Source organism: Dicentrarchus labrax, unplaced genomic scaffold (genome assembly GCF_905237075.1).
Source record: "Dicentrarchus labrax unplaced genomic scaffold, dlabrax2021, whole genome shotgun sequence".
NCBI classification, from domain to species: Eukaryota; Metazoa; Chordata; class Actinopteri; family Moronidae; genus Dicentrarchus; species Dicentrarchus labrax.
In genome coordinates, this window is record NW_026136704.1 from 16520598 (window position 1) to 16808955 (window position 288358).

Consider the following 288358-nt stretch of genomic DNA (forward strand, 5'->3'; position numbering starts at 1 on the left):
ATTAAAATAAAAGCGTCTCCGTTCCATCAGGCGTGCGTGAGATGGACGACACGAAAAATGTGGCTGAAAGGGGCTCCTGTGAAGATACGCCATCATTTTAGAACAACTGATTTGTTTCTAACCAGACCACTACTTCAATTAAAAAATGTTTTGAAAGAGGTTGAAAAGTTCATCCCAGTTTGTCAGAGAAATCTATCTCCCCTCCCCTCCAATAGATAAAAAAATCACCACAGTGGACAGGGTCAGTCTTTATCTTATTTATACTGTCTGTCTGTGTGTGTGTGTGTGTGTGTGTGTGTGTGTGTGTGTGTGTGTGTGTGTGTGTGTGTGTGTGTGTGTGTGTGTGTGTGTGTGTGTGTGTGTGTGTGTGTGTGTGTGTGTGTGTGTGTGTGTGTGTGTGTGTGTGTGTGTGTGTGTGAAGCCATGACAGGAATTTTGTGCATGAAGGTGGGAGTATATGTCCTAATGAAAAACATTAAATTACAGAGCTGAAATAGCTCACTTGAAGTGTGTGTGTGTGTGTGTGTGTGTGTGTGTGTGTGTGTGTGTGTGTGTGTGTGTGTGTGTGTGTGTGTGTGTGTGTGTGTGTGTGTGTGTGTGTGTGTGTGTGTGTGTGTGTGTGTGTGGGAGGGAGTATTAGTGTTCCAATTATTTCTGCTGGGAATGATTAGGCTGCCAGTGAGACTATAGGAATCCAGGGGTCATAGGTTAGCCCTCCATACTCCCCTATCCTACACACACACACACACACACACACACACACACACACACCGGAGAGAGACAGAGAGACAGACACTTATGCAAACATTCCTTTCCCCAATAACTCAAAGTTTTGCCTCTCAAACTACAAAGTCAAATACTTGCTGCTACTCTCAAGATTTAAGAAAAACAAAAGCAAAAGGACACGAGTGGCTACTGTTTCCATAGCGACTAATCCTCAACCCTCACTGTGGCAACATATAGTGGGGGGAGGTGATCAACACAGGGGTCAGTGGGCAGGTCAGCAGGTCCTGGTCCCGTTTGGGGTGAGGTTGTGTGTGAGGATGATTGAAGGGTTGACATGGAGAGAATTAAATGCCCAGCAGAGGTAAAGACAGCAGTGAGCGGGGCACTCTTACCATTTAATGTTCCTCATCGTACCCCTTGTGGTGAAGACAAAATACTTACTTTGAGATTAGAGGCGGAGAAGGAAAGGAGGGGTGGGGCCAAAGAAAGATACTACATAGAGAGATTCAAATGGATGAGAAGGATGTGATGCCGACACGTCATGATTATAAGAGATGAAGGGATGAACCGCAGCATCTCCATTTCAGTGTGACGCTGTTAAAGAAACTAAACTGAGAATATAACTGTTAACTGTCACCTGTTTGTTTCCTATCTTTCCTTCACTCTGAGTTTCTTTCCCCTCACTCTCTTAAACTAGACAAAGAGCCTGGTTAGCAAATGTTATCAGTGCGAACACACAGATCAGAGCCAGCCAATTAAGGGTCATGATGTAATAAAGCAGCGGCTGAGATACAGAAAAGACTAGCACAGGTTTATAGGAGTACTACTTAGGGTTAGGGTTAAACCTTTGCAAATTACAGTCTTCATGTCAAAATGTGTGTGTGTGTGTGTGTGTGTGTGTGTGTGTGTGTGTGTGTGTGTGTGTGTGTGTGTGTGTGTGTGTGTGTGTGTGTGTGTGTGTGTGTGTGTACATGTCTGTGTAAGCCCAAAAAAAGTGAAGTCATGGTTGTCATGACTGATGTCAGGGCTGCATTGGGAGTGGTGTTGAGTTTGCCTGCTGACGTTAGAAAGCACTTAAAATAGTTTTGTCCTCTAATCTCAGGGCCATCAGAACGATTCAATACAAAAAAGATAAAAAAAAGAATGACCTTGGTTTCTATGGAGCAAAAAATAAAATCACACCTACAGAACCACTAAACAGCAGCAGCGCTCTTGCACGGTATTCAAACACTACGTGTCAAGCTGTAAATTATACCCACTTTAAACAGAAGGTCTGTCCACATAACTCATGTCTGTCAAATGTTTAACACTGACGCTCACTTCCTCCAGGTGTTGAAGATGTACGGCTGTCCTATCTTGTAGACATGACACCATGGCTAGTCTGCTTCTTGACCTCAAGGTTTATGTCAGGAGCAGTGCAGGAGCATATGAAGAGATTCTTATGTTAGAGAAACATGATCATTCCTGTTGACAATTTAATGGATATAAACATTTCAATTTCTGTTACTATTCTATCAACAGATTACAGATTATACATCATGTGTATACAGTATGAGTCTCTTCACATTCAAAAATGACAAGATGTGTTTGTTCTAAACAGGATTATAACTGTGTTTTTGCTGTATATTAAACCTTTCAGTTGCCAGCTTAACTGAAAGCTTGAATTTGAGACCCTTTGCCATGTCAAATATTTGGCGTCTTCTATCTCTATGCAACTTTTGGATGAGTTGCCAGGATTAAGTCATAATAATGTGACCGTGGAGTGAGAGCATTTAAAGGGAGAAGTGTGAACATGTCCAGTCACACACCAGTGGTTAGATTCAAAGACAGAAGGTTAGAAAATAACAACTTGGTTTGTTTAGCTCACGAAACAAGCCAACCGTTGCTAGGATGAACACACACACACACATACAGACATAGAGTTGTGAGACACATGGTAGGCGGGCATTGACACAGTTCAAATGGTTAAAACAGCGTGGTAATAATCTGGGTACATGGCTGTGGATGTCCGCAGCAAATCAAAGGACTCATTGAACCATTTGTCTGTCTGGTAATTCCATCTTCCAATGAAACTTTTCCAAAACTCTTGTAATATCAATACTTACCCCCCTGTAGGTTTGAAAGGGTGCTGTGAACAGTAACACAGAATCACAGAGGAAAGGTAAATGATATTAGTCTTCAAATTCTTCAAGTAAAAGCAGTGTGTTTCGTGATTTGGTGAAACAATTATTGTCTGCAAGTCGACTGCAGAGAAATGGATTATACCGCACAAGAAATTTCAGAAGTTTCTGTGGAAGTTTCAGTACTTTCTTCTGCTGTGTAAACTGGTCATCCACTCTTGAAATCCATCATATTGGACAGTTTCTGTTCTCGATTTTAACAGTCAGAATATCACTTTAGTTTCAAAGGTACATTTTACTTGATGCATCTTTTTATTCATGTTCCTCTCTTTTTCTGGTTTTCTTTGCTTCTTTGAGCTTTTTGTCCAATCTCTTTTTTTTCTCTGTTTCTTTTCCCTCCCTGTCTCAATTTTTTATTTTAGTTTTTCTTTCTACGATACTCCACAGCCTCCCTTTTTGTCTTTAAATGGTATCCTGCCTCTCTCTGAGAGAGAACCAAAATACCTTACCATGTTTGATACTGATATCAAGAAAGACATAAGAAACAAAAATGTAAAGGGGAATATTCAGGGACTGCTTTGGTGATTTTGGTGGTTTAAAATTGGTTCCAATGTCAATTTTTAGTACTCACAGTCTTATGTACTGTCAATGCACAAGTTAATACAACCCAAATGACTGGTAAATCAATAGGTTAAAGTAAAACAACAGACAGAAGAAGAAGAAAGTAAGAAAGAAGCCCTCTCGCCTGGCGTCATGAGAATGACTTCACCTGGCAACAGTTGCAGTGAGGTGGGGTGGATTAGCAGAGGCTGTTGTAATTCCACCCTGTGATTGGCTGAGGCCAGGGGCTCACCTGGCCAAGGTTGGAAGGCATGAAAGATGAGAGGCTTTTAATGGCTTACGTTTCACTCAAGTACAGAAGAATGCAAGTAATTACTAACAGCATTAAAGATAAACAGAATGCTATAAAAACAATTTTTTTTTTACTGTGCTCACACTTCAAGTGCACTTTATGAATAAACACACACACACACACACACACACACACACACACACACACACACACACACACACACACACATTTACCCTCTGGAGCCTGAGGGAGGAGATGAAGTTGAGGACATGTAGGAGGAGAAGACAAGAGCCTCCCACACTATAGCTGCAGGTATGTAGGCATCCCTGTCTCTCTCTCTCTCTCTTTCTCGCTCTCTCTCTCTCTCTCGCTCTCTCTCTCTCTGCCTTGTTGCTGTGAGCAGTTGTGGTTCTGCTCGTCTTATTAGAAAGGAAGAAAAAGAGGATAAGTAATATAATACATGAAAGTTAATACAGGTTTAGGTCAATGTAGTTTATCATGCATCTGTCATCCTGAACTGGGGCTGCCGAAGAAAGAAATCCTGCAATAAAAATTTAATTTTGATGTTGTTGAATGAAAAGCTTCAAGTTATGTATGCAATTGTGCCTCTGTCCCAAGCTGTTTATCATAATGTATAACCATAAAATATCAGTAGGTCTTCAAATTAACACTTTCATTTACAGCTGTGTTAGTAGGCATAAAAGCACAGAATGAAGACGGCCTTAAGGGATAATTCCAGTTTCTTCCAGTTTTAGTTTATTTATTATGTGGGTCAGATTTCTTTCTAGCATTGCTTCTATTGGTTATAGTAACACTGTATCATCAAAGTAATTACAGAGATCTGGGAACATGGTGACATACATCTCAACAAACAAGACCAACAAACCAACAGTTTAGCTGGATTATCTAAACAACTTTATTTGGAGGTAAAATGAGAGAGAGTGCATCCATGATATTCGTAATAATCTCTCACTTGCACTGTCGTGCAAACAAATCAGCTTTTAATTACCCTGTGATGATGGCAGAAGTTGAGACGTAACAAAAGGAGTTTGTTTGACTTTGCAGATACAATGCCATGGATGGTTTTCCAAACATATATGAATTATAAATCAGAAATTAGCTAATAGGTCATTCAGATTTATTGCGACTGTTGCTGTGCAGTGACCCAATAAGGTCCATGTTAGATTTGACATCTGGACTCGATGTTGAAAGAAACTGAAGGTTAGAAACAAAGGGAGACAAAGAGAAACAGACAGAGAGACTTCAATGGTGAGCTACTTGTTTGATCACCCAAGGGAACAGTGGTTCAGAGGCAGATGAGGCAGATGACTGTGTGTATGGGATAAAAGCAGAGAGGAGGAAAGAGAAAGTGAAGGAGGAAAAGAAAGAAACTGATGGAGGTAAAGAAAGGTGAGAGGACTGGAGAGTCATCTGTGGTTCCCATGGTCCAGAGAATGAGCTGCTTGTGCTCACATGGTTGAATGTGTGTATGCGTGTGCATTTGTGTGTGTGTGTCATTAGAGTCCCCCAGAGCGCTGAGACCAAAGGGGTCTCACCGTGACACCTATTATCCCCCCGAAACATGACACACCACCAGGGAGAGACACAGAAAGAGAGAAGGGGGGTAGAGCCCACGTTTCACTTGCCTCTTCCTCTGTTATAGTGACTGTTTGCTTGCGTGTGTCTGCACTTGCGTGTGAATGTTTTTGTATTTATCGGCATCTTCTGTGTGTGTTAATGTGCACACACACAGCGACTGTACTGTAGCTTGAGTTTACGTCGGTGTGTATGAACTCCCTGTGTGCATATTTCTGTGGTAGGAGGTGAAATGTAGCAGATCACTGTGCTGTGCCAGGTGTTTGCCTTGGCCACACTTCTAAGGCCCTGACACACATTTTACAGAGTCCATGGGGAAATAGTGTAAGAGTTTGGGGGGTTGTGTGTTTTGTATGAGGATGAGAACAGTTTAACGGAAAGGGAACGCATTCTTACCTCTTTTTTTCTTTTGCTTGTGCTTCACTCGCACATTATTGTTCTAAAGTCATAAAACTTTGTGCTAAAGCCCTGATTTTTGCCCCCTTTTTCGCTCATTACTGGTATTTAATAATGTGCAATATATGTCAACAATCCAACTTTTATAACATCTCATGTTTTGGCAACTGCATTTCACTATATTGTTGTTCATTATCTATTTATACAGGAGCAGTTATGGTTGTTGGGATATATATTAATGAACACTTAAAACTTATATATCATGCATTAAATGTTTATATGTTTACATGTTTGAAATATAACTGTAAATTTCCATGACTTGGTGTGGGTTGTTTTAGTTTTGTTTTTATGGTTCATAAATTCCCATTTTCTTTTTTTTTTTTTTAACCCAGTGGTATCTAGCTATGCATATTTATTTGGTTGTGCATGCCCAGGTTTTGAGATATCGTCTCTAAGATTTCCACCTCCTCTCCAGTGCAAATGGAATGAATGGAAATTTGTTTTTAATGTTCATACCAATGAAGATTTACATTAAAATAGTTCAACAGCAACATGTCTTTCCAGAAACAGTGTCACTGTTCCTCTGGAAAATCAACAGACCTTGCTTTGACCTGCTTTCATTGGAACTACCTTCTACCGAAGAAATAGTCCCTATAAACAATTTTTAACAGGGTGCTCCATGGGCGATACTTGATAAAACATGTTTTTATTTCATTTGGGACCTGTAACGTGGAAGCCATTGTACTTGCCTGTTTTATTACCACATACATGATTTGCGGTTCGGCTGCCTTTATCTGTGCTTCTGCTTTGCATCTGATTGACTCTTTGCCCTCTGAGACGCATCCAAGCACCAGTAACCAAAGCACACTGCATGCACAACAAAAGTAATTCAAAACACTGCCATATAACCCAGTTTGCTTAATTAGGTTATGCTCACTGTCATTACAACCATGAAGCAAGTAAGATAACTTGGTTAAGGTGTTTATATGACAATAAGAAGAGTATTGCCTTACTCGAATTCTAATCAAATTATTACACGGCATTTAAATACAATAACTGTAATTCACTCTGGATAAGAGGGTCAGGAAATTGCCTGAATGTAGATATTGTGTAAAAAAAAGAAAAGAAAAGGAAAGCAGGTTGTTTTGAATGGTAGAGTGTTAATTTGATTGCATTTTAAGGTGCCTGTGCAGTGTATATGTATGTGAAGCTGGAGTCTGGAGGTGGGAATTGGAAATTACTTGGTGTAGATGTGGCAGAGATGCTGTAGAACTTGTCTGGGGGTGGAGGGTGCTGTAAGGATGGTTTGGGGAAATGTGTGTGTTTGGGTGGGGTGGGGTGGGTGTACGGTTGATTTAAGTGGAGACTGTTTTCGAGGGGGTGGACTTGAGACATTTTAAACCCTGGCTCCTCTCTTTCTATAGGCCTTATCAGGTTTCCTAAAGGCTGCCAGCAATGAAGCAATACAGAGCCAAGTCGGAGGGGTATAGAGTGGTTGCAGGGGTAAGAGTAAAGGGGGGTGGGTTAAAGTGGGTCTGGGGGGAGAGAGGAGAGGAGAATAGGTGGAAGGAAAGAAAAAGTAAGAGAGGTTGAGAACAGAAATAAATGAGGGGGCAAAAACTCAATATAGTAGGAGGGAAAGGTAAAGTAGAAAAAGAGGAGGAAAGGGTTAAAGAGGTGTTAGTGAAAAAGAGATAAAGAGAGGAAGTCGGAAGAGGAAGGCAAGGAAAAAAGAGGAAAGAGGGAAATGGAAAAAAATTGGGGCCCATGTCTGAAAGTCAAAGTAACCCCAGTTTTTTGGTCTCTTTGTCTCTCTCTCTTTCTTTCTCTGGGAGCCGTCAAAATAATGGATTGTCACGCTAAATGGCCGGATACAAGAGGGCAAAGGGGTTGCCTGGGCGGGGGAGCTTGGAAGGAGGGGGTAATTGTAGGAGTCGGGAGGGGGAGAAGGGCAGTTTTGGATAGACAGGGGGGCGGACAGACTGACGAGTTGGGTATGCTTCCAAGTCAATTTATTCCTTATTATGAAGTAGCACCGCCAAAAACAACATGAAAGACTGATTGTCGTTCTGATTCTGAGATCAGGGTTTCATCAGTTTTGCTTTCCAGCTCTGTGCTCCTTTAGGTTTGGTGAAATGACTTTTAGAAACCCCGCAGAAACCCACAGAAACCTCAAATTGACGTTTCAGGGTTTGGGGAAAAACAGGTTTGTTTTCTGATTGACAATGATATATTTGTGATATCTGACAATGCATTTTCAGTGGTTTGGCTCATCCTCCAGGTCATGCAGCATTCTCATTATGCATCAGCGGTACAGTTTTGAGAAATGGCATAAATGGAGACACAGGGTTTTTTTCAAAAACACCAAGACAGCCTTTGGTTTCCATCAAAATTCTGGACAGGCGCTTTGTTCTTATGAATATAATTTGGGAGCTCTCTGTAATATTTTTGAACATGTAAAAATGTGTCTTGGCTGTTGCAGTATTCTGAGCAGATTTTTCCTGGCCCAGCCATACGCTGGTCATTTTGTGGAGTTATAAAGCTTCTGGGTAAAATTGGCTTTGAGTGTAAAATAGTGACGAGCTACACTACACATGCTCTCCCCATCAGTAGCAAATGAAAGTCTGTGTTTAATAAACAAACTATGTCTGCTTCATGAGCTACTCAATTGTCTATGCTGTGCACATTTCTATCTATTTTATATGTTGTGTTCTTATCGGTTAGACTTCATACTGTCAGTTTGTTCACATTCTGGCTCTTTGGGCACTTCTGTTTGCCAAACAGCAATCGATAAGAGCATGTCCTTATAAAAATTGCAAACAAAGCACTGCTCCAAAATTGCTAGCCAGAACACTAAGACAACATATCACAACAAAAATAACATGGCAGAAAGCTAGTATTTTGTAAAGATGTTTTCAAGTATGTTTTTCTGGTCAATTATGTATGTGTTTGTGAATAAAGTTTCAATTTATTGCAGACCCAGTAGCTGTTTGGCTAGAAGCTGACTGTGGATCATGCAGAGAAAAAGGTTCATGCTTGTCTGTTTCTTCTGTCTCACTCTGTCTCTCTTGCAATCCTTCAAATCAATGTGGTCCTTTTGATGTATATTTGATGCATCTCAGTATCCAAACGTCAAGACATCTCTATTGCTATTCCTTCTGACAATACAGGATCAATAGCTGACAACGAATTGATGATGAATTCCCTCAAGGAGAGAGGTGTGTGTGTGTGTGTGTGTGTGTGTGTGTGTGTGTGTGTGTGTGTGTGTGTGTGTGTGTGTGTGTGTGTGTGTGTGTGTGTGTGTGTGTGTGTGTGTGTGTGTGTGTCTGATCAGTAAGTGTGGGGAGCAGAAAATTCAAAAACAAACAACGGACCTAACAGTAAAGGAATACTAGTAGCTTATAGATACAATTTAAATTAAATGTGCGTATATATAATTCTTTTGTAATTGCTAACCATTATTAACACTTGTGCAGCTGTCTGTTGGTCAGAAACATTTTTTTGTTTTGGCTAATCTGAGCCATCCAAGGCCAATCATGACGTTAGCCTCATAATCACTCAATTCAATTCAATTATTCAATTCAATTTTATTTGTATAGCGCCAATTCATAACAGAAGTTATCTCAGGACACTTTTCAAATAGAGCAGGTCTAGACCGAACTCTTTAACATTAATTACAGAGACCCAACAGTACCACCATGAGCAAGCATGGCCAAAAAAAAAAAAAAAAAATTCTATATTTTGGTGTTTTTTTACCACAAGGTGGGGGGGAAAGGAAAGAAAAAAAAAAAGGAAAAAAATTAAAATCGAGACGTTCACTCCCCGGGTTCATCTTGGTGTTCTATGGAGCCCCATAATCATAGACTCATACTTGTTCGTTTTATTTTTTTTTTTTTTTTAATTTTTTTTTTTTTTTTTTTTTTTTTTTTTTTAAGAGTTGATTTGGTGGAAAAAGGTTAATGCAGTTCGAAAAAGGAATCTCCTCCTAAATTTAGCTACAGCACTGTCAGATAAACATCTGCTGTAGGAAGTTTTGCCTAATGGCTTATAATCTAATAGTATGAATTCAAAAGTTACTAAAATTATTAAAAAAAAAAAAAAATTTTAAAAAAAAATTATAAAATTTTTAATATTAAACCCTAATAAAAAAAAAAAGTTAAGAGTGTGATTAAAACAATGAGTTGGTTTATTTACACTCTGACAGAAGCCAATTGAGTCTATTAATGATATAAATGCATTACTAAGGCTGTTTGTCAACATCACATGAATATTAAAATCACCTACAATAATTACTTTATCTGATTTAAGGACTAAGCTATAAAACTGAATTCAGATATAAATCAGAGTACGGTCAGGAGCGTACACTATACAATCGGCTTCAGTTTTTTCCAGTTTGGGTGAGAAAGACCAAGAACAAGCTTTCAAATGAATTATAATTTAGTTTAGGTTTAGGGTCCATTAAAACGCTCGAATCATATATAGCTGCTACTCCACCTCCTCGGCCTGTGCCTCGAGGAATGTGAGTATTAATATGACTGGGGGTGGATTCATTTAGGCTAACATCTCCTCGTGGGACCCTTATTTTTTTATAAAAAAAAATATTTATTTTTTTTTTTTTTTTTTTTTTTTTTTCTTTTAATATTTTTTTTTAAAAATTTTTTTTTTTTTTCCTCTTTCTTTTTTTTTTTTTTTTTTTTTTTTTTTTTTTTTTTTTTTTTTTTTTTTTTTTTTTTTTTTTTTTTTTTTTTTTTTTTTTTTTTTTTTTTTTTTTTTTTTTTGTGGGGGGGGGGCCCCGTTTTTTTTGGTTTTTTTTTTGGTTTTTTTTTTAAAAAAGGGGGGGGGGGGGGTTTAGAAGGGGTTTTTTTTTTTTTTCTTTCCTTTTTTTTTTTTTTTTTTTTTTTTAATTTTCCCCTTTTTTTTTTTTTTTGGGGCGCCTCCCCCAAATTGGGGGGGTGGGGTTTTTTTTTTTTTATCCTTTTTTTTCCCCCAAAGTTTTTCTTTTTTTTTATATTCCCCATTTTTTTTTTTCCCCCCCCCCCCCCCCCCGGGGGGGGAAGGAGATATGGGGGTTTTTTTTTTTTCTTTTTTCCTTTTGGGGGGGGGGGGAAAAAAACTGGGGTTTCCCTTTTTTTTTTTTTTTTTTTAAAACCCCCCCCCCAATTTTTTTTTATTTCCTTTTTTTGGTTTAGGGGGTTGTTTTTCTTCCGGGGGGGGTTAATTTTTTTTTTTTTTTTTTTTTTTTTTTTTCTAGAGTTTTAATTTTTTTTTCTTTGTTTGTTTTTGTGGAAAGGGTTGGAGTTTTTTTTTTTCATTTCCCCAACCTCCCCTCACACATGAAAAGAATGAAAACAAAGGGGAAAACGTTGGGGAAAGGAGCGAAAATGCAGTAAAATAATACAGAGAGAAAAGGAGAGTGCATGTATTAAAGAAAATCTTATTAAAGCAGGCAATATGAATTTCAGCAGGCTTGAAAACCTATATGGGAGGCACATTTACTGCAGAACAGAGCTGACAAAACTCTCTTTTTGGAAATGCCATAACCTCAAACACCATCAATGAGCTTAGACATTTTGACAGAATCTAACTGCAAAATTGTTTTGTTCCCAATTCTGGCTTCCTGTTACATTGTTTTCCATCCATGAAACCAGCTCACATATTATATATTCATAATAGGAATCTATGAATTGAAAAGCCAATGGCAAATTTTCTTCATCTCAATGTCCTGGGATGCCCAGATTCTAGCTACAGTTTGTGGAAAGAGAGATTACTGTAGGTCAGTAGGAAAATACTGTGTAATATATATCATCCAAATACATTCACTGGACTCCAAGGTCATGTTTAATATTTAGTTTTTACCTTTTGACTTGTTCATGTTCACAGATGTGGGTGGAAATGTCTCACAGGACCAACGAGAAATCTGATTCAGAGGAGACACAAATTGTAGATATTCCCCGCTCCCTCGTTATAAATTCTTTGTTTCGATCACAATCTTCCTCCCCATCCTCAGGGCTTCTGATTTCCCGTGGTCTGTTTGCATACAACATGCTTTTGATTTACACCCAGTCCCCTGTGACTGTGTGTGTTCAATATTTGTTTTTTCCTCAGGCCTCAGAGTGAATGCCTGCATGTTTGGGTGCATTTGTCTCTGTGAATGTACGTCTTTCTCAGCTATTTTCTGGGTTGTGAAACAGGAAGGTGAGTCTGATCATGTCCCACAGTGACGTACTTTAACAATGTCTATACTGCTTCCAGAGATTTGTCTCACTGGAACTGTTGGGAGAAGCAGCCAAGCATGCGTTGCATCCCCCCTGATGATCCACTCTGCTTTGAGAAAGATGAGATGCTGCAATACCTTTATAATGGATTGATGGCGCCTCTGGGCCTCAAAGTGTTTGAAATGCAACCAAACATGGTCTCTGTGCAAAGTTTCAAACAAAGATACTCCTTTTGTTCTGGGCATTTATTCAAACGAGCATTGACTTTTTTTGTGCAACGGCTCCAAAGAAGACCTAAGTCCTCATCAAGCAAAGGTTAAGTCTGACTAACACCATGTTTGGTTGAAACCCTGTGCAGACCAACCCACAGAAGGAGCATCAATGTAATGAGAGCTTGTTCTTTTCTTACCCACTGCCCTGGTCCTCATATGGGGTGTAATACCTGGTGACTTGTTGCTGTGCACAATTCACTGTTTTTGCTTCGCATAGATTAGGAACCAGGGGCAAGCAGGGACTGCCAGCACAAAAAAAGATTCCCATGACTGCACTTCAAACATATTTATAGACGTTTTCTGCTTGTGTACGCCAGTGACAACATGGTCCACTCAGAGGTCAGGAGGGCTGTGTGAAGGATTTGTTCATTTGATGTTTTTTTTTGTTTTGACCATATTTCTCAAAACATGAGTTTGAATATTTCTATGGCAGCTGACTTGAAAGACAGCTGTATTCAGCAAGTGGATAAAAGTCCAACATGAAGGAGCTACAAGGGGATTAGGTGGTTCTTTAAAGGCTCTGAATATGATAACAGGATGGGTGCAGTAAAGAAGCTGCCCTCATCCTTGCATGCATTGTCAGCCCACCATTTCCCTTCTTACCTTTCTCTATCACATATCAACAAAACTAAACAGCTATAGCCGTGCTAGCAGCTAGTGAGACTGTAATGCTTATAATAAACCAGAAGTTGTTGCAGGGATGAAAAATGTAGAGACAACTTTGCAGCACTTAGACCCACAATGAGACACAAAAGTGGTAAACTGTGGCATGAGGGTCGTGCTACAGGAAACATAGTGTTGTTCACTAAATTAAAGGCATTTATCCTCTGTACAGTGGCCATTTTAGGACATTTTAGACTCATAGCTTCAAGCAATGTGCTTGTGTCCAAAACACAGTAGTTTAGGTGAATCAGCATCCTTTGAGGAACTACTCACAGCTATGGTATGAGCTACAGGCATGGTTTAACGCTAGCTGTGTGTGACTACGTGTGTGAGAATTGACTGTCTGCTCAAATACAGCAATGGCGGCTGCTTAAGAGGATAGGCATGTTGACAGAAAACTGGTCACAAAATAGGACCTTGTTCTGAGGGAATAGACAAATCAATTTTGTAACAAGAAGCTTTGCCTGCAGGGGTTTCTTTCAATATGATTGGCGCCCTTCATGGTGAGTAATTTCCCTTCTCCATGTGTGCTGCTTTATAGGCAAATTAAATACTTTCAGGTCTTCTTCAAACTCTGTACTGAATGAATCCTTGCCTCACAATGTTTGCTGAAGTCATAATTCAATAAACCAAACACAAACATCTACTCATACTCCTTGTAAACCTATTCTCTTTGCAAACTTACCACACCTTGTTAAAAAGCCACCGGCAGTGAAAGAGAAACTGATCAACAGATTTATGTTATGTATGTAACTGTGCTCTTCAACAGTACTTGTTACTCTAAATCTAATGAAGTCATGCTGCGGATGTTGCATGCCATGGCTCATAAATGCCATGCCGTACATTCTTAAGATAATGGTGATGTTTGCAAAATGGGAACAAATGAAGAATTATGGGTATCATTCCGATCATTCTGAACTCAGTTTGCATCTTGGGCTTGCATGAAGGTTAATCATAAAAACACACAAACATTGATCTCCCTGTGTTTTGTTGCTTCTGTGTGTGTGTGTGTGTGTGTGTGTGTGTGTGTGTGTGTGTGTGTGTGTGTGTGTGTGTGTGTGTGTGTGTGTGTGTGTGTGTGTGTGTGTGTGTGTGTGTGTGTGTGTGTGTGTGTGTGTGTGTGTGTTTGCAAATTTGCAACTAAACACTGCAAAATTGTTGCCTGCAGAGTCTCAGAAACTGATCTGAGACTCTAGTTAGAGTTTATTGTTTCGACAACCTAAGAATTTAAATCACAATTACACCTCTTAACACTTGCATGAGTGCTCACACACACTGTCCCTACACGCATTTGCATACATGTGCATGAACACATTCACTGCAAGCAGAGCAAATGCAAGCAGTGTCGAACAAAGGTACGGGTGCTAATGTATTAGTGCAGTCATGCACACACGGGCTTGTGCACTACCAACAAGTGTGGATTCCTTGTCAGTCTGTTGGGCTTGCACTCTCCCTCGAACACACACATACATGCACACAAAGAGGGAGAGTTTGTGCCCGTCCGGTCCTCCCTGGTCTATTTCTGAGGCGACGAGAAAATGATCAAAGCTATGTGACCAGACTCCAGGAATGACCTTCTAACTGTCTCAGGTGTCTCTTATTACACACCCGCAAATACACACACACACACACACACACACACACACACACACACACACACACACACACATATATATATACACACCTTCATTTGCGTAGTCTCTCTTACACATGCAAGCCCGTACACAGGTCATTGCTCTGATAAATAAGGGAGGAATACATACCCAAAAAATGTCTGTACATGAATTGCCTTGTATGTCAGCCACATTAGTGTCTGTACACCCTGTCCCTCCTCAAATCCCTCACCACGTCTGGGGTGTGGAGATTTAAGCGGAGGTTGCTGTAGGGACCTGTTGGTGTCAAGTATCCAAAGCTTGCACACCATGTCAGCCATTTTTCTTCACATCTTTTCTAAGTTTCAGTTAAGTCCCTCTTCATCTACAGCTCTTCAATCAAAGCACACGCATACTGAACATACTGAAACATTTTTTTATCTACACCTCCTTCTTGCAGCCTTAGCTATGCAAAAGATATTCTGCTGTATGCAAAATATAATTGAATATTTGCCACACAGCGGTTTAAATTGCCATTGAGACACACACACACACACACACACACACACACCCCCCCCCCCCCCCCCCCCCCCCCCCCCCCCCCCCCCCCCCCCCCCCCAAAAAAAAAAAAAAAACAGCTTGATCATCTTTCAGTGCCATAACTTAGATACTCTGCTGGTTAAATTAAATTTATGGACTAACAGCAGCTACACGCTGGGCTCCTCATTAATTGAGGAGGTAGATATTTCAGTGGAAAAGATTTATTTATTTAATATCAGATTTAATTACACATTTGATCATTAATAATTTACACAATATAGGTAATGTCTTGACTCTAATATACTGGAGGTACAAAAACAGACCACAAATGGCCAGGTTTTAGTTATGGCCCATTATTGTACATTAGAGTAATTAATCTCTTCCATTTCCACTGTCTGTTCTCTAATAATAAACCATACTGTCTCTGTAATCTACACCAGCTTCCTTACTCACGTGCATGAAGAGAAAGGCAAACAAGGCTGAAATTTATGGCTCCGCAGTTGTCTGGAGTGCAACAGAAAATGTCACAGTAACCAAATAAGGTCACAGTGGAATTTTCACAGTAGTAGGCTGTAATATGTAAACAACCTTCCTTAGCTATCCTACAGTGGAAGAATACTGTGGGACAGCAAGTAAATTTTGTAGCAAGTAACAAACATCATGTATGTATATTATGATGTCACTTAACAGTCTTTCACAACACACATTACAAATACTTTTGATGGGCTTTGATGTTGAGCCTCTGCAGAAACATGAGGCTGCCAACCATCTGCAGCCAACTGGGCATCTTACTCACCAGTCCCTCATACCGGCCTCTGTTCTTCTCTTTGGCTCCCCTCATACGATCCTCTCAGGGGACGGCTTCAGTATGATCACCTGTGTGAATGTTTCAGGCAGCAGAACAATGTCTACTGTACAGTTTGATAGATGGATAGATAGATATAATGTATACTCCGTGTGTGTGTGTGTGTGTGTGTGTGTGTGTGTGTGTGTGTGTGTGTGTGTGTGTGTGTGTGTGCGCGCGTTTGTGCAAAACTAAAGGTCACATCTTAAGCAGTTCTATAAATATTCAAAGGAGATGTTACTGTACTCAGTGTCTGCTCAGATTTCGCTCCTCTACACGCACACACACACGTACACACACGACTTTAGATATCAGGTCATAGCCTCATTGAAAAGGCCTTGGCCAAGAACTCCTTTGGTGTATCACCATTACAGAGAGGTGTTAATAGTTCTATTGGGCTGCAAGCCAGCAAACATCTCTCTCTCCCAACTTGTTTCAAGCTCTTTCAAGTCTCTGCTGATGGTTTTTGGCTCAACCAAACCGGGACCACCGGCAGTGTTTTCATCCTCTGACCAAGAGAAATATTGCTATTGATGCAAACTCACATAGTCTACATTCGTTTCCAGCAGTTTCATAAACCCGCCACTATAACTCTATAATAAGGAAAGAAAGCGTTTGTTCCTCCAGAAATACATAAATTCCTCCTCATTAGTGCTGTAACAAACTATTTTATTATACTATTTTACACATTTGGTACAACAAATGACTATTGTTGCATTGGTCACTCCTTCCCTGTGTCTTCTTCTTTTCTCTGGTGTGTCTTCTCCCTATGTTAGGCCTCAGGTCATGGGTCAGAAAGCACCGAGGTGATAAATGCTTCCAGGTCACCTCTCCTGTCTCTGGGGGTCAGGGAGAGGGTTTCTGCAGTGACAGCAACACCATGATCACTCAGCTGAAGCACCAGGGCTGAACCCCCTGACCTGCTCAGTCTCTCACTGTCAGCCTCATTCTGTTACTTCCAACTACCCCATCTACAGAAAGTATTTCCTAGAAGTTACACAAAAGGGCCACTTGAGGCAACAATTACATCTAAGTGTTTTTTATGTTGCTGTTGATGTTCTTTAACATCAGTAACTTTGAAAACACAGTAGGAAAAACATGAAAATTATATTTATAATAATTATCAGTTAACAAACACTCAAAATGCATAGTTTTCTGTCATCATTCAGACTAATTGTGTATATACATTGTCTTCAACCCAGTGTTCCAAGCAAAATACTTAATAGCTCAGTGAAATGTAAATTTGAGGATAAAATGTAATTTTACATTTTTAATCATGTTGAGGGTTTACTTTATTCTCTTATTCTTTATTATTATTATTATAGCACACACACACACACACACACACACACACACACACACACACACCCACACACACACACACACACACACACACACATATTGATCGGATTCAGAGACAGTGAAATGCCTGGTGTTATTCTGAGAACACTAACAACCCAATCTCCCTCATGCTGATCAGCTCCCCTCTCCCGCTGTGAATCGATGCCTTGTGCTCTGGCTCCCCGCACTAAAACTAATCTAGTTCACTTTCATAACTACTATAATCTGATTATAAATCCTCTGGTATGGACTCCACACAGAACAGTGTGGCAGAGGTCACACGCCTCTCGCTGAGAAATGCCACAGGACTATGTCCTGACTGAAAAAGTTCTCCATTAAGCAGGAGATCACACATTCTGCTGTGTCACTGCAAAACAAAACAGAACAGTCTGCTAAGATTGCTCATAATTATTAGATCCACTTTCTTGTGTCTATAGATGTTCATTTTTAGAATTCAGTATCTCAAATACAAGTGTTTCTGTCCTTTTAAAGGTTTATTTTCAATCTCACAATGAATTTTATTCATATATAAAGTCATTATACATTATCAATGATATTACTGTAATGACATAATACAAATGATGAATACAAATAAAAGAAATGAAATCCAAGGTGCTCCTCATTGTAAAAGGTTACTAATAAACCATCAGAAAAAAAAATATTGGTTTTAGTATTTCTTATGTACAGTTGCCAATTCCAAAGAAAATACTTTTGCCAATATACACCAAAATATACTGTTCTCTGCTCTGATTTTAAACCCTGTGGTGAGTTTTAGCATTAGGATTTCATAATAGAAGCTCTATCTCATGTTGAACTTAAGCGCCTCATATCCTTTTCCAGTACCTCAAATTGACTAATGTTTATGTTTAAACCAAGTCTGACATGTGGTGTGTTTCTTCTACAGCCACCACAGAGGAAAGTCCTCCCTGGTTTGTTTGGGTTAGACAGCAGAGGAATGAGGGAGGGAGGACAGAAAGATGGGGAGAAGTGGGAGGTGAGGGGATGATGACAGGAGAATGGGGTGGCGGGGTGTGAGTGAGTCTGGACAATGCTTTCTGAATTTTAAAGAGGGGATAGAAAAAGGGAAGCGGAGAAGGGGAATGGAGAGAGAGGAGTAAGGGTGGGTAAGAAAAGAGGAGAGAAAGGTGGCAGAAGGAGAGAAGGGGAGTTTGTGGTGTGGGTGGGTTTGATGGGGCCGAGGGGAGGATAATTAGAGGGAGGAGAGGAGCAGAAGAGAGATGACAGAAGAAGGAACAGAAGGAAAGTGAGGAGAAGGGGAAACAGTGAATCTGTGCGACGAGGGAATAAAAGAATGAAGGAAGGAAAGAAAAAGAGGTGAGGAGAAGGGAAATGAGGAGGAGGAGGAGGAGGAGAGCAAGGACCTTGGGGGTTACATTCCTCAAGTGCAACCAGCCTGGTGCTGCTCTGCTGCCCAATGTAAACACAGGGCCGAGAGGTGGACTGACAGCCTGTCACAGTGACTCATGAGGCAGAGAGAAAGCAAGTGAGGAATAGACGTGGAGGTGGGATTTGAAAGAATAAAATATGTGAAGAAGGAAATAGAAAATGGGGAGCAAGAGGGATATAAAAAAGTGGTGGAAATAGTTTAAGACAGAGATACATATACAGACAGACAGTTAGCCGTGATGTGTACATCTATAATGTTAACAGTATCCTAGACAGGACATCCTGTTGTCTCCTCTCTCACAGATTCAGTAGGTTCCTGTGAACAAATGGCCTTGCATCTTGTTTTGGCCGTCTTTCGATGTCATCTCACATCTAGTCTACAATCCTTTTCTCTTCCTTGCTCTTTTTACCCCTTTCTTTTCCTTCAATATACCAGGGCTAGCCATCCTTCTCCTGCCATGTGGTGAGCATATACTGAGGCCAGAGACGCATCATGTATCCCTGTTTAAAAGTGTTCACATCGCTCTGATCATACATCAAGTGCTGAATGCATAAACACTGTTTCATTTGTCTGGCAAGCGGAAATTACGTTTTTGGCCTTTTGCAGGCCAGCTGACAAATGTGATCAGGCTCATGGATGTTGCACTAATGTTATAGTATACACAACACCAACAATCAGCCATGACAGCAGGTTTGTCTTGACTCTGTGGTGCTAGTACGACATCTAGTGGCAATAAAACTGCATTGCAACAAAAAATTCAGTCAGGCCTCTTAAATACAATCTCTTACAGCCGTTCAAATAGCATATTCTGACATATAGTGAAGTGAGTGAAAAGTCCCACGACACAATATAAATTTAAGTGATAACATAGTTTGGTCCCAAAGAAAAATTAGACATACAGGGTTATGTGAAATGACAAACAAACAAGACGAAGTCATATGAGAGTGTTTTGTACAAATTTAGGAAATGAAAGCAGCCCTTTGAGATTGTTAATTCTAAAGAATGAGGAATAATGAAGGTTTGTTATCCAGAAAATATTGTAAACGGGTTGAACGGTTTACAGTTTCATATTGAGTAAGAAAAACATAAAATAATATGAAATAAATATGTAACAAAATAATATTTGCAAAACACACAACATGGATATTTCACATGAGAACAGTCACCTGAGTAAAAAATGGAGTTGTGAAGACTAAAGACTAAAATTTGAATCAAGGGGGTAACGGCGATTCAACCAAAAAAGAAACCCCCCTTTCCCCTTGTATTCAATATTGCACCTTACAGGGGAATCTTGGAATACTGGCACCTATTGTGGAAGACTTCAGTGAACCAATTTATGTGCAAATAGGATTCAATATTTTTCACAGCTTCTGCTACAGATAATTTCTGATAGACAAAACTAATTAAAGAGTAAAACCCTGGGAACCAATGAGGCAACTAAAGTGACTTTTGATCACTTTCAAACTATCACTGACTGTTCTATTATGTGTATTAAATAAAATATATTACAAAGCCAAACACTAAAGAAAACAGGATGTTGTAGATGGGGCAATATGCCTATTTAAGGGGAATTCTAAAGTGCAATAACAACAGTAAACTGTATTTTAAAATGACAAAACTCCAAAACTGAAACTTGTAGCAAGTGTAACAGATCCCAGTTCTCCCCACAAAGGTCAGTGTCAACAATAAAACAAAACAAAAACATATATTTCATCAGACTTTGACTTCACTGCTCGCAGGAAATTGTTTTCCATTGAGACTGTTTTCCAGTATAGGCAATAACAATGTCCCCACTAACCATTGGACCGCTGGAAAAGTAATTTTTTTTTAAAGAAGTAGGCAATTCTCAGTAGATCGACACGCTGTACTTCACCAGTAACATGATACTAATGTAGAATACTTCCTCAAACAAGTCACAAGTGTCAGAGAAATGTTGACAGTTTCCGGTCCCAAGTCAGTCACTGACTCCATCTGGCCATGGCCATTTCTGATATGTATGAAGTCAGTCAGTCACAAATGTATTATACACTTGAGGGACATACAGTATTAGTTCTATTTTTATAGAACAACCATGGGAGTAGATTATCCAAATACAACTTGAATAATCCTCTTCAACAAGAAGCTCCGTCCTCTCCTTGTGTTGCATTTAAGGCTACTCTCTCCCTGGAGAAAAATAAAGACAGGAAGGAACAGGAAATGGAGAGATAATGTCAGTAGTTACAAGGAATAAAAAATATAATGTACATTAAAAGTTACAAACAACATTTTGAAGCAACTAGGACTGCACATACAATCACGAATAGTAGCATTTTGTCATTACAGTTGTGCCTCTTGGAACTCCTTATCAGCTTACATTTTACATTACTTATGAATGAAATCAAAGTATTTTGGTTACTACTCACTCTTACCTCACATCTCCTGGTGCTGCTGCTGCTGCTGCTGCTGCTGCTCCTGGAAACCAACATAGAAACTGCTGTAAGTTGTTTTTGTCGTTACTGTATATTCATTCATACTGGCAACTTTGTATTCTTACAAACAGATATGCAAATGTGTGAACAGCTTTATTGTGACACACCTAATCTCTGCCCTTACCTCTCTGTCTTTTCCTGCATTTCCACCACACCAGCAACGTCACCATTAAGAACGCCACTGCCAAGATGGCTGCTACTTCTTTCATATAGGGCCAGCCACCTTCAGATGGATCCTTGAGTTGAGTACCTTCAGATGAGAACAAATGTTTTACAGAGTTATACGGCTGGCAATATTTTATATTATTCTTACTCTTAACAAATCCCATATTTTCACTACTACTAAAGATGTAAATCAACACATCACAGTTATATAATGTCATATTTTAAAAAGCTGAATAATTTCCTAAAACAGCTGGCCACAGTTGTGAGCAATTACTGCAGCAGGAAGGAGTATGTGGGATTGATTCAATATACACTATAGTGCCTATGTCTAGTACCAACAGTCTGACTCACTGAATAGATTTTGGACAATAGTGGAGCTCTATAACAAAGATAAATATATCTACATTATATTGGCTACAAAGAAAATACTTAGTTAGATCAGACCATTGTTGGGTTTTATTCTTTTCATTGGATTCGTTGATTTAAAAAAATGGTATGGCCATGCAGATTGTGTTGGCTTTACCTTTCTTTGTGATGCTGAGTTTTACAGAATTTATTTACAAAATTCAATAGTTCCAATAGAAATACAATTAAAAATAAAAATCAACAGCAACATTATTTTATCCTTGTCAGAATCAGTGTACCCATTGCTCTGGATACAGGATGCAATTAAAACTGATATCTCAAAACCTGGACCAGATCAAAATCATCTGCCCTAAACCAACCATTTAAATAATGTTTATATTTAATTATCACACAGAAATAAATACAGAATATGTTTATATTTGATCAGTCCGAAGCACAGTAGCCTATACCAAAAATGGATGACGAGCAATCTTACTCAGGGAGGCGTGAATCTCATCAGCCAAATACACAATACAGATCTAACATTATTTTGGGGAGAACAAGCCAATCCGCTGTAGCGTTTTTAGCCATGACATGACTCTGGGGATGAAAGTTTAATAACTTTGGTGATTTTTTCCTATAGCGCCTTCATCATGTAAAAACTTGACTGTGTCCAATACCTTGGTTTATGACCCAGTATACCTACAAAACTAATGGCATTCCCATCAGCCTCTGCTTTCCTTTGTATTTAATGCTATATATCAGCTCGGTAGCATTTTCATTTTCATGTTGTCAATGTTAGTGTTAGCTTTAAATCTCACAGCCCAGCTGTGCTTAATTTCATCTTCACAGAGCAGATTAAGCTTTAAAGTCTTCACAGATACACAAACTCTAAACTCTGATGTAAAAGTCCACCATTGATAGGAGGTTATAAAAAAAATTCCCTCGCACATTCCTGAAAAAGGAGCCATCAAGGGCTTTTCCATTGCCTTTCACACTTCCCAAAACTTTCCCAGCATAAAACAGATTTTGGTACAGAAACCATTAGGACTGGTCTTTTTAGAGTTTAGTACTCACATAATGAGAACATCTCTGAGGTTACGGCACCAACGGAGCAGCTGAGGGCCTCCAGCGGTCCATTGGAGCAGTTGTAGTATGCCAAGCTGTAGACGCTGAACATCATGGTGTGGGGATCTGTCGTTTTACTGGTGTTCACAACATTCCAAATCTGAGCCCCGTGTACGTTCCAAACAATGTCCTTGTCAGGGTAGCCAGCATGTGAAGCACACATCACCCGGCAACCAAATATCTGGTTTTCATTACTACAGTACTGTTTGACTTCAGGTTTACTGTAGTTTGCTAGGAAAGAGAGAAAAAGACCTCTGTCAGAATGTAGGTTTTATCTGTAGCATGTCAAGTTTTCTGAAAATGATTAGTTTCGGCACCATGCACCTTTTTATAATGTAAAAGGATTTTCACAAAGCTGAGAGAGTGTTTTTTGAGAATTATACTGAAGGAATTTTAAGTCTAATGGTCACCATGGTTCTCATAGAAACTTTTCTTTTCTAAGACGAGGAGCTGGGTTGGTTGCCCATTAAAAGTGTGTTTTTCTGTCTAAAAGTTAACCTGTCAAGAAAGTTTCCCAGACTTTGTATTTTCGAAAATATAAACAGCTAATCTTCGCTTTACCAGTTATAATTGACAGTAAAAGATCAGAAGAATTACTGCTAAAATCAGGGTTTATAACCTGCCTGGCAAAGGATTTACTGTTGACTCAGCTGGCAAAAGCTCATCCTCATACATTTGTGTTAAAGTCCGACTTTGTCCTATGTCATGCCAGTCGTTAAAAACATGTCAGCATTATACATCATGGAGTCATCGTGCAGCTATTTGAGCAGCGGAAACCCACAAGGATGTTTTTTGATGACATACTTTTAACTTTTTATTTCAAGTTCTTCAAGGTCTTCCAGAGGAACAAAAAAAAGATCATCATCTTCAAAAACTATTGATCAATCTAATCAATATCACTGGTACTGCTACGTTCAAGTGGAAACAACTATTTGTCACCTACAATGTTAGAGGAGCTAGAGAAGTGCCTGTATATACAGTATTATTCCATCATAGTGTTGTAAAGTGTTAAAGAATGGACCTCCTATCAACCTAAAACTTAAACAATCAAATACATTTTTAAATGTTAAACTGAACACACACATACCTGTGACAGTGAGTTGTATTTTTTTTCCCTTCAAATCGCCTCCACTGTACTTGATGTGGCACTGATATTCACCACTATGTGCGACAGTCAAATTGTACATGTACACAGTATTATTGGCTCTATCAAATCTGGTGTTATTCCATTTCGGGACTTTTTTGTGGTCCATATGTCTGTCTTCATAGTAGCCATTCACAAACGCGTCGCCCTTTTGGAAGTAGAAAAAAAGTATTTTCCTATCTTTGTCAAAGGGGCAGCGTATGGTCACATTTCCACCAACCTCCCCACTGAGATGTAGATCAACACACTCTGGAAAACAAAAGCAAGCAAGAGTAAAGGGTTAGAGCATGCTGGGAAACCTTTTGTGAAACATACATTTTCTTAAGGGAGAAATGAAAGCAAGCCCTGACTATTTAAAATCAGAAATATATAATTTTTAATTGCAGAAAGTTGTGTTTCATAGGAAGCCTGTTTCCAACAATGAATATCAGCTCTGAAAATAGTCTGAATGTTTGAGTTGGTAGCATTTTTGTACAGTATATTATATAAATATACTGCACCATGAATGTGTAGTTGCCTAAGTATGGATTGAAATATTAACGAACTGAGTAGTATAATATGTAAAACAAAAGGAAAATTAAGAAGGGGACCAAAGTTGTTTGCAGTACTATTGACTCAATTTATAATTAATTTCTTATGTTGCTTGTCAGCTAGTAAAACCATTAACACACTTGAGCAATATACATTGAGTAAGCAGTTCTTAATTTAGGCTGTGAGTGGGTGTGAAGGGGTTTTTATTTTGAGAGCTCCACTTAATGACGTAGTAGACTAATCTCAGTTCCTCTTAGCCCAATTGACCTTTCTTTTGTATAAAATACATTAGTAGTAGTGTCCCTTTCATGTTTTACATGATCTAAAGGTCACAATATTGAAAGTTACAGTAAACCAAAAGTATTACTTTTCATTATCACATTGTGTCTGGCTGTTTTTGGTCACCTCGTGCTTTAGCTCTGTTTTGTCAATGTGCTCCAACTTCTGAGAAAAAGATCTGTGTCTTTTGTTTGCCAGATATTCAGCTTTTTTCACCAGTTAATCAGAATGTATTTGTCTGAGGTTTGGGGTTAGGCAGATAGCTTGTAGTTTCTTACATTTTTGTAGCCTAGTTGTTTCTGAAAAACAGAAACATGATTAATGTGATAGTAAATGTACGGGCCATAAAGGAATAGTTACAGAATAGGTCCGAGAATACACTCACTTGCTTTCCTGCCGGGAGTTAGATGAGAAGTTTGATAACACTCTCATAATTATAAGGCTACAGCCAGCAGCCAGGTAGCTTAGCACAAAGTCACAAAAGAGGGGGAAACAGCTAGCTCTGGTTTGCAGTCATTATGCTGAGCTAAGTTAACCCGGCTACTGGCTGTAGCTTTAGATTTATTGTACAGACAAATGAGCAATATCAGTCTTCTTATTTATCGCTCAGCAAGAAAGCAAGTAAGCGTACTTCATAAGATGGTGAACTTTAAAACCTTCTGTAGAGCTGCTGAGTTGAACGATAACTCTTTGTGTGTTCATCTCTGCCAGCAAACTTCTCACATTATATGTTGTTATTTGCTTTATTTGGAGCTTCGTTGTTGGTTTGTATGATAATACATTTGGTGTTGCTTTATTCATGTGCAACCAAGCATACCGGTGTGATATCACCAACCAAGATGAAAGTGTTGTGTTGATGCACTGATAAGATGGAACTGCTCACCTGTGACGGAAATGTGCCATGTTATTGTCACCAGGGCCAGGAGGAGGGAATTCCTGAGGGAAAACCTGAAGGAAAGGGGGGGAAAAAAAATTTGTTACAGGGGCATTACAGCAACATATAGCCATACAAAAACTGCATCCTCACAGCGCAAACAATGGGCCTCATGCAAGAATCACTTGTACGGATCTTAAATGTCTTGTACGAGGAAAACTCACCAATTATCTCTTATTTTGAATTTTTCTCTTTTTTCACAATTTACATACAATTAGTCTGCTCTTATCCAAACACACGTTTTTCACTGAAGGACTGTATACTGCATTACTGTAACGCAATTTTGAGTTTCCTATTTAAATAAGACTTCATAATTATCATTATTATTATATATTATATTACATTATACTAATAAATCATTATCATCCTGTTTGACTGTACAGTTTGAATTATAATATAGTTCTAAATGTATAATATAGCCAAACGATATCATCATTCATTTAAGTGGCTAATAATGGGGGTTTGGGTTCTCTTCAAATTAAGGCGTATGCAGGTCGCTATCGAAGGGAACGTCCTCTGTTGCAATGCCTGGCAATTCAACATCAAATACTACGGCTCATATTCTTTCGTCTCGTCTATATCTGTGATGAAGCCTTACCCCTGACCCCCATTGTTGCAGTTATTGATCGCCTTGCTTTTCATATCAAACAACTCCTTCTTGATTTCAACAACAGTACGACCCTCAGATGACACGGCCTTGACAGCACTCATTTTTTTGTTCCCATTCCAGGTCCTTTAATTCCACTGCTGACACTGTTATCTGACTGTTGATCTCTGAGAGCAGGACTCTAATCCCCAGACTCATAAGGTTCTTCTTTTTACTCTTCCAAATAATTTTCATGCAAGAACTTCCTCACACATGAGGCAGGCTGTGTAGCCTTATATGATTGGGGCCATAGTTATGCAAATGTTCAATTCTCATGAATGCACGCTCCATGACTCACAGGTGGCATTTATCATTTTTACACAGGTGATTTACACCGAAATCTGAAGTTAGTTAGAATCTGACGTAGCACAGCATACAATAAAAGTAGGAGAAAGTTAAGAGAAGAATATGAAAATGTTCTTGCATGAAGCCCAATACTTCTAAATATCCCTGGCCCTCTGCCCGGAGATATTGTAATATAGAGAGTGATTCAGTTCACTGCCTCTGGAACCGCACATGTGTTCATATTGACTGATCAAATTTGACTGTACTTGCCCTCATTATTTCTAAAGCTGAAATTAAACTATGCCCCCTCTCTTTCGCAAACACCTACACACAGTAGGTTAAATAAATCTAACTTGGACAAAAAAGCTCTCAGTATCGTTGGTCTTTTAGACAATTTGTGTCCATGTTGCTGTTATACATTTATAGCAGTTCAGTTGATGAGCCTTTACTGGATTACTTCAGTAGTTGTATTGAGTTAAGATTAAATCACAATATACTAAGCAATATGGAATCTTAAATTTGTCATTGTCATTTGTGCAGTGATGAAACCTCTTAGTTCTCAGCTCAGTATTTTTAGGTATTTCCTGCCAACCATTTGTGGTCAACTTGTGAGTGAAGAGGGTGAGATCAGACAGTAATCAGTGACTGAACAGTAACACTGGCTGCTTTATGGAAAGGCACCCCACCCAAATCCAATAGTGGTGATGACAGTCTCTAATTCTGTAAATGTGGTAGATGGTAAAAGTGAAGGCAACTTTCAGATTGTTTGTGAGTCATTACATTGTAATTAAATAATAATAATAAAATGTAATAAATAAATTGTAAGACATTTTAGATTCATAATGATGTAATATGAAATGGGAGGGGTACTTACACAAAATGCTGTGGGTTGTAAAGTGATGCCTGTTGAAAAGACAAACACTAGTGTTAGGACAGATTATCTTTTCATTTGAAATATTAAATCAGTGCACAGTCAGGCAGGAATAGTATTACACTCATGCAACAATTGAGTGCACTCATTTGCACAAGATTAGCAGATGGCTGATTAATTTTTCATAAATCGTTTTTTTACTTTTAAATTGACATCCCTTGAAAATAATTTTTATTTATTGAAAATGGTTTTGTCCCCACAGGATACAGTAAACACTTTCTCAATCTATACAAAAACAATAAACAGTCTTATCTGAAATATCTTACTGGCTTTTCCCAGTCACTGTTGAGAAGGAAAATGATTTCTGTCATGATCTGTCAGCAAAGAACCCATTTGAAAGAAGTGTTTTTGACAGACACCAAGCTACAGGAAAGTCCCATTGAGAAGTATCAAAGAGAAAGGCTGTTACTGTCAAAGTCCAGAAGGGTGTATTCCTGTACCTGCTGGGGGAATCTGCTATCACACTTCAGACAGTGCCTCCCTTTTTCTCTTTGTGGTATTATAGAAACCAAATGCTGAAAGTTATCCGCAACTATATAGTTTCATTTAGTTCATATTTGTGTGTATTGGTGTGTAAAAACTCAATTTCCCTAAAGGAAAAACACAGATTATTTTGGTATGTCCTTAAGTAAGTATAAGTTAGTAGTCAGCCAGAACTAGAGTCTCAGGAAATTCCCAGGTGGAAAACAATATCTCAGTTGTTGAATCCATAAAAGGCAAGGGACCGTGAAAACTGTATGCCAATTAAAATGTATCACACTTCTTGTCTTCTGAAGCACCTGTTCTCACTTTACTCATACTGTGTACACACTGTGCATACACAGTCTAGAAATGATATAGGCTACTTTCACTCTTTTGAGAGGTTCTTTGTTCTGAAACTGTGCACTTAAAACAACAATTCACAGAATTTAATAGATTGAGTGTGGTGCAACACAAAATAACCTTAATATAAAAAAGCGTTTGCAGGGGAAACACCTACACCATGTGCCATGAGTCATTCTGCAGTATTGACTGTCCTCAACAGAAACCACATCTGAGGAAATTCCCAAGGACTACAAGTAACTGAACAGTACACAAGGTGTTTAGTTTCTGGAAAAGTGAGACCAGATGGATCATGAAAGTGATATTAATAACTGTTGAATTATTGATTCATTATATGGCCATAATAAAAAAAAAAACACAGGCATTATGTCTTCTACACTATTAATTGACTGTAATGTTGTAAGGCTGTCTGAGGTTTAGTTTTTTCCTCATTCCTCAGTTTGTTACACCAGCACCTTTAATAAGTAGTAATTATCCAATCTAATACAATAGCTCTGCATTAAGAACTACCTTTCTAAGAGCTGATGTTGATTTTCTTTGTTGAGACTGTGCCAGAGAGGTGTTGAGTCAACTCTATGGCAACTTTTGGGGCTACACTGTGGTCCAGCTACCTATAAATGTATGAGGGTGAGAGGCACATCTGGGAGAAAGACCACAGTTGATGTACCTTTACATAAAATAATTCATTTATTTATATGGGGATTCCCACATGACCAAACATGCTGCCCTGCTGTATTGTTTCAAGTAAACAATCACATGATGCCATTCGGCTGTCACTGTGTGTGCTTCTTGCTTTTTCATTTAGCCCATATTCAGTGTGAGCTCCCTAACCACACGAGTAAACTCATCTCAGAGTGTCTTTTTAATGTGTGAACTGTGTGATAGAAATGACTGTAAAGACTTTTGCGCTATGCTCGTCTCTAATCTACCACAAGGCACTGACAACCACACTGGGTGAGACACTTGAACTTTACACTTGGGGACATGTAGTATCAGGTATCAGTTTTTTTAAAATTTAAGATAGGCTAAAGTTATGACTACGATGATTTATCTAAGCCTCGCTATCAACAATAACAGTCTCTAGTAGATATCAATGATAAGCAGCTGTTCCCATGGTTCCCACGCGTCAAGCGCCTGTCTCCCACATGAGGAGGAGCGCAGTGAGACCCCGCGGATACAAAGCTCCACCGACCACTATTTCTCTCCAGAAAGACTCAACACAGGCTGATTTCCTATTTCCTTTCTCATGTTCAATCATTTAGTCCACACACAATAAGCCTGTCGCATCAGGTGCCATAAATAATGGATAAGCTAACTGTTTCATCAGCAGTTGCCATTCTTGGAATAAAGTATCCTCAACTTTAATCACTTGCTCACAATATCGTGCAACTAAACCAGCCATGCATAATATGAGCAAACACACATATTAACATAAGTAGCAGTGATTTACAGTTAACACACTCTTGGCTCCTCGTTTTTATAGTCACAGATATTCTAACACACATAAAGCTGGCTATCTGTCATTTGTTATTTGAGTTCAAGAACACATATTTGCGCATACCATTCATACTTTAAGATGCGCCAAAAGAGGCCAAAAAAAGATTTTCTGATATGCATGCAGGTGTTAGTTTATAAGTGGCTAAAACTTACTTAATCACTGCGTTCACTACTTCTGCTGCTGCATGATGGTTCTAGCAACGAAACAACAGAAAGGCGCTTAAAAGCACGCTCTTCCTGACAGGACTTTGATTTCGAGAAGCACACACACACACACACACACACACACACACAACAAACAGGCGCACATCCACAAACAAGCTCCAGTCAATGTGTCGATACTGATTTCAAAGAGCAAACTATATTAATGCATGAGAGGCAGTCTTCCTTTCTGACATTAACATGACAGGAAATAATCACAACAGTTAAATTCATTGTTTTCAAGAGAGCCTTACCTTCATTATCCTCTTTGTGTGTGAGACAGAGCATGAATGTAGGTCTATCTGTCCGAGGGCAAGAAAGTATCAAGGGAACTGCGTTGAACACTTCCTCTACAGCCTGTTGGTGGGTGGAGCTGTATGAGTCACTTTTTTTTTTTTTTTTAACCCTCTTTATTGAAACCACATCAGCAGTCTATGACGACACAACCCTTTTTGAGTTGAACAAAACCTATATCTTTCAATACAGCTTAATGGAAGAAACCTAATACTGCGCGTAACTGATGTTTGCATCGCTGAGATTGAATTTAAATAATAACTTACTGTTGAGCCTTGAAGAAGACTTCCACTGAGTCCTTTGGGTGGTGCCGCGGTTGTGTGTGTGTGTGTGTGTGTGTGTGTGTGTGTGTGTGTGTTTGTGTGTGTTTGTGTGGGTGGGTGTGCTGTCACTTCATTGATGGTGACGTAGAAACAAATCAGAAAGCTTCCTTGTCGGCTAACCATGAATCTCAACTGACCATGTGACGGACATTCTCTGGAAGAGATCCCCGTCATTTGTTGTGCTCGGCGTTTGACATGTGTCACAATAAGTATAACTGCTTGATCGACAGAGAATGCTCACTGAGTGGGAAGACAAACTAAAGATCGGAGTTCACCAAAGTTTCGTTTTAGCCATTACTACACAATAATATTTTTGACATGATGTCATTTGCTGATTAATATTTGATAAAAAGGTAAGACATGACATTTAAGACAAATATTTTACTTGTACAGCTGACAGAAACTGTAATCTTGAAGATTCAGATTGTGTTTGCTCATGAGGTACCAGACTATTAAAAAGGGTAGAAATGAATTCTTTGGGACTGAATAATAAAATAATTATTGCAACAGGAGATAGTCTTCTTCCATTAATAAACGGACAATAGGTAACTATCCAGTCTATATCAGGGTAATAAATCAGCAATAAATATTTCACCTTTTATGCTGCAAATGTAACCTCTGGGACCACTAAGAGCAGCTTTGAATGGCGACACACAGCAATAAGATGCATCATTTAAGATTGTGAGATAATGTGAGATTATAAATCACTAATCTGTCTGAGGAGAGTGCTACAAACTGTTACTGGACCAGTGTGTGTTTAGTGGCATCTAGTGGTAAAGTTGCAGATTGCAGCTAACTGAACATTGCTCACGTATGTACTTGACGGCCTTGGAATGAAAACGGGCTGTGTAGGGGAAACTACGGTGGCTGCAAAACATCCAAAAAGCCCCTATCTGAAGCCCTTGGTAACCATGTGTTAAAAAGTGCTATATAAATAAAGCTTCACTTACTATCTACAGTCAGTGTTTGGTTTATCAACATGGCGGACTCCATGAAAACGGCTTATTCTAAGGTAATAAAAACACAAGTATTCCTGTATTCAGGTGATTATACACTAACAAAAACATACCTATGAATATTATATTCCATTTCTGGCAATAGATCCTCCTAAATGTTACACACTGGACCTTTAAAGGTCTGTATGCCACATCAGAGGCCTCACGAAACAGGAAATTTAAAATAATGAGTGTGTGTGTGTGTGTGTGTGTGTGTGTGTGTGTGTGTGTGCTTGAGTGTATGAGAGATGACCTGTGGCTTTTGGGTCAAAGTGGCCTGCGTTTGACATGTTTTTAAGACACAGGTGGTGTTTTTATTTTTTCTAAAAGACATACTGTATACTCCCACAGCTGGTTTACCCATAACACCTCTGTTCCACTAACCACAATGTTTCACATTCAAGTTTAGCTTTGTTCGTCTCCCACATTTGGTCAAACATCTTTTCACTTCTTTTTTTCAATGCCTTTGTTATGTCTAATTATTATTCTAAAGACTAGAATAAGTTATTTTAAGTTAATAAATTATTATCCATTTTAATTACCCACTTAATTCCTGTTAATGGTCTTTCAAAAAGTTAAAAAGTAATTTTTAAGGTTCCCAGCCACCTGATTTGACCTGGTTATAGGAGCTGGGCAGAATCTCTAATGTATATTCTTTGATTTGAATCCAATAATAAAGTGTTTCTGACCCATAATGAACGTGAGATTCTCTTTGCTCTGATTGCCTCCTCATAGCTTAGTAGTTAATAGTTCTCCTTTTAAGTAAAAGTGGTTAGAAAACAAAACTGCATGTTTCATGTTTAAACTAGTAGCCCCAGTGGCGAATGGCTCTATCCTGGCTGGATGGAACGCAGGTGAATGCCATGCACCTGTGTGCGTTCACACACACACACACACACACACACACACACACACACACACACACACACACACACACACACCTATGAAGTCTTTTGCACCTGGCATTTTAACTGTTAAAAAAAAGGACCGCTCAAGATGATGAAAAGCATCATCAAATGATGCAGTTATGGGAGACAAATTCAACAAACTGTGCCATTCCCGCATTTAGCAGAATTTCCTTCGATGCATACTACTACACTTAACACACCCCCAATTACTTTCATTTAGCCGGTTCCAACACTTTTTAGAATTCACTACTACTGTGTAACTTAATTCTTTTGAATACTTAGCCTGTAAATGTTTTCTGTAATGATATATATGTACAATAAAAGTTGAATAGCCCCTTATGATAATGACTGTAAGACTGAAAGTGAAAGGGGGAATTATTCAGTCACATTAGGGGCTGTGTTACGATACTGCCCACTTAACTGCTAAAGCTTTATGTATTGGAAGAGAGGGGCACCCATAATGATGAAACATAAATCAAGAGCAAGGATATTTATTACAAAACAGATGACCTGTCATTGTAAAAGATCTTCTGTATAACCTAATGTAGACCTATTAACACCCAGACTCCCTTCCAGCCTTGCAGAGGTGGTTAACAGGAATGTGTTGTCCAGCTAGTAGTGAGTGGGAGTAAAAGGCTCTGAAATCACAACCACATCCCCAAAAGAGTAGATAAACACATCAGTTCTCATCATATGGGGGGATTTTTAAACTCAAAAACAGTCTCAATTTACCAGGTTTCTTCAGTAACTTTCCATCTGAAAAGGGCTCCCCTGAACTGAAGCAAATATCTATATCAGAATATGAAGAAGTCTATGAACTCTAAGTTTGTAGCTGGTAACTGTCTATTAGCTATCTGCTTGCCTCTCTAAAGTTCTTGCTTTAGTAAATTGGGGGAGTGTGAACCGCAGAAAAACTGGATTGTAACCAGCTGATAGTTAAAGGTTGCAATGGGCAATATACTGTATCAAGGAATGGTTTAGGGGTTGTTCTGAGAAACGTGTAAAAGGAGATAAGGTTATCAGTGTTATTATTGATTCTGCTGGTCAACAGTAAAGATAAATGCTATCAAATTGGCCAGACTAATTTCCCAGAGCTTGAATTACTCTGTAAACGTGCAGTTGGGTGTGAAGACACTGCATGACAACAGAGTTTCCCTTCTATCTATACCTATATAAGGTCAGGCATAGAAATGAAACTCAAGGGAATCCCTGTGTGGCTTTACATGTGTGACTGTGAATGACAGTGTTTGAATCATCTTGGCAAAAATCTGTTCCATATCTTAAAGTCTGTCAAAGATTGACATCATTACTACAAAGACCTAACTCCATTCTGTGCAGTTTAACCTCGGCCAAAGGATTATATGCACACAACAAAATACTATATGCTGTTAGCCACCAGCTGGATCACCAACTCAACAAAATCCAGGGACCTTCTGGTTCTCTCTATTGAACCAACACGTATTTCGACCAGTTTTAAGCAGAACCATTGTAATCAAGGATGTGTCATCAACAGAGAGCGATGCACAACGCACAGCTTGGAGAATATGTCATGCCCACTTTGGTTCCCAAGGAAATCTTCCTATTTCTTGGCTCCATATGGGAACAAACCAAACCTTTGGGTTCTGAACCAATTCATTTGAGGTCGAAACGCTCAGAACCAGGTGCATGAACCAATACAGAGGATGTTCCCTGTTGGTGGAAAAGGACCTCTAGGAAACTGCACCATGTCTGGTCTCAACCAAGTTCTCATGATTTCATCCGGTAACTTGAGCTGCCTCCCCAAGTCAACTCGCAGCTCACATAATTTTTTAAATAACTCAGCTGTTTAAATAATATCAAGGCTTAAAGTTATGCATAATAAAGTGTATTGTTGCTTTGATTGACAAATGGGGGCTGTCACAGGCGACTGTTTTCAGTATTGGGACCGCCTCAACTCCACCCACGCTCCATGCATTTGCCCATTTTTTAGATGAACCATGGGCCTGTGGAGTCAGGACTGCATATATGGCAAACCCCAACCACCACACTCTGAGCTTCACAACAACAACTCTAGGTGATGTAACAGAGATTATGTCCATTTTAATTATACATGATATGGTCCACACCATAATGCCTGTTGATGCTACTCTAGAGTTCCTGGAGTCCAGGTACAGCAGTGTCTCTGAACTCCTCTTGCTAAACGGGAGCTGCAGTTTGTTGCTCATGTCATGTTTGCATAGTGCTATTTTAAATTCAACTGTGTTAAAATAAATGACTTCACAGCAAACCCGAATATAGAAATACACAATGCACACAGAAAAAGGGGAACAGGGTAAAGACCCTGCAGCTAATTTTGCCTCGCAGGGCCCATGAGTAGGTTAACGCAGAAGAGACATTCAGTTCTATATTGTGATTGGCTGTGAAGGAACAGAAGGCTACTTTAAGGCCTTTGTCAAAACATTGTGCCAGGTCAAAGTGGGAAAAACACTGGTCAGTGCAAATAAGAAAATGAATAACTCCTTGTTACACACATGGATAAATGTTATTAGTAATAACACCTAGGCTATGCTTTTCCTATTGTTACAACTCAATATGTGAATACACAATTTACAAACATTCAATTAAAAAGAGACATTTTAAACATAAATAATAGAAAGAGAAACAGATGTCTTGCTGTTTCTCTTAATGGTAATGCTGAGCATATGAGCTGCAAGATTTGTTACATACATTTATAACACCATGAGCAGCTGGCACGATGTTAAAACCCGAATGGGAGCTGTGGTAGTTGAATGCTTACACATTAAGTTGTGTTGTCTTACTTTAAAATGACAAACGTCATGTATGGTGCCATTTAAGTCGTCCGGACAGTACTACTACCAGTTCTCCTAAACACTATGAGCTTCTCAAAAGACCTTGGAGAAAACCCCACGGAGGTAAGCCAAGTTTAGAGGTACTGAAACGCACACAATGGGTGATGCCTGTTTTAAGTAAATGGCGTAAGTAAATTGCGTAGGACTCTAGTTCCGCGGTGTCACGTGGTACAGGGACCGTAGTTGCTGCCTGGTAACCACGCAAGCATAACGCTGGAATATAGACACAGATACGAGCAACAGATTGCTGCAGCTTCACTTCATGAATGAAGTTCCCAGAAACTACGAAACTAGAAAACGGTATGGAACCAATGTTTCAATTACGTTAGCTTGCTACCGTGCGGAGGCGTAGCCAGCTGGCTAACTTTAACGGAGGCGGTGAGCTAACGTTAGGTTAGCTAGCTAGCTGATGTTATTAGCCCCCCCTGTAGCCATTGCTGAGCTATATTGCTGCACCATAACTGTTCAAACATGATTTAAATCCGTACCATGTTATTAGAAGAAGCTTCTTAAGCAAAGGGGACAGGGTGCGTGTATGCTGGTTTAATAAGTTAACGTTGTTTCGACACTAGCACGTTAACTTCACAGTGCTCAGACTGCTTCAAATACGCTAAATGTCCCCTAACAACCATTGGTACAACTACTTATAGTTTGATAGAACTTGAGCAGTCATGTGGTCCGATGTCTGGTCTTAAAGTTGGTAAATTCCCTTGCTTCTGGGTCGGCACAAAGTTACATTACTTTATTAGATTAAAGCCTAACCAACGCTGGATTTAACTGAAGTTAGAGATATGGCCCCGTTTTGTGCCTCTCATGGGTTATCGGTCACAAACAGGGACTCTAAGGTGCTTACATTCATTTATATGAGGGACGTTTGAAAAGCAAAAAGTTTTAAGGTATAAGAACCATTAAGCTATATCAGTACCATAGTGTGGTCCTTTACAATGTTATTTGTTTGTATTCTACAGCTTTCTCAGCAGCAGTACATTATTGTAGCTGAAAGATGCCCCACGGTTCAGATGATGCTCGCAAAAAGTTTATCCTGACCACGACTGGAAACTTCTATGGAATAAAGCCTTCGCCGTCCCTGGCTGACAGCCCAGAGCTCAATAACTTCTTGGACGATGGGAATGAATTTGTCCTGTCCGTCAGCAGACATGACAATGACCTTCATTTGTCAAATAAGGTAACAACAATGGTTGCATGTTATTACAGTGTTAAAGTTTCCTGGGGTGGAAATCCATGTGAAAGGATTTGCCTCAGGGCTCATAAGGCAAATTCCCAACGTGAAACTAATGTTTGTTAATTGGTTAAGTAGAGTAAATAAACAAAATTGACAATGAATAAGTCACTCAATGAAAATACCATAGAAAGGAGACATTACTCCCAAAAATGCCTTCAATTCATTTGACCCTCTCATTCTAGGTAGGTATACAGTCAAGCCTGAAATTATTCACACCCCTGGCAAATTTTGACTTAGGGTTACTTTTATTCAATCAGCAAGTTTTTTCTTGATTGGAAATAGATAGATAGAAAATAATAAGATAATAAGACGATGTACAAGAGGCATCATTGTGGAAAAAAATATTTCTCAGCTTTTATTTACATTTGAACAAAAAGTGGCATGTCCAAAATTATTCATACCCTTCTCAATAATCAATAGAAAAGCCTTTATTGGCTATTACAGCAAAAACGCTTCCTATAATTGCTGACCAGCTTTTTGCATGTCTCCACTGGTATTTTTGCCCATTCATCTTTAGCAATGAGCTCCAACTCTTTCAGGTTGGAGGGTCTCCTTGCCATCACCCTGATCTTTAGCTCCCTTCACAGATTCTCAATTGGATTCAAGTCAGGACTCTGTTACGTTAATGTTTAATGTTTAATAAACACTTTTGCTGTGTGTTTTGGGTCGTTGTCATGCTGAAATGTCCCCTGGTGCCCAAGGCCAAGTTTCTCTGCAGACTGCCTGATGTTGCTGAGAATCTTGATGTATTGCTCTTTTTTCATTGTGCCGTTTACTGTGATTAGGTTCCCTGGTCCATTGGCTGAAAAACACCCCCAAAGCATTAGGTTCCCACTACCATGTTTGACAGTGGGGATGGTGTTCTTAGGGTTGAAGGCTTCTCCTTTTTTATGCCAAATGAAGGATACATCATTGTGGCCAAACAATTAAATTTTTGTTTCATCTGACCATAAAACAGAAGACCAGAAGTCTTCTTCTTTGTCCAAATGATCATTTGCAAAGGCCAAGCAGGCTTTTGTGTGCCTTCTCTGGAGAAGTGGCATCCTCCTTGGTCTGCGTCTGTGGAACCCAGCAGTGTGCAGTGTCTGTTGGACTGTCTGCCTTGAGACGATGCCACCAGCAGAGCCCAGATTCACCAGGATGGCCTTGGTGGTGATCCTTGGATTCTTTTTCACCTCTCTCACTATCCTCCTGGCCAGCACAGGTGTCACTTTTGGCTTCCGACCAAGTCTTCTGAGATTTCCCACAGTGCGGAACGTCTTGTATTTTTTAATAATACTTTGCACTGTAGCCACTGGAACTTGAAAACATTTAGATATGGCCTTATAGCCCTTTCCTGTTGAGTTGATTCAAACAGCTGTTCCCAATGAATCAGGGTAAGTAGGATGCCTTAGAACAGCTTGGACTATTTGGAATGGTATAGAACTTTGGATTTTCCCATACACTGTGACAGTTTGCAAAGGGTATGAATAATTTTGGACATGCCACTTTTTGTTCAAATGTAAATAAAAGCTGAGAATTTTTTTTTGCCACAATGATGCCTCTTGTACATCGTCTTATTATCTTCTGGGAGAAGCCTGTGTCATTTCCAATCAAGAAAAAACTTGCTGGTTGAATAAAAGTAATTTTAAGTCAAAATTTGCCAGGGGTATGAATAATTTCGGGCTTGACTGTACATATCACTGTATGTGTCAAATTAATAACCTGGTTGCATGTATATGTGGAGGTAATGTAGCTTTATTCATGCATCATACTTAAAACAACAACAATTAACCCATCATGTGTTGGCTTAACAATTAATTTTTGTCTTTCATCTTCCTTTGTCAGATTGAAGCATCGGGGGACAGCAGAGAGAAGGTGCTGGTATTCTTCAAGCTGCATCCCACAGTGATCACAGAAGACAACCTTCACCAGAGTCTCCTTGTGTCATCCATGCTGGAGTCTCCTATCAACAGCCTCTACCAGGCTGTAAGACAAGTCTTTGGTCCTGTACTGCTGAAGGTGAGCCTGTCCTTGTGTATTGAAGAATTCCATAGATGATTTTTGAAAGATTTAGGCTTCGGTAGTAACATCAACCACAGTGGGAGATTCTGCTAAATCACACAGCTAACGACATTAAAAGCAACTAGATACAGCATTTTTGAAGATGCTATTTGGAACATATGTGAAGTTGGAATACGTTTGTAGACTATTACAATTAAAAAGGAATAATAACCTGAGCTAATAAGAAACAAATAATTGTAAATTAATATTACCACACCATTATAATATATATAAATACTTTTTAAGCGTTTTCCCTCAAAGCTTTTGATATGGGATTTCCCAAATAAGGCTGGAGCAGCAAACGAGACTATTTAGTCTTAAACTTGAAAAGTAACACTCTTTCACTTTCCTCAAGGATGAGCGCTGGCGTTCAGCATTTGACCCTAAGCTGGCAGATCTGCTGAGTGAGCTGGAGCTTGGCCTGGGCACAGTGGTCCGCCAGTCTGGAGCAAAACTCTCTGCCAAAAAGGGCCGCACGGAGGAAGATGTTTTTGGTATGTGTATATACAAAATCTTGCTAATATGTACAAAAGGTAAGTGTTTACCATACCTGTTTGGATATAAGTGGCATGGAAAAGTTATTTCTTACTGCTGGAAGCAGTTGTTACCCTGTGACTGTATAGCGTGCTGTATTAGACTTATATATGCATACAAATATAATACGTATTAACAGGTGTATGGCTCAACATGATTTGCATTTGCAACTTCCTGTTGCCTAGTAAACTAACCCCCTGGAGACCAAACAAAAAAAACTCTTAACTGAATCTGTTATGAACCAGGATACATACTGATTTGTTTGAAGATGAAGATGTACTCACATTTTCTCCACACTATGCAGGCATCCTGACTCCCAGTGATGAGTTCCAGTACTGGGCCGATCTCTCTGAGTCTGCGGAGAAGAACAGTGTGAGAGAAAGGGCTACATATTTCACTGAGCAATTTAAACCCATACAAAAGGTATGCATGCACATATACATGTATCAGGACTGGCGTTAGTGTTATTACATTTCCTACATATTGTTTTTATATGTATTCATGGTGGTTGCGAACTGAATTACTATTATTAATTACTCATTAAGCGATGAGTTTAGTTGGTAAAAGAAAGCCATTATATCTTCAGTTTTAAAAACCTTAAAATTGTGTCTTAATATTAACATGTTTAGAAGCTAATATTTCAGTTTGCAGTGAAAAAACTCTCTTTGTGTTTCCACCAGGAGTATGGTGGTCTAGATGGCTTGTCTATGTCTGATGTTGTGGATCTGGTGGAACAGAGCAGAGACAGTCTGGATGATGTTTGGAGGCAGACTGATTTTGAACCTTATCCAGAAACACGCATGGTCCGACTCATGGATGTTATTGGTGGGACTCTCACACATACACAAACCAAAAACATGAAATGAAAAACATTTGCTGATGTGATTTTTTTAAGATACAATGTGTGTAAAGATGTCCATGTCTGGTTGTTGATGAAGTGCACATGTTTTGAGAAATGAAACCAACCTTGTTTTCCTAGGAACTCCCCAGTAAGTAGTACCTAACGTATATACAGAACATGGATTGTCAATAATTAAATATTTGGCCTCTTTCTCGGTGTGTTTGTTTATGTATAAGGTGGAGTCCTGGGAAGATATGTTCAGAGGAAGCTAAGCGGTCTTAAAATCTTTGAGGAGCCATTTGTATCGGTGAGAGAGAACCTGAGAGCAGGCGTTGCTGTTTGTGAACAATGGGTCGTAGCCTGTGAGCATCTGACTGGACAGGTATACAAGAGTATAAATGGGAGAAAAGTATGCACAAAATGGTGCAAAAAATTTAATCGTTACCATTTCTGTTATAATAAAACACCTCACTTAAATTCAACTGTAGAGAATACCTTTTAACATACAATTTGGCCAAACCAGCATCTTGTGAAGTAAAAGCTAGAAGGAGATCATAAGGTTGATTATGGTAAACACTGAAAACATGCCTTTTTTCTCAGGTATGGAAGAGACATGCCCCCCATCCGTGGAAGGGAAACAAGCACTGCCCCCAAACTCTTCATTGCCTTGCAAAAAGATTAGATGAGGTAAGGTATTGTTCTGATCCAGGGTCAAGAAAGCACTTTCTGTAGAATCGACATTAGTGCACATTTTTCCTTTTCTACGTGACATTGTGATACAGTGGTTACATCACATTCAGTGCTTAAACTATACGTGCAAGTATCCTTTTAGTTGTCCTTTCCTTGTTTCTGCATATTTATGAAGGGATTTCACTTGTGAATGGAATTTCCACTTGAGGTTTATTTTGAGCCAAGAACAAGGAAGGAAAAGTGAAGCATAAATGGATTGATACAAAATGTTCTCCTTAAAATAATTCTTCTATTATTAAAGATGATATGTTACATTTATAGTACTCTTTGTTAAGCACCTTATTTATCCAGAAAGTAACCCACTCACATCGGACATTCATGAAATGTTCATGCATGCACAGATTTGATCCGATGAACTTTTGTCTTTACACACTTTGTGAAATGTAATGGACTTAAATGAGCCTTTGGAATGGGACAGCCTTATCAACCCTTTATGACATGTTTTGTCTTAAAAGGCAGACCATGTAGGAGTGAGGCCCTGAATTGGGACACAGCCTTTGATAAACTATCTGCTCCTAGTAGCTGTTTGTATCCATAACAGTGTATGTAGAACAGACTCATTCCTCTCAAGACCACTGCTTAACCGTGGTGCAGACCTATGATGCTGTTAAAACCTCACTTGACGTAGCAAATTGTATCATTTCCCTTGTGGACAGAATTATAAGTGTGGGAACTATTTAATATCTGCCCTGATAGCATTTTCCATTAGAGGTTTGACATGGACATCAGTTTAGCAAGCTTCCTGTATGGACATCGCTATTTTTTAGAATTGAAGTGTGTCTCCCATACCCGTACACACAGTATCTTAGAATTAGTACTATAATCGAAAAACTCAGTCACAGATTGTAAGTCACATTGTGGAGATAGACAACACTTGCTCTGTTTATGTATACCAGGTGGTAACTCTGCGTATGGTTCATGAGAAACTGCTGCGTCTGCTGCCAGGAGGGAAACAACAGGCTCTGACTTCAGATCGTGTTTTTGAGCCTTTCTCAGGACTCAACCCTCTCCATTACAATCCCTACACTGAGGTTAGTTGTGGGAAACTGTAAGTGTGCATGTGCGTGTGAGAATTCTGAATTACCCTGAATTACCCTGAATTAGCCTTCTTAATGCTCGCACTTGAGTGCACAGTGACAGCGCCTCCATGCAGGCATGATATGGTACGGGTGCAGGTTCTTCATTGCGTGTCAGCTTAATGCCACTCCCACCAGATTACCATCCAGGCTAAGGGGAACCTCCAGCCATGCTCACACTTAACAGCTACAGCCAATTTAGGAGCATTTGGCTGATCGCTACAGTTAATTTTGATTTTGATCCCTTATATAAGCGCTTTATAGATATCAATGGTTATTTGGATATTTTAAGTATGCTTTTCCTACACAATCAATTTAGGAAAGGATGAAACATCCCTCTTTAACTTAGAGTTTGACTGCTTGTTATATGTTTTTTAGCCTCTTTGGAGAGCAGCAGTGGCTCAGTTTGAGCGCCTAATGGCTCCGTCAGAGCAGGAGGTTGCTGGCAGACTAAAGAGCTACATTGCTGACGTGCAGGACAATCCACAGCAGGTAGTGAAACTCACTACTTCAGTTCATGTTGTAAAATATTGTGTGTGGGTGTGTGTTCATGTGGGAACTGACTCTATATGCCTGTCTATGTGTTTGCTTGCTGTCTAGCTGTTGCAGGTGTTTCAAAAACACAAGGAATTGATCCGACGTCCCACCATCAGCAAAGAGCTGCAGTCGGAGAGAGACACCCTGCTGGCCAGACTACTAGACTACAACAAAGGTACATACACTGAACAAAATTATAAACGCAACACTTTTGTTTTTGCCCCCATTTATCATGAGCTGAACTCAAAGATCTAAGACTTTCTCTATGTGCACAAAAGGCCTATTTCTCTCAAATATTGTTCACAAATCTGTCAAAATCTGTGTTAATGAGCACTTCTCCTTTGCCGAGATAGAGCTTTTGTGCACATAGAGAAAGTCTTAGATCTTTGAGTTCAGCTCATGATGAATAGGGGCAAAAACAAAAGTGTTATGTTTATAATTTTGTTCAGTGTAGTTCTGCCTCAAAACACTTAACTTTGTTTCTGTTTCAGGGAAAGTGTGACAGTGAGTTAATGTGCCTGCACTGAAGCATAATGCATAACATTTTAATAAACCCAGTTCATCCTCTGTGTTCATGTGCTTAAATGCCGCAGTTTAGTGGACTGGTTTTGAAGAGTGTGTTCTAAAAACAACAGAAAGTTAGTCATTGTCCCATTTATCAACACAGTCAGCTTGGGAGTGCCTGTGACACACAGCTCATGTAGGCAAATAAGGTACTTTCATACCCATAGAGGCTGAATGCCACAGTTTCTGATTTCTTCTCAGAGTCATAACTGAGTCAAGCTGATTTATTTTAGACGCTGTTGTCTTAGTGTTGTCGGGGGGTCCCCACAGTGTGAGACTTAGAAAACCCATGGTCCAGACTGTAGAGTCTTTAGTCTGAAAGTCAGAGAGTAAATGTCCTGTCATGGAAAGGCTCTGTCCTATAAGTAGCAATATATTCTTAGCTGAAGTACAGGCAGCTTTACTCATAGTAAGTGACTTAGAATAAGTGAATCAAGTTTTAGCTGGATGTATAAAATGATGTGTATTATGTAGGCAAAGTCAATGGTGACACATTGTTGTTCCTCATCTTTGAAGCCTTTCTACTTTATTGATTTTCTTAGGCCTGAAGACTGACTTTGAGGGTCGTTGCCATGGAGGCCCTGGAGACAAGTCTGGGCCACTCATTGGCAGGAACCTTCCTGAAGTGGTCAACAAAATTGTCTGGGTCCGACAGCTCATACACAGGGTAACTGAGTTTGTGTGTATGTTCACATGTGCACATATATTGTACTGTATGAGACTAACAACTAAACTGACTTTCTCGTCTATCAATGATTTTCACATAAAATAATGAGCTTTTATCAGATAATTAGATAGATGGTCATGACATACAGGTTTTTACTGATGTTACAATTACAAATAGGCCCCATGATGATGAAAGGAATAGTATGTACTGATTCCTTTTATATTGGTCTGCTTGCTTTCTTACATTAGGTTGAGGACTCTGTGCGCATAGCTGAGGCACTGCTTTCAGATCTGTCTGGGTTCAAAGGATTCCTACATTTCTGTGATGACCTGCTAGAAGGTCTCAGGGCATATGAACAGGAGCAGTTCGAAGACTGGTCAAGAGAAATACTGTCTGGACTGGCTGACCCAAAGTCAGGGATCAGGTTTGGTCAACACCACACACTGTGACCTCAACTAACAAGACATACAAGAAAAGTTCAGAGCATCACTGAATTTCATCACTGAATATTCATGTTCATCTTATTTTGCACATTGATCGAGGGCACTTGTGTTGGAATGGCTGCGGGTTTCAGTGGATCTTAAATTCTGTATTTCTCCAATTTAATTGTCTCCCTCTGTATAGTCTCCAAGCCAGTAACCGTGTTATGGACCTGGACCATGTGGACGGCAGGCTGAAGATCCAGTATTCAGACAGACTGGTCAGTCTGCTCAGGGAGGTCAGGCAGCTTTCTGCTCTGGGCTTTCCTATCCCAGCGAAGATACAACAGGCTTCTAATACTGCCGACAAATTCCATAGACAAGCTATTGTCCTAAAACAGGTGAGAGTGTAGGTCAGTACACACTGTGTTTTCCTCATTTATTTATTTCTGTCTCGTTATTTCTGTAACAAAGTGTCATTGTGTTGTAGGTGGCCCATTTTTACAACACCATTGACCAGCAGATGATTCTCTCTCAGAGACCTATGATGCTTGGTCTTGCCCTGGCCTTTGAACAAGTCATCAAGGTATGTGCAAAGCTGTTAAATATTATATAAAATGTGTTATAATTATGATTATTATTTTTTTTATGTTGGAAATTGAAAGCTGCCAGTTCCTAACTTTTATTGTGAGCATGCGTCAAACAAAAAAGATAATTTTCTATACTTTTGAAACTTTTTATAGGAAAGTATAGGAATTGTACTTCCTGAAAGTTCAACACTACAACATATTTTAAACAACAAACTTACTTGTCATCTAAATATTGATCCTGGCATTTATTTTGAATCTTGGCTTTGAAATAATCTTTCTGCTTTTCTGCCTCAGAATCCTCGATCTCAGTCGAAGGAATCGGGTGGTAAACTGCAGATCACCTGGGACAACCCCAAAGAGTTGGAAGTTTACATTACCAAGCTGCAGTCTGCTGCTGAGAAACTCTCCACCGAGAACAGGAAGTTACGCAAATGGCACACTGACTTTATTGACAAGGTATACTACAGTATGTGGTTATTTTTTGACCTCAGTTATTTTATTAAATTATTAAATACAGAGGCAGTTGACATTAATTTAAATAATCTTCTTTGGAACCACAATCTGAGATTTATAATTAAAGTCTTGCTCTTCTGTGTATTTGTTTGCACACCTCTGGGTACATTTCTCAGGTGGTGACACTGATAAATGTGGACCTGCTGAGACATCAGCAGCGTTGGAAGGATGGACTTCAGGACCTCCGTACTGGCTTTGCCACTCTGGAGGCTCAGGTACTGATTACAGTCAGAAGTATACGTGTCAAAATTATTTTTAGTGCCCTTTACTAAGCTTTTTATTGGACATTACACAACCTGTACAAAAAAATCTTAATTCTCCTCCTTGGAAAGCTAATGCATGCTTTGTGTGTGTGTAGGGCTTCAGGTCTGATGATATGCAGGCATGGCGTCAGCACTGGAACCATCAGCTATACAAGGCTCTTGAACACCAGTACCAGACGGGACTGGAGGCTCTGAACAAGAACCTGCCCGAAATACACATAGACCTCACTTTCAAGTCAGTACCCACACTTTTAATGGTCCAGCTTTCTGTGTCGCTCTTTGTGTCTCTTTTCTTATTCCAGCTCTCTCTCTGCCTTGTAACTCCTTTTGAGTGGGTTGTCATCTTTTTCTCTTCCTCTCTCACATATAAACTATACAACTAGCAGCGACTTCTGACTTTCTTCCCCCACCTGATAATTCTCATACTTATATCACAATTTCTCTCTTTGACTGTCTTATCTTTCTCTTTCTTTCTTTCTCTCTCCTACAAAGACATAATTGATTAGTGAAAAGTGAATAAAGACTGAAATGTACCTTTGTTACTTTTTCCTCTCCTTGTGAATAGGCAGGGCCGTTTGCAGTTCCGTCCTCCATTTGAGGAGGTGCGAGCACGCTATTTCAGAGAGATGAAGCGGTTCATCTCGATCCCAAACCAGTTCAAAGGGGTCAGTGCCCAGGGGGAGGAGCTTATCTTCGGTGTCATGATTGATAGGAATGCCTCTGGGTTCCTCACCATCTTCAGCAAGGCCGAGGACCTCTTTAGCCGCCTGCAGGCTATACAACACAAGTTTAAGGTGCCTGAACAACAGAGGATTTTTACTAATTATGATTATGATTAGATTATTAATCAGCCATCCTGTTAAAAAGCATCTGTATAATGTTAAGAGAAGCATTGCGAGGGCTTTTACTGGTAGGGTAATTTTCATTACACAAAATGAAACTTTGACACTACAGAGATCTCAGCCTGGCCTCAAAAGTCAATTTGATATTGCCTAATAGTTGTAGGATACAATATGATTAATAGTTTCCTCTTGTAGTTAGTTTTATTAGTTTTTTTAGAACACTTCTTATGGCTCCGCACCTTTTTTCTTTATATATTTCTTTATTTTGGAGGGGGCTTTTTATGCCTTTACTTGATTGAAAAGGTGAAGATAGACAGGAAGGGGGGTGGCAGCATGCAGCAAAGGGACTCAGTCCGGAATCTAACCCGGACTTCTGCGTCAAGGAGCCAGCCTACATAGAGCGCGTGATCTACCAGGCGAGCCACCGTGCTCCCTTTTCTCACTAAAGCATTGCAAGGAAGCACTGCTGTGTTATATTCTTTGAAAGAGAAAATTAGTCATGCTTCTCTATTTATGTCCTAAAGCTCTGTTGTTTTCCTTGTCAGCACTTTCCCCCTTCATATTACTGTGATAGAACAGTGAGCACAGTATATTATCTTTTCCCCTCTGTCTGCAACCATGCATATCTAAAACGTAGGGGGAAGCCCTTAGCCAACACCAGACTTCTCTTTTATCCCCCCTTTACTTCTGTTTTTATTTAGATGTGTGACGTGCAGCTTCTGTCACCTTTGGCACAGACATTTAAAATTGGGAAATGTGCACTGCAGTTAACCACATTTATTCTCTGTGTATGTGTGGTGTAGGAGTGGGTGGTACTGGGCCAGGTTGATTTGGAGAAGTTGGTGGAGAAGCATCTGAACTCCGTGCAAGACTGGGAGAGAAACTTCAAGGCCCTGAAAGCCAGAGGGAAGGAGTCAGAACGTCTGCCCAGGTACACATCACACATAATAAACACAAGTAAATACAACAAGGTTCTACCGACTTAATAGAAAACCAAACTCAGCCCAAATATAACACCTATTTCCAAAAATGTTTTTTATATTATTCTTTTCATATATATATTCTATATATATTTAAATAATACTTTTAAATACATATTAATTGCAAAATAGTGAGGAAAACCCACACACATCAGGAAGCATAAGATTGAACACAGTGTTTCCTCTTGGTTTTTTTTTTTTAGCAGCCCCCCCCCGTCACGCCGGCAAACGTTTTACGTATGAAACAGAAGTGACACTCCGCTGCGACACAAACAAATATATTTACCATTTTAATGTTTCCAGATGTTTGATATCAGGACGTTGAGCTGAGAACTGGTGGAGCTGTTAGTTTATTAGTCGACTTGGAAGAAAGCGAACGTTTTGACAATAAGCTACATCAGCACAACGGTATGTGGAGTTAAACTGGACAGCCCCAATAACCTCTGAATAGTTCTACTTGTTGTTAAATTGCAATGTGAACGGCAGCCAACGGGGGTGCATTATGTCGGCAGGATAATTTAAAAGGCAACCGTGACTACATTGTGCGTCTGCCCCATTTCTGATACGGTGGCGGCAGAAATTTAACAGCGGCGGGCCGCCGCTACAAAATCAACATAGAGGAAACACTGGAACATATAATCACACTATCATTTATTTCGATCAGGCAGATCACTTGTTCGGAGTCAGAAATAGGTGACAATGTAAAAGCGTGGGAAAGTGTGTTTATAAGACCAGACATCAAACCCAGACATGGAATTTTAAGAAAATTCTGAGCTCACGGATCACTTCCAATGGTTTATTATCCTTTTCACATCCTTGTTTTTTTAGCTAACTAATCAGACTCATCTCAATCTGGAATCTCAGAGTTCTTCTTATACAATTTTTCCCCTTGTTCTGCTTCCGTTCAATTCTTTAGGTGAAAGGTTACATGTTAATTGATACCACAAACAGTCAGGAGAAGGTAGACTGTATCTCAGTCAACTATGAACCAGTAAAAGCAAACAGTATAAAAGTAACCTCAACAGGAAACACCAACTTAATTTAATTTATTAGTGGCCTTGGGATTTTTCTGTTATCTATAGTTATGTTTGTGTTTAAGCTACAAATTTTAGGTACTTATTATTACTGATGCAGTTCACTGATTTAATACTATATAATTAATGGCCTCCTCCCAATTACACTACAGCCCAGAGTAACATGCAGGGCAGCTTCCCATGACTACAACTTCTATAAAAGCCCACTTGTGAAGTCTCACATTCATTCTAGAAGACCTTAATCTTATAATTCTTTGTTCAACTTTAAAAAAAGATACAGATCTCGTCTTCACTGTAGCTCTCTTCTATTAATTACATTCAGGATTACATTCAGTTATTTGATTCATGAAAGGTCACATGTTGATTGACACCATTAACAGGAATTTATTCATACATTTAACAACTGACAGGCACTGATCTGTTCCTTCTTCCCCCTCCTCCTCCTTAGTCAGGAAAAGGTGGATTGTATTACAGTCAACTGTGAGCCAGTAAAAGCTGTCATCGATGATCTGATCCAGAGGCTGTTTGACCTGCTGCTCTTATCACTAAGAAGGTCCATACAGGGTAAAGACAGATAACTCAATTGACTTTTTACTTTCATTTCTTTTAGCTTTGTTTTTGGTTTATGCACGCCTGTATATAGTGACCAAACACTATATACATTAAAATAGCATTTTTGAATGAAGTTGTCTGTTTAATTTACACACATCAAAAGACAAATCTTTTCCCTTTCTTTCTCTGTTCTTGTTTAATTTTTGATTTTGTTTTTTATTCTCTTGAACCAATGACATCCCCTCTGCTCTTACTTTCTCTTTCCCTTTCTGTTTCCTTCTTAATTTGTGCATGTCATCTCTCTTGCTTGCAGGCCACACACAGGCCATAGACAGTTTTGTGTCAGAGTCAATGGAGGCCTTGTCCACTCGACCAGAGAGCATGGAGGAGATTGGTGCGGCCAGTGGCAAATACAGCCAGATACTAGCCCGCAAACCTGAAGTAAGAAAAACACACTCCTAAACTCTGGCTAGGATCTTTCTTAAATGATAGTTCTAAAGGGTTTGTGCAAAATAGGTCTTTTTTAGTACCAGTCAAACAAATGTAACTCATTAGCCACTACTTTCAGTAATGTGACATACATGAATTCATAAGTGTACCCACCTATCTACCTACCTACCTACCTACTGTATATTGTATGTATGTGCATAGATCCTACCTCAGTTCCAGTGTGCTGAGGAGAAGAATCGCTTGTTGCGAGCAGTTGCTGGGGCCGGCCTGGACTCGCTGTCCTCACTCAGGGCCAAGTGGGACAAACTGGAACTTGTCATGGAAAGCCACCAGCTCATGGTCAAAGAACAGGTAACATAAACTCACACATATTGGATTATGGTTTAAAAGCTTCTCATGAGGAATTTTCTCCAACTTATTGGAAGACTTATTAAAGTCTTTCAACTCTTCTTTGCTCCTTCCATCTTTCTTTCCCTTTCCATTTACCCCAAACACTCTTCCTTTCTTCTTCTGTGTTCTTCTGACACCTGATTTCTCTTACTCTGTTCCTTCCTTAGGTGGAAGTGATGCGTAGTAATGCAGCTGGTCGCATTGACGCCTACAGGGCGGATCTGGAGCGGTTTAAGGCCCGCTGGGACCAGCTGAAGCCTAAAGATGAGATGCTTGACACTGGTGACCATGCTGCCCTTCTTGCGTGCCTACAAACCATTAGGGACAAACAGCAAGAGTTCCAGGAGCTTGAGCTTGTGCGCAGTAAACTCCTGTAAGTTCTGTTTTAATATGCAAGTTTATATGATGTGATGTGTGTAGGGATAAAATGTGGCTATGCTGTGGCCAGAGATGTGATAGCCATTTAGATTAGAGCCTGCCGAATAATTCAGATACACTATAAAGGGTTGTCACTCAACAACTGCATCTTTATTTAATTTATTAATGTTCTTGTGGTTCCTGCTTCTGTTATCTATAGATATTTTTTGTATTTAAAGCTACTAAGTATTATTACGGATGTTTTTCTATCTACGTACCTAACCTGAAATGACAAGAAATACTATATTATTCATGGCCAACTCTCAATTACACTACAGCCCAGGGCACCATGGACAGCAGCTACCAAAGACTAGAACGTCTATAAAAGCCTTCTTGTGAAGTAGTTCTCCCTACAAGATCAAATTTCAGTGCCTTTACGGCAGGTCTTGACACCGTCAATGAAATGAAAATTGTGCATCTTAATCTCCTTTCCTTTCCTTTCCTTTCCTTTCCTCTCCTCTCAGTGAGGACTGTACCTATTTTGACTTGGAGGCTCCAGATTTCTCTCTGGCGGAAGAGACAAAAAGAGACATGGAGCAGTACAGTCAGATGTGGGGTCTGTATGAGGAGTGGCAGCAAGGCTTCACAGAAAAGGCCCAGGAGGACTGGATCACATTCAGGTAGTGTGGTTACGTTGAGGCCTTCTGTTTATGGATCTCAGTCCTCTTAATTTGGAACTGTCTCTGCTGTCTAATTGTGTGTTAATTTGTATGTTGCTGTTATTTTGCAGGAGTAAGACATATGTGTTTGAGGAGTTTCTATTTACGTGGCAGGACAGACTTAGAAAGCTGGAGCAGCCTACTGCCATGTCTGTTAAACTGCAAGGAGAAGTGGACAAATACAAGGTATACAGCAGTACAGTTGACTTTCTCTCAGTTTCAGGGTATTTGTTATAAATGAACAAGGCATTGTTGGAAAAACTATAGGTGGATGGTGGTTAAAGTATTATCTTTGAAGCAGGAATTGATTTGATCATGGATCTCATTCCACATCTTCGGTTAGTTTTTAGTATTTTATTTATTTAGAATTATTATATATTATATTTTTAAACTTTTCCATCTACATTTCTAGAACATGGTTCCAGTGCTGAAGTATGTGCGTGGGGAGCATCTGTCCCAGGACCACTGGTTGGACATGTTCCGTTTGCTTGGCCTTCCAAGAGGGACAACTTTAGAGAGACTCGCCTTTAATGACCTCCTTGGTGTGGCAAATACCATCATAGAAAAGGCCTTAGAGCTCAAGGTATATACACACACACACACACACACACACACACACACACACACACACACACACACTCATGCAAATACTACATATACATACTGGATGGAAGGACGCACTTCCATAGGGACACACACCTCTTCGTCTTTTGAGTTATGGGACAATGGTCAGTCTTAGATTTTGAGTGCCTAACAATATGTTTCTGGCAGTTCACATAGATTACCTACATCTTTACTCTATTTCATTGAAGATTTGACTGAATAAGGCACACAGGCAGTGCAGAAGTAAAAGTTATTGCCTGCCACCTCAGAGGAGTAATAGTGGCTTGTACTGGTGTTATCAAATGTATATAAACTGGTGAATGAACACAAATCATGTGTGCATGTGTGTTTGCATTTAGGACCTGAACAGTCGTGCTCAGGCAGAAGTGACAATCAGAGAAGCCCTGAGGGAGCTGGACTTGTGGGGAGCTGCAGCAACCTTCAACCTCACTGAGTATACAGACAGCAGCAGGCGCACCCTCACCCTCATCAAGGACTGGAAGGATATAGTCAACCAGGTAGACACATGGGCAGACAAATATGGACTGTATGTAAACACAAAACACACACTTGGTCTAAAATGTCACAAAGTCAGCATTTGTTTTAGGCAGCCATTAACGTAAATTACAGTTAATTGTAACAGGTTATAGATTTATTGGCCATACTTTGACAATAACATACTTGTACAAACAGATGGCATCTACCCAAATGAAAACAATGTTTTACTGGTTTTTATTAATTCCACATCCCCACTAACTTCTCTCAACCCAATTCAGGGATTTCTCAGTCATCTCTACACTGAGACCCTTTGAGTTTTAGAATTGATCTTAAGAAGCTGCTTAACACTTCTAAAGCACATCTGTGCCTGGTCCCTGAATTTATTTTTAGTTTTCTACCCCTTACTAAACAGGTCTGAGTGTGTGGGTATGTTGTGCACCACAAGATGTTCTGATATAGTAACATGCAAAACAGGTAGTGATACAGATATTACAGATGCAGATGATACACATGGTAACCTTATTACTGATAGTGCAGTGCAAGTTTCCTGTTGGATGTCTCTTACATGTTTTGTTACATATTCATAAATAAATGTTATGTTAAATATAAAGATGTCTCTAACTCTTTAACTATTCTGCCCCTGATAAAGGTGTGAGCCAAAATCTTGGCAGTAAAAATGTTACTACTTTATTATACTTTATTTATATAATAAATTAATGCAGTACATTGGATGGTATACAAAAGTGAATTCTGTAGACAGAGCAATGCTTTAAAAACATTTACTATAATCTTTTGAAAAGGCTCCCTCAGCTGTTGTTATTACTATTTACATGGTCAGAATTTACCCTTGTTTAATTTTTTCTGATTATTATTAACTTCTAGGGAACATTTTGTAGTTAGATTTGGCGCAAAGGCACAGACACATCTACAAGAAAATGCAGGCAAATCTACTGGCACCATTAAATGAAATCTTATGAATTAGAAAACATTGGCTTTATCACCACTCTGTGCCCATCCAGGTGGGAGATAACCGCTGTCTGCTGCAGTCTCTGAAAGACTCTCCCTACTACCGCAGCTTCCAAGACAAGGTCAGGTCAAAGGCTTGAATCCATGAATATACTTTTATACTCTTTGAGTGCTTCATTTTCATTTTTGGGAAAAGTAACTCCCCCCAGACATCCTGTTTAATAAAGATAAAAAATTTGTTAACTTGATCAAATGCATTGTTGTAGATGTAGGTGCGTGGTTTTTGTTATTTGTGGTTCACAAATCCTTGAAATGAAGCAGCACCAACCAATGTTACATGTATATCCAGGTCAGCCTGTGGGAGGTACGTCTATCAGACTTAGATGAGTATCTGCTGAGTCTGAATGCCATCCAGAGGCGCTGGGTTTATCTGGAGCCTATTTTTGGACGAGGGGCATTGCCCAGGGAGGAGGCCCGCTTCAAACGGGTTGATGAAGACTTCAGGTACTGTGTGTGTGTGTGAGAGAGAGAGAGAGAGACTGAATCACATCACAGCTCGAACCTCTGCTCTTTATTGTAAATTGGTTGTCAGCTAAAGTAATGCAGGTACAATGTAGATCTATTAAATTTGACCAAAAGACAGCAAGAGCATGGCCCGCTCTCATATTCATTGTACAATTCTATCCCTACATCCTGTACTGATTGTCAGTTGTTATCTTGTTGCACAACACATATGTTTTGATGTACTCAAAACAGAAAATTCATTTACTGTTTAACCTTCAAGTGTATTATGGCTGATATTCAGTATAACAATAGGATAGTTTTTTCTGGGACATGCACATTCAGCAACAAAGCACTTTCTCTGTATGCGACAGGTCTATAATGTCAGACATTCAGAGAGACAACAGAGTTGTTTCTCTGAGCTCGAGGGCAGGCATCAGAAACTCCCTGGTCACCATACTGGATCAACTGCAGCGCTGCCAAAAGTCACTTAATGAGTTCCTGGAGGTACACACACACAGGCATTTTTCCACGCAAAGACTACATATGTCTAAAATGAATTGTAAGCATCACAACTATTTTACAACTTGTTTTTTCTGTGTGTGGTTATCGTAGGAGAAGCGCTCTGCTTTCCCACGGTTCTATTTCATAGGCGATGATGATCTGTTAGAGATTCTTGGTCAGGCAACCAATCCAACTGTCATTCAGTCACACCTGAAAAAACTGTTTGCAGGTCAGAAAACTCTGTTTTGTTCTATCCTGTTTTCTTTTCTCCAATGCTGTGCTTTAGCCTGTTTTTCCATTATGTTATCTGTTGCTCTGTTTTATTCTCTCCTCCTCTCTTCCTTGTTCCCTATGTATCATAGCATATTTTGTTGGACATTGAAGGTAATCTGCATATGTATTATCTGTGCAGGTATCCACAGTGTTATGTTTGATGAGCAGTGCCAGCACATTGTCGCCATGTGTTCTTTGGAGGGAGAAATAGTGCCACTTAGAAACCTCATACGCATCTCCAGCCTTGTGGAGGTAAAGCTGTTTGGACACTACATTTGATTGGGCACTTGCATGTATGTTTTTTTTAGCGTGTTTGAAATAAAGTATATTGTATTAAAACTCCAGTGTACAACATTTTGGAAGATCTATTCGCAAAAATCTAATATAAAATTCATAGGTTTGTTTTTGTAGTGAGAATCGCCCAGAGCAGACAAATCAAACTGCAGAGAGAGCCTTTTGTGGCTGAGCTATATTCAAATGGTCACAGTTCACCACTTGCTTCCACTGAATCCTACACACTGGTCTTATTATTTTTTAAATGAAGGATTGAGCACTACAAAAGTGTATTTTATATAATATATATACACTGTTATTAATTAATTTGTATCTCTTTGTGGTGGCGTGTGAACTTCTTTCTAGGTGTGGCTAAGTGAGTTGTCTGTGGAAATGAAGGAGACTCTGAAGCACCTGTTGTATGAATGTGTGTCTGCAGGGAAGAAAGGAGAGGTGGACCCCTCACGCTACCCATCTCAGGTACACACACTTTTTATACAGTCCATTTGTATTTGAAGATATCTGGACATCTAGAATATAATTTTTTTTCTGAATATTCCCAATGACCTTTGTGGTAGCACAATGTTTCTTCAAGTTGAAATCCAAGACCACATATGTCAGTGATTTGTGACTCCGGATGTGAAATAAATGAGTTTGCCAGTAAGAATGTCTTCTTAATTACTCAAGTGTCTGAACTTTCTTATTTTTGGCACAGATTCTGTGTCTGGCTGAGCAAATCCAGTTTACTGAGGATGTGGAAAGAGCTCTAAAAGAGCAAAATCTGCAGCAGCTGGAGCTGGAGCTCAATGCCAAATTAGAACACTACACTACAGTGGATACCAGCTCTGACGACAACGCTAACACAGGTAGTTCTGTCTGTGTTTGTGTGTATATGCATTAGTGAATGTATGTTATCCTTTCAGGCTGGTGTGACTTCTTCCAGAACAAAATACTCAGCCACAGTCTCTCTCATTCCAGCACAAACAAAATACTGAAGTTAAAATGAAATTTTCAACTAGCATCAGCTAGGGACACGGTTCACCTGAAAAAGGTTGCTGAAATAAACATAAAGTGGTTGTTTTTATCTCAAACCTCCACTCCCATTTACACCCCTGAGGTATTTTTGCTGTCAGTGATTCTTTGCTACGAACAGCCAATGTATTGGCTTTAAAGATTTTAGCTGTAGCTGTTAGCTAAATAGCAGCATACTGTATGTATGGAGTGTTAATGTGTTTTTTTATCCTGAAATTTTCCTCTACACCCATTTCATTTTTACTCTTATCTCTGCACGTTCATTAAGTGGAGTCCTACAGCTTCAGGATTATCCTTTTTTTCAAATTGAAATTTATTGAACTCCTGTGGATCTTTCTTCAACTCCATTTGCTGAACACAACCAAAGTAGGCATTTGTTTGCCAACATGTTAACCATAGCAACTTTATAAACTCATAATATGTCATGGATGTGTGACTGTCATCTTGTTTTGTACCAGCAGTGGCCAAAGTTAATTAAGGCCGTTGTAAACGTGCACAGGTGCGCTGATATCCAGGAAGCATGTTAAATAAACATAGTTAAGTGACAGTAGGGATGGGATGAAAAAATTTTTTGTGTTTGTGTAGGTTGTGTACAGGTCCTGATCCTGGTCTTCCTCTGTCTCCCTCTCTTTATTTCTAGTTTTGTAGTTTAGTTGATACAAAACCTTCTTATGTCACCCATAAATGTATTTGTCCATATACTGTATCTGTCTTGACTAAACTCTGAATATGTAATGTCATTCAACATTGAGAGGAACAATTTCTGATTTGAGACTAATGCAAATCCAGACAGAGGAAGCTGAGATAGTCAGTACCATATCCTGTGCAAAGTGTTATGTCTAGTGTTCATTATTAGACATGGTGGTATAATGCTCTGGATGTTGCTTTTTAACCCCTATTCATTTCTGCGGCAGAGTTTTTTTTCTCCTGCTTTGTTTAGTGGCTGATCACATTCCTCTCTAAATTGCTGTGCTGTCCTTATAAACTGTTGCTACTTGACAACTGCTGTTTGTTCCACTATCAGACTCCCTCTTGTGTTGTTAATGATTGAGCTCTGATCAAAATCTTGTGTTGTTACAAAGGACTGAGAGATTAATGCCGAATGACTGCTCTTGTGTGAATCTAGAGGCCGTACCCTTTAAAGCTGCAGATGTATTGGCTGGCAGGCTAATGACTAATGAGTTGGGGCTGAATATATGGCTACATAAAGCATGACAGTGGAGTTTTTTTTCACAGAACTTGAATTTGTAAAAAGGAAGTTTAAATTTAAACCAAGGTTTCTTATTCACGCATGAGATGAAAAGCTCCCCCATAACCCCAGTAGTGGCATCATTTCATGGGACATTGCAGCTGAAGTTTCTCTGTCATGAAAAATATATCTATGAAAGTAATGCTTGTTTCACTTGCATAAAGAATCACAGGACCCACACATAGTTACTAGATTTTGACTTTCTGACCAAATTGCTGGATACCATATATTTCAGCGCAGCACCGATGGAGGCTGTTACATTTGCAGATAAAACAGTTAATTTTGTGACCGTCTTGCACTCAAAATCGTCAACCATCCACGCTTGAAATAGCACTCATTTCCATGATAACATGTCATTAAATTACTGGCTCCCTTAAAAACTAGGTAGGCTGAAGAGGCTTAGTAGCGGCTGTACTGATTAAAGCAGCTAAAGTAATGGCAAGAAGGATAATCTAATTACCCAGTCTACATTAATGGGCCATAAACCCTGGCGGGGAGTGGGAGCGATCTCCCCTTTGGCACAGAGACAAGACAGGATGGTGTACATTTGCCAATATTTTTTGCCTCTCTGCAGCTAGGCTGCCATCACACACAAGGCATTCAAAGCATCTACCTAGCACATAACAGTTGGACTCACTATAATTTAAAATATTAAATGTAGTGTATGTAGAAAAAGTACTCCACAGAAAATATTTATGATTCAAAGATCTAAGTCAAAAATTTCTGTATGAGAAGTACTCCCTTACTATAGCCCGACTGGATTTTTGTTGTTATTGGTGCTGTTTGGCAGTAAGAAGAAATTCTGCTGATTATTTATGTATATATGAATTTAAAAATATGATTGAATATTATTTATTTTATTTAATATGCAGTGAATACTTCACTTAAACAGTACCCCTAATGTATTATTCTTACAATATGCTTACTATTCTTTTCTGTTTTCTTTTTCATTTTTTGCTTAGCTGTGACACTACTCTCTTTTATAGAGGGTATTAAATAATATATATTGGGCTGTTGGACAAGTTAGTAAAAATTAAATTTCTAAATTGCTACAATTGCATATTTCTGCATTTTGTGCAGTAATTTATGTTAAACCAGTATTTGTTGGTGATATTGACTTCCCAGAATATCAGTGTGGCTGTATTCATGTATGTCAAAATCTCCTTCTCATCTGAGATGTCAGGTTTGTTTACACAGTGAGTGGTCCCATGTATTATTTTCACCAATCGATACAATTCTGCTTTTTTACTTGTAACAGCTTTTCTAACAACTGACAAAAGTTGCAACGTAAAAGCGATTGCCATTCTGTCAGCTTACAAGAAAAGCCTCTATTCACAGCGAAGATTTTATCTAAGGACCTGATTTAACACTACATACAAAAGTTATTAGGTATTAAAGTGAGTGTTAATAAAAAATCTTGTTCAAGGTAATTGAGAAAAGGGAGACAGAGAACTTTATATTATAGAGACCATCAATTGGATATGAAAACATATACAACTTTTACTTTGAACCAACAGGATAAAAAATAAGCTTCTACAGCACTTTGTATAATATTTTATACAGTTATACAGTTAGCTACTCCTGTGTGTATGTGTCTTTTTCATTACAAATGCCAAATAGGTTTTGCCTTGTTGTAAGTAATTGTTGTAATAATGAAAACTGTTTGTGCAAACCTAACAATTCTGCCATCCTAATGTTCATGCATGTCTTCCTGTACAGAGTCCAGTGTCCTGCAGCTGAAGCTGAAGGCCTTGATCCTGGATATTATTCACAACATCAGCGTGGTGAAGCAACTTAACCAGGCAGTAGTTACTAGCCCTGATGCCTGGGCCTGGAAGAAGCAGCTTCGCTTCTACATGGGAACAGACAAATGTTGCCTCATACATATGGTGGATGCACAGTTCAGCTATACATATGAATACCAGGTGCGTTAGCATGTACTGTAAGCTTAATCTGGATCCACTCTTCTATTGTAATTGAAAAATGGGTGTTTTTACTTGATAAAAAAAAGATGAATCCATTGCCAGAATTTGATGAATTTATTCTTTGTAGATGGCTCACATGCATGATTTGCATACTGTGCATATAATTTATATATTTTTTTACTGCAGTTCATCAACAAATGCATATGAGAAGTTCTTGTGCATTTACAGTCGAGCTTGCCATATTCTGATTTATTAACACAGTACATACATACATACCATAGTCACTTGTAGTATCACACAAGTAACATACAATGTTGTATCAGGAGTCCATAGTCATTTGTACATGTTTTACTTAACCCAATGCACAACAAAAATTGAGTTATAGATAGTTGGTATTGTAAACAGGAAACTCCACTGATGCCACCGCAATCCCTAAAATATCCTAGGATGCAGTGCAGTTATCTTTCAGGATTATACTTGAAGTTCTTATTCTTTACCTTTTGGGGGCACTGTTTATGCATAGATGGGGAGCGCTGAAGATTGCTCGCTTTATGTCCTCTCTGCAGTTCATTTAAAAAAACACAAGCTAGACTCAGTCTCACTCATTTTCATTTTCTTTGCCTGTCTTTCATTTGTTTTTCATTCCTCCTTCTCTAATCCATCATCTGTATGTTTGCCTTTATCCTCTGCTGGCTTCTTTCCCCCTCTGTTGTACTTCCCTCGATTCCCCATATCTTTACTTCTGTCTGACCATCACACTGTGTTTCGGGCCGTTTCTTTCTCACTTTATTGCTCACTTTCTTTTCCATCCTACCTCTTCTGTCTCCCAGGGGAATGCGGCTAAGCTGGTGCATACTCCACTGACTGATAAGTGCTACCTGACCCTGACCCAAGCCATGAAGATGGGGCTTGGGGGTAACCCCTATGGGCCCGCTGGCACAGGCAAGACCGAGTCAGTCAAGGCCCTGGGGGGGCTGTTCGGACGACAAGTGCTAGTGTTCAACTGCGATGAGGTATAAAGATGCTCCTAGAGAGTATGTGACAAGTTTAACAAGTCAGCCAAAACTACTATATTAGTGATCATTATTTGTAGACAACACCCTATTCAATTCACTAATTAAGTAAATGTGCATACCAGGTATGATTTCTGAAAACAAGACTGTTTTTGAGAACAACTGCCAATGATCTTTTTCTGGTTTGCATCTGTTTGTGTGTTTTCAGGGTATCGATGTGAAGTCAATGGGACGAATCTTTGTGGGCTTGGTGAAGTGTGGAGCATGGGGCTGCTTTGATGAGTTTAACCGCTTAGAGGAGGCAGTGTTGTCTGCAGTTTCCATGCAGATTCAGGCCATTCAAGACTCCCTTAAACATCACAAGAACATATGTGATTTGCTGGGGAAAGAGGTCAGGATATAAGAATAGATCCAGAAAAAGACATTGTTTTTAAGCATTAATGCCCAAAAACAATTACAAATATTTCCTGAGCTCACCTTTCTTATATCTTCATGTGTTCGCTGGCTTGTATATACACACATACTTAAACAAGCACAGTGCAAGTTTTTTACATTCAACCTGCCTTTCTGTCAAATCAGTCTGTCAATAAATCAGTTATTTATTCCTCCATTGTGGCTGGAAATGTTAGTTTAGGTCATTAATCATCAAGCAATCCATCAAACTATATCTATGCTAGTATAAAGAGCATATTATTCTCTTCTCTTCATCCTCCAGGTGGAATTGGACCCAAACTCTGGGGTGTTCATCACATTGAACCCAGCAGGAAAAGGCTATGGAGGCAGACAGAAGCTTCCAGACAATCTAAAGCAGTTGTTCAGGCCTGTGGCCATGAGCAGGCCAGACAATGAGCTCATTGCTGAGGTCATCCTATACTCTGAAGGCTTTAAAAATGGAGAAATACTTGGACGCAAACTGGTGGCGATCTTCAACCTGGCCAGGTAGAAATTGAATCTTTTTTTCGGTTCAGGTTAGGATTGATGTAGTAGGAGTATGAGATTTATTACATTGTCCATGAACGTATCACCAGACTACTAAATATATATGTGACCCGTGTCACCAGTCGGGTCTTTTTGTCTGTGTAGTTCACTAAGTGTTGGTGTTTTTTTCTGTTACAAACTGAATCATGTTGTGGGTGTTGTATTTATTTCAAACTATATCTAATTATCTATACTGCCACTATTGCATTATATTGATTTTGTGGATAAGTTCCTCCCATCCATTAGCACTAGACGCAGTACTAGAGTCAATTCGGAGTGTGTGAGTATATGTGAAAATGTGCCTTTATTTGTGTGTCCAGGGAGCTTTTGACTCCCCAGCAGCACTATGACTGGGGTTTACGTGCTCTGAAGACAGTGCTGAAGGCCTGTGGCAGTCTCCTGCAGCAACAGAGGAGGAGTCATGACAAGGAGAAGAGTAAGACCCCTTCTGGCTATTTTTTTAGTTTAAGGTACAATATTTCTGTGAGGCATTGGCTGGAAAGTTAGGAAAAAGTCGGTGCCTCTTTGGCCATTAGCTTGACTCACATTCATTGCTGTCAAAAGTACATAGTACCATTACTCATTGTGTTTGGGAACCACAACTGCACAACGCAACACATATGGTGCAAACACCTATTAATAGAGAGTGCTTATGACAAATGTGACTAATCCAGAGCAGCAAAAGAAATTTTTGATTGAAATGCATTGCAACATGTTGGGATCTACAATGACATGCCATCAGGGGCTGAAAATGGGGAAGCTCTCATTCTAGTCAAACACAACACGAGGTTATGTCACTGCTAACTTCTCTCTGTCTAAAGTTGTGCTAATCAGGGAAATAATTTGCTGTGAGCTACTGTGAAACCTTGAATACTTGAATGATCCTGGTCAAAAACTTGTTGCTAAGGTACATTTTTCTTGTTTTAAGCAGAGTGAAGGTAAGATCAAAAACTTTAGTGTGACCTATACTGTATTTTGAGGCTGAGACTGATATTGATATATGTAAATTATGTAAAAAATCCGTTATCTAACAGTAGTAGTTTTTTTTTAAAAACCCAACATAAACAATCTTGATACAGATCCCTATGTGTCCAAGACTGGTGTACAACCTATTTAATGATGACACTGTTTCTAAATTACCTCCAACCTAGTTTGGCATGTCTGTACTGATATTTTTTCTTACATATCGGCCGACATGTACACCAATAGTGATATAAGCTTGTAAGCTAATATCCCTCCGATATATTGGCCTAGTAAATGTATCCGTCTATCTCTACTGAGAACTGTAATGTTCTCAGTGAGTTAATTCTTTTGAAAAGGCACAGCAGGACACGCAATCAATACAAATTTGAGCAATTATTCTACACAGTTTACCAAATGTATTTGTAGTAAGTGTCACTCTCTACGAGTCTGTATATTCTGTCAGTATTGACAACTGATATTGAGAGCTACTAAAAGTTACACTGTCAGTTTGATACTTCTTCAATACTCTAGAATTAGAAATAGAATTTATTCATGCTTCATAGGTGGAAAAAATAATACAGTAATAAAGTTGAAGTCCATTATGTAACAAATAGACACCAAGGACTAAACAGCAATTTTACATGCAGCAATGGTAAATATTTATAGACAAGCTCTAAAGTCTATAAGTGCTAACCCACCAGTGGTGACTATAGCTGACTATAACTCCACAGAAAATGATCACCATCAGAATAGGAAGACCATTCAGATAGTTAATTTATTTAAGAGCTGAATGTGGGTCATGAGCCATCGAATCTGTTTATTAATTAGTTTCAAAACACCTCAGAGAGCTCGAGCTCGATGATAATGATGTAGTATTTTTAGTGGCAACTTCTAAAATCATTGTTGATTTGAACATTAGCAACTCTTGATGAGATAAACAAATCTTGAAAAAAATCTGCTCAGTGGTTCAGAAACCAAATTGTTGAATCAATTATGGCATTAAAGTTATTTGATTGTTGGATGCCTAATTTCTTCTGACTTGTGACAGCCTGCTCAACAGATCAGAAATAAATATACCGCAAGGGCAGAATAGTCATGACTGCACTGTCGTATAATATGACATGCTGCAGACAGCCAAAAGCTAATTGAAGTTTATCAACATATTAATATTTAATATCTACATAAGATTTTTTATTACTAATATTCAAATATTCATTATTAAGAGTCAGAAAAGTCAAACTGACTGTACTGTATTTACTGCTTATGAAGTTTTTCATAAGTTTTTTCAAATTGTTCCACAAAAAGTCAATAATCTGAAAACTTTTTTATCAGTTGGTCAAAGTGTTCCCTGAGTGGTGCTAAAGCTGTTGCAGTGATATCAAGCTTCTGACCTGAGCGATAGTAAGCTGTAGATCTGATGGAAAGGATTAGAGGATAAGGTGATTGTGAAAATACGGTTGGTTTGGAGATGCTTATTTTATACCCAACAAGGTCACACTACGAAATGTTTTGATAATCTGTGTCTCTATGAGTGGATATCTTCTAAATGATTGAGAAACACTATGCATGAGTGTACTTGAACATGAAAAGGCTCTATTGACCAGCACCTTCCCTATACACCTTGTCCTTGCCCTCTAAATCCTCTAATACAGACTCGCTATCAATTGACATTTAGCCCAAATGGTCCCCCTTAAAAACTTTTCTTCCCTTGGGCTTTTCACTTCAGTCTGTACTTTTGTCCTTCTCCATTCTCTTGTTCCCAAACACTTTGCCAGAGTTCTGTTGTTTACCTCTTCAGTACGTCTTTCTTCCCCTCCTTCTGACCTCTTGTTAGCTCTCTCTCTGATACCTGGCTGTCGATGCCGCTCTCGTCCCACTTGTTCCCACTCGCTGCCCTCTGTTTCTCACCCCCATCTACCCTTCATGTCTCTGCTTTTCAATACTTTCCCCCCCATCTCTCTCTTCATTTTCCTCTGCCTTTTCTTGGATCCATCCCTCGCCTTCTCTCTCTTTCAAATCCTTCTGTTCCACCACCCGCCCTTTATCTGTCCAACACACACACACGCGCACGCACGCACGCACGCACGCACGCACGCACACACACACACACTACATGCACCTCCATTCTGGCGATGAGTCCCAAAGGTTTCCTTGTGTTTCTCTCTGTGTGTAGTCTGGCCAAGTGTTTCTCCCTGCTGTGAAAAAACACTACATTTGTGCCTGCAGGGAAGGCCAGCAGAAGAGAGAAGAGAACAAAAGTATTGACAAACTCTTAAATCATGACAAGCTTTGGTAATTAGCACTTTTATAACAGGGGGCATGTGCAAGAGCAAAGCAATAATGAGTGTTTTTCTCCATCGAGACTGTATTCTTTCTTTGCTTCTTTTTCTGAACACCAGTATAAAACAATGCAATGTTTTAATCATATCTTTTTGTGTTTCTACATTCCTATCCTATTTTCATTTGAAATGGAAATTAAATCAATCTTTTTCATCTACATGCAGTTCAGGAGAGTAGTCTGGTGGTGCAGGCGTTGAGACTGAACACCATGTCCAAGCTCACATTTGCCGATAGCTCCCGGTTTGATGCTCTGGTCAAAGATGTCTTCTCCGGGGTTAATTTCACTGATGTAGAGGACCAGATACTAATGCAAGCACTGGAACAAGTTTACAAGGAAGCACGGCTTGAACTTATACCCAGCCAGGTGTGTATACAGGCATCCATTAACCGAATATACACATTATTGTCATGCTACATGATATGAACTGGTATTCAGCCAGTGGTTGAGATCACTCTGTACTGCAAAAAGTATCTAACATTAACACCAAGACAACAGTTGGATAGTTTTTTTTAGAAAGATGGGGGTAAATAGATTAATCTCAGACTGTTTTTCCATTTCTGCATAGCTGAAGAAGGCATTGGAGCTGAATGAACAGCTGAGACAACGCATGGGAGTAGTCATCGTAGGGCCAAGTGGAGCGGGGAAGTCTACACTCTGGAGGATGCTGAGGGCTGCCCTCAGCAAGACAGGCAAAGTGGTGAGTAAGAGATAAACCGCCTACCTGGATTTTCATTCAATGATTTATACTGTACATAGCATCTAATTTAACTTGTAAAAATATATTCAAAATGCTGTACACAATTTATATTGTGTAAGGCTTGGATTCCAATATGAATCAGCATGTAAAGTATGAAAAGCATTTATTTAAGAGTCTATAAAAAAAAAAAAACCCTTCCCTAATCTTTGACTAATGCTCTATATTTTCAGGTGAAGCAGTACACAATGAATCCTAAGGCCATGCCCAGACAACAGCTACTGGGACATATAGACATGGATACCAGAGAATGGGCTGATGGTGTCCTCACACACAGTGCCAGGAATGTGGTCAGAGAACCACAGGGTAAGAAACAGACTACACTCAAATTGTGCAAATTAGTCACTAATCTGTTTGCACCCAGTACACTCTACAAGGGGTGGACACAGTTAGCCTAAAGGGTATGGTGTGTATCTACAATATCTGATATGTACTTTTGTGTTTTCTAGAGGTGAGCTCATGGATTGTGTGCGATGGCGACATTGATCCAGAGTGGATTGAGAGTCTGAACTCAGTGCTTGATGATAATCGGCTGTTAACCATGCCTAGTGGAGAACGCATCCAGTTCGGACCCAATGTTAACTTCCTGTTTGAGACTCACGACCTTAGCTGTGCCTCACCAGCCACCATATCCCGCATGGGCATGATCTTTCTCAGGTCAGTCAGCCTAAGCAGACAGTCTTTTATGTATTTACTGATTAACTTAACAAATTCCTTCCTTCCCAACTAACTTATCTCACTGTTTTGTTTGTTTTTTTTTTACCTCCACTTTTAGTGATGAGGACATTGATGTGGGTGCCTTGTTGAAGTCGTGGTTGAGGGGTCAGCCAGAGGAGTGTTGCAGTCATTTGAAAAACTGGCTGGGAGACTACTTCCAGCGAGCCCTGGACTGGGTCCTCAAACAGGTAACCTTTGCCCTCTCCAATTTCTGCACACTGGCTCAAAAACAGTCAAACTGTTTCACTGTGCTAAATTAAGTTTTGGCCTGGATGCTGAGACGGTGCTGAAACTATACTGGCCTCTGTTCATTTAATGGATTTAATTGCTGACATTATAAGACAAATAACATATATTTGCAAAGATCACTTCAATTTAGTTATGTAACACTTACATAGGTGGTGTCTGTTGTTTTCACCATATTTATTCCTAAATCAACTCTCTTCTTTCTCCTTTCATCAGAATGACTTTGTGGTGGAGACTAGTCTGGTGGGCACAGTGTTCAATGGGCTGTCACACCTCAACGCTGTGACAGAGCGAGGTCAGTTCATTGTTGGTCTTCTTAGAGGATTGGGAGGAAACCTCAACCTTAAAACACGACAGGAGTTTGCCAAAGAGGTGAGGACCCCTGTGTTTTTTTGTATGGGCAGAGGGCTGACTGTAAGAAACAGTTTAGTTTTAGGACTGAAATTTTTCTTCACGTGTCATGTCTCAAAAAAAAAAAAAAAAAGGATGAGTCATTATTAAAGTACTATAGCAGGCTATACAACTAGTGGGTGGGGAACTTCTGTAATGTTAAAACTCAGAAATATGTCCCAATCCTAATGTGTGATTTTGTTTCTTTGTACTTCTGTAGTTGCTGAGCTGGGCCAGGGAAAGCCCACCAGACATAAAAAAACCACTAGATACCTACTATGACTCTGACAGCGGCCATCTAGCAGCCTACACGTTCCAGCGTCCTGAGGGTCTCACACTGAATCAGCTATCTCATACACACACACTACCTGTTATTGAGACTCCGGACATGCAGAGAGGTCTGCACTGCTTCTCTCCGTGGCTCACCGCTCAGCACAAGCAGCCCTTCATGGTGGTAGGGCCAGAGGGCTGCGGAAAGGGGTAATTTTTCACATGCGGAGATGCATGCACAAACAAAGCACAAACATTTAGATAATACATACAGGCACAGGCATTTGCACACACACACACACACACACACACACACACACACACACACACACACACACACACACACACACTTGCAATATTATGTATATGGAGACACAGTGCATATGCTGTACATATAATGTACATGTTAGTCTGCTTGTGCATTATAGACTGTGAGGCGGAGGGACTCAAATGTGGACACTCAAAGTGACACAAGCACACAATCAACACTGATATCAAAGCTTATTTTATTCAAGATTTGACTTTTTGTGTAAAGAGAATAAGGATCCAAACTGCGTGTGCATGTGTGTGGTGTATGTGTTCGGCTTGTGTATGTGTACACAGAGAGTAATTGCTTCCCTCCTCAGGGGGTTGAAGAACAAGGGTCACTCAGTTTGCCTTTCACACTCCAGTTAAGTCTCACTCAATGTCTCCTTTTCTCATCCTCTTGTCTTGCCTCACATCGCCAGAAAGGTCACTGTGCCAATGAGTTACTGGGTTTGTCAGCTTAGTCTTTTGATTTGTAATTAATTTACACACACATACACTGGAAGGAACGTACATGCACAAACACATGCATGCACATCATTTACTTTCCAATTATTCTCTCTCTCTGTTTTGCGCCCTCTCAAAATGTCTCTCTTTGCCTTCGGGTCTGTTCTGACAAACAGTGCGTTGCAGATCCCAAGTGGCCATCCTAAAAACAGCACCAACACACATTTCTTCCTCTCATCCTTTCCTGCAGTTCCAGAACAATCCTAAACATTTTAGAGATATATAAGAGTTACAACATTGATGCATTTGACTGAAGCTGTCAGGCCATGTCTCTTCACACCTTTGAAAAAAAAAAGTGGCTGTGTTTTTCGTCATCCTTTTTTCCATGTATTGATTTCTGTCTAGCATGCTCCTGCGCTACGCCTTCTCTCGGCTGCGGTCCACCCAAGTCGCTGTGGTTCACTGCAGTGCCCAGACCTCGTCTCGCCATGTCCTACAGAAGCTCAGTCAGACCTGCCTGTTGCTCAGCTCAAACACCGGACGAGTCTTCAGACCCAAAGACTGTGAAAACCTTGTGCTCTACCTAAAAGACATAAACCTACCCAAACCTGACAAATGGGGGACCAGCAACCTCACTGCCTTCCTGCAGCAGGTAGAGATACATAAACAAAGACATACAGATAAGAAATTAGTGAATGGATGATAATGATAAGTGAGGGTAAAATGTGCTGTTCCACGTAAAAAGGAAAGCACTTGGAGTCTCTTTTACAGACTTCTTCTACAATAAATGTCTTACTTTCGTTCAACTCTTGTATACTTACCACTTTTTTATTTCTGTATCTCCCATCTCTTTCTCTCTCTGTCTCTCCTCCAGGTTTTGACATATAAGGGATTCTATGATGAAAATCTGGAGTGGGTGAGTCTTGAGAACATCCAGGTGATGGCCTCCATGTCAACAGGGGGTGCTGTAGGGAGCCATTCACTCACCTCCCGCTTCTCATCTATAGTTCGCATCTGCACTATAGAGTAAGTATGGTGCAAAGGAATTTCACACATTTTTTTAAACATTACCAAACAGCCTGTAATTACGCATGTATTTGCCTACATGCTATCTAAATTTTCTTAAAGTTTCCCATCATCACCCCTCATCTTTCTCTGTTTCTCTGTTTTGCCGTCGATCTCCCTCTAAACCTGACCCGGATCCCCTCTCTTTTTATTTTCCTGCATGCATCTGTTTCTCTGCTTCTTTGCCTCTGCCTTTTAGCTATCCAGACAGGGAGCAGCTGCAGACCATCTACTCAGCATACCTGCAGCCAGTTCTCCAGCATGGCCTGGGCAGCCAGGCATCCTGGGCCAGCACAGGGAAAACACACCAGCTGGCTGGGTCTCTTGTGCAGCTCTATGAACAGGTATTGACTTAAACAAGGGTGTTCATTTGTGTTCACATTTGTTTTTGTAGAGTAACATAGTCTTGCCTGAGATATTAAACATAGCATAAACAAGTCATTGGAAACTCTGATTGGAATTTGAGTGATTCCACATTGAATCCACTGTTGTTCCCCGGCAGAAGAAAAGTACACACAGGCTGAACGCTGACTGATGAATGTGATCGGGAAGAAATACCTACATCCATTTGTACCACAATAACACCACCCAGGCCCTTGTATTCTTTAAAAGCAAATAGCCCTTCTTTGAATTCATGGGTTTTGGTCGGGTTCCTAGCAGTGTTTTTGAAGTTGCAAGTCTAGAGTTAATAAAACAAGTATAGTAGATAAATTACAGAGATTCTTTTGTATAGCATTACACGGTATTGTAGAAAGAGATTAGATGCTGCGTAGTTGAAAATGTCAGGATAAACTTTCTACATTTACAGTCAATGGAAATCAATTACACTCAGCATATCTGGCTCCCTTATTTACCCGCATGATTTTTTTTGTGTTTAACACTTAATTAATGTCACAAATGACACATAATTAATTGTGTGACATTTTCAAGTAATAATTGGATACCCTTGTTGTCGCTCTGGGGTCTCTTGCCAGCTAAAGTTGTAGTTTATGTAAAGTTTGGGTGACATGGAAAACATTCCTGAGCTGTTTGTATATTGCAGTATTTCAATAAAACTGCAATGTGCCACTGAATAACAGAACCTACACCCATGTGATGTTTTGAAATGAGAGAGAGTGGAGTTCTGTAGGATAGTTGTCTATCAGTGAATTACACCCTGTATGGCTAGTTCCAAATTGCCACTATGGATGACACAAATTGTTCCATTAGTGGTTAAATATCATTGTTGGTGCCTTTTATACTTATAAACCAGCAATTTAAAGGGACTTATTTTGACAAAGTTAAGCATAAATTCACAATGTTCTCAGTTGCCAATTAAGTTTTTTCTATGTATGTATCACGTATCTCCCTGTGTATCTTTACTCTCAGGTTAAAGCCAAGTTTACAGTGGATGACCACAGCCACTACCTATTTACCCCCTGTGTCCTCACTGAATGGGTCCTCAGCCTGCTGCGATATGACCTCACTGCAGGTAACCAATCACACACGTAAGAATGCACACATATTAATATGTGCGTGTTTGAGCACTTTTTCCACAGGGGTTAGTGTAATAACCAAGGACACGTACAGGGAACAAGTAAAAACCTTTTTACTTTTGTTGGAACCCTCAACAATCAGACTCATGGCCTATAAAGGGCTTTTTTTTTTTCGACTCACACATTCAGAGGCACTGCTGTATGCAAACAAAAACAGAAAGTTGGAATTAATGACCCACTGGTTTCTACTCATTCCTCAGAGTCCTCACGTAGAATAATTTTGCTGCTGACGAAAATAAAGCATTAATAACTCTGTTAGTTTTGATGCCAGAATCAAAAAAGACAGCACCAGATGGCTTAGTTTCTTCTCAGTATTCTTTTTGCTCAGAACTACTGTCTCCAACTCTCACCTTTTTCTTCATTCAATCTCCCTCTCCCTCCCTCCTCTTTCCTGTATTTCCTCACTTCCTTTCTGTCACTCGTCTCCCTCTCTTTTATCATCCTCTCCCTTTGCTGTCCTTTCATCTCTCCCTCTGTCACTCTTTCTCTCCTTCTGCAATGTGTTCCTGCTGTGATAGTGAGTCCAATCATTTATTTTAATTAAACACGTCAGCGGACAAACTTCTCTTTTCCTGCGCTCATCATTTTTTAACTTACTCTTACTTCTTCCCTCCTTCTTTTCCCCTCTCGCTGCTTACCTTCTTTTTGGTATGTAAAAACCTCCTCCCTTCATCTTTATTCTGTGACTGTGTTAATGTTTGTGGTGAGTTTGAGTGTGCATGTCATCACAATGGATATTAACAACACGTCATAACTCCAGGGTTTTGTAATTTAAGGAGGCTATAACGGATTTTTACAATAAGAATGTATCTAATGACAATGTGAGAGGTGTCACTCTCAGTGATGAACCTACAGAGATTTATCACCCATATTTATAGCTATGCTCGGCTTTACTGAGTTTTATAGCGAGTTTCAGCTAATTGTTTGGCTGTCCGGTCTGTAAATTTACTGTTATTGTTCATTCTTATCACTTTCATCAATGTTGTGTTCCGCTGTTTTCAACAAAAACCCCAACTCTAACTACCTTCCCAGCACCAAACATACAGAGAGATACAGTTAGCAACTAGCTGGTTAACAGTGGAGCATTTAGCAGCTAAAATCCCCTGAGGAGTTGGGAGAGACATAGCCGAACAACTTAAAAGGTGATAATATGTCAATGTTGTGTTCATCAGCCAATTTAAGCTTTTCACAGATATAGCAGTATCAGCAGATATGTCAGCCAAAAAGAAAACAGAACAGAAAATGACATTGCAAAACTGCCACAGATAAGATGCCATGTGTTTGATGAGAAACAGTGTTGCTTTTACATAAATTGTCCACGAGAGAGCAGTTTTTCAACACTTGGTCACAATTCTTTTATAATCAAATTTAAGGGAAGTTGTTAATGTATGTTATGTACTTTTACTAAAAATATAGATGAAAAAAAATTGTGTTTACAAATTTTTTCAACGTTTTGAAATATTGATAGAAGTACCTGCCTAGAAAATCCAGAATTGGTTAGGCTTTATTGTCTTTATTGGCTCTGGTGATAGAATCACCACAGAGGCGGGTTTTGGGTGGGGATATCATTTGAAAGCCATAGGCATATACAAGGTTTAGAATGACAACTTGGCACTTTAAGTGTTTTCCTTTCCTTAGTGGTCTTTAAAATGTAATATGCCAGGAAAACCCTGGAGTATCAACTGTGTCTCTATTTGACTCTCTTCTTCAGCTCTTTTATTATAATGTGACAGACACTGTTGAAGCCGGTGGCCTATGAGACTACAATTCTGGCTTGTCCTTATAGCGCTCTCTTTTTAGCTAGAAGCACTCATCTAATACTTGGGGGAATTTAGTACATTTAGTCACACCCTGGGAAATACTTTTGCCAGGCCTGATTCCGCCAAAAACATCTCTTTGACTCGTGTTGATGCCAGAATCATAGTGTAAATACTGTCTGTACACTGTCTCTGTCTGTCCTTTTTGAAACTTAACTAACTATAATAGATATGGCTAGACTACAGATACTCATTGTATAAGTTACTGTGTACGTGAAAAGCAGAAAAATTGCCTTTTGCAGATGAATCACTGAAATGTGACCACGTTTTTTGTTGTTGTTAGTGTCAGTTAGTGCTGAATGCTGTCTCAAGGTTCTGATCAGAAACTAATTTCAAACAAAATCAACAAATCTAATCTTGTGTGTAAATACCAGCACACGGATGTCTTTGGATATCCTGTTGGGTATTCATCCAAATATGTGTGTGTATCTCATTCATTACTTTTTAGCTCAATCTAATGTGACAGACAGCGTGTTGGAGGTGGTAGCATACGAGGCCAGGAGGCTGTTCAGAGACCGGCTAGTTTCCTCCAAAGACCTTCACACCTTTGATAACATCCTCTCATCCATCATACGGGGAGACTGGAGCTCTGACGCTCTTGACAACATGACTGGTATGAGATGGCTCTATTCTCTCTGACATTTACTTACATTGCTGAGTCATGCTTATGCTACATAACCCTCTAGAAAGTCCCAGGCTCTTGTTCAGAAATAGTTACAAAAATACCGAGAAGTTTCACAGTTCCAAGACAATAATCCATTATTAAGGTGGAGTAAATGTGATAGCTACGTGCTCAGTCAGTATTTTACAAATAACAACCTGTCCAAGAGCAGTAATTCAATATCTGTGTCTGCCCTCAGTCCCTTCTCTTCTTTTAGCGCTCTCCATCGAGGAAAGTTACACCAATGGTTATCCAAGTTTGTCCTTGATCACATGCTTTTTGTAATCCTTCCTCTGAACACAAGGTTTCCTTTTTATCTGCACCATTTGAAACTTTTCCTGGACGCTTTTTAGGTTTTTCCACCATAAGCTCCGCCATACTCCTAGTTGCTGTAGCCTACTCCGTCCCTACGGTTACTTCCCTCTTCATCTCTCGCAAACCAATTGCTGGTGTGCCAGCACAGGAATGCCGCCACAGACACCAGATTTTAAAACTCCTCTGCGAAATACAGATATTTACCTGGCGTTGATAAGCTTAATCGGCATTATGGGAACTTGTTTGGGAACGACTTTAATGTAATGGACGTTAATTTATATGTAAAAGTCCCTCACTCCAGCTTTAATGCAAGTCATGACAAAAATTTTGTGCCTGAATGAAAGCAATATTTGATTGGTTCCGTTCTTTGATTGATTATCAGTTAATGGTCTGTTTTTTATTTTAAACCAGCATGACATTAACTCAGCATGTGTATCCTTTTTTAATTGGTTTAACTGCTCCCAGCCACTTAAACTTGTAAACAAAACTCCATATGCTTAACAATGTTTCTCATTCACTGATAGAGAACATTGTGTCACCCACAGGTAATAACATTTGAATTCCTTGGTAATAGCAGGGTTAAGGAGTTGGCAGCTGGTTTTAAATCCTGGTTGGAGCTGGCTCCAATGCTGTACTTGCCTGCCAACTCATAGTGTGAGATAAATAAGAACAAGAAAAAACAAGAAATAAGAACAATTCTAAATGCACAAGTTTAACATTCAAAGATTTTTATCAGATTTGAAAATGTATTTGACTGGTATGAGATGACTTGCTTTTTTACCCACCTTTGCAGTGCTCATTTTTTGCTTATTTTGTCTCACCTCTGTAGAAAGCCTCTTCTGTATGTTATTTGACGTGCACATATGCGAGTGTGTTACTAACAGTCTATAATATTTCCCCTACATGCAGATGGTTTCTATGTGACATGGGGGGCATCTGAAGGGACTGTAATGGCCCCAGGCCAGTCTTTACCTCCTCATGGTAAACATCTAGGATTTCTGGATTCTGCTGACCTAAAGCAAGTTATACAGAAGGTAAACAGTGAGGAACTGTCTGGTGTGTGCTGCTTGTTGGATTAAATATGCACACACAGCAACAAAATATAAATAATATAAAGTTATTTACTTGAGTACAATTTAGCTTTTTGCTGCTTAGCTACAATATTGAAATGCTGCTTACATGTTAACGCATCATTAATATGATACAGTAGCCATATAATAATAAAAAGAGGCTACTCTGCATAATAAGAATGATTGCTTTTGATATTTTTACTGATAAAATTTGTATATATTTACGAAAGATGTATAGCATAGTAAAGTATTTTTGCACTGTGGTACGTTTATCTTTGTGTCTCATTCATGTGTTTGTGTTTCTCTGTGTTTTTTATGTTCTTATTTTCATTTCATTGTATTCATTTGAGTGTCTGTGGTGCAGCTCCTTACCTGTGTGTGTTCCTCCCATTTGTACCTTTAGGGAGTAGTGCTGTACAGTCGTGATAACAGGGAGCTGGATCTTCTCCTGTTCTGGGAAGTGTGCGACTTTGTGTCCAGGGTGGATCGGGTCCTCAGCAGACCCGGTGGCTCTCTGCTTCTGGCGGGCCGGAGTGGAGTGGGTCGGCACACAGCCACGTACCTGGTGTCACATATGCATGGATACACATTGTCCACACCCAGAATCTCCCGTGGTTACACTCTTAAGCATTTCAGCAATGATCTCAAGACGGTAAGAGTGGATCATCTTTTTTATCGCTTCACATTGTGCCAAGCTAACCAATTTTTGCAGAATGTACTTAGAGATAATTGTAGTGTACTGGGAAGCTTTTTAGTTCCATCAACTCTGTCCTAATTTTCTTAGGATTCAAATTGTCAACTTGATTGTTAAATGGCACCTGTATTGAGCAATTAAAGCATAAATGGACTGATAGTTTTCTAAAGGAACCTTGGTGTCCATGTGTATTGTATGTAGGTGATGCAGCTGGCAGGTCTGGAGGGCCAACAGGTGATTCTACTGTTGGAAGACTATCAGTTTGTTCACCCAGCTTTCTTAGAGATGGTCAACAGCCTGCTGTCATCAGGTACATATTCTGTTTGTGTGTTTGTTTTCAAAGGGTGCTTTAATTAGGTTTTTAAGGCCGCAGAAGCAGTATTACCCAAAAACCAATCACCGATGACTGGGTCTATTTAAAGGCTTATGTTTATAGTGTATACACACGTACACCTCTGTCTCACGCACACCGGCTGCCCCACCCCGCCTCTCTCTGCTCCTCTCTCCATATACAGGCTGTATGTGTCTGCTCCGTTACTGTGTTGGTCAGCAGTAAGCTTGTAAAACATCCACCAGATAACTTCTTTCTCTCTGTTTCTTTGCAAAATACTATAACAAGTCCCTGGCCGTTAATATATTGATGGCTCGCCCAAGTAAATCTGTGTGTGTCAAAGACTGAATAACCTTCTTGTGGAATAAAATAAATGCGTCAGCTGATTGGCGTTTCTAGAGATGGCTGATCAAACTAATTAGAGCGAACATTGGCCGAATATGATCGGTGACCAATTAATCAGAGAATTATGAGAACAGATTTGACCATTTGGACTTCAAGGAGTTACACCGTTTTTTTTTTAGGGTTGAGGTTTTAATTTTTCACTTCAGGTCAATGTTCTGAAAATGAAATATTTAACATTTTAGGAAATACACTTATTTGCTTTCTTGCGGACAGTTAGATGACAGGATTCACTCCACTCTCATGTCTTATGGTGAATATGTAGCAGGAGCCAATAGATACTTAACTTAGCTCAGCATAAAGACTGACAACAGGGTGAAACAGTTGGCCCGGCTCTGTCTAAAGGTAACGAAATTTGCATACCAGCACCTCTAAAGCTCACTAATTAACAAGTTTCATCTCAATTGATTAATCTGTAAACAAACCGAAGTGTAAAAACAACTAATTGTGGTTTTAACAGGGCTTATGTGCTGAGCCCACTGGCTTCATGTCTCGCCGATATCCAAAATGCCAAACTATTCAGTTTTCTTTTCCTATACTACTATTCCTTATTACTTGGTCAAGTTGCAGCAAAATGCATAAGAATGAATGTAATTAATGTAATTAAAGTATGATGTGTGTACACTGTATGTGTGCATTAAATATTTTAAGCAACACAATCAAATTGCAGCCCTTGCTGAGTATACATTTTCTGTATTTGAATATGAACCATGCACTGGAGTGGCCACAACAACAGTGTTGGTAATCATAGCAAAAACTATGCTGTACACCAATCATAGGCTCTGGCCCTACTATCTTTTCTTTAGTTTCTTCTGAGAGACGCTAATGTGTAAGGAAACACTGCTAATTATTGTGTGCGGTATGTTTAGGTGAAGTTCCAGGTCTGTATACCCCAGAAGAACTGGAGCCTCTCCTCTCCTCCCTCAAAGATGCTGCTTCCCAGGATGGATTCACCGGACCACTCTACAACTACTTTTCCTACAGTCAGTACTGTATATTTATTGCTACTGACACAGCCCCACTGTCTTTCTGTCTGTTATTCATTATTTTGGTCTGTTCCCATCTATGTGGTATATGTGGTACTCTGGTCTCTTTGTCACTGTAAAAGTCTTTGTGTCATTTCTTTCCACTGATTGTTCTATCTATTTTGTTCTGTGATTGTATCTGACCATTCCTCTGCTTCCTCGCTGTGTGGTGGTGTGTGTGCTATAAAAATGGTGCAGTGTCACTTAGGTTGAGGTTGCTGCTAGAGAATCAAATCAATAGCTCTATTATTTTCAAAGTAAATCCACTAAAGAGCTCGCTGCTCACCTTCCCTATCCAACTTTGTCACGGAGGTACAAGCTAAAAGGGACAATATCAGTGACACAAAAACTAGGGCCTGTCTTCACATTTCTCCTTACTGTCTCTGTTTCCTTATCATTTACTGCATCTCAAATGTCATTTTATGATTAACTCCTCCCCTATTTATTCATCTATTCTGCTACTTGTGTATCACACCCCTTTAGGAATCCAGCAGAACCTCCACATTGTTCTGATCATGGACTGTTCCAACTCTAACTTCACCATCAACTGTGAGAGCAACCCAGCTTTCTACCGCAAGTGTTCTGTTCAATGGATGGAAGGATGGTCTGAAAGCAGCATGAAGAAGGTGAATGGAGGTGGAGGAGGAGCAACGAGAGTAAAAACAGATACTAAATCAGCAGTTGTTGATAAGATCCATAATTCTGGCTAAAAGTGTTGAGTATTTAGATTTACATATGCCTGGAAGGATTTAAAAGACAGACTTATGTACCCAAGACTGATGATATTTCAGTAACAGTTGCTCTTTTGTAGCCCCATAGATATTTGTATGCTTTACCGGTATCCAGTGAGTCCAGATCTAATATTGACCTTATCACTGCAGGGCTTAAGAAGTAAATGTGCTTACCTGCGGTACCTGGAATTTAAACTTGAAAACTATTATTTTGAGAAAGCAGATGAGAGAAGAAAGTTTTTAATGCATGCATCAATGCTGTCTAACTAAAATTCACATCTTATGTCTGTGTGTGCGCGTGTGTGTTTGTGTGTGTAAACCTGTATCCTGTCAGATTCCTGAGTTGCTGCTGGCAAAGACAGAAGGAGGAGGCGAGGAGAATGAAAGAGAAAAGGCCATAAAGGGCTCAGGTAGGCGCACTGTACTTTAGCTAAAGTCTATAATTATTCAGAAGATGACCCATTTTAATTAAAGGTCCAGTGTGTAACATTCAGGAGGATCTATTGGCAATTTCTTTTTCATTAGTATATAATCACCTGAAAATGAGAATTGTTGTGTTTTTGTACTGTACTTCAAAAAGACTACGTGATTTTAAATCAGTATAATGTTATTTATATACACAATGGCAAATATTTCTACCACTGAAAGAAATGTATGTTAACCACAGATTTTGCCCCTTTAAAATACGACTTTATGTACTCCATTATCTGATTTGGAAGTGACTCAGAAACGTATAACATTATGTCTACCTGTGTTTGGCTGTGTTTTAGGTTATGAACATGACCTCATTATTTAAACCAGTTTGTGCTCACAAGCCTCTTCCATCCTCTGCTCCCAGCAGGGTCTGCTCAGGGAGACCTGTGCCGTTTGTTCCTGATGGTCCATGAGTCATGTAGAGAACATGGTGCGACACCCAGCCAGTACATGGCCTTTCTGCATGTTTACACTGCAATATATAGCCGGAAGCAGAGCCAGCTCACAACAAGACAGCAGCATCTGCAGGTACAATATCAGCTATAGTACAAGCTCCATGTGCACAAAGAACATGTAAGGTAAGTTGTATGTATAATGTAAATAGAAGTAAAAGGAAATTGGTTTCTTTGTAGCATGTTTAAAAAAAACCACATGTAAAGGCAAACAGTAGCAGGGGCATATGTATTTCAAATGGATTTTACCAGAATGTTGAACAGTAGACATGTACAACAGTCTGTAAGTGGGCACTATTATATTATATATATATTTCATGTCTCTCACATCTTATGATCGAACTGTGTCTGCAGGCAGGGGTGTCTAAGCTGAACGAAGCTAAGGCATTGGTCGATGAGTTGAAGAGGCGGGCTGCAGAGCAGAGTGCACTGCTGAAGACTAAACAACAGGAGGCAGATTCTGCCCTTCAGGAAATCACCACCTCCATGCAGGTGTGTCTGTGCTGTGTGTGTGTGTGTGACTGTGTTTGTATATTTATGTTTGTGACTGTGTGTATGTCAGTGTGTGTAACTTTGTCAGTGACAGGCAGGACGGAGGTCCTGCAGGGTTTCGTGTCTCCTCCAAGTTGCATCAATTCTCCTCTCAGCTCTCCCTCATCCCTGCTAGCCATCTTGTCTCTTTTCTTCTCATCTCCTTTCTTCTCTTCTCATCTCTTCTCTTCTCTTCTCTTCTCTTCTCTTCTCCTTTCTTCTCCTCTCTTCTCTTCTCTTCTCTTCTCTTCTCTTCTCTTCTCTTCTCTTCTCTTCTCTTCTCTTCTCCTTTCTTCTCCTCTCTTCTCTTCTCTTCTCTTCTCTCCTCCTCTCTTCATCTCCATTGTATTATATGAGTAACTTTTTCTGGATTTCCCCATGGCCCTGTCTACCCCACTGTGAACACACTATTTATTTAGTTTGTGTGCGTATCCACATTTGTTTGTTCTGTCATCCAGTGTTTTCTATCTCCTGATATCCACGTTTCCATTTCCTCCTGCTGGTTCTGTCAGGAGGATGGATTGATGGATAGATTTGCGGAGGGAAAAAAGGAAGCTGAACCCTATTCATTAGCTACGATATAATTCTCTCTTTCTCTCTGTGGGCGAATATGCTTTTTGATTGAGAAGGAGGGAAAGAAGGAGAGCAAAAGAACAAGAGAAACAAGAGAGGGAAAAACTGTCAGTGGAGTGAGTTTGCAGAGTGATAATTAACGACCAGACTCATCCCTTGGGGCTGTAGAAACCATGTCTCCTGTAGAGATGGAGACAGCAGGGAGGGGGAAAAGGAGGAAGACTGGGACAAAGTGATGAAGAGTCGAAACTAACTTGGTGGAAGAGTGATAGAGGCTTAGGGAAGATGGAAACACTTACAGTAGGAAGCAGCCCAAATAAGATTTGGAGCGGAAATATGTGGTATATAGGAACGGGTCATGGCTTGACAAGGGGGAAATTGGAGGAATGGGGAGACAGTCTACGAAGAGATTAGCTTTGGATGAGGGAGAGATGTGATAAGATGGATAGATTATAGGAATATAGAGGTGAGAGAGAGGATGTGTTGGAAAATGATGCTGCCAACTGTTCATCCTCTTTCTCTTTTCATCCCCAATCACTGTGTCTTACTCTGAGTGTTCCTAAACCAAATCTTTCATCTTTGCTCAGAGGAAAATTTGGGCTGTATGTCTGACGCATCTGAGAAGGAAAGTACTGAAAAAAAGGAACTCATTTAAAATTTAAAAGGTTATTTAGAGAGGTCGGGGGTCCGGTTTTCTTGGGAAATGGCAAGTTTGAATGGATCATACTCCTTTATATTATATATATACATATAATGTTCTTCTGTATCAGAATTTGAAACATTTGAAGGCTGTATTTTCAGTCGTAAACAATGAACATCACCTGTTATTTTTGGTTATCCAGAATGCCAGTGACCAGAAGACAGAAATGGAGAAGATAAAAGGGAAGATGGCTCAAGAAGTGTCCAAGATTGAAGAGAGAAAGGCCAAAATAGATGACGAGCTAAAGGAAGTACAGGTTAGTTGTCTTGATTTATTATTTAGTCAGTTACTAGAAGTAGTCAATATATACAACTGCCCTATACATTTTCTATACTTGCCATCGCAGCTGTACATATCCCTTCTTTACTTCTGTATTCCTCTCTCTCCTTATCATTGCTTCCCTCTAGCCATTGGTAGATGAAGCAAAGCGTGCTGTTGGAAACATCAAGCCTGAAGCTCTGTCTGAGATTCGCTCCCTACGCATGCCCCCTGATGTCATCAGAGACATCCTAGAGGGAGTACTGAGACTGATGGGCATCTTTGACACCTCCTGGGTTAGCATGAAGAGGTGAGAGGAGAAGAAATGAGAAGAATGTGTAAAAAGATAGACAGAAGAAGGGTGGAAAAAGAAGGGTTGATAGATTGATGAAGAGAAAGTTGCCCCGTTGGAAATAATTAAACTGACGAGGATCTTCAGCACCTTTTGGGTTATCAAAAAAAGGGGATGGGGTGTTAATGGATGGATGAGGACAGAGGTAGAAGAAGAGGAAAGGTCTGACACAGCTAGGAAAGGATGGAGAGAAGGATAAATCTTTATACCTGGGTTAAAATGAAGCACCAACTGTTACAATATTTTAAATGATAAATATATGTCAAAAGTTGTATTTGTGTATGTGCTCATGTTTGTTTGTTGCATCACCGTATCTGTGCAGTTCTTTTATCTTCCACTGTTGATTTAAATTAGCTTTTGGTACAAATCACTCATCTGACCTTGGGCACCTTTAGAGGGAATGAGACAGACAAAAAACATTCTGCCCTGCTAATGACTCGTGTTAATTGGGTGACCCAACTGCACTCTGAGCGCTGCAAGTAACAAAGAGGGTGTGTGTGTGTGTGTGTGTGTGTGTGTGTGTGTGTGTGCGTGCGCGTGCGCGTGCGCGCGTGCGTTTGTATGAGTAAATATGAGTAATAAAGAAAATAAAACTTTGAGTGTCAGAATTTTAGGCTTGAATTAACATTGAGTTCATTGTTTTCTGGATAAAAGGTCACTTTATTCAGTCTCTCTTTCTAATGATCTGTCTCTATTACTTCTTTACTTTACTGCTTTATTGCCATTACATGTAACATCAAACTCTAACACACAGCATCTTTATGTGTGTCTGAATTTTTTCACTGCTTTATATGTCCATTCCTTTCTCTCTTCCTTGTTTTTACCCTTTCCCCCTTTTTTTTTAGCTTTCTGGCTAAGCGTGGTGTGAGGGAGGACATAGTTACATTTGAGGCCAGGAACATCACCCCTGAAATTCGCCAGAGTGTAGAAGAGCTGCTCAACAGAAACAAGGCCTCCTTCGATCCCAAGGTCAGCTACTCATGATAGCAGAATAACAACTAGATGTATGGTTGGTGGATGTTATTAACCTCTCATGATTTTTTTCTTGGTGGAAGTTGGTATTGTAGCTGTTGTTGTAACTGAATTGTTTCTGACTTGCAATGCTGTTGTTGTTATGGCCAGAACGCAAAGCGTGCAAGTGCAGCAGCTGCTCCACTGGCTGCCTGGGTCAAAGCCAACGTCCAATACTCCCACGTCATAGAGAGGATAGAACCACTGGAGAGAGAGCAGGCCGGACTACTGGAGTAGGGACAAACACAAACACCACTCGAGATAAAAAACCTATGAATGATTTTTCATCATTTCATCACACAGCCACACACCTGGTCACAACCTATATGCATAAACAAGTTGCAGTTTTGTGGCAAAAACATCATGTATCCAACTTAATTTTCATGAAGCGTCTGGGGTCTTGGTTTTTAATCTGACTGCTCTTAGTCATGCTCTCTTACACATGTGATATATAACATTTACACATACCAAACACAGACATACATGAGATACCTTTTGTTTGTTTTTTTATGTCCTCAGAAACCTGAGGAAAACAGAGAGTAGGAAGAATAAACTGGAGGACCAGCTCAACTCTGTTGGAGCCAAAGTCAACGAGTTGAAAGAGAAGTATGCCTCCTTCCAACTTTCCATCTCTTCTTCCAGCCTTTTATCCTTCCATTTCTATTGTATTTCACCTGTGGAAAAACTGTATGGTATGTATTTATGTATGGTAAATAATAACAACAACAACAATAATAAACCATAATTCTAGTTCTTCAACCTCACTGTGACGATCATTCCCTTGTGACTGGCCCTGATTTAAACCTGACTAAGATAGAAATGAAACAAAACACAGATGGAGTCCTATGGCAATGCCGGACTAGAACTGACTTTTTTGGGGGGCTTTGAATTGTAAGTGACAGCTGAAGATGGACAGGAGAGGGGAGAAAGAGGGGATGACACACAGAAGAGGGCCACAGGTCGGATTCGAACCCTGGGCTGCTGCAGCAAGGACTCAGCCGTAGTACATTGGGTGCTAGCTCTACCCGGTGAGCCATTCAGGCGCCCGAGTGAAATGTACTTTTAAGCTGTGATGATAAGCAGGTATGGCTGGAAATAATGCAGCCTTCAGTAAGCTTCTGGAGCTAACTCAGCTAGCAGGCTAATAATAGCATACCACAAGAAATAAATGATACACTTTTTTAGTTGCCTTCCCTTTCACTCACTGCCAGCCATACAGCATCCCTCCTTCTCGCCATGTAGTTTTATAAACAAGGATACAAACAATCAATAATGTCTGAAGGGCAGGTCTTTACCAGCCTCTTTTAAGTTGGCTGGACATTGGCCAGTCTCACTACTTATCAGGTCGTAGTTCAACAAAGATGATCTTCACACTGCAAGTGTGACTGAGCCCTTATGCTCTGTCTGTTGCTCTTGCCTTCATCATCTTCAACCTTTGCTCTCTCCACCCATCTGTCCTGCCATTTATCATCTGATCTATCCTTTTTTGTAGAATCATTTTTAACTGTGTGAGTTGATCTGAAAGATTTTTCAGCCTCTCCTCGCCTCTCCTCTCCTCTCCTCCTCTCCTCTCCTGGCACTTTGCCTCACCTCACACTGTAATGTTTGTCAAATTCCATGGCATATGTACATATTTGCATCCTACTTTCAAAGACAAGGAAGTAGCTACAAATGAAATTTACATCAGAGAAATGATTATATATTTACAGTCTGTTTAATAAACTAATGCAAATCAAACAAATATCAAGATGTAAGTCTTATAAATCTCCACTGATTCCACATCAAATATATTTATGCGCTTACTGATCCCTTTTCCTCCTACTTACTACTACTTACTCTTTTCTCAGGTTTCAGTGTCATACTTCAGAGGCAGCTAAGTTGGAGGCTGAGGTGACAAAAGCTCAAGAAACGATCACTGCGGCTCAGCAGCTCATATCACAACTGGATGGAGAACACACACGGTGGAACGCACAGGTAGTTTGATGTATGAGTGTGCTGATGTGTACATTGGTGTGGGAGGTTATACACATTTACTAAGAAAGGGGCTCATTTACCATGTAAGAGCAACAGGAGGTGTGTATGTTTGTGTGAGTGTGTGTGTGTGTGTGTGTGTGTGTGTGTGTGTGTGTGTGTGTGTGTGTGTGTGTGTGTGTGTGTGTGTGTGTGTGTGTGTGTGTGTGTGTGTGTGTGTGTGTGAGAGACAGGGGGATGTATCCTGCTGTCTTGAGTCCCTTCTGGCTGTTTTTACTCCTTTCTACAGCATCTGTCGGCGCCTTAATTAAAACACTCAATCTCTTCCTGACACACACTCGCACACACACACACTCACACTCACTGCCTCCCTCAGGGCCCGCACCAAAGAGCCAGTTTACTTTCTATTCACGTATTTTCATATATCCGCACGTACACGCACTCACCTTATCCCCTACTCTGATGCACACTATGCAGTAGCCATAGTTCACTATATGTTAATGCCTCTTAAGTTGTTTCAAGCGAAGGGAGAACCACATAGAAAGAGGGGTAAACAACTACAGAGTAAATGGTGCAGAAATAGACTATATGAGCTGAAGTATAGAATGAATAGTTATTCACCAGACGTGTGTGTGCATTTGAGATCCCCTGACATGCTACTAGACTACCTCAATGGCATCCTGATCAACCTAGAAATAACGGCAGTAATGTCACATTTGCTCTCAACGGCATGTGTTATTATGTTGCTGCATTTGTGGCTTACTTATATCTTGTGTTATTGTCAATTTTTGGTATATTTGGGTTTATTTTTGAGTTTGGTTTACAGTTAATTAGTTTGTACAAGAAAGATGAGTCATGCTGTGCCCACAAGGGCCTAGTTACTTACTTATTTACCTTTCTCTTCTTTCACTCCTACCTTTCTTTACATTCTTCCCTCTGATTCCTCTTAATCCTCGTTGTGAGCTTCCCTCTCTTGTCTTTCTCTTTTCATACTCTTTTCACCTTAATCACCTGCCTGTCACCCACCCTCCCCATCCCACTATCTTGCCTGTTTCTTTTCTCTTTGTGTCTTTCTTTTTAGATGTCTGAGATAAAGAATGAGTTGGACACACTCCCTATGAGGGCCATGCTGGCTGCAGCCTTCATCACCTATCTGTCTGCAGCTCCTGAAGACCGTAGAAGACACTGTCTGGAGACATGGATGGCTCAGTCTGGACTACAGAGTAAATATACTACTACTAATGCTTTAGACCAACACATGAGAATATGCCAGATCCTATTCTAAACAGCCTACACAAACACACTACCAAACTACCACACACACTGCACAATGCACTGTGTTGATACAGATATACAACAGTAGCAAGCTGGGTCTACTTAATATTAATATACTGTAATAGCATAATCATCTTAATTTATATGCTCTTTCACTCAGATATTGATATTCCATACACACAAATTCACCTGTGTAATGTGTGCAGAGTCTCTCTCAGCACTAATTGTTCGCATTTATAGCTTTGACCATGTAATTCAACTTGGCAACCTCTTTTCAGATGTCCATGTAAATCCCAAGCAGCTGAGTCATCCACTTGACCCACTATTGTTTCTAAATCTGTATGTCCATCGAATGGCTTCTCCGCAAGCTGGTTGTCAAGATTAAGTGTAGCTGTGGTTTGATTAAATTTACAAACCTTCTTTTCAGTGATTAAATATGAAAGCAAAAAATAAGCGTGTGCATTTGTGTTGTGTGTGTTTTGTTTCAGAGTTCGACTTGCGGTCATTCCTGTGCTCTGAGAGTGAGCAGTTGGTCTGGAAGAGTCAAGGACTGCCGTCTGATGACCTCTCCATGGAGAATGCACTTGTCATACTACAGGTTGGACATTCATTTGCTCTCTCAAATTTTCGTAATCTGTCTGCTGTTGTTTGAAATTGATTACAAATCTGCTTTGACACAGAAGGATCTATGCTATTAAAGACATTTAATCACCAATTTCTATCTTTTCTTCCACCCAGTTCTTTTTTGTTTTTGTTAGGCTGACTACAAAGATTACAAAGTACAATAACTACAGCATTTACTTGTAACAACCGGTCTCCATGTTAATAGGCATATCAAGAATTTTGCCTTTGTTGTCATTCATCTGTCCTCCATTTGTCTGTATTGTGTTTGTGTTGTTTTTACCATTGCTGCCTTCAGATCAATGCACTCAAGTTACGGGTAAGAAGTTGTTCCACAGTTCATCCTTATAGTCCGCACTTAGTTTGGTTTAGCCTCTCTGTTTCTTTCACGGCCTGTCTGTGTCTTCTTTGCAAGTTTGTGTTTATGTGTGTGTGTGTATAGGAAATTATTTATTGACATACTGACAAGTCACTTCAGTAAAAGTAATGTATATATAGTACTTTGTTGCTGACTATTAAAGAGACAGAAAGGATATATGTGTGGATGTCCATGACAAACACAAAATAAGTGGGGAAAAAAATTAAACCAGGGTTACTACTCAGCATGCAGATTAAGAAAAGTCTGTGGGGAGTGAACAGATAAATAAACAGGTTTGAGATGATTTAAGAAAGAGAATCCTTGAGCAAGAGACCATGAAATAGAACAGCACAGGTTCAAAGGATGGTGGTGGACTTCATTCCTTTGCCTGGCATAGGAGTGACGCTGGTCGATAAGCATGACAGCAGTGAGACAGGACTGAAGCACACACACATGCACACACACACACACGCACACACACACACACACACACACACACACACACACACACACACACACACACACACTTTTTTTCCCTAGTAACTGAGACTCTTACTACTCTCGTAAGTATAACTATCCCAAAAACTGCATAACCTGAAACACACTTCTTTACAATTATAGAGTGTTGCCTGTCCATTCCTGATTGACCCATCATCCCGAGCTACAGAGTGGCTATGCACACATCTTAAACAGCACAGACTAGAGGTTATCAACCAACAGGTAAACACACACACACACACACACACACACACACACACACACACACACACACACACACACACACGTGTAATAAAGAATCCTATATCTTATCCTATATCCTATGAGTGAGGTAACGTTTATGTCTGCAGGAGCCTGTAAAGCAAAGTCTATTTCAAGTCCATTAGTATATTCTTATAATTTAGTTGCCACCACTGTTTGACAGAGCGTATGATTTAGGCCACCTTTACCTTTCTCCTTGATCTGCCCAGCTGTTGATTTCAACAAACGTTATGATTACATTAATCAGTGTCACTTACTAATTACTAGATAGCAATTGCAAAACTAGTTTTATTATTTTTTGACTCCCTTAAAGCAGCAGTTTAGATTTTGTGGCGGCATGGTGCTCTGAAGAAGATTGAATATCTAGGCGTTGGACTATGTAGTCTGTTTTGCTATGTTGATTTAGATATCTGTTGTATGTGAATCTATTTAAATTGTGTATGTTCAATATTTGTATATGTATATGTATGTGTGTGTGTGTGTGTGTGTGTGTGTGTGTGTGTGTGTGTGTGTGTGTGTGTGTGTGTGTGTGTGTCTGTACCATATCTGTGTTCATATATCTGTATATATGCTCTCTATAGGATAATAATTTCATGACATCCTTGGAGCTGGCGGTCAGATTTGGAAAAACCCTTATCATCCAAGAAATGGATGGAGTTGAACCTGTGCTCTACCCACTGCTCAGGAGGGACCTCATAGCACAAGGTATGCACACACTCACAAACACCATTTTCATGCAAAGGGGTGTGGGAAAAATAATTTATTCTGCGTCAGAACTCTTTTGTGTGTAATTCAGAAGGTTCACCAACCACTGGCTGCTAACTAAAAAGCCAACTGCTTGTCTCAGTCTGATGGCGGCTTTTGTACATTGAAGTGAAATCCCATTTTGAAGGATATAATAATCATGTTGTTAATGAATGCAAGCTTTTCTGCACCGTGATGTTTTTTAAGTTTAATTGAATACTCGCATCCTTGCCATTGAGCGGCCTGCTGAAAGCTTTGCTGTCATAGAGTGAAAGTCAGTTGCACTGCAGACTAGATTGATGTTAAGATATACAGGATTCTCATTGGCAATTATGATTAACCCCCATTTATTTACTCCAAAAAGAATTAGTGGTGACTATATTTGGGCAAGGCTGATGCCATGGGGGCTTTAGAAACAAAAAGGCAAATGTCATGGTATCCATGAGGAGGATTTCTGAAGAGCATACTGTGGATTATAGATGAATACAGATAATTCAAGAAGAAATCAAGTTTTTCACACTATCAGTGCTGTCATTTTATATCATTCTAGTGCATAAAATAATAACGTTTTTTGTGTGTCAATTCCCTTTTATCAAAGGGCAAAGCATCTTTGTTTCTCTGGAATGAGTGAGCTTGTAGAAATAAATCTGTAAGTAGTAAGAAATGCTTGTCATGACCCAGAACTAAAACCTATGACATACAGTGGACATGGTGTTCAGCTCAGTCAGTGTTGAATGTATGCGCATGGATGAGTGTCTGTGCTGATTTATGCTGGGTAGCTTAAAACAAACAAAGATGAGCCAGTCACACACTGGCCGCTTGATTTTCTGCATGAGCTCTATGTTATTTAGCAAACCTAATGGCACTATACATTTAACCACATGTACTATGTGTCTTCCCCTTTGTGTTGGGTTGTTATCTGACTTTGAAACTCATGCCCCGTGGGAGGCTTGAACTCACGATCTTCAGATTATGAGACTGATGTGCTGCTAGTGTTGTTATGATTGAGTGAATTTGTCACAGTTGCAACTGTGATGCAACTCGATTTTGTGATATGTCTGCCTACTCTGCAAACTAGGCAGTAGGAGCTCTACGTCCATAGAAGATGAACAATAATCATTCAACTTGACAGTTCATTCATGACCTCGGAAACAACAATCCGCGCTGACGATGTGGCCAGGGCCATTATGTTTTCTCGCTGTCCCTCCGTTCATCCTGTTCCTGTACTAAAGGATGAACTGATTAGATTTTGGTGGTCAAAGGTAAAGGTCATAGCGAACTAACTACTATTGTGGCTTACTTTTTGGATTTTCGGCAGCAGTTTTACATATTTCACCAACTGCTATGTATTTCCATGCAAATCTACTGCCACTGTGAACGTAACCTTTATGTTGTGTAGCCATCTGGCTTTAAAACTCATGCCCCGTGTGAGGCTTGAACTCACAACCTTCAGATTATGAGACTGACGCGCTGCCTACTGCGCCAACGAGGCTCAAAAAATAATTATTTTTATGATCGAGAGAATTTGTCACAGTTGCAACTGTGGAGTGACTCGATTTTGTGATACGTCTGCCTACTTTGCAAACAAGGCAGTAGGAGCTCTACGTCCATAAAAGGTGAACAACAATCATTGAACTTGAAAGTTCATTCACGACCTGGAACACAACAACTGACAAAACGGCCTACTGCGCCAACGAGGCTTGGGAAATGTACACTTTTGTCACTGACAAGTTGTCACAGCAGCAAGAGGGCCATAGCAGACCCAAAACAACAAAACGAAGCACTACTGATTGAATGGTGGTTATGTAAGACAACGTGATTTTTTTGCATCAATTGTATGGTTTTCCTGTTGTTTTACATATCTACTGCATTGAGCGGTCATCTGACTTTAAAACTCTTGCCCCGTGTGAGGCTTGAACTCACGACCTTCAGATTATGAGACTGACGCGCTGCCTACTGCGCCAACGAGGCTTAAAAAGTTGTTGTTTGGTCAACATAATTTGTCACATTTGCAACTGTAGAGCAACTCGATTTTGTGACGTCTGCCTACTCTGCAAGAGCTCTACGACCATAAAAGGTGAACAACAATTATTCAACTTGACAGTTCATTCACGACCTCGGAAACAAACAAACAATTGACAAAACCATCTTCATGCAATGTCCACTTGTTTCCTTGTTCCGCAGCTGTTGTCGGTGTCACAGTCTTAATGAATGATGCTCCGTTGCCATGGAACTGAAGATGTTTAGACTTTGCACTTTTACAAAGGCTTGAGAAATTGTGCATTGAATTGAGAGCAGTTGTTACAATTACAAATGTGGAGTAATTAGATTTTTTGAATTGTCTGCCTATTGTACCAACGAGACACTCTTCTCACTTCTGAGAAAGTGAGCAATTTGATTAACCATCCAACCTGACAATTCATTCTTGATCTCGGAAACAAAACAACTGATAAAACAAGCTTAACCCATTTGCTTCCTTTTTACATTTTTGAAACTTCTCATCCATGTTAGCGTTCACGGTCATGCACAGTGTGACTGACACATTGCCTGCTGCTCTAATGAGGCTACGAAAGCTTTTGCAATTATGGAAAAATGTCAGAGAGTAACAATTCTGTCTTTGTATAGCAGGGGATGACTAATAGACCTTTTTCACACCAGCCGTTTTACACTTAATGGAAAGGAACTTTAATTAGTACCATTGGTAACACCTGTGCTTACCCTACTATTTCATGTCAAAATGGCGGCTGTGAAAAATTTCTGTTATATAACATGTAGCTCTTCACACATCTATTATATATGTAATATATATGTGTGTGTGTATTATCAAATTGCTTAACAAAGTCAAAGTTATTTTGTGAAACATTAAACACTCCACACACACACACACACACACACACACACACACACACACACACACACACACACACACAATTCAGACAGCTGAAACACTTTGCAGTTATTGAAATATGTACAATATAATCAGTATGCAGATGCGCTCTATACTGCTTTGTTCATTCTATTTTATGTATAAATTCTACTTGAAATTATCTAATAAATAATTGATATCTGGCTGTGTTTGAATCTGTCCTCCTGTCCGCCTCTGATATATTTTAGTTTCTTGGCTTAGATAATTGCATACCAATCACGGTTGTAAACAGCTACTTTAATCATCTAAGTACATGTAAACAGAGGTTGGATACATACCTGTGAAAACGAGGGTGATTCATCCTGTGAATCATCCAGGGAGAGGCGGTTGTCTATTTGAAGCTGAATTGGAAGAGTGGGGGCAGAGAAAGTGTGAGAAAGGGCAAGTTATCCACTTAAAAGTGGTGTTGAACAGGATGGAAAAAAAGAGGCAAGACAAAGGCATGGCAATACTGCATTGCAGACATCTAGAAGAAGGAGAGTAGAGCAGAAAGTAAAAGGGTGAAGATAGAATTTGTGTAGTAGTGTGTATGATAAAGTATATGTTGTTAACAGACTCTCTCTCTTTCTGTCCAACGTCGACACTTGTGCACACACACACACACACAGGTCCTAGATATGTGGTTCAGATAGGAGACAAGGTTATTGATTACAATGAGGACTTCCGTCTCTTCATGGCAACACGGAATCCCACCCCCTTCATCCCCCCTGATGCCGTTTCTGTGGTTACGGAGGTCAACTTCACCACCACTAGGGCAGGTTTGCGAGGACAGGTAAACAAACACAAACACAATCTTTTTGTCTTCTGTTGTGAATCTAGGTTCATTTTTGTTACTTTGTTGGAGCAGTGTTGATTGAACTCCATCATGTGTGAGTCCATAGTCTGTGGTGTTGTTGGTGTTGTAAAATAATAGAATACAGTGAAATAAAATAAATACACTAAAGGTATGCTCTGCTCCTTCAAATACGCTGCAGACTCAGTGCTTTGTGCTTTATGTGGAACAAGTGTTACAGTGGAATAATACTGTGTTGTACATAGAGAGTATGCATTGTATGTCGTAGTCATACTGTGTGTGTTTCTGTATTCATGCTGTATGTCTTCTTGTGTGTGTGTGTGTGTGTGTGTGTGTGTGTGTGTGTGTGTCTGTGTGTGTCTGTGTGTGTCTGTGTCTGTGTATTAGCTGCTAGCCTTGACCATCCAGCAGGAGAAGCCAGAGTTGGAGACAGAAAAAACAAGACTACTACAACAAGAGGAAGACAAGAAGATACAGCTGGCTCAGTTGGAAGAAACGCTGTTAGAGGTAGACATGCACACATACATTACATTGTGAGAACAAAGCAGAGGAGAATTCTACCGTTTGGACCGCTGGTCTGCACTGCGGACCTTGTTGCTGCTAACTCCCACTGTTGGTCTGGCGAGGATGTAGTTGACAGAATGAGATAATGTATACAGAAAAAGCAGGAGGAGTTGCTAGTGCTGCAACAAGGATGTGATCTGTCACCGGCTTCCCTCCTGTGAACACAGCCAGATGTGTTTGATGGAGCACTCAGCCAAGCCGGAAGCACCACTGCTGGGTATTAAACCCATGTCTCTGTGGTAGTGAAGGAGTGTGTTTTCCTCTCCACCACCTAATTTTAGTAACTGTATGGAAACTTGTATGTTAAACATTCTAAAACTTTTAGAACTTTATGCTAACCTAACTTTTAGTAAATGAATATGCAGTTCTTAGTTTGAGAACTAGGTCTCTTGCCTCCAAAACAGATGGTCTCACAGTCTCCCTGCAAATATCCTATTAAATCTTGTGGAAGCTGTAGGATTTCAATAGGAATGTTAGTAAGGAGTAAGATGTTCTTGCCCTGCATTTATTTTCACTTATTCATGTACTTCAAGTGCAAGTACACTTCAAGAGAATTGGTAGTCAGATGTTATGTAATTTTAAAGCCACACATATGGAGCCAAAACATCAAGCAGATTGTTACTGTCCAAATACTTTTCCCTGTACTTCCAGGTAAAAACATACAGAGCTTAATGCATATATACTTTCACAAACACATCAAACACACACGCATCAACTCAGTTGATGGACATTGTGACACATAGACACTGAACCTAATGATAATTTTTTGTGCAGAGTCTAAGGGATATTTGGACACACACACACACACACACACACACACACACACACACACACACACACACACATATAGATAGTGCCAAGAGCAGGATGTCAGTGCTTCAGTGGTACTAGACATGTAATTATTCTAGAATTGTAGGAGCATATTCGACTTGACATTTCCATGCTCCAATGCTTTCTCATCTATTTTATTTGAATTTATTTGAATACATTTTATCAGTTCATTTCAGAGAATAGATTCCACAGGATGAAGTGGGAGAGTCATGGCACTCAATGAAAGCTTTAAAAAAAAAAAAAGCCCCTTATCAGGTTATTCTAAAACGACAACTCTTGCTCCTGCAACTTTTATCAGATTTCAGCAAATTGACAGATACATGACAACATACTCTCTCTTGCTTCTCCCCCACCCCTCTTCTCTCCTCTCTTCTGTCTAATCCTTGTCATATCTTTTGTTTGTACTTGTCTGTCTTTTTCCTGTGTCAGACTCTGGCTACAGCTCAGGGTAATATTCTGGAGAACAGGGAGCTGATAGACAGCCTGAACCAGACCAAGGCCAGCAGTGCCCTCATCCAGGAGTCACTACTGGAATCGCACAGGCTGCAGGCATCCCTGGACCAGGTATTGTACTTTAGACACAAACACACACGCAAACAAAAAACACAAAATCAGAAAAAAATCAGAAAAAATGCAACGAGAATGCTTTCTGTGTCACTGTACCACTCTTTAAGTGGTTTAATGAAAAGCTGTGTTTGTCATGTTTGTGTGGTAATCTCCCCTCTTAATGCCTCACAAGCTTACTGTTATGACTCAAGATGCTATAACTTTCTGTAATCAGTTACTTTATACAAATAGTTAAATAGGACATATGTTTTACTTTTTGCAACAGCTGTTTTCAGATTTTGTGAAGGCTTTTTGATGATTAAAACTATTCTGAATAAAAGGTAGGCTAGGTAGACATGGCATATGTCTATGTCGTATTCTAGTTAACAAGTTAATTTGTGAAAATTTGCAGGGTATACTTAAATAAGCACATTTACATTTAACCAATTTATTCAAGCTGTGTCCTGATGGCATTTCTAATTCAGTTTTACCACCAGTACACTTGGAAGCAGTTGGTTTAGTTATGTATTTCCCTACACAACAACTGCTGTACTATTTTACCTTACTGATGAGAGAGAGAGAGAGAGAGAGAGAGAGAGAGAGAGAGAGAATATTGTCTTTGTTACACTAATAATAACAAAGCATATTGAATTGTATTGATTTGAATTGAGAGAGAGAGAGAGAGAGAGAGAGAGAGAGAGAGAGAGAGAGAGAGAGAGAGAGACTGTATGTTAGAGGGAGGAGCATGACAGAAAAACAGATAAAAACACATAACGACAGAGACTGATATGTTGGTTGTGTAGTGACATTTATTCCCTCTCTGCAAGTGTGACATGAGTCCACTGTTGTACTTTAGTGTTATTTCTGAAACAAAGCATCATTGTATACTCAGTACTTTTGTTGAAATTGAAAAGTTTAGGCTATTATCAACAATGATACCATATTATCTAGTATTTGGGCACAAACATTTCAACCCATTTGAGTGATTCTACAGATAAACAAACTCACAGCCAGTCACTGCACAAACTGCTACAAGCATTGCGCAGAGCAGGCAAGGAGCTATTGTAGATGCATTAAATAATCATCCTCTAGGGTGCAGTGTTACACCAGAACTGTTTTTGTACTTTTTTCTCAGTTGTTTTTTATTTATTTATTTCTCTCGTTTCTTTCTTTCTTATGTGCACCTTCCTGTTTTTTTTCTTACATTCCCTGTCTTATCACACCTCATGCTGTTTATCTTCATTTCTCCTCCTCTTTCCTTGCATATTGATTGAAATACAAATTTTCTATTTTACCTTTCTGCTTATAATGCCCATATAAATCCCTTTCCCTACCATCCATCCATCCATCCATCCATCCATCCATCAGTTGTATTTTCTGTGTTGTGTTTTCATTCTCTGTTTTTCTCTTTGTCCTTGTTTTTATTTTAGGAGCGGGATGCCTACCTGCCTCTTGCAGAGAGTGCCAGCAAGATGTATTTTGTCATCACCGACCTGTCAAAGATCAACAACATGTACCGCTTCAGCCTTGCTTCTTTCCTGCGCCTCTTTCAAAGGGCTCTTCTGGCCAAGAAGGTGACTGGATGCCACACAAAACCTATAGCACTTACACCTACACTTACACTTACATTTTCATCCAACACAGCAGTCAACATGTTTTTCTTGCCCAATTATTCCAAATAATATGCCCTTGAACCGAAACCAACATCAATATAACAACTTTATTCAAATAGAAAAATTATTAAACCATTCAATGGAACAAAAATACTAGTGTGCCCACTAAAAAGTTGATTTTCCTGTACACACATTATAGTTTCCAGCCTTGGGCAAGAAGGTAACACAACTTGATGTCACACACCCACACAGAGTAAAGACTGGGTGAGACCATATTTAATCTGGTTCCACAGTAGCGTAAGGTGCTGATTCTCCTTTGCATTTTCCATGGATTTGTCTAAAATAGCAATGCTCCTCTCCTAAAATCAGAAATTTTGAGAAAAATAAATTGGGGTCATCAGCCAGGTGGCTAGTATATCATTTGGAATCACATTGTAGGGCCAAGTTTACATCGCTGTGTGACCCCTCATTGTCCACTGTATCTATTGTGACATCAGTAGATCAAATCAAAGCAAATTACTACCGTTTGGTGCTTTCTACACAATATCTGTCTATGTTCTTGATGTAAGAAACATCTGCGTCACATGTTGTTCGAGATGTGGTGACACATTCCCGGTTTTAAAGAAAAGAAAAAGATGAAAACAAAGAGAAAAGTCAAGGAGGTGACGATGCAGGAGCCCCAAGGTCCTGGCTAAAATAGGTAATTATTTTTACTAAAATAATATATGATACAGTTTTATGGCTGGTAAATAGTATTTTTGCATTGTAAATTTTCTCAGTTTACCTGCAATTGGCAGATTAGCAAAAGAGTTCATTTTGGACCCTGTGCACTCGTGTAATGTACTTCCAAAACTATTTCCCATAAAAGGCTGTGTGCGTTAGGTTGGAATTAGGTCATGTGTTACTTTGAGAGAAAAAACAAACTATTAAGTATAGAGGAACAGCGGAACATCTGAATTATTCATTTATTTTACTTTCCCAAGTTATAGACATAAATGTATATAGTATCATTAGTCAACAATTTTTGTGTCAGTTGTAGAAGTAAAAGTGTTTGTACAATTGGTACAAACATCAATGCATTTTTGAGGGCACATTGCGACAGACCTGCTGTATTCTTTTGTTGTTAGAGAATATTTAGTTGAGGGCAGTTATTTTTGATAACCTGAGCTTAATTAAATTTACTTTATTTCGATTATTTTACATGATTTTATATCAGTTGAGGTCAGCTCTGCTTATTTAAGCTTATTTTTGTATGTATTTTTGTTTATCTCAGTCTGACCTGTGCAGCTGGAAAGCATCATGGACTGTCTATCGCACTGCTGTTCTCCATCTGAGCCTTAAACACTGTCTGATAACCAGAGCGCACGCACACACACACATACACACACACACACACACACACACACACACACACACACTCAGACACACACACACACACACACACACTCAGACACACACACACACACACACACACTCAGACACACACACACACACACACACACACACACACACACACACACAGGCACACACTAAGGCACACACTAAGGCACACAGACAATGAGTTGAGAGATTGAGCACTAATTCCCCAAATCCTATGTGGGTTGTTAGAGCCAGTGCTGTCATCCAAGAATGTCACCAGGCAGCAGCTGGTCACCACTGTTACGTGTGTGTGTAGGTAGGCTTGTGGACACATTCAGGGAGTGTGGTCAGAATACTCTCCCTTTGTATCTTTTGGTTATTTGTTGTATTGAATGAGCAAGTTTAATTTGCCATGAGTTGCAGATGGTTCCCGAGATCTGGAAGAGGGAATTTTAACCTCTCATTATCTGAAATAATACACTGAACAGTACTCTTATCTGCTCACACACATATACACAAACAAACATGTCAGCAGACACGCACAATGTCTCTGCTCATGCACTGTATAAACAAAGTGCTAACTTTCTCTCACCAAACACAGGTGTTTACATGAAATAAATGCTTTTAGAAAACCTCAAAGAGAGATTCAGGCAGGAGAAACAGAAGGACAGATATGCTTAACTGGGAATATGTGACCGAAAGAGAGAAATCCATCTGGAATTCCTCTTTTCATCACCATTTCCCTCCAGTTTTCTGGCATGTTCTTTATGTGTCTGATTCTCATGCTCTAATTCTTCCGTTTCCCTATTGCTTTTGGATTTTCTTCCTCTTCCTATCTCACCCTAAGGGATGTTTCTATTCCATACCGAATATACAGTCTCTGACAGTTTTACTGCTGTCCCACCCTATCCTAAAATAACTTTAAGGGGAACACCAACAATCTGATGCCTGATCTCTCACTGCGGTAATTTGTATGTCGGAAAGAAAAGAATGAAAGCGTGCAAAAGAGAAGAAAAAAGATGCAGATTAAATGTGTGTCTTTTTGCCTGTTGCTTTCAAATAAAAATGTCGCTGCTAATTTTTTTTTTTCCGGAATCACAAGCACATAAAGCACCAACAAAAATCCCTTATACTTATTCCTTATGCCTCATCTCATTCTTCTTTTTGTACTTACTCTCCTTGTGTGCATGTGTGTATGTACACAGAACAGCCATAACATTATGACCACCTGGCCACCATGGTGGTCATAATGTTATGTACACTATCGCCGGTTCACCGCTTTTCCTTCCTTGGAACACTTTTGATAGGTACTGACCACTGCAGACCAGAAACACCCCACAAGAGCTGCAGGTTTGGAGATACTCTGACCCAGTCGTCTAGCAGTTTGGCCCTTGTCAAAGTCGCTCAAATCCTCACGCTGCCCAATTTTCCTGCTTCTAACACATCAACTTTGAGGACAAAATGTTCACTTGCTGCCTAATATATCCCACCCACTGACAGGTGCCATGATAACCAGATAATCAGTGTTATTTACTTCACGTGTCCGTGGTCATAATGTTATGGCTGATCGGTGTATATGTGTGCATTTTAGGAAGCAGAGAATACCGAAGCCAGGATTGCTGCTTTGGAGGCCAGCTTAAAGAATATGGTGTATGAGTACGTCTGCCGGTCACTTTTCAAGGTAATACACAGACACACACTTCAAAACAAATGTGGTTTTAAGCATCTCTGAAAATTGCTCCTGTGATTTGTATAGGTGATAAGTGGGTAGTAAGAGCAAGTCAGGAATTTTGCTTGATGGGTTGGCATTGCCAATCAGGATCAGTGTGTTTTGCAGTGTTTTAAACAAGATGCCCAACAGTTCTTTTTCATTCTTCCTGACGGCATGGACACTGTGTAATACCTGTAGATGCATCGTGCATAAGACTGCCTTTCTCCTTGCTCTAAAAAATAAGTTGGTGAGCTTCATGCTTCTTTCTGATGAGTCTAGGGTTACCATGTGGCCCAACTCCTAAGTTTATTCCTAAGAAGCATCCTATTTGGCAGATATTGCCTATCCTAATGTCAGCCCACTTTGTCCTGTTCGAGACAGTACGTAGAGGTGTCATCTCTTCTGTAAGTCTGATGCGCTATTTGTTTATTATCAAGGGTACAGGAAGACTCTCGAACTGGGTTGTTAATACCAATCCCAAGCATACAGGCTCAGGGGCCTCCAGGTCCCCTCCGTGAAATGTCATTCAACCAGGGGTGTCTCTACTTCTTGGGCTGCATTGAAGGGTGTTCCACTGAGTGACATCTGTGCTAGCTGCAGCACTTGAGCTTCTTCCTGTACCTTTGCCTGCTTTTACAGAGTTAACATGGCCACCCCTCATCCTGTGGTGACAGCAGTCTTGTCTGCTTATTCGGTCTGTAACTGAGACATGGTGAGGGCAGGTTCTTGTGACCTTACTGGTATGGGTCATCCAGGTATTACATACTGTCTCTGATGGCCAGAATGAAATAAAATGAGAGTTACAAATGTAACAAAGACTCTATGAATTCTGGATGACCCCATTGTCACTCTGAATCGTGTAGCTGATGACTACTGGGTGCCAGGCCACTTTATCAGGTTGCTTGCGTCACCAAGGTCACAAATGTGACTTTGGTGTCTTAGCCTGCTGCACATGTGTGCAATGCATATCTGGGTACTACATTTAAACTTTGGCAGCCATGTAGAATTCACAGAACCTTTGTAAAATTCGTAACTCTCGTTTTAATCCTGTCTTGTTGTTCCTTGTTAAGGAGTCGGCCATAAACATGACTCATCATGAGCTAAAGAAATTTCTCCACTTTTTTTTTGAATAAAAGGTCATTGTGTTTATACATCTAACACTAACTGGTAAAAATTGAAGTTGATCCTGCAAAAGATGTAGATTTAATTAATCTTACAAACACACATTTACATTTTATTTTAGGTGACTTCTGGTCGGTTGGCTGATGTGCTCTCATCGGACCAAAATCTCATTGGGGACAGTCGAGAGATATTGTGGGAATGTTAAGCCTAATTAGAAGTCAACTAAATAATGAGAGAAGTAGTTTTTATTCATGTTGCTTTCTCTCGATCTGTAGCGTTTTATACTGCGTTTGTTTTGGTGTGGTTCCTAAGCCCATTTTGCTCCGCTAACCTCGCTGGTATGTGCCAAGCCCCCAGGAAGAGAGCTGGGCTTTGAAGCCAATTTGAAATAGTGGCCAAACGTTGTATAATTACAGCAGTGGCGTCCGTCATGCACACTAGCCCCAAAAGACGTTTTCCCATAAAGTGGGAAGTGGCTGTAAAATGTGGATAAATTTTTTTGAGCGTCACAACCCCTGCAAAGTGACTTCAAATAATTTGATCCATTCAGTCAATCTAGGTGATTCGCAAGATTAAATTATTTATCCCTAGTTAATGTAAGGTTAAACCGGAAGTTAGCCGGCTCAGCCAGCGGAAGTCTCTTGTATGTATTTGTCTGGGTAATGAGGCTTTTTTGGCTTCATGCACCACTGAGCAGTTTTCATAAGAATAAGCGGAGCACTGCCTCCAACGCTGTATCCATTTCTCTTTATACATCCATGGAGTGTGCGTGTACCATTGGTGTGTACGCATGCCTGTGTGTTGCTGATATATGTAAATGTACTTGATTGACATGTCCTAAAGGTAACAATATAGCTATCTGTGAAAAATAAATGCTCAAACTGCAGGAAATCATTTCCTTTGAAAGAGACGATTTAGTTAACATTGAAATTACATGCAGATTTTTCGCACAAACCAGTTGATTGGTTGAGAATAGTTAGAATTCAGTCGACCAAGATTTTCTTTGATTGACCATAGCCCCAATTAACTGCAATATGGACAGGATACCTAAAAAGTAATGTAATGTAATTATGTCGTAATGTAAGGTTGATTGGTCTCCAGTGAAAGTAGTAGCATAGTAGTAATCTTATTGATCGTTTAGACCAAATGCACAATCAGATTTACAAACTTATACAATCAAAGCCTTGCAACTAACACAGTAATGAAGTGTCAAATATTGACTAACAGAGCAATCATTGCATCGATCTGGCAGTCAATGGTAAATGTAATTTCTCTGACTTTTGTGTGTGTGGGTGTGTGGGTTGCCTGTATGGTAATGGAAGTTTCAGGCAGAATCAGGGCGGCTGTTAACTGCTGATCACGTCTGTAGGCTGTCAACCCAGCAACTGCACAAAAGCACACACAGGCACACACATGTACATGTAGACAGCAGAAGTGCAGTTATTAGCAGAGATAAAACATTGGACTATATTATCACTGCTCCTGTCAACACTGTCTGTGCTACAAAAGAGATGACCTAAAGGGGGAGAGGAGATAGGAGGGAGAAGGGGTCCAATGAAAAGATAAAGGTGGATAATGAGCGAGAGAGGACACAAAATAGGGAAAGCATAATGGGAGAAAACAAGAGAGAGGAGAGGAGAATCAAGATAAGAAAACATCATGATATAAACATCTTTGAAAAAGAATAAACATACCACCCCATATTTTTAGAACATCTGTATTTTTATGGCAGTGGTAGGCACATAGACTACTCTCTATTTATGTTAAATTCCACCACAAACACAACTGATTCAGTTTAATAAGGTATTGATTGAATTTGACTAGACACATCAAATCTGTGTTAAAGAATCTCCATCAAATATTGATTGTTGAACCTCTCATGAACTTTGTCCAAATAAATGTCCTGAGTGAGAATGCTTTAATTTGAGATTAAAATGAAATAGGGCCCTACTATCCATAGAGAACATGCAACAATAACAACTTGAAACCATCAAAGATGGAAAATAACATTGTATATCTGTGTGTGTTTAATGTACATTAATGTCTATGCGCAAACACTTGTTAGGTAAGCTCTTCATGTACTCTATGCCCATGTGTGGGGTGGCAGTTATAGGCATTCAGGAGGCTAACTGTGTGTGTATGTGTGAGAAATTGGCTTCACCTCTCCGGTACATGCAGCATTTTGAGTTGTAATGATGTGCTGAAGTGTGACATGTTCCAGGTTGTACTTTCTACTGAGGTTCCTGGTCTGTCAGAGCATCAGTATGACAGCAGTTCACACAAACACTCACAGACTTTTATCCTCATTTGCTTCCTTTCTCTCTGACACATATATGCATACACTTGGAAAAAAACATCCAGACACATACACACAAAAAACCAGGACATTGTGCCATTCTTTGTTTGATCAGTCATATCATATTGCTCGGCTCTTGGTTCAACAGCGTGCCCTGTCACTTCAGTAGATGGAGTTGAACTTGGCAGCTTGGTGTAAATCACCCAGACATCAGATCAAGAGACAAACCGTGGAGAGGGTCGGAAAGAGGGCATGGTAGTGAAGAGCTCCAGTCCAAATGTAGCCTGAAGGTTAGCCTCATCGCAGCTCAAGCTGGTCCTACAGCTGTTGGTAAACGTACAGAATATAATATTAGGGACAGCAGATGCAGAAATTGTAGAAATACTATTTTGTTTGTTTTTTCTGTTTATTTTTTAGAGGAGTGTGATTGTCTGACCATTTTAAATTGAAGAAAATTAGATTCTTTTCCATTTTGTTGAGTTATAAAAAAAGATATTCATGTGATCTGGAGGTGGGACAAAGGAAGCCTCTTTTTGTCCGCATCCTGGGCTCGCTATAAATTTGCCCTGAAGGTAAAAGTACATATTCATTGTGCCTCAGTTTGTGGGTGTAGGTGTAGACCCTGTCTTTGTGACAACAGCTTGAAATACGAATGATGTGTGTCACATGGTTTGGTGTACCAGTCCCACATGGCTTGGTCCACAAATTGCTCTATAGCAAGTATTACTCTAGTATTCTTGCTTGTAGAACATAGCTTAAGCACTTTGTGGTGGATACACTTGGAGTCCAAATCATCTCATTTGATCATTCGATGCTTTTTCCCTTTGCGTGCTGTCTCTTTGGCTAATGGGGTTTAATCTCTTTACTTTAATCCAGTAACTATTCAGTAAGCACATCTGAATGATTATAGCCATTGTGGTTGCAAATAGGTTTTCTCAGACTGCCTACCATCTCCCTCATGTACCTGATTTTCACAATGTGTATATCTGGTAGCAGTGATAGCAGTTACGGTGAATAGCCAAATTGATTAGATTAACACAGTCACTTGACTTATTTCCACTGCACAAAACACAACAGTTTTGAGACGTATTACAGAATTGCACGATACTTCTAAATTGGCAGACAGTTGTTAAGTACATAATATGAAATTTGCATTAATATCAGATTTTTAAATATACATGCCCGGCACAGTATCAGTGTGGCTATATTTCATTGTGATTGTTATTAGGTGCACTGTCTGTTATTAATTTTGTACAATAAGTATTGTGGTGGTGTTGACTGGAGAAAAAATTCACACTATTCACACAAGTTAATTTAACAAGTCAGGTATTTTTAGTTGTAGCAAAAATGCCATAAAGTATTACAACCAAGCAAACATGCAGGAAATTGAAGAACCAGGTTAGCTGTACTGCACTATTGTAGCTCCTATATACGCTGTCTTTCTATCTGTCTTTAAAATCATTTACAGCATATATTTGATGTTTGTGTAAATTTGCTTGCTGCATTCTTTCTCATTGCTTTCTCTGTTTATCCTCCTCTTTTTGCCATATTCAGTGTATAGTGTCTGGTCACTGTCTTTGTGTTTCTGCCTGGGTGGGAGTGGGATAAGCATCTTGATTAGTGGCAGTTTCTGTTATCTCTCTCAAACTCTTACCAGCAGACAAGAAAGACTGAGAGACAGGCTCGAAGAGAGAGAGTATATAGGGATGATAGAAAAGTTCTTGAAATCCCCAGGGCTTTTTTTTTGTCAGTGTGTAGCAACCCTTTACAAGCCCTTTAGTTAGGCAGGCTGAGCTGCGTATCATGCAATGGGAATAAGAGTGTGTTTGTCCTCTGACTGGAAGAGATGCTAACATTTTGTGCTCCACCATGACTTTCTTTGTTTGCAGTTTGGTTTTGAGCAGAGCAAAATGGCATGTTCTCATATGTGACTCATATGTGTGAGTATCAGTCTCTCTCTCCCTCCTTCTCTCTGTCTCAGGCTGACCAGTTGATGTTTTCTATGCACTTTGTGAAAGGCATGTATCCAGAACTCTTCCAGGAGAGTGTGAGTATATTTAGCATTTCATCAGTACTGATTTCAGTGACAAATTAAGTACAGAAATGTCAGCTTTCAACCTGCCAAATCTTAACACTACTCTTTGCTGTAGGAATGGGATGTTTTCACTGGAGCCATTGTAGGAGAAATGTTTAAGAAAGAGGTAAGAGTGCAGCACTATTCTTCTGAGAATGAGAAAACACCTTTTCTGAGAAAACACTGTACCTTTTCAATCTTTCACTTACACCTCTCCTCTTTGCAGGAGTTCCCTTCTTGGATTGATCAGGAGAGGCATGGAGCAGTGGCCATTTTTAAAGTAATGATATACACACTGACATACACAAACATACACACTCAACTTATAATATGTACATTATTACGCCATTCGCTGCATATACAATGTGTGACAAAAGCACATTAATGCTTAAAGAGGTACTGTACCGTAAAACACGTTTTTTGAGTAGTAAATTGAATGATATTACTATACTGTGATGAAACACATCAATGTTGGTGTTAAAATTTACATTATTACCAAATGTATGAAAATCTGCATATTGTGGGTTAAAAATGGCTCAACATTGATGTAAAATTACCCTACATTTTAAGGCAATTGATAGAGGTCGGATGACTCCATGTCACAACATTTCTATATAAAAACAGTGTTAACACCCTCTAATCAGAGGAGGGCAGCCCACTTCCCCTAACCTCTGCTAGTCTGTAAAACTGCTGCGCTCATTTTTAAATGTATACTGATTGAGATGCATCATTCACAGGAGTTTAGGCTAGTTTTTGCGAACTCTCTACTTAGTATTTTTATATTGTGACACAGTGGTTCAGACTTGTGCTTTAGATGACTGTAGTAACACCACCGGACTGCAGTGTGTACCTTGATCCCACACATTGACAATGCCCTCACTGTATGTCACTAGCTCAGCTACAACACAGGTACCACACAGAAACTTTTACAAACAACTGTCAACTGTGCTTCAAGCGACTTTAGAATCTCTGGCAGACTCTCTGTGTTTCCAGCGTGGACATGGAGAGCCTGACAGCAGATGCTCATTAGCTCTGACTACTACCTCGGTGTTTCTCTGTCAGTCACTCTGGTTGGTGTCGAGGCCACGCCCCCTAAAGGTCACAGTCCTTTGCAGGTCTTTGATGCATTTTTTAAAATTTGCTGAGAGGGAGGGAACTAGCAGAACTGAAGGGTTACACTTTAATTATGTACACAATCATTTTCACAGTCGACATAAAAAAATAAAAGTTTTTAATAATAAAGAAGTTGTAATGTTATTTTCTGACCTGTTTTTCACCCTTTTAACTTTTGTCATCCTTCATTTACAGGCTACATTCCCAGCCATCTACCAGTCCTTGTGTTTGAGTGACTCAGACCTTTGGCTGTCCTTCTCACAGAGCTCACAGTGTGAACAGGAAATCCCATCCTCCATTGCCAAGAAGATTACTCCCTTCCAGCAGGTCAGCTTTCAATCAAAAACCAGTCATTTCATCAGCCAGATGGCACAACTTATCATTATTTACAGAGTATATCAAAAGTCTACACACACACACACACACACACACACACACACACACAAACACACACACACACACACACCCTCCTTCCGTGTGGTTTGAGATTGAATGAAGATTTAGCTGATCTCATTTCAAAGCATGACCAAGCCAGAAGCCACTCAACACTAAAGTCAAGTATGCACACTTGACTATCAAACCAAAGGACTTACTCATTTACTTTGTGTTTTGTGTTCTCAAAAAAAAAAAAAAAAAAAACATCTTAAAGCCTCTGTGAATTTGACAGTTGGTATGTATCCAAATTAGGCAGTTTTTTTGGAATGCCTTCTGTCTATCAAGTTTTAATACCTGTTGTTTTGTTTCTTGCTCAGTTTATCCTTTTCTGTTTGCTCTCCCCAGCTGTTACTGGTTCAGGCAGTCAGACCAGACCGACTGCAGAGTGCCATGGCAGCATTTGCCACCCAGGCCCTGGGTAAGTTCTTTCATGTTATCATTCATATCATCATATTTTTATTAGTTCAATCGATGTTGCCTAAACAGGCTGGAGTTGAGCTCAGTACCATTCTACTGTGGCAGACTAGAATACACATTACACACATTCATTATTCACAGTTACCAACTAGAAAACAACAAAAACAAATCACATTCAAAACATATTCATGCTGCCCTCTAGGCACCTGGCTGCTTTGGAAATGGGTCTCATCTTTTGTGATATTTCATAAGGTTTCTCTTCTTTCCTTGTTTGCTCTCATTTGGTCAGACTAAGACAAGTGTCACTTTGATGCCACATATCACTTCTTATGCACACCTTAGAAGTATAATGCAGATGTTGAAGGTAATAAACAACAACAAATACATCGGCTAAATGATAAACTGAAGCTGTATTCAAGTATGACGAGCTTTTGAAAAATGTGAACAACATGATTTGTGTTTGTTCTGATAAAGGTTCAGTAAATCTTTGCCCTTCTGAGATTGAGTGTGATTGCTCTGAATAATGAAGTGTAAACATCATGAAAGACTAGATCCTCCTTTATCCCTTTTGGTATGGAAAGATGCTTTGTTTTTCATAAGCACCTTCTGCCTTCACACTCCACTCAAGCAAAATATTCTCAGACAAGGCTTTCATTCTGGATTTCTGAGCAATACTTCAGTCATCAATGGAGTGATTTTTTTCCATGATAGTCCTCTCCATCCGTTCTCTTTATATGTCTTTCATAACTCTGACAATGCCACTGTCCTTGAGTAAATGCCACATACACAACACACACACACACACACACACACACACTGCTCTCATTGTCTCTTTCTCTCTCCTAAACTGACAAAAACACACATTCGAGCATGCACTTGCTCACACACGCACACACACACACACACACACACACACACACACACACACAACACACACACACACACACACACACACACAGAGTTATGATGTTGTTAGAGAGTGGTTAGTTTATTGTGCTTAATGAGCCCATTCATTCAGTCCAGATAATCCTAATGGTGTGTTGGCTTCTAACTGCACTATCTGGGACGCTGTTAATTGGTGTCAGGTGAAACTAATATGCAGGTGTTAATGTATGTGTATAAAACTAATTTTCAGTTGTGTGTGCTGTGTGACAAAACACGCTAATTGACTTCTGAAGTTTTTTAGGTTTATAGGTTCTGCCTATGTTAGCTGTGTAGGGTTGTTTTGTTTGTGTGAACAAGAGCAATGTACATTCATCTGTCCATCAATATGTCTCAGCATTATTTGTTTGTGTTTGTGTGTGTGAGATATTGGCCATTTCTGAGCTTCTCACCATCCATTTAATCACTAATGCTAAAAGTAATTTTCCAGACAATTTAGCTTGCGAGTTTAAAAAAAAACCCAACAACAAACAAAATTCTTAAAAGTTGCTACTCTGATTAGATTAAGACATTTTACAAAATAAAATCATGTGAAACATTTACAACACAACAACTGACCATTATGAAGCTTTTCATTTCTAGTGAATTCTGGGTTGTCTTAATGTTTGGCCTATGTCTGAACATCTCTGAACTAAGTTATTAGTTATTATTGTGTTTGTCACACATTTTACCAAATACAAATTAAAAAAAAGCCTTACTGGGTGTGTTAACCTTGGGGAAATCTATGTGCTTTGGACATCAGCATCAATGTCATATGAATATATTATCAATTAAGGCCAAACATTACCTATTTTAATGAGAAAAACCACCCCAAAAATATAATTTAAATTGTGCTGTTCCAATGGTTTTTGACAGTAAAGTAAACCTGTATGAGTTTTTTATGACATCAGGTAACCAGTAATATTGGTTATTAGACTTTAGCCAAATTAGTTTTATTTGAATATTTAGCTTACAGCTCTTAAATCACCATTGTTATAATATATTGTTAAATTTTAATCTTTGTTTTACACCATCCAGCGTAACTGTCACCATACCTCACACTTACCCATGCACACACATTCACCTCTGACTACCACATGCTCTGTAGTTTTTCTTTGTTGTAGTTCTACTCTGGTGTTTCCCTTGACCTGGGCTCCCCTCCTTTTGTCAGTGTTCAGCTCTTAAGCCAACATGGACGAGAGGTTTTGAAAATGTACAAGTGGACGTTTTGTCAGTTGTTTCTGAGCTCAAGGATAAGCTGAATGGTTATTGCTCAAATTTTTAACATGTGACAAGGCCTCTATTAACGCTCTCAGTCCAGCATCTCTCCTACTCATCTTTGTATTCATCTTTGTTGTACACCATCCTGCTTAAATCTGACACCATACCTCACGCTCGTCCATGCACACACATTCCCCACTAAGTAAACTGACTACTACCACATGCACTGTATTATTATTTCTTGTTATTATTTTTGCTATATTGTTAGTATTGTGTTTCATTCAACTATATATACCTATTAGACATTTGTGTGTAATTTTGTCATGATCAGCGTTTGAATACTTGAGTTATAGCCAAACATTTTACCTTTTACCACCATAATCTAATCAGTTCATCCTTTAATAATTTGAAAAAATTCCCTCAAAGCGATTCTGACATATCTCATTGACGAGAATGGGACAAATTGATGGGCAGCCACTAAAATAGAATACCTCTGTCCACAGCACTGTTGTCAACACGGAGGAATTTGGGATAATGGAAAGTCTTAACATCTTCAGTTTCATGTCAACTGAGCAGTTCCACTCATGAAAACTGTGATCCTACTGCCTTGTTTGCGGAGTAGGCAGACGTATCACGAAATCGAGTTGCTCCACAGTTGCAACTGTGACAACTGGGGTTGATGTCGTCGCACAGCCTTGTTTGCAGAGTAGGTAGACGTTTCACGAAATCGAGTGTCTCCACAGTTGCAACTGTGACAAATTCTCTTGATCATAAATATAACAGTTTTTTTGAGCCTCGTTGGCGCAGTAGGCAGCGCGTCAGTCTCATAATCTGAAGGTCGTGAGTTTGAGCCTCACACGGGGCATGAGTTTTAAAGTCCGATGACCACACAATGCAGTAGATATTTAAAAAAAATAAAAACCATACAATTGATGCCAAAAAATCTCGTAGTCTTACAAAACCATCATACCAATACACCACCATTCAATCAGGATTGTTTTGTTTTGTTGTTTTGCGTCTGCTATGGCCCTCTTGCTGCTGTGACAACATGTCAGTGACAAAAGTGTATATTTCCAAAGCCTCGTTGGTGCAGTAGGCCATTTTGTCAGTTGTTGTGTTCGAGGTCGTGAATGAACTGTCAAGTTGAATAATTGTTGTTCACCTTTTGTGGACGTAGAGCTCCTACTGCCTTGTTTGCAGAGTAGGCAGACGTATCACGGAATCGAGATCGCTCCACAGTGTGAGAAATTCTTTCGATCATAAAAATAACAGTTTTTCGAGCCTCGTTGGCGCAGTAGGCAGCGCGTCAGTCTCATAATCTGAAGGTCGTGAGTTCGAGCCTCACACGGGGCATGAGTTTTAAAGTCCGATGACCGCCTAATGCAGTAGATATGTAAAAAACAGGAAAACCATACAATTGATGTCAAAATCCCTAGTCTTAAAAACTTGTTTCACAAGCCTCGTTGGTGCTGTCGCGCCGTTTTGTCAGTTGTTGTGTTCGAGGTCAGTGATGAACTTTCAAGTGGAATGATTGTTCTTCACCTTTTATGGACGGTAGAGCTCCTACTGCCTTGTTTGCAGAGTAGGCAGACGTATTACGAAATCAAGATTGCTCCACAGTTGCAACTGTGACAACTGGGTTTGATGTCGTCGCACTGCCTTGTTTGCAGAGTAGGCAAACGTATCACGAAATCGAGATGCTCCACAGTTGCAACTGCGACAACTGGGGTTGTTGATTTCGTTCACAGTACTGCCTTGTTGTTGCCAAAGTAGGCAATGACTGTCAAGTTCAGATCATCTTTATCGAGTGTCTCCACAGTTGCAATTGTGACAAATTCTGTAGATCATAAAAATGACATTTTTTCGAGCCTCGTTGGCGCAGTAGGCAGCGCGTCAGTCTCATAATCTGAAAGGTCGTGAGTTCGAGCCTCACACGGGGCATGAGTTTTAAAGTCCGATGACCACACAATGCAGTAGATATGTAAAAAAAATAAAAACCATACAATTGATGCCAAAAAATCTCGTAGTCTTACAAAACCATCATACCAATACACCACCATTCAATCAGGATTGTTTTGTTTCGTTGTTTTGCGTCTGCTATGGCCCTCTTGCTGCTGTGACAACATGTCAGTGACAAAAGTGTATATTTCCCAAGCCTCGTTGGTGCAGTAGGCCATTTTGTCAGTTGTTGTGTTCGAGGTCGTGAATGAACTGTCAAGTTGAATAATTGTTGTTCACCTTTTGTGGACGTAGAGCTCCTACTGCCTTGTTTGCAGAGTAGGCAGACGTATTACGAAATCAAATTGCTCCACAGTTGCAACTGTGACAACTGGGTTTGATGTCGTCGCACTGCCTTGTTTGCAGAGTAGGCAGACGTATCACGAAATCGAGATGCTCCACAGTTGCTACTGCGACAACTGGGGTTGTTCTCGTCATACTGCCTTGTTTGCAGAGTAGGCAGACGTATCACGAAATCGAGATGCTCCACAGTTGCAACTGCGACAACTGGGGTTGTTGTCGTCATACTGCCTTGTTTGCAAAGTAGGCAAACGTATCACGAAATCGAGATGCTCCACAGTTGCAACTGTGACAACTTCTCTCGATCATAAAAATAACAGTTTCTTGAGTTTCGTTGGCACAGTACGCCGTTTTGTTAGTTGTTGTGTCCGAGGTCGCGAATGAACTGTCAAGTTCAATGATTGTTGGTCACCTTTTATGGACGTAGAGCTCCTACTGCCTTGTTTGCAGAGTAGGCAGACGTATCACGAAATCGAGATGCTCCACAGTTGCAACTGCGACAACTGGGGTTGTTGTCGTCATACTGCCTTGTTTGCAAAGTAGGCAAACGTATCACGAAATCGAGATGCTCCACAGTTGCAACTGTGACAACTTCTCTCGATCATAAAAATAACAGTTTTTTGAGTTTCGTTGGCACAGCACGCCGTTTTGTCAGTTGTTGTGTCCGAGGTCGCGAATGAACTGTCAAGTTGAATGATTGTTGTTCACCTTTTGTGGACGTAGAGCTCCTTATGCCTTGTTTGCAGAGTAGGTAGACGTTTCACGAAATCAAGTGTCTCCACAGTTGCAACTGTGACAAATTCTGTCCATCATAAAAATATTGTTTTTTCGAGCCTCGTTGGCGCAGTAGGCAGCGCGTCAGTCTCATAATCTGAAGGTCGTGAGTCCGACCCTCACACAGGGCATGAGTTTTAAAGTCCGATGACCACAAAATGCAGTAGATATGTAAAAAAAATAAAAACCATACAATTGATGTCAAAAAATCCCGTAGTCTTAAAAAACTTGTTTCACAAGCCTCGTTGGTGCTGTCGGCCGTTTTGTCAGTTGTTGTGTTCGAGGTCAGTGATGAACTTTCAAGTGGAATGATTGTTCTTCACCTTTTATGGACGTAGAGCTCCTACTGCCTTGTTTGCAGAGTAGGCAGACGTATTACGAAATCAAATTGCTCCACAGTTGCAACTGTGACAACTGGGTTTGATGTCGTCGCACTGCCTTGTTTGCAGAGTAGGCAGACGTATCACGAAATCGAGATGCTCCACAGTTGCAACTGCGACAACTGGGGTTGTTGTCGTCATACTGCCTTGTTTGCAAAGTAGGCAAACGTATCACGAAATCGAGTGTCTCCACAGTTGCAATTGTGACAAATTCTGTAGATCATAAAAATGTCAGTTTTTTTTTTTATTTTTTTTTTTTTTTTGGGTGGGGAAATTTAATTTAGTGTTTTTTTTCTCTTTTTGGTTAATGCCTGTTCAGTAACCCCAAAGTGTGAAAAATTTTCTCTATTATAAAAAAATTCACCTCGTTGGCGCAGTAGGCAGCGCGTCAGTCTCATAATCTGAAGGTCGTGAGTTCGAGCCTCACACGGGGCATGAGTTTTAAAGTCCGATGACCACACAATGCAGTAGATATGTAAAAAAAATAAAAACCATACAATTGATGCCAAAAAATCTCGTAGTCTTACAAAACCATCATACCAATACACCACCATTCAATCAGGATTTTTTTGTTTTGTTGTTTTGCGTCTGCTATGGCCCTCTTGCTGCTGTGACAACATGTCAGTGACAAAAGTGTATATTTCCAAAGCCTCGTTGGTGCAGTAGGCCATTTTGTCAGTTGTTGTGTCCGAGGTCGCGAATGAACTGTCAAGTTCAGTGATTGTTGTTCATCTTTTATGGACGTAGAGCTCCTAATGCCTTGTTTGCAGAGTAGGCAGACGTATCACGAAATCGAGATGCTCCACAGTTGCAACTGTGACAACTGGGTTTGATGTCGTCGCACTGCCTTGTTTGCAGAGTAGGCAGACGTATCACGAAATCGAGATGCTCCACAGTTGCAACTGCGACAACTGGGGTTGTTCTCGTCATACTGCCTTGTTTGCAGAGTAGGCGACGTATCACGAAATCGAGATGCTCCACAGTTGCAACTGCGACAACTGGGGTTGTTGTCGTCATACTGCCTTGTTTGCAAAGTAGGCAAACGTATCACGAAATCGAGATGCTCCACAGTTGCAACTGTGACAACTTCTCTCGATCATAAAAATAACAGTTTTTTGAGTTTCGTTGGCACAGTACGCCGTTTTGTTAGTTGTTGTGTCCGAGGTCGCGAATGAACTGTCAAGTTCAATGATTGTTGGTCACCTTTTATGGACGTAGAGCTCCTACTGCCTTGTTTGCAGAGTAGGCAGACGTATCACGAAATCGAGATGCTCCACAGTTGCAACTGCGACAACTGGGGTTGTTGTCGTCATACTGCCTTGTTTGCAAAGTAGGCAAACGTATCACGAAATCGAGATGCTCCACAGTTGCAACTGTGACAACTTCTCTCGATCATAAAAATAACAGTTTTTTGAGTTTCGTTGGCACAGTACGCCGTTTTGTTAGTTGTTGTGTCCGAGGTCGCGAATGAACTGTCAAGTTGAATGATTGTTGTTCACCTTTTGTGGACGTAGAGCTCCTAATGCCTTGTTTGCAGAGTAGGTAGACGTTTCACGAAATCAAGTGTCTCCACAGTTGCAACTGTGACAAATTCTGTCCATCATAAAAATATTGTTTTTTCGAGCCTCGTTGGCGCAGTAGGCAGCGCGTCAGTCTCATAATCTGAAGGTCGTGAGTCCGAGCCTCACACGGGGCATGAGTTTTAAAGTCCGATGACCACATAAATGCAGTAGATATGTAAAAAAAGGAAAACCATACAATTGATGCCACAAAATCCCGTAGTCTCAAAAAACTTGTTTCCCAAGCCTCGTTGGCTCTGTCAGCCCTTTTGTCAGTTGTTGTGTTCGAGGTCAGGGATGAACTTTCAAGTGGAATGATTCTTGTTCACCTTTTATGCCTTGTTTGCAGAGTAGGCAGACGTACGAAAAATTGCTCCAAAGTTTCAACTGGACAACTGGGGTTGATGCCACTGCCTTGTTTGCAGGGCAGACGTATTACGAAATCAAATTGCTCCACAGTTGCAACTGTGACAACTGGGTTTGATGTCGCCGCACTGCCTTGTTTGCAGAGTAGGCAGACGTATCACGAAATCGAGATGCTCCACAGTTGCTACTGCGACAACTGGGGTTGTTCTCGTCATACTGCCTTGTTTGCAGAGTAGGCAGACGTATCACAAAATCGAGATGCTCCACAGTTGCAACTGCGACAACTGGGGTTGATGTCATCGCACAGCCTTGTTTGCAGAGTAGGTAGACGTTTCACAAAATCGAGTGTCTCCACAGTTGCAACTGTGACAAATTCTCTCGATCCTAAAAATAACGAGCCTCACACAGGGCAAGAGTTTTAAAGTCCGATGACCACACAATGCAGTAGATATGTAAAAAAAATAAAAACCATACAATTGATGCCAAAAAATCTCGTAGTCTTACAAAACCATCATACCAATACACCACCATTCAATCAGGATTGTTTTGTTTTGTTGTTTTGTGTCTGCTATTGCCCTCTTGCTGCTGTGACAACATGTCAGTGACAAAAGTGTATATTTCCCAAGCCTCGTTGGTGCAGTAGGCCGTTTTGTCAGTTGTTGTGTTCGAGGTCGTGAATGAACTGTCAAGTTGAATAATTGTTGTTCATCTTTTATGGACGTAGAGCTCCTAATGCCTTGTTTGCAGAGTAGGTAGACGTTTCACGAAATCAAGTGTCTCCACAGTTGCAATTGTGACAAATTCTGTAGATCATTAAAATGTCGTTTTTTTGAGCCTCGTTGGCGCAGTAGGCAGCGCGTCAATCTCATAATCTGAAGGTCGTGAGTTTAAGCCTCACACGGGGCATGAGTTTTAAAGTCCGATGACCACACAATGCAGTAGATATGTAAAAAAAATAAAAACCATACAATTGATGCCAAAAAATCTCGTAGTCTTACAAAACCATCATACCAATACACCACCATTCAATCAGGATTGTTTTGTTTTGTTGTTTTGTGTCTGCTATTGCCCTCTTGCTGCTGTGACAACATGTCAGTGACAAAAGTGTATATTTCCAAAGCCTCGTTGGTGCAGTAGGCCATTTTGTCAGTTGTTGTGTTCGAGGTCGGGAATGAACTGTCAAGTTGAATAATTGTTGTTCACCTTTTGTGGACGTAGAGCTCCTACTGCCTTGTTTGCAGAGTAGGCAGACGTATTACGAAATCAAATTGCTCCACAGTTGCAACTGTGACAACTGGGTTTGATGTCGTCGCACTGCCTTGTTTGCAGAGTAGGCAGACGTATCACGAAATCGAGATGCTCCACAGTTGCAACTGCGACAACTGGGGTTGTTGTCGTCATACTGCCTTGTTTGCAAAGTAGGCAAACGTATCACGAAATCGAGATGCTCCACAGTTGCAACTGTGACAACTTCTCTCGATCATAAAAATAACAGATTTTTGAGTTTCGTTGGCACAGCACGCCGTTTTGTCAGTTGTTGTGTCCGAGGTCGCGAATGAACTGTCAAGTTGAATGATTGTTGTTCACCTTTTGTGGACGTAGAGCTCCTTATGCCTTGTTTGCAGAGTAGGTAGACGTTTCACGAAATCAAGTGTCTCCACAGTTGCAACTGTGACAAATTCTGTCCATCATAAAAATATTGTTTTTTCGAGCCTCGTTGGCGCAGCAGGCAGCGCGTCAGTCTCATAATCTGAAGGTCGTGAGTTCGACCCTCACACGGGGCATGAGTTTTAAAGTCCGATGACCACAAAATGCAGTAGATATGTAAAAAAAATAAAAACCATACAATTGATGCCAAAAATCCCGTAGTCTCACAGAACTCGTTTCCCAAGCCTCGTTGGCGCAGTCAGCCCTTTTGTCAGTTGTTGTGTTCGAGGTCAGGGATGAACTTTCAAGTGGAATGATTCCTGTTCACCTTTTATGCCTTGTTTGCAGAGTAGGCAGACGTATTACGAAATCGAATTGCTCCAAAGTTTCAACTGTGACAACTGGGGTTGATGTCGTCGCACGGCCTTGTTTGCAGAGTAGGCAGACGTATCACGAAATCGAGATGCTCCACAGTTGCAACTGCGACAACTGGGGTTGTTGTCGTCATACTGCCTTGTTTGCAAAGTAGGCAAACGTATCACGAAATCGAGATGCTCCACAGTTGCAACTGTGACAACTTCTCTCGATCATAAAAATAACAGTTTTTTGAGTTTCATTGGCACAGTACGCCGTTTTGTTAGTTGTTGTGTCCGTGGTCGCGAATGAACTGTCAAGTTCAATGATTGTTGGTCACCTTTTATGGACGTAGAGCTCCTACTGCCTTGTTTGCAGAGTAGGCAGACGTATCACGAAATCGAGTGTCTCCACACTGTCGGCCGTTTTGTCAGTTGTTGTGTTCGAGGTCAGTGATGAACTTTCAAGTGGAATGATTGTTCTTCACCTTTTATGGACGTAGAGCTCCTACTGCCTTGTTTGCAGAGTAGGCAGACGTATTACGAAATCAAATTGCTCCACAGTTGCAACTGTGACAACTGGGTTTGATGTCGTCGCACTGCCTTGTTTGCAGAGTAGGCAGACGTATCACGAAATCGAGATGCTCCACAGTTGCTACTGCGACAACTGGGGTTGTTCTCGTCATACTGCCTTGTTTGCAGAGTAGGCAGACGTATCACGAAATCGAGATGCTCCACAGTTGCAACTGCGACAACTGGGGTTGTTGTCGTCATACTGCCTTGTTTGCAAAGTAGGCAAACGTATCACGAAATCGAGATGCTCCACAGTTGCAACTGTGACAACTTCTCTCGATCATAAAAATAACAGTTTTTTGAGTTTCGTTGGCACAGTACGCCGTTTTGTTAGTTGTTGTGTCCGAGGTCGCGAATGAACTGTCAAGTTCAGTGATTGTTGTTCATCTTTTATGGACGTAGAGCTCCTAATGCCTTGTTTGCAGAGTAGGCAGACGTATCACGGAATCGAGTCGCTCCACAGTGTGAGAAATTCTCTCGATCATAAAAATAACAGTTTTTCGAGCCTCGTTGGCGCAGTAGGCAGCGCGTCAGTCTCATAATCTGAAGGTCGTGAGTTCGAGCCTCACACGGGGCATGAGTTTTAAAGTCCGATGACCGCCTAATGCAGTAGATATGTAAAAAACAGGAAAACCATACAATTGATGTCAAAAAATCCCGTAGTCTTAAAAAACTTGTTTCACAAGCCTCGTTGGTGCTGTCGGCCGTTTTGTCAGTTGTTGTGTTCGAGGTCAGTGATGAACTTTCAAGTGGAATGATTGTTCTTCACCTTTTATGGACGTAGAGCTCCTACTGCCTTGTTTGCAGAGTAGGCAGACGTATCACGAAATCGAGATGCTCCACAGTTGCAACTGTGACAACTTCTCTCGATCATAAAAATAACAGTTTTTTGAGTTTCGTTGGCACAGCACGCCGTTTTGTCAGTTGTTGTGTCCGAGGTCGCGAATGAACTGTCAAGTTGAATGATTGTTGTTCACCTTTTGTGGACGTAGAGCTCCTTATGCCTTGTTTGCAGAGTAGGTAGACGTTTCACGAAAACAAGTGTCTCCACAGTTGCAACTGTGACAAATTCTGTCCATCATAAAAATATTGTTTTTTCGAGCCTCGTTGGCGCAGCAGGCAGCGCGTCAGTCTCATAATCTGAAGGTCGTGAGTTCAACCCTCACACGGGGCATGAGTTTTAAAGTCCAATGACCACAAAATGCAGTAGATATGTAAAAAAAATAAAAACCATACAATTGATGCCACAAATCCCGTAGTCTCCCAGAACTCGTTTCCCAAGCCTCGCTGGCGCAGTCAGCCCTTTTGTCAGTTGTTGTGTTCGAGGTCAGGGATGAACTTTCAAGTGGAATGATTCTTGTTCACCTTTTATGCCTTGTTTGCAGAGTAGGCAGACGTATTACGAAATCGAATTGCTCCAAAGTTTCAACTGTGACAACTGGGGTTGATGTCGTCGCACGGCCTTGTTTGCAGAGTAGGCAGACGTATCACGAAATCGAGATGCTCCACAGTTGCAACTGCGACAACTGGGGTTGTTGTCGTCATACTGCCTTGTTTGCAAAGTAGGCAAACGTATCACGAAATCGAGATGCTCCACAGTTGCAACTGTGACAACTTCTCTCGATCATAAAAATAACAGTTTTTTGAGTTTCATTGGCACAGTACGCCGTTTTGTTAGTTGTTGTGTCCGTGGTCGCGAATGAACTGTCAAGTTCAATGATTGTTGTTCACCTTTTGTGGACGTAGAGCTCCTACTGCCTTGTTTGCAGAGTAGGCAGACGTATCACGAAATCGAGTGTCTCCACAGTTGCAATTGTGACAAATTCTGTAGATCATTAAAATAACAGTTTTTCGAGCCTCGTTGGCGCAGTAGGCAGCGCGTCAGTCTCATAATCTGAAGGTCGTGAGTTCGAGCCTCACACGGGGCATGAGTTTTAAAGTCCGATGACCACACAATGCAGTAGATATGTAAAAAAAATAAAAACCATACAATTGATGCCAAAAAATCCCTCGTAGTCTTACAAAACCATCATACCAATACACCACCATTCAATCAGGATTGTGTTGTTTTGCGTCTGCTATGGCCCTCTTGCTGCTGTGACAACATGTCAGTGACAAAGTGTATATTTCCACAAGCCTCGTTGGTGCAGTAGGCCATTTTGTCAGTTGTTGTGTCCGTGGTCGCGAATGAACTGTCAAGTTGAATAATTGTTGTTCACCTTTTGTGGACGTAGAGCTCCTACTGCCTTGTTTGCAGAGTAGGCAGACGTATCACGAAATCGAGATGCTCCACAGTTGCAACTGCGACAACTTGGGTTGTTGTCGTCATACTGCCTTGTTTGCAGAGTAGGCAGACGTATCACGAAATCGAGATGCTCCACAGTTGCAACTGTGACAACTTCTCTCGATCATAAAAATAACTGTTTTTTGAGCCTTGTTGGCACAGTACGCCGTTTTGTCAGTTGTTGTGTTCGAGGTTGTGAATGAACTGTCAAGTTGAATAATTGTTGTTCACCTTTTGTGGACGTAGAGCTCCTACTGCCTTGTTTGCAGAGTAGGCAGACGTATCACGGAATCGAGTCGCTCCACAGTGTGAGAAATTCTCTCGATCATAAAAATAACAGTTTTTCGAGCCTCGTTGGCGCAGTAGGCAGCGCGTCAGTCTCATAATCTGAAGGTCGTGAGTTCGAGCCTCACACGGGGCATGAGTTTTAAAGTCCGATGACCACACAATGCAGTAGATATGTAAAAAAATAAAAACCATACAATTGATGCCAAAAATCTCGTAGTCTTACAAAACCATCATACCAATACACCACCATTCAATCAGGATTTTTTTGTTTTGTTGTTTTGCGTCTGCTATGGCCCTCTTGCTGCTGTGACAACATGTCAGTGACAAAGTGTATATTTCCAAAGCCTCGTTGGTGCAGTAGGCCATTTTGTCAGTTGTTGTGTTCGAGGTCGGGAATGAACTGTCAAGTTGAATAATTGTTGTTCACCTTTTGTGGACGTAGAGCTCCTACTGCCTTGTTTGCAGAGTAGGCAGACGTATCACGAAATCTAGATGCTCCACAGTTGCAACTGCGACAACTTGGGTTGTTGTCGTCATACTGCCTTGTTTGCAGAGTAGGCAGACGTATCACGAAATCGAGATGCTCCACAGTTGCAACTGTGACAACTTCTCTCGATCATAAAAATAACTGTTTTTTGAGCCTTGTTGGCACAGTACGCCGTTTTGTCAGTTGTTGTGTTCGAGGTTGTGAATGAACTGTCAAGTTGAATAATTGTTGTTCACCTTTTGTGGACGTAGAGCTCCTACTGCCTTGTTTGCAGAGTAGGCAGACGTATCACGGAATCGAGTCGCTCCACAGTGTGAGAAATTCTCTCGATCATAAAAATAACAGTTTTTCGAGCCTCGTTGGCGCAGTAGGCAGCACGTCAGTCTCATAATCTGAAGGTCGTGAGTTCGAGCCTCACACGGGGCATGAGTTTTAAAGTCCGATGACCGCCTAATGCAGTAGATATGTAAAAAACAGGAAAACCATACAATTGATGTCAAAAAATCCCGTAGTCTTAAAAAACTTGTTTCACAAGCCTCGTTGGTGCTGTCGGCCGTTTTGTCAGTTGTTGTTTTCGAGGTCAGTGATGAACTTTCAAGTGGAATGATTGTTCTTCACCTTTTATGGACGTAGAGCTCCTACTGCCTTGTTTGCAGAGTAGGCAGACGTATCACGAAATCGAGATGCTCCACAGTTGCAACTGCGACAACTGGGGTTGTTGTCGTCATACTGCCTTGTTTGCAAAGTAGGCAAACGTATCACGAAATCGAGATGCTCCACAGTTGCAACTGTGACAACTTCTCTCGATCATAAAAATAACAGTTTTTTGAGTTTCGTTGGCACAGCACGCCGTTTTGTCAGTTGTTGTGTCCGAGGTCGCGAATGAACTGTCAAGTTGAATGATTGTTGTTCACCTTTTGTGGACGTAGAGCTCCTTATGCCTTGTTTGCAGAGTAGGTAGACGTTTCACGAAATCAAGTGTCTTCACAGTTGCAACTGTGACAAATTCTGTCCATCATAAAAATTTTGTTTTTTCGAGCCTCGTTGGCGCAGCAGGCAGCGCGTCAGTCTCATAATCTGAAGGTCGTGAGTTCGAGCCTCACACGGGGCATGAGTTTTAAAGTCCGATGACCACAAAATGCAGTAGATATGTAAAAAAATTAAAAACCATACAATTGATGCCAAAAATCCCGTAGTCTCACAGAACTCGTTTCCCAAGCCTCGTTGGCGCAGTCAGCCCTTTTGTCAGTTGTTGTGTTCGAGGTCAGGGATGAACTTTCAAGTGGAATGATTCTTGTTCACCTTTTATGCCTTGTTTGCAGAGTAGGCAGACGTATTACGAAATCGAATTGCTCCAAAGTTTCAACTGTGACAACTGGGGTTGATGTCGTCGCACGGCCTTGTTTGCAGAGTAGGCAGACGTATCACGAAATCGAGATGCTCCACAGTTGCAACTGCGACAACTGGGGTTGTTGTCGTCATACTGCCTTGTTTGCAAAGTAGGCAAACGTATCACGAAATCGAGATGCTCCATAGTTGCAACTGTGACAACTTCTCTCAATCATAAAAATAACAGTTTTTTGAGTTTCATTGGCACAGTACGCCGTTTTGTTAGTTGTTGTGTCCGTGGTCGCGAATGAACTGTCAAGTTCAATGATTGTTGGTCACCTTTTATAGACGTAGAGCTCCTACTGCCTTGTTTGCAGAGTAGGCAGACGTATCACGAAATCGAGTGTCTCCACAGTTGCAATTGTGACAAATTCTGTAGATCATTAAAATGTCGTTTTTTCGAGCCTCGTTGGCGCAGTAGGCAGCGCGTCAGTCTCATAATCTGAAGGTCGTGAGTTCGAGCCTCACACGGGGCATGAGTTTTAAAGTCCGATGACCACACAATGCAGTAGATATGTAAAAAAAATAAAAACCATACAATTGATGCCAAAAAATCTCGTAGTCTTACAAAACCATCATACCAATACACCACCATTCAATCAGGATTGTTTTGTTTTGTTGTTTTGCGTCTGCTATGGCCCTCTTGCTGCTGTGACAACATGTCAGTGACAAAAGTGTATATTTCCAAAGCCTCGTTGGTGCAGTAGGCCATTTTGTCAGTTGTTGTGTTCGAGGTCGGGAATGAACTGTCAAGTTGAATAATTGTTGTTCACCTTTTGTGGACGTAGAGCTCCTACTGCCTTGTTTGCAGAGTAGGCAGACGTATCACGAAATCGAGATGCTCCACAGTTGCAACTGCGACAACTTGGGTTGTTGTCGTCATACTGCCTTGTTTGCAGAGTAGGCAGACGTATCACGAAATCGAGATGCTCCACAGTTGCAACTGTGACAACTTCTCTCGATCATAAAAATAACTGTTTTTTGAGCCTTGTTGGCACAGTACGCCGTTTTGTCAGTTGTTGTGTTCGAGGTTGTGAATGAACTGTCAAGTTGAATAATTGTTGTTCACCTTTTGTGGACGTAGAGCTCCTACTGCCTTGTTTGCAGAGTAGGCAGATGTATCACGGAATCGAGTCGCTCCACAGTGTGACAAATTCTCTCGATCATAAAAATAACAGTTTTTCGAGCCTCGTTGGCGCAGTAGGCAGCGCGTCAGTCTCATAATCTGAAGGTCGTGAGTTCGAGCCTCACACGGGGCATGAGTTTTAAAGTCCGATGACCGCCTAATGCAGTAGATATGTAAAAAACAGGAAAACCATACACTTGATGTCAAAAAATCCCGTAGTCTTAAAAAACTTGTTTCACAAGCCTCGTTGGTGCTGTCGGCCGTTTTGTCAGTTGTTGTGTTCGAGGTCAGTGATGAACTTTCAAGTGGAATGATTGTTCTTCACCTTTTATGGACGTAGAGCTCCTACTGCCTTGTTTGCAGAGTAGGCAGACGTATTACGAAATCAAATTGCTCCACAGTTGCAACTGTGACAACTGGGTTTGATGTCGTCGCACTGCCTTGTTTGCAGGGTAGGCAGACGTATCACGAAATCGAGATGCTCCACAGTTGCAACTGTGACAACTTCTCTCGATCATAAAAATAACAGTTTTTTGAGTTTCGTTGGCACAGCACGCCGTTTTGTCAGTTGTTGTGTCCGAGGGTCGCGAATGAACTGTCAAGTTGAATGATTGTTGTTCACCTTTTGTGGACGTAGAGCTCCTTATGCCTTGTTTGCAGAGTAGGTAGACGTTTCACGAAATCAAGTGTCTTCACAGTTGCAACTGTGACAAATTCTGTCCATCATAAAAATATTGTTTTTCAAGCCTCGTTGGCGCAGCAGGCAGCGCGTCAGTCTCATAATCTGAAGGTCGTGAGTTCGAGCCTCACACGGGGCATGAGTTTTAAAGTCCGATGACCACAAAATGCAGTAGATATGTAAAAAAAATAAAAACCATACAATTGATGCCAAAAATCCCGTAGTCTCACAGAACTCGTTTCCCAAGCCTCGTTGGCGCAGTCAGCCCTTTTGTCAGTTGTTGTGTTCGAGGTCAGGGATGAACTTTCAAGTGGAATGATTCTTGTTCACCTTTTATGCCTTGTTTGCAGAGTAGGCAGACGTATTACGAAATCGAATTGCTCCAAAGTTTCAACTGTGACAACTGGGGTTGATGTCGTCGCACGGCCTTGTTTGCAGAGTAGGCAGACGTATCACGAAATCGAGATGCTCCACAGTTGCAACTGCGACAACTGGGGTTGTTGTCGTCATACTGCCTTGTTTGCAAAGTAGGCAAACGTATCACGAAATCGAGATGCTCCATAGTTGCAACTGTGACAACTTCTCTCAATCATAAAAATAACAGTTTTTTGAGTTTCATTGGCACAGTACGCCGTTTTGTTAGTTGTTGTGTCCGTGGTCGCGAATGAACTGTCAAGTTCAATGATTGTTGGTCACCTTTTATAGACGTAGAGCTCCTACTGCCTTGTTTGCAGAGTAGGCAGACGTATCACGAAATCGAGTGTCTCCACAGTTGCAATTGTGACAAATTCTGTAGATCATTAAAATGTCGTTTTTTTCGAGCCTCGTTGGCGCAGTAGGCAGCGCGTCAGTCTCATAATCTGAAGGTCGTGAGTTCGAGCCTCACACGGGGCATGAGTTTTAAAGTCCGATGACCACACAATGCAGTAGATATGTAAAAAAAATAAAAACCATACAATTGATGCCAAAAAATCTCGTAGTCTTACAAAACCATCATACGAATACACCACCATTCAATCAGGATTGTTTTGTTTTGTTGTTTTGCGTCTGCTATGGCCCTCTTGCTGCTGTGACAACATGTCAGTGACAAAAGTGTATATTTCCAAAGCCTCGTTGGTGCAGTAGGCCATTTTGTCAGTTGTTGTGTTCGAGGTCGGGAATGAACTGTCAAGTTGAATAATTGTTGTTCACCTTTTGTGGACGTAGAGCTCCTACTGCCTTGTTTGCAGAGTAGGCAGACGTATCACGAAATCGAGATGCTCCACAGTTGCAACTGCGACAACTTGGGTTGTTGTCGTCATACTGCCTTGTTTGCAGAGTAGGCAGACGTATCACGAAATCGAGATGCTCCACAGTTGCAACTGTGACAACTTCTCTCGATCATAAAAATAACTGTTTTTTGAGCCTTGTTGGCACAGTACGCCGTTTTGTCAGTTGTTGTGTTCGAGGTTGTGAATGAACTGTCAAGTTGAATAATTGTTGTTCACCTTTTGTGGACGTAGAGCTCCTACTGCCTTGTTTGCAGAGTAGGCAGATGTATCACGGAATCGAGTCGCTCCACAGTGTGAGAAATTCTCTCGATCATAAAAATAACAGTTTTTCGAGCCTCGTTGGCGCAGTAGGCAGCGCGTCAGTCTCATAATCTGAAGGTCGTGAGTTCGAGCCTCACACGGGGCATGAGTTTTAAAGTCCGATGACCGCCTAATGCAGTAGATATGAAAAAAACAGGAAAACCATACACTTGATGTCAAAAAATCCCGTAGTCTTAAAAAACTTGTTTCACAAGCCTCGTTGGTGCTGTCGGCCGTTTTGTCAGTTGTTGTGTTCGAGGTCAGTGATGAACTTTCAAGTGGAATGATTGTTCTTCACCTTTTATGGACGTAGAGCTCCTACTGCCTTGTTTGCAGAGTAGGCAGACGTATTACGAAATCAAATTGCTCCACAGTTGCAACTGTGACAACTGGGTTTGATGTCGTCGCACTGCCTTGTTTGCAGGGTAGGCAGACGTATCACGAAATCGAGATGCTCCACAGTTGCAACTGTGACAACTTCTCTCGATCATAAAAATAATAATTTTTTGAGCTTCGTTGGCACAGTACGCCATTTTGTCAGTTGTTGTGTCCGAGGTCGCGAATGAACTGTCAAGTTGAATGATTGTTGTTCACCTATTATGGACTTAGAGCTCCTACTGCCTTGTTTGCAGAGTAGGCAGACGTATCACGAAATCATGATGCTCCACAGTTGCAACTGCACAACTGGGGTTGTTGTCGTCATACTGCCTTGTTTGCAAAGTAGGCAAACGTATCACGAAATCGAGTGTCTCCACAGTTGCAATTGTGACAAATTCTGTAGATCATAAAAATAACAGTTTTTCGAGCCTCGTTGGCACAGTAGGCAGCGTGTCAGTCTATAATCTGGAGGTCGTGAGTTTGAGCCTCACACAGGGCAAGAGTTTTAAAGTCCGATGACCACACAATGCAGTAGATATGTAAAAAAAATAAAAACCATACAATTGATGCCAAAAAATCTCGTAGTCTTACAAAACCATCATACCAATACACCACCATTCAATCAGGATTGTTTTGTTTTGTTGTTTTGCGTCTGCTATTGCCCTCTTGCTGCTGTGACAACATGTCAGTGACAAAAGTGTACATTTCCCAAGCCTCGTTGGTGCAGTAGGCCGTTTTGTCAGTTGTTGTGTTCGAGGTCGTGAATGAACTGTCAAGTTGAATAATTGTTCTTTAGCTTTGGTGGACGTAATGCTCCTACTGCCTTGTTTGCAGAGTAGGCAGACGTATTACAAAATCGAATTGCTCCAAAGTTGCAACTGTGACAACTGGGGTTGATGTCGTCGCACTGCCTTGTTTGCAGAGTAGGCAGACGTATTACGAAATCAAATTACTTCCACAGTTGCAACTGTGACAACTGGGTTTGATGTCGTCGCACTGCCTTGTTTGCAGAGTAGGCAGACGTATCACGAAATCGAGATGCTCCACAGTTGCAACTGCGAAAACTGGGGTTGTTCTCGTCATACTGCCTTGTTTGCAGAGTAGGCAGACGTATCACGAAATCGAGATGCTCCACAGTTGCAACTGCGACAACTGGGGTTGTTGTCGTCATACTGCCTTGTTTGCAAAGTAGGCAAACGTATCACGAAATCGAGATGCTCCACAGTTGCAACTGTGACAACTTCTCTCCATCATAAAAATAATAATTTTTTGAGCTTCGTTGGCACAGTACGCCATTTTGTCAGTTGTTGTGTCCGAGGTCGCGAATGAACTGTCAAGTTGAATGATTGTTGTTCACCTATTATGGACTTAGAGCTCCTACTGCCTTGTTTGCAGAGTAGGCAGACGTATCACGAAATCATGATGCTCCACAGTTGCAACTGCGACAACTGGGGTTGTTGTCGTCATACTGCCTTGTTTGCAAAGTAGGCAAACGTATCACGAAATCGAGTGTCTCCACAGTTGCAATTGTGACAAATTCTGTAGATCATAAAAATAACAGTTTTTCGAGCCTCGTTGGCACAGTAGGCAGCGTGTCAGTCATAATCTGAGGTCGTGAGTTTGAGCCTCACACAGGGCAAGAGTTTTAAAGTCCGATGACGTAGAGCTCCTAATGCCTTGTTTGCAGAGTAGGCAGACGTATCACGGAATCGAGTCGCTCCACAGTGTGAGAAATTCTCTCGATCATAAAAATAACAGTTTTTCGAGCCTCGTTGGCGCAGTAGGCAGCGCGTCAGTCTCATAATCTGAAGGTCGTGAGTTCGAGCCTCACACGGGGCATGAGTTTTAAAGTCCGATGACCGCCTAATGCAGTAGATATGTAAAAAACAGGAAAACCATACAATTGATGTCAAAAAATCCCGTAGTCTTAAAAAACTTGTTTCACAAGCCTCGTTGGTGCTGTCGGCCGTTTTGTCAGTTGTTGTGTTCGAGGTCAGTGATGAACTTTCAAGTGGAATGATTGTTCTTCACCTTTTATGGACGTAGAGCTCCTACTGCCTTGTTTGCAGAGTAGGCAGACGTATCACGAAATCGAGATGCTCCACAGTTGCAACTGCGACAACTGGGGTTGTTGTCGTCATACTGCCTTGTTTGCAAAGTAGGCAAACGTATCACGAAATCGAGATGCTCCACAGTTGCAACTGTGACAACTTCTCTCGATCATAAAAATAACAGTTTTTTGAGTTTCGTTGGCACAGCACGCCGTTTTGTCAGTTGTTGTGTCCGAGGTCGCGAATGAACTGTCAAGTTGAATGATTGTTGTTCACCTTTTGTGGACGTAGAGCTCCTTATGCCTTGTTTGCAGAGTAGGTAGACGTTTCACGAAATCAAGTGTCTCCACAGTTGCAACTGTGACAAATTCTGTCCATCATAAAAATATTGTTTTTTCAAGCCTCGTTGGCGCAGCAGGCAGCGCGTCAGTCTCATAATCTGAAGGTCGTGAGTTCGAGCCTCACACGGGGCATGAGTTTTAAAGTCCGATGACCACAAAATGCAGTAGATATGTAAAAAAAATAAAAACCATACAATTGATGCCAAAAATCCCGTAGTCTCACAGAACTCGTTTCCCAAGCCTCGTTGGCGCAGTCAGCCCTTTTGTCAGTTGTTGTGTTCGAGGTCAGGGATGAACTTTCAAGTGGAATGATTCTTGTTCACCTTTTATGCCTTGTTTGCAGAGTAGGCAGACGTATTACGAAATCGAATTGCTCCAAAGTTTCAACTGTGACAACTGGGGTTGATGTCGTCGCACGGCCTTGTTTGCAGAGTAGGCAGACGTATCACGAAATCGAGATGCTCCACAGTTGCAACTGCGACAACTGGGGTTGTTGTCGTCATACTGCCTTGTTTGCAAAGTAGGCAAACGTATCACGAAATCGAGATGCTCCATAGTTGCAACTGTGACAACTTCTCTCAATCATAAAAATAACAGTTTTTTGAGTTTCATTGGCACAGTACGCCGTTTTGTTAGTTGTTGTGTCCGTGGTCGCGAATGAACTGTCAAGTTCAATGATTGTGGGTCACCTTTTATAGACGTAGAGCTCCTACTGCCTTGTTTGCAGAGTAGGCAGACGTATCACGAAATCGAGATGCTCCACAGTTGCAACTGTGACAACTTCTCTCGATCATAAAAATAACAGTTTTTTGAGTTTCATTGGCACAGTACGCCGTTTTGTTAGTTGTTGTGTCCGTGGTCGCGAATGAACTGTCAAGTTCAATGATTGTTGGTCACCTTTTATAGACGTAGAGCTCCTACTGCCTTGTTTGCAGAGTAGGCAGACGTATCACGAAATCGAGTGTCTCCACAGTTGCAATTGTGACAAATTCTGTAGATCATTAAAATATCAGTTTTTTCGAGCCTCGTTGGCGCAGTAGGCAGCGCGTCAGTCTCATAATCTGAAGGTCGTGAGTTCGAGCCTCACACGGGGCATGAGTTTTAAAGTCCGATGACCACACAATGCAGTAGATATGTAAAAAAAATAAAAACCATACAATTGATGCCAAAAAATCTCGTAGTCTTACAAAACCATCATACCAATACACCACCATTCAATCAGGGTTTTGTTGTTTTGCGTCTGCTATGGCCCTCTTGCTGCTGTGACAACATGTCAGTGACAAAAGTGTATATTTCCAAAGCCTCGTTGGTGCAGTAGGCCATTTTGTCAGTTGTTGTGTTCGAGGTCGGGAATGAACTGTCAAGTTGAATAATTGTTGTTCACCTTTTGTGGACGTAGAGCTCCTACTGCCTTGTTTGCAGAGTAGGCAGACGTATCACGAAATCGAGATGCTCCACAGTTGCAACTGCGACAACTTGGGTTGTTGTCGTCATACTGCCTTGTTTGCAGAGTAGGCAGACGTATCACGAAATCGAGATGCTCCACAGTTGCAACTGTGACAACTTCTCTCGATCATAAAAATAACTGTTTTTTGAGCCTTGTTGGCACAGTACGCCGTTTTGTCAGTTGTTGTGTTCGAGGTTGTGAATGAACTGTCAAGTTGAATAATTGTTGTTCACCTTTTGTGGACGTAGAGCTCCTACTGCCTTGTTTGCAGAGTAGGCAGACGTATCACGGAATCGAGTCGCTCCACAGTGTGAGAAATTCTCTCGATCATAAAAATAACAGTTTTTCGAGCCTCGTTGGCGCAGTAGGCAGCGCGTCAGTCTCATAATCTGAAGGTCGTGAGTTCGAGCCTCACACGGGGCATGAGTTTTAAAGTCCGATGACCACACAATGCAGTAGATATGTAAAAAAAATAAAAACCATACAATTGATGCCAAAAAATCTCGTAGTCTTACAAAACCATCATACCAATACACCACCATTCAATCAGGATTTTTTTGTTTTGTTGTTTTGCGTCTGCTATGGCCCTCTTGCTGCTGTGACAACATGTCAGTGACAAAAGTGTATATTTCCAAAGCCTCGTTGGTGCAGTAGGCCATTTTGTCAGTTGTTGTGTTCGAGGTCGGGAATGAACTGTCAAGTTGAATAATTGTTGTTCACCTTTTGTGGACGTAGAGCTCCTACTGCCTTGTTTGCAGAGTAGGCAGACGTATCACGAAATCTAGATGCTCCACAGTTGCAACTGCGACAACTTGGGTTGTTGTCGTCATACTGCCTTGTTTGCAGAGTAGGCAGACGTATCACGAAATCGAGATGCTCCACAGTTGCAACTGTGACAACTTCTCTCGATCATAAAAATAACTGTTTTTTGAGCCTTGTTGGCACAGTACGCCGTTTTGTCAGTTGTTGTGTTCGAGGTTGTGAATGAACTGTCAAGTTGAATAATTGTTGTTCACCTTTTGTGGACGTAGAGCTCCTACTGCCTTGTTTGCAGAGTAGGCAGACGTATCACGGAATCGAGTCGCTCCACAGTGTGAGAAATTCTCTCGATCATAAAAATAACAGTTTTTCGAGCCTCGTTGGCGCAGTAGGCAGCATGTCAGTCTCATAATCTGAAGGTCGTGAGTTCGAGCCTCACACGGGGCATGAGTTTTAAAGTCCGATGACCGCCTAATGCAGTAGATATGTAAAAAACAGGAAAACCATACAATTGATGTCAAAAAATCCCGTAGTCTTAAAAAACTTGTTTCACAAGCCTCGTTGGTGCTGTCGGCCGTTTTGTCAGTTGTTGTGTTCGAGGTCAGTGATGAACTTTCAAGTGGAATGATTGTTCTTCACCTTTTATGGACGTAGAGCTCCTACTGCCTTGTTTGCAGAGTAGGCAGACGTATCACGAAATCGAGATGCTCCACAGTTGCAACTGCGACAACTGGGGTTGTTGTCGTCATACTGCCTTGTTTGCAAAGTAGGCAAACGTATCACGAAATCGAGATGCTCCACAGTTGCAACTGTGACAACTTCTCTCGATCATAAAAATAACAGTTTTTTGAGTTTCGTTGGCACAGCACGCCGTTTTGTCAGTTGTTGTGTCCGAGGTCGCGAATGAACTGTCAAGTTGAATGATTGTTGTTCACCTTTTGTGGACGTAGAGCTCCTTATGCCTTGTTTGCAGAGTAGGTAGACGTTTCACGAAATCAAGTGTCTTCACAGTTGCAACTGTGACAAATTCTGTCCATCATAAAAATTTTGTTTTTTCAAGCCTCGTTGGCGCAGCAGGCAGCGCGTCAGTCTCATAATCTGAAGGTCGTGAGTTCGAGCCTCACACGGGGCATGAGTTTTAAAGTCCGATGACCACAAAATGCAGTAGATATGTAAAAAAAATAAAAACCATACAATTGATGCCAAAAATCCCGTAGTCTCACAGAACTCGTTTCCCAAGCCTCGTTGGCGCAGTCAGCCCTTTTGTCAGTTGTTGTGTTCGAGGTCAGGGATGAACTTTCAAGTGGAATGATTCTTGTTCACCTTTTATGCCTTGTTTGCAGAGTAGGCAGACGTATTACGAAATCGAATTGCTCCAAAGTTTCAACTGTGACAACTGGGGTTGATGTCGTCGCACGGCCTTGTTTGCAGAGTAGGCAGACGTATCACGAAATCGAGATGCTCCACAGTTGCAACTGCGACAACTGGGGTTGTTGTCGTCATACTGCCTTGTTTGCAAAGTAGGCAAACGTATCACGAAATCGAGATGCTCCATAGTTGCAACTGTGACAACTTCTCTCAATCATAAAAATAACAGTTTTTTGAGTTTCATTGGCACAGTACGCCGTTTTGTTAGTTGTTGTGTCCGTGGTCGCGAATGAACTGTCAAGTTCAATGATTGTTGGTCACCTTTTATAGACGTAGAGCTCCTACTGCCTTGTTTGCAGAGTAGGCAGACGTATCACGAAATCGAGTGTCTCCACAGTTGCAATTGTGACAAATTCTGTAGATCATTAAAATGGCGTTTTTCGAGCCTCGTTGGCGCAGTAGGCAGCGCGTCAGTCTCATAATCTGAAGGTCGTGAGTTCGAGCCTCACACGGGGCATGAGTTTTAAAGTCCGATGACCACACAATGCAGTAGATATGTAAAAAAAATAAAAACCATACAATTGATGCCAAAAAATCTCGTAGTCTTACAAAACCATCATACCAATACACCACCATTCAATCAGGATTGTTTTGTTTTGTTGTTTTGCGTCTGCTATGGCCCTCTTGCTGCTGTGACAACATGTCAGTGACAAAAGTGTATATTTCCAAAGCCTCGTTGGTGCAGTAGGCCATTTTGTCAGTTGTTGTGTTCGAGGTCGGGAATGAACTGTCAAGTTGAATAATTGTTGTTCACCTTTTGTGGACGTAGAGCTCCTACTGCCTTGTTTGCAGAGTAGGCAGACGTATCACGAAATCGAGATGCTCCACAGTTGCAACTGCGACAACTTGGGTTGTTGTCGTCATACTGCCTTGTTTGCAGAGTAGGCAGACGTATCACGAAATCGAGATGCTCCACAGTTGCAACTGTGACAACTTCTCTCGATCATAAAAATAACTGTTTTTTGAGCCTTGTTGGCACAGTACGCCGTTTTGTCAGTTGTTGTGTTCGAGGTTGTGAATGAACTGTCAAGTTGAATAATTGTTGTTCACCTTTTGTGGACGTAGAGCTCCTACTGCCTTGTTTGCAGAGTAGGCAGATGTATCACGGAATCGAGTCGCTCCACAGTGTGACAAATTCTCTCGATCATAAAAATAACAGTTTTTCGAGCCTCGTTGGCGCAGTAGGCAGCGCGTCAGTCTCATAATCTGAAGGTCGTGAGTTCGAGCCTCACACGGGGCATGAGTTTTAAAGTCCGATGACCGCCTAATGCAGTAGATATGTAAAAAACAGGAAAACCATACACTTGATGTCAAAAAATCCCGTAGTCTTAAAAAAACTTGTTTCACAAGCCTCGTTGGTGCTGTCGGCCGTTTTGTCAGTTGTTGTGTTCGAGGTCAGTGATGAACTTTCAAGTGGAATGATTGTTCTTCACCTTTTATGGACGTAGAGCTCCTACTGCCTTGTTTGCAGAGTAGGCAGACGTATTACGAAATCAAATTGCTCCACAGTTGCAACTGTGACAACTGGGTTTGATGTCGTCGCACTGCCTTGTTTGCAGGGTAGGCAGACGTATCACGAAATCGAGATGCTCCACAGTTGCAACTGTGACAACTTCTCTCGATCATAAAAATAACAGTTTTTTGAGTTTCGTTGGCACAGCACGCCGTTTTGTCAGTTGTTGTGTCCGAGGTCGCGAATGAACTGTCAAGTTGAATGATTGTTGTTCACCTTTTGTGGACGTAGAGCTCCTTATGCCTTGTTTGCAGAGTAGGTAGACGTTTCACGAAATCAAGTGTCTTCACAGTTGCAACTGTGACAAATTCTGTCCATCATAAAAATATTGTTTTTTCAAGCCTCGTTGGCGCAGCAGGCAGCGCGTCAGTCTCATAATCTGAAGTTCGTGAGTTCGAGCCTCACACGGGGCATGAGTTTTAAAGTCCGATGACCACAAAATGCAGTAGATATGTAAAAAAAATAAAAACCATACAATTGATGCCAAAAATCCCGTAGTCTCACAGAACTCGTTTCCCAAGCCTCGTTGGCGCAGTCAGCCCCTTTTGTCAGTTGTTGTGTTCGAGGTCAGGGATGAACTTTCAAGTGGAATGATTCTTGTTCACCTTTTATGCCTTGTTTGCAGAGTAGGCAGACGTATTACGAAATCGAATTGCTCCAAAGTTTCAACTGTGACAACTGGGGTTGATGTCGTCGCACGGCCTTGTTTGCAGAGTAGGCAGACGTATCACGAAATCGAGATGCTCCACAGTTGCAACTGCGACAACTGGGGTTGTTGTCGTCATACTGCCTTGTTTGCAAAGTAGGCAAACGTATCACGAAATCGAGATGCTCCATAGTTGCAACTGTGACAACTTCTCTCAATCATAAAAATAACAGTTTTTTGAGTTTCATTGGCACAGTACGCCGTTTTGTTAGTTGTTGTGTCCGTGGTCGCGAATGAACTGTCAAGTTCAATGATTGTTGGTCACCTTTTATAGACGTAGAGCTCCTACTGCCTTGTTTGCAGAGTAGGCAGACGTATCACGAAATCGAGTGTCTCCACAGTTGCAATTGTGACAAATTCTGTAGATCATTAAAATGTCGTTTTTTCGAGCCTCGTTGGCGCAGTAGGCAGCGCGTCAGTCTCATAATCTGAAGGTCGTGAGTTCGAGCCTCACACGGGGCATGAGTTTTAAAGTCCGATGACCACACAATGCAGTAGATATGTAAAAAAAAATAAAAACCATACAATTGATGCCAAAAAATCTCGTAGTCTTACAAAACCATCATACGAATACACCACCATTCAATCAGGATTGTTTTGTTTTGTTGTTTTGCGTCTGCTATGGCCCTCTTGCTGCTGTGACAACATGTCAGTGACAAAAGTGTATATTTCCAAAGCCTCGTTGGTGCAGTAGGCCATTTTGTCAGTTGTTGTGTTCGAGGTCGGGAATGAACTGTCAAGTTGAATAATTGTTGTTCACCTTTTGTGGACGTAGAGCTCCTACTGCCTTGTTTGCAGAGTAGGCAGACGTATCACGAAATCGAGATGCTCCACAGTTGCAACTGCGACAACTTGGGTTGTTGTCGTCATACTGCCTTGTTTGCAGAGTAGGCAGACGTATCACGAAATCGAGATGCTCCACAGTTGCAACTGTGACAACTTCTCTCGATCATAAAAATAACTGTTTTTTGAGCCTTGTTGGCACAGTACGCCGTTTTGTCAGTTGTTGTGTTCGAGGTTGTGAATGAACTGTCAAGTTGAATAATTGTTGTTCACCTTTTGTGGACGTAGAGCTCCTACTGCCTTGTTTGCAGAGTAGGCAGATGTATCACGGAATCGAGTCGCTCCACAGTGTGACAAATTCTCTCGATCATAAAAATAACAGTTTTTCGAGCCTCGTTGGCGCAGTAGGCAGCGCGTCAGTCTCATAATCTGAAGGTCGTGAGTTCGAGCCTCACACGGGGCATGAGTTTTAAAGTCCGATGACCGCCTAATGCAGTAGATATGAAAAAAACAGGAAAACCATACACTTGATGTCAAAAAATCCCGTAGTCTTAAAAAACTTGTTTCACAAGCCTCGTTGGTGCTGTCGGCCGTTTTGTCAGTTGTTGTGTTCGAGGTCAGTGATGAACTTTCAAGTGGAATGATTGTTCTTCACCTTTTATGGACGTAGAGCTCCTACTGCCTTGTTTGCAGAGTAGGCAGACGTATTACGAAATCAAATTGCTCCACAGTTGCAACTGTGACAACTGGGTTTGATGTCGTCGCACTGCCTTGTTTGCAGGGTAGGCAGACGTATCACGAAATCGAGATGCTCCACAGTTGCAACTGTGACAACTTCTCTCGATCATAAAAATAATAATTTTTTGAGCTTCGTTGGCACAGTACGCCATTTTGTCAGTTGTTGTGTCCGAGGTCGCGAATGAACTGTCAAGTTGAATGATTGTTGTTCACCTATTATGGACTTAGAGCTCCTACTGCCTTGTTTGCAGAGTAGGCAGACGTATCACGAAATCATGATGCTCCACAGTTGCAACTGCGACAACTGGGGTTGTTGTCGTCATACTGCCTTGTTTGCAAAGTAGGCAAACGTATCACGAAATCGAGTGTCTCCACAGTTGCAATTGTGACAAATTCTGTAGATCATAAAAATAACAGTTTTTCGAGCCTCGTTGGCACAGTAGGCAGCGTGTCAGTCATAATCTGGAGGTCGTGAGTTTGAGCCTCACACAGGGCAAGAGTTTTAAAGTCCGATGACCACACAATGCAGTAGATATGTAAAAAAATAAAAACCATACAATTGATGCCAAAAAATCTCGTAGTCTTACAAAACCATCATACCAATACACCACCATTCAATCAGGATTGTTTTGTTTTGTTGTTTTGCGTCTGCTATGGCCCTCTTGCTGCTGTGACAACATGTCAGTGACAAAAGTGTACATTTCCCAAGCCTCGTTGGTGCAGTAGGCCGTTTTGTCAGTTGTTGTGTTCGAGGTCGTGAATGAACTGTCAAGTTGAATAATTGTTCTTTAGCTTTGGTGGACGTAATGCTCCTACTGCCTTGTTTGCAGAGTAGGCAGACGTATTACAAAATCGAATTGCTCCAAAGTTGCAACTGTGACAACTGGGGTTGATGTCGTCGCACTGCCTTGTTTGCAGAGTAGGCAGACGTATTACGAAATCAAATTACTTCCACAGTTGCAACTGTGACAACTGGGTTTGATGTCGTCGCACTGCCTTGTTTGCAGAGTAGGCAGACGTATCACGAAATCGAGATGCTCCACAGTTGCAACTGCGAAAACTGGGGTTGTTCTCGTCATACTGCCTTGTTTGCAGAGTAGGCAGACGTATCACGAAATCGAGATGCTCCACAGTTGCAACTGCGACAACTGGGGTTGTTGTCGTCATACTGCCTTGTTTGCAAAGTAGGCAAACGTATCACGAAATCGAGATGCTCCACAGTTGCAACTGTGACAACTTCTCTCCATCATAAAAATAATAATTTTTTGAGCTTCGTTGGCACAGTACGCCATTTTGTCAGTTGTTGTGTCCGAGGTCGCGAATGAACTGTCAAGTTGAATGATTGTTGTTCACCTATTATGGACTTAGAGCTCCTACTGCCTTGTTTGCAGAGTAGGCAGACGTATCACGAAATCATGATGCTCCACAGTTGCAACTGCGACAACTGGGGTTGTTGTCGTCATACTGCCTTGTTTGCAAAGTAGGCAAACGTATCACGAAATCGAGTGTCTCCACAGTTGCAATTGTGACAAATTCTGTAGATCATAAAAATAACAGTTTTTCGAGCCTCGTTGGCACAGTAGGCAGCGTGTCAGTCATAATCTGGAGGTCGTGAGTTTGAGCCTCACACAGGGCAAGAGTTTTAAAGTCCGATGACGTAGAGCTCCTAATGCCTTGTTTGCAGAGTAGGCAGACGTATCACGGAATCGAGTCGCTCCACAGTGTGAGAAATTCTCTCGATCATAAAAATAACAGTTTTTCGAGCCTCGTTGGCGCAGTAGGCAGCGCGTCAGTCTCATAATCTGAAGGTCGTGAGTTCGAGCCTCACACGGGGCGTGAGTTTTAAAGTCCGATGACCGCCTAATGCAGTAGATATGTAAAAAACAGGAAAACCATACAATTGATGTCAAAAAATCCCGTAGTCTTAAAAAACTTGTTTCACAAGCCTCGTTGGTGCTGTCGGCCGTTTTGTCAGTTGTTGTGTTCGAGGTCAGTGATGAACTTTCAAGTGGAATGATTGTTCTTCACCTTTTATGGACGTAGAGCTCCTACTGCCTTGTTTGCAGAGTAGGCAGACGTATCACGAAATCGAGATGCTCCACAGTTGCAACTGCGACAACTGGGGTTGTTGTCGTCATACTGCCTTGTTTGCAAAGTAGGCAAACGTATCACGAAATCGAGATGCTCCACAGTTGCAACTGTGACAACTTCTCTCGATCATAAAAATAACAGTTTTTTGAGTTTCGTTGGCACAGCACGCCGTTTTGTCAGTTGTTGTGTCCGAGGTCGCGAATGAACTGTCAAGTTGAATGATTGTTGTTCACCTTTTGTGGACGTAGAGCTCCTTATGCCTTGTTTGCAGAGTAGGTAGACGTTTCACGAAATCAAGTGTCTTCACAGTTGCAACTGTGACAAATTCTGTCCATCATAAAAATATTGTTTTTTCAAGCCTCGTTGGCGCAGCAGGCAGCGCGTCAGTCTCATAATCTGAAGGTCGTGAGTTCGAGCCTCACACGGGGCATGAGTTTTAAAGTCCGATGACCACAAAATGCAGTAGATATGTAAAAAAAATAAAAACCATACAATTGATGCCAAAAATCCCGTAGTCTCACAGAACTCGTTTCCCAAGCCTCGTTGGCGCAGTCAGCCCTTTTGTCAGTTGTTGTGTTCGAGGTCAGGGATGAACTTTCAAGTGGAATGATTCTTGTTCACCTTTTATGCCTTGTTTGCAGAGTAGGCAGACGTATTACGAAATCGAATTGCTCCAAAGTTTCAACTGTGACAACTGGGGTTGATGTCGTCGCACGGCCTTGTTTGCAGAGTAGGCAGACGTATCACGAAATCGAGATGCTCCACAGTTGCAACTGCGACAACTGGGGTTGTTGTCGTCATACTGCCTTGTTTGCAAAGTAGGCAAACGTATCACGAAATCGAGATGCTCCATAGTTGCAACTGTGACAACTTCTCTCAATCATAAAAATAACAGTTTTTTGAGTTTCATTGGCACAGTACGCCGTTTTGTTAGTTGTTGTGTCCGTGGTCGCGAATGAACTGTCAAGTTCAATGATTGTTGGTCACCTTTTATAGACGTAGAGCTCCTACTGCCTTGTTTGCAGAGTAGGCAGACGTATCACGAAATCGAGTGTCTCCACAGTTGCAATTGTGACAAATTCTGTAGATCATTAAAATGTCGTTTTTTCGAGCCTCGTTGGCGCAGTAGGCAGCGCGTCAGTCTCATAATCTGAAGGTCGTGAGTTCGAGCCTCACACGGGGCATGAGTTTTAAAGTCCGATGACCACACAATGCAGTAGATATGTAAAAAAAATAAAAACCATACAATTGATGCCAAAAATCTCGTAGTCTTACAAAACCATCATACGAATACACCACCATTCAATCAGGATTGTTTTGTTTTGTTGTTTTGCGTCTGCTATGGCCCTCTTGCTGCTGTGACAACATGTCAGTGACAAAAGTGTATATTTCCAAAGCCTCGTTGGTGCAGTAGGCCATTTTGTCAGTTGTTGTGTTCGAGGTCGGGAATGAACTGTCAAGTTGAATAATTGTTGTTCACCTTTTGTGGACGTAGAGCTCCTACTGCCTTGTTTGCAGAGTAGGCAGACGTATCACGAAATCGAGATGCTCCACAGTTGCAACTGCGACAACTTGGGTTGTTGTCGTCATACTGCCTTGTTTGCAGAGTAGGCAGACGTATCACGAAATCGAGATGCTCCACAGTTGCAACTGTGACAACTTCTCTCGATCATAAAAATAACTGTTTTTTGAGCCTTGTTGGCACAGTACGCCGTTTTGTCAGTTGTTGTGTTCGAGGTTGTGAATGAACTGTCAAGTTGAATAATTGTTGTTCACCTTTTGTGGACGTAGAGCTCCTACTGCCTTGTTTGCAGAGTAGGCAGATGTATCACGGAATCGAGTCGCTCCACAGTGTGACAAATTCTCTCGATCATAAAAATAACAGTTTTTCGAGCCTCGTTGGCGCAGTAGGCAGTGCGTCAGTCTCATAATCTGAAGGTCGTGAGTTCGAGCCTCACACGGGGCATGAGTTTTAAAGTCCGATGACCGCCTTATGCAGTAGATATGTAAAAAACAGGAAAACCATACACTTGATGTCAAAAAATCCCGTAGTCTTAAAAAACTTGTTTCACAAGCCTCGTTGGTGCTGTCGGCCGTTTTGTCAGTTGTTGTGTTCGAGGTCAGTGATGAACTTTCAAGTGGAATGATTGTTCTTCACCTTTTATGGACGTAGAGCTCCTACTGCCTTGTTTGCAGAGTAGGCAGACGTATTACGAAATCAAATTGCTCCACAGTTGCAACTGTGACAACTGGGTTTGATGTCGTCGCACTGCCTTGTTTGCAGGGTAGGCAGACGTATCACGAAATCGAGATGCTCCACAGTTGCAACTGTGACAACTTCTCTCGATCATAAAGATAATAATTTTTTGAGCTTCGTTGGCACAGTACGCCATTTTGTCAGTTGTTGTGTCCGAGGTCGCGAATGAACTGTCAAGTTGAATGATTGTTGTTCACCTATTATGGACTTAGAGCTCCTACTGCCTTGTTTGCAGAGTAGGCAGACGTATCACGAAATCGAGATGCTCCACAGTTGCAACTGCGACAACTGGGGTTGTTGTCGTCATACTGCCTTGTTTGCAAAGTAGGCAAACGTATCACGAAATCGAGTGTCTCCACAGTTGCAATTGTGACAAATTCTGTAGATCATAAAAATAACAGTTTTTCGAGCCTCGTTGGCACAGTAGGCAGCGTGTCAGTCATAATCTGGAGGTCGTGAGTTTGAGCCTCACACAGGGCAAGAGTTTTAAAGTCCGATGACCACACAATGCAGTAGATATGTAAAAAAAATAAAAACCATACAATTGATGCCAAAAAATTGTAGTCTTACAAAACCATCATACCAATACACCACCATTCAATCAGGATTGTTTTGTTTTGTTGTTTTGCGTCTGCTATGGCCCTCTTGCTGCTGTGACAACATGTCAGTGACAAAAGTGTACATTTCCCAAGCCTCGTTGGTGCAGTAGGCCGTTTTGTCAGTTGTTGTGTTCGAGGTCGTGAATGAACTGTCAAGTTGAATAATTGTTCTTTAGCTTTGGTGGACGTAATGCTCCTACTGCCTTGTTTGCAGAGTAGGCAGACGTATTACAAAATCGAATTGCTCCAAAGTTGCAACTGTGACAACTGGGGTTGATGTCGTCGCACTGCCTTGTTTGCAGAGTAGGCAGACGTATTACGAAATCAAATTACTTCCACAGTTGCAACTGTGACAACTGGGTTTGATGTCGTCGCACTGCCTTGTTTGCAGAGTAGGCAGACGTATCACGAAATCGAGATGCTCCACAGTTGCAACTGCGACAACTGGGGTTGTTCTCGTCATACTGCCTTGTTTGCAGAGTAGGCAGACGTATCACGAAATCGAGATGCTCCACAGTTGCAACTGCGACAACTGGGGTTGTTGTCGTCATACTGCCTTGTTTGCAAAGTAGGCAAACGTATCACGAAATCGAGATGCTCCACAGTTGCAACTGTGACAACTTCTCTCCATCATAAAAATAACAGTTTTTTGAATTTCGTTGGCACAGTACGCCGTTTTGTTAGTTGTTGTGTCCGAGGTCGCAAATGAACTGTCAAGTTCAATGATTGTTGGTCACCTTTTATGGACGTAGAGCTCCTAATGCCTTGTTTGCAGAGTAGGCAGACGTATCACGAAATCGAGTGTCTCCACAGTTGCAACTGTTACAAATTGTATCGATCATAAAAATGTCGTTTTTTCGAGCCTCGTTGGCGCAGTAGGCAGCGCGTCAGTCTCATAATCTGAAGGTCGTGAGTTCGAGCCATACACGGGGCAAGAGTTTTAAAGTCCGATGACCACACAATGCAGTAGATATGTAAAAACCATACAATTGATGCCAAAAAATCTCGTAGTCTTACAAAACCATCATACCAATACACCACCATTCAGTCAGTAGTGCGTTGTTTTGCGTCTGCTATGGCCCTCTTGCTGGTGTGACAACATGTCAGTGACAAAAGTGTACATTTCCCCAGCCTCGTTGGTGCAGTAGGCCGTTTTGTCAGTTGTTGTGTTCGAGGTCGTGAATGAACTGTCAAGTTGAATAATTGTTGTTCAGCTTTGGTGGACGTAGAGCTCCTACTGCCTTGTTTGCAGAGTAGGCAGACGTATCACGGAATCGAGTCGCTCCACAGTTGCAACTGTGACAACTGGGTTTGATGTCATCGCACAGCCTTGTTTGCAGAGTAGGTAGACGTTTCACAAAATCGAGTCGCTCCACAGTTGCAACTGTGACAAATTCTCTCGATCATAAAAATAACAGTTTTTCGAGCCTCGTTGGCACAGTCGGCCGTTTTGTCAGTTGTTGTGTTCGAGGTCAGGGATGAACTTTCAAGTGGAATGATTGTTGTTCACCTTTTATGGACGTAGAGCTCCTACGGCCTTGTTTGCAGAGTAGGCAGACGTATTACGAAATCGAATTGCTCCACAGTTGCAACTGTGACAACTGGGATTGATGTCGTCGCACTGCCTTGTGTGGAGAGTAGGCAGACGTATCACGAAATCGAGTTGCTCAACAGTTGCAACTTTGACAACTGGGGTTGTTGTCGTCGTACTGCCTTGTTTGCAGAGTAGGCAGACGTATCACAAAATCGAGTGTCTCCACAGTTGCAACTGTGACAAATTCTCTCGATCATAAAAATTATACATTTTTGAGCCTCATTGGCGCAGTAGGCAGCGCGTCAGTCTCATAATCTGAGTCAGATGACTGCACAATGCAGTAGATATGTAAAAAACATGAAAACCATACAATTGAAATCTGTGTATCATTCGTTCTTTTCATATTGAATTTAGATTCTAAAATCGAAAAATGAATAAACGGTTTGTTATTTCTGTATTCGTTTATGAATCTGATATCAAAAAACAAATAACGGTTCATTTTTTGTACTTTCGATTTATTGCTCAGATCAAACATAAGAAATGAAATAACGGGCCACGGATCAATTTTGATTTTGATATTCAAATTTTTCGCTTTGTGTGAGCCGGAAGTTATTGTCTTCTTCGTGTGTTGCGCTTGGAAGTTTGCCACAGTTTCGCAAAGCCTGAAAAAACTCAATCATGCAGTGATTGTACTCTGTATGTAAGGACTTATTTGAAACTATAAGGACTTATTTGAAACTGTTACATGTAGAGATTTCTACTACGCTGCAGCAGATGGGTATCCAGCGATGTCTTGACAGTCACCCGTTTAGTTCCTCTGAACAATCAGAATCAGATATACTTTAATAATCCCAGGGGGAAATTACTTTCGTTACATGCTCCATATGAAATAGACATACATATATTAAGAATATATATAGTATAATTTAAAGTGGTCGCAGGCTTCCTCTTCACCAGAGGCACATAGAAGGATGTCGGGTTTGCAGAGTGAGGGATGTACGACAACGATGATGACGTGCAGGATCTCTCTTAGTAGATGATATTGACGGAGTCCAACGGCCACCAGTTCAGCACCCGGGCCAGAGAGCTGTTCGCTCCTGGTACAACCCCGGTCCGCCCGGACGATGTGAAAGCAACAGATACGCTCCGGTCCGTAATGTCCCTGTGCAGCAAAACACACCAGACTCCCGGTTCTCTGCGTGGCTGCGCGTCATTGCCATCAGTTCATACATTCCGTTGCTAGGAGACCGCACATCCACCATAACAAGAGAGGGGAGACTCGGCTTAAATCTTCTCTTTCTCCATAAACCTGTCCTGTCTCGACCCTCCTCTCTTCCCCCGACGTTGCTTCCCTCCTCTGCACCCCCAGTGTGTTTTCTCCAGAGTTCAGCTGGTAAATCAGCTGCTCTGTCCACTGTACCGACCGGCATTAGTGCGATCAGCTGTTCTCCAGAGTAAACAACGGCAGCGTGTATGGTGGAAGCGGCATTAAAACATGAAAATTAACACAAAAACTCTCTCAAACAACATCGTTGGAGAGGAGGGCAGGACTTCATAGAGTTACAGTGAAAATAAGAACAAACAAAAATAGAATAAAAGTTAAGAAGTTAAAGAAAGCAGACTGGAGTAACAGGCAGCTTGCAGCTTTTCGCACACTCGCCAGGAAAATGAAGATGAAAGATGAATGAAAAGATGAAACTCTCCATGATTGATCCTCAGTTTTGAAGGCTAACGTTAGTTAAACTGAAGAAGTGAATCAAGCTAACGAGACAATAACTTCCGGTGCATACAAAGCGAAAATTTTTTATATCAAAATCAAAATCAATCCATGGCCCGTTATTTCATTTCCTATTTTTGATCTGAGCAATGAATCGAAAGTACAAAAAATTAACCGTTATTTGTTTTTTGGTATCAGATTCATAAACGAATAAGGAAATAACAAACTGTTTTTTCATTTTTCGATTTTGGAATCTCAATTGAATATTAAAAGAACGAATGACACATGGATTAATTGATGCCAAAAATCTCTTAAAGCCACATGACAGTACAGTTGATATGTAAAAGATATGAAAACCATATAACTGATGCCAATCTGGGAATCACAAAGAAGCCTCTCTTGGGGCAATTTTTCACGACAATGTAGATCATCTGTGATGGCCCTGTTGCTGCTCTCAGTCCAGCATTTCCTACTTATCTTTGTTTGTTTTACACCCTCCAGCATAAATCTCCATAAACACCATACCTCACACTCACTTCAAAATTTTGCATTGTTTTTGAGAATAGTTGTCACAGTTTGTTTTTTTACCTCCACCAAGAAGGTTATGTTTTTGGTCCCATTTGTGGGGTTGTTTGTTTGTGGGTTTGTCTGTTAGCAAGATTACAGACAACACCACTGGCCTTATTTTCATGAATCTTGGTGGCAGAGTGTAGTATGAGCCATGGAAGAGCCCATTAAAATTTGAATCCTAATGACTTTCCTATGGCAAAATTAACTGAATCCATGGCGTATGCCTGTTATATTGAAGTGAATAGTGTAACTGTAACTAAACTAACAACAAAGTGTAACAGTTACCTCAAACATCACTGTAGATATGAATACAGCTGAATCCTTCAGAACCTTAAAAAATGTTTTATGGTTGTGCCTTTCGTGCAGTTCTTTGCTCTTGTTTCATTCAAGAAATTCTCTATATAATTTAGGCTAGCAGCTTCTATGCTAACCTCTTTAGCAGCTGCCATTGTTATTTTTGAGTGGAGACACGTCAAACCACGCCAGTAATTTCTTATCAGGATGCTGGTCAAATGCATAGCATGTGTGTGATCTTGTGAGTACAGCTGCCTCACAAGGTTAGCCTACTGTGCCAATTAGGTAGTTAGTGCCCTTGTCACATATTAAAAGGTGAGCAATAACCATTCAGCAATTGACAAAAGGATCTTAACACATCCATCCAACCATTAACACAACATCGATTTATCTGCTTGTTCCGCTGCTTTCAACCGAATCCCACAGTCTACATCATTAGATGAAATTGCTCAACTGACATTGAACTTTCTTTTTATTGTTTAATTATTCCAAACATTTTAAGAACTTCATGGTCATGCTCAGAGTTACTGAGGTAGAAGTAAACAAAAGACTAGTCAGTTTGTCAGTGGTGAATGTGAATAAAAATTGCCCATGTTATTTAAAAATGATTGACTAATTTTAGGGTAGTATTTTTCTCAACTCTCAAACAGTTTCATCAGTGTGTATAAATAGTACATTCAAAAGAGCCCCAGCAGAAAAGAAGTGGTTGAAAAAAGGATGGAAGGCAGAAAATATAGACAGAGGGGGAGAGAGCACTTTGGTGAGCCAGAGTACCATGACTGCCTTGGTTCCTACTGATAGCAAAAGCTCTATTGACTGAAACTCAGTTTCAGCTGTTGTGCAGCTGCTCCAGAGTGCTAATAATAATACTGGCTCATTGAGGGTGACACTCGAGCCTTTGTGTGTGTGTGTGTGTGTGTGTGTGTGTGTGTGTGTGTGTGTGTGTGTGTGCGCGTGTGTGTGCGCCATGTCTTTGTGTTTAATGGTGTCAATCAGCCAATTTGACTGTCTTTTATGGCGAGCATTATTACGGTATTTGCATATTTGACTGTTTTCTAACACTGTCCTTTCATCTTTTTTCAACTTTACTTTCAAAATAAACACGACCAACCCTCAAATTATGAGACTGACATGCTACTTACCATGCCAGAAAGTCTGTGACAGACTCTGTCATATATGTGAAATGTTAAACAACAACTGTCAATTTCCATTCCATTCTCATTCCCCGAAAAGCACAACTGCCACTTCTTTGTCTCTCTTCTTGTTTGTCTGTGGCCAACTCTTGTAAAACACACACTTTCTCTATCTGGGTGACCACACACTCTTTGAAAACCAAGTGAACCCATTGATGACGGTGTAGTGTGTGTACAAGTGCATGATATGGATGAGAGTGTGTATCTGAATGAGAGAGCAATAGAGAGACAGACAGATAAAAAAAAAAGAACAAGGGAGAAGAAGATTTTGTGTGTATGTGTTTTTGGCTGTAAATCAGTATGCTAATGAGGCATGGTCTGTAATCCTCTTACAGCTAATCTCACTCAATCCCCCCAGTCCAGGCCTGGGCCCTGCTCACGCACACAGGCATGCCTGGGTGAACACAACCACACACACACACACACACACACACACACACACACACACACACATACACTTGTGCTCGCTCAATGGCTTACTCACTCTATTTCTCAAAAATACAAATACTTTCACCAATGTATAAAAAAACATCTCTCTGTCTTTCTCATCATCAATTAAATTAATCATTCAGCCAAGAAGACACCCTTTTTTGTTTAAACGATCATTCAGCATTTAGATGCAAATATATCCTGCCAATTATAGTGATTTAAATACAAAAATGTAAAGATATTAAAAGAAAACCTCAATGCCTATGTCCTGGCCTAAGTGTTGTGTGTGACCAAGTGTCTGCTTATTAATTCTTCACCATTCAGTGTGTCCTCCACTTAGCAGCGTTTAAACCATAGGGAAACTGTGGTACTGTCTTTTTCTAGGCTCCTCTTTGCCCTGATTGTGTGTCATAAAGCCAAGGTGAGCTTTGCTATTCACAGACAGAGGATGCTGGTCTGCAGCACGAATACTGATTACCTGCCCATGTCAAAAGTAGTTGTGTATGTATTTGTGCACGCGCATGTTCTGTTAATGCCGCCTTTTCTCTTTTTTTTGCAGTTAGACATCACAAGCCATGTGGTCAGATGACTGTTTTTCTTAGTGTTGCCATGGTGATGCAGCAAAAGGTCGCACTGCGATGTTCTCTACCAAGACCTTGTGCGCGTGCATGTTTTTGTACTTGAGTGCAGGAGATTGCATGTGGCAGCAGACACCAAAAGAATGTTCCAGCCCAGGCAGTCTTCGCAACCAGAAAAGACAGCACTGTGTGTGTGTGGTTGTGCGTGTGCGTGCGTACGTATGCCCTATGTGTATCTGAAAGAGATATCTGCTGATACACGCGCGAGTAACGTCACAGTGGAATTTCTAACACAGCCACTCACACTGTGTATGCCCTGTGTATCACTGCTTGTGTGTCACTATTAACTCATATCTGATAGGCGATTCAATATATTACAGCAGGATTAGAGCCTAATGCTCAGTGAGGAAACACACGCATGCAGACACACACTTAGACACATACACAAAGAGCCTGGCTTCTCAACACCAGGGGGCTGACAAGGTATTCTTCTGCGATGTGTGATGAATACTGCTGCATACCTAGCACTCAGTATGCACAGCACATCACCCTCCTAATCTCTCTCACTCTGTCTCTCTCAGTGTCTTCTTCTTCTGCCCTCTCTCCCTTTCACCATCATCAGCTCCCTTCTGCTCTCCCACTTCTTCTCCTTTTTTTCCCCCCAAACCTCCCTTCTGTGGACCCCCCCAAGGCCCTTTCTACCCCTCCCTGTCCATGCCCTCCCTCTGTCTCCCTGTCATCATTGATACCCTAAAGACTATTTGTAAGATTTCAACAGTTTATAAATTGAGATTCAACAACCATTTTATGATATAACTCCACTGTCATTAAGGTTTGGTTAGGTTTAGGCACAAAGAACATCTTTGTTAAGATATGTTCATTAATTGTCATATATACTTTATAGATAATCATTTAAACATCTATAGACAAAACTTAACAGTTGAATTGTTACAAATATTCTATAAACTATATGTGAGCAGACTATGAGCCAGCAATAAAGTGTTACCTCATCTTTTTCCGTTTTATTTGTCTACCCCACCTGTTTATCCTTTCCAATATACCCTTACCAAATGCCCCTTTGATGGTACTTAATAGCTTGCATTTCTCTCTCTCTCTTCCCGGTGTAACCTGTCTGTGCAGTATATCCAGTCACTTTGACTTTCAGTAGCATATCAACTTTAAATAAAATGTTGCAACACACTTTACAGATCTGTCTTTCACACCCATCATTATCTTCCTATCTCCTTCTCCTCTTCTCTGCAGGTATGAGAGAACTCTCCCCTCCTCCTCTGAACCTGCGTCGTCTGTACACTGAGACATTGGAATGGGAGCCGGTGTTGATCATCATCTCTCCAGGGGCAGACCCATCCCAGGAGCTGGCAGAACTAGCAGCTGAAACCGTGGGCAGGGACAACTATCATGAGGTAGAGAATAACAGGATTAAATGGGAGAAGTCGTAGCAGATTAGCAAGTGCAAGGGGATTTATTTTCCAACAGAATACCAAGATTAGATTGACAGAATACTCTATTGTGCCCTTAAATGGGGAAAATAAGAGTGCTACAGCTTGTTGAAAGTTGTATTGAAACATGGTTTTGAGGCATAGTGTTGTGGAAATTTCTCTGCTGCTGGTGAAGAATGAAATAGAGAACTTCTGCCGGCCGACAAGTTTATTTTCTTGCAAAGAAAAGGTCAATCAACACACGAGCGGTCAAAGATGAAGAAGGACCCCGAACATGGGGATAGCTAAACATTTATACCTGAGGACCACCTCTTTCACACCCCTTTGTCTGCTGTAGGGGTCTGGCCTTCCAGGAAGTGCTTTCCCACCCCTCTGCCCACTGCAGACATCAGGGCCGACCCCCTGCTGGTGTGTTTTACATATGAGGTGTCCTACAGGATCTTGCATTCAGGTGCAAAGCCAAGTCCAGACATCACAATCTACAAAACACAAAAGGACCTGGCATCTTGTGTTAGGAAGGGGGAGGTTGGGCATCTGCAGTGGCTGAAACAAAGAAACTGAATCTACCATTACAATTCCCCCTTTTGATTATTCATTAATCACTAACAGTAAAAAAAACAAAAACAAAACAAAACAAAAGAATAAGAATAAAATAAAAATAAAGTATATAGTCCCAACTTAATTATCCGACACATCAATTCACATGGATTTTAAAATGTATCATCATGGCAGTTGTTTAGAAGAGGAAGGAACAAAAGAAAGGAAAGAACAAAAGCAAAAACATTCTTAACATTATTTACAAAATGTCATCATCAGAGTCATAATCTGAGCTGGGGTAATCATGGGGATCAGAAATGTGAGATGGGGCTGGATTTTGATTGTCATTGTTAACGTTTACATGAACGTATGTAGAGGATTGGGTTATCCTTTTGGTGAGTACATTAGATAGCCATTTTAACACACATGGAATCAAGGTGCAGAGCAAAAAGAAAATAACTACGACTGGGATAATCATTGTTAAAAACCATGTTGACCATCCTTGGCCCCAAGACTTTAGCCAAGAGAACCATGAGTCATCTGCTACTGGTGGGGGTCGAATGGCATCTTGCATGTGTTTGATGATGTTGGTGATGTTCTCGTATTCGTCAGGGACATAAAAACAACAAGATACATTGAGTATTTTGCAAATACCCCCTTTTTCAGCTAAAATAATATCGAGCACAAGTCTATGTTGGATAACTGCTGTTCTAATTGCAGACATTTCAGTATTCATTAAGGTAAGAGCCATTTCAGTTTGGTTTGCTAATGAAAGAACAGACCAGGCTAGTCCATTAATTTTGTTCAGGGCGGCAGCTGTTCCGCCCCCTAGAAATAGAGACCAGCCAATGTTAGTGTTGGGAGAGGTCCAGGGGTCAGCTAACACATAACCATCATATTTGGAGGGAACACCAGTAATGTCTCGGTAAACTCGAAAAAGCGTGGTAGATTGAATATTGGTGGTAGGGGTCTTCTTATGGAAGACTTTCGTATCAGTTGTAACAATTGATGGGTGGCAACAACCGGACCACTGAAATTGAGGTGGCAAATTATGATAGGCCTTTCTGCCACAAGACCACATGATTCCTGGTTGGGAGGAAAGCTGTTTAAAAGGGCAGGTAAATCTTGTCAGGGTATTATTAGACCATCTGTGAGAACAATTAGTTCTTGTTGTAGCATTCACAAATATTCTAGTTTGACAACTTGACCTGCCTAGGTAAGGACCTGATGATGATGTTGAACAAACACAAGTCTCTGCATGCTGTAGAGGAACTTCAAATGCCATGTTACTAAGGGTCGAATGGGAATCAATACAGGTAATATTGGGATGTGGAACAACTGAGACATGGTTTTTGATTTGTTGGCCAGCAATTAATAACATCATCATTCCTAAAGGAACAGTGCACTTTCCATGATCTTCTCTGCCCCAAGATTCTTTCATGTGGCCCTGTAACACAATATTTGCCGTCAGGGGTTTCGCTTGCCATTTAGCTGCTAAGGCATGACAAACCCAACAGTCCCCAGGAATCTTCAGCTCTTTTTTGTGTAAAAGAGCTAGGGCACATGCACTGTTGTCACTGCATTGTCTGAGTGCTTGTTGCACTGTGTCATCTTGGTGATCAGCGATGTTCGGGATGTCGAGGTGATAGTCTATCTCAGGGGTTGGTGAGACAGTCTTAACATCTGACACTATGTTAAGTGGGGTGTCATATGGGTCTGGTGGCCCACTGACTATAACTCTGAGTTGTCTGTACATATCAGAGCTTGGATATTTAATTCCACACCAATATGTGCCTGCATCAGTGGATTTGACATCAGAGATGGTGATCTTGGCTCCGTTGGAATTTGGAATTTTGTGATTATGAGGCGGGGATCTCTGTTTGGAGCAGAGGTTTTATCAGTAGCGGCCACGATCAAGTGCCAATCTTTTGGGCCACAGGGGTCTTTGCATAGGTACTTGTCATATTTGGCATAATATGACTGAATTCGACCTGATCCCCAAATTTCGGGATAAACAGAGCACGTGAAGGTTGCATTTTGTCCTTCTGTCAGAGTGATGGTCTCGGCAGGTTTGTAGGTGTAGGCCTCTGTCAGCATCATCCAACATAATAGGATCAGGATCAGGTGGTGCATGATGTAATCTATTGGGAAGGTTTGCGTTGTTAATCCTGACATCTAGTTGGTGGTTGTTGAATTTATGGAGTTATTCCTCGTGTCGTCCTCTCCGTGCGCTCGTTCGTCCTCGTGTTGTCCGTCTCCACGTCGACCGTCCCGCGCCGTTCAGGTTGACAGCTGAATTCCTCTGTTGGTTCAGGGACTTTCCTGCAGTGGTTGGCGTGTACCCACGTTGCTCTCTCAGCTATCTTCACAGCAGTATGTGTTGTCAGGAGCACCTGGAATGGACCTCGCCAACGTTTGGAGTGCCAGTGCTTCCTTCTGAAGTCCTTTATCACCACCCAGTTGCCAGGCTGGAAGTCATGAAGTAATGTGGAAGCTGGTAGTGGAAGGGCTGATTTCACCTGCTGAGAGATTTGAGAGAGAGTGGAAGATAAGTTTTTGCAGTATTGTAACATGTCATCGTCACATAGGCCAGTGGAGGGAGTGGCCTGGTTACAGGCTCCACTCCTAGAGATGGAGGTCTGCCAAAAAGAATTTCAAAGGGGCTCATGTTAACTCTGGATCTTTTTCTCATTCTTATGTGCATTAGAACAATCGGCAGGGCCTTTGTCCATGGCAGCCCTGTTTCCTCACAGCACTTTGCTAGTTTGGATTTCAGAGTGCCATTTTCTCGTTCGACCGCACCTCCACTGGCAGGGTGATATGCACAATGTCGTCTGAGGTCAATGGCAAGAAAATCACTGATTTGGGTTATTGCAGAATTGAAAAAGTGTGCGCCATTATCGCTGCTCAGTTTAGTTGGTATTCCCCATCTGGGAATAATTTCTGTTAACAGAGCTTTTGCTACCACTTGGCTGCTTTGGTGTCTTGCTGGGAATGCTTCAACCCATTTTGACCACATGTCAACCATCCCCAAGCAGTACTTCTTCCCTTCTGCTGGCGAAAGTTCTATGAAATCCATCATCAAATGTTCGAATGGTCTATCTGGTGGTGGGTGTGCGGCGTGTGTGATTGTTTTGGTTTTACCTGAGTTATGTGTTGCACAAACCATACACGATTGACAAAACTTCTGCGCATGAACTGAAAAACCTTTGGTGAACCAGTGTTGAGTTAAGGCATCCAACATCCCCCTTTTGACACATGGTCCAATCCATGTGTCAATTTTGCAAAGTGAGGAAAGAAATGTTTGGGCAGGCAGGGTTTGTTATCGGGTCCCCGCCACACTGCTTCTTCCTGTGTGGCACCGCAGCGTCTCCACAGCGTCTTTTCTTGTGGTGTGGCAAAGGACTGCATCGCTGTAAGAGAACTTGGAATAGAGACCGGAGTTGAGACAAACAAAGGATCAAGGATGGTGGGTTGGAGTGCAGCTCTTTTGCAGCAGTATCAGCTCTTGCGTTCCCTAGAGAGACAGAATCTGAGTTGTTAGTATGGGCAAGGCATTTACAAACAGCAATTGAGGTTGGGAGCAAAATGGCATCTAGAAGAGCTGCAACCTTGTCATGATGAAGAATGGGTTTTCCGTCAGATTTTAAGAATTGTCTGTGTTTCCACAGAGTACCAAAATCATGTACAACACCAAAAGCATATCTAGAGTCGGTGTAGATAGTTACAGTCTTGTTGCTTGCCAGCTTGCATGCCTCTGTCAATGCTGTGAGTTCTGCTGCTTGTACAGAATAGTGAGAGGGGAGTGAACCTGAGGCAAGAGTTTCATGATTAGTGACAACAGCAAATCCAACTCTGTTGCGACCAGTTTTTGGGTCGCGGGAAGCGGATCCATCTACAAAAACAACCAAATCAGGGTTAGTTAATGGAGTTTCTTGTAGATCCGGTCTTGGGGAGCAGATCTGTTGGAGGACAGCAACACAGTTATGTTCTTGTCCATCGTCAGGTGTGGGAAAGAGAGTAGCAGGGTTTAAAACATTGCATCTTTTTACAGTGATGTTAGTAATGACAACAGGTTCACAGTCTTTGATGAGGCCAACATCATACTTACTAACAGCCCACAGTGTCTTAGGGACCTCCTGTAGGGCTGTAATAGCTGCTGCTTGTTCTTCGGACAAAAAGGAAAAAGATTTAAAAGTGCTTTTAGGTACCAGCTGGATTGTTCTTTGAGTGTGCACAAAAAATGGTAAACTCTTAGAGTAACACTGCAGTGTTGGTGAAAAAAAATAGATCGATCAGATGTTTCTTGCCAATCGGCTGCGCACTGACATGATTTTATAAAAGGTCCCAAATCTTCCCAATTATCTGATGTGTGTTTTGCAAGTGTGATGTGTGGGACTGAATGGTCTATGGTGTACACTTCATATTGAGCTGGTGTAAGAGAGACTGATATAGCGCATTTATGTTGTGTCCAATAAATGTGTGACAGTGTGAGTTTATCGAATCTCTCTCCAACCAACCTTCCTCATATGGCTCATTAGGTCCTGGTGACACATGAGAGGTACAATGCAGATCCTCTGGTGTCATGAAATCTATTGTAGCTGTTAAAACTGTTTTTCTAGCTAAAGTAACAAGCTCAGAGGCAGTTGATGGTTGCAATTTCCATAGATATGCATATTGTAGTTCTGGGATGTGGTGAACAAAAGAGTGTGAAAAATGTGGCTCCAGATCGGATAGTCTGTGAACTTTGACACCTTCTGGGGTTGAGATCAGACAAAGGCCTAATTTGCACATCAAGTCCCTGCCCATCAGGTTAATGGGACAGACTTTTGAGAGCAAGAATGCATGTTTGAAGCTTATATCTGGCCCATCCGCACATTTGAGTGGGACAGTAATGTTCTCTCTAATTGTTTGACCTGATGAACCAACAGAGTACACATAATCTCCACTCATTTTTGGTTTTGTAGTGAGTTCTAAAGCTTTTATCACAGAATGTGTGGCTCCTGAGTCAACTAAGAATGCAACATTTTGTTCTGCAATGGTCAATGTATGTTGTGGAAACCTCTTGAAATGATCAGATGTGTACTGAACATATGTTAGAGCAATTGTATATCTGTTGTCTGAATTCTCTATAGATTGTGTATTAATCTGCTCAGTATGTGTGTGTGAGTGTGGTGCAGTACCTTCTGTCGATCTCACAAGTTGGTTTGGCTTGTCAGCAGGAGTCCATCCCTCTCCGACAACCCTGTCCCATTTTCAGTCCGACTTGTCCACCGGGGTCGATGAGGTATTTTTGGGACACTCGCGTTTCCAATGTCCATGTTGACCACAAAGGAAACAAACATCCTTTGCAATTTTATCTTTCCAGTGCCTGTGTCGGTTATCTTTTCCTCTATGTGTATGATATGATTGTCCATGTTCTCGGATTGTGTTATACATGGTTATTGCTGCCATGTGAAGCTCTTTCTCTGTTGTTTCTTCATTTTTCTTTTTCTTTGTGAGTATTTGGTCATGGGCATGTATGGCGTGTCTGCGAAGTTCGGACAGACGTGCATCATCCCATCCAATGCAGGAAGTTTTAACAGCGGAGGCAGTGTTTGGTTTTAGTCCTTTTAAGAAACAGTTACAAAGATGAATTTCCCACACATCTGGAATATTATTTAATCCATCAGGTGGTTGAAGGCCACTGTAGGTGTTGAATACCTCTGTCAGGCGAGTGAGATATTCATCAGGGTTTTCATCATCCTTCTGCTTGCAGGCAGTGATTTTCTCCATGTTAACTTTTACAGGAAAAGCTTGAGTGAATGCATCACAGAGAAGGCGGACAACATCTCTATAATGGGCATTAGACTCATGTTCCCAGGTGATGTGCTTACAACGGATGTCAGCATGTGGGAATCTTTCAGCTATTTTTTGCCAATCTGTGGGTTTCATCTTGGTGATCAGGAGTCTTTTTAGTTCATTTATGGTGGGTTTGAATTCTTGGCAAAATGTGGCGAATTGCTCAGCAAACATTTTACCTGATGTTGTGGGGTTGGGCAGATGTTGTGAGGCTGCTGTGATGTCAGCAGAAGTCCATGGACGGAAAACCAACGTTGCACCTTCTAGTCCAGATACTTCAACCATGGGCATGTTGAAGGCTGCATCTTGATTTGGATGACGCAGTCTATGTGCGATTGGAGAAGGGGGGTTGGTTGTAGGGTTTTGTGGTGGAACGGACACATCAGGGGCACAGTGAGCTGCTCCTGAACTTGTTTTCTGTTGTGGCATGGCGGAGTCTGCTTCCCTTCTTTTGCTGGGTGTCACTGTGTTGTATGGTGGTGGAGCTGAAGGATGAATAGGTGGGTTGCCGTCAAGGTCTGGATCCAGCTTCAAAACCGCCAACTGTGGAAACAAAGAAGAAGTCTGCGAGTCTGGTGTTCTTTGTGTGTGTGAAATTTGCTTTTCATTGGTTTCAACTTTTTCACATGGAAAAGGGAGTTGTTTTAGCATTCTTTTCTTATCTCGTGTCTCTGCTTCCCCTTTCCACATCTGAAAACATTCTTTTTGACCTTCCATATTTTCTAATTTTGTTACAGAAACCTTATTTTTCCTTCTCATTTTTTGTTCTTTTCCCTTCAGTTTTTCTTCTAATATCGATATGTTTTTAAAATAAAATAAAAAATAAAAAAACAAAACTGAGGGATCCCCTATTGGGAATCCAAACTCAGCTGTCCAGACATTTAAATATTTTAAACTTTTATCCCCATATTTCTTTCTCATAACATCCACAATCGCCCCCTCTGGAGGTCCAACCTCGGCAGAGCTTTTACTCCCCATTCCAAATGGAGGTCGTGCACAACTATTACAATACAGACGTCTCTGTAAAGGGTCACTTCGTTTAAGGAACAAGTGATAAAGACCTGGTCACTTCGTTTAAGGAACAAGTAACAAAGACCTGGTTACTTCGTTTAAGGAACAAGCAACAAAGACCTGTTTAAGGCAACAAAGACCTGATCACTTTGTCTGTGCTACAAGTGAAAAAAGCAAATCACTTCGTTTATGGTTACAAGTGATTTAAAAACCTGATTGCTTCGTTTAAGGAACAAGCAACAAAGACCTGGCTACTTCGTTTAAGGCTACAAGCAACAAAAAGCAGATCGATTGTGGATATGTGAGAAACGGAAATATTTAGCCAATTTTAAACCCAAAATTTAAAGAAAAGAAATTTAAATGTCAATATTTCAGTGCTCACCAGATGAATTTCGTCGAATTGCGTTTGTGGAAATCCCAGCGGCGACGATCTGGGACGTTTGCGGTCAGTCCTCCCTTCTCAGAAGAGGATTTTGAGGTTGGAGGCTGAAAAGTTTTTCTTCCAGGATGGCCTGTCACTGTCCGTGTCCCGTCCCAGACGATCGCTCGAGGGATCCCACTTCGACACCAAATCGTTGTGGAAATTTCTCTGCTGCTGGTGAAGAATGAAATAGAGAACTTCTGCCGGCCGACAAGTTTATTTTCTTTGCAAAGAAAAGGTCAATCAACACACGAGCGGTCAAAGATGAAGAAGGACCCCGAACATGGGGATAGCTAAACATTTATACCTGAGGACCACCTCTTTCACACCCCTTTGTCTGCTGTAGGGGTCTGGCCTTCCAGGAAGTGCTTTCCCACCCCTCTGCCCACTGCAGACATCAGGGCCGACCCCCTGCTGGTGTGTTTTACATATGAGGTGTCCTACAGGATCTTGCATTCAGGTGCAAAGCCAAGTCCAGACATCACAATCTACAAAACACAAAAGGACCTGGCATCTTGTGTTAGGAAGGGGAGGTTGGGCATCTGCAGTGGCTGAAACAAAGAAACTGAATCTACCATTACAATAGCTCTTGATAGTGTTCTGCCAGTGGAGTTCATCAATTGTAATCATTTTGAAGACAGCAAGAAGTCTGAGAAAACTGATTTGCGGTAGCCTCCGTCCCGAGGCCATAACCCTTTTCAAAAAGCTACAAATAAAAGAGCCATCCATTGCTTTTGGTGACATGTTCACCTTCATTACAGTTTTAATTGTATTTACAAGGGACTTTTGGCTTATCCTTCAATTTAAAATGACTGTTACAAGACCTTTTGCCAAAAAATGATCACCAAAGTACAACATTTTATAGATGCAGCCTTCAAAAGATGGTATTTTGGTCTTTGTCTTGATATCTATTTTTTAAGTATTCAAACCTACCCACAATCAACTCACATTTTTAGAGCTCAAATGTATTTGACAATATAGCTAACATGTGTTTTATCCAAGAATATTTAAAACAGTTCATAGAAAATACATGTTTTACCATTTACACAACCAACTTTAAATAAATATATAAGATAAAGTGAATCCACAAAAAATGTACACGCTGTTTTCCACTCATATGGGTGCTGCATATACCATTCCTGTAAATCATATCAGTTACATATAAATACAAATCAGATCAATTATGAGCTACTGGCCACTATGTAGGAACTCTATTGATAAAAATCACATTGGGAATCTCATTTTGCAAGTATTTTGACTTTCTCCCACTGAGGAGAGAGATGAATTAAAATATTGAATCAGATTATCTGCCTCTAACTTCTGAGAAATTACAATGTAGAATCAAATTTTCCATCCCACTGCTTCTGTTTCTCGCCCCCTCCTACCTCATTCATCCTCTCTGTCTGTCTAGATCTCCATGGGTCAGGGACAGGCTGATGTGGCCTTAGCTACACTCAGAGAATGTTCCCGAAATGGAGACTGGCTTTGCCTGAAAAACCTTCACCTTGTCACTACATGGCTACCCCACCTGGAAAAAGTAGGTACTCTTTGTGTGTGTGTGTGTGTGTGTGTGTGTGTGTGTGTGTGTGTGTGTGTGTGTGTGTGTGTGTGTGTGTATAATTCTTTGTTTGTGGTAAGGGTTTTTGGTTGATGGGGGTTGTGTATGTTATTCTGTTATCTCTAAATATTGGATAATAGCACCTGACAAGCACCCGTATTGATCAACTCAGTGAGAGAGTGATCAAATTGACTCTGTTACCCTGCAGGGATTCTGTGTTTATCTGTCCACAGTAGCCTTGTATTAACTATCATTGCATTGACATTTACTGTAAAATTATATTATACTGCAGCCACATTTATACAAAACCAGATGTGCATTAGAAGCCGTGGGTGGGAAAAGGCAAATTACAATAGAAAACATGTAGTTCCTATACATGATGCAATGACCCGCAACAAGCAAGCCTTCCAAAGTAAGTCCAAAGGTATGGTCCAATAAACTGTCCATTGGGATAAGTTCAGTGGAAAAAACTTGTAGGCCAAGCCCATGACAACTAGTCCAGGAAATGGGTCCAGTGAAACAAGCACTTCTTCACATCATCTCAAGCCCACAGTGACAGGTATGTAGAGTTTGGCTTAGGGGGAAAGGTCAGTGGAAACAGCGAGCCTGGAGAATGTTGTGTACTTGAAGTGTATTTGTTATTTCTTGTTTCACCCCGCTTGTCAGTGTTTATCTATAATGTTACAACACTGCTACATAAACACAAGAACACAGGAACACAAGAACACATTCATCTGACTGCTGAAATTTCCATATCTAAAATTACCTTCTGTCCTTTGCCTGCACATACACATTTTACTTTCTACCTGTCAGCCCGTATTAGTCACTCTGCTGTTGTTTGTGTGGCTGTGTGTTTGTTTATTTGTCTGTCTTTCTGCATGTGTGTTTACTTGTCTGTTTCTGGGCATACGTGTGTACAGTATATGTGTGTGTTTGTATCATGCTTACTTTGCATGTACCAAGTGCAGATCTGTGTGTGTCACCTATAGTTCTCATGTAGCTTATCTGTATGTATTTTAGTATTATGTGGTTATTAATATATGTGTGCTTGAGAACTTGTGGCCAAATGCAGAAGACAGGTTTGACTAGTTGACTATCTCCTTAACTATTCTGTAGAAGTATGTACGATGAATATGAATGGAATTACTTTATGCAAAAATGGCAGAAAGCCCATTGAAGCATATTGCAGCATTTTGGATTCCTTTAAATAAATAAAATCTACTCTAAGGACGATAATGATTCATGTTGTAATGCTTTCAGTTGTTAGTGTTTTTTGGGTAATTATATAATGAGTGACAAAGTGTTCTGGTGCAAGAGTTGAACCTGAAATTTGCATGAAGTGTTTTGGTAGCATTAGTGCATTCTGGATGTTAGATTAACTGCTTTGACAAGCTGCGTGGCCTTAATAGAACTGTCTCATCATTAAAAGGGAACTCAGTATAGATAAATTGTGTTACCAACTGTAAGTGGGTTAATATGTGTCTTCCACTTTCTTTGTGTTTATTTGTGTCCATGTGCTTTTCCTGGGGTTGTGTTTAATACTGTGTCACTGTAGCAGGTCATATCTCACTGGAAGGCACAGCTGTTGGCTGTGATTGGCCTGTGTGTGTGTGTGTGTGTGTGTGTGTGTGTGTGTGTGTGTGTGTGTGTGTGTGTGTGTGTGTGTGTGCGCGCGCATGTGCGTGCCCTGGGGTTAGCCAGAGATACCTCCTGTCCAGAGTTGTCTGTGCTCCCAGTGTGACTTAAACCATAGATTATTACAGCTTTCCTCTTCTACTTTTGTCCCTCTCCATTCTACTTCCATCACCTCTCTCTTTTCTCTTCTCCTAGTATTTCATTTAGCATTTTTCTCCATGTGTTTTCTTCTCTACACCCCTGCTATCTTCTCACCAGTTGTTCTTAACACTCGTCTCGCCCCGTATTGTATAACTTAAACACTCTTTCTGTCTGTCTGTCCTTGTTCTTTGTCTTGCTCTTTGCCCATCAACGGATGGGGTTGGGGTCTCAGCAGTCGAGCTTGAAATGAAAAACTGACGCAACAAGGGGAACGAGGGAGGTAGGGAGTAGAGGAAAGAAAGAATGAAAACACACTGGATGTGAAAGGAGGAAAGTAGGGAAAGATGAACTGAGCCTCAGCAGGCAGGTGGAAATTCTACCAAGAGAGGGCTTTGTTTTAGTCTCTCTGTTTCTTTAGCTGTGTCCGTCTGCTCTGTCTTAATGTATCTCTCAATGTAGTTTCTAAAATTTCCAGCTACTTTTTGCCATCTGTCTCTCCAGTCTTTCCCTCCTTCGCTAAACCAGTTGGTCAGTTTGAGGAGAAAGGAGGGAAGAGAGGCAGAGAAGGAGGGCGGTCAGTGTTCATAATTGAAGTTGGCAGTGCAGATGTCCTCTCATCCCCGTCTACTCATTCTTTCACTTGCGGTCTTCTCTGTATCGCATTTTTCACTCACTTCATCCATCTACAAATGGATCTATCTTTTAATTGGTCTGTCTACCAAACTAAATGACGCTCTGTCTGCCAGGTATAATAAAATGAAATAATGACAGGTATATTGTGAGTTTTGCTTTACAATAAATCAATGAAATACTATCTATCATATCTTTCGAAATCATATCTATTTTGATATAGTCATTATCAATGGTCAAAACAATGTGATAGGGTTGTATCAGGAGTTACTGTATCTTATGATACTCATCCCTGGTGTGAAGATACAAATTTCCATCTGCAAAAAATGCATGTGTGAATAAAGCCTGTAGAGTTTTAGTATCTATCAGTCTATCTATGGTGTGTCTTTCACACTCTGTGCATCGGAATATATGAATATATTCTAACAAAGATTTGATGTGCTAACAATAAAATCCTCTCTCTCCCGTTCTTTGTCTTTCTCCTTCTCTTCCTTTCTCTTTGTCTGTTGATCCTCTCTTTTCCTTTCTTTTCTTTTCGTCCTTGACAATGTCTTTGTATTGCAATACTATCATTTGTTTCACTGGGACAAGCGCACACACACACACAGATATATACATACCCAATGAGAGACAGAGGAGTTTTCTTCGAGGGATGTCACTTTCTGTGTTCTTTGATTTTCTGTGATCATGTGTGCTTCCATGAGAGTGAATTAGGTGCCAAATGATGCAGAAACACATTGATTACAATTCAGTGTGTGTCTGTGTGCTTGTATGTGAGCACCCAATCAGATGACACAAGACCCTAAGGTGCCAGCATGCTATTTTTAACCACAAGTCTTTGGGAAAGATAGAAAGAGAAGGGGGAGGAAAGAAGAGAAAGAAAGCTGGAAACTGAGATGAAGAGACTGTGACGGATACAGTAAAAAGAAAAGATGCAGATAGAGAGAGAGTGAGGTTTGTAAGAATCATTGCACAGTGACAGACTCTTCAGTGACATTTAAAAAATGGAGCAGGGAGGAAATACTAATATATTTTCCTACACACGGTACAACAGCTCTTGTTTATGACGGAGTATAAGGGCCAGACTAAGAGAAAAACATTTTTTTGGGGGGGCGAAATTATGAGAATAAAGTCATAATATTAGGTCTACAAGAATAAAGTCGTAATATTATGAGAAAAAGTCGTAATAATGCGAGAATAATGTAATAATAATACAAGAAAAAAAGTTGTTTTAATGAGAAAAAAGCTTCGATAGAGTTATCAAGATCTGACATGACCAGCTCAACCAAACAGCAGCCTCAGCAGCCGCTGTTTGTCTCAGTCATACCCTACAGTCAACAGGTAAGCTAACGTATTGATAATTTCGTCGTTAAACAGTTCTCATAAAATTACTCGTAATATTATGACTTTATTCTCGTAATATTACGACTTTATTCTCGAAATGTTACGACTTTATTCTCGTAGACCTAATATTATGACTTTATTCTCGGAATATTACGTCTTTTTTCTCGTAGACCTAATATTATGACTTCATTCTCGTAATATTATTACTTTATTCTCGTAATTTCCACAAAAAAAAAATGTCCATGTATCTTTACAAAGATAAAAATATGAAGAAAAGTTTTTTAAGGAAAAAGCTATGGTTTTGAGTGAGGGCTTAGATTACATTTCATTTAACAGATTGACATTTGCTTTTAGGGAATTTATTGAAGTCAATGGATTGTTCCAAAGCTATGGATATGAAAAAGTGAAGCAAAAAGTGCATTCAGTGTAGCATAAAGTTATTACTCTATTTGTGCATGAACTTGGCACTTTTAGCTTCCAGCAAGAACGTTCTGTGTCTAAATCCAACCCAGCTGGCTGCAGTCTGCCTTTGTGGATATACTGGGATAGATTCCAGCCCTTTGCAACCCTGAACAAGATAAGCAGTTTAGAAAATTGATGGACCAGTGTGATAGAGTGTCTGGACAATGTATGCAATCAAGTCTTCTCTAGTTGTTCCAACTATTGAGTGAATTGCATGTTTTGAATATTTATGTGTTTACATGTGTGTAGGTGAGTAGGGAGGCCAGTGGAAATTAAGACCTCAGCTAATGATAGTTTCTACAGCCTGACTACTGAGAAGTAGTCTGGTCTATTACATATTACTTTCATATTCCTCTGGTGATCTCTTAATGTGTCTAATGTGTGTACTGTCCTTTGTCTACAGGAGCTAAATGTGTTACATCCCAAAGCTGGCTTCCGTCTCTGGCTGACAGCAGAAGTTCACCCCAGATTTCCTTCAATACTACTGCAGTCCAGCCTAAAGATCACTTACGAGGTACTTTAACACACATTCACCTCCACACACACACACACACACACACACACACACACACACACACACACACACACACACGGTATAGAAAAAATATCATGGTACTCCTACAGTGGCTTGACCTAACTCATATCACAAAACTTTAAACACAAACATTCAGGCACACTGGGCACAAATGCTGAGCCCCGGTCTAACTGATGTGATGTGGGCCATGTTACTAAATTATGGCATACTCACAAGGGTGTAGGGTGTGTAAGAGCTTTGTGTGTTTGAAATGTCATGTGGATTCATGTGTTTCTTTCATCCTGTATATTAAGGCTACATATGCAGTGCAACCAGAAATACAATACAATTGTAAAGAGACACAGAAGCCTGCAGCTTGTGTGTTAGTGATGCGAGCTTTAGTGCTCAGTGCGTTTCTGATGGGAGTCCTGCTCAAGGGGTTAGCTGCTTCAGCAGCCAAGCATGCTGCAGAAACAGCCTGCCTCTCTCTCTCTCTCTCTCTCTCTCTCATGTCTCTCTGTCTCTCTCTCTCTCTCTCTCAGTTGATCCATGTGAGATATATAACGTGTTGTTGTAGTAGTATAAACAGTAATAAATGTGAACTTAAAGATCCTTCACAATTAAACTACAAACCACTACCCTAGATCCTCCACCCACCCCAAATCTGTTACCCCAAATGTTCTACAAATGCAATGAAAATGCAAAGAACCAGGGTGCAGTAATGCGAGAATGTAGAAAAAGAGAAGAAGGGTAATTTAATTATTAGGGTCTAAATGTATAGTTAATATACTACTTTCTTAAGGCTGAATGAAACCATAAAATGGACCTCCAGTGGTGTACATGTGGAAACTGTTCTTCTGCAGCTAAAATGAGTAAAATTGGCTGACTGTTAATGTACAATGTAAAAAATAAGCACTTTACAAATACATTTAATCTTCTGAAGTTGGTAACATATGTAGTGATTTTGTAATTTTGGCAAATGTATACATACGCATTACCGGCTGGGTGTATTATCAAAACCTCCAGATGGAGGTACCAAATGTTCCGCAAAGCTTTATATACACATGTATATAGTGTGATGGCTGTTTGCATAAAAGAGCACCAGAAGCTCTCTGTGTCATGGGCTGTGGTCCTAATCCTCCTCGTGGTAATTGCTATTGGGCATCCAGCCTTACCCAAACAATGTTTTCTCAGTTTATTAGTAGACCCTTGTTGAAATTTCCAGAGACACTGTACTACAAATGACTTAAACAACAGGTAGAAGAGAAAGGCTTTTACATGTGGTCAAATGTTTGCTGGTCCTGTATACTGGCTTAAGTTAAAAACACTAAACAGAGTGTGAAAAGAAGCATGACATACATCCCAAACTGCATTTCACAGCTTCTTTTTGGTCTTTCCAGGCACACATATTTGATAAAGTGGGTTTTGGAATCACATTTTTGGGGTTTGTCTGGCTCAAAAGCTACCAAATTGAATCTCCCAGTCTCCCAATAATACAAGCTCACGTATTACTGTAACATAGAGAGATAGATGACATAAATATGCATACATTTGGAATTTTGTTTTTCCAGGGACAATGTCCACTAGGTGCCGTGGCTTAGATGGTTAAAGCGCCTGTCTAGTAAACAGGAGATCCTGGGTTCAAATCCCAGCGGTGCCTTTTTTTTTTTTTTTTTTCTTTTTTTCCTTCTTGTGCTTCCCAGCATGTCCCATATCATCTTACTTCACCACATACATCTTTCACACATGATGAATGTTTCCCTGTGTCTTGCCGGGTGTCTGTACTTGTATGATAGTGCTATGTTTGGACCTTGCACTTTGAACTTGTTGAAGTGTTGAACATTTGAATGGTGTGAAGATTCCATCATAATAAAACTCTTTCTTTCTTTCCCTTCCCCTCTATCCTTCTTTACCTTCTTTACCTCCTTGTCCGTCTGTCTGCCCTCTCTTTCTTTTCCCATCTCCAGGCTCCTCCCGGGTTGAAGAAGAATCTGCTAAGAACATATGAGTCATGGACTCCAGAGCAGATCAGTAAAGGTTGGTAATCTTCTCTTCTCTTCTCTTCTTCTCTTCTCTTCTCTTCTTTTCCCTTCTCTTATCTTCTTGAAGTTAGTTTGTTGTTGCTTTGAAGATTTGCTCTTGCTCTTATTCAAATCAGTGATGCAAACCTTTTGAATAATGCTATACAAATTAGTGAACATCTCTAACAGTACGTTCTACATCTACTGAAATCCAACGACCACATGCACCTAATGAGCTGGCCGTATGCTTAATGAATGTGTGCTTTGTTTTCATTTACAGTAAAGGAATAGTTATGTGTTAGTGTAATCCCTGGTAATGGTATCGGTGCATGATTATTAAAGAAGCAAACAAAGAATTCCCAGCAAGCTTGCAGGTTCTGGTACAGTGAAGAAACAGCAGTAAATAAGGCTACAACACAGTACTGAAAAAGCTGTAAACCATTCATAGCAGAATACAGTATTTTTTAATATCCTGATCTGCCTTGACTGCCCTCCACTTTATACACTCTGATAATGACTATTATTCTAGGTATTTTTGTTGTGACATGCTGTTGATTGTTTGTGTGTAGGAGGAATCCTGGCCAGAGCCCAGTCACTGTTCTGTCTGGCTTGGTTCCATGCTGTCTGCCAAGAGAGACGCAACTACATACCACAGGTAAAATACACGAATACCTCAATATAGACACAAGTGGCCTTGGCTCAATAATTTCATCTCAGGACAATAAACTCAAACTACTGTAACAGTACAATGCCATTTAAAAGTGGAAAAATACAGCACTTATAGCAGAACTGATGGCACAGACAAACTAAACTCCTTTTCTCACATTTTTCTGCCATTGGATTGATACTTTTTTTTATGAATGCTACTAGCATTAGCATATGCATTACAGTTCTGGGTTACTGTAGAAACATGGCAGTTTAACATGACCCACCCTTACTCTGCCTCTGATTGGCTATACCATTCCAGTTGTCTGCTAAATGCCAATACTAGCCCAGCTATCATGCTCACCGGAGTTATGAACTAGACAGGGCCGGAAAGAGAACGGCTCAGCCACAACAGTTTAAGTTGCTGGCTTGTTAGCCATCCCCGCTATCACCTGCTTTGGTGCTACAGGAACTAGTATGTCAGATGCCGTGGCTGAGTTGCTCTCCTACATTTAGTAAACCCCTGGAATGGTATAGCCAACCAGAGGCAAAGTAGGAGCAGGTCTTCCCGCAAGGCATACTGGGTAGGCTCACCCAGCATATCAGGTTAGTCTCACCCGGACCCTTCTGCTACGTAGCAAGAATGGTGTTGACGGTGAGAAGTGTCCAGCCTTCACCACTCAACGTTTTGGCCATTATGACTGCACAATCCGGGTACTTGCAGTGCACTGCATTTTGCCACACTCAACAGTGTAAACACACTTATGTTCTCAAAATAGTTAGTGTTAGTATGGAAGTATTCAAATTGAGACACAGCAATAGTCTATACATGAACACTCACAGAAATAGTAAAAAAAAAAAACTAGCCCAGAGATCAGTTTTCTTTATCCTTACTGACCAGCATAGATAGCCAATGTGTTAGCTCTTGGCCCTGTACTTCGGTAGGGTCTACGTGTGCCTTTATGTGTGTGTATGGCTATGTATGTGTGTGTATGTGTAACTATGAATATAAGCCTTTGTTGCAAACTTGCCTGCTGGCCAACAAGCACACAATGTACATAAAATAGAACACAATTTATAAAACAGCTCCCATATTAATGAGACTTTAGCGCAGTCTCTCTAACTAATACTTCTCAGGCACACTGCTTGTAAACCAAGGGGTTTGCAATGTGAAGTCGGGACAGTTGAATTGTGGGAAATACAATCCTATGATCTCATTCACTGTCAAGGCACATATTATAAGTTTCAACTCAACATGGATTTCATTGACCCATAGCATGATGGTAGTAATTACTATTCTATTTTCTTCTATTTTTGTATTTTTAACAGTCTAACAGCAGCTCTAAATAAATCAAAATGGTGTGTTTTTATTGTGCCAGAATCAACTCAGAATGTTTAGAGCCTGAACACTGTATTTCCTCGTTTGACCTATAGCCCTGCTGATAAATCATCTTAACATAACAAGATAGAGAGTGTAAAGAATTTCTAAATTTGCATCCCTGTAGAGAAAAGCAGACTATTTTCTCAGTTGAACCCTAAGGCAGAGATGAATCAGCACAAAACAGATAACAAATAGAAAAACATTGAGGGAAATCATGCTGAACAATAGCCTGAATTATTAGGCTAGTGGGACCCTTATGTCCAAAAGACCAAAGGGTTTTATAAATACTCCGATTTACAAAATAAATTGTATCTTTTTTGTCTCAAAATCTCTGTTTAATTGCTGTTGTAAGTTAAGGAAAGTGATCAAAACTAAACCAAAGATTTTGATCAATCTCACCACTGACACATAATGAATCAATAAATAAACTGATTTCAGAAAGAATTTCAAAATGTCTGATGCAACAGCCATGATGCAATCAAACAATTATCACCTGTGAATGAGGACATTGGGTGGTTCTCTGCCATCTCATCATCTAAATGTCTCATAGTTTTTGGTTAACTCTCAAAGCATCAGACTATTTCTGTAACTTTCTGAAATTGACAGTCCGACATTCATGCATTTTTTACACAACTCTTTCTGTCACTTTTCATGTGTATATCTGAGTGCAAAACTATGAATGCCTATCTGGAATGACTGTCTGAAAGTTTGCGCTGTTATCTCCATATTTCAACGATTATCATGGTCCGCCTCTCTCTGTGACAGCAGCATTTTCACCATGTCTTGGACAGAAAAGCCATAAACTCCATGACTTTCCAACATGGTCAGATAACATGTTGCACAGTTAGCATAAGCCTGCAATCATTATGCATCTTCTTATCTTGGTAAGACTCTCAAGTCATTCAACTAAAGTGGGTCTTTACATAACCGCTTCAGCTTTTGATGTCTACTGCTCATTTTACAGTTAGGGTGCACTCAAATATACCATATTTAGTATGGTTCAGTCAAACATTAAAGTATTTTCTTCAGGCAAACATTGACATCTCTGAGCCACTAGTTACTTGTGCCTTTACCTAGCATAACAAGATTAAGTGAAAATCAGTCTGATATTCACATTTTGCTGTTGGCATGTGTTCTTACCTGATAACTCATGGGAAGTTCACTAAATAAAGTTTCTTGAGTCTCTGGCTTTTGCTTATAAGTGGTGGTTTGCTTGGCCTACTGGTTGCAAAAACAACTTCCATTATGGTTAAACTTAGAGAGGGCATGTAGCTACCCGTCTTCTCTTTCAGCTTTGCTATTCTCAGCTCTGCCAACTGTATGCCCTAAATTGTTAGACAATCCAGTCATATCTCATACACTCAAGATTTGGTCTCAGGTCTGGAAATGTTATGAATGTCAGGCTGGCTCTCTTCAAAGCCCTATCATTCAAAAATAAGATAAGTTCAGGATAATACATTGCGTTTGCATTGGTCTAAACCAAAGCTCAATAGGATATTTCCAGAAATAGATCATCATCATTACCCCCTATGCTCTGGAGTTGGTTTCTGGAGAAATTATTGGAGCAATATTTTTCAGACCATATCAAAAATGTTGCATAGATCTATTGACTTAGACCCCTTGGTGGTAATTCTAGGAATTGTAGAATCTTAACAAAGTAAATAAACAACTTGGAACATAATATGATATTGTTTGTCAGCGTACTGGAATGAAGATGGATCTTACTCAGTTCGAAACTGAGAACTGCACCAACATATCTGAATCTAATGACTGATGTAATGAAACACCTAGAGAGAATACAATTCGTTCTGAAAAAACAAGAAGGTAGTTTTACAAAACTTGACAACCTTTTACAGTTCAATCAAATCAAAATTGCTGACGAGAAAATATGGCCCCTTAGACCTAGCAAGAAAATTAAGAAATGGAATAAGGAACCCTTCCTATTTTTTATTTATTTTTTATTTTGGTTTCTTTCTTGCTCCTTTTTTTTGCACTCTCTCTCGTCCATTTAATTACTAATTAGAGATGAAAGTTGTTACATACAGTTACAAAACATGTTATGTAATATCCCTTTTGTAATTGTGGATATATTTGGAATGTACATTTTCCATAATGTAAAATCTATATTGAATATGTTTGGGAATCAGGACATAATATGTAGCATATTCAAAATAATAGACAAACAACATAATAGGGGTCAAGAAGAGACACTATAAGCTGATAAAAATGTCGTATTTTAGAGTGTCCAAACTAATCACATAGGAAAAGGCAGAGACATTTTAACACAAGCAAAAAGAAGACCTGGCACTAGTAATCACTTGCAGTCAACCGTGTCATGTTTCCACTTGTCAACTTAAACAGTTGCTTTTACAGTTTACAGCATGCGGTGTGTGGCAGAGTCTCAAGATGCACTGGGACTCATTTGTCTCTGTGCATATTGCCATAATGCCACAGAGTGGTCTGTCTAATTGAATAATCCGACGTGTCTGCAGTTGCAGAAGGAAGGTATCTCTTTCTGTCTGCCAAACAACACACGTAATCACCACACTCCCAGTAAACCCAAACTCGTGGGAGAACTGTAGAAAAGAATGTGTTTTTGTAATTAAACTTCAGTTTGCACACTTGTTTCTCCTCTGTCTCTCCTGTTCCTTCGGGCTTGGTCCCACTACTCCCCCTTAACCATATACCTCGTCGTGGAGTTGTTTGGGAAAAAAAGTATCGATTGTCCTGTAGGAGAATGTAAACCTGCATAACTAACATACTGTATGCTTTCTTAAATTCTCTCACTTTACTTACTTGTTGTTTTCCCTAATTGTCTTTTTACTGGCCTCCCTCCGTGGCTAGTGTTGCCCTATCTCTTTCTCTGTTTTTTTTTCTCTCAATCACTGAATCTCTGGTAAGTGTTTTCATTTGAGATGGTAATGCTGTTCCTCATCCAAGAACATGATCGCCTAATTATTGAAACAGTCACAGCTCCTTTCGTCCACTCGACCAATCACTTATTCCCTTTTCGCTTCATCTACTGTCCTCCCTCCTTTTCTCATTTAGTCTCTCCCTGTTTCTGTCCTTTTTACATGTCTGAGCAGAAATGATTTAAAAAGACAGGATTAGACATTGAGAGAAAAAGAAAGAAAGAGGCAAAGGGAGGAAAGAGAAAAGTGGAAAGATGAAAACAGAGAGACAGGTTTTCACATGCAAGGTAGTGTACAGCCTTACTAAAAGAGAACATATAAGTGTGTGTGTGTGTGTGTGTGTGAGAGAGAGGGGGGGGGGGGTTCTGTTTGATGGCCATAGGATAACAAGAAGAGTGGCCAATTATAGCTATGAACAGACAGCTAGGTATCACACTTTCTGAAGTGCTCACAAAATAATTGAAAGATATATACACACACAATCAATAAACACAAAGACAAACAGTCACCTTTATAAGACCCATACGTTGAATCTTTCACTGAATAAGCAGACAGTGTTATGTACATAAAACAAATTCACACATGCACAAGCGCAATCTGCAGTCTCACTCATACACATGTAAGCACATTTATCAATTGCAGTAGAAACATGCCCCTACACAGTCTAAATACACACTCCAGCACAAAATTACTGAACAAACAACACACACTTAATCATTCAAAGAATTACTGAACATGCCTACACCCTGCACCTCATCCACCCACAGCATCAGAGGGCAGAATACAACTGCAGACTGAAAGCAGTGAAGTGCAGCAAACACACGCTCACACTCAATTGTGTTTTTTTCTGAGATGGTCAAGGTTGTAATACTGTGTGTGTGTGTGTGTGTGTGTGTGTGTGTGTGTGTGTGTGTGTGTGTGTGTGTGTGTGTGTGTGTGTGTGTGTGTGGGGGGGGGGAGAGAGAGAGAGAGAGAGAGAGAGAGAGAGAAACTGTGTGTGCTCTTCTCTGCATGTGTTGTCTGATTGCAGCAGACTTTCCTCCCCAGTGCTTATGACTGTATCATGTCTTTGTACGTGCAAAAACGACACTGATCTTCATTTTGTGATTTACCCATTTATGGTAAGGGAGGTTTGGTTTTGACCAGGTGGAAAAAAGCCAAGCAAGTAGTCTAACAGTAGTAGTGTTTATTCAACAGTCATCCCTTCAACAAGTTATAATGGGAATTCATACTAGCTGTTTTACAAAACCTTGGTTGTGTAAATGTATTATTGAGTGTAGCTGTGTAAAATTTGAGCAGGACAATACAGAGGCAAGTAATTCAATATGGATGTGTTTTTAACAATCAAAACTATTGCTGATGCACACGATGGAGAGTTACACTGAAAATGAAAGCCAAAAGAGAAATTACATTAGGTTGAAAGATTTATCGACTTACAAGACAGTCTTACTGATTAGCATTCAGCTGTCTTTGCTTTCTGTGGGTTGTGTATTTCATCTCTAGGATATGACAGTCATGGTAATTGTACACAATTCTATCACTGCCCTGCACACAGTTGTTAGAAGATTAAGCAGAAAAGGGAATATTTGTGAGAGATGATACTTCAATCCTCAAACACTATTTGTGATGTGAGATTTGAATGCCATTTGTTACTGTTTGGTTGACAGATTCTGATAGTAACCCACAGTATTAGGGTAAGCACTGCTATTGAAATGGATGTATTGTCATTTTTGTACTTATTCCCCTTCCTCTCTGCTTTATCCAGGGTTGGACTAAGTTCTATGAATTTTCTTTGTCGGACCTCCGTGCTGGCTTTGAGATTATCGACAGGCTTTTTGAAGGTAGGAGGGCTGGTAACAAACATTACAATGCCATGGAGAGTTCTGCTCTGCAGCACATACTGTATGGTAATGAGAAGTGGAATCTGGGGTTCTTTGATCAATTACCACTTTAATTTACACAAGACCTGGCCAGCTCAACATTTGCATTTCTATGCAGTGCACATATGTGAGCATTTGCCCTTTGTTGTATCTCCCTGCCTGTTTGTATATATCTGTGTGTGCATGTTAGTGTTCTTTTGTTCAGTGTGCACTCATTACACATGTGTATAGCTTCCTTTGTGTCTGTGTGTCTTGGTATCTCTCAAGGTGGTAAACATTTCCAGTGGGAGTTTGTCCATGGCCTGTTAGAGAGCGCCATCTATGGTGGACGCATTGACAACCCCTCAGACCTCCGCATCTTACGCTCCTACCTGGAGCAGTTCTTCTCAGCCCATCTCCTCTCATCGTCCCTATCAGCTGGTCAAAGAAAGAGCAGAGGAGGAACACGCTTCTTTCCACCTCAGATCAGCCTCCCAAACTCTTGCTCCATTTTGGTAGGTTGTCAGGGTGACAAGCACAAATTTTGATTCACAGTTGCAGGCACAAGTGCTGTGTGTAGGGCACTTAAAGATGTGAGAAATGAATTCTTGCAACAGAGAAACAAAGTAGCACTTCTATGTTTTTTTTCTGTACTTTGAAGCTTAAGCTCCACTGTAGTGTAGTGCACAGATATAATGGTCCCAGGTGAGCTGGAGAAGCAAAAACAAATCAAAAGGGATACTGAATTATTGTCCCCAAGTCTTTTCACTGACTAAATTTACTATTCGTGGTTTGGTCAGTATTGAAGTTTCATTACTCCAGGTTGTGTTAGCTTAATTTTAAATTGGTTGATAAAGTAGCCACTACAAATACATCCAATTAGTTGGCCTTAAGTTTGCACAATTGTTTTTGTTTTTTTATATTGCTTTGCATTCTGTTGATGCAGCTTAATACGCACTAAAGATAAGTGGGCATGCCCAAAACAGTCTTTTAGATATCCGGCTAGAATAAGTTAGTGTACTGCAGAGCCACTGATATACCATTTGCTATACAAAATAAGTCAATATGGAAATATAAACTTGAAGTGGCAATCTGTACATTTTAACAATCTGTAGTAAGTGGGAGTGCCAAATGGATATTGTAAGAGAAGCTGCATCAAACTGTACAAAAAACACACCGAATTAATGACAATACAGCATTAGTTTATCCTATACTACCACACAGAAATATAACAAGCATGCTACAAGTTTTTACTTTTTTAATTTAGTAGCACGTGTTGCTTGGAAATGCTAAAAAGGTTGCCTTGTGTCTTAGATCCATGATAAAGAATAGGCACCATGCTGACACTCTCTCACTTTAGCATTTCTGTGTCTGCCTGCATGTGTCTGTGTGTCTTCCCAGGACTACCGCAGCGTAATAGAGAATCTCCCAGAGGATGACAGACCTGCATTCTTTGGTCTGCCTGCCAACATAGAAAGATCTTCCCAGAGAATCATCAGCTCCCAGGTGCACCCACACACAGACACCTGCTTGTTCACACACACACACACACACACACACACACACACACACACACACACACACACACACACACACACACACAGCCATTTCTACCTCACACAAGCAGAAATACAAACACAAAGGCACACATACGTATTCCCATATGCTCACACAAATATGTAGATACGCTCTCTCACATATACACATAGGAAAGCACATCCATCAGTACACACGCACATGTTCATGCTCACAGAAGCACATGCATTCTAGGGATGTCATGAGAACCAATACTTTGGTAACGTGAGTTGTGGTTTTTGGGCGACTTTATGAAACTTACTGCTGAAGAAAGAGAGACACAAACACAGAGAGAGAAACTGTGGGAGGCGGGGCACAGGTACAGGCTTTTATATGCACACATTTGACAGCTGGAAAGTCTTAGCAGTCCATGTTCATTAACAACAAACAGCCAGTGCACCAGCAGTGTAGATGTTTGCTTTAGCTTGCTCAGAACATGCATCGACTCTGTGTCTGTATGGATTTTGTATGTGTTTGTGTGACAGTTGAAAGTCAGACTGATCTACTGTCTGCTTTGGGATGAGTGTACATTTTTCACTCATGTAGAAACATGTTTAACTTTTCACATCCATTTCCCCTCATTTGTGTGTCTGCATCCTGTTCATTGTGTCTATCAGGAATGTTCTGTGCTGATCAAAACCAATCTGGACATATTTTAAATGATCAGTATGTTTTTTAAACTAAATAAAATCTATATTGTTTGTTCATTTTAACCTATTGCAAACTTTACCCTGTTATTACTGCTTAAGATATCCACCACATTGAAAAGTGTACTGTCAGTACATATGCTGGTGTAATTTAGCTTCTACAGTTTAAGACAAAGCTCCACTCAATGAGTGAGGTCAAATGAGTAGTTCACTTTATTACTCTGGCAGACATTTTTTTCCTTGTCACTGCACCTTTTTATTAATCTCAATTTTAATTCCAAACTGATTACTCCTGAAATGAAGTGCAGTTACATAGTATGACATTGCAGTTATTACATACTGTGTATATGTGTGTGTGTGTGTGTGTGTGTGTGTGTGTGTGTGTGTGTGTGTGTGTGTGTGTGTGTGTATAAGTTAATACATACATACATATGTGTGTGATTTTATCTTTCAAACAAACCCACAACTTCAGTCATGTTGCAAGGAACCACCTCCACTCAGGAGACATAAAAGCAGTTTATTTTAGGGTCAGGACTTAAATTTAAGGTTAAAGCATTACACCAGGCAGCCATCCGTTTCCATTTATTTCTTTATGAGATAAAATCACCTTGCAGAGACATGAAACTATAGGTTTAGATGGGTAATCCATCACAATGAATATAATGTCTGCTTTTATCAGTGTCAAGGTTATGTTGTCATTGCGTTTGTAAGTGTAAGCTGATTTGAAAAAGTCTACACTGCAGCAATGTAACTTCAACAACAGTGCAGTATTCAATAGTCTGCAAACAGGCAAAAGATTATTTATTTAGTGTACATTACTGGTCAAAAGGTTGAGGTTAGACATATAGGTATAAAGGGGAGGGCAGAGTTTGTTAACCTTAAATTTGACATTTTAAAATTTAACAGATCACCAAAACTTTCTACAGCAAATATTTTACTAAAGAAAATTATTTAAAAAATGTGACCTCTATATACAAAATGCAGAACATGCCTGTTAACCTTGGAAGTATATCTCTAATTAGGATGCTGGGACACAAATCTGGGGTCATGCACAAAAAAGTTGAGTGACCCCAGATTAGAGGATAGAGGAAGTTAAGCAAAGGAGGATCAACACAAAGACAATGAGACATGTCAGTTTGATGTGTGTGTGTGTGTGTGTGTGTGTGTGTGTGTGTGTGTGTGTGTGTGTGTGTGTGTGTGTGTGTGTGTGTGTGTGTGTATATGTGTAGTGGTTGATGGTCACTGCAGATTCTGATGTAACTGAACGCAACACAGTCTCACGCAAACATGTGTGTGTGTTGAGAGAGAACGATTGCACCAAAAAGGAAAGGCTGGAAGATACAGTCATAAAAGATGGAAGAGAAACAGGATGTAGAGTGAAAGGTGCATGGCTGCACTGCTCTCTTTTTGTGACCAATTCTTTATTTATTTCTTGCATGATTCACACAGAACAATACATATAAAATTAATTCCCACTCATCCTTGTTTTCAAGAGCAAAATCACTGCTTTCATAAAAGAACTGTGTATACCTGTTCATTGAAACAGACCAAAAATAAAAGGGAGTGACGGGATATTTTTGTGTTTCTATGTGTCTTCCTGTTTGCAATTAGCCTTAGCAAACACAGTTAAACCACACAGAACTATTACAGCTTGTGTGCAGTCCCCATGTGGGTGTTAATGCATTTAAGTCCATTCATACTGTCAGTGTGGTCTGCTGATCAGTGGAACCACCAACCTAGTTTTATTCACAGAACTCCCACAAGGCCACTTGTGTGTGTGTGTGTGTGTGTGTGTGTGTGTGTGTGTGTGTGTGTGTGTGTGTGTGTGTGTGTGTGTGTGTGTGTGTGTGTGTGTGTGTGTGTGTGTTACTGTCTCTTTCCACCTACTTCCCCTCCTTGTGATTGTCTCCCCTCCTGCTGTCATTTGTCACTGTCATGTTCATGCTCTCTCTCTCTCTCTCTCTCTCTCTCTCTCTCTCTCTCTCTCTCTCTCCCCCCTCTTCTCTCTCTCTTTCTTCCCTCTCTCTCTCTCTCTCTCTCTCTCTCTCTCTCTCTCTCTCTCTCTCTATCTATCTCTGTCTTTTTTTATCTTAATTTATGCCCTCTCCTTTCCCTAAAGACCCCTGTCACTGTCTATGGGCTGGGCACTTAACCACACACACACACACACAGTGAACAGAGCCGCGGGGACAGTCAGTTTTGGTGGATGCCATTTAAAATAAATGCATAAGCTTAGTGTAAATGACCCGACATGGTCGTAACAGTCCTAAATGTCTACTGAGGATTCCCTTTGGGCTTACCGATACAATGTATGATGTGTGTTCGCAATGCAAAAGATGAGTATTTTATAAATAGGGACTAGCAAGCAAAAATGCATCATTGCTGTGTCATCATAATTAAGATATTAGTGATAGTACTGTTGTATATCTTGTTAAATAGCACCCATGCTTGTGTTTTTACACAAAGTATTGCTCAGTAGATGTCTTTATTCAGCGTCATCTAGACTAAGATCGTGAAAAGTAGTCCCACGATTAAAAACAGTGAACCACCATCTGGGATTACAATGAATTAAAGTGAAGGCCTTAACTAAATTGACTACATCCAATGCGATTAAAAATCTACTTCCTCCCACATAGACATAGACAGTCTTGTAACTTTTTCTTCCCGGTTGGTTATGACAGTAAATGCAGTTGCTGCCTGGTAGTCACTGGTTGAGATAAGAATACATCTTAATATATTTAAATCCCTATATATTTGAACCCCAATATATTTCAAATCTCCATCCTCAGCTGCCCTCATTTTTACTGCTGTCAGGGTGAAGTTCTAGATTAGCTATCTGGGTTTTTTATCCTCTCTCTCTCCCTCTCTCCCTCTCTCTCTCTTTTCCATACAGACACACACATGCACGCTCCTACACATACATATACACACATTTTCCCTCCTGAGCGGAGAAGATAAAGCAGGTGTTAGTAAAGAGTACTCCTGGCCCAAATGAAAGCCATTTATCAGACGCTTTGCCTTCCTCACAACACACACATATATAGAAACTCACATAGCCACACAAACACACACTGAGTCAAGATAAAAGCACTATCCAGGACTCTAAGCCTGAAGCTAAGCATGCTTGATTAGGTGTGTAAGGAACTGTTTGGAGATGTGTTTGGGGTTTCGCCTTTTTTCACTTGTAATATTCGAGGACATGAAGCACTGTCACTGGAGAGTGTAGCCACCAGAGATGTCAATGACATTTTATTACAGCGTTTTAAGATAGCATTTTTTAATCATACATTGCTTTTGGGTGAAATTATCAAAAGTGCAAATTCGTATTCGTACAGACGACTGTGTGATTTGCTAAATACCACACGTACCTTTTTGTCTACATAGTGAGGGTTATGTCATCAGTCGTACCTCTCCTTCTAATTACCGTATATGAGGGAAGTTGTTAGCAACATGGGCCATGTATTTTTGGGCGACCTTTTACAAGCGTGCTACAGGATCTGTCTCATAAACAAATGCAATGCTCAGATGACTAATTCATGAAACAGGTACATCTGTTCCACTTCTACAACATAGTTGCTAAATAGATTCATTTGTTTGTGTTTATAATTGATTGACTTCACAGGTGATTTCCCAACTGCGTGTCCTGAGCCGCTCCGTAGCAACAGGTTCCAAGTTTGACAGGGAGCTCTGGTCGAATGGACTTTCACCGGTCCTCTACTTGTGGAAGAAACTCAACCAGGTCAGTTCTATTTTTTCCCGCCCTGTTCATCTTTACCACTCTTCTTAGTGCTTTTCTTAAACTGAAAACTCACACTAGTCTAGTCTTTAGCAAGAATCAAACCTTTTTATCTGTATTGTCTATTTTTTGCCTATCAAACTGCAAAGCTGGCTTGATTTTATCTTAATCAACATATTTATAAAGGTCCCTGTGTATCTGAATCTTAACCTCAAGCCCAAAAATTGTACTGGGAATCACAGGAATACTGTGTTATGAAGTCTGGAGATTATATTACCTCCATATCTTATACAATTTCGTCCTCAGACTCATAGTACCTGTAAAGTAAAGTATTTACCAATAGATTAGTTACAAAAACACCATTGGTTTTTTTTGTAGTTCTTTTGAAGCTTTGACAGTTTCCTGCTAGTCTTCATTTGTATGTCCAATCATGTATTTACATTGCCCGTACAGCAACTAGTCTACATTAAAAGCTGTGAAAGCTCATTGGAAAATAGTAGGGTCTAATTGAGCACTGTCTGATGGCCACTGGCTTGCCTAGTCAAGCAGCACTCCTCTGTGTGGTTGCTTGGAGACCGGCACCTTTTCAAATCAAAAGGACATCTACCCCTACATTAAATAATTTAGCCAGCATATTCCCTCTCTCACACTCTGCCTCTCTTTTATTCAATCTCATGCTGTAAATCACACATGCTCTCCCTCTCCCTTTTTCCCTCATTTGCACGTATGCCTCCCTCTCTTTCCCTCTCTCTTTCTCTCTCTCTTTCTGCACCTCTCTCTCTCTCTCTCAGCCCCTTGCAGGCAGAGTTGTTTGGTACTTACTGAGAGGAGAATGATTGACTGTGTTAATTGTCACTATTGTATCACCAGCTAGCTTCCCATAGATCACAATCTACCTCTGACTGCTTTCAATTAACTGGCCCTTTGTCGTCAGCTAACCCTTGGTGTTTGACCATCAGTAGATCTGTGTTCCCCGAAGTGTAGCTTAAATGCACATCCTTTTTGTGTGTGGGTGTGTGTGGGTGTAAAGGTTAATGTTCAACTTGAATGTGTACGTGCAAGCTTTTGTGTGAGTGTGTACGGCCATGTGTATCTATGTGTATGCACTCACCTGTGTGTGTAGAGATATGTATGTATTTATTTTGACAAATCTTTATGTAGTCTGGTCCGAGGGGAGAAGCATAAGACAGCAGATACTGTTTATTTGGCTGTGAAGTTTCATTTTTGAATAGAGACAATAGCAGAGCTGTAGTCAAGCAGAATGTTTTCTCATTGTCTCATTTATCTCACGCTCTCCATTGTCTGCATTCCTGCTATCCCTCTCCCTCTCTTTCCTCCACTCTGCACTTACTGAGTAGATGCGAGGGAAACAAAACAGGGTGTAGGTACAGAGTGTGACATCTGCAATGGAATACATACAAAAAATACGCAAAAATATCAGAGCTGGTGCACATTTGTCTTCACCTGCACATATTTGTGTTTGTACATAAATACACGTCCTTGGTGTACTTAAAATAGATCTAATTGGTAACTAATGTAAAACAATTTGTCCCCCTGGTTTGCACTACAGAGAAAGAGAAACTATTTCCTATATTATTTATATCTCGTTATTGTGGAGGAGCCAAGAACCATAGAATTTATGCATGTTGAGCTAATGGAACCCACTGGGATCACTGGGAAGACTGTAGTAATTGAAGAAATAATTTGTAAGAAAAAGGATAGCATGCTGATGCACAGCAGCAGTTACAAAACACACATTATACATCTTCCTTGAAATAATACTATGTCCATAGGAGATTGATTTAGAACAGTGTTCCAGTGATAAAGCAATGCTCAGACAATTGTACAATATTATACAGCAAGGCTTGAAGCACTACAGCCCAAGGTAAAGATATCTATCTATCTATCCTGTCAATATACCAATATGTCTTTCTGTCTACAGGGTTCTACTCTGATCCACCAGAAGGTGGCCCCACCTACAGAAAGTCAGGGGTCACCAGTCCTGTCATTCATCGTTCTGGAGCAGTTCAACGGCATCCGCCTGGTCCAGGTGTGTCAACCAGTGCTCTTACCAACGACAAACATTTTTACATGATGGCTAATCCTGCATTACATTGTAGTTGGTTTCATACATTCATACTACTGTATTTGTGAATGTTAACTAAATACTTTTTTTGGAAAGCAAAGTAACTCGCTGAAAGTGGGAAAGATCACTAACTACATCTTGGGTCACAGACGCACCAGTAAGCCCAGTCAGTCCTTAACAGGGACCAGTTCATGGCAATCAAATGGCAAGGTGTCAGATGACACCCCAGGTACCAGTGCTCTAACACTTTGGCACAGTATGTACACTAAACTGTTATCGTTGTCACAGAGTATCCACCAATCCCTGGCTGCACTGAGCAAGGTCATCAGAGGGACCCAACTGCTAACTCCTGAAGTCCAAAAACTGGCCACTGCCCTGCTCAATCAAGAGGTAAGAAAGAAAGAAAGAAAGAAAGAAAGAAAGAAAATGTGATTCATAGAGTTTGTATGTAGTAGTATAAACAGCAAGTACTGTAAATGTTAGTTTGTTGGTATATACAGATCTGCTACATTTTGAAGGCAAATTATAATTGGGACTTAGTTTATTCAAAAGATGAAAATGGTCTTACATTGCACTTGTTACATGGTATCAAATTTGCATACTACAGCCTTCCTGTGTCTTGTAAGTCATTTGAGATACACTATATTTTGGACATTGTTTTGATCTTTGATTAATCTCATCATAAAATATACAATTAGGTATGACTCACAGAGAATCTTTTTGGTTGTGAAGTGTAAAATGTAAAATCCCACACTGTGATGAAGATGTGGCCACAGGGGCAGGTACACATACAGTACGGTATACAGAGCTGACTTGTAGACATCTAGCAAACACAGCATGTATCCTCGTGTGTGTCCCCAGGCTGAGATGAAGACAAAGGGAATATGATGAGGTGGTAGAGGAGAGATGCACAATCAACCTTTTAGTCCTTCTATGTTTGTAATCTCCTGAGAGAAGCCTTGGGCGTGATTCCTTCTTCACTGCTTCCCTCCTCTCTCTTTTTATATTAATCAGCAGGTCTTTAGTCTGATTCACATATCTCTCCCAGCCAGCATTCTACAGTTTTCCTCTTTCCTTTTTTGATCTATCGGCTAACATATTCCTTCACTACAATTATATAATTTCTTTCTGGCAATTACATGCTCATGGTCACAGTAAACCAAGGACACTCATGTTAGCCAAAATGATTTAAAAAATGTACGATTTGCTCATTTCATTTAAGTGTTAATCTGCTATAAGTTTCCACAAATGAGGACGCTTCATAGTGTGTAATGCCTGACCGTAATGTAACTCAGTATATAAAACAGATGAGCTCTCATTCCTGTTTAATAAATTTATACTGTTTCCCCTCCCCCCTTTGAATTAAACTGGTAAAACACCCATGGCCCAAAGTATGCAGAGTAGTTTTACCATAGCCTGTTTTTTTTTTACGTTCTGGCAATCCCCCAAATCCTTGACATATATTAAATTCACTACAAACTGAATTTAAAACCTGATGACTTACCTAACCTGACTTTGGTGACCCCAGCTGGCAGTGTTTTACATCACTGTCATAACTGTTAAACCACTCATTGTATTGGCATGGCTACTTGTGTAGAAGTGTGTCAGTGTGTAGATGTATGAGACTCTTTAGCAGTAGAATTTGTTATGTAAGATTTCTTTTGTCTCAACTCAATACTGCACAACTTAAACCAATATTTCCATTATTCATTATCCATTGTAGCAGAATTAATTTGACAACCTTCCATTGCCTGCAGTTACTTAAATTGTAAATTGATTCTGTAGGTAAATCGTGGTCCATACCACTGCCTCAAGCAAAATAAATGCTAGGCAGAAGAAAATAGAGTTCACATATCTAAAGGTGAATGCCAACATTTTATTCTATATATCATTCAATCCCATGCAGTTATCCGTCTGTTAAACCTTTTTCCTCCAACTCTTTGTCTTTGTCAACAAAAATGTAAAAAGGGTAAATTTATATATAATATTTCAACATTAGTCAACAGGTGGTTGTTGCTACTGCTAAAAAAAGCATTACAACACAGAGTGTAAACGACGCTGTGAGTCTTTGTAGCAAATAATATTACAACTCTGCAGATTTCAGTCTCCAACCTTGTGCCATTATGTGTTTAGGGTTCCATAACTGATTAGCCCAGTTTCAACCAGAGAAGAGGAACAGAAAGAGCTGCTGATGTGATTTATATATTTGGAAAATGGATCATTTGGGATTGTAATATTGTTAAAGTATGGCACAGCCCTGGTATCAGCTCCATTGCCTCTCTCCTCAGCTGTGCCGTAAAAAATAATTAGATACTTGGAAACTACCCAAGCATCAGAAGAGAGTGGTAAGCAGCGCTGCAAAACAGAAATAAATATCACCAGTGCCTTTAGTCAGTGGGAAGACCATTAATATCAAGACATGAAGACTGATGCAGAGTTGGCTTTTGATTAAAGGTTAAATAATCTCTAGTATCAGTAAGATTTTCAGTGGCAGTTGTAGGAATTAGCATGACAATACTGACTTTTTATTTCATCTCATCTTCACAGTTATTTTCAAGCAAACTGGGGGTCATAAGCAAAAAAGTGATCAAAGGAATCCTCTTATTCAAAATAGTAGCTTGCCAACAAGTTACACCACCTACTTGAAAAAATCAGCACGTTACCTTGGAGACTGAATTTGCACCTATCAAATGCTCTGGCAACGAACTGCAATGCTGAATCACATGTGACTGTAATTATATGTGTAATTAGGTGCACTGAATGAGTTTTAATCAATTATTTGTTTTCACTATTGCTATTCTATTTATTCACCCTGTATGTAAACAAATCCGTGGTCTAAAAATGTACCAGGCCTTTAGATTTAAGAAATATATTTTTTAATCTGTTAATTTCGGTGGGTGCCAATAGCTCTGAGATTATTTCTGGCAGCATTAACATTAATCATTAAACATTAACAAATATTTGCAGATTGCTACAACATAACTTAAGCCTGCATGGTTATCATGCTGTCATACATGTGGCATACACACACAGCACAGACAAGAGACAGACAAAGTCCTTTTTAGTTCCATTATGACTTCCAAGCTTAAATCTAAAGTCTTCAATCTCTCACTGTGTATTTGTGCGTGTGTGTAAGGCAGTTCTTTGATCTCTAACAGTTTAAGCAACACAGACTACCTTACCTGCTCCAGAGTTAACAGTTGTCTCCTGAGGGAAGCTTTCTTTTTCCACCTACACACAAATATTGCATTTGTCAGTGCCTTCCAAAATGAACATTTTGAGCATTTCAAAACTACACTACATTTTGTAATCAGCCACCTCTTTAGTAAAGCCAGTGGTTTTCTGTTCACGGTGGGGCATAGAGCCACTGCAGGTGGGGCGTGGATGACCAGGGGGAAAATATAGGGAATGAAGTTGAATAAATATGATTTATGTAGGGAAAGTAAGTAAGTAAAGTAAACAAAGAGTTTGCAGATGCTCTTGTGCTGACCTTTATTTCACTAACACTCAACTTCGATCCTTTTTTATTCGTTTTTAACTTTTTCCAGCTTCTGAAAACGTTTGAGAACCACTGGGTTAGGCTATGGTTAAGGTTAAGCAACTAAAACTACTTAGTTAGAATCTGGGAAGATTCTTGTCATTGTTAAAGGAAACCAATGTTGGCTGTACTTTTGTAACATTCATCTACCCCTCCTCACCCAAACTTTTTGCTGCAATATGAAAACGTCACATTTCCTCCTGCTTTGCAATTTATTTTTAAAATGAACAATGCTGTCCACAGAAAAACAGCTGCATTTGATTTTTATGTGGAAGATTTTTTTTCCCCAAACCACTGAGGCGCTGAAACCTAGGAGAGTTAAATGTGCTTTTGCTACAGTTTCAGTGTGACACAAAGGCCACAGGCAGATGGATAAGCAGAAAAAGTGAGTCAAAGGAACTGTACCATGCACTTAGATGAGTGTCAAGTCAAGTATTTATATAGTATACAGTAAGACAAGCACTTTACACATCCTGCATATGTGCAAGCTCTAGCCCTTTGACATCAAAAGTTTAGAAGGACCTTCACAGACATATGTTATGCTTTAGCCAGAACACAGTGGCGTTGCAGTCTAGGAGAGTGTATGCCCTTTAGTGACTGACACACAATGTTTAAATGTGTGTTTGAAATAGTTTTCAAGGTGACCCAACAGAGTCCAATGTTGTCAAGTTTGTGTTGCATAATTTAGTGACTGTGGTAGCCTTCAGTGATAGTAGAGGGGACAGGAAACATGACTTTTGAGACTGCTTTAGCAACTTTATTTTAAAAATAGGCGAGGGACGAATCTAGCAACTTTTTGGGAAGGAGATTAGCTACTTTCCCTTGAAGAATGTCTTCAACACAGCTCAGTGAATCTGCAGTCCTCCTGCATGCTGTGGCTCTCTTGGTTGACAGCTGCGTTCAGTCGACCGCACAGCAGCCTGGCTGAAGCACGTAGCTTACTGATTGCAGAATGTCCACAGCGAAAATAACATGGTATACTTTACCTTCTTGCTGACACTTGTTTTTTTTTTTTTTTCATTATGACTCTAAATAACTTTTCTTCTTCTCTGTGCCTGTTTCCCTCTGTCTCAGTGCCCTTTAACATGGCAGAACAAATGGGAGGGAGCAGAAGAGCCAATGCAGTACCTCAGAGCTGTAGTAACACGGGCTCTCGCTATACAGGTAACATTCATAATGTATACATATAGAGACCGCCTCTACTCTCTTTCTCTGTCAGTCTAGTATCTGTCTCTCCTCCTTTCTCCCACCGGCACACAAATAATATTTACTACAAATAGACACATACATATATGCACATGGAATAAGAAAAAAACACACATACAAACCATCTTTCACGGTGACAGAACACTTCAATCCTTCAGGGACTGAAATTCACGAAGGTCTGCTCCTACCCTACCTTACCTTTTGTCTTAAACCAAAAAAATAGTGGTAAAGTTTCTGTGGGAGAATTGGCAGTAAAGGCATTTACTGACAACCTCGCTGGTTATTAAAAAAACCCAGACGCCCCTGGGAATCCTCTGTGGTACTACTCTCACGAGAGTGAGACTTAAGAAGCCTAAGAGTTTTCTAATCAGCATTAGCATAATGATTGAGGGATCCATTTAAATCCATGGTGTATTTATATCCCACAGGGAGCCTCGTCCTCCAGTTGTGATGAATATTAAGGGAGAACACTTTTGGATTTAAAAAGGACCTTGCACCTCAGATATCCAACAACGACCCTTGACCTTTTTTCTGGTGTTTCCCCACATGACAAAAATCCTTTAGCTGAGCCGGGGTCCAAGGACCAGACTAAAGTACTTTTAGGTTACGGCTCAGGCAAAAATGATTTCTGACTGACCAAGGCAACGTTTTGACTAAGACCGCGCCAGAAAAATTCTAATGTTGTTTTCAAAAGCACTTCATAAATAAAAGCGGATTATTATATAAAAGCATGAGGTTCTGGGAAGTGTTTGCCCTAGGTTGGTGCCAAAAAATAAAGGTTCTGGCTGAAACTCCTCTCGACTGTGTCTGACTGTACGCCTACCTCAATATGCTCTGACAGACTAGAAAACACACACACACACACACACACACAAATTATTTATTTCTATGTGAATTTGATGCATTTGATTATTCGTGTGGGCGAGCCTCACTGCCTATGTCTGTCTGTCTTCTGGTCGGCCTGCCTGCCTACCCATCTGTTTGTGTGTGTATGTCTCCCTGTCTGCCTGCCTCTTTCTGCACTCCATCTGTCTTCATGTGTGTCTATCTGGAGGCTGCGCTGTCCTTAACTGTCTATTCCTGCCCATCAGTACTGAGTGATATCTCTGTTAGCAGCGTGTCTGTGTCCTGTTAGCTAATCAGTCTAATAAAGGCGGAGACGGACAAAGCTGCTGCTGTGTGGAGCTGCAGAAGAATAAAGAGCTAACAGCACAGCAGTACACCCCAGACGCGCAGGACGACCTTGGAAACACCCAAATGCTCACACACACACACACACACACACACACACACATATATGCACACAAATACTATGCATACCAGTGCACATTGGCTCGTTGTATTATTAATATCCAAAATTCTTGGTGCACGTCCTCCTGAGAGAGAGAGAGTCTGCGTGTGTGTGTGTGTGTGTGTGTGTGTGTGTGTGTGTGTGTGTGTGTGTGTGTGTGTGTGTGTGTGTGTGTGTGTGTGTGTGTGTGTGTGCATCTGCCTGCAAGTATGTGCCTGTGTGAATGTGGGTATGGGCTTGCATTGGTGCATATTTTTTCTTGGCATAATGCTCATCCCAATTTATCTCTAAAGCCAGTGCAGACTGATGCTGTGCTAAAAAGGAATCCATTTATAATAGAGATTGGATCAGATGTTTGCTCATTCTGCCTCTATTTGTCAGCAAATTTTCCCTAGCTGACCTCCAAATCCACTGGTTTCTATGGTGATTTAGAGAAAACTGCCTACCTAAAACAGAAATGCAAAACAGGGCCCAGAATAGATCCAAGACTTCAATCTTAGGTCAACTCTCAAGGCTTACAACAGGCCACTGCAGCCATATATCACAATAATCTTTGCTACAGAGCAGTGGAATCGGTTGTTGTGCCTCTGCAACATCCCCTCCGAAAAGAAAAGAAAACATACAGACTGAGAAATAAGATTGTATTGTGAGATATCATATCAGATTAAGTTGCTGATTAAGTGTGTCCTTTTGACAAAAATAAGTAGTTTTCACAGTGACACAGAAGGAGACGGCTTACAAAGCAGATGTTGCTGAATAAGGCAGACTGGATAAACACATTGGATAAGGCTTAGAGAGGTCTATCTCCAGTCATACAGCTCCACACTGTGTACTTGTATCTGGATACAGTGTTTGCAGTCTTTTAGTTTCTAAATACGCATACACATTGCTGTCTCTGCATGCATGTGCCTGTGTATGTCTAAGTATTCTATAGACATATGCTTAAATGGTAATCTGTATGTTTATGCCTCTGTGTGTGCGCAAACTGTATTCCCATTAGTAGGTAATTGGGGTCCCAGTGTTATCAGCGTGTTGACGTGGTGATAAAAGGACCAGGGGACATTAAATACTCTTTTGGCCACACATTTGTATTGACTTTATGTTTTGCCCTCTCCCTTTGTAACTCGTTTTATCTCTCATTAACAAATACACACTGACTCGGATAGAAATTATGATCATTCCACTCACAGATCGATGTTCTCTATGAAAATTTAAAGAGCCAAATACAATACAAACAATCACCATTTGTATTCTTTGTAATCAAACTATTTGTGGTCAGAGGGTGAATATTTAGAGCAAATATATTTCTTATAGTATTCAGAGCCAGCTCTATTTGTGTCAAATTTCACCACTTGAACTGAAGAAAATTGTATTCTTATTATCTTTCATTGATCCACAAAATGTTTTGTCTGACTCCTGTGTGAAACTGATTTTATGCCTGAATTATGTGCTATCTCTGAGTGTTTATTTGTTGTTTGCTAGGTTCTTGGTTCATTAATCTGTGTGTGTGTGTGTGTGTGTGTGTGTGTGTGTGTGTGTGTGTGTGTGTGTGTGTGTGTGTGTGTGTGTGTGTGTGTGTGTGTCTGTGTGTCTGTGTGTCTGTGTCTGTGTATGTTTGTCTGTATGTGTGTGTATCCAGAGTTGGGTGGAGCGTTCAAGCAGACAAGCTCTTCTGTCGGACACCCTAGATCTAGCTGAGCTCTTCCACCCTGACACCTTCCTCAACGCTTTGAGACAGGAAACTGCCAGGTAACACTGAATGCTTGTGGGTTCGTGTGAGACAGAATGAGTATGGGTGCTAAGGTTAATGACATATTTTTGGTGGTTTTAGGTCCATGGGTTGTTCTATGGATAGTTTGGTGTTTGTCTCGTCATGGAGGAGCCCCATTGCACAGGCCAAGCTGCAAGTCAAGGTAGAATTACAACAAGCACACATTAACTTACAGATCATGCATACAGAAACACACTGCTCCCATCCAGCTGCAGAATCCTGGCGCTATAAATGAGGCAGACTCTGGCTGAGTGATAATTGGAAAATAATGGAGTAAAAGACTGCAAGAATAGAAAACAGATGCAGATAAGAAGGCAGGACCTGAAAGAGAGAAGAGCGTAAGAAATAAAGCAAAGAGTTATATCCATTAGAGACAAAGGAGTTACCTTGTTTCCTGTGTTTCTGTGATGCATTTGATGAGTACAAATTCATACAGTTAAAGGACTGGCAGCACACACGCACAATACCACTCTCAGTCAGTTTGTATTGTCTACAATTACTAAATACTAAAATACTTTTAGGCATTTGTTTCTTTTTGATCATGCCAATAAAAACTGGCCCGACTTGCACTTACTTAAAATATACAAAGGGAGAAGGGAAGGGTGTGGGTGCTTAAAAAGAGGTTGCAGCTGCAGGGAGGGAAAGGAAATATTCAGACATCTGACAGAGACAGAGAAAGAGAAAAGGGATAATTGTTGTGAAGCAATGAGCTCTCTTACACACACACACACACACACACACACACACATACACATATACACATTGAAGCTTTTTCTTGCCTAGATTATGGTATTTAGTACTTGTCTGTGTGTGTTTGACTTGACGCCAGAGTTCCCCTTATTGTCTGGCCTACTGTGGAAAATCCCTGAGTCACTGGACTGAATTCACTCATATAAACACACTCTCTCATGTACAATGTGCATAACATGCTAGTCAATCAGGTGACAGCAATGTCATTTCTCTTTGTTTACATAGACCCTGCCTCTCTCCTTTTCTTTTTAGTTCAGTCAAAACGTTTTGGCTTCATCATCCCGGATTTCTGTTTAATCACTGCTCTCCTCTCGTCCTCCTCAGTTTACAATCACTTTGTTTTATTTTTGTCTTTTTGACCCCCTTTCTCTCCTTTTGCTTCTTACTCCATCTGTTCCACTCTTTTTCCAGGTGGGAGGTCTCCAGCTGGAGGGTTGTAGTTTTGATGGTGTTCATCTTTGTGAGAATCAGCATGACTCTCCCAGTGTGTCAGCTGTCCCACCCTGCTACATGGCCTGGGTTCCACAGGTACGTATTTGTGTTTAAAACAGGAACATATTGTTACCCACAGAGAAATTTGTGTGCGTGAAACATGGGCAGACAGGATTTGACCTAATTAAATAGTTTTATATTTCCTGATACAGTCATGAAATTAACAGCGATAGACTTTTTGTAAATCTTGAGGGCTTGTTTACCTTTTCAGTCTGAAATGATATAATTAGTCTGATGTATTCAGGTCTAGTAATGGCAGAATGCTAAATGCTTGCACTCACATGGGTTTTGTTTTGTGGGGTAACTCAAAAACCGTTGAAATCGTTAGTTCAACTTTTGAAATACTAGTCAGTGTGCATACATTCATTAAAGTGTGTCTTCTGTGTTTGATCCTAGAACTCTGCTGCTGATTCCACTGCATCAGAGGAGAGTATCTGGCTGCCTCTGTACACAAGCTCAGAGAGGGTGAAGGTGGTCACGCACATCTGTCTGCCCTGCGGAGCGAACCCCAACCAGTGGATACAGACTGGAGCCGCTCTCTTCCTCAAACAGCAGTGAAAGGACCTCATCTTGGACACCAGTAACCAGCCAGTAACTACAGAGGCTTTTGTCGAAGACTGTAAGCCTCAAGTGGAGAAAATATGGTCCTGAAAGGCAGATTTGACTGGGGCAACAAGTAACAGGACAAAATGGCAGGCTCTGATACCCACACCATAATTTTCTAAGTAAGCACCTTAGCTCGGGGACCAAAACCTGAAATTTGCATAATATGGTACAAGGGAAGGCACCAGAGGAGAAGAGAACAGTTTTTACTTTCTTTATTTGCTTTTTGGTTTAACAACAACACTAATTCTTGAATGAAAAGTCATTTCTTTTAATTTCATGGGCCAGACATCAAAATGGAGCTGCCATAACATCTTTAATGAGATATAAACATGGATCTCAGGCTGTAACAAGCTTTGATAACTCTGAATTCTCCTACTGTTAAGTCTAATAAAACACTACTCCACTCATCTTCTACATTTCATAAAATAGTGTAAAATTGTACACCAGTAATTCTTTTGTGTTCAGAGAACTCATGAAGAAAGCAGCGTTATTTAGTTTATTACGTTTTTGCCCTGAATGTTTGTTTCACAGTTATACTGTTGCCTGAGTGTATTTTTGGACCTTATTTATTTAAAATAAAGATAAAATATATGTCAATATTGCTCTATTTTATTGCAGTAATAGTCCAATATTGTGATTATATAGAAAGTCAAACTCTGTCCCAATTTCATTTCAGTTCAGCATGTGTAATTAGATGAGTAGAAGTTGAGAATAAGACAAAGCACCAATACAGAGATGTGTGTGTGTGTGTGTGTGTGTGTGTGTGTGTGTGTGTGTGTGTGTGTGTGTGTGTGTGTGTGTGTGTGTGTGTGTGTGTGTGTGTGTGTGTGTGTGTGTGTGTGTGTGTGTGTGTTTCAGAGCTAGGCTGACCTCCACCACACACTATCAGTAGTCACAACTTTTCAACAGTAAACATTAGAGATCATTCTGCCTCTCACTTATATCTGCTGAAACATGCTTCACAGGCATAAAACGCCCCAGTGTCTGTTCCCAAAGCAAATGGTGGTTGCCTCTACCTCTCTCTTGCTCTCTCTCACACACACACACATTCACAAGCACTCAGTCCCTAACCTCTGTGTGATTGGTTGTGAGTCGAGGTTGAGCGGAGTCGGTGAAGCCGTGATGGATGGCCACAGAACTACAAAGCAGGGTGTGAGGTTTGTAAGGTGTGTATGTTTGTGTATGTTTGTGTATGTTTGTGTATGAATCCAACCAAGAGCATCAAATTTGATGGATGGCTTAATTAAGTCTCTCTTTTTTTTTTCTGTGTCCTTCTGTTTTTTGTTTGTGTTTATGCAGTTCTGCAAATGTCTGTGTGTGCACTCTTCTCTAAATGTGTGTATGTGTGTGTGTGTTTGTGGAGACAGAGAAAAGGGCTGGAATGAGGGAGGAGCGGGTATTGTGTGTGCACTGCAGTGTGACAAAATGGGAGTGAAATGGAACAGCGGGTTTAAAAAAGAGAGAGGATTGGATTTCGGCAAAACACGGCCCTCTGGGTCAGAGAGACAGAGGAATGGAGGCAGAGAGAGAGATGGAGGGAGGGAGAGAGATGATGCAGGGAGCGAGGCCGAGCAAGAAAAAAAGGTTATAAAACCTGTTTGAGAAAATTGTAGAGAAACAGGAAAATGAGGACAGCACGGGGGGCGGAGGTCGGGAGGAGAGGAGGGGTCAAAGGGAAAGAGGATGGATGGAGAGGGTTCGGACAAGTAGGGAGTGGGCAGAGTGTGAGAGAGGGAGCAAATAGATAATATTCATTCAAGTGATACTACAATGTTTATAGCTACTTCAGCACTGGGTCGACAGAGTTGTTCTTCACCTTTTCTGCAATTAAAAAAAAGAAAAAGAAAAACCCTTTGACCTTCACCTTTAATCCACGTGTGTGTATACATGCACGCTTGACAGATTGGTTCAATGTTGTTGCAATAAGTCAAAGCCAACTCGAAAGCCTGATTTTACTCAGTTGTTTAGCAACCAAAAGGCCCGTCAAAAAGTGTTGTTGCACAACTCTTCCAACGTTTTGATGACTACTAATCCTGCGGGCGAAGGTGGAAAATTAACATCAGCATCGCAGCAAACAGAAAATGCTTTGCCGAGGGCTTGTTTCCAAGGTAATGTGTTTTTTTGTGTGTGTGTGTGTAACAGAGTTTGTCTTTTTCACAAATTAGCATGTCAGGTTTTCAGAAACTATTGTGATAAAATTCAGACTCGGGTGGCGTTCAGTAGCTGCTTTAGTGAGATGTTTGTTTGGATTTTTGATCACAAAACCCACACAATGTGTCACTTCAGAGCAATGATTTAAATGCAGCACACGTCACATTCGTACAAAAAACTCTTGAGTCGAGCTGGACTTGAATCAAAACAGCCATAGAACCCACATAGAAATGAAGCCACATACATAAAAAGGGATATCATTTGAATGCCTGGTCTCCCTCCTGAAATTCAGCACACTTACAACACTGTCTGTATTCAAATATTCTGTTCTCTGCTACGATCTTCGCTTTTTCACTTTTGTGACCCTCCTTCAATTCTTTCACGACTTCCTCCATTCTTCTATGACGTTAACCATTTACAGTGTTTGGGGCTTTCCTGCGTTGTTTAACCAACAATACAATACAATGCTTATGTAAAGCTTGCCTATGTGAGACATAAACATTTCACTTTCTATCTGATAACCTTTCTAACACGTATTTGTAACATTTAGTCCAAATAAATACTTAAACATGAGGATATAAACAGAAAAGAACAAGACCTTTTCATTTGTTTTCCTGTCCATGCAGATATGTAATCACTCCATCTCAGGACGGAGTCAGATTTGTTCCTTTAACAACATTTAGTCTGTCCTTACTCAGCTTGTCTAAGGCATCAGACCCTGTTTGTTTTTTTACTTTTACACCCAGCATGCTAACTAGGCCAACATCTGGTGGGTCCCCATAAAACAAGAGTGGTAAAATGTTTTGGGTTCCTGCACGAGGCTAGATTTCTCATTTGGGTTTCTGGATTTAAAATGTTAATCACTGCCTCATCAGACTTGAGCCACATTTCAGTGAGAGGAAACCAGAGAAACCTCAGATGAGCCACAGCCAGCTGCAATGTAACGTCAGACTGACTAAGTGCAGAACCCACTTATAATGCAGCCGAACAGAAATATCATCACTGCCGGCATCATAACATTGTGCATACTAGTAATGGAACACATTAGTCAGATATGAGCATAAAAATGCACTTTTTATTCCTTTCCTTCACTGTACACTGCGCGTTGTGTCAGGATTTTGAAAAGGCTGTTTTAAGACTGGAGCCTGGTCTCTGGGGCACCGAGTGATGACACCTCTGGTCTATCCTACTGCTCCCATCAGCCTCTCCGTGGACATGTGTGATTCCCAGTTTTCACTCTGCTGTTTCCCCAATAAACACCCTGGATTACAAAAGTTGTCACAGTATGTCCCACCTAAGCAGAGGGTTTTCAGGGGTGGGAAGTGAGAGGAAAAAGTTAACACACATGGACAGGATGCTCAGAAGGAGGATGGAAAAGTGCTGAAAATACACTGCAGGGGAGCAGAGTGGGGGAAGTGTGGAGTGAGATGGAGAACATCGCTGGCAGGATGGCAAAATGTTAGAGGACGAATGGGATCAACTTGGTTTTATTGACACAGGGCTTAGTAACACTAACTCCCATTTCTCAGTAAGTGTTGGGTTGTATAACACTGCGATAGATGTTCAGCATATATACAAATGTATCCATCTACTTCTCTCAAATTGCATGAAAACAACAAAACCAACAATATACTGATCCTGCCAGGTGTGGAAGTAATAACCTAAATAACATTTAAAATAATTTTTCTTAAGTGTGAAGGATGATGTACTGTGGCATGAGCAAAAAAAGGGTTGCTTACTTTTAGCTTAACTGATCAATGATTTATTACACCACCCGGCGAGCATGTTGATTTGATTTGATTCAATTTCATTGTCATTGTAAGTACAGGTACAAACAACAAAATGCAGTTAGCATCAACCCGGAGGTGCAAAGTAGTGAAGTGCAATTTACAAATGTACAGAAATATGTAAAGAAAAAGTAATAGTAACATTATATATATATGAATATGCTGGCAAGATATTTACATTATGAACAGTATTAACAGAATAAATATATACGGCAATAAATTAAGATATTTACAGTATGAGTTCAGTGGGATTTCAGGGGGGTTGGGGGTCTCCTCGACCCAGAGTTTAGCAGGCTGACAGCTGATGGAAAAAAGCTGTTCCTGAGCCTGCTGGTTCGGGAACAGAGAGACCTGTAGCGTCTCCCAGAGGGGAGGAGGGCAAACAGTTTGTGTCCTGGGTGGAAGGTTTCCTTGGCAATGCTGCGCACCTTCCACAGACATCGCTTGCTGTGGACAGCCTCAATGGTGGGGAGTGGTGAACCTGTGATTCTCTGGGCAGTTTTCATCACCCTCTGCAGATTTTTCCGGTCCAAGGCCGAGCAGTTTCCGTACCAGACTGTGATGCAGTTGGTAAGGATGCTCTCGATGGTGCAGCGGTAAAAGTTCACCAGAATCTGAAGAGACAGATGGACCTTCTTGGGTTTCCTCAAGAAGAAGAGACGCTGGTGAGCCTTTTTAATCAAGGTTGAGGTGTTCAGGGTCCAAGAGAGGTCCTCAGAGATGTGGACACCCAGAAACTTGAAGTTGGGGACACGCTCAACCTCGGTTCCGTTAATATGGATGGGAAGGTGAAGAGGGAGTAGAGGAGGGTGCTCAGCACACAGCCCTGTGGGACACCGGTGTTCAGGGTTAGGCTTGAGGAGGTGTGGTTGTCTAACCGAACAGATTGGGGTCTGTTGATTAGAAAGTCCAGTAAGTTGTGTTGTGAGTGACACAAATCAAACACACCCAGGATGTGACCAACAGGTGCATGCTGGGCCTCAATGCTAAATGCTAAGAGGCTCATGGTGGCTCTTCCAATAGTGACTTCTACATTTGCTGAGGAGCTTCTAGCATCGGTGAGGTGTGTGTTTTTGATAATCCCTCGTCTGACTGCACAGACTCTTTCTGCTGAAAACATTTTGGAAACTCAGACTGCTTAGAGACTGAATGAGCAGAGAACCTGGAGCAGACTGCGGGGACTTTGTGGCTCACATAATGATGTTCAGACAGGTGAGTACAACAAAAACCTCTCCAACTGTGGCCTACAAACAAAGCAGCGGTGTGTGTACACCATTTCTCTTTTTGCTTTAATATAAATGTGTACTTGTTCTGCTGTTTTTTGGTGATGCTTTATTTTAACTTATTTAATTTATGTAGCTTCATAATGCTTGTTGCACCTGCCACGGTGTTCAGCTCTTTTTATTTACTGTTAGTCATTTCTGTGTAACTGTCTGAGTTTCTGGGGCTCAGCTGCGAGGATTGCCCGTGGAGGCTAGCAATAATGTTGGTACATAGGAGAGACAGAGGATGTGCATGCCTTGATATGATAGCAGATTTGGGAGGGACGGCCCATTCACTGGACCTTTTCAATGGCCAAAGCCATTTCTGTGGGCTGGCCTGTTTACTTGAGTTAAATATTGTTGTAGGCTACCCTTTCCATCCCTGGATCCTGCTAACATTAAAACTCAATATATTCCTCTGTGCCACAGAGCTACATTGTTCAACAAAAACAATTAAAAACACACCAGTGATCAACACCATTGTACTGGGTGACATGTTCCTTCATTGCAAAGTTTGTTATGAGTCAATGCCACATAAACTGTCCTCTCTCAGCCTTTTCACTCAAGCACCAAATCCACGACTGGAAGTAGTCCGCAACAAAAACACAATTTCCTTCTGTTTGAGTAAAAACTGCAGTGAACTGCTGTCCAAAATATAATTATATATACCCATCTTTTAAAATGTCCATATATTCGATAGCAACAAATGGGCTTAGTACTGAGAGCCAATGACAAGCTGCTGAGGGACTGACAAACTGCTGGTTTCCTACAAATGTAGTTACGTTTTTTTTGTGGTTAATTAATAAATGACAGACTGCACATATGCACAAGTTCAATGCTGCACTTGTTTTCTGACATACTGCTCATTATATACTTGCTATTAACTGCTTCAGTGATCATACAAGATTAATTTGATCTCATCAAAGTGATGTAACATTTGTGTCAGAATTTCCAAGCAGGGAATTTGATTCTTACGTCTCCGAGGGGGACATATAGTAGCATTACCCAGCATTACCCACATGATATCTGTGATACCTTCTCTAATGGACATTTCCTTAATGCAGCTCTGTCATCCAGAATGAGAATATAGATTTTAATAAGGCACTGTGCTAGTGGTCAGCCGCTGCTTCAGCCAGCATTAAAACGTCTTGCACCTGCTAGTAACAATATATGATCCCCAATGGACATTAAAGTAATTGCGCAGCATTTTTACCCACACTGAAAAGATGGAAGGTCCAAATGATCGCGCATCATTTTTGTGAGAGAAGCATTGGCCTCGTGCTCTGAGAATAAATACAGTGTAATCATTGCAGAAAAAATCTTTCCAGTATGGTAGCTGTTTCACATGAGATCCTACAGAAAATTTCCTGAAAAGTGAAGTTTGGTCAAGCAGTTTTTTTTATAGTTTGAGTGAACCAATCTGTAGGTAGAAATGTAGTCCGATAGACTGCACAGTGAGTTTTATTTAAGGCAGTGTACTGAGTGTCTTATATGAAACATTGTGAGTGTGTAAAGGCTTCAGGAGACAGACAGATTAAAAATAGAAAAACTGTATACAGTAAAAGACCTCAGGCTGTAATCAACTCGCTGTTTATTGATTACAAACAACACACACACTCCCTTCAATAAGTGAAAACACAGCTTTTGTCTTGTACTGCGAATTATTTCATGCCTTTCCTTTTATGTGTGAGTGGGAATGTAGGAGCACACATGTTCTCCTCAGTATGCTCTACAATGGTGTGTGTGTCAGTGTGTTCTTTCCCTGTGGAGATATCCTGCCTCCAGCAGAGTCGGAGGGGCTGACAGATGACCACAAGGTCACTCGTCTTTCTGATCTGTGATCCTCTCAGGAGACACAAACACTTCAGGGGAATTTCCTGCTCTTTTCGCCTCCTCTCGCTTCTGCTCTCTCCTTCTATACTCTCCTCTGTTGTTTTTCTCTATTTGTCTTTAACGCTAGTCTCCTCTCTGTGCTCTTCTTTGCTCTCTTCCTCTAACTCCTTTTCTCACCATTTCGCCTCTGCTTCCCCCCTCTCTTCTCAACTTCTCACTTATCTTTCTGTCTTCTGTGTCTTTGCTTCTCAAATGATCTTTTCCTGCGTCGCTGTCTCTTTCCTGCTATAATCCATGATCTCCCTGCAGACTAAGGGGATTATCGTATTATTGCTAGATGTTAGACAGGATTCCTTCAGGACTTCGTTCCGTCTCTCATACAGTATTTGAGACTACTGACTGGTTAAAATGGCTGGGAGAAAAGGACCTATTTTCCTTAACAGAAATTATAACCTGTTATTGTCACGTAGGTTAGAGGTTTTTTTCACATTATAAAAAAATAAAAAGAAATTGACGTTGACAATATGTGGAGTGTGTTCGACATCAATTCTTAATCTAAATCTAAAAATAATATTGTATTATAGGGTTATGTACTGTGTGTGTGTGTGTGTGTGTGTGTGTGTGTGTGTGTGTGTGTGTGTGTGTGTGTGTGTGTGTGTGTGTGTGTGTGTGTGTGTGTGTGTGTGTGTGTGTACAGTCTGTTTACTAGAATGCCTTTTTTTGAGTCTGTGTGCTCTTTTTATAATAAGTGCTCATTGCTGTAAAGAAGAAAATCAGCCCTTTGTCGGTAACATACTGTGTAGCTCGTGGATTTATTTCAATACATAACTAGAGAAGTGAACATCACAACAAAACCTATTGAATGTATATAGTTTATCAGGAAGAAGCCTATAACATGACATGGCAAGATATTAGAAAGAACATCCCAAATGCACTTGCTTGTACACACACCGTACACAAAAGTATATTTTCACACACTTAATGGCAATGCTGTAATTTGCCGCCTTTTATTTTTTGAACAAATCAGTTGAACAGCCTCTTGTATGTTGTTATTTTGTTCAGTACGAACAATAATAGAGCATGTGATGACTCAGCTTGGCTGCACTTTGGTGCTGTTCAGTGCATTGTGAGAGAATTGCGTCCATTAAGGTGAAGAGGTCGCCCCAATAAAACGGGAGGGGGGGCGGAAATGGATTTTGCGTTCTGTCGATACACTAGGACCTTTTACTGGCAGTGCTAGAGGGAGAAAGTTTTACTTTCTTCAAGCTGTTTAGATGTTCAGGTTTGAGTTTGGAAAGTATCCAGGGATCGCTGTTTAGAATCTTTCAAATTATCCCCGTTGTGATTTCCCTCATCATCAAGTTTTGTTAAGGACGTTCGCCAGCTTCTCCTCTGAAAAGAAAAACTCAAGTCAGTTTCCCAGATAGCACAAGAGTTCAGCATCTCTGACGACAGAGAATAAAACCTTGGCTCCATTGATGCCTTGTGCAGCAGCTTGAAAATATTTGGTTAGAGGTTTCTGCACTTTGCCCAGCATCCTTTTAAAGTCAGCTTCAGCAGTTTTTGTAGTTGTCAGTACCGCCGGAATTGCTGTCATTGCAAAAGCATTTTCACTCAGTACAGATGCTCAACAGATGGCTCGGGCTGTTGCAAAGATCACTTAGCACCAGGGTACCATTTTGTACCCCCTCGTTTCAATAGAACAAATGCAGATGGATGCAGGAGTCACATCCTGCTCTGGATTCTATTAATCTTTTGAGTAGAGTTTTTTAAATTAAAGACATGGTGATAAAATGAACCTCAGGTCACACATTTATATGTATAAATATGTGTTTGATATATTCGACAAGAAGCAAACATACAGTTGCAGTTGTTGGTTTAAAATGGCCAGAATGGTCTCACCGAGGAGTTTTAGAGGCACATCAGTTAAATGCTTTTTGTGAGGAACTGTTTCTTGTTCTTTCTATAATCGCTTTCTGTTTAGAAATCCATTTGAAGCGACAGAGACTTTTATCCCAGATATTGAGGTTTCAGTGAGCTATTTTCAGTGTTTTTCCCCTCGCTCGATCGATGTCACCATCACTGGCCACACACACCATCCAAAAGCAGTTTTCTAGATTGATTTTACATGAGGCCTTCAGTCAGAATCAATCAGATTTCAACTTCTAGCCACAAATGGTGTCTGTCCACTGATACAGTATGTGTTACACTGTTACAGTGGGCAAATTTAGAGCAATTTTGTGGTCCAACTATACAAGAAACTCTTGTGGGCCTCTATTCTCGCACATGCTTTCTTATTCACTGCAACAAGAATTCAGCCGTAAACAGACACCCTATAGCTACTGTAGGATCCTACTGGAACTGAAAACAATCTTGCAGAAGATTGGACTGTCCATCTGTACTCCTATAAAAGAGGAAGGGGTTGGGGGAGATGGAGGAGGGGCAAAAATAAAAATGATTAAGAGAAGGAGATGAGGAGAAGGAGAACCAAGAAAAAAAAAATCTAATTAAAGTGGAAAAAATACTAGACCCTACCAACAGTCCCACTCTCTTCCTCCAACACACACACACACACACACACACACACACACACACACACACACACACACACACACACACACACACACACACACACACACACCTCACTGAGGAGTTTTAGAGGCACACCTTGGAAAAATGTTATATTTAGAAAAATAGAAATATGCACACAAACACAAACATGACATGCAAACAGCTCATACAACACACACCTTCCATCTTCCTTCTCTTCCCACTCTTTATTTCGGTATTTCTATTCTTGTCTATTCTCTGTATTTGTTAAAAACATCTTTGCTGAAAGCTTGAATGTGCCTTCTATAAACCAAACAAAATGGACAATAAATAATATTCCCTCAACCCAACATGTACACATGATTCTCTGATGCTACATACTACCACTATAAATGCCTTTAAGGCTCCATTGAGCAATCCTACTGATTCACACTAGTTTATTGTTGCTGTCATACTGATAGGGAGGGCAAGTGTAATCAGGATTCTCGAAAGAGACAAAACAAAACAAGGTTAAAGGCACTTTTCTGCTCAAATTATTGCCTCTAAACCAGTAAATAAATAAATAATCAGGAGACTGTGTTACCTAATAAAAAAACCTTGAGTGACTAAAAGGGACAGGACAGAGAAATCTAGTGTTTTAGTGAATTCAGTTTGGCCGCAGTGATCCCTTGTGCCCTCCATCTAATATTGAAGAATGTTCCAGATTAGAAAGCTGACAGCAGCTAACTGACCAGCTGCACTAACCCCTCCCCTCTGCCGTCACAGCCAATGGAGCAGCGTAGATTAATGACCCTCAGACCCTCGGCCAATCACCGAACACGCCTCTCATCTCCAGCAAGGGATGCCCTTGAGCAAACTCATACACACACATTCAAGCGGGGATACACACGCTTGGCAGTCACAAACACACACAGCTACACACTCACCACTTAATTCAGCCTCCTCTGAGGGCAGCGGGCCGCTCAGTGCCGATGTTTATGGTTTCTCTGAACCTGCAAATCACCGTGGTTATGGCTGGGCAGATTTATGACCACGGCCCTGTCTACCGGCCCTTAGACAAACCATGGATCACCGACACACACAGGCACACCCAGTCACACACACTCACGCTCTATATTGAGGATGATACACATGCTCAGACAGCATAAAGGTTCTTTGTTGTGTTTTGTGGCTCACTGTCGTATGTAAAGTGACCCGTAGAGCAGATGTGCCATGTTCACCGTGCTATTACAGTTTAGCATGCAATCTAACCCCAGCGCACCAAAGGCTGTGAAAAAAAAAACAGTTAATCATTCACACTGTCAGATTTAAAGCTGATAAATATGCAGCTTTTTAAGGCAAAAAATCTCTGCAGAATTGCGTTTTATAAGGGGGGGGGGCTGTTGGATCTGACAACAGGATGTCTCATCACTGAGCTTTTGTTATAACTGCCCTCTGCATCAACAGAGGCTTTAAGGTGTAAAATACAGAGATGAAGGTGAAAATCCTTTCTGGATTTTGCAGTTCTTTTTTTTTTCTCACCTGTATCCATTTTGTTTTTTGATGACTCATCATGACCTTGGCTACACTTATGTGGGAGGAGAGGCACAGTCGGGGAAGTGTCAGTAACAATCAAGCAGTGAATGCCTACCGATTCACACTGTGTGGGGGCTGGCACTGGCCAATTTGACTCACATAAATTCTTAAGAAAGAGAATAGCCACCATTTTACTCCATGTAATTGCAGGGCACATTATTTGTATCCTACACAGAACAGTCAGGATGACACACACAGTTTCCTTTTATAAATATCAGGTAGTGTCTGGTGGATGCCCCCCTCCTGTGGCTATGATCTGCTGCTGGTTTTTAATATTGTTGAACCGTTTCTTACATCAGGCAAACTTGCTCACAGGACCAGAGCAGCACCAAATGTGTTATTTCCTCAAAAGAGTATTTCGTCATGAGCTGCTCTCACAAGTTTATTCATTGTAAAGTGTGATGATTCTGCACCACCCACACGGTGGTAGGACATCAGTTTCCTCTCAGGAAGAGGTTCTCTGAGCTGCTCTCCATCACCAAGTGGTTAAAATGTCTTGAAATATAGAGCACATCATCAAGGAAGGCAAACAAAGTTGTCTGATTGACTATGATTAAATACAAGCCTGTCTACAGATGGATAAGATCCCTTTAATCCTACTATGTGCCCCTGACCTGCTCTCTGCAGATCTAGATCTATAACCAAAAGACAGTTGCAACTGTCTTTATGAAAATAGTCCCAGGAGTCTGCTTCCTTTTTAGATTTGAACAGCAGTGAAACTATTATTTGTAAATGTTGTTTGAAAGTGGTGTTGGGTGTGTTCACAGGAAGAGATTTTCTGCAGTCACATAGATTATTTCTGAATACAATCTATTTTTGCCAAAAATGAAAAAGCTGCTTGCTGCACACCAAGAAACTCAGCTCTTTTCAGCAAATATTTTTGATACTTTCACTTTGCCTGCACTTGACCAGCTGAATTACTTGCTACTGATTTTAACAATCCATTTGTGTCTTTGTGTGTGTGTGTGTGTGTGTGTGTGTGTGTGTGTGTGTGTGTGTGTGTGTGTGTGTGTGTGTGTGTGTGTGTGTGTGTGTGTGTGTGTGTGTGTGTCTCATCATTAATCACACAGAAGTGTTTGCATGTGCATGCAAGGGTTTGTGTATATAGAAAATGATTGTGTGTGTGGGTTCTCTGTGTGAATGCTCCAATGTGTTTGTGTATGAGAGAGACTGTTATCTTTGACTTTCGTGTATATCATCAGCATTGCATCAGCAGAGCAGTGGAGTGTTATGGAGACTCGTCTCAGAGTAGCTCTTCTCAATCCTCTGTCTTGAGGAACGCAAAACTGCTCTGGCCTCTGCCACTATCTGTAAATAGTTTGCATTTAAATCTGTCTTGAAAAGATGGGCAGCCTTGATGGAGGTGCTTATGTTAACTTAATTTTTATATTTCCTCTGAGGGGCAAATGTGCCAATATTCTACTGTATCTTATGCAACACATTACCCCCCACATTTCACAATTGGACACACACTTTATCCAAATTCAGACCAGCTCTCTTGTGACTCCAAGTGTCCGTGCAACAGTGTGTCTACAGTATGTTTATCAGCCTGTTGGATAGTCTGTTAATTTGTGTGTGTGTGTAATTCTAAGCGCTGTAGCCAGGGCAGGATTAGCTCAGCGTTTCTGTCACTAACATGCTTCATTAGTAAAGATGAACTCAGCCAAGCAGGCAGACAGACGCAGTCTGACAAAACAGCTGAACAAATGAAGAGCGTGTGGTGAGATGTGAGTGGAGACCGGGGGTGAATTTAAGGTTGGATAAGGTCGTTACATCTTCAGCACTTATGGCCCAATTCATTCATTTAATAATCAAGTACTGACTAAATTTTACCATTTTTTATAAGCATTTTAAATACTCTACTTGCTGTATGTGTTCAGTCCATGCATGATAATCTTAGCCAGTTTATCTACGGGATGAAAAAGTGTTTGGAGAATAAATTCAGAAGCACAGCTGACAGCATTGCAGCTGGTGTTTGGGCCATATAAACGGGACATACAAAAAGTAACATTAGAAAGGCAGAGAAAGAGGCTTAGGTAGAGATAAAGAAAAGGAGAGAGGAAAATATGGGATACCAAGAGTGTGAAAAGAGAGAAAAATAAGAAGCAGGGGGGTTTCTTTTGGCAGAATTAAACAAACCTTCTGTAAAGAAAAGGAAAGATTGATCGAGAGGAAAAACAATTCATTCATATAAATTAACATGGAACTGGTAAGACAAAGGATCTTGACTTTTGTTAGAAGGAAAGAGATCACAGGTGGAAGGAAGGAAATACAACCAATGAATTTACACCATGTCGTATCCACTAGAACTAAATATTTCATTCACTATTCACTGCATGAAACACACAAAGGCAAAATAAAGCAGTACGGATGCAGATAGTTAAAGGAGCAAGAGTATAACAAAAGACAAAAAGAAAAAAAGCTAGTATGATAGCATAAAAGGGTAAAGACATACTGAGTGAAAGGAATCAAATGTAAAGTGAAAGTGTTTTAAAGAGCAGAAAGACCTTGATGGAAGTTCTGACTCAGAAAAGAAATGATGGGCAAAAAAGAAAGAGAAAGTAAATTAATGTACGATAGGTAAATCAGAGATAGAGTGCTCCTCTAATGGATGAAAAAGAAAAATAGGGAGCATGTTCACATCTGCTTTAGTGAGAGAGAAAGAGGAGGTGGAGGAGGTGGAAAAATTAAGACAGAGGGATAAACTGAAGAAAATGACAACTTCTTCAAGGAAGGAGTGTGAGGTTGACTCATCTTCATCCAACATGATTTCACTCTTTCTATTAGAGACAGATACACAGTCAAAGCACACAACACTGAAACAGACACAGTGTCAGACTGCATTGCTTTTAAAAGGCTGTGTGAAGGGAGAGAAAATGGTGTTAATGTCTTCAAAATGCTTTTAACACTCCTACCCACACAAGTCAGAGTCCTGCCTTCTCCATCACTGCTTTCACTGGTACAATTATGGTTAGAAGTTTGACATTTAGGATTACCCAAAATGGTTGCCGCCAAAAAGGATCTGTGCCATCAAACGGAGGAAACAAAAAGGGGTGTAACAGATACGCAAATAAAGTTTGCTATAGAAATCTGTAATATTTAGAAATAAATGGCACTGGTCCCTCCTTGCAGTGAAACTGACACATAACCTCCAGATGTTAGACAGACTGCTCTTTAAAGTGGCCTTGAGTGCTCAATGTATGCAATTTAAGAAAACACTGGCAAATTAAAAGAGAATAACGAACCACTGCAAGTAGCACAGACAACACGGGATGCTAAAAAGTTCTTGAATAACTGTGTCGCCCATAGGTTTCTGAAGAGTTGCTGTGAAGCTCAGTGCGGTCGGCTCTGGCTGTCGCCATCTTGGCAGTCCTGACTCCACCGGCTCTCAACAAATCCAAAAATGGGTAAAGACTTAAAGCCTGGTTACTGAAATCAGCCGCATGTGACAGCACCCAGCTGTCACTCAAATATACAATTTATATATATTTAAACAGGTGAGTTATATAAAAACACAACACAACTGTACAGTTGTCATGACTGGGGGAAATTGGCAGAAAATGTTTTTTAATGTGCCACGGTGTAAACATTTTTGCTGTAAAGTTGGGCATTTTAATATGGGGCCTTATGGAAATGTACTCTTTTCTGTAGCTGACCTCAAGTGGCCGTTCGAGGAACTGGAGTTTTTATCACGTCTGTGTTGGCTTCGTTTGCCAGCTATGGAGGTTGCAGCTTGGTCACAAACCATGGCAACAGTAAGTGTGTCCCAGCCATATTCATCACTTTTTAGTGTCCCCTGGAAATGGTTTCCATCGTCTGTGGTTCATTAATAAAGATGAACCTGCTTGGCTGAGTCCTGGATTTTTGACAGCACTATGTAGCCTACAGCATAAATTTGACACTCAGAATTTAGACACACAAATAAATTGGTGGAGTCTAAATGTAGTGCACAATACAGTACTCCATTAAATAGGGGGTGATTTTGGACACAGCAATTACCTTTTTAGGAGGAAAACTGCTAACTCACCTGCACTGCTTAATTTAACAGAGTCATCATTAGTCATCAAAATGATGGAATCTATGAATATGCAAATTCTGTTGTTTGTTTTCCTGCTGCACACAAGATGTCTCCACCTTCACTGTAAAGTCCATTCTAATTGTATGTGCACTGGTGGCTCCAAGTTTATACATCACACTTCACATCATCACAGGATTGACTTTTCATGTCAACAACTTCATAGTGTAACACTATGAATGCCTCCCAGGAGAGACTGTCTGAAAACGTACGCTGTTATCTCCGTATTGAAACAATATCAACTCTATTCTACATATTTGTCATATTCTAGTTTGTTTTTACTGTGTAGGAAACAAACTACAACAACTCACAATACTGCATTAAGTGGGTATTTTTTGGGCATGTAATTTTACTCTTAAGTAAACTATGTAATCTACTTTGCTACTTTTAAAATCAGAATTTGCTACTGAATAGGCCAGCAATTTTAATTATATCCCAACCTTTGATATGCATTTTTGTAGCCAATCTCACGCAGCTGCCTTGTGGCTGATGATTTGCTGCAATTGTCTTGGTGTCTGTTCTATTTTTCTGGCAAGAAACCACACTGTTGGCCCGTGGAAACCATGGGGGAAAAAAAATAAACAGCAGCAGGCACATGTTTGGAGAGGTGACCCCACTGACCAGAACAGTGCTGGAGTTGGTAGTAATTTATGGACTGACAATTTTGAGAAACCGAAACCAAATGGAGACCGATTAGACCCTTGCCTGGCTATTTGTTTGCAGTGCATTGGGGAAGATTTATACCAATTATACCAACTGTGTTCTACACAGGTTCAAAAAATGTTTTAGTATGCTTTTAACTGACTAAATTGCTGCTTTGTTTGTAGATTTGTTTAGAAAAGTAATTGCCTTAGTTTGATTCAAACATATCTTTTTTTGTTAAAAAAATGTGCCTTGTTGAAAGAAGATATTTTCTACATAGATGTACATTTTCAATTGAATGCCTGCTATAGTTAATGCATCAAACATCAACGGTTAAACCTAATAATAAATAATGACCAGTTTCTGAGAATAAATCTTTACCACTTTTACCAACTTAGTTTTAGTCTAACATACTATAGAGCAAGGCCATTCAGTGCTTCATAGACAAGCAAAATAATTGAAGTCAATTCTAATTTGCAATGAAAGCCAAGGAAGTGATTGATTACTGTAGACTACTGTCAAGTCCTCAATAAATGGTGTTAAGAGAAAGTTGTCCTAATCTCTGTAATGTTGAATACATGTCAGTTTTATGAATTTATCCATCAATATTCTGACCATGTAATTAATTAAAAGTCAAAATGATGCACTATGATGTAAAGTCTGTGACACCACTGGCTTGATTTTGACAGAAGTTGCACATACTATGTGACACATTTTGACACTGTGTCCTTGTGTGAAATATTACACTGACTGGTGTGATGGGGATGCTGTAATTTATATTTTTCATCTTCTTCACCATAATTGCATTTTTCATGAAATATGGAGGGACGATGTATCTTGTCACTACTGGCCAAGGGGTGCGTACATTACACATCAAGTATGATGTATTTACAGTGGAAATGTCTTAAAGCACCATTACCATTTGATGTTAACATTTAATCAAATGTCCTCCTTGCAACATAAAATGGTTGTTAGTTCTGCCCATGTGACTTAGAATCAACAATGGCGTCTGCAACTCTGTTTGTCACTCCATAGGATGACTTCCAACACATGAGTGGCCGAATGTGGCCATAATCATTTTGGAAGAAAACAAAGTAGATTAGAAGGAACAAATAAGCAGCCAAAGTGGCTTCTTTTCCCCCCTCTAGCTCATTGTATTGCACTAATATAAAAAAGTGTGTGTCCCTGAGTCAGGATTTTGCACAGACATGAATAATGGTCTGGAAGTTTCCACCAACATCATCAAAAACAGGTCAGATACTCACCGACACTCACTATAAATTATGTAGCTGAGGGGCATTCAGGGCAGCTAGCCTGGACTTTATTTAGTGACATTGTGTGTGTCCGTGTGTGCGTGTCTGTGTGTGTGTCTGTTTGCAGTTGTGTGTTCACTTAGGTGTGTCCGTCTGTGATTGCACACATCATTATCTATGTACAGTATCTGTTGTGTGGGTATGTATCGGTGTGTTTAATGGTTGTTATGAGTTATGGCGGTCAGACTGAGGTGTCAGAGAACAGACTTCCTTTCGTACTGCAGATAACACGCCTGTTCAGTGTCTGCACTCAAACGCGTGTACAGATAAACAGAATGTCTTTTTGCTACTGTGTGAGTATTATAGGTTATCACACATAAAATTACACTCATCCAGTTAATTGCAATAAAAACCTACAAACACACATAAAGGTCAGACTTTTGCTGCAGTCAGAGCTTCGTATCATTTGTGATAACTGATGTGTGTTTTCCAGATCCATCCAGGAAGCTGTCCTCATGATATGATTACATAATGAAAGGTAATCAAACTTTTTCACAGTCTATTTTAGATGTTAAATGGCTTTTTGAAGAGTGTCTTTCCAACTGAACAGTTTAACCCAGAGTCAGTCCATTTACGTCCTTGTCTTCAAAGAGCATTTTCCTAAAGTTGGCCGTCTTTCAATATAACTTTGTAAAAGTAAAAACAATAGCTAATGGTCCAGCGCTGGAAATGTCTTTGTCATGATGATGGAACAGAACGCTAATTCACAAAGAGCACGAGGTGACTTCTCTGGCCTTCTCCTGTCTGGATTTTACTTACACCAGAATGAAGTGATTACATTTTGGAGACTTTGTCAGAAACTGATACTGATGGTAAAGCACAATCTGTATGACCAGTTTGTTTTGCAGAGAGATGTTTATGCAGAGGTTAGCAGTTCATGTTGGTTGTTTACTCAGTGGGTAAAGTCTGATTTGTTTGGCCTTGAAGATGCTTCTGATTTTCTAGAGGGATGATATGTTTGGGTTCTGTAAGTGGCTCTGCAAACTTTACTTGCTATATAAAAATGTTTTGTTTCATTTTGTTGGGATTTGATATGAAAACTAAATGTTTAATTGTAGATTTTTTAAATGGCAGCACTATTTTTAGTTCATATTGAATCTGTGACTGCGTATTTTCCGTGGTGAGAGCGGTACTTGCACTTGGATGTAATGATGATGTAATTTTGTGCCATTGCTAAGCTACTGTATCAAGCTGAATGACATCAGTCCTTGACTGACCAATGAGCGCAACTTATGTGACCCTCCCATACAATGTGCAAAACATTACATTTACATTAGCTGGGATTCAGGCCAGCCGCATTGGTCGGGGCATACTGTTTAAGGCACCTGTGAGACATGATAAACAATCCAGGAAGTCCAGTTGGAGTAACGGGTTAATGCATCAGATGCCAAAACAGAGAACAAAGGATTGTAATACAGGATGTGGCAACTCTGGAAAGTTATCACGGTGGCAACTGTTTTGTCTTTCGCCACCACAATTGTGAGAAAAACTGTAGAAATACAGCGTTCACATTACATACATACATACATACATTAAGTAGTCCACTGGGAATGTGCACTTGCATGTTTGTAATCAACAGCATGCTGGACAACCCTGAAATGGCATACTCAAAAGAATGTGAGGACTGCGCTTTTTCCACACAGAGCTCAAGTTGGTCTGAATGTGGCCTTACATCTACATTTCCATGACAACTGGGCAAACTCCATCTGCTGAAGATAATGTGAAATGATCAAAAAAACTCCAGAACAACAACTAAATGGAACTTGAGGCGAGATTGTTTTGTCAAATGTGCACAACAGTTGGCCAGCAGACATACTTACAAACTATGACTTGACCATGAGGAGTTTATGTTAATTGACCTGTAGTAACTTGTTTTCTTGCCTGATAAGGCTACAGTATGTGGTAGCGTTTATAGACGAGCATTAACATTATAGAAACACGATATTTACACACACACACACACACACACACACACACACACACACACACACACACACACACACACACACACACACACACACACACACACACACACACACACACACACACACACAAAAAAAAAAAACACATAACAAGGTCATAGTAATCCCTTATTGTAAAGTGTTACCATTTACCTGAACTGGGAACTGAGCTTTTGCCCAAGAGATACAATACTGGATAAAGGTACAGAAAAATGTAGATTTTTACTACATATAATTTACTGCAGTCATATTGAATCCTATCTCCTTTGCAGTTCATTCATATATTATTTTTGTTATTGGTCTTCATATAACAGCACTGTCAGCAAATGTGAAATAATGTGTGATATTTTACCTTTACACTGAAACCTTATTACCATTATTCTTTAGCCTTTACAAGTAAACTCCAGCACATTTTTTCTCCCATAGCAGCTGTTTAAACAGCAACAGTGGGAAGTTAAAGTTAAACAGCATGTTTAGTGTGGTTCACATTCCCGTAACATAAGCGGCTGTGTGTTTATCATGCAATTCAGGGAAACAACCTGGGAATGCTAAGGTTTTTATGAAGTAGACAAGGAAAGTGTGTGTGTGTGTGTTTGGTGGCCACAGACATCCCTCCCCAGCTGTGGTTTAGGTAGAGTTTTTATTTATTGTTTATTTATGTGCTTAGAGGGTTTTATATGATATGTCTCACAGTCATTGGGTCTTATGATTCGTACAGTATTTGGAAGCAGCATAACATCCACTGGGTAAACAGGTATTTCTGAGCAGACGCCTTTTGGATTCATGGGTACAGCTAAAACTTTTGCTGTTTTTCTAAGTTCCTTGCCATCACAACATACAGGGCCAGTGTTCTAAATTAAATATTTTACTACTAAGATATGTCATCCTCTACGTAGAAATTTATTGTAACTAGTTTTTCTCATGATTGATGTTCCAATCGGAGACCTGTCAGGATTTATTTGACCGTCCGATGTCAGACACTTGTTAGACACACATGTTAATTTACACCAACAGTAAAATCTCATCAAAGTGGCATGCGCTTACAAGCAAACAGGTTTATGACCAAAGATAAGATTCCACTCACAGCTTGAATCACAACCATTATTATTCCTTCAACCAGCTCCATGAAAAAATTGCTGCTGCGATATCTGAATCACAGAGAGTATACTGGTATATGCCAGTCCCTCCAGGATTTCACAGGCGTTTTTTGGGATTGTTAAATGTTAAATCATGAATAGTTTTGTTTGTTTTTGTATAATCATTTTTAGTCACAATCAATTTATTAAGTCACAAAATAAAGAGCATATACAATTCTGACAATTAATTAGAAAAATTATTATTATACAAAAAAAATTAAAACAATTTTTGCAATTTGCACTTTTGTATATTTCATTAAAAATCAACTACTCCTAGAAATAAGAACTGACTTTGGTGACGAACGACTGAGCATTTTGCGCAGGAAACAACAAAGATCGGCCAAATTTGTGGAAAAGTCACACAGAATTCACAAGGGTTGAATTTGCATGAATTGCTGCAATCGCAACTTCCTGGAAGGGCCGATATGTCTATAATGCCTGGTAACTATGTGACAGTAGTATACAGCTGGCTTCACTTCTTGTAACCCTAACCCTACATGTTTGTATTCTACACCTAGAAAAACCTGCTGCTAAATGTTGATCCAGCACTTTGATCCTGATCCACTGGATGGCTTGGCACAAAATACTTTACCGACATTCATGGTCCCCAGTGAATGAATTCCACTGACTTTGGAGTAGGGATGTCATGAGAACCTGACATCACTTGTTTTTCTACAGTACCGTAGATACTGCAGATTCAATTCTTCCCAGCCTGAAGTAAAAGCTCTTGTACAGTCTACTGATAATCGCACATGATCTTCAGAGAAACACAGAGACAGACGGTCTCTGGCACAGATACAGAGGATATTTTACAAGCATGGACCAGATAAAGCAACAGTGAACAGCAGTAAACACATCAACTGGTGCTGATGTCATTTGGTACCACGTTGGTTTTGATCATTTTGATCATTTTGATCATTTTGGCAATGTCATTAAAGAGTCTCCTCCATGTGCGGCACCTGCTGTTGTTAAAACGGAGTCATCATTAAAGAAACAAAAGAGAGTTGTGTTTTGGGGCCGACTTTATAAAACATACTGCTGAAAAAAGTTAGGGGCAAGCTGGTGCGTGTGAGAGACACATAGACCAGAGTAGGTGTGTGCGTGTGTGGAACAGAATACTGAAAGGAAAATCAAGGTTAGAAGATTAAAGTACTTTGTGAGTTGAGCAGTGAATAATAAGAAAACATTCGATTCCAAAGGGGGCCACAGTTGTTATTTTTTGTAACAGTCAAATGTTTCTAAAGAAAATGAGTATAAGTTGAAGTACATCAGATTTGTCATTTTGTTTTTGTTTTTTAGCGTGATATCGAATTGGTACGGAGGATCGTGGAATTTCACTGGTCTTGGTATTGACTTTTCCTCTATAGGTGCCACCATGAGGTTGACATCTGTGACGTTCAGTGAAATGTCTCAACAACTATTGGACAGAGTGCAGTTAAATTAGCTAAGCACACATTAATGCCCTTTTTATGTAGTGACTTGTATTTATTGCTGATTAGCAAATGTTTGCATGCTAACACTCTAAACTAAATTGGTGAAGAATAAACCTGATAAACATGTTCCAGTGTTAGCATTGTCATTGTGAGCATAGCATGCTGACACTAGCATTGGCAGGCATGACTGTAGACTCTGTCTTGTTCTAATTTAATGTCTAGACAGCAGTTGACACAACACACGTTACCATTCCTGTCTACAGGCATTATTTCTGAACGTCTGACTTTGTTTTCTCTACTGTACCTCCAGTGTCAAACGATTTACAGACGGTGGATTCTAATTTCATGTTTAGTTTATTGTAGACCAGAACTGATCTGTTCTGATGGATATCAATGTGTCTGTGACTTGCATTTGGGAACATTTTCTTTGTTATTGAACTGATGAGGTGCAGTATTTCTCATTTTTAGCTTGTCTGTGCTTTGATCTAATATGAGATACTGTAGCTACTGTAAATGTTGTTATCATGTGAACTTAAAGTAAATACACAGAGTCTGTTGCAGTGAAGCATTTGACAGCAACTGTATTCCAATAATGTGATAAGGAACACAACAACCCCACAGCCACTGAAACATCCCCAGAAATCATTTATAATAGTGGCTTTGTGTGTGTGTGTGTGTGTGTGTGTGTGTGTGTGTGTGTGTGTGTGTGTGTGTGTGTGTGTGTGTGTGTGTGTGTGTGAGTGAGTGTGTCAGAGGCTCTTTGTGCCTTCACTACCATGTGTTTCCTGTTTTTGCACCTTCTTTTGGTCTGACCAACCCCAGATCTCCCAGATGGGTTTCTTGCACATGCATACACACAAGACTCAAAATAATTTATAATTCACAGACAAACCACAGACCACACACTTTCCTGCTTGGAGCGGTCACTAGGTGAAATCTGTCACTGTGTGATGTTGTTTTCCCAGAAGCTGTTATTTCCTTCTTTCATGTTGTTTATGGATTCACTGTGTTCCTTCCATCTATTTTGAGGTGGACAGGTTGAGTGTATGTCTTATTTGTGTGTGTGTATTGTTTTATTTGCTATGCTTTCGTTTTTTTTCTGGAGTGGCGAGGGAAATGGTTGCGATCAGGTGTTTCTTTTTATTGCTAGAGGTTGGTGGGCTGTGGTGAGCATGAGAGTGAGGAGTTAAGCAACACATTATTTCCTGTTTTTTAACTTTCTGTTCTTCTGCAATGTTTGCAGTGTGCAACACATAGTTTAACTGTGTAACTCTAGTTTGGAAAGGCGCTTTATGAAGAAAGTTTACGTACTAACTTACTTAATTACTGCTACTTAAATAGCCACCATAAAACACAATAAAAATTCAAGCGCTATTGATACAAGTGTTCGGAGCAATACAGAAAGACAGCACAGAAAGGACAATATTCATTGCCAATTCCAAATTGTGTATGCAGTCCGTGTCACTGCTAGCCCATCTCTTGTCCAGGAGACCACCAGTTGCCTCCTTGGATACACAGTGAGGAGTTTCACCTTGTGAGTTTCGTGCTGTCTCCTGCAGATTGCCCCATCCCTGCTGAACACGCGTCCTGACTGACCTGTTGGAGTCATGCAGCGACCGGGGGATGACTGGCAGTTTTGCCACTTGTGAGTGCTGCCAGCTCTGTTTGTTGCACAGGCTGAGCCAGATGCACTGCTGCCAGGAACTGAACCTGGGTGAAAGCAGGCTTTTATTTTAGCACTATTAGCTCACAGCACGAAGGACCAGGGTGCAAATTTAGGATTTATGTTCTCGCCATGTTCCTCCCAGTTTACAACATAATGTTGTTCTCATATAACCTTGTAAAATAGGATTGCCCAGTTCTGACGCACAGGTAACTGTTAGTCTTTGGGGATCTTGATTTTAGGAATCAGAAGCAATCAATCCATTGATTCGGACAGTAAAAGTATAAATCTTTCCATTTTCATTTGTATTTATTTTTGTGCTTCTTTGTCCCTGCCTGTTGTTAGTATACATAAATGATAAGAATACATGAAATATCAGATTTTAATCACATTTGGCATTCATCAGGAAAAGTGCATGATCTGACACAAATGTTGGCAAGCGAATATTCTGTTTCCTAGCTGCAGCTAGGAAATGCATAATCACAATCATATCAAAGTTCTCTATAGTTTTGGCAAATATCATGAGTCAAGATAAACAAATAGTAACAGTTTAGAAGTAAAGTTGTCTTGAAGAGACAGACACTTAGTTTTATTTGGTGTATTCCTCCATACACGTCACTTGTTGCGTATGTTTTAATCTAAAGCACATTGACTTTACCTGTAATGAAATGTTACATTATTATGTAGGTAAGTGTAAAGGGTGGTTCAGGAAAAAGCAAGCAAGGTTAGTCAAGTGAGCAATTTGAATTTCCTGTTGGTATATGTGGAATCAAACCACACGGAATGAACAGGAATCATGCCTGCATTCTCGTTCATAGCTGTGACTCAACATCCACCAGACTGCCCTCCAATTATGTGTGTGTGTGTGTGTGTGTGTGTGTGTGTGTGTGTGTGTGTGTGTGTGTGTGTGTGTGTGTGTGTGTGTGTGTGTGTGTGTGTGTGTGTAGTATGCCACAGAACATCCAGTAGTTTCACAAAGCAAACCCGACTAGACTATGTCACTTGGGAGGTAAAGCTCTTAATCTCATTTAAATGTGGCTCAAAACTGTGTTTTGCTCTGTCTTGTTGATGTTTGCTGTTTTCTTTATGCAGAGTTTAGTGTGTATTGTGTCTGTATGGCAATATGTGAGTTTTTATGTGTTTATTTAAGCATGTTTTTTTTGGTTATACTACTGTGTGTGGGGGTAAGCTCTTTAAGCTTGTGCAGCAGGTAATTCAGGTAATTGAATAGTCTGTAAGAATAAAGTGTGCCATGAGGTTCTGTGCAGCCAGAAAAAAGTCTTTTACAGCTAATACCCACATACACACACACATACACACACACTGACGCACGCAGATACAGCAGTGAATCACTTCCATCAAATTAAAGTGACTCCGGCGCCTCAGGGCTTGTGTTATTTGTTTCTTCCTGTACCCCTCTCCATCTTCCTTTCTCTCTCTGATCCCTTTGCCCTGTTCTCTCCCAATATGACGCTGCTATAAATGTAATTTCCCAAACTTGACTTTTCAGTAAGAAAGAAATCATATTTTTGTTTGTGCTTGTCTCAATCCTTTTAGAAGTCACGTGTCAAACTTCAAGAAACCTTAGACAGTCTTTCAGCCATTCAAGGGACATAAAATACAGCACAAAACACGATTAGATGTCTTGAGATTTTGCATTTATACTTAAAAAGAAAAAGAAATTGTAATATATTGTCAGTTGGAATAAACAGTGGCCTATCTCTGCAGTATTTCACAAATAATCATAATATGCAGTAGCCACACACAGAAAGACACACACCTCGCTTCTTGACTTGCACTTTAAGTTAATCATTTATTTAATGGAACAGTTTGGATCTGAGAATGTCATTTTTATTGGACTATTTTAAATGTGCAAGTGAAGACCCACAAGTACGACTGTCCTTTTTCTCCTTATGTCTGCAGATTCCTCACATACGGTCTTTCTCCATTATTCAAAAGAAGAATCTAATATTCATACCTAAATGAAAGCTGTTCTATAATGTAGTGTGAACGAGGGGGAAGATGGGAGCAAGGGACAAGGAGGACGGAGGGGACTGGAAGTGGGTGACTGGTTATGTCGGTACGTGTTTGAGTGAATTTTGCAAATGAATGAGCCTAAGGTAAGAAAAAAAAAAGAGAAGTGAGGTTGACATGGTGAAGTCAAATCTTCACTCATACGTTTCTAAACCAACTCCACCCACCTCTCCTTGGAGACGAGGCAATGTGCAGTGTTTTGAGCACTGCAGCAAGAAAGTAGCCACGTTAAATTGACTATGTGAATGAAAAAATTGGGTGCAATAAACTGTCAGTGAAACATGTTTTTTTCTTGTGGTAGACATTGACCAGAGAAAGAGAGACAAGGCCTTTCTTTTTAAAAGAAAGGACAGATTGACAGTGCTCCTCCCATTCATTTCTGCTACTTGTCAGCTCAGTGTATGTGATGCGGGGCAACGCTGTCTCGCTACATCGTGTCTCAGTTATGGGTCATATTCTCACCATTCTTTCCTACACGCCTCAATGACTTCATCAGCTCTCCTCCACCTCCTCATCATCTGTCCGTGTGTCGCTTTTTCTGTCTGTCTGTCTCTCTAAAACCTTCTTTCTGTCTCGGTCTACTTCTCTCTATCATTCATTCTTCTCCCCAAACTCTTCTGTCCAGTATTAACTTCCTCTGTCAAGTATAACCTCCTTTCTCATTGTGCCTGTTTGTCTTTTAGTTAATTCACCCAACCTTTTCCATCCCAAACATTGTCGAGGCTGATTAACTGTGATGAGCCTCCACCCTAAATTAGATCATTCTTTGAGCTTAACTTTTTTCTCTTATCCGTTTTTCACTACACAAATAACCCAGCTTTAACTATTGATGGACGACAACACACTGAGGGTGTCCAGATTTGATCACAGCTCATATGGGAACAGAATCTTAACAAATTGATAACATTGCGTGATAAAAATTCACATTAATACAGCTGCAGAGACTGTGAATGACCTGAAAAGAAGGAGAATGAAAAAGATTTCTCTTGAAGGTTTTTATTCTGACCTTCATCAAAATTGAACTGTTGATGAGCTAAGCTGTGGTTAAAGGGTCAGGTCACTCAAATTACAAAAAGCTTTTTCCTATTTAATTTAATTTCCTAAAATGAGAAGTACTACTCGGTCTGTAAAAGAAAAAAAAAAAGTTGCATGGATTCTGGCTCTGGAGGAAGCTTTCCATAAAAAATAACCTCAGCTTGGGGCTTGAGGCATAGCATTTTTTAACAGAAATTTTGCACACCCCTAAAGGTGTGGGGTTTAAAATAAGTAGGCATGTAGGAGGCAGGGGTGGGGTCTACTGAAAGACATTATGGAAATGATGAAAAAAGTCTTTAAAAAAAGTATTAACCCATACTAGGAACTAAAATCAATATATCCCAGTTTTGCTTCTGTGATTTTTTAATATCTGCCAATCCCAACTGTATTGGTTTTGTATTTAAACCTGCATTCATTGATTTGTTTTTTACCTGGAGGTAGCTAAACAAGCTAAACAACACTGTCATATCATCACCATATAAAGTTGATATGCCCAGTAGGCAGAGAACAATATTAGCATTGATCTGCCTCCTCTGTCCACCTCTCTGTCCCTCCCGCCCGCCTCGTCACCATGGGGAGCAGGGCTTTCAGCCACTCTGCCCCCCAACTCTGGAACTCACTCCCACCGGACCTCAGGAACCTGGACTCTCTCACACTCTTCAAATCAAGATTAAAAACTCACCTATTCAGAACTGCCTACCCCACTTAACCATCTACATTGTCCTTTCTTATCTGTTTCTTGTTTCTTGCTGTTTTTTTTTTTTTTTTTTTTTTTTGAGTTGTACGGTGTCCTCGAGTGCCCAGAGAGGCGCCTCTAATAATTTAATGTATTATTATTATTATTATTATTCATTTGGTGTCATATTTCAGGCGCTGTGGTGGTCCAATGCTTACTCTCGTCTTAGCTCTCTTTTGGTCTCCACCAACTCCTGTGCTCCTCAGCAGCTTAATGCTCCATTATGTTCACCATCTAGTTGCCGAACCATGTGTATGTGTCTTTTTTGGCTGGGCAAGTAGTGTACAGTGGGTTTACCAGAGTGTTTTTGCTAAACAACAGCTCCCTTATGCTGGAAATGACACTGATGAGAGCAGTGAGAGTGAACCAAAACAATAAAATATGAGCTAAAAGACACCATGATGGTCTATAGAGCTGAGGGGGACTGTGAAGTCTGGTGATCATTTGATCAACTGTTAATATAAAAATATTGATTAGTGCAGCTTTGAACTAATTTACAATACAGTGGCATTGATAACTCCATAGTCTTGCAAAAGGAGGTATCCTAACATGGTAGTCAAAACGACGTCCGCTGTAACACAAGCTCCTCTGGAGTGAAGCATGTCTCCTCAGAGTAAATTATCAATTCTTGCCCATAATCACAGACCAAAGAGGGAGATATGAAAATGGTTTGAAAAGCAAAGTGAGCGCTGGGAGGTATTATGCATGTTAGAGGCCACCCCTATGACTGATGCATGATGGTAAGATTGAAAAATTGCAATTGCTTTAACACTGCTTCCAGACATGCACTTACAGTAATACCATCAGTGAAAGGGAAATATGTGAAATGACAAATGGGATATAAAAATTATAAGTAGATAGAGGGAGACAGGAGAGAGAGATCACAACAGAGGTTTGAATAAAGGTCCTCAGATGTTTCCCTCCATCTTTGTGGTTTAATTTCCTGGTTTCCCAGGTAACAGCAGGGTGGATTTGTACTGATAAGAAATACAAAGAAAGCAAAGGAGAAGAGAAAAAATGTGAAGACAATGAGAAGAAAATCATGGAACCAAGGAATACATGTGAAACATGACTGGATAAAAAGGAAAGTGGGATACTGGCACGAGGAAGCACTGTAGAGACTGGGTGGATTGTTCAACGACTGTTGGGGAAAACACAGAATCAGCTAAAGAATGAGAGGGCATCAGTGGTGGTACTATACCATAGTGTCAATTAGGTTTACTTATTTATTTATTATTGATTTTTGTTCTTCCAAAAAGCACAGCCTGAGAACAGCCTAATCTGTAAAAGTTGACATTTTGTGTATTTGTGTGTCTTTGTCCACAAGGAAAAGATAAGAAGCTGCTGACAGATACAAAAACAGCCTTGTAAGAATGATGGGTTCAAACCTCTCTCTCTATCTGACCTTCTCCCTCTCTCTCTCTCTCTCTCTCTTTCTCTCTCTTCTGATTGATCAACCTTTTCCCATATTCCCTCTCTCTATTTACCTCACATTTTAAACTGTAATCTTAATTCTACTCACGCTTGTTTATCTTGCTATATTTCTTCTTATTCTTTCTCATCTCCTTGGGGACTGAGAGAAGGCTACCTTGTTTTGTTTCCCTTTATCTTAGAATAACTCTGAAACTAGTCAGTGATGGACTGGTGGATGAAAGGATGGGGAGATGGATGGACAGACAGACAAACAGACAAATTACTGGCTGGTCGGTGGCATGTGGGATGTGACTGGCTGGCTGTACGAGAGAGACTGCTGTGTAATGATAACCCCACAGGAAGGGTTGCCACAGCAACCACTGGGACAGGAAACAGCCTTGAGAGATGTAGAAAATGACCTGAATAAAATGAAAATTGGCTATGAATAATATTTTCACTTCATTCAATTCTATAAATTTTGATCATTTTTTTAATCATGTGACGAATGCTGTGTCCATATCATAGGAGTTTGAGTAAATATCAGTTTCTGATTTGTAAATGGACTTTGCGTCACAGCCATTTTGTAATTATGACAGGTGAACTAATTTGTCTGAATGTCTTAACATATTAAACAAGATTTGCAGCAACAGAACCTTTAACATCAGCGTGTTAACAATGTCATGATGAGAATGTTACAATATAAGCACCGATGTGCCAAAGTACAGCATCCCGGAGCTGTTAACGGGACAATTTTCTTCTTAACCTATTCAATTTTACAATTATTTAGTTGTGCTGATGTAAATGCTCATGAGTTGCAAAAATGTGAATGTCCAATCTCCATCATCCCTCCCATATATTTTGAAAGCAACAATTATGCCTGCTTTTCAGGCATCATTGAGCAATCCAACAACCAAGCCAATCAGATATTTATAGGTGGTATTAGGAATGGGTACATCGTTTCTTGTGCCAGAGCCACAAAATTTGCAACAAGCATGGATGAAACTGACAACTCTCAAATCAGCATATTTCTTAAATTGATGCAACAGATTGACCACTCGCTACTGATTGTTTAGATAAAAATAACCCTGCTCCAAAGAAGAAAACATGGACACAGATTCAGACTGAAATGTCACATAACTTTTACTCTGTCATTCAGTCTGATTATCAGGCTGCCTGAACCTTTTCCGTGTGTCTGAACTTGTGCTGACTCACAGGATCAGAGTATTGTAAAGGTGCTGCTGCAAACCTGAGGTGACTATAATTAGTAGACATTCGACGCAATTCTATAACCTCTCCTGAACTTATCATTGATACACTGGTATTAAAGCACGTCTGTGGTTTCCATGGTGACCTGTGTGCTCTGTGTGTCGTATGCAAGAACACAGCAAACTCTTTCTTTTTCTCTTCTTCTTGCACTCTGTGTTTAGTGTTTATACTTTACCTCTCTCCCAGTTTCTCCCTACACCTTTCTCTCCAGTGTGATGTACCCACTGAAACATAACACATTTTCTATTATGCTCTACAGTTGATAAAACAAGTTGTTCTTTACAGTATTAGGTTGTTTTTTTTTTTTTGGGGGGGGGGACTGGAGGCAGTAATGCTAGAAACACTTTGTCAAGACAACCAGGTGGTATTTTTAATAAAACAATAAAGAAAAACACAATAAATTATTTAGGTAAAGCATACAGTTTTGTCATGAAGGTTTTTCCAAATACAGCAAAGCAGGTTGACTGTTTTCTTTTTTTGCTAAAACTAACATCAACAACTTTTCTCAGAGTTGAAAATATGGCCGTACAATCCCCCACAATCCTCAGAAACTAAACTGAAACTCTGGGCCAAATCTTACCTTTTAATGCTCATAGTTAACATAAATAAACCAAAACATTTACACAAGCAGGTTTAAATGTCTGCCGTTGAAATACATGTGATTCTATTGAAAAGAACTGGGAGTGAACACAAACGGTTATGAGGAAAAAGAGGAATGTCAACTTTGGGGCACGCAACACTGGAATGTGCTGATAACGCCAGAAAACTGGCAGACACAGGATGCACACACACACACACACACACACACACACACACACACACACACACACACACACACACAACACACAGACACACCACACATAAATTTGCTATATCATAAAAGCTCTAACATAGTCTTTGGTACAGTAACTACATTTTGCACCAAAGCATCTTGGAAAATGACACGTTACCTAATCACCATCTGGCTCATTAGCTACGGAAGATATAACTGGGTAATTAACCTGATAACCATCCTCTGTGAAATTTGAACGAATCACCAACTCGTTATGAGTTTTATGGGTATCTTTGTGTTTCAAAATGCAACACACAGGAATGAAAGCTAACTTTTGCAAGATAACAGAAGACAAAAGCTTTAGAGTAAAGTGAGGCTGTTTTAGATGAACCAAAAACCACTGTGCATGCGTGCGTGTGTGGAGGGTGTCTGGGATGAAATCAGTTGGAATGTCACTGCGGCACAACCAGACACTACTTATTATAATATATTTAGTGTTTTGTATCTGACAGCTGCCAGATAACACCATTGACTTGCAGTACACACATGCACATAAAAGCGCTGCCGGCACACAGTTGATCGGGTTTCACTGTGACCGAGGAAATCGTCTCAGTGTCCACTTATTCTTTTTTTGCCTGTCTGTAGAACAAAAGTAGTGTGTAAAATCCCATTTTCTCTGCGTAAATCCAGCCTGTCAGGGGGTCTTGGAGTGTGATGGTGGGACACATGGGATATGATGGAGGGATGACAGATGACAGTGTCTTTTATTTCTCACAGTGGGGTCATGTGTATGGAAATGATAAGCAGTTAGTTTGAATTCTCACTGTGTTGCTTTGATACTCTACTTACACACACACACACACACACACACACACACACACACACACTTGCACGTACAGTCACATGCCGACCATTCACATGCTTGTACCTGCTGCCAGCTCTCACAGACTGTTGGTAACCCTCCACCTCTTAAACAAAAGGACCTCTTCCTGAGTTGTTACAGGCAGACTGGCACACACATACACACATACACACACACACACACCTAGACACCTACACACGCACACACACTCACTCAAGTATGAGTTGTATTTTCAGACCAAGAACATTACTCCAATTCTTTTTCATTGTGGTGCCCGCTGCAGACGTGCAAAGCAGTGGGTCAGACTGTGATACGTACGAGCATCTTCATGAGAAAAAAAAGCAGCGTGACAAAAAAAGAAAAACATGAACATGCTGATTGAACTCGCTGAAGTAGCTGCAATCTTTTATGTACTGTATCTTGGAAGTGGCTCCCCTCAGCTCTCATCCAGGAGCGCTGGTAATCTACAAATAGGTGGCTTGCTTGATTGTCCCTTGTCTGTCTTCAGCCTTTCCTGAAAAAAACTCCATGTCTCTCTTCCTGAGTGTCTCTCCATCTTTCCTCTTGTGTGTTTGGGGTCTAAGGATCAGGATATCCGTGTTAGCAGAATTCCGGTTAGCAGTTGGAATGCCAGGAACGCTCAGAAAACTGGGCAGACCCCGATGGCCTCATCTGACATCTCCTTTGATGTGTTGGAGAATGACTGATGGAGGGAGAGAGGGTGTGCGTGCATAAGAGAGAGAGAGAAAGAAAGAAAGAAAAGGAGTGGAAAGTGTATGGATGGAAGGACAGACAAAGGGAATATATGCAGGCAGGAATGTGTGCAAAAGAAAGGAGGGCTGCACTGAAAAACAGAGCAGTTAAAAATTCAGTATAAATAACTACAGTTTTTATCTTTAGGTAGGAGTGGAAGCCTAGAGTGAATGTGTGTGTGTTAATGTGCAATTCAGATCTGGAGGGTTGTGGTTAGCCTAATTTCACATCAAGATAAAGTGTTATTTTGGCCTACACTTCCTCCAACCCTTCTCCCTCCCTCTGTCTGTCTCACACTCCCTCAACCCAGCATATTCCTGGCAGAAGAAGTGCCTGAAGTCTCATTATAACACGAAGATACATGCTCATGAAATAGGAATACAAAAACAGTTTACACAGTGGTTAGAGTCAATTTCGATTCAATCAAGTTGGTATCCATTGAACTCCTTTGATCATTGTGTAAATGTAAGTTACAATATGGTTAGAATACAATAGATACAATATGGATGTTATTTCTTCATAATGTGGTATTTTTCTATATTCCAAATGTGTTTCATTATATAGTTTTTGGTGGAAAAAAACAGATTTAATTGAAAGTGAATTCCTTTGGAGACAATCCACTGTTATTTAAACACAGGCAGGGTCTATACAGGCAAGATTTAGACACCAAGTTGCAGGAAAGTTAAAGAACAATTGTGTTTGACTAGAAACATTGATGCATTTACAAGTTTGGCCTGTTTACAGAGGAAGTTAGGTGTTTTACTTGCAAGAACAAATGTCAATGTGTACGATGCAAGCTGTCAGTCAAATTGCTGCCTTCTTCTTTGCTGCATGTGTGTTGCTGTTATTGTATGAAGTCAAAAGAGATAAAAGAAGAACTCGTCCAACAGTTCCAGACGCACGTGCCAGTCTGAGTGTCTCAGCGAGGGGGCTGGGAGGGACACGCACACTCACACTTTTCATGGTGTGTGAGAAAGATCTCGTCTATGATCCAGCGCAGCCGCGGCCTCCGATGGCTCTGATACAGAGTGACCTCTGGGGAGTACTTCAGCACCTAAAGGAGTCAGAAAATAAGAGGACGAAGAGATGGGGTGAGAAAGTGGATTCACTGTTGGGTGTTGAAAATACTTTGTCAGGTCTTTGTAACTGATACCAAAAAAACCAATTTGAAAGAGAACAGTAATGTAGAAAAATAAGAGGAGCGAGAAAGTTGTTTAAAGAACATCATATACAAACACTGCAGGAGTTCAACAGGAAAAGCACATATTGTCAGGTCAAAACTTTACAGTAACGCAAGTGAAGGATGTCACCAATATAGATTAGAAAGAAAGGCAAGGTTTTAAGAATGCAGCATGCAAGGCAGTGTACGGAAACTCGGGGGCCATTATAATACAATTCCCCTTGTAATCATACCTGACCACACGGAATTCCTCTAATATTCTGTGCCAGGACAAAACAGCATACAGTATATTTTAAAACATACCAACATAAAGACACTTACAGCAAATGAAGGGATCTGTACACAGACTACAGACGTGCACCCACTGATATATACAGTATGCTGTTTTTACCATGTCAAAAAGTTTGAGTATTGTGGTTTTAAACAAATGTTAGACCACTGTTTACTAATGTGGAGTCAAAAGAGTTTATGAGGCTCTTTAACAGTGAGAGTCTATAAAAAATGACTACTTAATTTATTTGATGGTTAGATTTAGTCAGTGTTTTACTATAACTGACTTTGTTGCAAATGGCCACATTGTTTGCAGGTGCCACTTCTAATGTGAAAACAGAGTGGAAGTACAAATTGTTCCACAACTGATGCAGTGAATTTGTTCTCCAAAGCTCAGTGAAAGCAAGGCTGCCCATGATTTATGTCAGGACTTCCTAGCACTGAAACAATAGTGTGAGTAATAATTTGTTCCTTTAGAAGTTCAGTCAGTGAAGGAAGCAGTTACAGGTCTAAGACTGCCTGCAAGGAGAGACAATACACAAATACAAACACAACGGTACACAACCACACACTTATTAGAACCCACATACAAGCAGTTTATGCATGTACAGTATATACAGACACAAACACACCCCATACACAGTGACTTACACACACACTAATGCATAGCACAATTACAACCCAAATCCCACTTTTGTCTAAATTTCCATTGTACGATTTTTAACAGGGAGAGAGAGAGACAGAGAGAGAGAGCCCTGAGGACCATGTTTCAATAATGAAGCTATACGAGAACAAAGACACAAAGAGATGGATGGAAGAGGGAGAAAAGAATGAATGAATGACAGGCTTAAAGAACAAGAATGGTGCATTGCAAAGGGATAAATTGAAAATGGGAATTGGGAAGAATGAAAGGATGATGGAAGCCCACAGAGAGAGAGAGAGAGAGAGAGAGAGAGAGAGAGAGAGAGAGAGAGAGAGAGAGAGATGCTAACAATGCGCTGAGAGAGATATGGAGAGATTGGAAAGAGAAAGAAGAGGCTGACATAGAAACAAATGGAGGAGAGAAGCGGGGAGAAAGTGTGAGGCTGCTGGTGCATTGCTGCTTCATTGTTGATGCAGCGCTTGCCTCTGCACGCCCAATCTCTCCCTCTCTCTCTCTCTCCCCCCCTTCTCCCTCACATACTTACTCACACAAAATGCATACTGGACATTTTACATGTTAGTCTCATGTTTGAATAAGCATTATCACTGTTCTGTAGCAAGTCGCAATTGAATTCCATCACATTATTGCAAACTCATTCAGTAATATCATGTTTTTCACCTCTTCAACTGATTTTTATTTTCTTGTGTATAAGAGTTTTTATATATTTTTGTGCTTTTAGGAAGGTGGAAAAAGATGTGCTTCTAATATCTTTCTGCATATGCTTGTGTGTGCTCTGGCCCTTCGTGTCTGATCTGTCGATTAAAAAAGGCGTTTTAGTTCATTTTCTTCCTCTTGTGGTACAGGATGAAGGAGGGGAAACGGCAAAGAAAAACCACAGCTATCATCAGGCAGGAACTAGGCAAGGTCACAACCTAACGTATTTACATTTTTCATCTATGCTTGCAGACTACTACACTCCTTCTACTATACTCATGGCTTTTAATTACGACTTCGCTGGCAACATAACTTTTAAAATAAACTGGTAAGTGAGAGAACTTTCTTTTGTCCTTCACATCATTCATTTTCAACTCAGTGCCGCTCTTCTACATAACAGAAACCTACATTTATAAGATACACACATTAGTGTATCTGTCTGTGTGTGTGTGTGTGTGTGTGTGTGTGTGTGTGTGTGTGTGTGTGTGTGTGTGTGTGTGTGTGTGTGTGTGTGTGTGTGTGTCTGTCTGTCTGTCTGTCTGTCTGTGTTGTATCCATTCCTCTGGTGTTCGTACTGTCCTGTATGACTATGACTCTAGCTAGTAATTATTAAAACTGTGTGAGAGGAATAAAAAAGAGAAAGGAAAAAGGGACAAAAGGAGCAAACTTGATATCTAATATCATAGTTTGAATGATGCTTTGACAGGAGTGTGTCATCGTGTTATAGGACCTACCTCGTGTAGTTTGAGTGTCGTCTTGGAGGCCTGACAGGTGCAGCCGCTGTTCCAGTTGTCAGTTCCGCAGCCACAGTTGCCTCCGCAGCGCTTGACCAGCAGACATCGAGGGAAGAAGACGGCGTTGGTGGCTGTGAGCTCCTCACGCAGGTTTACAGAGTAGTTGCGAGGAGTACAGCTGTATCGTTTGACATCATCAACGAGGCGGTTTAGATCAACTGGACAGTGAGAGAGAAAAAGAGAGAAAATAACCTGTTAAGTTTTTGTTCCATCAATGTTTCCTCATTGCTGTAGTGTATGTGAACTGCACATTCCAGATGTTACTTTGCAAGGTCACTTCGTGTTAAGCCTGTAGTGTGACATGTTATTCTTTGTATTTTATCTTACTGAACTTTAAGATTTGGCCTTTTCTTTTTTAATTCATTTGATATCATGCCAACTTACTTTTCTTTTTATTTATTTTAATACACTTAAAGACATCAGTCCCTCATCAACTGGTTATTGGAAAAGCTACTGTTGTGTTATATGGTATGAAACAATGAACATACGATTGTTTTTCTATCATAGCATAGCAGTGGCCTACACTTATACAAACACCTATTTAAGTAAAGAAGGGTGAGAAAGACAAAAATCAATTTAGATTTATTATTGCTTGCCTTTTGCTTCACATCACATTATTAATCGAAATGTGTGCCATGTTGGAGACAGAGATGGGAGAATGAAACGGGGGAGGAAGGCAAATAAGGCAAAGTGGCTGTAATTCACACAAAAAAATATGCTTAATATTGATTGAATGAAAATGGTTGAAAGATGGAGAGAGACAATTAGATATGAGGGCAATTGCAACAACAATTCACCGTAGACGGAGAGACGAGTGGAAGAAAGAGAGACATAAAGATGGAGAAAGAGAGAACACAGGCCAGAAGAGGAAGCAGGGGCCATTAATTGATTGTAGATTGAATGTATTGACCACAGTCTTTCTTCAAGTCATCACTTTGGAGAAAATGAGCTTGTTTGTGCACGTAGGACCTTTGTTCATTGGTCTGCTGCACTGGTTCAAAACTAATTTCAGGAGAATCAAAGGGACTATGGGACAGGCTGATAAGCTGGAGATAAGTGATTAAAGCACTGCTCCAGAGGGGAAAACCAGGAGCACCAGAACCAGGAGCTTGATTAAAATCTGTCTGTTTCACTAGTATTGGATTCATAGACCACTGACTGAATGACATAAGTGCACATTGCTGCTCAGGACAAGGAGAGGCTGAGGCCAAACTGTATCAGGGGAGCATTTACTTTGAGGCTGTCGAATGTTTGTAAGTCAAAGACATATTTGTAATGTGCTTGAGGAGAGAACCATAATAATTATCTTTATATACTTTTGTATACTTCAAAGTTTAAATCTTTTTCCTTTAAAAGATAATTTTTTTTAAAATCGAGAATAGAGAAATTTTACTGGTACTGACTACTAAATTTCTTTATTGAAGATCAGGCCTACCAAAATGAGCCCTATCAAGCTCTACAGAAGCCTTGTCTTTCCCCCATCTTAGCTGCCTATAACTGCTTGTAGCCACTTTGATAATGAAACGATTCTGTCGCTGAAGTGGCTAAACTCAAAAAAACATGATGCTATTATTAAATTGGACTTCTATTATCTAGCTCATTGCAGTTGTTCTTTTAAAGCATTTCAGAAGCTTTTTCATTCTGTGAATAGGCTCTATAAACCTGCCCAAGGAGGACTCCTCTGTACGAGGGATGGGAAGGCAAGGCCTCACTCAAAACAGCCTAACTGACATTATTACACAGACTACCAAAGCAGGAGTATGACACATTATGTATGCCACAGTAGACTGGATTAGTTTGGATATTTAAGAAAAGATCCATCAGTCAACATGAACTGATGAATATGTAGCTCTTAATTACACATTTCACACATATATCAATGGACAGCATAAGCACAACTGATTCAAGTTATTTGAGCACTCTGGTTTGATTTATTTACTGTACTGATAAAAAAAAGGGGTGTAAAAGCTTTAGGGGCATTCACTTAATGGGCTCTTAAGGAGACAGGCTTGAGCACCATAGGAGGCACCCACTGGACTACATTCTGATGCTTCACTACCTGCAGGAACCACTTTAGGAGAGGGTGACTGAGCAACCCCTCAGCAAAAGCAACATGACAAGAAGAAATCACTGATGCGTTCACCTTTATGGGAGAATGCATCCTCTGTCAAACAGAAAGAGGCAAAATATCACTAAACAAAGTAGTGGGCTGAGCTCCAACAAACCTTTAGGTGGTCTGAGTCTATGCACACTGCATATTCACCAGGGTCCAAACAATGAGTAGCTGCCCAAGTATTGGCATCTGCTTACTGTACTGTTCACCTAAGACAGGACCCACCAAGAACAAAAAAGGTTCAAGATGAAACATCACCAATTGGGTTTCTTTTGCATATCATGGCTCTGATCTCAATTCAGGAGCTATTGTAATCGACCCTGACCCCACCCAAGTGCTCTCCTCCCACTCAAAAACAAACATTGCAAGTTGTGTGAAGATCTTCCATTATTATGAGACTGAAAGAAGAAGCAGGATTATGGTATGAGGGCCATTTCTACAGCCAGTACAAGGTGGGTTTGGTTGTTTGCCCAACAAGTACAGCCTATAGTACATAGAGCCAATTAGAGAGCACAGCCTGGGTGAAATGGGATAATCCTTTCTTGAAACAACTGCAAAATTCCTTAAACAAGTTCATTTGCAGTGAAGATGAATGACATTTTTGTGAGCCAGCACTAGATTTTTCACTTCATTGAAGTACAATGGGCTTTTACGACCCAATACAAGACTAAAAGACTTGTCAAGATCGATATTTGCAGTGAACTACAACAGTGTAGCTTGGTGAGATTGGCTTGTTTTTTAGCTTTGCTGCAAAAATGCAACAATAAAGATCAGTCATGCAATAGAAACTGCCTAGAAATCTCATGTCCTCAGTAGTATAACAATGACAAATTTGCTAGTTATGCAATATTGTGTTTGAGTGAGAAACCAAAAGAAAATGCAGTGGGATCAAGAGAAGCCTAATGGGATTGATAATCAATAAGCAATTGTTCACAAAAAGAAATCTTTGCTGTGAGGGTTTCCATTAATGACATAAAGCATGTGGGAAACCCAATGAACAATGAAGAGAGTAAGAAGAACAGGGGATGTGATTATTTGATCATTTGGCAATACAGAGGGAGTGAGGGATGAGGCTAGAAGGGGCTCTCTTTATATTGACAACCTCGATTGTGGTGAGATACAAGAGGGATATAGAAAAGAAATGCTATGAATGAAAGCTAACTGTATGTGTATTTGGGTGTGAGGTATATATTTGCATGCTCCTCTAAAATCCAAGCATTCTGTATTAGAGACAGTTGCTACGTGCACATCCGCTACACAGGAGGCTAAATGAAACAGCTCATTCTTAGATAATATATACACTAATGAAAACATACCTATGAATATTATATTCCATTTCTGCCAGTAGATCCTCCTAAATGTTACACATTGGACCTTTAATATTTAATCTTATCATCTAGGACAACAGTACAAAGCCTGCTGCACTAACGCAGCTCCCAGCTCACAGCCCACGGCCAAATCATAGACAGCTTCTTTTTCCAGCATCTCCTTTTGTTGTGAAAGGTACAGGTGACAAAAAAACTCCATCATTTCTGTTTTTGTTATATTACTGAAGAGCAAAACAGCACATTTTCAACATGTGAAGGTTTCATAGTTGATGGCACATCTTTGAGAATGTCAAGCGCCATGACAGGTGTCTCTAACATTTGTAATGTTTGTTTACGCCTCCCAAGGAGATGCAAGGCTTGATGTAAAGGAGTTGGTACAAAAGCACACTGAGTCACCTGCGACTGTTTTGGCTCTGATGGGCACATTCAATGCTAATGTGAGTTTGAGTGTGTGGGAGTAAGGTGCATGTTTATATTGCCCGATTGAAGACCAGATTGTGTGCGTGAGTGTGTTTGTGCTTGTAAGGCCGAGCTTGTGTCTCTTTAAGGGGAATAAGTGTAATCTCAGAGAAGCAGTGGTGTGGAACCCTGTCAGGGAGTGTGGGGGAGAAAAAGACAGAAAGACTGAAAGCAAGCAAGACTTCGAGAATGACTATGTCACTCATACAGCCACCAACATGAAAAAAATGTCTGTGTGTGACAATTATAGATTCTGCTCTTAAGTTCAACACAAGAATTGGTATCTTTGTATGAATATTATTATGTTTTAATGTCAACTTATATATGTTTTAGTCTGCATGCATATGAGTTACTTGGACTTAAAAGTCTCCTAATTAATATTATGATCAGACTTACTGTCCTTCAAGGAAACAAAGGTGGGTGTGAGCTATTGAGTGTGTGTGTGTGTGTGTGTGTGTGTGTGTGTGTGTGTCTTAATGAAAACAAAGCTAAGCTGCTGACTGTGGCACATTTCTGCTCCGCTGCACAGGTTGAATTTTCAATTAGAGAGAGCTACGCCGGTACAGTATATCAAAAAGACCTGCAGCACCTATGCACCTCCCTGTAAGTGCTGCAACATGCACAAACTCCCCCAATATAAAGAGCCTTCTTATGCCAGCCGAGCACACACATTCACTGATAAACAGAGATAGATTTGCTGTCAAGCACAAATATTTACCAAGGAAGAGGAGAGCCCTCGGGTAGAAAGACAGGGAGAGTGGAGGAGAGAGATACAGGGGCACAGGTGAGAGAGAGGGGGTCGAAAGCACTCAGTCTGTCGCAAGCCTGAATGCTTTTATACGCTTAACACTCACACACACATCCCTGGACACACACTCCCATGAATGTGTGGCGTGTGGGTATAATAAGTGTTTGCGTGCCAGAATTTCATATCTGCGCTTAAGGACAAAATCTATTGCCTCAGTGACTCCAGGTCGTTGGCACTGACTTCACAGTAAAGAATTGCGTTGAACTGCTGGTCTTGTGTCACCATAAATCTGTCACTGACTCACTTTCAGACCAACTACAGGGCAAATTGCTCATGTGATGATGCAAAAACTTAGTCAGGCTACGGTGTTTTGTTGCATCATAATATGAACAGGAGTTGGTTTCAGTTTTCATGATGATCTTTTATATTCGCAGAAAATTGGAAAATTGTATTTCTGCACACACCTTTTTCAAGTTCAAAGTATTTTCACACCCAAATTCATCAAAACCATCTTTTATTTCTGTGGTCAGCACAACCACCCAATGTCTTGGGTGGTTGAGGGTTTCTAGGCATTTCTTAACACAGACTGGATGGCAGTTTCAATTGCATATGCAACACTAACGCTAACCTTTCATTGGCTGTCATCTGTGCTATATCTGATCATAAGCAAAGTGCCTCTGTGACATTCATTACAGCCCTGATTAATAATTTCCTTCAAATCACTGAGCTATAGACTTTGTCTACTGCATTGCTATACCACAGAGTTTTATGTATAGCCCAATAACTGAGAATGGCCTCCTGCTGTTTGGGTCTTTCTTGGTCAGCACAAGGTAGCACACTCGCCCCTCCCCTCCATCACAACAGCTACCAACGACTGCACCAGTCTGCAGCGAAATACTGTGAACGCAGCATAGTTGTTGAGGATCACCGTCTGCAGCACAATAAAATGGGATGAGAACATCACCGCTCTCTTCTTGCTGCATAAACTTTAAAAACTCAACATGTTACTACAAGTCATCAGCCTCACTAAAAAAGATATTTTCCCATGTTGTGTTTATAATTTGACACATTTAAATGGTCAATATTTCTGTTAAATGCCTCTTCACACATTTAAAGAGAGAAAACTATTTTCACACTACATAATCCTTTACAAAAACAGTATCTGCTTGATTCAAATGATCCTTATACAAAGTGGAATATTAAAACCAAAGATCTTATTTTTATGGCAGCACAATTTTGATGATATCAAATATTTTGTATGTTCAGTAGCATTTCGAGCCCCATTTACCATTATTTTCATCTACCCAAATGTGTTTGTGTGACATGAAGTCGTTAGTACTGTTGAACTATTGATTGATCCTGCAACTCTTTTTTTCCCAGACACTTGCAGCTTATTGTTTAAGTTCTTGCAAATACATTTGTGTATGTCTACTGTACACACAGTACACACATTTTACCCACCCACAGGAGCTAGTTTTTTTAAGAGTTTATAGGCATTTCTTGCTAGTTAGACATAGAATTGTAGAGCTAATGTGTACAATTGTGATGCTGCAAAACTGGAACTTTCTTTACTTTTGGAATCTGAACTCATTTATAGTTTGATAGCATTCAACGGACAGTAAATACTGTCTGTAAATACAGTTTAAGTCCTGTATGGGAAAAACTGTGTTATATCAAAACCAAATGAAAGATAATGATAATGATTATCGCTGTCTACAGTAAAAGCACCGTCAGTCAAGGACATATATGTTTGGGTTCAGTGTTCTGCAATCCTGGAAGACTGTGAGATGATGTACATATGTTTGTTGGAAAGGTTCATTTGAAGTTGCAGATATAAAGTGGGCTATATCTTACCTTTATTATGTCTACTTGCCAGATGATAGGCCCTGGATATATAATGTATGTGTGTTTGAGTGTAGATGCTGTCCAGGTCCTGTCGCCAGGTGTCTGGGCTCAGGGATCTGAGAAGCTGCTCTACAGTGTCAAATGCAGCTATGGTCCGGTCCAAATCGTCCAATGAGAAAGGAACCTCTGTGACTGCTGCTGGCATCTGTTGTCCAACACTGTCCTGCAATGGTCAAAAGGTGAGGACAAAATGATTAAATCTATTGTATATTTAAGCCTGTTTTTACTCTAGCAATTGTTCATTTATAGCATTTTTACCTACAGCACATTAGGGAAATCACACGAGCCATATGCCAAAACTTTGGAAATCTGTGGGCCACTTTATTATTTTTTTCATCATTATTATTCAACAGAGAACTATAATACAACCCCATTGAAAAGGTTACTGGAGAACCAGTAGACAAGTCACAGTGTTTTGCCGTATCTGGTGAATCGGTTGGCTATGCTAAATATTTTTTATCAAATGTGGAATCAATAGCTGTATGCAAAGAGATAGGAGGGTATATCTGCAGTGGTTTTCTGAACTTTGCGAAATCCTTGAAAATGTTCTTGGTTCCTTACAAACTGCATATTTTATTGTTCAGACTGTAGTTACAGCATGTGCTGTGGTGGGGAGGTCAGCACTGTTTCTTTGCAAGCATTGAAAATATATCCAATGATATTTGATGATTCATGGGAAGAGTTGGAGATATCAACAGATATCCAAACTGCCACAAAGAAGCAGCGAACATAAAGGCCAAAGTCAGTGTCATATTGACATTCCTCTAACACATTCAATCATTTAAGAGAGCCCTACTAAACATTTCAGACAGAGCTTTTAGTGCAATGGAAAACAGATTTTCAAGGAGACGTCTTAACCTGATGTCAGTGTCTTCCTTCACAGTTTAGCTCTTTGGCTTTCTCTCAACATCTGTGATGCATTTCAATTACAGTAATATACTGTTGTTATATATTTCTGTATTGTGGAGTGTGGTCTAAATACAAAAAATTGTGCATTTACTATGATTCTAAATTACCTCTATGCACATACCTGTAGTAAAGCACACTGTGATGGAAATACTATGTATAGTGTTTCACCACAGGTATATGCTTGCATCCCAGTCACAGCAGTCTGACTCAATCTTGAAAATGCTAAAAATCATCACATGCTCTATAATTTGAGATTTACTTTGCCTCAATATTTTGTCATTAAACCTGCTCAGTAATAATTTCCAATTTATATGAATTGTTTTTTATAATAATTTATACATATGATTTAAATATGTTTTGCAACAATACTTTTATATACCACTGTATATCAAACACAGTCATTTACCCTTTGTATAAATGTCAACATGTTGTCTGAGACAGAGATAAGAGAATAAAATAAAGATAAGTAAGGAACTTCAACAGGGAAAAGGGGGTGTCAAAAGTAGCAATATATTGTACAAATGATTCTTATATGGCCCCTGCTCCATGCTGCAGGCTATTTATCTAGCTAGGAGGCCATTGCCATCAAATTCTTATAACATGTAGGACTATTATGCCTGTGACATTAGCTGCCATAACCAGCACTGACTTCCATATGGGTCAAAGCACAAAGTGATGAGAAGATGTCAGGAGCTTATGGTGGGGGACATTAAAGCTAACATAAGAACTGAAGTACACCTCTGAGACTTTACATTTATTGTAACTTTTATTTATTGTGTCTCAATGAGTATACATTAAAAATTATCATTTTAAAATCACTCTGCCATGCTATAACAATGTGACACATAAAACAAAAATAATGGCATGACAATTCACCTGAATGTTGAAGTGAAAAGTCAAAAGCTCCATTATATTATTTTTCAAACAGCTACATATTGTCATTTGTAAAATTTGTATTTATGAATACTATAAATGTAAAAACTATAGAGTAAGGATAATAAAATGCTCAACATCAACACATCACTGAGGGCTCATCTTTCTAATGAATATATCACACTTTGTATTATCACCGTTACCGCAATAAATGTAAAACGACCTAAAATCATGAAGCAGATAGTGTTTCAGGGTACCATTTAAATATATAGTGGAAGAGGCCAACCAACTGTACATGTACATCCCATTGGCACTGGCAGTGACATATCCGCATGCAAAGACATACACCCACACACTTACAACCATTATCAATCCATGCAGAAAAACTGCCACACAGCCCGACGCACGCTAATTATTATAGTCACATATGTCACTGAACCCCACTGCTACTACACACAGACACACACAAATTATACTGATGTACTTATAAAAACATTAGTCTAAGTAAGCACGTCATTTTACATCTCAAGCTTCATGCATAATAAATACAATACATACATGCATGAATGTCTTCTGTGTGTGGGTGTGTGCCTATGCAATTGGACCATATGTCATATTTATTAGTGTAGCCACTGTTGCTTCAGAAGACACTTGTGATGTGGGGTGATGCGGTTGGTAGGGTACCTAGGTAGGTAGGTAGGTGCTGAATTATCATATTAACTGTATGGTCCATGTTCAAAAAAGTTATTAAAAGTTAGTTTGGAACAAAAAGGTTTTCAATGAAATGAGATTGTATAATCCTGACGATGGTGATGACATTTTTCTAGCTGTACACTTCTTTTTATGTTGTGCAAAACTGTCAAATATGCATTCATTGGTTGATGTGCGAGCACTGTTCCTGCCAGAAATATCTCTTATTAAGGTGAGGTTAAGCTTTAATTCTAATTCTAGGATTTTAAGAATTCAGAAGTGCGTATGTGTGTTCATGACTCACCGACATGAGCATAGTGACAGCCTCCCAGTTGGTGTTGGATGCAGGCAGAGAAGAGTCATACTGCAGGAATGGACAACAGAAATAACATTAATCATTAATTGATCAATTGAGCAGACAATGGATGAGAAAACCATTATGAAGAGAAAAAAGGGAAAGATGATTATTGAATGAAATAAAAAGATTCTGTTTTGTTTTGTGCTTTAAAGGTCCAGTACGTAACATTTCGGGGGATCTATTGGCAGAAATGGTATATAATATTCATAGGTATGTTTTCATTAGTGTTTAATCACCTAAAAATAAGAATCTTGTCCTTTTGTTCCCTTAGACTTTTTGTCTAGAGAGGGAACGGGTCGACTTCTATGCAGGCCGCCATGATGAACCACCATGTTTCTATAGTAGCCCAGAATAGACAAACCAAACACTGTGTGTGATTTTTTTTTGAGAGTTTTGCGCCCACCGTAGTTTCTTCTACACGCTTGGAAGGTGAGCAACCACTAAATCCACTAAATCCTACACATTGGTCCTTTTAAATAGGTGGATTGATATGTGTAGAAAACGTACTGAAAGTGTATCTGTTACATTAGTTTGCCAACTGATCTAAAAGCATTGTTGGTGTGAATTGCACTTTATGCCACGTTTATTTCTTTTCTATAATTTCTTAGACATATTTCTACATTTTCTCAGGTACTGTAGTCAGTGGTTGTCAACCTGGGGCCCGGGGAACCAAATCCATCTTTAACATTAAAAACCTTGAGAACCACAGCTGTAAGTGATGATATAGGTAAACTACCTACAGTAAATCCACATGGAAAGGGTTAGGAAAACATCATGATCATCATAAAGGCAAAGGCTTATTGCAATGCTTACTTATTCAAACTTTTTAAATAGTTGCATTTAAACACAACTTGTATGACATGTGGTGGAGCTACACGTGTAATCTAAGGTTATCCAAAATATCCAGGTGTCTGCCTGTCTAACTGATTGACTGTCAGTATGTCAAGAAAATCCTAAAAGAATTTCCAATGAAACCGGTCACAACATGCCTGTGTGTGTGTGTGTGTGTGTGTGTGTGGGTGTGTGTGTGTGTGTGTGGGTGTGTTGATGTTTGTGTATGTGAAAGAAATCAAACTCTGGTCAAAGCACGTTTAGGTGATAAAAACTCATCAGACTGACATATTTGGCACACATGCACACATTCTTTGTTCTTCTATTTCTCTCTCTCTCACACACACACACGTACACACACACAGTCTCTGGCATCACCCTCTGTACTACACACACATAAAATCTTCCTGGCTATCGAATCCCTCTCCTTGAAGAGTCTTAAATACCATCTCTGGTCAATATGGAACAGTTAATCTGTCTCAACTACACTTCAAAGACACACTGCCCTCAATTTGTCTCGGTGTGTGTGTGTGTGTGTGTGTGTGTGTGTGTGTGTGTGTGTGTGTGTCTAAGTTTGCATCTGCTAATGTAATAGAGTTGACATCAAAGTCTGTCAGCAAGCAATGTTTTTTGTTTAACACATTCTTGCATGTGGCCTTTGGATAAATGTACTCATACACATAAACGCACGCCCAAACCAGCTGTGAATGAGGTAGAAGGATTCCTGTAAGTGTGTGTGTGCCAGTAAATGCATGTTTACAGATTTCTAGTCTCATTTCCTTTTAAGGTTAAAGGCTTAATTTCAAGCACATCTGGGACACCTAATAGGGCTGGAAAAAAGTTGAAGAGACAGGGATCAGAACCTATAGCAGTACCTTTGACTGTAGTCACCTACTGCACCAAACTTTTATCCTCTTGTTTTTTTTAAATGTCTGTATTCTTATTTTTTTTTAAATAAAATGTGTTCTTGTTGAATGGAAGTTTAATATGCAACATGTAGATTAAACCTTTATGCAGGTTTATGTTTTTAACTGATCAAAAATGCTCACTTTTCCAAATGTAGTTCGGTTTACTTTTTTGGGAGAAAAATAACGCCTTCTAGTTCTAGTAGGTTTGATGTCCACGCTGACTTATTACAATAGTATTAAGGGGTCAAAGTTACATGAACCTACTGGTAACTCCTTCATTTATCAGTTTCATCAGTCATACTGCTTTTGTGTGGGGAAATGCACTTTGCTTATTTGTCTTCTCTGATGTCAAGAACAGATGAGCAGGTAGAAACAAGACAGAAAAGAGAAGTCTTGAGCTGTTATATCCCCAAGGGATAGTTACTGTGTGGCTCGTATGTTTCACTAATAATATCATATGTGCACATAGTTACTAAATAATGTTGTGTAATTATAAATGTAGAATATACAGATTACTACCTTGACAGGCCATGGTCAGCAGATGGATTTATTATTAGTTTATGTTTTGAATTAATATACAAATCATGTCTTTTATCACGCCGTTACCAACAGCAACTGGAGAAAGATTTTTTTTTTTTCTTTAAGTGGTGGTCTTGGTCTAGTTGTTTAGTCCAGCCAGAGTTTGAGCTTTTACAGAAGCCTAAAAGAGCCAAAATAAGCAGGCTGTTGAACCAGATTTAGTTTGAATGTACGAGGATTTTTTTTCAGAGGGTGTTTGTCAAGTTGCTAAAAGAAGCTCATTTTGTAGGTGACTTGTTTTTGAATATAATTTCTTGTTTGATTTATGGAGAAACATTTTTTATAGAAGCTAAAAGTAATATTTCAGGGAATATCGCCATGTTCACTGGTGGTGAGGGAACAAATTCTTATTTACAGTAGCAGTCTAGTGGAGGGGACACCAGGGAGCTGCCCCTTTCAACCTCCATTTTGTACAGTTGTACACTGGAGCAGCTGAGGATTAAGTGTGTGGTAGATGGTGAGGAAGGCAAGAGCATTTCCCTGTCGACTTTTATTCTGCATGACCAGTTATCTCACTTACAGACGGAGGACATTTGAGTTAGTAGATAAATCACACCGGCCACATTTATGCTGTCTAATCTGTGTCTGAGTCTAAGCTAATTTTCAAGTTAAAGCCAGAAAAATGCTCCTTAGCACAGTGGCTTTCCTTGTTGTTCTTATAGTTCACTGTGATACTTTTGATGGTGTCTCTTGGGGATTGACTTTAAAACAGTATTAAAGTAGAGACTTATATTAATTACTCATATTTGCTTTTACATTGATACCTACACTCGGGTTGGGTCAGTAAATTAGTGGACATTGATTTTTTTACTGAACTTCCAGACATGTCAACCACATCAAAAAGACCCTATTAGAGGGAAAAAATCAATAAATTATTTTTTATATCACTGCGCCTTGCTTAGCACACTTCCCAGGAATACCCCTCAAAATACATTACTGTTACTTGTATGATGTCAGACAGGAAAATGAATAATAGATACACACAAACAAAGATCTATGGATCTATAAGGTTCGGAAGTCTTGCAAAGATAAACTTAAAGCTGCTTCTATACACATTAATATAATGAGGCCGAATTGTGCTCTCATAAAGCCTTTCTTTGAGCCTTTACAACCAAATAGCTCCTAAAATGTTTATTGTACGCAGTCAAAAGCACTCATTACTTCATGTAAGCCTGCACTGCAGATGACAAATCACACCCGCTGAAAACAAGATTTGAAAAGGATCAAAGAATAATGATCTGGGGGAAAAACAGTGACATGAATAATGAGTAAGGCCTTTGTTTGACTGCAGTGTTGCCTACAGTTGGTGGGCTTTTGTTTCTTTGGAGGATAACGAAACCCAATCTGAAATGTGGTTGACTTTATTAGACCCTGTTTACACTTTCAAGTGTGTCATATATGAATACAATTCAGATGGGTTTTAATACACTTTTGTTTACACTTGATGACACATGATATACTGTAGGTGTCTCCAATAACCAGATCAAAAATCTGACTGCAATCTGTCTTGGCTGTCCTGGGTTACCAACAAATCTGCCTGAGCCTCACTCTAGCACAGTGAATAGTAGTAAAACTCCTGAGGCTGTTTGGTGTCGGCTAAAAATCACCAGTAGAAGAGTAGAAGGGCACTTCAGCAGTTAAGAGAGTTAAGCATATCCGTACTGTGCCAATTGTGCAGATTTAACACAACACAAACATGGGTAACTCAAGCTGACTACAGGCGAGTCTTCAGTGCTCTTATTGACAACGCTCCCTCACCCCTGCAGATCAATGCTCTCTTATCCACAGATAATTCAGTGGTTGACCTGATCTGGCATCAGATAAGTGCTACAACAGCTTTTTATGTCTTATGTATTACTGTATGTGTTGAAATTGTTAGAGGCACTTTTTCCTGAAGCTCATTTCGGATCAAATAGCTATCCAAACCGTTCAAGGCACATAAAGTGGCTAAGTCTATAGAGTGAGAACACCAAGAGTACAGTGTCACAGCGGTCACTAGGAACTCAGAAGACCTAATCTGACAGGTGGTGATTCAGATTGATTTGGAGAAAGTGATAATAGCTGTAACACACAGAGCGACAGATTTAAAGCATGGCAAGGATTTAGTAGTGAAACTGTGTTTTGTTTTGGTCTATATTCACTCTCTTTTCCCTGTATGTTTCCATCTGACTCCACGCTGCCCTTTCTCTCTCTCTCACACTGACACTGTTATACTTTCCCTCATGGTTTTTCTTTTATCTAGTCAACCTCAGTCCAGTCCGTATCTCACTACCTTACAGATGCCTCTCTCCCACTCTGCCTCTCTCAGTTCAGGTTGTTTTAGTCATTAGCTGACATGCTGATACCATCTCAGACACCTGTTCTCTCCTTCCATTGCTGCTTCTCCTCATTCTCTCTCTCTGCCTCCTTTCCTCTCTCTGCCTTCTCTCCTCCTCCCTCTTATCTGTTCGACAGGTCTGGAGAGAACAAATTAAACCTGCTAAATTAAGCCACACACAGCTCCAGTCTAGCTGAAGGCAAGCTGTGTGTGTGTGAGAGAGTGTGTGTGTGAGTGTGAGAGAGAGAAAGAGGGAAAGACAAAAACACACACTCAAACACAAGAGCTCTTTGAAAAATGGGTAAATAAGATAAGCCCCAAGAGCTGGATTCTGTTTTAAATGTACAGAGGTGTGATTATTTGACCAAAGGGTGAGGAGGGAGGGAAGACAGAGAGAAGCAGTGAGCAGCTGAGAGAGAGATAAGGGAGTTATATGTTTAGATACTTTTACTTTGTTGTCATTATGCTGGGTCAAACAAGGTGAAGTTGCTCTCTAGTATTTTTAGTTAAGGGCTCATCTGGCTCAAACATACAGTTCACGGCTATGGGATTCCTCTGTTGCCCTTACATTGGGTGTCACGTCTCTGTGTTGCCATAGCAACCGAGGACACATGGATTTGTTGTGGTGTGGGGTTTTGAGGTCATGTGCTTTTCTGTGACAGTTTGGATTTTATAGCATTTTATAGACACTTCAATCCTAGTGTCTGGACATCAGTTAGAAGAAATCTGAGAGAACTATTTTCTTGAGATTTATAGCTATAATTTGATTTTGTGTGACTTTTCACAGTACATCACATGTATACCTACATATACTGTACATATGGAAAAAACATACTGTTCTTAATCTACTATCCTTTAAAAATCACCTCCAACTCAAACATTAAAATGCTACTCATATATTAATTAATCAATAATAATAACCCAATAATATAATACACCGTATATAGCACTCTGACAGTGGTCCTTCTGCATTATAACTACCTTTTAGTTAAGTTATTTTTAAAGACTTTTACTTGTAAATGAGTATTTCTACATTGTGATATTGTTATTTTTACTTAAAAGATAAAGCTTAAAAAGTGTTCCCTCTGTGTAGCTAAAGCCTGATCAACAGTAAATTATTCATTTGTGGTACTGGTCTTCACAAAGTAGTAAAAACCCATAAATAAACCTGTCTGATACTTCCTTACAATGAACATGGACACTGTAGTTTACTATGAGTTGATCCCACATACATCACCCTGCTGCCGTAAATATTAGCTAAACATGCGTATGCATCTGCAGCTAAAAATAGTCCCCAACAAATGCACTATTTACTCCAGTTGAGGTGACATTTGCTAAAAAACTACAATGCCCAGATGTTTAGAAAACTACTGAGCTCTTAAAACAAAAAAGAAACTATAATTATGTTAAATACATTTTCATTAGGAACCAGTGAGCTTTGGACTGAGACAGGGCAGGGAAGTCAGAAAGTTTTGACCAAATATTATTGGTTGGTCTTGGTCCTCATGGGATTTGATGACAATAAGAAGCCTATTACAGATTTAAGTTAAAAAAATCCCCGTACTTCTTTAGATTTAGTATAAACTGTGATGAGAGCCAGGTAAATGTTTTCACAGGAGCTGTGAAATCAAAAGGACTGTGAAGGATTGTCTGCAAATACAGTATCTCCTCCTCTCTTTCTCTGCCTTGCCATTTACTCCATTTGCTGATACCACTTTTTTTTTCTCGGATAATAAGCGATGCCACTAGTTCAACCCTGTCTGTGATGCTGTGTCTCTTCCCTCTCTCGCTTCATGCACTCATAAAAGAGGAAGCCAGGGAACATCTTTAAATGCCTCTCTGTCTCTCCGCTGCTCCTTCTCATCCCCTTTCCCCTCTGATTATAGGTTGGGGGAACATCTTCAAATCAGAGTCCTCTCTTTCTTCTTTCCCCTTCCTGACAGAATGACAAAGCTAATCTCCTTATCCGTTCTTTTGACAGCCTTTAAGAGAACCCTTTCCCTCCTGCCCTCCTCCCTCTATCCCTCCATCTTTCCTCGACTGTCGAGCGGACGTGTGAGAAAAGAGCAGTTGGCTAATACATTTTGGCATTTTACCGACAGTGTTACTAGATCCTACCTCTCTTTCTTCCTTTTATCCCCCCCCCCCCACCACCACCACCATTCCATCTCTCTCTTTTATTGCCAAGAGTGAAAAAAGCATTTTACCTGGAGCACTGCAGTGGTTCTCGGGCTGAACCGGATGTTACAAAAAAATTGTAAAACCTTTAAGCTGCGTTTCAAATAAGAGCTTAAGATTCATTGTCAGCTGTGTGTGTGTTACAGTGTGTGTAAAAGTCTCACCAGCAGCGAGTAGTACATTTTGAATCCCGGCTTTGCAACAAAGTAATCATCAGACTTGAAGGTGACTCTGAGAGTGTTGGTTTTGGAGTTGAGACTAGGTGGTGCCTTCTGCCCACACCAGCGACCCCAAATTATAGTGCTGGTTTCTGATTGGTCCTCCACTTCAACAAAGTCATACCTGGAGTGAGTGAGATGGAGAGGAGCATGAATGTGTGGGAGGGAAAAGGGAAAGATCAGGATAAAAATGATGTCAAGAAAATAGAAGGTCAGACTGAAAAAAAAACATGAATGAATGAATGAACTTGGGTCTTATTTTTGTAGTTTTCCTCCTTTTTGTTAATAACAGCATTGCACTCACTACGTTACTGTGATAACAGTAAAACTATGACCCAAATCCCGGTTCATCACAGTTTGTTTTTTGACAACTTTGACCTACTTACTTTGACCTAAATTAAAGCAAGAGTTTAACAGGAAGTATGGAAATATGCTTATTCACTTCACTGCTGAGAGTGAAATGAGAGAAAACAATACCACTTTCATGTCTTTATGCTCAATATGAAGCTGGAGCCAGTAGCTCCATGTTAAAAATTGAGCTGTAGAGGTGCTGGAAGGAGGATTCGGTTACCTTTGGACAGAGCTAGCAGTTCCTATTTTTTATGCTAAGCTATGCTTCTCTGATTGCTGGTTCTAGCTTCATATTGGAGTGAATGTGATTTCAATCTTTGCATCTAACTCTCAGCAAATAAGCCAATAAGCCTATTTTTGAAAATGTTGAATTTTTCCTTTAGGTGGTTTAGAAGATTGTTTGCCTTATTCACAACCCTTTTTAGCCCAGGCTAAGGTTTCCAGATCTCAGCAACTACTTTGGTGAGTAAAGTATTACCATAACTTAAAAAAAAGATGGCCCGCACTACAAAAAAGACCCAATTTGGAATAAACAAATCGTCTTTCAAAGACATTCTGTATATTTTGATTCTTCTGACCCTCTTAAACACTGTTTAGCTAAATCTTATGGTTATGATAAAGTTTTTGACATATTCTCAGGTCGCCACCCTGCCAAAATACTTGACAGTAAGTATTTTAAAGGAAATGTTTCTGGGCAACTTAAATTACATTCCAGCAATCAATGCCCCAGTCAATTAACGAGTTCATCAAATAAACACACACAAACACACACAAATACACACACGGTCAATGTGACAAACAGATTTGAAAAACTGGACAAAGCTCCTTTCTCCCTCTTTCTACCTTTCCAAATCTCTCCTCCCCCTCTTTTCCCCCCTGCTGCTCCCCATTGTCTTTTCAGCAAAGTGCTTACAAAGAGGGCTGAGTTGCAAATGCGGATTAAAAAGTCTATTTTCTCCCCTCAACCCTCAAGGACAAACTTCTTAAATACTTCATGCCAAGAAAGTAAACTTCAACTATCCATCTCTCTCATAGTGATTCCACCCCCTACACTTTTTTTTAATTTATTATTTTCTCTCACATCCTTTCAGTCACAGAATATTGTTGGTGTGCTAATGTGCATACATTAGTAAATTATTTTCACATATTTTACTGTTGCTCTTCTTTGGCCTTTCAGCTTTTACTCAATAAACTTTTCCTCTACTCTTTGTGACTGCACATCGTCCTCTCCGTCATTTCTTCTCTCAGTCTGGTTCTTTAATCACTGTTACTTTCATCTGACTTTTCTCCTTTACAGCCACTTGTAATTCATCAATGCTCCCTCTGCTTTGTGCTCTGCACCTCTATCCTTCTTTTCTCTGTTTAGGTATTGTACTCCCCTCTCTATCTGTTTTTCTGAATCTTATTGTTTTACCTGCATACTCCATTATCAGCCTCCTCCAGGCCGAAGTGCCCGTCAAACTCCAGGTGTATGCGGCTCGCTGGTGGTGACAGCAGTTTCCATGACAACAGCAGATTGCGGGGGTAAGCGTTGGGGTAGCGTGGGCTTTGGATGACTCCACCCACTGGCGTTACTGTGATGTTTTCCTCTTTGCGGTAAAAGTCTGTGGTGAGGCGATTGCTGTCTGTTAGTGGTTACAACTAATCAGTTAGTTAGTTGAGTTGTAAATAAGCACAAGCAAAGTAGCACAGGGACACAACATGCAAATCTACATGCAAAAATGTTTTATGGAATTTAGCACATATGGACACATACAGAATAGATGGACAGACGCACGATACACATACAAATGTGACATTTCCGTCTTATGATGACATAACCTCAGCAAAGACAGGCTCTTATAATGCTTTGAGCCTAATATGTAAAAACATACCTTAAGAAAGTAGTTTGACATTTTTGAAAATATGCTGATGATACCACTCTCACACCTGCCCCCCTGAACAGCCTGCAGCAAGTTAGCTTAGCTTGGTAAAAAAAAATCCATCTGCAAACCCACAGTTTTTTTGTTTTGGACGGATTAAACAAACAGGATATAATGTTTTATTTGGTGTACTTAAGAAATGTTAGACAGATTTTTTTAACCTTCAGACAAAGCCAGGCTAGCTGTTTCTCCAGTCTTTATGCTAAGCTATGCTAACTAGCTGCTGGTGGTAGCTTTATAAAGAAGACGATTATGAGAGTGGTATCGATCTTCTCATCTAATTCTTGACAAGAAAGTCAATAAGCATATTTCCCAAGTAACTTCTTAGCATGGTTTGTAGAGTTTGTAGTGTGAAAAGCAAACATGTCACGTCTATCGTGATTCTATGGAGGTAGAAGTACATTTTTAGAGATTGGTTAGTTGTGAATCTGTCGAACCTTGTGTTTTTGAGGTTCATGAATTTGTTTGAGTATCTGTTCTTATTTCTAAGTAAAAGTCTGACCTTTTCACACCCCTTAGATTTTGAAATCTCTTGTGCAGAAGTGGAACATGTGGCCTGATGATGGTTCTAGAAAAAAGGTCAAGGGGTCCACAAAATAGATTCAGATTCATTCTCTGATGGTCATAAATATCGACAGCAGATCTGAGAGGAAAGCTGGCCATGGACCAACATCAGACCAAGAATCACACCCTGTTTTATAGCAGCTCTTGAAAACAACAGATGGACAAACTGACATCACAACTGTTGGTCCGGGCTAAAACTTGTTTATACTTATAAACTGTGTATGGAATGTACTGTACATTCAGTGTAGCTTAGATGTGTGTGTATATATACCGGTATCTTTCTTTACATTGAAGATCAATGGGCTTTGCTTATTAGCTATATTGCTTTGACTACTATAAACTGTAATGGTGCTTTCTAAAGTCGTGTTCATCAGTGCTAATGAACATCACAATCACACCCGCTGAATGTCTAATCCCAATTAATCAACTCAATCTTAAATCTAATTTTCATATTGCACAACAAAACTCATTAATTGCCCCCATCATTTTATTGCTGACTTCTTGAAAATTAGACAAAAATCCTTTTGTGCGCACACACACACACAGACACACACTCACTCTAAGGTCAGGCAGTGCTGAAGTAGGCTGACAGAGCTGTATTTTCTGAGGGGTGTGTGGTTTTTGCGAGAGAGAGAGGTGAATGCATAATCAAGGCACTACAGCCTGCACCCCTGGGAGATGATGATGAAGCTTTGGCCTTCTCCACCTCTTTACTGCAAACTTCCCTTAATTCCTTCTCCTGTTCCATCCCATCTTTCCCTCTCTCCCTCTCTTTACGTTGCTCCTCTTTGCTTTAGTCAGTAATTCTGTCTCATCGGTCAATCGGCGTTCTTCAGGAGTCGCACCTTCTGCTAGTTCTGGCCTCAGCAATTAACACTGTTCCTATAAGCGTGCATGTGTATGTGTAAATGCATTTGTGTGTGAGAGCGTGTGCATTTTCAGTTATGAATTTATGCTTGTGTGAATATTTTAATGTGTGTGTGTGTGTGTGTGTGTGTGTGTGTGTGTGTGTGTGTGTGTGTGTGTGCATTTGTAAGTGTGTGTGGGTGTTCGTGTGTGTTTTGGGTCAGAGTTTGTTTTTAATGGAATTCTTCCACTCTGCTGATCAGAAGGTCCATTCAGTCATAAAAGTGCTTATGTGTCAGGAACTTTCACCCACTAAGGCCTCCTGGGAACAGAGCTCTGTGTGTGCTTATGAGCTTGTGTATTTGCGTATTTTCATGGGGAAATTTGTGTTTATGTGACCATTATCATGTCCTTGTATATGGAGTGGCCATTTTATAGCGTACATCATTTGTTTCAAGCCAACATTGCATGTGTGTATCCACTGATATTTACGTTTGTGTACATAAAGTGCATGGCACCACGTTCGAAAGCATTGGTGAAGTGTTTCGTAAAGTGTGGTAAAAAAAACCCAAATGCCAAAGGATATGTTTCTTTTCATCTGGGTGATGCCCTTGAATGTGCATTAGCATGTTCAATGTGTTTCCATTCACATACCCTACGACAGTGGATCAATACCGACTTACCGTCCAGAACTCTCTCTCCGCCGCTGGTGCAGCTGACCGGTAGCCCGCATTGTTCCCAAACAACTGATTTAAAGGACACAGATGGTTTCATTTGCGCTCGCCAATGTGTAACTGGCACACCAATCAGGTTGTTGTGCTAACCTCAGCATATGTTGCTAATGGCATACGGCTAAAAGTTTCCAGGGGGAACTCGCGCTTCTGAGGTTTGCTTCAGCATTACATGCATCAATTTGCATAGTCTGCATGCGGCTGCGTGCACTGGACCATGACCCCCATACCGTATCAGTTTGGCATGAATGCACAAGCCAGTATAGCCCTAACACCTAGTGAAAAATAACATCCACAGGCATCCACTGAAATCACTATGGGCACATTACACACTTTGGTGGGTAAAAGCTCTTTTGTCTAGCACAGACCTATAGATTGAGATGGGTCTGGTACCCCATCAAAAACTACAAGCAGTGTTTCCTGGCAGTGTTGTTACTGCATTAGTGGCCTCTGCTGATTGGTCCCGGGTGCCTGTGTTGAGGCGCTAAATATCATGAGCCTCTGTCTAGTTTTCTTCAGCAATTCAAAGATCCTTGCTGTCAGGTAAACCAAAGCGGCTAGTGCAAAAACATCTATATCAAAGGAGGCATTACTGTTTTCAACCTTCGCAGGTCAACAGAGAAAATTAGCAGTGACTGGTTGCCGGTGCGAAATGAGTGAGCTAACTTCAAATTGTGAGAAAAAAAAAAAGCTAATGATATGTATCACATCCATTAATTCAGCTTTGTTATTTCTAAACTTGGTTGCCCTTCTACATACTATTGCAGACTGTCTTTCAACTGGCTGGTGAAGTTATTAAGCTAATGAGTTTCCTTCTATCCCCTAAAAGGTCATATGTTATCATTTTGCTTGTGAATTTTGTATGATATTTAGAAATATATCTCAGAGGGCAGCAGAGGTCCTAGAGGTTTACAACAGGCGATCTCAGTTCAGACTGAGTGCTTCAGGATTCAATCTGCTGAAGAGTATTTGACAAAGATACAAAATCCTTTACAGCCTCTTAAATGACTGCTGCTCTGTAGCTGATCCTGACCTCTGACCTACCTGGATGGGGGCAGGCAAAAAGTCAATATACAATTTTCTGTAACTAGCTTTCTCATATTCATCAGTTTCGGGGCTGGATGTATTGTGTGTACTAGTGGAAAGTCCATTGTTTTGTCCTGGACACAGAAAACTCATCTATCCAGCTGGGTAAGAGACACAAGATTGTCCAGGGAAAGTTCTGTGGTTATGTAGGTCAAATCTTTCCAAATGTCCAGCTTTGGTTGCTGATTGGCTAAATATACTGTAGGTACGCCTATCATTTTCTAGACATTTTCTAAAAAAGGGTATGCACTGTGCACAACTACTACTAGTACAGTACTACTACTTGTTTTGTGTGTGTACAATGTATGTACCTGTGTACAGTATGTGTAAATGTATGAATGAATGTGTGTATACTGAAACATAAATTAATGTGTGTCCATCCATGGACATAGGTGTGTGTGTGTGTGTGTGTGTGTGTGTGTGTGTGTGAAAGGGAGGAGAGTGTGCTAGAAACAGAAAGCATTAAGAAGAATGAAGATGCTAAAATGAGAAAATATGTAAATTTGCTCAAGCAGCACCCCAGCTCTTTTGGATGTGATGTCTCAGTCACACCATTGACCTGACTATAAATCATGCAGTAATGTCAATGACACTATTACACATTCATGCATATGATATAATGATAATAAAAGAGGTTTCTGTTGAATATCTACTCCAGAGAATTGACAGTGCTGGAAACTGGCTGTTCTTTTTTTTTGTCTTCCTGCTTTGTAAATTAGTGTATGGATATAATTTTGGGTTAAAGGCTGAAATGTAATTAGAGATGAGTAGAATCCTGACGAACCCAATATATACTTTGGGGGCACAATGGGATATACAGCATATGTGGTGTTCTACAACACATTGGATTCAAGATAGTGTCTCAGAGTCAAATCCCCCCCCAAAAAGTGTAACTTCCTTCATTATATTATTTTAGGATAGGGATGAATGAAGTATATGAAATTATGACAAGGTGTAATTACTGGGCTCATCCATGCATGTGAAGACATCTTCCAGTAAATCACCTCCAAATATGACACCAAATAAAGTTTAATTTCTTCGCTCTTCTTTCATCTCTTTGAGGTCCCTCGCATTGATAGTTATACATCAAAAGTTACTGATATTAAAAAAGGTAGGCCTACTGCACACTTCTGAGCAGTAAACTAAATTATATGTCTGCACTGTGATAAAACACATCAATGTTGGTCTTAATATTGACATTCTTACGAAATTTATGAAAATCAGCATTTCCTGGGTTTGTAATGGCACAATATGCCAAATCACCCTGAGTCTTGCAAGTCTAGTGCTGACATAGAGTTGACCGTTTGTGACTAATTTACATCTGCCCACCTTCCCCAGCCTCCACTTTGAGTAGGTGAGTCAAATGTGTGCAGATCAAGATGCATCATTCACAGGAGTTTATGCATTTTTTTTGTTAACCCTCTAATTAGTGTTTTGGCGCAATGGTTTTGAACTTTAGCTTTTGACAGCAGTAGAAGCACCAGCAGACTAGCAGAATTTGGGGGAGCAGTTACAATTTGAAATTTCCATTGTTTAACCAAATCTGTTTTAAAAATAGCAACTATCACTACTGCTCTCATGCCTGATGTTCCAGCATCTGGTTTGTATCTCTTAGTTATACTTTTAGTTCTCATTGTATCAATCTGAAGCAGTTTTTTCTTTTTTTGTTTGTTTTATTTAGATTTTTGAGACTAAGTGGTATTTTATTATGTATTTTTTAGATATTTTATCAAATGGTTACAAATATAATAGTATTTCCTTAGATAATATTTATATCCATGTGGGCTGCGTACATGTCTTTAAATAGAAAACCTTGTTGCAGGTGAATGGTCGAGTGATCGAGCAAGTAGTAATACTCGGAAATCCGGGGAGAAGTGAAATGGTGAAGGATTGAGAGCCCGAGAAATCTCTTATCTTGGATAGATTTATATATACTGTTTACAATTGCTATGATTGTAGTTTGGTCCTGTATTTTATAAGCTGTGGCAACCTTACATCAGAGCACATAAGGCTGTAATGCTTCTCATCAATACCACAAATAAAACTAGTTTACTTTGTTTTACAGAACATGTGTTCTAAACCCGTCACATAACACTTATCTCTTAAGAACTTGACAGAAAGTTAAAGTTCTACAATCTCAGAAAATAAGACGATGTCAAAAGTGTTGATAATATCACTGACAGTCTGACTCACACATACATACACACACATAACGTCTGACACTGGCAATTAAGCTTTCAGATCTGACACTTAAATAACCGTGACAATGATGCTGCGTGACTGTGTGTGTTTGTATGTGTGTTTATGTGTGTGCGTGGGATCTATTAAAGTGTGTTTGTGGATGTGCCAGGTTCCAAGAAAAAGTTCTTGATTGTATGTGTGTATCTGCATGGATGCATGTCTGCCAGGATGCGTGTGGGTAAATTCTCACTAATTAAACTTGTCTCTCCCACCTCCAGTGCCAGGGTGTGATGTTCTTCATGCCTCTGAGATCTATTTCTGATCCAAGTGCCAATCACACTCTCATCACCCAGCAACCAGTGTGCATCAGAGACCAAAAAATAGCTCTGTGGGGAAGGTAGTGAAGTTGCAAGAAAAGAACAGACAATGAAGACGAGATATTAAACTTCGTATTTCTCTCTTAATTAAAAGTTGATTTTGGTGAAGTCACAGGTGTGCAAACACTTGCCTAATATTAAATATCATCCCTTTTTAATCCAAGTCTCTATTCTGTGCAAACCAAACTCTATTTTTCTTGAGTGACAGTTTGCATATGATACATTCTCACTCAGAGACACACTCCCACAGGACATTACCTATAACAAGGCAACCCCATTTCTTACATCTGCCACCCCCTGTCTGACTTTCATCTTCTCAAAATGAATTCTCATAAGCCCCAACACTAGCTAAGAGGACACACATAATACATTCGCTTTCAGCTGTGAAAAACTCCCCAGAGAAATGTTGCTGTTCTCATTCTTGGTGGCATTCCCAGTTTCTGTCTAAAAAACAGGTGTTTTAAACTGTTGTGGATTGGCATTTGATGTGCTTTGAGATTATGAAATTATTCTAAAACTAGATTAATTTAATAATAGATCTGGCTTTGGATCATTGTTAGAGGAACAGTTTAATATTTTGGGAAATGATTTGCTTTCTGACGGAGAGTTAGATTAGAAGATTGATACCACTCTCATGTCTGTTCGCTCAGTCTAAGTCTACTACCAGCAGCCAGTTGTTTTAGCTTAGAACAATGACTGAAAACAGGGAGAAACAGCTAAATATAACAAAATCCACCTCCCAACACCTCTAAATCTCACTAATTACGGTCACAAGTTATATCTGTCATTTCTCTGTACAAAAAGTGAAGAGTAAAAGTGATAATTTCTCATCTTTTGCAAAGGGTTATGAGCTGGACTATTTCTCTGTTCGGAGCAAGTAACTGCCTGGAGTCTGCGCTGGTTGCCTGGCAACTGAAAGCAAATACTTGTATTTACCCCAAATGAAGAACTTTTGCATTAATTCTAAGATAAAAAAATAAATTGTAAGTATAGAGCAGGTGCATGGACACATGACTAGGAACTAGGAAATAATCCTCTGTTTGAATGTTAAAAACAGGTGTCTGACGTGAAGTTAATAACTATTTAATATAGAAGTTGGCATGCTATATAGAGGTTTGTATGCAGCACTGGATTACTTTGGCCAACTTCAGTCATGTGGTAAGACAGTTACTGGCTCAACCACAGGGTCTAGTAAATATGTGTTGAATTTTAGTGAGGACGTTGATGCCAAGTTGACATGAATGAACCCCAGGAAGAAGCTCTACCAATAATCCACAGAAATATTTGACTTTAAAAAGGCACAACAGATTACAAAACTAGGTTCCTCTATTATTTTTATTATCATTATTTTTATCATTATTATTTTTATCATTATTATTTTTTTATTATTATTACTACAGACCCATTTGCTGTCACAGCCAGTTATCTGCTGAATTGTTTATTCATCTGTGTTTGGCTACAGAGTGTAAAACATTGCCCATTAGCAGCAAAACTGCTGGTAAACACTGTGTGAGCGTGTGTGTCCTTGTGCATGCTTGTGTATAAATATGTGTGTTTGTGTGTGTGTGTGTGTGTGTGTGTGTGTGTGTGTGTGTGTGTCTGTGTGTGTCTGTTTATGTCATTGGTTGTTTATGTCTGTATGTGCACATCTGTTTGTCACTATATATGGGTCTGTGTTTGTGTGTCTTTGTGTGCATGTACAGTATGTGTGTATTGGTTGTCGATGCGGGAGGCTGTACCCTCAGAGTATTTCCACCCATGAGAAATAACCAAAGCCTTTTCCATCTGGCTAAATGTTAGCTCAAGGCCTCTGTGTGTGTGTGTGTGTGTGTGTGTGTGTGTGTGTGTGTGTGTGTGTTTATATGTGTGTATGCATCACTGTGCTGCTTATCAAAGCCTGTGCTGGCTCCACTGTTTTGCCACTCTCTCATGACAAATCAGCTTTAAATATTCTCCCTTGTTTCTCAGTCACGCCCACACAAGCATAGAGGCATGAAAAAGACAAACACACACACCCTGGAGGTGAACACTGCATGCCGAGGGGTGTCAGCTTTGGTCAGCATCGGCTCTTGCCCCGCATTTCTCCTCCTCTCTCTTCTTCACTTCCTCTGTTCCCTCCATCCTGCAGCATCTTCTCTATCTCTGTTTCCCTCTCTTTTTGACTGCAACTGAAACACTGAAGGTCTAATTTTTCTTTCTTTTTCGGGTTTACGCACTTGATATACATTCTAATATTTTTAAATATTTCACGCCTCAGGGACCAAGTCAAACCTTGGTCCCTGAGGCGTGACCAAGCTTTGATTTGGTCCCTGAGGCATGAAAAATTAATGCATGGAAGATGGTCAAAAACCGTAGTGTGTCCCTACTGTATCTCTCCTCCTCTTCTACTATCTGATATCTTACTCTTTTCTTCCAGATTATCATTTGGAACATCCCCACCTTTGCTGCTAAAACCAATTAACTTCCATCACTGTCTTTTATGCAGAGAGACTGCATTTTTTTTAAGTCAGTCAGTGTAAAAGTGTGGGGAATTGGGATGCTGAAGAGATGCAATGGCATGGAGAGGAAGGCAGAATATAGAAAGGATAGACAGAAGGGACCTTTTAGTTATTCTCCAGTCTAACTAACACCATGATGATCAAGAAGAAAAAATACATGTTTAAAGAATGTGGAAGTGTCCAGTGCATTAGGCAGGCCACAGAGGCATTCATCTTAGAGTTACATACATGCTGAGGCAGCTGGGGTGTACATATACATGAATTATAGAGGACAGCAGGCCTATATATAATTATAGAAAAGAACACACTACATGCATTATGTCCCTTCAGTTGGACACAACAGAGCTGCAGCATTGGCTTGAAGGCTTCAGTCTTATGGTCAGAAAAGTGTCACAGGATGATATGAATATGGATTTTGAGTTATTTTGGAGTGTCAAAAAACATAAAATGTAAGAAATATAAAGATAAAAAACAAATATTCATTCCATTTGAGTCCTTTCCTAAAATAGTGGCCTGTGAAACAACAGAAAAGCAACTGACATTAAAGGTAATTTCTGTGTTTAATATCTATGATGTTTTTTTGTTTTTTTCTCCTGTTAGATTACCCCTTACATTAGCGTTCTCCAGAAGGTAGACATTTTTGGTTCTAGCTGACAGTGTTTGTACTGGTAATTTGAGTGGTGCAATATTTGTGTGGGCAGGCACTAAAAATGGTTCATAATACCACTTTAATTCTAACAGATAAACAGACAGTTAACCATAGGGGAAAGTGTCATTAGACTAGTACCACAAGATTTGAAAACTGATGTTTCTCTGTTTCGTGATTCAAATCACTGGGTATCTTACAGAGTGTTGAGATTACAGGACAACCTGTTATTGTGAGTTTTATTAGTCAGGGATTAATCTGAGATAGCTATTATTACCCAGACCACCCCTCATTTGTATAATCTGGGACAACACATCACTCTGCTGTGCTGGAGCTGCCGATGATTCAGCAGGTGTTGAAATAAAAAGTACTGAAAATTGAGCAGAATTCCAATTTGAGTTTGACTTTAAAAAGCATTTTTTCTATCCACTTCCAGTTATCTTACACAGTTGTCTAACTGTGTCATATATATAATTTTTCCTTTAAACATCTGCTTGGAAATATCTTGGTTTCATTGCAACATTGTCATATAAAACTTTCTATTTCAAAGCTTTGGAAAATATTGGCGACTTCGGTGACAATACTCTATAGACACTGATAACTCCTACTCTGACTGAAATCATCCACAAACACCTTCAAGCACAAACATTTGACTTTCCACTCACAAATAACTCACAAGCAAATAAAACCAGGTGTAAAGTATACCGGCGATATGCACATACACTCTCTCTCGCTGTAAACCAACAGAACATATTAGGCAGATGTCCATCCATCCATTTCTCCCATTCTTTCTCTTTCTCAGCTTTTGGATCTCTTTCCTTCACCCCTCAACTTCCTGACACCATAGGGTGTTCAGCTTGCTGAGGAGTAACACCCTGTGTGTGTGTGTGTGTGGGTGGATGATTTCAGTGTGAGAGTGTCAGCATGTGAGAGGGTGTAAGGGGGTGCATGTGTGTTATGTGGGTGTTTGGGCAAGCATATACCTCTGTTTAAGGATTTTGAAGATCCTGTGTGAGGGTATTTGGGTGTAGGTCTTGTATTGTTTAGATTTTTTCCAATACCGGTGCTAAAACCATACTTTTAAATGGTGCAGGTGCCTAAACAGTGCTTGAAGCGATATAGCTTTTTTATGGCTAAGGTAAATTTTTACTTGAAATTACACAAATTGACTGTTAACAATACTTAAATAGATTAATTTAACACATACAAAACACTTACACTAATTAACATTAATAATAATAAGCAACAATAAACAAATTCACATGATTTAACACTAAATAACAGTGCAGTGGTGGAAGAAGTACTTAGATTTTAAAAGTAGTAATACCACAGTATATATATTCTTCAGTACAGTACCTGGGAAGTAACTGACTTCATTTACTCACCACTGTGTGTGTGTGTGTGTGTGTGTGTGTGTGTGTGTGTGTGTGTGTGTGTGTGTGTGCGCCAATATATGTGTGTGAGAGTGTGTATGTTCCTTTGAAGCTGACACAAAGGCATGTCCTGTGACACGGACAGAGGAGGTTAGACAAACAGCCACCAATTGTTGTTAGCCCAATCAGTCTCTTCAAAAAGAATACAAACAACTCAGAGTGGACGAGTAAGATGGGATGCAGAAAGACAGACACAGAAATACAGACAGGGACAAAATGAAGGTGAAGAAAGGTTGGGAATCAAGAATGAGACAGAGCAGAGATGGTCAGGGACAGTGGGATGGATGAGGGAGAAACAGGGGGAGACAGTGATTGAGTGAGGTAGAGAAGTAGAGAGAAGAAAGACAGAACTGGTAAAGAAAGAGGGAGCAGGGGCAGTGGAAAGATAGAGGGGGGAAATTGCAGCAGCTACTGTACTGTGAAAAGGACAGGGAAAGTCCACAAAGCCTCAAGATACCTCACATTGCAACACATCAGACACTGTATGGGCTACAACAAAGAGCATGTCTGAGTTACACTCATAAATAAGAAAAGATAATAACTGCTTTGTGTGCATCTGTGAAGTTTTGTGTATGTTTGTGTTACTGTGTCACTTGCTTTGTTGTGATGTGTGCCGATTTGTGCAAATTCATCATTATTTCGCTTTTGTCATCATTTCAAAGGCAAAAACAAAGAAGAGAGACATCACTGGAAAGCTGTGACTCACAATGCATTTCAATTTTTCTTTGGTACTGGAGCTTTTTTAGCCGGTCCTTACATCTTCACCAGCGGGTCTCAATGGTCCTTTTGGGCCTTTGATTAGCATTAGCATCCACTAGTGCCTCTCAGGCACCTATGACTCAACACCTGTTGATGGGGACAAATTAGCCTAATGGGTACAAAGAGGAGGGATGAGCTGCACTCAGCCAACTAGGGTGGAAAATCGGCGTTTGAAAAAAGTTTGAAAAGATGACATTCAGTTTTTTTCAGAACACTGATATGTAACTGTGAATATTTACTATATTTACTAATATTTAAGTATATCTCAAGGGTATTATGTGTTTACAATTTTAGAATATAGGTTAAATTACTTTAATTCTGCATTATCCTCTGGTGTAAACTAACAGCATAATAAATGTATTTTTTTGCTGGACCTCAGACCTCTTCCTACTTTTATAAACTGCAATTTAAGGACCAGGGATCTGCATGTTTAAGGCACAAATTAATTCAACATCACATTAAAGATGTGTTTTCTAAAGAATAATAATAACATTTATAGTACATGATGTATCTGGAACATCTTTAAAGGAAGAAGATTTGTGTTGATTCTGGCAGCCCCTGTGGACAAAAGCGGTAGTGTTTCCATCACCTAATTTCATTGATTTCGAGGGGAATCCGATCAAGTCTAACCCAGTGGCAGGCATTAAGAATAACCATTTAGAAATAGCCAATTTTATGGTCTTGTTTGTTTGTGTAGGTCATAGAGAGGCATCAGTATTAAATTGAGATTGTTTCCTAACCAGTTAAAAACTACTTGTTGTTAATTTTTTAAACTGTGAGAATCACCCGAATTTCTTATGCGTTGCATTGTGGAACAACAGTGTTCATCAACACATCCGACACTCAAAAATTAAGCAAGTTTAGTATGCACACTCACATCTTTATTGGTGTGAACACACTACATCCCAAAATCCAAGTTAAAATTTGTGTGAATGGAAATGGAACACATGCTTTAGTCTTGTTTCTACAAGCTAATCTCTGTATCGCACAAAGCTAACATCTCTACATTCTCCTTGTCTTGTGCCAGTCCACTTAGCATGCTCCCGTCCTCTGCAGTGATGTGCTCCTGTTTAACACCTTGGCTAAGCCTGCTGAATAATGCAGAGGGGACCAGTGCTCGCTGAGTCAGCACTGACGACAGGTCAGTGGAGATGCTTAAACACACAAATGCAGTGGCGGTACACACGCAGATGCAAGGGTGCTTGGACACCAAAATATACACAGTCATGGACACATGGAGACAAGCTGGCACATATACAGACATGGAGGGGAACAAAGACAGAGAGGGAGAGAGAGCCTGGTGCACATGAAGGTAGTAGGAAGCCTATGGTGAAATGGTATTGAGCTCTTGTGGCAAGAGATGGGGATGAAATGCATAATCAGTGCATATTAAACCTAGTTCCATAGTCAACACATTTGCCTTTATAACAATGCATTATGGCAAACCAATTAGGTGCAGTAGACTCTAATTTATATCAGTCACTCCACTTACATTTGTCTGCTTTACTAAACAGCTTTATAGGACCAGCGTGTAGGATTTAGTTGCATATAGTGGTGTAGTTCCAGATCATCACTCCCTCACTTCAACCACCCTCCCGAGCACAAAGGAGAAACTATGGTGGCCATGAAAAACACAAAGCACAAACCCTATCAAGAGCCCATGTTTGGATTGCTCCTACTGGGCTTATAGAAACATGGAAGTTAAACGTAGCAAACTCCATAAAGGCGGCATCTGTAGATAAAAACAGCTTGCTCTAAGGTAACAAAAGCAACAATTGTTATATTCAAGTGATTATACACTAATGGAAACATATTAATATAATATTCCATTTCTGCCAATAGGGACTCATATATGCTACATAGTGGACCTCTAATAAGCAAAATTGAACAACATTAATATTGTTTTAGAATTGTGTCAAGTGCATACAAGTATGTAAGTATTTCGTTTAGATACAATCTTGTTACAGGTTTTTATCTAAATATTACCATCTATGCTGGTCACAGATGCTGTCATATGCATAACAGAATTTATTCAAACAGATAAATGCAGCAGCACAGAGATATACACACATTAATTTAGGTCTTACACCTCCCTGCATGCACACATGCTGTGTCATACATTCACAGTTAACATACACATCCATAAAGTGTTGCACAAACAGAAGGATGGAGGAGGAGTCAAAGGACAACGTCTGACAGAAAGCTCCATCTCGCTAAATGAGGAGGTCGAAAAACAAATTCCTAGAAAAAACTGTCAAGAGAAGCAGATGAGAAAAAGAGAGAGAGAGAGAGAGAGAGAGAGAGAGAAAGAGGAGGACAAGGGGTAGACATGGAGAAAAGAGGAGAAAAAGAGGGAAAAAGGAGTGATAGATAAGACAGAAATCCATGAAAGCAGGTGGGTGTGGGAAGCAAGCTCAAGTTGTAACGACAGATTGTGAGGAGGGTTTGAGGGAGGGGCAGGATAGAGAGAAGCAAAGGATGAGGAATGAGAGGGGCTTGTCCCTGTGTAACCTCCTACACTGTGATGGAGTGTATTTACCAACACTTCATCAGCAGTATCCTCCCTGTGTTTTTGTGTGTGTCTGTGTGTGTGTGTGTGTGTGTGTGTGTGTCTGTACAGTATGTATGGATGGATGTGGAGGGTTGCGTGGTGTGTGCATTATCTTCTATGTCATCTCTTTGTTCAATACAGAATGTGAAATTGGAGCGGTCCAAACCACAGATCACTATTCCTGTAAATCAAATCATTTCTGTTTGGCTTAAGGTTGGATTAAAGGCTGGGCCTTTGTTACACTTGTCACGTATTGGGAAATGGCAGGGGATTCTTCAGATATTTTCTAACTCTGTCTGTCTGTCATTCAAAAAGGCAAATGTCAAGAATAGCAGCCCAGGAACAATCACACCACATGTGTTTTATGGATTTATTGAGCTGCCTCTATCTGTGCATGTGTGTGTACATTTAAGCGAGTATGTCTTCTTCTTTTTACATTAGGGTCTAATGTGATAATGTGTGTGTGCTTGTGTGAGATTAAAGTGTGTGTGTGTGTGCTTGTAAGTCTTGTTAGAGTAGCAGTTGGCTCCTGCTGACAGCTACCGCAGTCTGAACAGCAGGGCTGACGAGGACAATCAATTAGCCCTGCATTCACACACACACACACACACACACACACACACACACACACACACACACACACACAGATATGCACGCAAAATGAAATATACATCTAAGGCCATAGATCTCTATGTATATTTGTATATACTGCAATATATATACACACACACAAATTCAGTTTACTTTATATCTTCATGCCTTTATGTTTATAGCAACACTATGGTATTTGTGCGATTCGCCCCCATTTACAATACCACGTGATCATAAATATGGACAGCTGTACACATACATTTGTTATGACTATGCTACTTATGATCAAAAAGTAGTGAGTTGACAACTTTGCTAACAAAGCCAAACATCAAGGAAGTGCAACAACACAAGACATAGCAAGCCAGCAAATATTACTTAAGAGTCCAACAGCAAGAAGGCCAGTTTGCCGTCAGTCTGCAGCCTTTTTCTTCACAAAGCTCTCTCCAAAGAATAAAAGCCAGTCCCAAATTTACTTGTCTGGCAGCTTCGCTCTACTTTTATCTTCTTAGCTTCATCGCTGTCCTCTAAGGTCTCTTCGCCTTTGCCATTAGCTATGTCCATAGCTAAGTTGCTGAGCCCGGTTACATCGGCACTGCTTTCCGTCAGCTCCCCCACCCCACCGCGCCCGAGACCAGAAAACATCCTCTTCCCAGTGGTGCAAAGGACCGGTGCTTTGAGTTCCCAGTCTCAGGAATCCAGGGCAATGCGGCTAAGCTAACTAACTAACAGCAGCTACATTTCACAGCAGTTACTTTACTATCCACTTGCTCCGATCCGGAGCCCAAAACCTGACCCGTAGCCAAAAGTTACATAGTGCAAGAACAGGCATACGGGACGCAGAGTGGGAATGACAGAGGCACCATTCACTTACAAGTCAGTGTAGCAAAATTAGTGAAGTTGAAATATGTTGCTTTAATTTCATGAAACTGGCTGTTTCTGGGCTGTGTGTGTGTGTGTGTCTGTAAGTGTGTGTGTGTTTTAGCTAAGCCCCAGCTGTGGTAACACAAGTTTATCAAATATCAGCCTTGATCCCTCCAAGGGCTGCTTGGACGCTGTTTGCTGGATGTATGTTTGTGTGTGTGTGTGTGTGTGTGTGTGTGTGTCTGTGTCTGTGTGTGTGTGTTTGCTCTGAGCATTGTGTGTGATGCTGAGCAGATGCTGATGTTTTGACAGCCATCCTGCTCTCAGTCTGTCTGCCTCACATCAACTGTGTGTAAGTGTGTGTTTGTGTATGATATGCATATGTGTGTCAGGAAGCGTGTGCCCAAGTGTGTGTGTGGTCAGAGCGCAGGGTTAAGCAGTGGTCTGCCTGTCAGTGTGTATCTGACCTTCTATCTACCACTGGGATCACTTATCCTGCTGCAGGCTCCACAGTAGCACATAACACCATCCTCCTGCCATTTCTTTCCCCTTCTCCTTTTATATTCCATCTCTCTTCTGCTCCTTTTTTTTGCCTGTTAACTTAACTTTCTGCCTCTCTCTCATTTCCCCCCTCTCATATCCCACTAAAAATGTCTTTTTCCTTTTCTTCTGTGCTCCTATCCATGTCCCCAGTCCTCCATTTCTCCCTGTCTCTCCTCTGTATTTGTATTCTCTACACTCGTGGCTGTCCCTTCCTCACTCTCTGCGGCTCAGATACCAAATTCAGAGTGTAAATGATGAAATGAAAACAGGAGAGGGGAAGCTAATGAAGACAAGAGGAGACAGAGAAAGAGGGAGAGAGACAGCAGGCGAAATGCTGAGATACACAAATGGAGAATCAGAGAGAGTGAGGGGAAATATGGGGAGAAACGCTGACAGTTGGAGAGGGAAAGATAAAAGTGTTTGACAGAGAGGAAAAAAAAATCTTTTTCATTTGTGTCAGAGCACCATTGTCAGAGTAACAAAGACATAGTCCTCAGTGCACTAGAGGATTTCTCTCTCTCTCTCTCTCTCTCTCTCTCAGAAACACACACACACACACACACACACACACACACATATAAAACACACAACATAAATACACAGTGTTTATCTCTTTCCTTCAGCAGGGATGAATCTCCTGGGGTGAAAGAAGCTCCAGCTCTCATCTTTTTGCAGTGTCACTTCTGACATTTGTCATGTTCTCACCCTCACTTAGACCTGGTAGCAGAAACCCACTGGCATTTCAGGCTCTGTGTCTTGTACTTTAAAGTTTCAGCAGGTATTGAAAACATTTGAAACATTTGATTCATTGGTGTCTTTTTCTTCACTCTACTACTGTATATACCTCCTTTACTACCTCATAGAGGTTTCACTCTCTCAAACAGGACCCGCAAATAATCCTTTACACACAATGAACAACTTCAATGCTAAATTTTGCACTATCCTAAATAAATTTTTGCAGAGACAGTTCAGTTCATTATGTCGGTACTTGTGTGTGAGTGTAGTGGTGCACTCGTGTTGTCTGCCTCAACTACCTCCAAAGCTTCATGATTATTTCCATCATCTGTCAACTAGAACTATTCGAAAAATGTCAGAAGAAAAGTGAAAAATAAAAAACGTTCTTAGAGACCAAAGAGGTTTTGTCAAATTGCTTGTCTTGAAAGAAAATAAAAGAGATTCACAATGAGATAAAACAGGGAAAAGCATCAGCATGCTCACATTTGTGAAGCTGGAGCCAGCAAATGTCCGCCAGGTTTGGTTAATACGTGAGACAAACAATCAACTAATCGATTAATAGATTCAGCAGCACTGACTCCATTTCTCTGCTGCAGGCAGAGCCTAGTTTGTTATTTTACTACTCCCTGAAGACTGTCTGTGGACGTGAGCAATTTTAAAGCAGCAGCTCTCATAGGGTTGAGTAGGCTCATGCTGAATAGATACAAATTTTAGTGGGCAGAACACAAACAAACACATATCACAGGCTATGATGGTGGGTCCAACCTACCATCCATTTACCAAAACAGACAAGCATGTTTAGTTTGTGTAGGTTGGAAAATAGAAAGAGTACATTGTCTGTCATACTGAAGATGTTAACTTGTGTTAGCAAATCAGGAAATGGACACCCTGCCTTTTGGTACTTTTTTGGTATACCTACAGCTTGATAGAGATCAGCTGTCTTTCTGTTATTATCGACCTTAAGTCCAAACAACTACCAAATAGCTGCACTAGAGATCCCTTTAATTTCCCTCACCTTGCCTGAGGGGATTTTAATGTAATTAACACACCAGCTGCAAATACACAGACACTTTAGAGTTATTTGTGTAAATATAAAGTGTGATGTGGTATTTTACTAGTCACTGTGCTCCAACAGCTTACTACTTAGACACTTAATTTTGCTGTTGTCTTTGATTTGTCAAAGTTGTTGGAGTCCATTTGCAAGGGGTCTGTGTTAAACTATGCATTTGTAAACTAAAAATTACAACCCACAGTTGAACTGAAAGTCTGTCTTTTGTAAATATACTTACAATATTAAATGTAAAAAAATGAATTACTTTCCTCAATATACTTTATTTAAACAATTTAAGTGAAGTTCCAGGTGGAGAGCATTTGTATTAGCACAGATCTTTGCTGGAGGTCAGAGGGTGTTAGTTTTGCACACTCAAATAGACACAGTTTCTACTCCACCATCCATTACCAACCACACAAACAAGCCCCATCTTTCTCTCTCTGTCTCTATATCTCTAACGCACTTGCACAATTGGATCAGCAGTTTTCTCATGTTGTTACTCTTAAGTCACATTAGCTTTGTTTCTCAAGGACTGAGACGTAACAAACGCTGTGGGAGAAGCTCACTAATACATCCTTTTAAAAACTGCACACTCTATTTTGCTCCCCTTATTATCCTGCATTCTTATTCATCAGTGTTTCTCTCACTATTGAGGGTGCCTCCCTGTGTGTTCATAAACTCCCTCCCTCTTTCCCAACTTTTCTCTCCTTCTAATCCCTCAATCTCTTGTTTTTTTTCTCTGCTTATTCAGCACACTCCAACCCAGTCCCATTCCTCTTTTGTGGTGCCATGCACTCTCTATCACTCTTTTCACACCTCTACTCTTTCTCTTTTCATATCCATCTCTCTCTCATTCAGTTTGCCTCATTTTATCCCTCTCTGCCTCTCCGCTCTCTCTCCCCCTCTCCTTCCCCCCAGTTGTCAGCTATTTTTGCGACCCCCCTCCCCCCGTTCTTTCTCTTTGCGTTACCCTGCTCAACCTCACCTCTCATCTCTCCTTCAATTATAAGTTTCCACTTGTTTATTCTCTCACTTTTTCCAGTTAATTCCCCTCTTCCTTGCTGCTTGCCATCTTGCCATCCCAAAAACTCCTTCTTTGCCATCTTTATTCTCTTCATGTCGTTCATTTCATCTTCTCTTTCATCCACTGGCCTAATCACTTTCTCTTTTTTTGCTCCCTGCATCTCTCTCATCCTGTCTCTCCTTCTATGCACCCTCCACCTCCTCCTTTCTTTCCGTCTCATTTTCCTGCTCTGTTATCTGCATCCACTGTGCCAGTCAGATGGCTCAGCTACAAGACTGACTACAGTCTACAAGGACTGAACATCTGTCTTCCTTTTTCTTTCTTTCTGGTCTGCTCTCTAATTCTCCTCTACAGTATACTGTGTCCTCAACTCGGCTCAATTTCAGAAGAGCATTATTGGCTTGCAAATTGAGTTAGTATAGCCAAACGAAGTAACTGACAGAGTTGCCAAGATATGTAATATAAGTAGATACACATCCTATAAGCAAACACACTCAGTTGCATTATCCAGCTATTTCTATCTTAATTGCTTTTTTGCCGGGAGTTATATGATTGATGCCAATCTCATATCCGTCCGTTTAAAGGTCCAGTGTGTAAGATTTAAGAGGCTCTATTGGCAGAAATTAAATATGGTATGTTTTCATTGGTGTATAATCACCTGAAAATAAAGGTTTTGTTTTTTGTTACCTTAGAATGAGCCATTTTTATCTACAGAAGGAGCTGGTCCACTTCTACGGAGTCCGCCATGTTTCTACAGTAGCCCAGAATGGACAAACCAAACTGCACCTTCAGAGCTAGCTGTCAATAAATCCTTCATACTGGTCCTTTAAAGCTACAGTCAGCAGCTTGTTAGCCTAGCTTAGCATAAAGACTGTAAATAGGAGGAAACAGCTACCATGGCACTGTATGAAGGCTAACAAAGTACGACTGGCAGCACCTCTAAAGATCATTACTAAATAATGACTAAATAAGCTCAGCACATAACCTCCCATAAAACCAGAACTCTATGTCTTTACACTTCAAACTTAACACCAGTTAACATTAACCACAAGTGTGAAGTCCACATGTCAGGTCACTGCTTCTTTTTATCTAAAACTCCTCTTTATAATTGGCTTAAGTTTTATAGATCAAAAGTGATAATGGCTGTTACCTGCACTCACATCATCAGTGTAAAAGAATTCAAAATGTTTCTGTATCAAGGATATTCTGTGTATTTGGATAATCTTGAGGAATTCATTGTTCTTTTAAACAATCACATTTGGGGCACGAGGTGAAGAAGCTTGATTATGTTTCCACTTCACTAAGTGTGCACATATGCAGCCTGAGTTCCCAATCTAGGAAGCTAGATTTGTCTGTAGCCTTCATCATGTTGACAGAGTCGTGGTCATGGTCTTCTTTTTTTATCCTTTATGCTTAAGTTTTGATCAGATACTGAGATCAGATAAAGTGCTGATGTTTGGCACTCTACTCTGTTCACTCTCCCTCTCCAGAAATACCTTATCTCTCCCCCCTGCACTCCTCTCCTCCATCAGTCCTGCTTCCTTCCATCTCATCTTTTATACTCTCTCCATTTGGCTTGCCATTGGTCTTACTATCTCTCTTTCCAAGCTGACGGGGCAGAAAAGTGGAGGGACAGGTCTTTTAACTTGGCATATCTCTCTCTACACACCTTTTCCCTCTCCTCCTCTTCTGTGCCCTCTAACTCTTCTAAGCTCTCTTCTAAACTTTCTCTTCTCTCCTGCTGCCCTCTCCTCTGAAAATCTGAGCACAACCACATATATGAGCTTACACCTATCTCCACCCAGTTTCCAAGGCATCATCTCACTCCTTTCCTCTCTCTTGTTGCACACACTCCTCTTCTGTCACACTGTCCAAGTGGTCACCACCCTATTTTATCTGTACAGGGGAGGAAAGGACTGTCTGCCAAATGTTTAGGGGTGGGGTGACATTGGCTCATGCAGTTCTTGCAATAGAAAACCTGTGTGTGTGCGTGTGAGATGAGGTGTTTATTGGGGGATTCCCTTGAAAGGGAGATCCTGTAATTGTGTTTGCCTGTGTGTAGTGTCGGCCTGGGTGGGCGGGTGGGGAGTAGAAATGCCGGGTGTCCTTAGTGTGACTCATGAATTCCAATAACCTCAGGGACACTCCTCCCTGCTGTCACCCTCGGGTTTAATATGGTGACACAAAGACATTTAGAACCCACTGAACTCATCGAATCAACCAGGTTCATAGCCTGTTTTCCTGCACCGCAAAACACAGAGAAAGAATACATTTAGGAAGGTCTTTAAGACTTTTGATTTCCTTAAATTTAACAAATGAACTGATCAAAAGCTACTGAACAGTTCCTAAATTGACCTCAAAGTGACATTTCTTTAACTGCTGTTTCCAAGATTTAGAACTTTGAATCTCAACTTTTAAGTCAACATGGACAAGAAGTCCTTAAATTGTTAACATCTACAACTGGGTAAAGTACACTTGCTGAGGAAGTTACTACATGGACCTTAGGTGAGATTGTTTTGTCAAATACACCTCTCTACTTTTAAAACTTTCTTACAACCTCTCCTACAATATGTAAAAGGACATTTGCTGCACATTTGTTGTTTGGATGCTCAAGAATGGCTTTAATGACTGCATATTCTGTGTGTGTGTGTGTGTGTGTGTGTGTGTGTGTGTGTGTGTGTGTGTGTGTGTGTGTGTGTGTGTGTGTGTGTGTGTGTGTGTTATCTGAGGCAAGGCCAACCTGAGTTCTCAGACACAGTCAAGGACCATGACATCACCCTCACTGATACCACCAACGCCTAGCTCAAGAGTATGACAGCACACATGCTTTTGTGAGCACAACTTATATGATGCCTGTCAGCATCTGCATATTTGTACATGACTGAGCATCTTGTTCCTTTTTGTTAATTTCTCTCTCAGTGCTCCTTTTTATGGTGCCAATGTCAATCTTTTAGGTGTCCACAGTGGATGGTAAACCGTGTATAGTAAAATGTATATTTGTTGACAATGGTAGACTAAGTTTATTGTCCTCATGCAGATAGCTTTGTTTTGTGCAACTGTGCCAGGGTTCATTATATTTGCTCACAGGGCCAACAGGTTGAAATAGCTTTTGATTAAAAAGAGCTGAAACAGATGGAGGGTGGGATGGGAAGATAAAGACAGAAATGAGAAAGGGAGAGATTGAAAGAGGAGGATCTGGGGAGATGGAGTGATATGTAGTGAGGCATGGACTGATAAGACAGCACTGAGAGAGGAAGACAACAGATAAGAGAAGACCTATTGGAAGAAAGAAGAGGAGGAATCCGAAAGATATGCAAGGAGACATTATAAAAGATAATGTGGTTCTGACACTGAAAATAAGTCATATTCTCTTTTTAGCACAGTGGGCATAATGACTGCATGATACAAACACTATGTTTGCAGGGTTAGTCTCTAATGACATATTTTACTTTTAAGTTAAAGTGTGTGTGTCTGCATGTGAGTATGTCTGTATATTTTCACACATGAATAAAGTGTGCGCAAGTAATATCATTGCATAACTTTAATCGTAAAGTCAACAGGGTAAAAAAAAAAAAAGATAACAGTGCACTTAAATCTCCGGAGTACTTCACACATTCCCTTGTACTCACAAACTTGTGCAACACCTTCTCTGGAACTCAGTGTGTGTTTATGTGTTTGTACAACAGTGATCTTGAACATGCATAGTAGCCCAGGTGTGCCATGGAATTAAACATTAAAATGAATGTGAATATGCATGGATAAAACGAGTCAAAACGGAATATTTTAGCTATTCAAGTATGGCTAATGACAGGATTTACTCTTTGACATTTTGACTTCACCAAAAATTGCAGTATAGATTATGATACAAGCATCCCTTGGCTTTATGAAGTAATGAATAGTCCATCTAATGAAAGGCTTTCTAAGTTTTATGATAAAAATTGCAATTACATAAAAAGCCTACTGTTGATTATTTTTGTTGGCTTTTTATGACATGTGAATTTCTATTGGATTGTGAGTAACCATTTCAGTGAATCAGACATTGATACAATAGTTGCGCTCCTCTAAAACTCCAGCAGAGGGCAGTCACAAATTGCCAGCCAAACGTTTTCTCGTATCACGATGCATTAGAGCGTCGTTCAGAAAGGAACACTATTAAACTCAAAATTGAGAAAGACTGAGATAAGTTGACACTTTATATTCAGGAGAGATTCTACTATATTTGCGAGTCGCGTTAACACAGTTAAATGTGTTAGCTTACCCTCTGACTGCTTGTGTCTGGGTGAAAGTGTCTGACTACTGTCTGAGCCTGCATATACATGTACATGTTTCCCTACCCACAAGTGCTGCTTGCACACACACACACGTACAGAAGTGTTTAAAGGGTTTTATCCTATCTGGGTCATCTAGTCTCTTCAGCAGAGATGAAAACGTGTTCAGGGCAGAAAGGCCAAAGAGTGTTTACTTTGTTCTGTGTGTTTACATGTGTATTTGTGTGTTTCCTTTTTCTACAAATACACTCTGTCCCCCTGCCTCACCCCATCCAACCTTTTTAATGCACACACAGACACACTTCAATGGCAGGCAAAAAGAACGAGCAACATGCTGAACAAACACAGGAGGAAAAAGCTTGGGGGGAATTCCTTGAAATGAACTAAGACATTCTGTCAGAGCCCTAACTCTCTCTCTCTCTCTCTCTCTCTCTCTCTCTCTCTCTCTCTCTCTCACACACACACACACACACACACACACACATTGAAATACAAAAAGGTACACGCATGAGCACATTCACATCAACAGTGGTAAATGGATGAGTGAATGCTGCAGAGACCCGATCAGCTGGAGGTTCACCCCTGCACATGGGAACACAGCTAATCAGCACCAGTCAATCAAATAACGGAACTAAGCTCTCATATTCCACATAAGCTGACTGTAAATGGACAAACACAGGGACACGCGCACAAAGACGTAAAGATTGTGGGCACAGTGTACTTTTGAAGGGCGGCATGCAGTGGATTACAGGACTTTTGGAAGACTGCAGCATCTAACAACCAATTCTGTCTCAATAGCAGCTATAACAGCATCTTTGTGCAACAAGATCATTAAGAGATCATGAAGAGATCGTTAATCTTATCTGATATTAGCAGAACTTAAAGATGGCTCGAGAACTCTATCAGGAGGATCTTTATTGAGCGCCAGTGGCAGTGTTCAAAAAAGGTCATGCCCTCTCATCTTTAAAGCTCCTGTGATAGAATGATTAAACACTCAATTGCTTGAATGATGGAAATGCTGACCCTCTGAAACCGTGCAACATGAAGAAACTACTAAGAAGGAGCATCAAGTACATCACAGGGAGTTCCCAAATTTTGGATTAGTTTGACAGATGGCAAGTGTAGACAGCTCAGGGATATGTGCAACAGTGAGACAGATTTTTCTTTGATTTAAATTTTACCAAACCACACACTAACTATATGTATGTGTTTAGTAAAACATATTTATTCAAGGCCTAGTGTGGTTTGAAACACATACTGAGAAGCTGCTCCAACACAAAGAACTCTGATAAAAACTGTTGGAACGACTAATAAAACTCCCATTTTCTAAAAAAACTGTAAAAGCATATTGGTGCTTTGAGGCTGCCTTCTGCTCATCTTTCCTGCTTAATACTTTTTATTCTCCCATTCAGTGAGAAAACAGAGACTTTGTATCATGCTGGTTTTTTGAATCTTGACCAAATAGGGTTAGTGCAGCTGTCGTCTTCTTACAGTATCAACTTTTATTTTGTAACAAGCCACTTTCTTTGTCATCACTTACTGGTTTTCCCTCCTGTCTATCTGCTCTGTCTCACGGTATTGATACAGCACAGCTGTGTGATGGTGTCTATGTCATTTATATACACACTTAGACTGGACTAGACCCAGCAACTGCTTCTCACAGGTTGTGATCAGCACAGCACTGCAAGTTTGGTTCAGACAGTTTCAGAGATGTTTTATGGGGAGCAAAGGTCACTAAAATGTAGGTTACTTAATGTGTGTGCAGCCAGACTTGAAGTCACGACCTCCCCCTCCATGTTATTCTTTTGTTATAAACACACACCGGAGGAGTGAGTGGTGAAACAGGCCTCAGGGGCAGTCGTCCAGGTTAGAACCTAATACAGTGGTATTTTCATGTTTCCCTGCCAAAAGCAACCCTGCAGCTCTGTGCATGCCTCTGTGTGTGTAATCAAAGGTACTGTAGCACCGTGACTTTAGCCTCAAGGCCAGGTGAAAAGTAAGCATGGCGCACCTGCAGGAAGTTAGATAGGCAAGAGGCTCAGGGAATCTGAAGCCTTCGGCTTCAATGAAGGAGCAATGCACTGTAGCAATAATAGAAGTCCAACTCTTAACTGGTTACTAGCACACAGTTGTCTGACACATGCTCCTTATTCGGTTTTTAAAACCAAAAAAAGGAAACTGACAGCATTTCCTTTTCCTCCACAGCTTCTCTTGCACCCACTCTGCACCCTCATTTAACTTTTCCCCTTCCTTCACCAGTGCCTCCACTTGTGTCTGTTGCTGCCATGTCATCATTTGTCACACTCTCAAACAATTGCTTATGTCTATTTTAAGTAACACTGTAGACTACCACAAGACAACCAGGCATTATTCCTATTTGCCATTTAAGTATTTCAATATGAAATTGATCGTTTAAAATCCACTGTGTAGATATAGAAATGCTCGAGCTTCAAGAAGTCACAAACAAGCTACAATAATAACAGCTTTTAACACACTTAAGATAATATAAAATAAAATTTAAACCAATTATAAGAATTAGACTTTCTTGCAAGATAGTCATTATATCACACAGACACAGTTTCAGCAGTAACGATACACAAAACACACAAGCAACAAGCACAACAGCAAAAAGAATGAAATCATAAAGACATCTCACCGTCTCTCCTGACGTTGCCCCTCATCACTTTGGCGGTGGAGACCTGAGCCCTCGAGACCTCGGTCATAGTCCCTAACAATAAAAGCATCCACATCTGGAAAACCACCGGTCCATTCATGGTGATAGCAAACTCTACAAAACACGCTTTAAATAACTTAGGAAAATGTCGTTTCAACCCTCCAGTGGCTCAAATGAAAATATGATTTACTTCAAATATCCCGTGACCGAGAAACTTTTTGGTCAAAACTAACTTTCCATTCAGCAACTTTCAGAGCCTCCTCCTCCACCCGCAAACGAGAGCCACTTGTTAACCGCGGTGCCTGATCCTGGAGCACACGATGTCCCGTCTTATGCCAAAGAACCCCCAAATCCAAGTGCTTGTCTTCTTGTCAAAGTTATGCGCCCACAAACACCGAAAGCAAAACTATGAAGAGCAGGTGGAGGTTAATATAGCTCCGTTCACGGTCAGACATGAGCTTACAGGCGCCGGGCTTCTTATCGCTGAGGAGTAAATAAATTCTGTTCAGTCAGTGAGAAATATCCCGCATAGTTTACTAGTTTCTATCTAACGCGTCTGCGCTATGAAAGTCTGCGCGTCAAACTTTGCCAACTGAGCGGCTCGCGCTCACAGTGTGTGTGTGTGTGTGTGTGTGTGTGTGTGTGTGAATATGGGTGTGTAACTGAGCAAGATGCTGGGGCGGGAGGTCAGACAGGGAGAGAGACAAATATACTTTAGTAGGACTTTTAAATCATCCACCTTAGCCATTTCTTTAGAAAAAAGATCTATCTATCTATCTATATATATATATATATATATATATATATATATATATATATATATATATATATATATTATAGTCATGTTAGTATTGGGACAATAATATATATATATTATAGTCATGTTAGTATTGGGACACTTTCTTTCTCCTTCAAAGTGGATTGAGGAAATGCGCCAAAGACTGAACTTTTTTGTAGGAACCAAACCCTCAGAGGAGAGCACATGGAGGGTCACCACAGCCAGGCACAGGGGAGGAAATGTACCATGAGCTTACTCAATAGAGGGGAAGTCTCTCCAGTTGAGTGGTAGGCAGACAGCTAAGGAAACAGCTGACATGAGGATGTCATGTGGATTCTGGTGACAGAGGGGAGGACATTACATACCATTTAATACTGTATGTGTTAGTCCTATAGGCAGACTATGTAATGGGGGCAATCATGATACAATCATGTTAGAAATACACTGTCAAAGTTGCTGTTGTTTATTTATTGTTTATTAAAGAGTAAATGACCCCCATCCCTCTGTATGTTCCCTCGCCCCAGCGATATTATCTTCTTCACTGTTTAAATAAGCTGTCGCTTCCTGACTAAAAACAACACAGATGACATGATTGCACTTGTTGAGGATTCTAATAAGTAAATTCTGGAAATGGATTGCCAGGAATCATTCAATAGGCAGCTTTGTGCAAGCCAAAGGCAGCCCATTTTTGACAGGCGGTATGTGTGAAGTAATTTTCGTAAGTACATTTCAGAGTGATTTATCCACCTTTGTAAAATGTCAAGGTGTTACATGCTGTATTTTGCAGCAAAACAAAGCAGTGCAGTCAACGCTTCCACTGAGTTTATAAATGTGTCTGACCAGACTGATTCCCCTCAAGGCACACTCATAGGCAAGGTTTATTCATCGCCCCTTTCACTTTCTGTTTTTCTCACACATCACACACTCACCATCAGAATCTCCCCATCACTTTAATTTCTCGTCACCCATCTCCATGCGTGCCGTCAGGTATCATTTTAAGTTATTTAGACTTTCTGGGATGAACTTGCCAACTTGAGGTTTCTGCTGACTCAACACAAAGCCTTCCCATTACCCCAGCAATTGGCTAATGAGTAATGCAGCACCTTTAAAACTCAGAACCACTTAGGGAATGATATAGGTTATTAATAGAGAGGAAATTAATTAAAATTAAAAGCTATTAGACTACCCTGCTGAGCTTCAAAGGCGTATGCACCCAGGGAGTGAATTTGTAAGTACACATAAGGATAGCCAGCAGGCACAAATGTATCATACACCATGCATGCTCATGATGCACACACATGCTCACACAACACAACCCCCTCACACCCTTCCCACACACACAGAGGTCCATTTGAATGTTCTTTTACCCCACTGAAACTGCAACCTGCCATAGGAAACATATCTGGACATCAACACAGATCAAAATACACTAAATTGTAACAGGAGGATGTTTGGTAATACTGCTTGAATATAGAGTTAGAGCATCATTACGATTGAATGTATTACAATGCAATGTCAGAAGCAGTTTATCTTACTTTCGTGTGTGTGTGTGTGTGTGTGTGTGTGTGTGTGTGTGTGTGTGTGTGTGTGTGTGTGTGTGTGTGTGTGTGTTTGTGAGTGTGTCCACAGCATGTGTCTGCTTGAATGATCTGACATTAGTTTTGTCTTCCCTGAAGCAACCTCACAGTGCGCAGACATACGGTGTATGAGAGTCTGTGTATACGGGGGCGGCAGGCTTGCTTTGAGGCGTATATGTCAACCACTAAATTAAATGGTGAAGCTTTAATCCCCATCACCGATAGACCTGTCGTAACTGCTGAAGTGCCCTTGAGCAAAAGCTCTGCGCTGTACTGTGTCTGGTGCAAGGACACTTCAGCATTGAAGTATTCAGTCTATTCCAAACATGTTGTGGTCAATATTGCTTAATAAATACCACTTCAAAGGAATATTATTCAATTTAAAAATAGTTTTAGAGTTTTACACCGGGTTGTAACTTAGTAATGTGTTGTTCATGAACAATCAACTCCTTTAAGTAAATGATAAGAGTTGAGTCCAGTCTAAGATCTGATTTCTTAAATACAAGACAGAATAATGATCCTACAATGTATTGCCTTCATATGATACAAAAATGTTATACTTTAGTAATAACTTTCGACCCAAGCAGAGGCTGTTGTATGCTGTGCTGGCTGCCAACATGAAAATCATAGCTCATTATTAACTAAATGTAAGCATAATGTAAAATTATAGCATTGTGGAAATGATAAGGTTTAGCATAATTACATGTGTTAAATATGCACACATACCAATCATAGGTCAAAACATTGTTACATTTATCTGAATTATAAAAGCCAGAAGTGGTAGTAAATGAAGACACGTTTGGGAGGCAATAGAGCCAACTCTTACTGCTGAGCTAAATGATCTGGCTCACTAAAAAGAGACTTTTTTTCCCGTCACTATTGTAACTCCAGTTATCTGAGTGTGTGCTTTGCTCTGTAACAGATTTCATCAGTTTAACCATATGGTCTTGGCAGAGACAGATCAATATACTGAATGCCTTATTTGGTGGTAAGCATACCGTAAATGGCAGGTGAGTGCAGGTAGCTGTGACTGGCTACAATTTAAAGTCATACAGATTAGTTTTCCTGCATCCACTGTGGCTCACTCATTTTCCGTTGTGGTATGACAAAGGATTCATGCTGATTCAAAGGTATTTTCAACATTTCTTAACCTATAGCAACAAAGATGTTTGATACACTGTATTCATTTGTAGGTTACAAGTTAAGCAAATTTTGAGGGAATAAAATTCTGACTATATGAAAATATTGTTGTAAAAGCATGTGAAAGAATAACAAATAGTGCTGCTAATATTGTATTATTAGTGTTTTATCTATGTGCTCTCATTCTTGAGTTCACCAGAACAGACTTGAGTGGATGAAGAAGATGATTCCTTACAGAATCTGGGCAGGCCTTAAAAAACAGTGAGTGCTGCGATTTCTTGCTCTCATGTGTTAACAGCAGTCCCTCCTGTGGAGAACTCTATGTCCCTACCTTTGTCCTTTGTTTTATAACTTTTAATTTTCTTATGTGAAATGTATTATTTCTTAATTTGAGTGCAGATTGCTGTGAACGTGACATGAACAGGCTTAATTACTCGGTAATCATGATAATATAAAAGCCTCAGTGACTAATGGGTCTAGTCACCAAACACAAAAACAAACAAAAACAAATATTTTGTCACTTAGACCTACTGGTATTTAGCAGATGGTTTTGGTTAAATAGCCAAACTAAAATTTTCTCACATAACCTCAGTAGAAAACTGATACAATTACAATGGAGGTAAAAAGGAATGTTATCTGTTTTGGTCATCACATTAAAAAATACCATACAGGAACACTATTTCTAGAAAGAGATGTTAATGTTGATTTCTTTCTACTTGTCACTTTCTCCCTGTCCCTCCCCTTCAGCTTTTTTGTTTTCCTATTCCCTTTCATGCTATTCCTCACTTCTCCTCCAGATGCTGTTAGACATTTCCCTCCTTTTACCATCACCTCAGTGCACCACCCAACTACACACCTGTTCTCACGTCCGTCATATGCTTTTCAGTTAGCTGGACTTCGCTTTTTCACAGCTGCCATTTTGACATGAAATAGTAGGATAAACACAGGTGTTACCGATACTTATTAAGGTTCTGTTCCATATAGTGTAGCAGAGCCTTTCCAGTGAGCCACAAGCCACAATAGCAGCGACCTGACCTCTGTTTGACCTGAATGGAACCTTAATTAGTATCATTGGTAACACCTGTGTTTACCCTACTATTTCATGCCAAAATGGCTACTATAAAAATAGTCTGTTGGACTTGCTCCTTTTGGATCTATTTTCCTGTGTTGGACTAGCCTGCCTCACTATCCCGTACACCTTTTGTATCTTGATTTTTTTTTTTTTATTAAATAAATAATTGTGAATTAAAGCTAAATTGTCCCTTTAATGTATTGTTCTTGCCTTAAGGAATGCATGGACATACTGTGAGTATCCATTCATTTCTGATAATAATAATAATAATAATAATAATAATAATAATAATAATAATAATAATTTCTTATGTACCTTAGTACAAAGTACCTTATTTGCAGTTATGTATTTCCAAGGACTTTAGACAAACAAGACTAATTTCTGAGACATAGGTGCTATCCACTTCTCTCTCTTGTTCATACTCACACACTCTCTCACATACACACATTGTTTTAATAGAGTTTCTGGTGCTGGTCCAACCGGGCTGGTTTCCCAGAATTGGTGTGGTCCTGATAATATATCCATGAGTGTGTATGTGTGTGTCATCTGATAAAAGCCATATTTATTATATGAATAACAGACCTCCTTGGGTGGTGTTTTGGGGGGTAGCGTCTGATCCACCATGATATGAGGACTTTGTTGAAGATGAAGACCAAGTGGGAGAAAAGATGGGAAAGAGGGTAAAAAAGAGCATGATGGGATAAAAAGTCAGGGAAGGAGGGAACAGATAGAAATCTATTGTTGCATTTGGGAATGAAATACAAATGCAGTAATCAAAATGAGGGCAAATTGCTCTTTTTTGGAGAAAGAGAGGACACAGAGGAGAATGAATTGAAATTAAGGGCTTGATTTAGAGAGACAGATGGTGTAGTCAGTCAATCAGTCATCTTATCATACTTTTCATGCCACATAAGTAATAATGTCTGTCTCAGACTCTCTATAATATGATTTTGAAGACAATAATGTAACATATACAGCACAGTGTGTGTGTCTCATTATGTGTATGGTCTCTATTGCCTGTCCTTAGAGACTTATATTCATGCATGCCTGTGTGGGCTCACTGTGTACAAATGCAACCTTCGTTTTGTTTTGGTGAGAAGTGACTCACACATGCAGCGTAGGTGTAGAAAATTGTCTGTATGTGTGATTGATTATTTTCTAAATGCAAGTCTGTTGGTAAAAATGTGCAAATTAAAAATCTTATCTTACTTTTGGAATGTAGAAACGTCTTGGCTCAAAATGCCAACGTCTCGGCAGACACCTGCAATCAGATGTGCTCCATCACTAATAGCCCAGACATCACAAGTCAGAGGTGAACGGGGCAAAAAGCTTTGTTCTCTTTTGTTCTCTTTTTCTTTTCTCTGCCTATTTCCTATTTTGTCCTCTATGTCTCATCCACTGCTTACCTCCATCCTCCCATCCTTTGGCTTAATGTCAGATGAAAGGGGATTAGCTTTGGTAGACGGAGACGTGACCAGTGTTTTAGTGTTAGGTGTGTGTGTGCGTGTGTGTGTGTGTGTGTGTGTGTGTGTGTGTGTTGGCATTAAGTGGAAAAAACAACCAATCAAATGTTAAACTGAGTTCTAAAATGAACAGGCACTGAGTAAAGAGAAAATGAAATGGTGGGACATCTCATCTAGTTCTGAAGCTGTAGTATTTTAAGCTTAATAAAACCATTTGGCTGTTTAAACACACAAGTTCAGGTTGTGCATGTGGAGACAAGCTGTGTATCTATGTGTCTATATATGGGTTGAAACTGTGTGTTTGGAACATGCAGGTGTACAGACGAAACGTTTTGAGATGTTTCTATAGTTGTTTCTGCAGTGAATACTTGCAGAACCTTATAAGTGACACAAATTCAAGCTAACCACAGCAGCTATTCTCTTTGAAGGAAGAAACTTACCAACTTTTAACAGCCACTTTAAAGCCTGCAGGGGGTTACTCTTTGATACTAAAATGAAGACTTTTTCAGGCTGTGACTGCCTTAAACTCAACATTTCTGCTCCCATTGCAGATACAAGTTAATTTCCCTGAAATTGATTGGTCTTCTTCTGCAAAATGTTTCAAATACTTCAATCTTAAATATCAATAGATAACACTTTTTGCAATTGGAAGGTAAACAATGTTTTTAACACTATGGGGACTATCAATACATGATCTATGTTAATCCCTCATTTACTTAATTCTATATTGATTAAGGTCCTCCAACTGAAGCAACATATTACTTTTGTTAGTGTTGTCTAGTGCTAAATATCTTCAATGTGTCTGTTCAGGTCAGAGTGGCACATTCCTCCAGGTTCCCACAGTAGCCTGTCTTTCTTGGCTGCCCTCTGGGAATCTCTTAATGAGCTCAGCATCTGTGTGTGTATGAACATGCAAGTATGTGGCAACCCGTGTGCGAGTGTCACAATATGAGCAATGGGGCATGACATTCTTGGAAGGCTGATTTCATGTGCTGCGTTTGCATTGTGTGAGTGTGTAGGAGGGGAGAGAGGCGAGTGCATGTCTATGGAGCATGTAGGTATGCATGTTTAAGTAAGTGTGTGTGTGTGTGTGTGTGTGTGTGTGTGTGTGTGTGTGTGTGTGTGTGTGTGTGTGTGTGATTGTGCATGATAGTATGTGTGTTCTGACATGCTCAACTCCCCGTTTTCTGTAATTAGAGATTCAGTAACTCTAGGCTGAGTTATAGCATCCTGCAGTCAAAGGGATGTGACCTTGTAACAATCAGTGTGTGATGCATATTCAACATGGACACATAATAGTCACATATTACATTCACATGCAAATCAACATTCATTTCGGCAGCCGAAAGTATGATGCAATATTGATTGATGACCTTTTGAAAATGTAACATTTACTGAATAAAAGTTAACCTCTGTAAAACCTCTGTATCAAAACCTATAACAAAATGTATTACAATTTTCAGCAAATATAAAATGCATCGTTATGTTTAGGCTACTCTTAAAATTATCTACTCTTTAAATTATTACTATTTTATTTAGTGAGTATCACTTTAAATAAAGTGATTCCACCCAAAATCTATTCAACTGATCTGAGAAGGGAGATTGTATTCATCTTGACTTAATATCAGTTGGGACAGCTCTTTTATCCGTGCCCTCATTTTGTTCTAAATGGTGATATTTTTATATTCCCTGCTGAGCATGTTAGTACATACAGAACATATGCTAGGTTGTGTAAATTGGAGAACATCCTTTGCTCAGATACAAGTGTACAGATGCACTGTTTTTTTTTAAATGGTGAGGAGTTTTTGATCAAAAATGTTTTTGTCTTTTGCCTTTTTTTAAAAATGTTTTCAATGAGAATTTTTTGTGTGATGGTCACCAATTAGGGCAACAACTAATTTTCTCACATATTTATTTACAGCTACATTATATTACTTTTATAATGCCAGAATAAACTTACTGTGAAAAATGCAGTCTTATCTATGTAATTGCATGATTTGTTTTTGTTGTTTTTTGCAACTGCAGTTAGACTTTTGTTTCTGTGTGTGTGTGTGTGTGTTTGTGCATGTTTGTGTGTTTTTTGTATGCTGTTGTCTGATGTGTTTGCAGCAGATTATCAGTAGGTAGGTGTATTAAGCTGGATTGATACACAAGGCAAAGGGAGGATTATTATGACAAGCGTATTTGTCCTCAGATTCTCTACGCTCCACTGACACAGTTCTCCTGTCTACAACTTAATAACACACATATGCGAGCACTGTATATGAAGTCAACACAGTAGGCATTAACACACACACAGACGTGCATACATTAAAATACATACACACAGACACAGTAGTTCTTTCTGAACCAGGCCAATGTACACACACAAGACAAGCAAAGGCTCGGATCAGCATGAACTTAAACAAAAACAGCAGTGCACATAAGCACATGATAGGCCTTGTAGGTGGACCTACACCTCAGTGCATGAGGACACACACACACTCGTCCACGCATAATAAACATACAAGCACTGTAAGTCCTTGTTTGTTTGTTGTAACAAAGCAACAGAGCTAACAGTTTTCCCCCTGCGACCTGCACAAATTGACACTGCACAGCAAGAACTTTTGATGATGGAACAACTCTTTTCAGCCTGGCTCGTCCACAACTTGTGGACCGTAGCACAGCATAAATACACATAGAATGGATAGTTTCACATAACTCAACAGGGTTAACGGCTAAGCACAGGACTGTTTAACCTCTGTTAATGTACATGCATTTCCTTCCAGTTATGTTGCTGTGATCTTGTTATGATTAACGTAGGTTACTGCTGTAACTGTAGTCTCTGAGACACAGCTAAGGTGATGTCAGTTTAACGTTATGTATGCTGAAACATATGGTCAGAGAGAATAAAGACACCTTTTTCTGGCACACAGACCCACTCTCTCTCTCACACACACACACACACACACACACACACACACACACACACACACACACACACACACCTTTTTCTTCACTTTAGTTCACTTTAGTTAGATGTTGTATCATGTGTTTTATCTGTTTTGCTTTTATTATCTTTTTAATAAATGCTTGTTTTTATACAAGCTGGCCTATTTAATTCCAGACAAGAGGAGGTGATACCAGCCTCTTCTATGCAGAACACCAAATCTTTCTACTTAAGCTATTGATATGGTGATTTTGGTTGTAATTCTTAATTTAATTATTAATTCGATTTCCACATTTAAAATTATCAAGTGTATTTTATGAGACTGAATCAATCAATTATTAGCTATTATTTCCCTTCTTTAAGGGTGGTGCCCTGAGGAACTTGAATATTAATTAATGTTTTTATTTATTATCTTTGATAATTAATCAATTGTAAATGCCCAAATTAATTAATTGCACCAACACAGTGTGGTGTCTCTTTTAACCATTGTTGCACCAACAAATGGGGCTGCTGTGTTAACCGTAGCACCTACAACAGGAATACAAACACACAGATGTCATTCATTAATCAAACAGAAGCACATTCAACCTACAACACAGAAGAGCATGGACATGTGCACACACTCTCTCTCTCTCTCTCTCTCTCTCTCTCTCTCTCTCTCTCTCTCTCACACACACACACACAGAGCAGTGTATTTAGACAAAAATATGGTGTAATACACATCACTTCCATGAACAAACAGAATACAGAGCATACACAATGCCCCCCGACAGAGCTGATAAGACTTAATTGCCTTAGCTCCTTATTATCAAGCACACAGTAGAGTCATAAAATGTGAAATTAAATCCTTTACGGTCATTACAAGAATATAAAACACTTTATTTAGTGGCTAAGCATTAAATACCAGAATAAAACACAGAAACAGTTTGCCTACCAGGATCTAGATACCATTTTGGTAGTAATATTTACCATTTATTTATAACTTAAATGTTGTCTTGGATTTCTATTTATTTTATAAGCCGAAATCTATTATACTATGATACAACAATTTTTAATCATAATTTTTTACGTGATTTACCTGCACAAAAACAAAATGGTGTACTTCAAGATCCAAATGGAGTCTTTCTGTCATTTGTGAGCATTAAATATGAGAAAAGAAACAAAAAATCTAATCTAATCTACTTTGATTAAATGCAATTATTCTGTCATTTCTGTTTAATAGACTTGATTGTAATTGTATTTTACCATGACATTCTGTGGCTTTATGTTGGCAAATTTACTGTCAATACTAAATAAAACAAAACATTTCTCAAGAAGTTTTGAGTGTGCCTGAATGCTAGGTGTATCCCGATACTAATATTACCACTACTAAGTAAGTACTGTTATACATAGTATAGTTGTACATAGGCCATATGAACCTCAATGATATGTGTCAGAGCGTGTGAGAAATAGAGGGACAAAACGGTTGACATTATATGTGGTCATGAATATTAGTCTTAGATTTCAATTAAGCCTATCACAGTCGACTTTGTCCATTTCTGCCCAGCAACCAGCTGGTCTCAACTGCTAAAAAAATAGTTCTGCATCAATCCACCAATCAGAACAGAGGATCAGCTGTGTCTGTGTCATAGATACAGAGCGAAAAAACCCTGAAACTACCACTCGAACAAAACCCCATAATTCAAAAACTGTTGGTTATATTGTTGAAATGACAAACTGTCAGCATCCTAAGGCTTTGCTGAATATATACATGTGTCATTTATGTGGATAAAGTTGAAAACGTAACCATTGCAGCGATTTAAAAAACAGACACGTCTGCTTTTCTCCAGAAATGTCTGCTCTCAGTTAATATTGGAGCTTATGGAGCAGTTTGTTTGGTACTTATTTGGGAGCTCAGAGTGCCAAAAGTGTAAGTCAGTTTGATTTCATAGTTACAAATGTAGAACCAGCACTAACTTATACTACACTAACTTCCTATATTTCCTACTGTCTTCAGACAAGATCAATTTGAATTTAATTGTCTGATTTTTCAGCTACACTCTTAATGATGATGTCACACACAAAATTTGGTGCAGTTTTTTGCAACTTTTGCAATAACAGTTTGGCGAATCACTACCAACATAATACACCTGTCCCGATTGAGTCATGCATTTTTTGCAGTTTTACCAATTGAAGAACATTATACTCAACTTTACATCCATACTTAAAGGCCAAGCCATTGCACTAAGAAAAATAATGAATATGAATGTCAATCAAAACAGTGTGTGCAAATTTTGTAGCTTCTTTCATTGGAAACATTGTTAATGAGCTTCCAACTCTTGTTTGAGGTCAGAGGTTCCATTAACACATAAATGCACCACAACAACAAATGTCAGCTACCAAATCACAGTGCAACCTGTAGCAGAGCTTCAAAACCAAATGTAGTTAAGTTAAAAGTTAAGAAAGTGATGATCAAAAGTAGATAAATGTTTAGTGAGATGAACCCCAGAAATATTCAGCAACATACTCCTACAGCATGGTCATCATTACTCAAAATCTGTGGGGATCAGATGGCGCTAGAGGATGTGGGGGTTGGATGTTGGCAGCACGAGTGGCAGGCAGCACTCACAGGTGCAGCTAATTGGGTTCATTAAAAGCATGCTGATGAGTGAATGGTATCAGACAGGAGAAAGACAGGGGAATGATAGTCCAGAAGATCCAGAAGGTTCAGGCCTCTTTAATTATTATTATTATTATTATTATTATTATTTTATAATTAAAATGACATGGGGAAATAAAACATAATTTCTGTACATTGTTATAAAGAATGAATGAGTGAATTCAGAGCTGGAGGCCTTGTGCAACATCTTTGCGAGGAGTTTTGAGGCAGTTGGCTGCTTCAGAGAAAACACATTGTTTCTGTGTCTACAGATATCAGCCTGTAGTGTTTGGACAGCCATTCTTTCAAGTTCTCACACAATCTATGATTGTGATGCATCTGTTGTATCATAACAATATCTTGAATTATAACTATTACAGCAGTGATGATGGAAAACATATATAATATGTTTTATTAGCAATATAACGCCTTTTGTGATAAAAGCACATACATATACCCTCTGACATGTGGAAATCAACTTTTTCTTCCCATATTGAGTTTTATTGCATATTTCCCCATTATGGAGTTGTATGTGGCCATTTGCACTGATTCATGAGGCACCAGAGGCTATGGCACTGAAAATGTTCTTCTAGCACACTGAAAACCCAGTTGTAGCCAAAAATGATGAAAATGCAATGCAACCTTTCCTAATAAAGTGGCTCTACTTGTTCAGGATGCAGCATTGATGAAGCGGCTCCTCTTTCTCTTTTTGATAGACGCTCAAATTTGAATTTACAATATTCAATTTATATGTATTTTTGTGTTTAAGGGAGCAAGGTTGATTCCTAGTTATATTAGAGAGTTAAGGCAATGTTAAATGGCCAGCCTTTTTGCACGCCAGTCAGACGTAAGCTGAATGAGGTATGTGTGTGTGACGCTTTAGGTTTTTTTCCATTAAGTTTTACTTGTCTATTTTAGTATCATCATGATTTATAAAGTGCGCACAATGTGCATAATTTAACTGAATAGATAGAATATCTTACTGATATTGATATTGTAACTGATAGTCTAGACTACATCTACAGTGTATTGATATATGGGACTATATGTTTGTGTCTGTATAATAAACTGTTAAGATAAGTGGCTCAGAGGTTTGATTAATTAGTCCATTGTTAAATCCACCAGCCAGCTTTATTTATACATGTTCTGTTTCTATGTATTATGTGTGTTGGGCGGGTCCTAATCATAGTTGAGCATGTATTGAGTTTGCTAAGATATTTTAACATTTACACACCCACAGTATATCATTTAAGTGTATCTTCGAGGATTCCTGCATTGTTTGCCTGTTAATATATTTGTGTGTGTGTATGTGTGTGTGTGTGTGTGTGTGTGTGTGTGTTGTGTGTGTGAACATCCAGGGTTGTGTTTCTCATTCCCTGCAGAAGAAATAGGCATCAGAAATGTCAAGTAGCCTCCAATGGCCCATTAATCCCTGTGCTTCACTGGTGGTGGTCTGCCGAGATATTTAGCATGTTACATGACAGGCACACACACACACACACACACACACACACACACACACACACACACACACACACACACACACACACACACACACACATCTCTGAGGCGGCTCAGACAAGGACTCATTCTCCACTTTTCTCTCTTTTATCTAGCTCTCTCATTCTCCATAAAGCTGTGTACAGGTTTGTTTACTGTAAACGCATGAGGAGTCAGGATTATATGAAGTGTGGGGTTCTCTGGTGTATACATTTCAAAAATCCTGCCGAGCCTGAAGGACATTCACTCAATTTAACCATGTAGCTTTTGGAAAATAACTGGAAACAATTAACTAATTAGTAATGAATGAGTTGTTACTAATTTGTGCCACTCAGTGGCTGATTAATAGTTAAACAAGGAATGACTCATGAAGAAAGTGATCTATTCTCTAAGGACTCATCATTATCTATTAGTACTCGAATCAGAGGTATTTATTAATGGTTCGATAATTATCAGTTTTTTCCTGATTTGTTCTTCACTAGTTCTTTAGCAACTACTCACACCTTTGTATTACCCTGTTTTTCATTTCAGTCTATAAAAAGAACCTGCCATAATACTCAAAGTCTTGAGCCTACTTTATTCATTTAAATGCAGAGACAAAAGGCAAAAGAGATAACTGATGAAGCTTCAGAGAAACTGAGAAATATTCTAAACCACACAGTCATTCCTATCTTATACCAAAATCTTAAACTACTAGAAAAGGTTTTTAAAACAGTCTCAAATAAATAATGCATAAATATTGCAATAAAATATGCATTGACTTATATTTTGTTTATAGTGTTGAGATCCAAATTTATGAAAGTGAATGTTGATCACCTGCCACTGACAGTTGTCAGCGACTGCTATATTCTCTCCACCTTTTAAATCAGTTTTACAGTAAGCAAAGCAGTCTCAGTCGAGTGCAGTCTTTCTCTTCAGTGGGAGCAGCTGAAATGCAGTTCATGTGGCCACAAACTCTTTATTTCCCACAATGGCATACAGTGTGGGATTGACTGACTCACCATCTAGCTATCAACAATTTATTCAATTCATTGTGCTTTATTGCCATCAAGGACAATATTTACGAGTAAGAAAAAGTCAATCTAATATGTTTTTTTACAGTACATAACACATATAAAATGAAAAGTAATGAAACATAACATATGTTTAATAACTAAGGTATAAAGACACACACTAAGCTTGTCTTGTTGAATTGTTGAACTCAAAGCAAACTTATGTGAAGGAAAAGTGACTACACCCTCCCTTTATGCACTCTAATTATTCAGAAAAATAGTTCTTAAATCCCCTTTTCTTCTTTTGAGACTATTGGGAAACAGGTCAGTGACCTATTTTGCATTTAATTTAACATTTCTTTATACTTTATTTATCCAGGGAAAGCAACACTGCCCGACTGCCCATTCATAAACTTTTTGTACATTCCCAACAGGGAGCTACAGTTGACCACTGAGCTGCTCCACTGAAGCAGTTGGGGTTTAAGTGCCTTGTTTTGATCTGTGCTAGTTTTTTTTGTTTTGTTTTGTTTTGTTTTGTTTTGTTTTGTTTTGTTTTGTTTTGTTTTGTTTTGTTTTGTTTTGCCAAATCAAGGGATTAAACTGATGATCCTCTTCTCTCACATTAAGGTCACTGCCAACCAATTTGACAAAAACACTTTTTTAAAACTTTAAAAAGACCATGGCAGCACCCGTGGTTATGCACAGTGAAGTACACATATACAAGTATACATCAACAACTCAAGGTGAACAAGCCTTAAACTGCAGGTGAATGCTGAAGGATGAATTAATATAACAAACAGCTATTGCCTATATAATGATATCATGGAGTCATAGTGTCCTGAGCAGAGAATGATGTCACACTCCCCTTGCCTGTCCGTGCTTTGTTAATAAATCTGGTCTGGCTGCATGTGCTTGTCAATGCGTCGTGAAACAAAATTACAAATCCTAAAATTGTGGGATCATGTTTTCTCCACTGCAGGGCACCCTAGACACTTTATTGTGTTTTATCTACCTTGGGGGTATCCAAGAGAGCAGTTCTGCTGTGTTTTTTCAAACATGGGGGCACCAGGGGGTACAATTTTCCACCAGTGTCTAGAGAAAAGAGAATTTTGTGTATATATATATATTATATATATTGTATATACCTTTAAGGCTGGGATAGGAGCCGTAGCTGACACTGAACTCTCTTTTGCAATCAATATTGAAGCATCTCAGGAAAGTGTTTAAGATTCTGATTATGGTTGTCTTACTTCTGTGTGAGTGTGAAATAGTATTTAATATTTCCGCCAATGCTTACAGCACCCAGTCCTCTAGGGTGCTTGTCACCGTCCAAACAACTGATTATACAAAAGCAAACACATGGTACACTGTCTCAAGTAAGCTGATAGTTAACGGAGTGATATATTATAGTGTCCTGTCTCCATATGCCCTGATTGTCTTGAATTATATTATGTCCATATTGCACCATTATTGCAGGGATGTATTTGATTATTGTAAATTAGGTTTCTGAACGTGATTGGGGTTGTCTTATATTTATGTTTCAAAAACGGATTATCTCCTCACCAGGGAAATATCTTGAACAGATCCAAATGATGACATTTACAATGTCCTGTAAACCTGTTGCATCAGAGGGAGAAACTTGAAAACATGTAAAGGTCTAGCAACAAAGGTCTGTCTTTCTGTCCAGCAGCACTCTTGAGCCACTGTGCCACCCTGAAAATATCATACCAAACACCAAAATGTTATCCTTGAAGGGTGATTTACATTTATTGTAGAACATCTTACATTTCTGCAGCGGACAGAAAGACAAATGCTGTCATATTTTCATTTAGCACAGGTGCTAGTTTTTTTGACAAGTTGACATCCTTCATTTTTTTATTATTACTACTTTTATTGTATTTTTGTGACAGATGATTTCTATTTCAGTTGTTGAATTACCATTTTATGCAACATACTTTCTGATACAGCCATACACTGTAAGCACAGAAGTTTAAGAACCTGTAAGAAGAAGAATGTCATTTACTGAACATTGAGAGTAATATGAATGACTTTTTTTCCTTGGCCCATGCCCAAATGGTTGCTAAATAATGGGAAAGATTGATATTGTTTTGTTGTGGTCCACCCCCGAGACAAACAAACTGGGCAACAACTGCTAGTGCTCATATTGCAATTATTTACCAGCTAATTAATCATTCCCCTCTAGCTTGTAGTGCAATATGATTGGCACCAACTAAACACATACTGTAAATAAAGATGGTGAAATCCTTCTTCCAAACACTCACACTCACCCAAACGCTGTCAGCCTGTTACTGCTATTTCACTCACTGCACCTTCAGGCACTCTGAATGAAAGCACCCACTTACATCCACTTAGTGTGTATTACATTGTACAGTATATTTTCTTATTCTTACAGTCAAGGCCTCGGGGGTAAATAATTTTTTGGCAAATTTTCCTACTATGGCGGATAAGTAATCATATTTTCGTAGTTTTCTTTGTGTGGAGGCAAAATGGGAGAAGATGGGCATGTGTAAGTGCCGGATGGAGAGAAAGAGACTGCCGGGTATATAGAGACAGAATGAGGGGTGGGAAAAGACAAGTTATGTCTGAGTGAGAGAGATGGAGGGGGTGATACATATAAATGAATTTCAAACTGCAAGTCTGAGCATCAAGTATATCTACATTCAACTAAAGTACACTGCTGATTCAGCTGGGATAATCAAACACTCTTGACTTGTCTTGCATTCCCAGTTTCTCTGTCTCTCTCTTCTGTCTTTTTATCTTTAGCTATCTCCAATCACCACTTTTTCTTTCCCTCTCCCTTTTTCTTATCCTCTGCATCCCTGCTTTTATAGATGCAAAGCATATTGCAGGACATAAGACAGCATTCTTCAGAATTCAGATTTATGTGCTACAGGACAAAAGTTTTCCTCAGAAATTCCAGAAGCCTCATGCACATAATTTGTCTTTGATCTAAACAGAATTCAGGTACTTCATCTAATTAGCTGTCTTGTAACTGTTTTGAAAATGAAAGCATATTAAAATAGAAGACAAAGAGCCTTTCATTAAGAAAAATTTGACTTTCTTTTGATCTCAGTTTTCTCTCTGCTTAAAACAAATACACATATCTCTATGAAGCATTTGAGGTCGATTTAGCTCAGCAACGGCGGTCTGTCCATTACTTTGGTCCAGACTAAAATATCTCAACAACGATTGGATGGAAATTTGGTGCAAATATTCATGGTGCCCATAGGATGAACTCAAAGGAATTTGGTGAGCCTCAGTATGTTCCTCTAGCGCCACCAGCAGGCTGACATTTTTGGTTCAGTGAAATGTTTCGACAAATAATTGCTGGATTGTCTCGAAATGTTCTACATATTCAAGTTGCCTAGAGGAAGATTCCTACTTTATAAATTTAAATTACAATTTACTTTTTTAGTTCAGTTTAAAGATTCATTGTCACTGACTCAGCATATTGTTCACTTTTTTTCTGCGCTAAGCAATTTCATCACTGTTCAAATGTGCCTCAGTGTGTAAAAGCTACTGATTTGGTCAGTGATAATTTAGTGCCATTAACAGGTCATGATTGGTTTATGAATAAATACCATGACTCTCTTAGCAGCCTCAGCTGTACTTTACTGACTTTAATGCTAATTAGCAAATGCTAGCATGCTAACATACTGAACTAAGATGGTGAACCCATAGACCATAGCCTCTTAGTCTTGTTGTAACTTCTGTCCCATGATGTGTCCTCTACCTTTTCATTGATAAAGCTACTTCTTTCTCTTTCCTCACATGTACTTTTCATTTATCCTTTTACCTAACCCCAGAACTCTTTTAGATTAGATTAGATTGCATTATACTTTATTCATCCCACAACGGGGAAATTCACTCGTCACAGCAGCAAGTAAGTAATTGGAGGAAAAAATAAATGCAGATAAAAGACATATAATATTTAATATTTTAAGATCATATTTTCATCAATACCCCTTCCCTACATTCCTTCTTCCATCCTCTATCAATCCGTTTCCTTCTCCTTACCTTTTGTCCTTTTATGCCCCCTCCTATCTGCTTCAACTCTCTCTCACCCTCTACCCCTCACCATCCTTCACCTCCTTCTCCCTTCCCTCCCATTGTCATGCTCCATCCTCAATGCCTTTCATCCTCCGTCCCTCCATCCCTCTGTGCTCTGCCACCACCCTCTTTCTTCTGTCCTGTAATCATCTCTCGTTTTTTAATTTCCCCGGCAGACAGCGCCAGTGCTGGTCCATTTAGTCACAGGCTTTTAATTAGGAGAAAGCAGATTAGGAAGGCCACTCTCTACCCTGCTAATGGTGTACAGACACACACACACACACACACACACACACACACACACACACACACACACACACACACACACACACATATACACACTAACACAGCCACCTATGCACACACGCAGGCATGTGAGGGCAATGTTATTTATTCAGAAATGCCATTTCATGGTTCATGTTTGTCTTGTTTTATGTGAACAAACACATTTATGAACATATACTGGCACCTAACAAAAGTAAATCAGCGCATTTGAAATGTGATTGCATTGTTTTTGAAATATTAATACACCCCCCACAGATACTTTCTCAAACTGTGGCTGAAGGGAACGCACCATGTGACTATTCTTCTGGGAAACATTGCGGGCTGCAGTAATGTAAATCATATTTGAACTGCCCTTACATCCCCATATTTGTTGCATTGTTGACGTTATTGTAAGCAACCACATTGTTGTGGGTGTCAGTGAGATTTTTTTTTATGTTTTTAGATGTAAATATATCTGTTTCCCTTATGATGTCATCTGAACCATTGAGTCCCAGCTATCTCTAATGGCAGGCTGGATCCATCAAAGCTCTCCTGACACAGCTGTGGAGTCATTCAGGGGCTTTAGATGATTTATAACAAAGTCTAAATGATTTAGTTTAAGCAGTAAGATGATTTAGTGAGCGGCAATATGGCAGATTGGCAAGAGGAATAACAACAACATTTATTCCTATTACAGTATCGGCTTCAAGTGGAGGCTTAAAGTAATCCTATCTAATCAGGTAAAAAGACAGGAGTGAAAAGAAGGATACATGACTCATTGAAAGTGGTCTTTAATTGGTGCGTAGGAGGAACAAGGCCAATCACAGCTGTTATAACCTCCACATTTAAATGAAACTGATATCTAATGCATAGCTTAAGTGTGAACAGAATGTGTCATGTACTATAAATATAGAGCTTGTGATATTCAGTTTCTCAGTTGAAATCTTTCTTCATGGCAGCACTTGATAGTACAAAGAAAAAAATAAAAAAGCATTATTACATATATACTGTTGCTTTAATAAAGCAGATATGGGTAGTTACTTCCACATTCCTACTGGGAAGTTAGCAGAACTCAAAATACATTTAATCCAACTTGTACCAAAGGAGATTATCGTAGCTGACAAGAAAGTTCACTCTCTATCCAATCTAATTCTTCCTTTCTGCTGCGGCTTCTGAAGATTAGCGACAAAATCTTTTTTAGATTAGATGAAATGTGTGTTGCGTCTTCCCAGCATTTGACAGAATATAAACATAGTTCCCCAGGGAGGAAATGTTTGGGTATGACTATACATGTTTGTGTGTGTGTGAGCGAGGCTTTTAACTCCCTGAGTTGGTCATCAAACTCTTGTTATCTCCTATTTTTCCAGCAGAGTGCAAGTGTGTGCATGGGCCAAATTAGAATGCCTTAAGCGTATTAAGTGCTTTCTGTGTGTATATGAATTTTGTGCACACCTACAAACATTCAATTCACATCCATTATTGGTGTGTGTTCTTCCTCCTAATGTTGGAGTGAATAAACATGAATTTGTCCTTTCTTGTTTCTTGCCCAGCAGGCAACTACTGTAGCACGCAACATCAACAGCTGTTTTTTCTGCTGTAGGACAACAAAGCCAGACTCGATTGTGACATGCATCATGTTGTGACTTTCCAGTATGTGAGACAATTGCAAACTTCTTTTTGAAATTAAAAAATGTTGGCAGAGTAATGTGCCAGTAGAATGTGTGAATGCTCTCAGTTTGACTTTATCATTCTTTAATTACCTCCACTTCTTATCTTGACTAACCAGTTGTTTCTAACACTTACTCAAGTTTACTTGAGTTTCACTTTGCACTTTTCTCATTTCAATTGGTTTCTCGTCTACTAACCTTTCCTTCTGTTCCCTGAATACACCCACACACACCTCCACATGCTAAATCAGTGCTACTGTTAATCACAACCGAGACTGTGATTCACACTGAGTGAGTGGCTGGCTTTTGAACAATACTGAAGAAACATCAGTTTTGTAGTTTTGCTCATTAAATGATGACTGCCAATAATACCACACGTGTCTCATCTTTTAACACTATGATTCATTTTCCTCACCTTGATTAATACTTCTAATAATTCTTAAACTAAAATCAGAAAGCAAATTTTTTGTAACTTTTATGAGGCTCTATTAACAGAATATGGAATATTCATAGGTATGTTTTTAGTAGTGTATAATCACCTAAATTGGAATCGTTGTGTTTTTGTTACTTGAGCTGTTTTAAATCTACAAACACAGTGGGTCGCCTTCCAGGGAGTCCGCCACGTTGAACCTGCCATTTTTCTACAGCAGCCCAGAGCGGAAAACCAAACACTGGCTGCAGATAGGACCTTTTGAAGTTTTTGCGAGTTGTGCAGCCACTGTAGTTTCCCGCTCTCAGTCTCAGGTCATCACACAAGCCGCGTTCAGTTAGTTGCAATCTGAAACTTCACAGCTAGATCCCACTAAATCCTACGCACTGGTCCTTTAACTTAGATGTTAAGTTAACTTTATAGTGATTGATTTGTTACAAGAATATGTTCTTGTTCACGAGTGGACCTAATATCTGTCCTTCTCTGGAGCAACATATTAAATTCACCTTTCTCCTTCCTGTCCCCTTCTCCTTTCTTTCTCCCTGTTCATTTTCAACTAATTAAATGGTCCCGCACTGAGTTAGTGATGCGTTAATTTGAGTTAGAGAGAAAGCGTATGTCTGGCCTCTGGCTTGTAGATTTTTGCACTCTTTGAAAGTGTGTGCGTATATATCAGTGTGCATGCATGCACATCTGTATGCACTTGTGTGGTGTTTGTGTGTCTACTGATATGCCCTCTGAACCAATAAAAGAGCAGCTATTACTAGAGCAGGAGTGAATCAACCCTGTTTTCACATACACATACACACACAAACAGACCCAGATTTTAATTCCAGCTGCATTGGTTCTGTACAGACTGAAGTAATTCTCTCCAGGGCTGTTCTTTCCTTGCATCTCTCTTACAGCCTTGAAGCCAGGCACAGCATATCATTGATGTGCAGGCTACCCAGTGTATTTGTGAGTGCATGTGTACGTTTGTACTTATTTAAATTCAGTGTCCCTTTAATGAGCACTGCTAGGTAGTACAATCATGTTATTCTGCTGTCAAACTCTTGAGAGAATGGCAGTGGAATGACAGCACATTCCTCCAAATTTACACTCTCCCTGCTACACTGTATGTAGTACAATTTGTAAGATGACAAATACAAATGATAATGGTAAGAAAAACAAAAAAGATTCTTATTTTCATAATATTATACACTAATAAAAACATAGTTATTATATTCCATTTTTGCCAATAGATCCTCCTAAACTTACACAGTGGACCTTTAATATTATATTATTGTATATTTCTTCCAAAGAAAGTAGTTCCAGTTAAGTCTATGGATTATCCAGGTTAACAGGGACAGAGCTGCCATGTATTTCTATTCGAAAATCATAAGCAAAGAGTCGGACCAGTGACAGTCCAGCAAGAGGTGCGTTCATCCAGTCAGGTGTTGAAAGGTTTCAATTGAATGTCTCGGTGATGGAGAGAGCTGTCAAGCATCTATTGTACAACCTTTAAATGACATCTGTCTTAAATTCATCCATGACCTCGACAGACCACAATAAGAGGAGCAAAATTGGCTTCATCAGACTAGAAACACACACATACACACCTACACACACCTACACACACACACACACACACACACACACACACACACACACACACACACACACACACACACACAGAGGTCTGCACCACTGCACCATGTCCTTATGAGAAGCTTGGAAGGTCGATTTCCCTCTCTTTCTTCTCTGCACCACTCATTGGCTAATCTGTGTGCTGTAAAGATACAATCCACTATGTATGTATGTGTGTGTATGTACATATTTAATTGTTGTTTGTGAGTTTATTTGTCTCAATAGACTTCCTCTGTTATGCAGTGATTTCACTTAAATGTTATTTTCATCTATTAAAAAAACGGCTAAAATTGCAATCAAAGTTTTCGCCTCATTGCAGCTGGTCAGTTTACTGTTTCCTATTTTCTGTACGTTCATTGTTGGTGTGTGTATAGTTGGCGCAGCAGCAGAGGAAGGTTAGTCTAAGACCCT

General features: G+C 40.1%; 4 protein-coding genes and 37 non-coding genes across 50 annotated transcripts; 36 read left to right on the forward strand and 5 right to left on the reverse strand.

Annotated features, from left to right (window-relative positions):
- Positions 1-17633: 17633 nt before the first annotated feature.
- On the reverse strand, positions 17634-30579 carry LOC127361739 (T-lymphocyte activation antigen CD86). Of its 3 annotated transcripts, none has more exons than XM_051396593.1 (9): positions 30503-30579; positions 30197-30299; positions 27366-27394; positions 25510-25574; positions 23760-24065; positions 22622-22903; positions 21159-21284; positions 20975-21036; positions 17634-20729 (listed from the first exon to the last, which is right to left on the reverse strand). In XM_051396593.1, the coding sequence occupies exons 2-9, from the start codon at positions 30200-30202 to the stop codon at positions 20649-20651; spliced, it is 957 nt and encodes a 318-aa protein (XP_051252553.1). In that variant the 5' UTR covers positions 30203-30299; positions 30503-30579; the 3' UTR covers positions 17634-20648. The 3 variants fall into 3 exon arrangements, with proteins under 3 accessions (XP_051252553.1, XP_051252555.1, XP_051252554.1); XM_051396595.1 differs by having other exon boundaries at positions 20975-21014; positions 30503-30571; XM_051396594.1 differs by having other exon boundaries at positions 20975-21017; positions 30503-30571.
- A 4920-nt stretch (positions 30580-35499) lies between these two features.
- On the forward strand, positions 35500-186438 carry LOC127361717 (cytoplasmic dynein 2 heavy chain 1). Of its 6 annotated transcripts, none has more exons than XM_051396538.1 (97): positions 35500-35611; positions 36280-36497; positions 38382-38555; positions 38953-39091; positions 39436-39554; positions 39812-39956; positions 40209-40354; positions 40573-40659; positions 41619-41753; positions 42177-42290; positions 42399-42510; positions 43442-43566; positions 43815-43990; positions 44191-44386; positions 44476-44571; positions 44870-45031; positions 45205-45303; positions 45447-45586; positions 45917-46145; positions 46997-47124; positions 48656-48771; positions 49073-49200; positions 49411-49560; positions 49767-49972; positions 50481-50636; positions 50747-50861; positions 51088-51258; positions 51638-51796; positions 52796-52864; positions 53092-53246; positions 53618-53750; positions 53859-53976; positions 54160-54272; positions 54660-54773; positions 55009-55159; positions 58294-58499; positions 59330-59512; positions 59721-59903; positions 60228-60451; positions 60811-60926; positions 63958-64157; positions 64360-64491; positions 64722-64854; positions 64998-65205; positions 65324-65453; positions 65728-65883; positions 66122-66381; positions 67330-67576; positions 67799-67950; positions 68189-68333; positions 69358-69460; positions 71790-71954; positions 73227-73351; positions 73791-74039; positions 74283-74391; positions 75684-75797; positions 76323-76465; positions 76905-76980; positions 77409-77572; positions 77851-77988; positions 79443-79556; positions 79708-79868; positions 80756-80879; positions 81033-81154; positions 81441-81527; positions 82769-82895; positions 83974-84115; positions 84656-84765; positions 85087-85107; positions 85768-85866; positions 86487-86610; positions 90184-90347; positions 90756-90875; positions 92193-92327; positions 93740-93883; positions 96873-96962; positions 102392-102457; positions 102561-102611; positions 102711-102764; positions 103793-103924; positions 104378-104450; positions 145035-145195; positions 154453-154578; positions 159215-159325; positions 161293-161362; positions 161916-162001; positions 168050-168125; positions 168432-168658; positions 169545-169649; positions 173988-174104; positions 176044-176151; positions 176476-176577; positions 180800-180889; positions 183862-183971; positions 184054-184135; positions 185155-185271; positions 185632-186438. In XM_051396538.1, the coding sequence occupies exons 2-97, from the start codon at positions 36315-36317 to the stop codon at positions 185791-185793; spliced, it is 12930 nt and encodes a 4309-aa protein (XP_051252498.1). In that variant the 5' UTR covers positions 35500-35611; positions 36280-36314; the 3' UTR covers positions 185794-186438. The 6 variants fall into 6 exon arrangements, with proteins under 6 accessions (XP_051252498.1, XP_051252500.1, XP_051252501.1 ...); XM_051396540.1 differs by having other exon boundaries at positions 77412-77572; XM_051396541.1 differs by having other exon boundaries at positions 71808-71954.
- Positions 88069-88141, reverse strand: trnam-cau (transfer RNA methionine (anticodon CAU)). The gene has a single exon. It is a non-coding gene; the product is annotated as a tRNA-Met (tRNA).
- On the reverse strand, positions 88548-88620 carry trnam-cau (transfer RNA methionine (anticodon CAU)). Its single transcript has one exon. It is a non-coding gene; the product is annotated as a tRNA-Met (tRNA).
- On the forward strand, positions 107384-107456 carry trnam-cau (transfer RNA methionine (anticodon CAU)). Its single transcript has one exon. It is a non-coding gene; the product is annotated as a tRNA-Met (tRNA).
- Positions 107872-107944, forward strand: trnam-cau (transfer RNA methionine (anticodon CAU)). The gene has a single exon. It is a non-coding gene; the product is annotated as a tRNA-Met (tRNA).
- On the forward strand, positions 108459-108532 carry trnam-cau (transfer RNA methionine (anticodon CAU)). The gene has a single exon. It is a non-coding gene; the product is annotated as a tRNA-Met (tRNA).
- On the forward strand, positions 110406-110478 carry trnam-cau (transfer RNA methionine (anticodon CAU)). The gene has a single exon. It is a non-coding gene; the product is annotated as a tRNA-Met (tRNA).
- trnam-cau (transfer RNA methionine (anticodon CAU)) lies at positions 111667-111739 on the forward strand. The gene has a single exon. It is a non-coding gene; the product is annotated as a tRNA-Met (tRNA).
- On the forward strand, positions 112802-112874 carry trnam-cau (transfer RNA methionine (anticodon CAU)). The gene has a single exon. It is a non-coding gene; the product is annotated as a tRNA-Met (tRNA).
- trnam-cau (transfer RNA methionine (anticodon CAU)) lies at positions 113680-113752 on the forward strand. The gene has a single exon. It is a non-coding gene; the product is annotated as a tRNA-Met (tRNA).
- trnam-cau (transfer RNA methionine (anticodon CAU)) lies at positions 115046-115118 on the forward strand. Its single transcript has one exon. It is a non-coding gene; the product is annotated as a tRNA-Met (tRNA).
- On the forward strand, positions 115643-115715 carry trnam-cau (transfer RNA methionine (anticodon CAU)). The gene has a single exon. It is a non-coding gene; the product is annotated as a tRNA-Met (tRNA).
- On the forward strand, positions 116397-116469 carry trnam-cau (transfer RNA methionine (anticodon CAU)). The gene has a single exon. It is a non-coding gene; the product is annotated as a tRNA-Met (tRNA).
- On the forward strand, positions 117174-117246 carry trnam-cau (transfer RNA methionine (anticodon CAU)). The gene has a single exon. It is a non-coding gene; the product is annotated as a tRNA-Met (tRNA).
- Positions 117954-118026, forward strand: trnam-cau (transfer RNA methionine (anticodon CAU)). Its single transcript has one exon. It is a non-coding gene; the product is annotated as a tRNA-Met (tRNA).
- Positions 118639-118711, forward strand: trnam-cau (transfer RNA methionine (anticodon CAU)). The gene has a single exon. It is a non-coding gene; the product is annotated as a tRNA-Met (tRNA).
- On the forward strand, positions 119393-119465 carry trnam-cau (transfer RNA methionine (anticodon CAU)). The gene has a single exon. It is a non-coding gene; the product is annotated as a tRNA-Met (tRNA).
- Positions 120176-120248, forward strand: trnam-cau (transfer RNA methionine (anticodon CAU)). Its single transcript has one exon. It is a non-coding gene; the product is annotated as a tRNA-Met (tRNA).
- On the forward strand, positions 120861-120933 carry trnam-cau (transfer RNA methionine (anticodon CAU)). Its single transcript has one exon. It is a non-coding gene; the product is annotated as a tRNA-Met (tRNA).
- Positions 121616-121688, forward strand: trnam-cau (transfer RNA methionine (anticodon CAU)). Its single transcript has one exon. It is a non-coding gene; the product is annotated as a tRNA-Met (tRNA).
- On the forward strand, positions 122399-122471 carry trnam-cau (transfer RNA methionine (anticodon CAU)). Its single transcript has one exon. It is a non-coding gene; the product is annotated as a tRNA-Met (tRNA).
- On the forward strand, positions 124510-124582 carry trnam-cau (transfer RNA methionine (anticodon CAU)). The gene has a single exon. It is a non-coding gene; the product is annotated as a tRNA-Met (tRNA).
- trnam-cau (transfer RNA methionine (anticodon CAU)) lies at positions 125195-125267 on the forward strand. The gene has a single exon. It is a non-coding gene; the product is annotated as a tRNA-Met (tRNA).
- On the forward strand, positions 126158-126230 carry trnam-cau (transfer RNA methionine (anticodon CAU)). The gene has a single exon. It is a non-coding gene; the product is annotated as a tRNA-Met (tRNA).
- Positions 126933-127005, forward strand: trnam-cau (transfer RNA methionine (anticodon CAU)). Its single transcript has one exon. It is a non-coding gene; the product is annotated as a tRNA-Met (tRNA).
- trnam-cau (transfer RNA methionine (anticodon CAU)) lies at positions 127716-127788 on the forward strand. The gene has a single exon. It is a non-coding gene; the product is annotated as a tRNA-Met (tRNA).
- On the forward strand, positions 128401-128473 carry trnam-cau (transfer RNA methionine (anticodon CAU)). Its single transcript has one exon. It is a non-coding gene; the product is annotated as a tRNA-Met (tRNA).
- trnam-cau (transfer RNA methionine (anticodon CAU)) lies at positions 129154-129226 on the forward strand. The gene has a single exon. It is a non-coding gene; the product is annotated as a tRNA-Met (tRNA).
- On the forward strand, positions 129937-130009 carry trnam-cau (transfer RNA methionine (anticodon CAU)). The gene has a single exon. It is a non-coding gene; the product is annotated as a tRNA-Met (tRNA).
- trnam-cau (transfer RNA methionine (anticodon CAU)) lies at positions 130623-130695 on the forward strand. Its single transcript has one exon. It is a non-coding gene; the product is annotated as a tRNA-Met (tRNA).
- Positions 131378-131450, forward strand: trnam-cau (transfer RNA methionine (anticodon CAU)). Its single transcript has one exon. It is a non-coding gene; the product is annotated as a tRNA-Met (tRNA).
- Positions 132162-132234, forward strand: trnam-cau (transfer RNA methionine (anticodon CAU)). Its single transcript has one exon. It is a non-coding gene; the product is annotated as a tRNA-Met (tRNA).
- Positions 134273-134345, forward strand: trnam-cau (transfer RNA methionine (anticodon CAU)). Its single transcript has one exon. It is a non-coding gene; the product is annotated as a tRNA-Met (tRNA).
- On the forward strand, positions 134958-135030 carry trnam-cau (transfer RNA methionine (anticodon CAU)). Its single transcript has one exon. It is a non-coding gene; the product is annotated as a tRNA-Met (tRNA).
- On the forward strand, positions 135712-135784 carry trnam-cau (transfer RNA methionine (anticodon CAU)). Its single transcript has one exon. It is a non-coding gene; the product is annotated as a tRNA-Met (tRNA).
- trnam-cau (transfer RNA methionine (anticodon CAU)) lies at positions 136494-136566 on the forward strand. Its single transcript has one exon. It is a non-coding gene; the product is annotated as a tRNA-Met (tRNA).
- trnam-cau (transfer RNA methionine (anticodon CAU)) lies at positions 138318-138390 on the forward strand. The gene has a single exon. It is a non-coding gene; the product is annotated as a tRNA-Met (tRNA).
- On the reverse strand, positions 147120-153575 carry LOC127361734 (uncharacterized). 2 transcript variants are annotated; one of them, XR_007884347.1, is made up of 2 exons: positions 150952-152436; positions 147120-148290 (listed from the first exon to the last, which is right to left on the reverse strand). XR_007884347.1 is itself a non-coding variant. In XM_051396579.1 (2 exons), exon 2 carries the CDS (start codon positions 152036-152038, stop codon positions 151025-151027), a length of 1014 nt encoding a protein of 337 aa, XP_051252539.1. In that variant the 5' UTR covers positions 152039-152152; positions 153003-153575; the 3' UTR covers positions 149019-151024. The 2 variants fall into 2 exon arrangements, 1 of the variants encoding a protein (XP_051252539.1); XM_051396579.1 differs by lacking the exon at positions 147120-148290 and adding an exon at positions 153003-153575 and having other exon boundaries at positions 149019-152152.
- trnat-agu (transfer RNA threonine (anticodon AGU)) lies at positions 160912-160985 on the forward strand. The gene has a single exon. It is a non-coding gene; the product is annotated as a tRNA-Thr (tRNA).
- A 29612-nt stretch (positions 186439-216050) lies between the features above and the next one.
- Positions 216051-266423, reverse strand: pdgfd (platelet derived growth factor d). 2 transcript variants are annotated; one of them, XM_051396582.1, is made up of 7 exons: positions 265783-266423; positions 239874-240084; positions 238055-238232; positions 231024-231083; positions 228197-228410; positions 221635-221852; positions 216051-219147 (listed from the first exon to the last, which is right to left on the reverse strand). In XM_051396582.1, the coding sequence occupies exons 1-7, from the start codon at positions 265898-265900 to the stop codon at positions 219013-219015; spliced, it is 1134 nt and encodes a 377-aa protein (XP_051252542.1). In that variant the 5' UTR covers positions 265901-266423; the 3' UTR covers positions 216051-219012. The 2 variants fall into 2 exon arrangements, with proteins under 2 accessions (XP_051252542.1, XP_051252543.1); XM_051396583.1 differs by having other exon boundaries at positions 239874-240063; positions 265783-266421.
- Positions 266424-288358: the final 21935 nt, after the last annotated feature.

What these genes read in the sequence shown, in the direction of transcription:
- LOC127361739 (XM_051396593.1), bottom strand. An exon ending in CTCAGAGATGTTCTCATTAT is followed by an intron (nt 21,285 to 22,621) that starts GTGAGTACTAAA and finishes TCTCATCTGAAG; the next exon opens with GTACTCAACTCAAGGATCCA. An exon ending in ATGCAGGAAAAGACAGAGAG is followed by an intron (nt 21,037 to 21,158) that starts GTAAGGGCAGAG and finishes AACTTACAGCAG; the next exon opens with TTTCTATGTTGGTTTCCAGG.
- LOC127361717 (XM_051396538.1), top strand. Translation starts at nt 36,315, where the DNA reads ATGCCCCACGGTTCAGATGATGCTCGCAAAAAGTTTATCCTGACCACG. An exon ending in GCTATACATATGAATACCAG is followed by an intron (nt 58,500 to 59,329) that starts GTGCGTTAGCAT and finishes TCTGTCTCCCAG; the next exon opens with GGGAATGCGGCTAAGCTGGT. An exon ending in GCGATATGACCTCACTGCAG is followed by an intron (nt 69,461 to 71,789) that starts GTAACCAATCAC and finishes ATTACTTTTTAG; the next exon opens with CTCAATCTAATGTGACAGAC.
- LOC127361734 (XM_051396579.1), bottom strand. Translation starts at nt 152,038, where the DNA reads ATGCCACAACAGAAAACAAGTTCAGGAGCAGCTCACTGTGCCCCTGAT.
- pdgfd (XM_051396582.1), bottom strand. Translation starts at nt 265,900, where the DNA reads ATGAATGGACCGGTGGTTTTCCAGATGTGGATGCTTTTATTGTTAGGG. An exon ending in GGGCAACGTCAGGAGAGACG is followed by an intron (nt 240,085 to 265,782) that starts GTGAGATGTCTT and finishes AACCACTAACAG; the next exon opens with ACAGCAATCGCCTCACCACA. An exon ending in GCTGATAATGGAGTATGCAG is followed by an intron (nt 238,233 to 239,873) that starts GTAAAACAATAA and finishes CACTCACTCCAG; the next exon opens with GTATGACTTTGTTGAAGTGG.